Source organism: Microplitis mediator, chromosome 8 (genome assembly GCF_029852145.1).
Source record: "Microplitis mediator isolate UGA2020A chromosome 8, iyMicMedi2.1, whole genome shotgun sequence".
NCBI lineage: Eukaryota > Metazoa > Arthropoda > Insecta > Hymenoptera > Braconidae > Microplitis > Microplitis mediator.
Genome location: NC_079976.1, coordinates 5,175,482 through 5,463,839, shown reverse-complemented (window position 1 = coordinate 5,463,839; position 288,358 = coordinate 5,175,482). Strand labels below are relative to the sequence as shown.

At 28.7% G+C, this 288,358-nt stretch overlaps 23 protein-coding genes, 2 long non-coding RNA genes, 1 other non-coding gene and 1 pseudogene across 42 annotated transcripts in view; 15 read left to right on the top strand and 12 right to left on the bottom strand.

The window, feature by feature from the left end:
- The window catches only part of LOC130673385 (formylglycine-generating enzyme), a 2,370-nt gene extending 593 nt beyond the window's left edge, over positions 1 to 1,777 (bottom strand). Inside the window, exons 1-2 of the mRNA XM_057478375.1 lie at positions 979 to 1,777; positions 734 to 905 (exon numbers count right to left, since the gene is read on the bottom strand). Coding sequence (XP_057334358.1) covers positions 734 to 905; positions 979 to 1,549 — 743 coding nt within the window. The 5' untranslated portion in view covers positions 1,550 to 1,777. The remainder of the gene's footprint in view (positions 1 to 733; positions 906 to 978) is intronic.
- Positions 1,778 to 1,837: 60 nt separating this feature from the next.
- Positions 1,838 to 4,572, top strand: LOC130673384 (uncharacterized). 2 transcript variants are annotated; one of them, XM_057478373.1, is made up of 5 exons: positions 1,838 to 1,956; positions 2,067 to 2,232; positions 2,381 to 2,625; positions 3,072 to 3,708; positions 3,834 to 4,572. In XM_057478373.1, exons 2-5 carry the CDS (start codon positions 2,092 to 2,094, stop codon positions 4,467 to 4,469), a joined length of 1,659 nt encoding a protein of 552 aa, XP_057334356.1. In that variant the 5' UTR covers positions 1,838 to 1,956; positions 2,067 to 2,091; the 3' UTR covers positions 4,470 to 4,572. The 2 variants fall into 2 exon arrangements, with proteins under 2 accessions (XP_057334356.1, XP_057334357.1); XM_057478374.1 differs by having other exon boundaries at positions 1,844 to 2,232; positions 3,108 to 3,708; positions 3,834 to 4,570.
- A 7,793-nt stretch (positions 4,573 to 12,365) lies between these two features.
- Positions 12,366 to 30,412, top strand: LOC130672921 (uncharacterized). 6 transcript variants are annotated; one of them, XM_057477714.1, is made up of 8 exons: positions 12,367 to 12,537; positions 14,343 to 14,490; positions 14,637 to 14,746; positions 20,869 to 21,622; positions 22,523 to 24,231; positions 26,392 to 26,854; positions 28,584 to 28,685; positions 29,837 to 30,412. In XM_057477714.1, coding segments are annotated over exons 2-8 (3,480 nt in total). In that variant the 5' UTR covers positions 12,367 to 12,537; positions 14,343 to 14,488; the 3' UTR covers positions 30,177 to 30,412. The 6 variants fall into 6 exon arrangements, with proteins under 6 accessions (XP_057333698.1, XP_057333697.1, XP_057333699.1 ...); XM_057477711.1 differs by lacking the exon at positions 12,367 to 12,537 and adding an exon at positions 12,704 to 13,683; XM_057477717.1 differs by lacking the exon at positions 12,367 to 12,537 and adding an exon at positions 12,705 to 13,683 and having other exon boundaries at positions 26,404 to 26,854.
- A 5,294-nt stretch (positions 30,413 to 35,706) lies between these two features.
- On the top strand, positions 35,707 to 37,992 carry LOC130672823 (dysbindin protein homolog). The gene is made up of 5 exons (XM_057477576.1): positions 35,707 to 36,008; positions 36,080 to 36,369; positions 37,225 to 37,380; positions 37,471 to 37,611; positions 37,686 to 37,992. The coding sequence occupies exons 1-5, from the start codon at positions 35,953 to 35,955 to the stop codon at positions 37,772 to 37,774; spliced, it is 732 nt and encodes a 243-aa protein (XP_057333559.1). The 5' UTR covers positions 35,707 to 35,952; the 3' UTR covers positions 37,775 to 37,992.
- Positions 37,993 to 38,769: 777 nt separating this feature from the next.
- LOC130673743 (structural maintenance of chromosomes protein 3-like) lies at positions 38,770 to 43,972 on the bottom strand. Its single transcript, XM_057478912.1, has 4 exons — positions 43,787 to 43,972; positions 43,542 to 43,617; positions 39,133 to 42,526; positions 38,770 to 39,068 (listed from the first exon to the last, which is right to left on the bottom strand). The coding sequence occupies exons 1-4, from the start codon at positions 43,799 to 43,801 to the stop codon at positions 38,942 to 38,944; spliced, it is 3,612 nt and encodes a 1,203-aa protein (XP_057334895.1). The 5' UTR covers positions 43,802 to 43,972; the 3' UTR covers positions 38,770 to 38,941.
- A 1,650-nt stretch (positions 43,973 to 45,622) lies between these two features.
- On the top strand, positions 45,623 to 49,126 carry LOC130673748 (cystinosin homolog). Its single transcript, XM_057478923.1, has 7 exons — positions 45,623 to 45,874; positions 45,936 to 46,026; positions 46,095 to 46,277; positions 47,165 to 47,525; positions 47,604 to 47,892; positions 48,622 to 48,724; positions 48,893 to 49,126. Exons 1-7 carry the CDS (start codon positions 45,826 to 45,828, stop codon positions 48,942 to 48,944), a joined length of 1,128 nt encoding a protein of 375 aa, XP_057334906.1. The 5' UTR covers positions 45,623 to 45,825; the 3' UTR covers positions 48,945 to 49,126.
- A 518-nt stretch (positions 49,127 to 49,644) lies between these two features.
- On the top strand, positions 49,645 to 53,782 carry LOC130673750 (cystinosin homolog; annotated as a pseudogene).
- Positions 53,783 to 54,381: 599 nt separating this feature from the next.
- Positions 54,382 to 57,741, top strand: LOC130673749 (cystinosin homolog). 2 transcript variants are annotated; one of them, XM_057478925.1, is made up of 9 exons: positions 54,382 to 54,560; positions 54,628 to 54,739; positions 54,801 to 54,891; positions 54,960 to 55,142; positions 56,067 to 56,307; positions 56,367 to 56,486; positions 56,584 to 56,872; positions 57,230 to 57,332; positions 57,500 to 57,741. In XM_057478925.1, the coding sequence occupies exons 2-9, from the start codon at positions 54,706 to 54,708 to the stop codon at positions 57,549 to 57,551; spliced, it is 1,113 nt and encodes a 370-aa protein (XP_057334908.1). In that variant the 5' UTR covers positions 54,382 to 54,560; positions 54,628 to 54,705; the 3' UTR covers positions 57,552 to 57,741. The 2 variants fall into 2 exon arrangements, with proteins under 2 accessions (XP_057334908.1, XP_057334907.1); XM_057478924.1 differs by having other exon boundaries at positions 54,383 to 54,739.
- A 5,756-nt stretch (positions 57,742 to 63,497) lies between these two features.
- LOC130673307 (gustatory and pheromone receptor 32a-like) lies at positions 63,498 to 65,441 on the bottom strand. Its single transcript, XM_057478281.1, has 4 exons — positions 64,947 to 65,441; positions 64,812 to 64,883; positions 63,679 to 63,768; positions 63,498 to 63,586 (listed from the first exon to the last, which is right to left on the bottom strand). The coding sequence occupies exons 1-4, from the start codon at positions 65,439 to 65,441 to the stop codon at positions 63,530 to 63,532; spliced, it is 714 nt and encodes a 237-aa protein (XP_057334264.1). The 3' UTR covers positions 63,498 to 63,529.
- Positions 65,442 to 66,759: 1,318 nt separating this feature from the next.
- LOC130673304 (uncharacterized) lies at positions 66,760 to 67,425 on the bottom strand. Its single transcript, XM_057478279.1, has 3 exons — positions 67,090 to 67,425; positions 66,955 to 67,026; positions 66,760 to 66,879 (listed from the first exon to the last, which is right to left on the bottom strand). The coding sequence occupies exons 1-3, from the start codon at positions 67,423 to 67,425 to the stop codon at positions 66,760 to 66,762; spliced, it is 528 nt and encodes a 175-aa protein (XP_057334262.1).
- An 18,600-nt stretch (positions 67,426 to 86,025) lies between these two features.
- On the bottom strand, positions 86,026 to 97,748 carry LOC130673747 (gustatory and pheromone receptor 32a-like). 3 transcript variants are annotated; one of them, XM_057478921.1, is made up of 15 exons: positions 97,464 to 97,748; positions 97,324 to 97,395; positions 96,974 to 97,063; positions 95,306 to 96,859; positions 94,633 to 95,014; positions 93,433 to 94,288; positions 93,293 to 93,364; positions 92,943 to 93,032; positions 91,275 to 92,828; positions 89,952 to 90,023; positions 89,783 to 89,872; positions 87,572 to 89,679; positions 86,611 to 86,682; positions 86,444 to 86,533; positions 86,026 to 86,344 (listed from the first exon to the last, which is right to left on the bottom strand). In XM_057478921.1, exons 12-15 carry the CDS (start codon positions 88,577 to 88,579, stop codon positions 86,285 to 86,287), a joined length of 1,230 nt encoding a protein of 409 aa, XP_057334904.1. In that variant the 5' UTR covers positions 88,580 to 89,679; positions 89,783 to 89,872; positions 89,952 to 90,023; positions 91,275 to 92,828; positions 92,943 to 93,032; positions 93,293 to 93,364; positions 93,433 to 94,288; positions 94,633 to 95,014; positions 95,306 to 96,859; positions 96,974 to 97,063; positions 97,324 to 97,395; positions 97,464 to 97,748; the 3' UTR covers positions 86,026 to 86,284. The 3 variants fall into 2 exon arrangements, with proteins under 3 accessions (XP_057334903.1, XP_057334904.1, XP_057334905.1); XM_057478920.1 differs by having other exon boundaries at positions 93,433 to 94,516.
- A 13,176-nt stretch (positions 97,749 to 110,924) lies between these two features.
- LOC130673751 (putative gustatory receptor 28a) lies at positions 110,925 to 112,443 on the bottom strand. Its single transcript, XM_057478927.1, has 4 exons — positions 111,845 to 112,443; positions 111,706 to 111,777; positions 111,528 to 111,617; positions 110,925 to 111,019 (listed from the first exon to the last, which is right to left on the bottom strand). Exons 1-4 carry the CDS (start codon positions 112,382 to 112,384, stop codon positions 110,963 to 110,965), a joined length of 759 nt encoding a protein of 252 aa, XP_057334910.1. The 5' UTR covers positions 112,385 to 112,443; the 3' UTR covers positions 110,925 to 110,962.
- Positions 112,444 to 116,054: 3,611 nt separating this feature from the next.
- LOC130673745 (WD repeat-containing protein 47) lies at positions 116,055 to 174,762 on the top strand. 5 transcript variants are annotated; one of them, XM_057478916.1, is made up of 11 exons: positions 116,055 to 116,187; positions 132,260 to 132,956; positions 133,029 to 133,635; positions 133,721 to 134,069; positions 141,616 to 141,726; positions 141,815 to 141,890; positions 166,360 to 166,556; positions 169,503 to 169,672; positions 170,732 to 171,039; positions 171,320 to 171,560; positions 173,227 to 174,762. In XM_057478916.1, the coding sequence occupies exons 2-11, from the start codon at positions 132,279 to 132,281 to the stop codon at positions 173,370 to 173,372; spliced, it is 2,883 nt and encodes a 960-aa protein (XP_057334899.1). In that variant the 5' UTR covers positions 116,055 to 116,187; positions 132,260 to 132,278; the 3' UTR covers positions 173,373 to 174,762. The 5 variants fall into 5 exon arrangements, with proteins under 5 accessions (XP_057334899.1, XP_057334901.1, XP_057334896.1 ...); XM_057478918.1 differs by lacking the exon at positions 116,055 to 116,187 and adding an exon at positions 117,467 to 117,593; XM_057478913.1 differs by lacking the exon at positions 116,055 to 116,187 and adding an exon at positions 120,435 to 120,790.
- LOC130673746 (type-2 histone deacetylase 1-like) lies at positions 127,768 to 130,418 on the bottom strand. Its single transcript, XM_057478919.1, has 5 exons — positions 130,265 to 130,418; positions 129,350 to 130,162; positions 129,101 to 129,248; positions 128,723 to 129,018; positions 127,768 to 128,335 (listed from the first exon to the last, which is right to left on the bottom strand). Exons 1-5 carry the CDS (start codon positions 130,286 to 130,288, stop codon positions 127,916 to 127,918), a joined length of 1,701 nt encoding a protein of 566 aa, XP_057334902.1. The 5' UTR covers positions 130,289 to 130,418; the 3' UTR covers positions 127,768 to 127,915.
- A 1,468-nt stretch (positions 174,763 to 176,230) lies between the features above and the next one.
- On the top strand, positions 176,231 to 179,548 carry LOC130672785 (tigger transposable element-derived protein 2-like). The gene is made up of 2 exons (XM_057477514.1): positions 176,231 to 177,572; positions 177,642 to 179,548. The coding sequence occupies exons 1-2, from the start codon at positions 176,319 to 176,321 to the stop codon at positions 178,107 to 178,109; spliced, it is 1,722 nt and encodes a 573-aa protein (XP_057333497.1). The 5' UTR covers positions 176,231 to 176,318; the 3' UTR covers positions 178,110 to 179,548.
- A 10,309-nt stretch (positions 179,549 to 189,857) lies between these two features.
- Positions 189,858 to 193,265, bottom strand: LOC130673970 (uncharacterized). Its single transcript, XM_057479201.1, has 7 exons — positions 192,777 to 193,265; positions 192,358 to 192,486; positions 191,653 to 191,767; positions 191,402 to 191,564; positions 190,519 to 190,723; positions 190,301 to 190,438; positions 189,858 to 190,176 (listed from the first exon to the last, which is right to left on the bottom strand). The coding sequence occupies exons 1-7, from the start codon at positions 193,156 to 193,158 to the stop codon at positions 189,983 to 189,985; spliced, it is 1,326 nt and encodes a 441-aa protein (XP_057335184.1). The 5' UTR covers positions 193,159 to 193,265; the 3' UTR covers positions 189,858 to 189,982.
- A 4,632-nt stretch (positions 193,266 to 197,897) lies between these two features.
- Positions 197,898 to 202,353, top strand: LOC130673969 (aminopeptidase N-like). Its single transcript, XM_057479200.1, has 9 exons — positions 197,898 to 198,338; positions 198,408 to 198,585; positions 199,439 to 199,559; positions 199,655 to 199,736; positions 199,963 to 200,300; positions 200,387 to 200,670; positions 201,028 to 201,218; positions 201,296 to 201,592; positions 201,672 to 202,353. Exons 1-9 carry the CDS (start codon positions 198,091 to 198,093, stop codon positions 201,787 to 201,789), a joined length of 1,857 nt encoding a protein of 618 aa, XP_057335183.1. The 5' UTR covers positions 197,898 to 198,090; the 3' UTR covers positions 201,790 to 202,353.
- A 2,507-nt stretch (positions 202,354 to 204,860) lies between these two features.
- Positions 204,861 to 208,152, top strand: LOC130673301 (prion-like-(Q/N-rich) domain-bearing protein 25). Its single transcript, XM_057478274.1, has 8 exons — positions 204,861 to 204,876; positions 204,960 to 205,208; positions 205,284 to 205,532; positions 206,860 to 207,108; positions 207,318 to 207,566; positions 207,645 to 207,893; positions 207,964 to 208,043; positions 208,117 to 208,152. The coding sequence occupies exons 1-8, from the start codon at positions 204,861 to 204,863 to the stop codon at positions 208,150 to 208,152; spliced, it is 1,377 nt and encodes a 458-aa protein (XP_057334257.1).
- On the top strand, positions 207,999 to 209,884 carry LOC130673976 (sortilin-related receptor-like). The gene is made up of 4 exons (XM_057479210.1): positions 207,999 to 208,212; positions 208,986 to 209,237; positions 209,345 to 209,593; positions 209,701 to 209,884. Exons 1-4 carry the CDS (start codon positions 208,185 to 208,187, stop codon positions 209,703 to 209,705), a joined length of 534 nt encoding a protein of 177 aa, XP_057335193.1. The 5' UTR covers positions 207,999 to 208,184; the 3' UTR covers positions 209,706 to 209,884.
- A 9,055-nt stretch (positions 209,885 to 218,939) lies between these two features.
- On the top strand, positions 218,940 to 220,007 carry LOC130673972 (uncharacterized). Its single transcript, XM_057479207.1, has one exon. The coding sequence runs from the start codon at positions 219,004 to 219,006 to the stop codon at positions 219,793 to 219,795; it is 792 nt and encodes a 263-aa protein (XP_057335190.1). The 5' UTR covers positions 218,940 to 219,003; the 3' UTR covers positions 219,796 to 220,007.
- Positions 220,008 to 221,855: 1,848 nt separating this feature from the next.
- LOC130673300 (prion-like-(Q/N-rich) domain-bearing protein 25) lies at positions 221,856 to 223,748 on the top strand. Its single transcript, XM_057478273.1, has 4 exons — positions 221,856 to 222,039; positions 222,186 to 222,431; positions 222,497 to 222,745; positions 223,495 to 223,748. Exons 1-4 carry the CDS (start codon positions 221,856 to 221,858, stop codon positions 223,746 to 223,748), a joined length of 933 nt encoding a protein of 310 aa, XP_057334256.1.
- Positions 223,749 to 228,339: 4,591 nt separating this feature from the next.
- Positions 228,340 to 229,344, bottom strand: LOC130673974 (uncharacterized). Its single transcript, XM_057479208.1, has one exon. The coding sequence runs from the start codon at positions 229,303 to 229,305 to the stop codon at positions 228,523 to 228,525; it is 783 nt and encodes a 260-aa protein (XP_057335191.1). The 5' UTR covers positions 229,306 to 229,344; the 3' UTR covers positions 228,340 to 228,522.
- Positions 229,345 to 232,757: 3,413 nt separating this feature from the next.
- LOC130674085 (U5 spliceosomal RNA) lies at positions 232,758 to 232,875 on the bottom strand. The gene has a single exon (XR_008990980.1). It is a non-coding gene; the product is annotated as a U5 spliceosomal RNA (small nuclear RNA).
- A 13,692-nt stretch (positions 232,876 to 246,567) lies between these two features.
- Positions 246,568 to 269,123, bottom strand: LOC130673977 (uncharacterized). The gene is made up of 5 exons (XR_008990950.1): positions 268,792 to 269,123; positions 263,789 to 263,915; positions 247,856 to 247,976; positions 246,889 to 247,725; positions 246,568 to 246,814 (listed from the first exon to the last, which is right to left on the bottom strand). It is a non-coding gene; the product is annotated as an uncharacterized LOC130673977 (long non-coding RNA).
- A 4,947-nt stretch (positions 269,124 to 274,070) lies between these two features.
- On the bottom strand, positions 274,071 to 274,774 carry LOC130673978 (uncharacterized). Its single transcript, XR_008990951.1, has 2 exons — positions 274,645 to 274,774; positions 274,071 to 274,547 (listed from the first exon to the last, which is right to left on the bottom strand). It is a non-coding gene; the product is annotated as an uncharacterized LOC130673978 (long non-coding RNA).
- Positions 274,775 to 282,855: 8,081 nt separating this feature from the next.
- Positions 282,856 to 284,206, top strand: LOC130673975 (eukaryotic translation initiation factor 3 subunit A-like). Its single transcript, XM_057479209.1, has 2 exons — positions 282,856 to 283,360; positions 283,541 to 284,206. Exons 1-2 carry the CDS (start codon positions 283,220 to 283,222, stop codon positions 284,063 to 284,065), a joined length of 666 nt encoding a protein of 221 aa, XP_057335192.1. The 5' UTR covers positions 282,856 to 283,219; the 3' UTR covers positions 284,066 to 284,206.
- A 463-nt stretch (positions 284,207 to 284,669) lies between these two features.
- LOC130673971 (slit homolog 2 protein-like) lies at positions 284,670 to 287,529 on the top strand. 4 transcript variants are annotated; one of them, XM_057479202.1, is made up of 2 exons: positions 284,670 to 284,824; positions 285,914 to 287,528. In XM_057479202.1, exon 2 carries the CDS (start codon positions 285,921 to 285,923, stop codon positions 286,812 to 286,814), a length of 894 nt encoding a protein of 297 aa, XP_057335185.1. In that variant the 5' UTR covers positions 284,670 to 284,824; positions 285,914 to 285,920; the 3' UTR covers positions 286,815 to 287,528. The 4 variants fall into 4 exon arrangements, with proteins under 4 accessions (XP_057335185.1, XP_057335186.1, XP_057335187.1 ...); XM_057479203.1 differs by lacking the exon at positions 284,670 to 284,824 and adding an exon at positions 284,928 to 285,184 and having other exon boundaries at positions 285,914 to 287,529; XM_057479204.1 differs by lacking the exon at positions 284,670 to 284,824 and adding an exon at positions 285,472 to 285,691 and having other exon boundaries at positions 285,914 to 287,529.
- Positions 287,530 to 288,358: the final 829 nt, after the last annotated feature.

Here is a 288,358-nt window from a genome sequence, read left to right as displayed (position 1 = left end):
GCCGAAATTTAAAGCCAAAATTGAGCCTCCTAAGGCGGTTCTTATTTCGGACTTTGGGGATTAAAGTAGATTCTATTCTCATGTTAAATCCCTGCTTAAAAAAATCCGTAGATTCTTATAGCTGTATGTATAAGACACTATACTTAACTATAGCACTTCTCATAGAACTCATTCATTCTTATAAAATCTCTATGGGAATTTGTAAGAATCTATTGGATTCTATGAGATTTTCTAAACAGGGATTAGGTCTGACTTTGGACCCCAAAGTGGTACAAATTTCCATTTTTACCTCTTTAGTGTCCAAAGTCGGGCCTAAATTAGGGTCGACTTCGGACCCCTACAACCTATTCAATAACATTGAATTGTTTCTAGTCGTTTTAAATCGTTTCTTTTAATCAGGGAACTCATTAAAATATTTCGAGTACTCTTTGGTGAAAAATCCTGCTTAGAAAATCTTATACACTGAGCAAAATAAAACTTTTTTCCAGTATATAAATGCTTGTACAGTACCGAGTAAATATTTGTTTAATCTTAGTAATAATTTACTCCAAATGTATTTTCTTAAAATAAGTATAGAAATTCTTAAGTCAAGAAAATATTAATCGAAAGTATATATTTACTATGATCAAGAATATTATTTTGTATAGTACCGAGTAAATATTTTTTTAAATGAAGTATTCATCGGGAAAAGTTTTTTTTTTTAGTGCGAGCGTAAAAAATAAATAAAAATTACCTATGCTTATTATTTGGAGTTAATTTATTACCCCAAGGATATAATCTGTCATCAAGACCACCTTTGCATGTTACCTCCCATTCTGCTTCAGTGGGTAATCTTTTTCCCAACCAATTGCAGTATGCAACAGCATCATTCCATGATACATGTATCACTGGATGATCCATTCTGTCTAAAAAAAAATAAATACAATAAGTATCAATAAAATAAATGAACAATTATAAATCGAAGCGAATTAAAATCACATGTTATATTAGAATCAGGTCCTTCAGGAGTTCTCCATGTTGCCTTATTAACAGGAAGCCACCAAGGTGCTTGAGCAACAGCCTGGTTTATTTTCGACTTGGTTTCCTCACTTATCAATCCATCAAAGACAAACGAGTTACCAAATTTTTCAGCTTCTGTTTTGTAGCCAGTGGCGTTGACGAAAATTTCAAAATTTTTATTACTTACCTCATATTTATCAATATAAAAACTGTTTAAATCAACCGGCCTTTTAGGACCTTCGCCGTCTTTAACAAACACCGGCTTATCGGTACCGATTAAATAAATTCCACTTTTTATTTTCACCATTTCATTTGGCACAAATTTTTGCGCCATTGATAAATAATTATCTTTATCATCATCATCATAATTATCGACCTCTAAATTATTTAATTTACTAGAACAATACTCATTATCATTACTATCACAATTAGCCGGGCGATTTAAATTTTTTCCACAAGGACACTCGTGATTGTTTAGATTTTCATCAGCACAAGTTAATTTAAGTATTAAAATTAATTTAAATATTGTATTTAAAATTGAAATATTCATTTTATTGTAAAAATGTCAATGATAAAAAAAAAAATTATGATCACATAAAACTTTTTAAATTTTGAATACAAGTTAATTTTACTGCGAAATAAAAATTTGTTGATAAGCTTTTATTTTACATTAGATAAAAAATTATGTGTAAAATAAAATAAAAAATTTAATTTGCCTATAAAATATTCTTTTGTCTTTATTTTAAATTTCAAAATGACATATTATTTTATTGCATTTCATCACGTTTGTGGATTAAAAAAAAAAGAGAAAAAAGTTAACGTCAATTGTAAGCAAAAAATTATCAATAATTTAATAAAAATTGTTCTGTAAAAAATAGTAGCCGGCTCTTTGTCGTGCGATGAAATACCGCCAATATTTACGCGGTAAAATTTAAAATTGAATTTATATATATGAAGGTATTAATTTAGTAGATTCATATGTTTTTTATTTGAATAATTTTTAAAAAAAGTCAATTTCATACTATTGAAAAAATTTTTTTTTATTATAAAATATCGATTTTTAATAGTATATATGTGCATGATGATTGGATAATGGTATCATCGATTACATCAATATATGACGTTGACTTTTTCAACAATTTATACGATAATATTTGTTTAATAGCTGATAAAACTTGGGCATTTAATAAAGAAGACAATTATCGTAAATTAAATCAACGCTTGTGGGTTCAGGTGAGATTATTTATTAAAATATCAAACGCTACATAAATTTTTATTATTTTTCACAGCAAATACACGGAATTAATGATAAAAATAAATAATGGATGTTATTTTTAAATAAGTAAATATATGTTATATATATTTTTGTGATAATTTTTAGAATTTTAAGTGGATCGAAAAGTATCACGATAAAAATTTACAACGTCGTGTACGTGACGTTATTCCTGATTCTTTGCTCGCACAGTATGGTAACTATGAGTATAATGAGGCTCGAGAGAATTTATATAAATCAAGCCAGGAAACATCTACATTTCATTGTGAAAATTTACATTCGACGAGTGAACCAACTGAACCATGGATGCTTGATGATGTCGAAAAATTTTTCACCCATTTTACGTCAAAAGAGTGGGTATAATTATGACTATTATGCAAAAGTATCATCTTATTCATTTTTTGATATCAAAAATACAAATATGAATTTTTTTGAAAAGATTTTACTTTATAGCGGATTTCTGCGTTAAAAAAAACGATCAAGTCTCATATGTATAAGACACAAAATACTTCTCGTAGAGCTTGTAAAATTTATGTAAAAATGTATGAGAATCTTTCAGATTTTATGAGATTTTTGAAAAAAATTTATCAAAAATAAATATGTTTATTTGTTTATAAATTAATTTTTCATGAAATTTTTCAAATATTTATTACTAATGACCGCATTATTTATTTTTATTCAAAATAACCGCGAAAAACAGTTTGAAAAATATTTTTTCAAAAATGAATAAAATTTTACTTTTGCATTCCGACCATAATTGCAATTTCGAAAAAAAATATTTTTTTTCTTACATAAAAAGTTTATCATATGAGTTAAAGGGTATAAATTTTAACAGTGAAAATAATATAAAATTCTCAAAAAATAATAATGACGATTACTATTATGATAAATGCTGTCCATTACTTTATACTATTGAAAATGCTGCCGAGTTAGAGTTACAAATGCGTATTGCGAATGACAATGTTAAAAGTCTGTGGAAGCCAACAAAGACAATAGTGCAAATAGCGTCTAATCATGAACAAGTAACACAAGGAAACGATTGTTCACGTGCTAATCAGCATCAGCAGCTGCATGATAATGATCATAAACGGTTGCCAAGTGAACGTTGTGTAAACGATGACGAATCGTGTAGTAACTTTTTACAGTATCCTTCAACTTGTTCATTATCTTCTGAAATAATATCGAAAAATCGATATGCAGAAAAAGATTATAAAGTATTTCAGAAATCATCATTGCCTTTACTGAGCCCAGAAGTACCGGAATTTTTTCCTAAAGAAATGGTCGTAGGGCCAACACGATTAGATATACGCTATGAGTCATCAGTTCCGATCCATTATATTCCATTGTCATCATCGTCCGCTGAGAGAAATTATTATCATGATAAATTATTTCCCGTTAGCAGACCGCAGCTGTCAAACTTCAACGCAATATTTCAAGTAATTATAGTATATTATCATACGCAATATTATTAAGTTATTTATATTCGCGGTTTAGTGAAGCCAATAAAGCTAATAATAAAATATATATAAATCTAAATCAAAACCGACCATTTCAATTATAGAATCCGGGTATTCAACTAGTAACGCCGCCTATTATGACCCCGCTGATCAGGTCACCTCACCAATGGATTCCACGAATAGCTCCTCCCTTACAAATTCAAATTCCTGTTTGTTGTTCAATAGTACCGCATCAAAGTATTACGTCACTACAATCAATCTGTCCAATTAACCACCACCGACCAATTCAATTCAATGAAAAAATAGTACCGGTATCATCATCAAACCAATTTAGTGGCCCATCCGCAATTCCGGTTTATCAACAGCCACCAGAACTGTATCATCATGATTACAAACGTAAATCGCAGGGTGTTGATTTTAATAACTTGATATTGCTTACTAAAAGCGCGATGAAAGTAAGAAGAAATCAGTCGAAAAATCCACAACAGAGTTCTAGTTTTATATTAGAATCGCGTCAACCGAATTTGAAATCTGAAGATGATGTTCTGCAATGGCTGAATAAGGGCTACCCGAAAAGAGCCAAAGAATTTGTAAATATAAATTCGCTTGTTACTGATATACAAGAATTTATCATTAAATCGGATGGTGATGATATTAATGATAATGATACTAATTTGTCGGAACATGATGAAAACGATGAATCAGCAGCACGGAACAAAACTGAGGATACTGAATTATGAAAATTATATTTATGTTAATTATTGTTAAGGTTTGTTATAATGAGAAATGAAGTTAATTTGTTGTTACTATTTTATTACTAAAAACACTTATTTTTTTTAAGAACTTATGTTTATTTTATTTTACCCTTAATTGCGAATTCTAACTGTTTTGATAATTACGCAAATTTCTATCTAGCAACACTGTAAATCGAAGTTCACACTGAGAAAACAATTTATTTGAGCCAAATAAGATTTGTTTCAGGCGAATAAATCCCATTTTTGAATGGACCCAATTAGTGTTTATTTGAGACAAGGGTATGGCTCATTTGAATGAAAAAATGATTTGTTTATAGTTTGGCCATCTATATTTTTCTCAATTTATCTATAAATTGTCTTATTGAGAAGGTTTGCATGTTTAGGTTCCACTATATAAAATTAATGTATTACCGTACGATGGACGGTGTGGCTCAATAAGTTATAGATCAAATTGAACGGAATATAGTATAGTGCCGGATAGCTTAACTGGTAGAGCACTCGGCGTGATACCGACATGTTCTGGGTTCGATTCCCGGTTCAGGCTATCTATGTTTTTCTCAATTTATCTATAAATTGATTTATTGCGAAGGTTTGCATATTTAGGTTCCACTATAAAAAAACGAACAAAATATCAACTAAGATTTTTTAACTATAAACAAATATATATTTGAATGAAATAATCAAATCTATTTATTTGGCTCAAATAAATTGTTCTCTTAGTGTGTTTTAATTTTAAACACCTGAGTATTTAATTGCCATTTAAATACATTGTAGTCACTTTCTAAACGTTTGCAAGTGTGTAGAAAGTGACTACAATGTATTTAAATGGCAACAAAACACTTAGGTGTTTAAAATTTAAACACTTCGATTTACAGTGAATTTATTAAAATAAATAGAAATCCATTAATGAAAAACTATTGATTGAAGTATTTAAAAAAATTTTAATCAAGTTTTTCAACTAATGTAACGTGTTATTATTTATAAATTCTAGTTTATTATTTATTTTTGCACGCACCTTCTACGAACGTCATTATTTTCTGAGGGCGCGATGTAAACTTTACTTCACCCTAGCGTGTATATATCATTAATTTGAGTAGCTATTGAAAATTAGTACTTCAGAGAATATTTTCCAACTACGAAATTAAGTTTAGAAGTCATCTAAATTACGCGTATTATAAAAATATCAACTGAAAAAAAAATCATTTTTCAAAATATTTTATTTCTTATAAGATATTATGCCATTAGAAATTTTCAATTTAATAGATTTTTAGTGCGAAAATTTGACGATTTTATTCAAAATCCTTTTCTTGATCGAAGAAATTTGAGTTCAGCTCAAGTAAATTTTGACTTTCTTCTATCAAGAAAAATATTATTCAACTTAGATATGAAATTGATATTGTAATTTTCATTATTTTACTACTCAAGAAAATATTGTTCTTACAAAAGTTATTTTTTCGTTCAGTTTACACTTGAAATTAAAAAATTTCAAAGTTATATTTTCAATAATCATTAATTTGGTAAAGTTCGTATATCGATTCTAGAACTTAATTATCTCTAAAAGGTATGGAAGCGTTAATGACCAAAATATACAACCCTCGAGCTGTTGAACCAGAAAGTTTTCACAGTCTACGAGTTCTTGAAGCTTAAAAATGTTCGAAAATTGTTTCAGGACTTTGCAAACACATATATTTTTTTTTTTTTAAACAATAGAATTGGAAAAAGCTTGTTTGGAAACAAATGTTGAACAAAGTTACCAAATTATTGGTTATTGTTGCACTAAATAGGTTTATCAAGATTAGAACTTAATTAGTTTTTGCGATCGATCAATATGTGATAGTTTTCGAGTAATCTGAAAAAATTTCATAAGTTTCTAGTAAACTAGTTTTTTATTAATCTAAAAAATTAATGAGATTTCAGTCTCAGCTTAATATATTTTCAATTATCGTGATGAGTATTTGAATCATTGATTTGTTCAGATAAAATCGGGTAATTTTCTGTCGTACATTTTCTAAACGAATCAACCAATTTTAATGAGTTTCGCGGTAATCATCAGAGTTAATCAAGACTGAGGATTAATTAACCTCTGAAATCGATCAGACCACACTGAGAAAAAAAAATTACAGTGCAAATAAAAATGTTATTATTCTAGTTATATATAGTGGCGATAAAATACTTTATTGAATCAAATAAATAATTTGAGATTTACTCAAATTACTTAGATATATATTTAATGTACATTTAATTCAAGGGAATGTTAATCAAGTAAATGCGTTTCCTTGAATTCGCAAGCTATTTTTCTCAGCGCATCAGTTTATGAGTTGATAATTTGATTAAAAAGCGAATAGATATTTGTTAAATTATTTTCAAATAATTGGAAAATAACCACCGATTTATAGAAAATATATCGTGTAAAAAATTATATTTGCACACAGACATTCTTTGGAACGAAACCAACAATGTCTCGTTTCGCTGAAAATTTTTAATTTTCACAGCAGGAAATTTGAAATTTTCACAGTAGGAAATTATAAATTTATTTAAATCTTTTGTTCACAGAAATTGTAGAGCTGAAAACATTTTCATACAGAGCTGTGCATACTTAGATATATAAATTTTATCTTAGTATATACATGCACATATTTACATATATACATACTGATATACATACATATTAATGTGCATGCCTATAAATAGATAAAAAAAAATTCCATTCCATATTATTTTTTAAAATTGAAAGTATAAAATTTTCCATTATTGTAATTTCACATAACCCTCGTCTATCCCATAAAACCTCATCAGCTGTTTCTATTTTAACTCATGAACCCCATCGAGTTCGAAAATGAGAGTTGAAAAATGCTCGTAACGTGACGAGTCAGAATATACACAAACTTTTATTATTTTCTTTAATAATATATTACATATTATTTAGAAAAAGTAAAAAAACATTATACAGAGTACAAAATTTTTTTGTATTTGTATAAAGAAAAAAGTCTGTGTTAAGTATTTAACATTTTTGTGTGTTAATTTAACAAACTGATTTTGTTGTTTGATCAGTTCATTTTTAACACAAAAAATGTTAATTGAAACAGAAGTAACATTTACTCAGTTACTATCCAAACAGATGTTAACACTTTTGAAATGTAACTTTAACACAGAGCGCGTGTTAATTCATTAACAGGGGTTCGCACTTATCTCTCTGTTACACTCAAGTCCACGAACGGTACTATCTTTGTTGCACTTGTGCAGTAAATGGAAACTTTGGCCAAGTTTTTCTCTTCATAAACAAACGATCATTATCAAATAATTGAATCGCACTTCGCTTGATTAGACAGTAGTGTATCGATGTACAGTCTGTATTTTGTATTTAGAGATTTTGTTTGTGAAAAAAACTCAGCCAAAAATATTTGATAACCCCAGTTAACTTAAACAAAAAGAATGTGTTAAATTTACCGTATTCACTTGTTCAGCTTATAAATACATAAATTTTAAAAATAACACAAATAAAAATGTTAAATCAACACTTTACGTGATACAGATAACATTTGAATGTATAAAATTTTATCGTGTGCATGTAAAACAAACGTTTTACATTTATTTATGTTATTTTAACATGTTGTGAGTATTAAAAACAGTTACATACGCATATGTTAAAAGTAAAAATTTTCCAAGAATTCTTTTGTGATGGTCGACATTATTTTTAACATATTTTGTGTGTTGATTTAACAGTAACATATAAAATGTGTTACTTTCGAATAAAATAATATTTTTTACGTTGAAAAAACAATCGATTGCGACAGTTCAAACAAGATAAATACTGTGCGTTAAATTGACACACAAAAGTGTTAAAAATTTAACATACAGAATTTAAACATAGGCTGATTTTACACTTAGACGATTCGTTTTTTACTGTGTAACAGAGAATGTTAGAATTTTTTAGTATTAATCTTTTTACACAAATGAATAATATGTTAAAACATCACAAAATTTGTGTAAAATGTTGTTCTGACACAGTTCTGTGTTAATTTTTACAAAATTTTTTTTAGTGTGCACTTAGTGCCCATCTGTCAAAAATAATTTTTGAGCCGCTCAATATTTTCTAATACAAAATAATACTCATACACAGAAAAAAAAATTATTTCTTGACATAAGAAATTTTCTTCTCGCCTCAAGAAAATTTTTTTTATCAATTTATAATGCAGAAAATTTCTTGGGGTAAGTAAAAATTTTTTGCGCCAAGAAATTCTTTTTTTTCCGTGTAAAAGCTCTTGAATTTCTATATATATTGAAGTCAATAAAAATCTCGACAATAAAATTGAAGCTAATCGATGAATTTCATCGTAAATAAATTAAAAAGAGTAAAGAAGAGAAACAAGGTCAATATTCAAGATAGGGTTAATGGCTAAGTTAATAATATTATTATTTTAAAATACATATTCATAACTTTTTTTATTTTTTTTTATTTGTTATCATTATCTTTATCGCTGTTCGTTATATTAAAATTACCCTGAGTGTAATCAGAAACTTTATGAAGACTTTTAAGGCTCAGTAAAAGTATATAATGAGGGACTTGAACCAGCAGAAAATATTGTTAGGTTGCTTCACGACCGTAAAAAAAAACTACTTCAAAAAAAAAACCATTAATATAACTTAGGGTGGACAGCTGCACGAACTACACCCAAGGACTTTAATAGTAGTAATCCCAGCAACAGACCATTATCTTCGAAAATTTTTACAGAGGTCTGAGGCATTATGGGTAAGATTTTTTTTACGATAAAAATGTTTCGTTCCCCTCCAGCAGACATTTATTATTTAGACCTTATTTTTTCTTTTTGCTAAAAAAACTTTCTAACTACAGAAACTTATTCGAAAAAAAAACTTATTTTTCGTAATCTAATCTTTTATTGACATTGATAACATCCGAACTACGTGCGATTTAAAACTAAATGTCAATATTAGGAAATCATTCTGAAAATTTTTTAAAACTTTAAGTATTAAAAAAAAAGTTGGATTGAGGACAATTATAAGTTATTACTGTGTTCGATAATTGTATGTTCAGAAATTTTCCATACAGCATAATTTAACAGACGTCATAAGCAGTTACAATAATCGAGTTTTTAAAATAATTACAAAATGTATCGATACTTAATATTTTAAATTACTTGATACCACTACTGTGTCGATAATTTAAAAAAAAATGTACGCAAAGTTATCGTTTATTGTAAAGCTTATCTTTTTAATAGTTCCGATAACGCGTTATCAAATATTGTACCAGTTTATTTATTTTTAATTGCCTGTAGCTGATTAAAAAAGAAAAACGCTGGAACATTCAGTAATATATTTATACAGCAGCTACAATTATGATTCATCAAGCGCAGCAAACAAAAAGACCTTGAGCTGCTGATTTTGTTCAAGCTACGTAGCATGATTACACTGGCAACGTCGCATCTGATCGAGTTCAGTCAGCACGACCCGTTGCCTAGCAACAACCCGAGTCTGGTAAGGTCAGCATAACTCGAGCCAGGTTACTTTATAACTACGTATAGTATAACATATAACTTATAACTATACTTTAGCACAGACGATAATATAAAGACCCAGAAGTTGAAGTCAATTCAATTTATGATCCATATAAATAAATATTTATAGCTTTGTTTGTTATTAATTTTTTATCTAGAGTATATTGACTTTTTTAAATCTTATCTGCTGAAACAATATCAGTACATACACAGAAAAAATTGATTTTTTGACAGTTAAAAATTTTTACTTGTCCCTAGAAATTTTTTTCATTATTAATTGAAAACAAAAAATTTCTTGAGTCAAGAAGTTTTTTCTTACCCCGAGAAAATTTTTGTTTCCTTGAGCCAAGAAATTTTTTCTAATCCTAAACGAAAAAAATAATTTTTTAGCACAGAAAATTTTTACTTGACCCAAGAAAATTTTTTACTTGTCCCAAGAATTTTTTTTCACTATGAAATAGAAACAGAAATTTTCTTGGGGCAAGCAAAAGTTTCTTAAGTCAAGAAATTTTTTCTAGTCCTACACAGAAAAAGAGTATTTCTGGTCTCAAAAAATTTTTACTTATCTCAAGAAAATTTCTGTCTTCAATTCGTAATGAAAAATATTTCTTGCGCCAAGAAATTCTTTATTTCTGTATAATTAATCTAAGGTAATAATTACAAGTAAGAATAAAATTAATACTGCACAGAAAAAAGTTATCTTGACTCAAGAAAATATTTTGGAAGACAAATGTTTTCGGTAACCAAGTCAAGATTTTCTTGAGCCAAGAAATTTTGTCTTGGTTACAGAAAATTCGTGTAGGTCAGAGGAAATTTCTACTTCATCCAAGCAAATTAAGGTTTTCAAAAAAAATTTCTTGAATCAAGAATCTTTACTTTCACTCAAGAATTTTATTTCTATCCGTATTTTATTTTTACTATGAACGATGTAATAGAAATTAACAATGCCTTTTATTATTAAATTTTCCACACTAATTAATACATGAGAATTCAAGTATCCAAGAATTTTCCTAAGCGATTAAGGGCCGACAGCATTAATTTTCGGATTTTAGATTTCTAATTACGTTTCAAATATTTATGGGACAAATAATGAAAACCTTCTGAAAGTTTATGCATTTTTCCATAAGTTAAGAAAATCTCTCCAATAATCAATTAACAAATTAATGTAAATCTAAAATTCAAAAATTCATTCACGGCCCAGCCTAACAGTTGCAATAAAAAAAGTATATCTTTAGCATGAATAAATTATCATTTAATGCGATGCAATAGTAACGGCAGTCAGGAGACAGAAGACAGTTATGTCTGTCAATATGTGTAGTGTGTAGCGTGTAGTCAAAGTCAAAAAGCAGCAGGGCAGGGCTCAGCTGCAGCTAATTCCTGCACTGTTGCCAGATCCTCTCAGATAATCTGCCCCGTGACGTTCAACTAAAATCGTTACGTAACTTGGGAGAAATAGGAGCCAGCAATAGTCATTAAATTTAAATTACGAGCGTCTATAAATTCGTGTCAGTATTAAAAGCAGTAGAAAATTAATGACAAGGTCCGTTCTATTTGAGGATAAGCATTTTAATACCTTAGATTTCACTACACAATTTTCCGTGCGTTTATTGCATTTTTTATGGCTTCTAATAAATCTTACATTATCGTAAATAAAAAAAAGTATCTAGTGGAAAAAAAAAATTATAAATCGATATTACGTCAATGTAAAAAATGATGATAAAATAATGACAGGGAAATAATTATGTTTTATCAGCAAAGATAACACTATAATGGCCACAATTGCCTTTATCTCTACATGCCAATAGATATTAGTTTTGAGTACTGCTTCTTAAATAATAAGTAATAGAATACAGTGACTCGAACAAAAGTTTTCAGGAATAAGTTGTATTTGTATTGAGTGACGTGCGCTCGGTAGCTAAACTATTGAAAATAAAAAAAGGGGAGGGGGTGGAATAAACCAGCAGCAAACGACAGACCGACAGACATTGTACATTCGTTTCACTTCCCGTGCTGAATTATCCCACTGCATAGTAATTCCTGAAACTTTCGTCAGTTAGTGGTTCCACTAAATCCCCACTTCTGACAGCTGCGTTTACGACAGCAGTATAATCAAGACCTACTGATAGTGGGGGTAAAATCAATACGTGGAAGTACCAAGTCTGGCTCAAAGCTATTAAGCTCTTGCTGAACATATATATTTTCATAGTGTATAGTATACACCCACTCATATATATATACATATATATACGTAGATATAATACAAATGGAAATATACAACTATAATTCCATTGGTAGGGCGGATATAGTTCCCCCGTTATTTTTCAGAAGTAATATAACATATAGACAATGCAGCTCAGCATATGGACAGTAAAAATTACTATTTAAATATTTGAGTCTCATACAATCAATATACAAGTTTAGAATCCGTTGGATTCGAGAGGTTCTGCCGTAAAGTTTAACTACTATACCACATCCGTTGAGTTAACTACTACGTCATCGGTGTATCCGCCATCATGGAAACCATTAAAGTTCACATCGATGTAATATTGAATACAAGTATCTACTCTAATCGCATTTAATGTTAACACAGCTTAATTGTAAAATAACACAAACGAAAATATAACAGCAACGCAAAACTAACCATTAACTATTACTCAAGCTATAATTGTGGTAATTAAAAAAGGCGGGGTCGAGTTATGAAATCTTTCATCAAATCTTTTTTAAAATCATATAGAATTAAATTAACTATTTGATGCTGATAAATTGTAGTTGTGTCTGTATTTTCCGCAAGTGTATTTTTTGTGAAAACTCATCAGTTTTGAGGAAGAGGGGGTAGAAAAAAAAAAAGTATAAAATCTTTAGATTCTAAATACGCATGCACACAATCTACTTTCTCGCCATTGGTCCCCTACTATTTTACCTCGACGAGTCAGGTTTGCTAAAATGAAATTCGCTTCAGCTTTACCCCCATTTCGAGCCATAGATTTTTAGTTCCATCTGTTAGGAAGCTGATGAAAATTAAAACCTAAATCCTAAAGAACTTATACATCCAAAGGTTTGGTTGTGTGTATAAGCCGCTGGCATGCGCATGCTGAGAACATTTGTCATGTGTCAGATGGTCAGATGTAACTGTAATTCGTATCCTACTCCTACAGGAACCCATATCAAGTCTCATACTCTTACCCATACCATTCCATACCATACCATACCATAGTCTGTCAAGTCTTACTAATACTATTCCAATACCGTAACAACATTTGTGTACAGTGCAGTTTGCTAATACAATGAAAGACATTTAAACCAGCAGCTACGACAGGGACAGGGACAGGGACAGGGGGAAGTGAAACAGGCAGGCAACCAGGCAGGCACCAGCACCAGCAGCATAAGCAGCAGCAACAGACATAGAAAATTAAAGACACGAATAGAAGTGGGGACGAAGTAAAGCTCTTTCTCCGGCACGCTCGCGATGTTTCATCACGCTTCGCGCATGTCGCTGGCCGCGTTCTCTGAGAATACAACACAATACTGAGACAACATACCAACGCTGAACAGATTTCTGAAACTCTGACCGCGGTCATATCATATCACGTTTGTTTCATCTGTCCATTCCTGTGAATTTCATTATCACGCCGCCATATTACCTGACAAGTACCGGGCAAAGACAAACGTAACTGAAGGACGATTGGGTACGATATTATTATTCTATACTTTTATAGTATAGTATACTTATATAAAGATACGTAAATGTATGTGTATATAGAAATATAAATGTGTATATTGTATATATATATTTAATAGCTATAAATGTAAATATGTTATGTATACAAAAGTGATATTTAATCCCGCTAATATTTTGTAGCTTCGAATGTGGCGCGTGTATTTTTCATATATGAATAGTGCTAGTGATTTTCACGTCAGCCATGTTTTTCAATCAACTATTAACTACTATGTGTCATGATTTACTACATTGTATTGCTACTTTACTCAAACGATAATAAGCAATTATTGTTATTGTTTTTGACGTTATAAAAATTTTTTCGCTGATGATTTGTTTTGATAATTAAGTGAATTAATTAAATTAATAAATAGATAAAATCTGATTGAATTAACACTTTTGCCGCTACAAAATACCGTTATTTATTTATCAATTGATAATAAAGTGTCATGTGAAAAAAAACTTGTTGCTTTCTAATCCACTGGCTTATTAATTTTTGGCAGTATTTTAGTTTTTTTAAATTAATATTTTAATTAATTAGTTTATTTTAAACTATAGTTTTAAATTAGTTTGTTAGATGTAAGTAAATTATTAACAACTATTAATTTAATGCTCATATATGAATTGCAGCAAACTAAAATGGCTTGATATACATATATATTAAGAATATAATAAATAAATAAGAATATATATCTATATATGCAACACTAACTAAAGAACGATTACGTATACGATAATAAATTGTTTATGATTGTCATCATTACTGTTGACAATGAATGTAAGTAATATTTGGTAATAAATTTTATGTGTTTTATTATATTTTTATAAATTATTATTTATTATTTATTTTATTATTATTAATAACAAATCATTGTTATTTTTATTTTTTTGTATGTATTTATGTTTTTTTTTCATTTTTTTAAGGGTGGAAATGAACAGTCCATTGGAACCAGATTTTGATGGATTTGATTTCCCGGAAAAAAATAATAGAATTGATACTAGTGAAGAAAACGAAACAGGATTACCAATATTAGGTATGTTAATTATTTATAACATTTGTAAATAAATTTTACAAATTTAATTACTTAGTTTTGGTGGAAAATTTTAACAATTATTAAGTTTAGTAATTCACGTTTTCATCCCCCGACAAAATATCTTTCGATATAATTTTCACAATTTTCCTGAAAAACAAGCACCCACATTAGTTGTGGATAGTACAAATAAAACATTTAAATAAAAAAGATAAATGTTGCTGCTAGGATATTTTGTCGGGGGATGAAAACGCGCGGAATCATTGTGTTTATCAACAGACACCCCGGAATTTTTTTATTTTTAAAAAATAAATTCATTATTAACAGAAAAATAAATGAGTGTGAATGGAACAGACAGACAAATTTAAAATTATAAATAAGTAGAGTAGTTAATTTGAAAAATAATATTTTTAAAAAATGCACTGATTAATTTTGAAATTTTTCAAATGCGCATTTTTTAAAAATTTTATTTTATTAATTATTTACTCCATTTATTTATAATTTCAAATTTGTCTGATGTTTGCTTCATTCACACTCGAAAAAATGAATGGAAAATTTTTAAAATTTAGTCAGCGGACAGTCAATAATAAACTAATTAAAACTTATAATATACATTAAGCAAATAAGCAAATTAAAATTATAATCATACTTAAGTATAAAAAAAATTGTTGAAAAAAAGTTAAAAAAGTGTTGACTATTCTAAACATCAAAACGTGACACAACGACGAACTTTTTTTAAACGATTTTTAAACTTCTGAAAATACACAGAAAAAAGCAATTGACAATACTTCAAGTTAACATTTTTCAGTGCAAAATATGTTCAGAAAAGACTAATTTTGAAGTATTTCTAAACGGTATTAGCATATCTTAATAATACAAGGATACTTATTGATTTTTCCCTTGAATTTTCAAAAGTTTAAAAAACGTTCAGACAAAGTTCGTCGTTGTGTCACGTTTTGAAGTTTAGAATAGTCAACACTTTTTTTTAACAATTTTTTTTTTACACAGGTTCTTTTTTTTCTCCATTTATAAAAATGAATAATAATTGTCTGGTTATTGGCATTGTAACCCCACAGAAAAAAGAAACTAAAAATTAGCGTTTGAAATTATAACCCGGAAGTTGATGTATCAGAAAATCGGAACGTTTTTCGTGGAACGAAAGTGAAAAGTAAAAAATCTATTGGATCTAGATTTCTGAAATGTTTTGCACAGACGTTAGTCTGTCAGCTGAAAATTGCAGCCACCCCCAATTACTCCTTAAGCTGTTAAATTACATAAATTTTTTCATTTTCGTTCTGCGAAAAATGCTCCAATCTTCAGGAACATAAAACCTGGATGTGAGTATAGAAAATTCTAACATTTCAAACAATAAATTTTATAATACGTGCCGTAAATTTTTTATGTTTAAGTTACGATTTTTAAAGCTCGAATGTTATCTTTTATGATAGTGGTTAGCCGATGTCTAATAGTTTATGGAATTTTTTAAAAACGATAAATTATAAAAAAAAATGCACTTATGGTTTCTTTAATTTTCTACACGTGCATATTTTTAGTTTTTCAGTTTTTGTAATTGATTTGGTAAAAAAAAATCCGAGAACTGTTAATTGTCTGTTAACTTCAGGATTATTAATTTTTCCTGCATACACAAGAAATTTTAATATTTATCCGATAATTACTTGCATTTTAATTATAAATAAAAGAATAACTATTTACAATTATAGTATTTACTGATCACTTTATCATTATTTTACTTATCGTTTCTCAACTTACATATTTCATTTTTTTTTCCGTGTACTAGACTTTGAAGAATATTTAAATGCAAATTTTCAAATAATTTTTTTATCAACATGTCATTTGTTTATGAAAACTAAAAAATACTTGAATGTCTGTTAATTCAAGTATCATAAATTAAATTTTAATCAAAAAATAATTTTTTAAAATATATCATTTTTTTATGATACTGAAATTAGCAGACTTCTAATAATTTTTAGATATTTTTTAAAACGATAAATTATTTTAAAAAATTGCATTTATAGTTTTTTTAATTTTCTACATGTGCATATTTATTTTATATTTTTTTTTAAATTAAGGGCCAGTTTTTCGAACCGAGTTTATTCTTATCCGGGTTTTAATTAATATTGCTAGTATATCTACATATCAATAATATATAGATATACCAGCAATGGTAATTAAACTAGGATTAAAAATGAACCTGGTTTGAAAAACTGGCTCTAAGTTGTTGAAAAAAAAAATCAAAAATTTTTAATTGTCTGCTAACTTCGAGATCATCTTTTTTTTATGAGTGTGAATGTATAGCAGACAGACAAATTCAAAATTATAAATAAATAGAGTAAATAATTAATAAAATACAATTTAAAAAAAATACGCATCTAAAAAATTTAAAAATTAACAAGTGCATTTTTTTTAAATATTTTTTTTTTAATTATTTACTCTATTTATTTATAATTTTAAATTTGTCTAATGTCTTCTGCATTCACACGTAATTTATGATCCTGAAGTTAGCAGACAATTTAAATTTTTTGGATTTTCGTATTTCAATAAATCAATTGTAAAAAAATAAAATAAAAATATGCACATGTAGAAAATTTTAAAAACTACAGGTGCAATTTTTTCAAATATTTTTTTTTTATCTTCTATCGTCTAAAAAAAAATCCAAAAATTATTAGACGTCTGCTAACTTCAGTATCATACGTAATTTTTTTAACTCATTTTAAAAAATAAAAAATTGCTGAACGCTTGATATTTTAAATATCATAATTACTGCTGAGTAAAAAAATATTCCATAGTTATTTTATTTGCTACTAAATAATTTATGAAAGATAAAAATATTAATACTTTTTTTTATGACGTTTTTAAAGATCCCAAGTGGCACAAAAAAAATTATTGACTTTTTGTTAAATTTAAGGTGACAATATTTTATAATTTAACTCATTGTTAACTTAAATTTAAAAATTTTTTTTGTGCCGCTTGGGATATAACCTCAAGACAGATTTATTCATAAATTGAAAATATCTTTTGTCATTAAATTCATTGACAAATAATAAAAAATAAAGTAAAAATAAAAGAAATATTTATAATTATCAGTAAATAAATAAAACATAATTACCAATTATTTTTTTTATTATTAATATCTAATCAAAAGTCTTTTTACTGTCCTACTTATTATTTTATAGCGGGAAATTTAAAATACTTGAATATTTTTTTTAACATTTGACGTTTAAAAATTTACTATTTAATGTCAAACATTATCTATATTATTTAATATTAGTAACTATTGATAATCAATTATTGTAATTAGGCATTTAAATAATTAAAATAATTAACTTCATGTTTTTTAACAAAGAACTGCCGCGCCTCTGGTGGTTAAATTTTTCATAGAAAAAAAAAAAAAAAACAAAAGAAAAAAAACGATATCGCAGCGGCGTCAGTTGATCGCATGAAAAAGTGTAACAAACATTAACAATTAAATAATTAGATCTGATAAATAAAAGATAATAGTTTTTAAAAAGTATGGAAATAGTTAAAGCTTTGCTTGAATTGCAGAAACTAGTGGTTTTATGGAACAATTTGATTTCATTTGATTATAGATGTACGATTGCATGTACATTTTAATACAACAGTGGGTTAATTGCTGTTTACATTACAAGTTCATGTACATGTGCATTGTTTTTATATATATATATTTATATATTTAAACGAACTAGATTTAATTTTACTTATACATATTAGTAAATTTGTTTAAATAATTATTTTGAAACTAGTTGACATCTAATAACTTTTGGATTTTTTTAGAAATGATAAATTATAAAAAAAAAATATTTAAAAAAATCACACCTATAGTTTTTTTAATTCTCTACGTGTGTATATTTTTTTTATGAGTGTGAATGTAGCAGATATGAAACAGTTTATAAATTAAAAATAAATAAATAAATAATGAAATTTAAAAAAAAGCGCGTACTGATTTTTAAATAAAAAAAATTTTTTAATTTTTATTCTTTCATTTTATTTATTTATTCAAAAATTTGAAAAACTGCCAGTCGTCAGCCACATTTACACTCGAATATTTTTATTTTGTAATTTATTTGTTTAAAAAAATTCAAAAAATTGCTTATTGTCTTCTTACTTAAAGATCATAAATGATTTAATTAAACTAATTATTATTAATGATCTCAAAGTTAGCAGACAGTTAACAATTTTCGTTTTTCTTTTCGCAAAATTAATTGCAAATAAAAGAAACTAAAAATATGCACATGTAGAAAATTAACAAAGATACAGGTGCAATTTTTCAAATATTTATTTTTTTTACTATCTGTCATTTTAAAAAAAATTCAAAAATTACTAGACGTCGGCTAGTATCATTTACTATTTATTACTATGATACTTAAGTTAGCTGACGTCTAATAAGTTTTTGAATTTATTTAAAACCATAAATTGTAAAAAAAAAATATTTAAAAAAATTGCACTTATAGTTTTTTTAATTTTTTACACGTGCATATTTTTCGATATTTTTTTTCTGCAATTGATTTATTTAGAAATATATGCAAAAACTATTAATTGTCTGGTAACTTCAGAATCATATTATTATTTATTATATGAATAAAAAAAAAATGATCAAGTATTTTAATTAAAACGAAATTGATTTTAATTAAAGTTTAATTGTCAAGAAAGGGAACTAATTTATTACAATGAATTAGATAATTAGATTTTTTAGATAAATTATTTCCAATTAACGAGCAATTGTCATAAATCATTTGAATTTCCGGATCCAAATTAATTGATGCCCAGATTTTTCGCTAAAATTAGTGTATTTTATTTGACACCAATTAATTAGTGTTTGGTAAAATTTACTTGTCGAATTCTTTTTCTGTTAGATTGATCGCATGTGAAGTTATTGATTAAAATTTAATTGGATGTTTAATTTATATTGAATGTATTCGTACAATTGGACTTGATTGATAACTGTTATAATAATTGATATTTATTTATCTTTATTTAAGATGTTTTTGGACTAACGGACAACAATTAAATTAGTATTGATCTGAAACTTCTTCTCTTATTTATTAAGACTTTATCGAGCAATTGACAGTATAATTAAAAATTTCTTATTGATAATTAAATATTTTGTAAATTTAAATGATATATTTTAAATAATCCAATAAATCTTTGATTTTGTGAAAAAATTATTGGAATAATGAATTATAAATTCAGTTATTTCTGTACCTGATTAAAAATTCCCATTGTATCTGATTGGAAAATTCTAATCAGGTTTAATCAGAAATCGAAAAGTTAATTGGAAGAGAAATGATTATTTTTTGATTGAATCTGATTCAAAAAATATTTTCGTTTAAAGAAATTAATTAATTAAAGTTTTTTATAGAATTTTATAATTTTTTTACAAAATATTTATTGTTGTGGCAAGTAGACTATTTTTGGAAAAATAATCACTACCAAAAAAATAGTAAAGTATTAAATGAAAAATTAACTTTACTGAAAAATTTAAATAAATAAATTTCTTAGACCAAGAATTACATTTTTTTTCTGTGTCGTGTAACCCGCGATATATGTCTGTAAAATTGGCTGACCCAACTCAATAAAATTGAATTTCAATTATGTAAAAATTAGGGGCTATTTAGGTGCGCAAATAGCAAATTAGCTGCAGAAACTATTTTCGCACAATTAAAAAAAAACGGAAGGGCTGTCAAAATTTTAAATTCTGGCAAACAGCGATATTGAATTAGATATTTAACTACATGACAAAAAGAGCCGTGGAATAATTACAGTTCTTAGTACAAAAACAGTGCCCTCGTATAAAAAAATTACAGTTTCAAATATCAGCAAATTCCATGTACCTGAAGATCGGGAGGTTTTTCGCGTAACAAAAATAAAAAACCAAAAACGAAAAGTAAAAAATCTACTGGATCTAGATTTCGGAAATGTTTCGCACATCAGCCGAAAATTACAGGCCACCCCAACTTACCACTTAACCTTCCGATCTTCAGGTACATGAACTTTGCTGATATTTGAAACTAGTTTTTCCACTATTATTTTTTCCTTTTAGCTGGAAATGAACAATATGTTTAATAAATATATTTTTTTTGTTTTAGAGGAGCAATTGAATATTGTAAAATCTCTAGAGTGTGTTTCGGAAGAATTGCCACAGTGTGAAGTTTGTTCACAACAATTTTTAACTAAAAAAGAATTACGCTCTCACATAACTCTACACCTTGGACAACCTAGAATAGTTTTAAAAAGGTGCAGCAATTTGCATTTAGTTAAAAAAAAAGAAAAAGACAAATATTGTCTATCTCAAGAGAAAAAGGGATCACTTAAATTAACCCTGAAGAAACAAAATCACCGCGATTTTGCAGTAATAAGTCGGGATTTGGATTTCGATAGCGATAATTCACACTCTGAAGAGGTGGCAGGTGAAGAACAAAAACCCCATCGGCACGAGGAGGAGCAGGAGGAGCATGAAGATACACTGGATGATGATAATGAAGAGCAAACCGATCAAGTACCACATGAATTTGAAAATGTGATTGTTAATGAAGACGATAATTATCAGGATGATAATTATGATAATAATGAAGAGGATAATTTTCTTGAAGATAATGAAGAAAGACCATCTGTGGAGACAAATGAAGGTGATTCTGGGGTAGGAAGTGATATGGCAAATACTTGTGAAAAAGATGACCAAAATGTTGATAATGATGATTTGCATAACGTTGATAATTATCACCATGAAGATGATGACAGAAATAATGTAGAAGAAAGTGAAGATACTGAAGAACCAGATCCTATTGACGCAACTTACAGAGAAACTATTGAAAATTTAAAAAAAATTGGTGAACAGACTAGGTAGGTCATTATTCATTATTATTATTATTATTATTATTATTACTGAGGTGATCACTACGGTTCCATGACAACTGATCCCTGACAAGTGATCCCACAGACTAGATTCAACTGACAACTGATCTTCTAATTCATCAGTTTCATTAAGATTTTCATATCTTTCGTTATCATCATCTTCAAAACCTCCATCTTCATTATTTTAAATCGAATGTCGATGGGATCAGATGTCAGTGGGATCAATTTGTATGGATTACTTGTCATGTACCTGAATATCAGAACGTTCTTCGCGCAACAAAAAAAAAATTGAAAGTAAAAAATCTACTGGACTAGATTTCTGAAATGTTTCGTATAGATGCTGGTATGTCAGCCGAAAATCTTAGGCCACCCCAACCTCCGGAACTACCCCTCAAGCTGTCAAATTACATAAATTTTTTTCATTTTCTCGCGAAAAATGTCCTGATCTTCAGGTACATCACTTATGGTATAAAATTGTTGAGATCAGTTTACAACACATCGATCACTACATGAATGAAAATTGACTATTATTATTTTTTAAAAGAATTTATCAGTCGGTGTATTCATTTTCGCTTAAAACGGCCATCAATTGACCATGAGAGTTAATTTCTATATTCATTAGCTTTAAAATATGTTATTTTAATTGGGGTACTATCATTATCTACACTCACTTTTAATCACTAGCGTGTAAGTGATAAGAGTTCATTTTAAATTGCATTGTTAGTTATCCAAAGGTTCAAAGTAAGCGTAATTTTTTTTTTTTTTTCATTCATAATTAAAAAAAAAACAATGAACATTAAAATAGTTTGAGTTTCAGTGATTATATAAATATTAATTAAACTATTGGTTATTTTAAGTATTGAACATTAATAAATTTATTTATTTCAGTACAATAAGAGAAGATATGTCACCGAGAGACGAAGATGACAGTCCCGATGAATCATCATCAGACGTCATCAGTTCCCGTATCAATGATAATGATGCCTTAAAACTATTGTCAAATAATTCAGCAATAGAACTTTACCCAGCGAAAAAAAGCTCCGAAAAATCGAGTAAGAATAATAATAACGACGGATCACGATTGAATTCGAGTATCAATTGGAGTCAAATTGAAAATTTAAATTCTTCTAAAGATGACGATAATACTGACGATAATGTAAATAAAGACAATGATCAAACGGGCAAAGATAATACGGATAACAGCACAGAAGCTGGTCTGCTGTTGCAAAATTTACTGACAGAACATAATCACAGAAAAAATAGTGAAGAAAGATCTTCGCATACGTCGTCTTCTCACAATTCATCTGTTGATACAGAGTATGTGTCGCTTGAAAGATTGGCTGAGACAGTCAGTAAATGTCGTGTGTGCGGGGAAAAGTTTAGTGACATAACAATGTTGGATGATCATAGATTGAAAGCTGGTCATTATCAATGCAATGTGCCAGGCTGTTCATCACTAGTATTTTCAACGTCTGTTGAATTGTCGTTGCACAAATCACAGTCACATGAAGTACATAATAATCCTTTATCACCAAATATAAGTATTATTCCGTCACAAGTTAGCCAATTGTCACCGAGAATAACTGATGGTGCACCTAATTTGGGACATAATTCACCAAATTTAATAAATCATCGCTCCCCGCACAATATTTCCCCTCACACAAACTCACCTCATAATTTGTCCCCACATCCTATGAGTTTAGATCCATTGAATCCTCTTCAAATAAATCGTACGTCGCCTTTGACTTCTTCCCATCAAACTCATTCGCCCTCATATTCCTCTCAGCAACACCATCACCATCATCAGCAGCAAGATCATCATCATCACCAGCAACAGCAGCAGCAGCAGCTTCAACATCAGCAGCAACAAATAATACCGCCAATAAATTTTGATCAATTACCGCCACCAGTACAACAATTAGCCCAACAAGTTCAGCGAATGGCGTTACCTCAGCCCCAAATGCCGCCATCATTACCACCGGGTGCCAATACAATGATACCTGGACCAAATTATTTTGTACAACCGGCGGGGAGACCACCGATGTATCATCGCATGCCTAGTAGTCATCAGCCCGGACCACCGATGCATCAGTACCCTCCTCAACTGGCCCATTTGTATGGTTCACAATATGGTCCGGCTTATTCACAGTATCCAGGACCCTCGCAAATGCACCCACAGTTGCAGCAACAGCTGCAACAACAAATGCCGAGGGGGCGATATCCTCCTACGATGATGCCGAATCCTCGAGGTCCGAGACCGCCTCCAGTGCAGACTCAGGTTCCCCGGCAGAGACTTAAAAGGCCGCTTCCTCCTCAAGGTCCACCGCAACAGGTACAGCAGCAGCAACAGCAGCAACAACAGCAGCAGCAGCAACGGGCTTCAGAAGCCAGTAGTAGCAAGCAAAGAAGAATGGATTTATTGATACCCGATAGGAATGAAGATGCTGACTGTCATGTCATTGCGCAGCAAAAGAGAAATGATGGAGTACCTATTATACAAAATGTCCAAGGAGCCACTCAATCAGGTCAATCGGGTGGTAGAAATGACTCTACTATTCATTTAACTGACTCCATTACTCTCAGTGTTCGTCAACCTGGTGAGTCTTTTTTATTTATTGTTCATTTTTGTTGTTGGGTTTTATTTTTTATTTTATTTTCAAAAAGTTTCGTTAAAGATCTACCGTAAAATGAGGTGATTTAAAGTTGTTCCTTCAATTTTATTATTTTGAATGAATCTTTTCATGACACCAGCATCTAAACTTCAAGTTTCAGTGTCTCTACAGCCAGTCGAAACAAATTAATTTCAGTCCAATGCCGCGAATGAATATTAGCAAATGCGCGGAAACAAATTTGCTTCGTCTTTTGGGAAGAAACAAATTATATTCCTGCCCGCTGACTGAAAGCTTTCGCAATTTAAACTCTGAAACATGTAATTTTGTTTAATAGAAATTTTAGAGCATTAATTTTAGTTACGTTAATAACAGTTCTGACTTTTTTGATTAAGTTTTGTAAAAATTAGTGTCAATAATAAATAGTATTTGTAGTTTCTCTTGATAGCGAGACTCTGGTCAGAAAGTTGGGTTAATTAGTTGCGACCAAGTTGACTACAACTTTCAGCTTTTGTAACTTGACTACAAGTTGTTACCAACTTTCCCAGAAAGTTGTCGCCAATCTACTGCCGCAACCTGTCGCTAACTTTCTGAGAAAATTTAAGGCAACTTTCCGTCAATTAATGGAACGCCAACTTTCCCAGAAAGTTCGCGACCAGTTGCCGTCAACTGATGGAAATTAAAATTTTTGTTGGCTTCCTGCCAGCTTGAATATCGGGGTCTGCTTAATTATAAATTGCAAATGACAATTCACACTTACGCCAATAGTTGATCGTACCATTGGTCTTAAATTAATATGTACCTGAAAATCGTAACGTTTTTCCCGGTACGAAAATAAAAAAACGAAATGAAAAGTAAAAAATCTACTGGATCTAGATTTCTGAAATGTTTCGCCCAGACGTTAGTCTGTCAGTTGAAAATTGCAGCCCCCCTTAATTACCCCTTAGGCAGCCAAATTACATAAATTTTGTTCATATTTGTTGCGCAAAAACGTTCCGATCTTTGGGTACATAAATTAACTTGTTTCTGACTGGCTGCTGACAATTAAATTTTAAGTTCCACTGCAGGTAATCATGACAAATTGCAGTGTAACCTGGGGTGAAATACAATTTCAGACTGCGGTGATCAAAGAATGATTTAAATTTATTGCGCTTGTAAGAGATTATAAAAATTGAAAAAAAAAATTTTTCTTCTTAAAGTTGAAAATAATTTTTTAACGTCTGTTTTTTTTGCCTCGTAAAATAAAAAAAATTGAAGTTTTTAATTACAAACGATAATATATAAGTAGTATAATTAATTGAAGGGAAAGTCGAATAAAAATTCTAAATTTACTAAAAAAAGAATTTATAATTTAAGGTAAAAGCCCCTATACCCGCTCAGTACCATTAGTCGCTCACTTTAACTGTTTAATGCGTTTTTTATAATTTTTATAAAGACAAATGTCAACTAAAAAAATTATTATCGATAAATAATTATTTGTGAATCTAAATGTATTAAAATAATGTAACAAATTATTTTATAATAGATTATAAATTTAAATTAAATGGCTGTTTTCAAAATCGCGCTCAGCCGGGCATTTTTTACTTTGACGTTCATTCGTTAGATTACTTTAGGGACGTCAAATTTTTTAAGAATTGTGATAATTATATCTTATTAAATATATTTTTAAAATTCATGAAATTTTTTATTATAAAATAATAAAGTAATATAATTTATAGATTATTTTCCAAATCAATAAACTTACCATAGTTTAATTGATATTGTCTTTGAGCGACTATGGGTACACTCAAGGACCTTATTTAACAAATTAATAATAATTAATTATCAACATTATTCTTTAAACTTGAACTTTATTCTAATACTTAAAACTACAAAAAATAACTAAAAAAAAAAAAAAATATGGTTTTTCATTTTATTTAATCATTTATATTGAGTAATTAAATCTCACTCCAATGAAAAGTGAGCAGGTATAGGGGCTTTTATCTTACTATATATAAAATAGTGTAAAAATTTTTAATAAATATTCAAAAAAATGCACGTTATTTTACGGTAATTAAGTAGATTGAATTATTATTTGTTGTAAAAACTTTTTCTTTACATCTGAAAAAGGAAAAAGCCAACGGAAAATATGTGTTTGCTAATCTGAAGGTTCCACTCCAGCTCAAGTGCAGAGTCCAGGGACAGCACCACCGAAAAAACCTGATGCTAAGGCAGTAGCCAATGTCTTAGCAGCGCGAGGGATTACGGTAACACCAACGGCTAATAAAAACAAATCTGGAGAGCAGCAGAAACAACAGCCACCGGCACAACAACAACAACAACAACAACAACAACAGCCGCCCCAACAACGTGCCGCAGCGCCAACTTCCCCTTCGGTTACTGCTTTAAATTTAAATTCTGCTATTTCTATTATTCCTACGAGTTCTCAGAGGAAACAGCAGCAGCAGCAACAGCAGCAACAACAACAGGACCAACAATTCGCTGTGCCGCAAAATAAACAAAGTAAACAAACGACGCAGGATATTGAGAGACCACCTAGACCACCTACGATTGATCTTACCCAGGAATCAAGTTCATTATTGCCGCCTGCACGAAGAGGAAGACCGACTAGGTAATTTTTTTTTTATTTTTATTTTTAAGTAAAGTAAGAGACCTAGTACCCGATCAAGGAACTAGTGCCCGATCACTCATGTATTTGTATATTTAGGTTCCACCATGATATCTCCCCGACAAAATCTCTCCAGGACAAAATCTGTTGAACACGATCTCTATAAACGAGATCTTATAATAATCTATGTAATTATAATGATTTCTACACTTACGACTGGAATCGTATTCAGGTTTTTTTTTCACATTTTATGTGTATATCATAAATGATGACCAGTCAGAATATCCATCATAAAAATATCCATGAAAAATATCCAATGCAATAATATCCATTGAAAAAATTGTCCATTGATGCAGAAAATTAATGACTTATGGATATTTTCGCACTGGATCTTTTTACATTGGATATTCTGGCCTAGAACCATCATAAATAAATAGAATGTGTTACACATACATGTATGAAATCATGAGAAATCCCCAGCCCAAATTTGACATCATCGTCAATTGCAAAAACTTGACGTAAACTTACTGAGAAGTTAATCAATATCACTGAACGTGAAATTTTTGAAGCGATGGCCATCAGGGATTGGACTAATAAAAATAATTTTAGAAATTTTATCCTGGAGAGATTTTGTCATAGGAAGATTTTGTTGGGGATATTTTGTCCAAAGAGATAAAGTCGTGTTACCGTATATTTATATATACTAAATTTTACTTAACATATCTATACAAATACATGGAGTGATCGGGTACTAAATCTCTTACCTTAAATTAATAAATAAATATTTGTCAAAAAAAAAAACTATTGGCCATCTAGAATAAAAAATTTTAAGAAAAAAAATGATCACTTAAAAATATTTAGACTTAAATATTCCAGTGATGAATTATTTATGTGGGGAAAAAAATATTGAGCATAAAAAGTTGGAAAGTAAAATTAAAAAAGTTAAAGTCGGATAAAAGTTAAAATGAATACGAGTTCCGACATTTTTAATCAACGGTCCAACAAAATTTTGTTGAAGTTTTTATGAGTTTTAAAGCTCAAAGTTTGAAATAATATATCGATTTTTGTTTTTACTTTATTGTTTTAAAAATTTGCAGCAAATTTTTTCTATCAGCTTATAAAAGTTTGAAATATTAATTAGTGATTGTTCAGCTTAATCACGTCTAGAATATGTAAATATCTAAACTTACCATGAGTATTATGGAAAATTAATTGATTAATTAATCAACCAATTGTCCATAATATCCGTGATAAATTTAGATATTAATTAAAAATAATAATTCATGTAGATTTTTATGAATTCTCAGTTCTTTTCATAACCACCCGCAACCCCGCCGTTTTTCACTCGCGATTTCAGCGATAACTTTTCGTCTCATTGATTTTGAAAGGATTTAGTATGCGAGGGTGGCGATAATGTGTAACGCTATGGAATTTTCACTAAAAATGTTGTAGTTTTATTCTGAAAACTTTCGGAATTTATTAAAAATTCCACAGTATTCTAGGGTGCTACACATTCCGTATCCTCACACATTCTCACTCCCCCCTCTCACCCGTTTTTAATCAAAGATATTACGGCTGCCAAATTTCAAAACCCAGTAACTGATAAAATTTTTTTGTAATCTTTATTTTTGTCAGTTACGAGATTTCGAAATTCCGCAGCCGAATATGTCACTGGAAATTACAGCTGGTGATATTTAAATAAAAGTAATTAATAAAATATGTTTTCCTACAGAGCTGCGTTGACCTGCCAAATATGCGATAAAAGTTTTCAAAGTCAAGAAGTTTTAATTCAACATATGGCATCTCATCGCACGACAAATAAATTAGATTATAAGTAAGTAATAAATTCAAATGTAAAACGAGTTCGAGTTTTAAATCGAGACATTTTTAAAAAGTCGGAAATTGAGTTGATCATAAATTTTTTAGATATGAGTACGATCATATCCGAAGGATTTAGTGCAAAATGCTACTGAATTATTAGAACTCAATTTTAAATCCGTGGTTATTGCAAAACGTCACTAATCCAACGAGTAAAGCATTGGGTTTTAAATATTTTTGTTCGGTTTTCAAACTAAACCCCAAGTAACACGCAATCATTAAATTAATAATTTAGTAGTTTCAATTTAAAAAGAGAAATTTCCACCATAAAAAAAAATCTTTGCAATTAAAAAAAATTCGTTATCAAAAGATCTACATCAGTAAACTTCCAAATTTGAAAAAATTCTTAACTTTGAGTAGATAATTTTTAGAATTTCACTTGAAAAAAATTTTCAAGCTCCAGATCTCGTTCTTGAAAAATTCTGATATGAGTAAAAAAAATTTAGTACTTTTTTTTTAAATTTTGGTTTAAAAAATTTCGAAAAAAGTGCTCACTTGAAAATTTATTTTAGTCTAGAATTTTTCTAAACCTTCAAAAATAGTCAACTCAAAATGATAATCATCCGAAAGTTGTCAACGTTTTCGATAAATTTTTTTGCACGAAAAAACCAAAAAAATATAATCCATCTCAGACACTTAATATATTACTTGCAACTCTATTTATGATACTGAAGTTAGCCGACGTCCAATAATTTTTGGATTTTTTTTAAACAAAAAAAAAAAATATTTGAAAAAATTGCACCGACACAGAAAAAACAATATAGTAGTAGCTACTCTCTGGGATAGTATTGAGTACTTTCTGTAAAAAAAAAATTTCAGACAGTACTGTATACTATCTAGACTGTATCCACTTCTATCTAAACTGTATCCATTACTGTCCGGGATAGTACTCAGAGAGTTGCCACTACTATATGGTTTTTTCCGTGTATAGTTTTTGAAATTTTCTACATGTGCATATTTTTAGTTTTTATTTTTTTGCAATTGACTTTTGATTTGTCGAAAAAAAAAATCCGAAAAATGTTAATTGTTAATTTTAAGATCATCTCTATCTACCGAAGTAATTAAATGGTAATTATTAATACTAAATTTTATTTTTTTTTTCCTCAGGTGTAATCTCTGCTCAGCAGCGTACCCGACCTCGCAAGGTTTAGTTTTACATAAACAGAGTTATCATAAGGAATTGGATAGTGCTTTACCAAATGGTGGTACAGAATTGGCTATTCCAGTGGTCGATTTGAAATCACCACAAACTCTATCACGATTGAGTAGTTTAGGCATACAAAGTTATATACCACTATCACAATTAAGTGCACAAACTGGTGGTTATTTTGCATTACCAATTGTTACTATCGACAGTCCACGTAATCCAAATTCATGTAATTTAGGTGCACTTGGTGCTACATCGATACTAAGCTTAGGGCCTTTAAAACACCTGTCTAACAGGTAACTATAATCATTTTAAATAGACAAAAAATATATTTATATATTTATCATAATTTTAAGTGACACATTTATTGTTGACTAATTTTTTTTTTCTCATTTGAAAAAAACCCATGACATTCTCTTTGATTTTTATTAGTCTACAAGTTGGAATATGATAAAAAAAATGATAATGATAACAATAAAAAATTAATAGATATTGATAACTGATGAATAAATTATTTGAGGCTTAATTATTTGTCTTAAGAAGATTTAGTTAAGTTATGAAAGTTTTATATTTAAATAAATATCAATTTTTTAATTTATTTTTATGTTATAAATATTTTTTTTGCTACTTTAAAACTTGTGAGTAAGAATAAAAAAATAAATTTTATTTACTTATAATTAGTAAATTAAAAGATTTAAAATTTATAATTTAAAAGTTATTAAATATTTAAGGTTTATAATTACATATTTTAAATAGGAGTAAAATGATTTTTGTTAAATTATTGCAATACAAAAAAATAATAAAATCTTCTTAAAAAATAATGATAATAATCCTCAGAAAATAAATAATCAAATATTTTGTAACTGAAAGTATCAAAAAATGTTAAATATAAATTAAAGTTGACGAAAACTTTGTATATAAAAAAGAAAAGGTAAAAATTAATATTGTTTTGTCATTAAATTTAATGTTAAGTATTTATTTAAAAAAAAATAAAAATTAAACTAGAGCTCAAAGATTTATTTCTTACTGAAATTTAATGCATTAATTACTTATATTTTTTTTTTTTTTACGTACTTTAGAAATTTAAATAGAGCAGAATTTTTTAGTCGGTTGATGGGAAATTAAAAAAAACTGCAATAAAAATATAAGTAAAGATAATTACACGCATTAATTTGAAATGATTTTATAAAAATTTATCGACTATTGATATGTTACTTAAATTTTTAATTTCATATTCAAAAGGCCTAAGATATTTTTTTTTACTATTCCCGTGTCAAAAAAAAGTTAAAAATTTGTTGGTTTAGTATTTTTCGTAAACTTTTTCAAGCCAAATGTCTACTAAGTTGTCCACAAATAAAAATTTTAATTGTTTTTTTATCAAATAAAATTTCTTTGTGCTCACAAATAAAAGTTTTTTTGTAAATAATTTTTTTGAATGCAACGAATTGTGTTTTCATAACGTAGACAAAATTTCCTTTCAAACGAATACCAACAACCATATATTTATATACAGTCATTTATTGGTGGACAACCCGCGAATTAACCGCGAGTTCGTCGTTCACAATCACTTGATTCAAATATATTGTTGTGGGTACTCAAATGAGAGGAAATTTTGTCACAAAGTCAACTGTACTACTCTTTTTTTTTTTTTTTTACTTGTATTCGAAAAACAAAAAACTGGTAATTTTTGAATAATGGAAATAAAAAATTATCTAGTGTATCAATTTTTAAACTGCAAAGTAAAAATCGTGGAGATAGTTTGAAAAAAAATTATTGAAGGTCAAAAAAGGCTTACAGAATTTACTAAACTGACTTTAGTTTCAGCTTTTGAATTTTCAAAAATTCAAAATTATCTTACACTTTTAATTTTCTCATACGATAAATTTTCTTAACTTTTTTTGACGCGGGTTAAAACGCATTTATTATAATGCATAATAATTAATAAAGATTAAAATATCGAACAATAAAATACAATACGAGTATAAAAAAAAGTTCCGATATTAAAGTGATAAAATAAAAATTTATTAATTCTATGTGATGTAAACGTTTTTTTTTTTTTTTAATTTTATTTATATCTTAAGCTTGTTCAAAAGAGATTTGTCTCATTTATTGATAATAAATAATAATAGACTCTGTAAAGAGTGATTATAGCTTGATTATATTAATTATTCAAATATATAAAATATAAATTATTTATTGTCATTAATATTAATATATAAGCAAGTTATTTGTAAAAGTTTAAAGGGGAATTATTTCATAAGATTGAATTTTTTTTACAAAATAATAAAAATAAAAAAAAAGTAACAAATGGGAAAATAGAACTTGTGTAGGCCAGAACTGATTTATAATTATACTATTACTGTATATATTTTATAATGTACATAAGTATTTTCAAGAGTAAAAAAAATTATCCATTATAGCCGTAACGAGTTTAAAAAATAAATAATATAATAATAAATAAAGAATAAATATATTGTTAATTTATCGTGACTAAAATTTTCTCAATAAAATTGTTCATTATTATTTATATAGTCATATAATACGTTTGGTTTATATTTATATATATAAAAATATATAAATATCATTTGCAATAATTAAATATAATAATATTTTAAATAATAATTTACCATTTAATTTTTGTATACGATTATTATTATAATTATCATTACTATTATTATAAAGTTCCAGTATTTTTAAAAAATACTTGAAGTATGTTAAAAAAAATAACGTGCTAAAATATATAAAATTTAATTTCATAAATAATTTTATATGTCTATTGCATACTCCCACAAAAAGAAAGAAAAATAATTATACGGAAAAAAAATAAAATTTTTATGCAAGTATATTTTAGTATGAGTGTGAGTGTAGCAGACATCAGACAAATTTAAAATTATAAATAAGTAGAGTAAATAATTAAAAATATAATATTCATAAAAAATGCACTTATTAATTTTTAAATTTTTTAAATGCGCATTCTTTTAAAATTTTATTTTATCAATTATTTACTTTATTTGTTAATAATTTTATATTTTTCTGATGTCTGCTACATTCACACTCATTGTTTTAGTTATCCTCAATTTGATTTTAGAATTTATTTAACATAATTATCGTAATCAATAAAATAAAAAAGTTAATTAATGGTAATCAGCAGATGATACTGAATTTGGCCGACGTTTAATAATTTTTGGATTTTTTAAAGAATTATACACAATAGAAAAAAAAATATTTTAAATAATTGCATTTATAGATTTTTTAATTTTCTACATGCGCATTTTTGTATTTTTTTTTTTTTTTGTAATAAAATAGTAGAAAAAAAAATTCAGAAATTATTAATTGTCTGCCAACTTTAGGATCATAATCATGATCCTGAAGTTAGCAGAAAATTAAAAATTTTTTGATTTTTTTTTTTTTTCAACAAATCAATCAGAAAAACAAATAAATAAATAGTTGCCGAAGTAAGGCGGAAAAAATTTTTCGATCGTAAAGCACTCTCTGATGCTTCGCATCATGAGTCGTGCAAAAATATGCACATATACAGAATTTAAAAAACTACAGGTGCAATTTTTTCAAATTTTTTTTTTTCTTATAATTTACTCTCTAAAATAAAATCCAAAAATTATTAGACGTCTGCTAACTTCAGTATCATTCATAATCAGCAAAGAAATTATGATACTGAAGTCAGCAGACGTCTAATAATTTTTGGATTTTTTTTTAGACGATAAACCATAAAAAAAAAATTATTTGAAAAAATTGCACCTGTAGTTTTTAAAATTTTCTGCATGTGCACGTTTTTATCTTATTTTTTTGCAATTGATTTGTTGAAAAACAAAAATTCAAAAATTGTTAAATGTCTCCTATCTTCAGGATCATAAGAAATTAATAAAATAGTCGACTTCGATTGTTTTTTTTTTTAATTGATGTTAAAATCCATATTTTCATACATAATCACCCGCGATATTTAAAATATCAAAAACTGAACCACTAGTCTAACACCGAAAACTACTTTGAGTGCATTCGGAAAAGTTCCAGCTCTAGCTCTAGCGAAGTGTTGCCATACAGCGATAGCTAGATCTAGAGAATTTCCGAATTTACCCAAAGTAATTAATTAATTAATTATTATTATAACTTGCGCGGTAAATTTAAATATTTGAAAAGTAAATTATCAAAAATTGGAGACTAATTAAAATTCGGACGTCTTAATAAAATGGCGGCAGAATATGATAGAAAAATATTTAAAAAATAACACTTGAGTGTTTGAACAAACCTTGGCGGGGAAATAATATACAGAAGGGTGTCCTAATACACTTGGAAATTTGATTTAAATTGCTCCAAGTGTATTGCAGCTAAAAAAATGTCACTTAACTGCTATTTCCCACCAGACGATGCCAGATGAGTTTGTTCAGGAACTTGGAAGTTATCAGCATCAGCAATTTGCAACACTTTACACTAGCATTAAATACTCAACACTTCACTACACCATAGATACTTTGCACAATTTAAATTAATAAAAGATAAATTTTACATTCACTGCACAATTTTACACGACGCCACTGCAATACTGTGCTTCAATTCAAACGTAAAGAACAAAGAAGGATCTAGACTACTACTGCCATTGTCGATGATACTGACTGACGCTATTGGACCGCCAGTTGATACAACGCAATCGGATTTGCGATTCACTCCCCCCCCTCCATTTTAGCAAAAATTTGAACGTTGAAAACAGCAACGCGCAGTAGCGCCACCTTGGCGCGAAATTTAAAAATTGGAATTTATTAATTTCACTCAAGTTTATATGTATCAATAATTATATTAATTAGACTACAAAATATAGTTGAAAATTTTAATTTTTCATTAATAATTTGTTAATTGTTATAATTACTCGAGTGGTAAATTTAAATTCGAAAAATAAATTATTAGAAATTGGAGAATATTAAAAAATCGTACGTCAAAATAAAATGATGGCAGAATATGTTAGAAAAAAATTTTAAATATTAAAAAAAAACACGCAAGTGTTTGTACAAACCTTGGCGGGGAAATAATATGCAGAAGGGTGTCCTAATACACTTGGAGATTTGAATTAAATTGCTCCAAGTGTATTGCAGCTAAAAAAACGTCACTTAACTGCTATTTCCCACCAGACGATGCCAGATGAGTTTGTTCAGGAACTTGGAAGTTATCATCATCAGCAATTCGCAACACTTTACACTAGCACTAAACACTTGACATTTTTAACTAGCACGAAACACTTTACACTTTTCACTAGCACTGAACACTCAACACTTAACTACACCACAGATACTTTACATAATTGATATTAATAAAAGATAAATTTTACAATCACTGCACAATTTTACACGACGCCACTATTTAAACGTAAAGAACAAAGAAGGATCTGGACTACTCCTGCCATTGTCATTGTCGATGATACTGACTGACGCTATTGGACCGCCAGTTGATACAAAGCAATCGATTTTGCGATTATCTCGCCCCCCACTTTAGCAAAAATGAACGTTGAGTACAGCGAGGCGCAGTAGCGCCAACTTGGCGCGAAATTTAAAAATTGAAATTTAATAATTTTATTAAAATTTGTTTTTGGGTGCATTCGGAAATACTCTAGCTCTAGTTCTAGTCAAGCGCTGCCATATAGCGGTAGCTAGAGCTAGAGCATTTCCGAATGCACCCTTTTTTAAACTTTTCAAGCGACATGAAAGAATCCACTAAAATTAGCGGGAAATTCAAAATGTAAAAAAATGAAAAACGGCCGAATACTTCGGCGCTAGTGTACTATAAGTATAATTATTATTATTTTATTTTTTACTTGGATTATTGTTTATTTACAATTACGATAAAAAATAAATAACTAATTACTTTGATAATTAATAAATTGCAAAACTTATTTGTCATTAATTAAAATGGATTAATATTTTATTATAATCATTTATCAAAACAAATAATTTTATATAAATAAACTACACACTTAACCTTATGCATATGTTATTACATATATATTATATACATTTATCAAATTAAATTAATAAATAAATGTAAATTTGATAATAATAATTACATTGCAACAATGTTTGGTTCTTTAAAAAGTAAATTTCAAACAGTCCAAGATGGCATATCTGCAAGGTAAAATATATATTTATATTGATTATTACAATAACAATAATAATTGCAGCGTAAAATATTTTTATAATTAGTTTTAAAGGTTTGACACTTGGTGAGAGTCCTAAGCCAAAAAAACCGATTGCAATTGACAGAGTTAATTACAATGCGGGCGCAGATGTTCTGCATCATTACCAGTTACAGTGGAATGAATTACACGAACTTGCTGAAGAAAATTCAATGAAAGCACAAGAAGTTGATATTCTTGTTGGTACAATATACGAAAAACTTAATAGAGAATGGAATAATATGACGATATTAAATTGTACTTTAGCATCAATACCCAAAATAAATCATGATATTCAAAACTTAATGGATCAAATAGGTAATTAGTAACTAAACATTAACTACTACATTTAAATGCCTGATTCATAAAAAAGACAGCAAATAGTCTTATAACGAGGTCCTACTGCATTTAAAAAAAATATTTTTAACTGATAATTTAATTGTTATTTTTATAAATTTACTTTTATGTATGTAAATATATCGCGTCACTAATTCCAAAAAGACATATTTTTATACGCCCATTTGGCTTTAGCTTGAAGCCTATAATTTTTTTTTATTACCAATATTTTTGGTGACTTATTTCGAAGCTAAAAATTAAAAAAAAAATTGGATTTAGTCATTAAGTCTAAAATTAAAAGGGCGTAGAATTGTTTTTATTGCTACTCATATTGTAGACTTATTCTGAAGCTAAAAATTTATGTTTTCAATTTTTAGTTGTAAAATAAGTCTACACTACGATTGGCAGTGAAGAAAAATTTTACGCCCTTTTGGTTTTAGACTTAATGACCAAAGCCAAAAGATCGTAGAAAAAGATAAGTCCTCTTTGAATTTTTTTTATCTGTTTTATTTAACAGGATACAAAAATATATACATACATACGTACATAAAAATTATAAGATCTAAGATCTAGTACCCGATCACTTCATGTATTTGTATATCTATATTTAGTAAAAGTTAGTAATTATAAATATACAAATACATGAAGTGATCGGGTACTGGGTGTCTTACCTGATACGCATGTACCTATAGAGATGAAAAAATTATGAACATAGGCCGGGTGAAAAAAAATTTGTTGCATAAAAATATTTTGTCTGGTCATCCACCAAAAATTAGTAACCGATATTTCATATTTTTAATTAGACTTGATAATAAGTAAATATTATTTTTATAAAAGGAACACTGGAAGAAGCATTTGAAGAAGTTGAAGCAGCGTTATTTAAACTAGAAGATTTAAATGAAACCCTCGAGCTACAAAGTAAGCAATTGGATCATAGATTTCAATTGGCTTTGTACAAAGAAAAAAAATTATCTGAATTAGATAATTACAGAGGTATCATTTAATCATAATTATTATTTTCTTAATAATTAATTTTTTAAAATAAAATTTAACTAAGTAATTTTTTAATTTTTTGTACTAAAGTTGCGTTAGCTAGTGAGCATTCTGAGCGGGTGCTTCAAAAAGAATTAAAGCAACAAAAAATGTTGAAAGAAAGACAAGACACATTTGATGAAGTTTTTAGAGGCGAAATTGAAAATTACAAAGCAACGGGTGTTGTCCCTCGTACGTATATTATTTTTAATTACTTTTATTCTCTTTTTTTACTTTCAACAATCATCAGATTGGTTTACTTCCAGGTGGAGCGATCTCGCAAAAAGGACCCGCACTTGAAGAAATCGTTTTAGAAAACGACTCGACGGATTTTGATGAATTTTTACAGAGCTAAATACCATTGCGTTAATATTTATTTTTATAATTATATATATTACATATTTTTTTTTTAATTTTAAATCCTTTGTGGTAATGAGTTTATTATTTATTGTTCATGTTAACATTATTAATATTTATCATATTTATGTTACACCACAAAATATATATTTAATATATATCACATTAAATGTAGAAAGTAATTCGTAAATACATATATATATGTTTCATTATTAATATATATTTTAATCATGATAAATATTTATTTTTTAATAAAAATATACTTATATATATATATATTAGATTAAAGCAGCCAGTCACCGATTTCTTATCAGTTTCTATTTAAATATTTATTTTATTTATATTTTTAGACGTTAATTTTTTTTTTGATAACGTATTTTATTTTTTACAATAATTTATTTTATTTCAAAAATAAATCTATCAATTTTATTAAATATCAAAATTTATATTAGAATCTGTAGGAAAATTTTCGATAAATTTTGTTGTGAAAATATAAGAATTGTGAAGGTTGCAGTCGGTAATTTTTTGTGACTTTGATGTTTTTAAATACATACCTGAGCTTGTAAACTTATCGACTGGATAACGAGAGTTGCATACAATTTTTAATAATTAATTCGACATTAAATATTAAATTGTCAGTCATAAAATATTTAAAAGAGTTTGAATAATTTATAATTACGAATACTTTTAAGTTTTTAAATTATTTATATTGTCAGTAAATTAAAAAAAAGTTTTTTAATAATTTATCACACATACGTTAAAAATTTAGTATTCGAAATCAGAATACTTATGAATAATTTAAAAACTTATGATTAATTTGAATTTTTTTAAATTTAAATTTCAAATGACTCTTCGATCCGATTTTATTTGAACTCCTAAATAATTCAATTATAATAAAAAATTTAAGATTCAAAATTTTTATTCAAAAATACAAAATATAAATAATTGATACAAAAAACTGAACATTTTTTAAAAATATAAAAAAAAACCTCAATAATTATTTTGATATAAAAATATTAACGTACATCAAAAATATAAAAGTAAAAAGTTCAAAAATATAAGACAAATAATTCATACAAAAACCGAACATATTTTAAAAAATATAAAAAAAATTCAATAAATATTTAAATATAAATTAAAATATAAGAATAAAAATGATGTTATGTTAATTTTCACTGGGATCATTTTCTATAAAATCAGCAGCATCTTCTTGAGAAATAGGCTGCAAATATGATATTTTATTGTGTAACTTTACACCATAACATTTATCCGCATACCGGACCTGCTCTGGTCTAAAAACATAAAAAATCAAAAATTAATAGATTATTAAAAAAAATAAATTTATAAAAAATTTACCTAAAAGTTGTCGTGATAAATTGTGATTCAGAGCTCAATTCCCGAATGAGCTTGGCGACATTTTCTCTGTGCGTCGGGTCAAGCGCATGATCAATTTCATCAAGAATATAAAGTGAAGTCGGGTTGCATTTCTGTGCGGCAAATATGAACGCCAATGCAACAAGTGATTTTTGTCCACCAGAAAGTCGGTTCATCATCTGAATGTCATCAATTTCTCCACTAAACGAAACTCTGATACCAATTCCAGTAAATTTCTCATAATCAAATTCCCGCCGTGAAATATTTTCAATATTTTTAGTTTTATCTCTTATTTTAACAACCAACTGCGCGCTACCAGTTGGTACCAATTTTTTAAAAGTTTCTTTTAAACATTTATTCATTTTTCTAAAACTATACTGAATTCCATCAGATTTCCATTCATCCATAACAGAAAAAAGTTCCCGCTCATCTTCATAACTACGTTCTAAATCTGTTTTAGATTCAACTAATTCATCCCTACGTTCGCTGAATAACACAAAGTGATCCAACGCATTTATATTTATGTGACTAAATTTCTTGAGTTTATTACTAGTCTTCTGTAATTTATCATTCAATTGTTTATTTGAAAAATCTTTGAATTCTTTGTAAACATCGCGCCGAGGCAACGGACCCATTTTATTTAATTTTTCCTTGCACTCAAGTATTTTTTCTCCATATCTATTTATTTTGATCCTCAAATGATTCAACTCCTTCAATATCTTCTGTAACTTTTTAGTAGCATCAATTTCTTTCCTTTTCCACTTCTTAATTTCATCAACTATTTGAGTTTTAATCTCCATCGCGCTAATAATTTCCTCATTTTTATTAATATCATCACTGATTGCTTCCAACTCCTCTGTAATTTTACCAACTTGTTTTTCTGAAGAATTCAATTCACACAAATTATCTTCAATTGTTGCCGCCAACTTTTTAATGTCAACTTCCAATTTTTCTTTACATTGAAAACTTTTCTCCAGTAAAATGTCAATCTGATTTTTTTCATGACTCAGACTCGCCAGTTTGTCAACTAATTCTTTTTTCTCTTCAACCAAAGTCTTAATTTCATCATTCACTTGGTCAAGTTGTTCCTGATCCTCTTCAGAAAGTTGGCTCAGTAAATTTTCATTCAATTCACTCTCTAATTTTTCTCTACTAGCGCGTCTGAGTTCCAACCCAGTGAGACATTCATTCAAAATTTTCTCCTTGGCTCCACATTTATTTTCAATCTCCTTAAATTTACCCCTCAGTTCCTCAATCTCAGCATTTAATTTTTCAAGCAAATTTTCAGCCTTCTCTAATTTTATTTTGTCTTTACAAATTTCATTTAAATTCTTATTAATATCATTGTCTGCATTCAAAATATTTTCTCTAACATGCATCAATTTGTCGTCTATTTCATCGATTTGCTCCAGAATTTTATCGCGTATTTTTCTGACTTCAAGATGCGACTTGCGGTTTTTTCTAGAGCCGCAAGCGAGATCTCCCTTCCAGGAGACTTGTTCTGCGTCGATGGTAATGCAGTTAAATTTGTGCTTGTGTGCGATATCGATGGCATCTTTTAGAGATCTACATAAAAGTGTTTTACCAAATATATGATAGAAAGCTTTTTCAACCTCGCTATCATAGTGCAAATGACGCATCATAGGCACTGACTCATTTCCCCCCGGATATTCAAGCCGTTTAGCAGTAGGCAGACGATTCAAAGGTAAAAATGTTACGCTGCCAGGTAACTGGAGTCTGTTCATCTGGTCAAGAATTTCCATGCCGAACTCATCAGTCGCAACGATATGATTAAACAATCGATTACCGGCAATAGCTTCTACGGCGTTATAAATATCATTGTCGCAAACAAAGTTATCAATTACCATATTGAAATAACTGCTGTCAACTTCCTGTTGTCTGCCAGGCTGTTGCCGCAAAATATCAAGGACTTTGGTCAAACTATCCCGTCCATCGGCAATATCGTTACTTATCATAGAGCTCTGATCTATTTTTGTCAATTTCTCGCGTAATGTCAGTAATTCATTTTCGTAATTTTCTTTATCGCGATAAAATTCTCTACGCGAGTCTTGATACTGGTCTTTTAATTTTTCCAGCTCATATATTTTATGTTTATAATCACATATTAATTTAAGTTGCTTCTCAATATTTTCATCGTGATTTTTAATTTCACTCTCCAAATTACGTCTATTTATTTTTTCTTCTTCAAGTTCTTTTTCGAATTTAACTCTCAGCTCGTCTCTTTCTTGGATGTCTTTGTCCAGTAATTCTAACTGACGTTTAATCCATTCGTCGCGTTCACTTTTGTCTGCAAATTCACGCTTGCGTTGTTTTTTAACGCACAATTCTTTGCGATATTGTTCTTTGATTATTAAATCATGTGTTACTTTTTCTTCGCGACGTTTCACTGATTCGTACTCGGCTTTTATTGGCGATAATTTTTTCATGTATTTAGTAATTGAATTTTCTAATTCCCTCAATTTTATTTTGTTATTTTCTTGAGTTTTCTGGTCGTTCTCAATTGTTGTTTTTAAATAATTTATTGTTCTAGTTATATTTGTTTTTATTTCCAGAAGCTTTTGCTGCTGGATCACGAAGATATTTACTCCTTCCCTGGCATTGGCAACATTTTGCGTGGCTTTGTCTAGACGTTTGTTGGATTCAAAAATCATTTGCTGCGCATGTTTCAATTCCTTGTCAATTTTTAATTGTTCGGTGTCTTGTTCAATGTACAAATCTTGAGCTTTTCTTAACAAACCTTCAGTTGCTTTTAATTCTTTTTCGTTGATGACGTACTCCAGTATACGTCTCTCCTTGTCCCACCTGAGATATTCTTTGGCTTCTTTGCTCTCCAGTCTTTTGAGATCGAGTTTTTTCGAAAAATCATCATTCAATTTATTTGAATTAGCTAAAGCACGCTCAATAAGTTCAAATTCTTTTACTGATTCTTCGCGAAGAGCTTCGAAAACTTTAATACCAGCAATTTCCTTAAGTTGTTTCAATCTTATAGCATCAGAGGACAATACCAGTTTATTTATTGTACGTTGCTGGACAATATAATAAGGATTAAAGTTAGATAATCCGACTGATGCGAGTAAATTTTTAACATCATTTTTAGAAATTAGTTTTTTGTTTACAGAATAATTGTCGTATTTTTGGCCGATGCTGCGGCGAAGGTGAACTGTGTCTTTACTAATCGGTAATCTTCTGTCTGTGTTATTAAAAACTATTTCAACGAATGCTGATGGATAACGTGATGACACGCCTTTGTGGAATAAATCTTGATACTGTTTGCTGCTTAAATGGTAAAATTCGTCGCACAGAACGAATTGGATGGCTTTCAAAAAATTACTTTTTCCAGAACCATTTTTACCAACTGTAATATTTAATAAATAAATTATTACCAATTAATTCATTTCTTATTTTAATTACTGTTTTAACTTAATTTTCTAGTAATTTAAAGTGATCCGATTTTAAATTTTTGTAGTTTTGAAATTAAAATTTGTTGCAAATAATTAAATTAACAATACGATGATATAAAATTACTTGTAAATAATTATTTTAATTACTAGGAATTGATTAATTTTTTATTTTGATTAGTATAAATTAAAATTAATGACCTAGTAATTTACTGTGACTCGGTTTTTGAATTTTTAAATAAATTTTTGTGGTTTTTAAAATTAAAATTTATGCAAATAATTAAATTAACATTACGATAATTTGAAATTAGTTGGAAAAAATTGTAAAATTTATAGTTTTTATTTTCTTTTAAATTTTTAATATTGGAAATTAATGAAATTTTTGATTGGAATCGTGATTGAATAAATAAAATTTAATTTTAACATAAAAATCTAGGGATAAATAATCAGTACCATAATTGACGGATGTCACTGTAAGTGACTTTCAAATTTAAATTGTTGAAAATTATTATTTATTAATTTCCTGATAATTATTAATCTTTACTTACAAGTTTTAAAATATCAGAGTTAATTTTTAGGAAACAATAAATTGATAATTTTTGAAAAATTACGATTTCTGTCCTTACAATATTCGTAATAAAACTTGTCGAAGAAAAAATGAAATTTTATTAAAAATAACAAACTATTTTGCGTTTAACTTTATTCGACAGTTTTAAAGTTGTTATTTTGGATTCAAAACTACAATTGCGACTTAATTTTAAAATTAATATCTGAATCTTTGCAAGAATTGCAGCATTGATTTTTTCAGATCATAAATTATTTATTATAAATAAATTAAAAATTTTAAATTGTAACAAAACTGAAAAATAATTGATCGAAAAATACTAGACTACATAAAAATTTTTATTTTCATTTTATAATTAAAAATTTTGACTTTAAAGTCGAAAACTGGTTAATTTATTTGATACGTACCAACTACGTTGTAATTAGGATGAAAAGGCTCAAAAGCAGTCGGTCCTTGGTAGGATTTGAAACCTTCAATAATTATCTGCAAAAATATGATAATAAAAATTGATTATTTATAAAAGTATTAAAATGTAGAAGAAAAAAATTATTAACAATTTAATGAGTAGCGAAAGTTTTCAATAATTGTGCGGATGAAAAATTTATTAACCATCAAAGTAAAAGAATTTAATAAATGTAAAAAAAATTATTACTTGATGAATATACATGCTGAATGACAGCAAATAATTAAATATAGAAAGTTTATTAGTATTTTAAATTAAGTATTTAAGAAAAATATTTATAATTGTTAATCCAACTCGGAAGAAAAGAAGAAGGAGGAAAAGAGACGCCGAGTGCTTAATTATTGGCAGACATTTTGTGGATTAATGACGCTGGGAAGTTTTTTTGGCGGTAATATTTTGCATATGGCGAATTAGTACTTGAAGTTATCACAATATTCGCGATTGACTTATTCTTATTTATTGGGATGAAGTGCGCGAAAATTTGAATTATTTGATGAGTGTGAATGTAGCAGAAATAAGACAACTTATAAATTGTAATTAATTAAGATATTGAAATTTAAAAAAAATGCGCGTACTAATTTTTCAATTATCTAAATACGCATTTTTAAATTTATACTCTACTTATATTTTATATATTTATTCCGAAATTTCAAAAATTTCCAATTGACGGCTATAGATACATTAATATTAAATGAGTGTGAATGTAGCAGACATCAGACAAATTTAAAATTATTAATAAATAGAGTAAATAATTAATACGATAAAATTTTTAAAAAATGCGCATTTAAAAAATTTAAAAATTATTAAGTGCATTTTTTCGAAATATTATTTTTTAAATTATTTACTCTATTTATTTATAGTTTTAAATTTTTTTGATGTCTGCTACATTCACATTCATTAATATTAAATGAAAGTGTGAATGTAGCAGACATCAAAAAAATTTTTAAAAATGCGCATTTAAAAAATTTAAACATTAATAAGTGCATTTTTTATAAATATTATTTTTTAAATTATTTACTCTATTTATTTATAATTTTAAATTTGTCTTATGTCTGCTACATTCACACTCGTGTTAAATGATCCTGAAATTAGCAGAGAATTAATAATTTTTGAATTTTTTTTTCTACTAATTAATTACAAAGAAAAAAAAATCCTAAAATATGCACATGTAGGAAATTAAAATATCTAAGTGCAATTTTTCAAAATATTTTTTTTTTTTATAATGTACTGTTTTTAGAAAAATCCAAAACTTATTAGACGTCGGCTAACTTTAGTATCATATTAAATTATACGACAATGAAAGCAGTAGACTTAAAAAATTTTTACTTTCGAATAAATGACACAAATAATAATGATAAAAATTAAAAAAATAAAAATTAATGACTTTTCAAAGTTTTCATTCAAGTTTTTAATTATTTTTTCAAATAATACGTGATTAATATATATGTGAGGGGTCAAATCAGATTTTTAATCTGAAATTAAATGGTCATTTTTTTTTCTGAAGAAACATTTAACATTTCACAGCATGGCAATATAATTATAAGTCAGTAATTAATGACTTCAGTATGCCAATAAAGTAATTACGAGTATGAGAGTTATTATTAATTTCTTTTATTAATGACAAATAATATTTTAAATGTTTTCATGAAATATACAAGTATGTCATTAATACACTACTTACCTGGGAGATTTTCGTGTGGCTCAAATCTCAGAAATTAGGAGTATTGATAAGCGTTATAATAATATTAATCATATTATCATGTTCATCATGTTTATTGCCGCTATTATCTCTTATCACTATTGCCTCTATCAATTTAATATCATGTAGTTCATTATGCTATCGCGTGAGATTTTTTTCTGGCGATGATTATGATATTTGACATCACAATTAAGCTACGGGTAATTTTAATTTACTTTAATTATTGGTGGGTTTGTATCACCAGTAGACTTTGTTCGTAGATTAAATGAGTTTGGATAATGTTAATGTAGTAATTGAATAAAATACTGCGTATAAAAAATCTGGATAACTTTGAACATGCCAGTGTAAGGTCTAATAAATGTAATAAAATAAAAATATGAGTTGCTCAAATAACGAGGGGCACATGCGCAAAAAATTTTATTATTGCTTGGGATTATAAATTTATTTTATTTTTCGTAATTTTTAGAAGATAATTTTGTTTTTTATTTTTTATAAAATACTGCATTAAAATTGAGAATAGTCCTAGTCAATGACTATTGGAACCATGAAGATTTTTTCATGGATATTATTTATTCAAGGTATCATAAATAATAAATTAATTAATAAAGTACCGTTATTATTTAGCATTTAATTTTTCAGTTTTAGAATTTGCAAACGGTAGTTTTAAAGTTGACACACAAGATTTGAGAATTCTTGTTGGTGAAAATAAATCATTTGAATTATATTTGACGTGAGTGTTTTTATTTGAATTGAGTAAAAGGTTCAGCGAGATAGTAATACATTTTGGTTTTTATGCAGACACAAACTACCAGCTCAAGTAAAGGTAACTTTGGATGTTCAACATTCATATTTACTTGAGATAGAACCTACAGCATTTAATGTCACGACGAATGAAGAAAATTTGCATTGGAATATCAGTGTATCAGGATTTTCACCCGGTGCTTCTGTGATCAGTACTAACATCACTCCCAATATTACAGAGTGCGTAATTTTTATTTGTCAAAAGTGTATTTGATAGTTATTTTAAGTTATTGACAAATTATCGTCGGTGTACACTCTAAAACTAAGTGTGTTACAAGTGTATTATTTTAGCACATATTGAATGTGTTTTATGTTTAAGACCATAAGCGAAACTATAGTTTTTTGTAGTCATTTAGAACACGTTTCACGGTGTATTAAATATCTATAGATTGTTTATGGCGTTTCGATGTTATTTGGGAAGTGTGTTAATTTTGACTACACACTTGGTTTTAGAGTGTAAAAAAGTAAAAAATATAAACGAATAACGTACTTTCTTACAATAAATCAGTAAAAGAGATAATGACACTGCTAATAGTATTTTCTTTAGACACTTTTGAAATTTTATAAAATTTCGATTCAAAATAATCGTGATGGGATTAATGAATAAAAAAATATATTAATTACTTAGTACCAGAAATAATCAACTTAAAATTTTATTAGTCCGACTATTCTATGGATAATGTCGATAATCAAATGGTTTATAACTATCACTAAGTAACAGGGGTAGATAAAAAAATATCTATGATATAATATAATATTTATTTAGTTCATCCAAAACTATACCTTTGTTTCCCTTTATACAGTGCGTTGATGTGAATTTGACTGATATGACCGACAAAGTGGTGCGATTTGCTCACGTATTGGTGAACGTTTCAAAAATATTTTCATTTTTTTTCGTTTTGGATATGAAGTAATGGGGACAACTCACCCCTGAAACTTTTAGCCCGGTCTCCTCTACGACATTTAATATGAACTTAATTTTTCATGAATTGCCTATGTGAAAAAAAATTATTATGATCAGTTGCTAATAATAAATCATAATTAACTACATGAACTTAATGTTCCAGTTTTTCTACAGCTTTTGTGAGAGTAACCATAGAGAGATCAAGAGCTTTGTATTACTTGAGTAAGGTTGTCGGATGGATTTATTTTGTAGCATGGAGCTTTTGTTTTTATCCTCAACTTTACGATAATTACAAAAAGAAAAGTGTAGTAGGTTTGAGTGTTGATTTGTTTGCACTCAATATTGTGGGATATCTCACGTATTCTCTATTTAACTGTGGTCTTTATTGGATACCAGAAGTTGAAGCGGAATATTATCGCCGGTATCCGAGAGGGTTGAATCCAGTACAAAGTAACGATATATTCTTTGCAGTTCACGGTTTGTTGGCATCAGCCGTCACTCTTGTGCAGTGTAGAATTTATGAAGTAATTAACATTAAATAGAAATTTTGAAGTTAACCGAAAAATAACAATAATGAGAATAATGATATAGAAATTTTTCAGGCTGGCGCGCAAAAAGTATCGATGACCGCCGGAATACTTATTGGGTTATTTACGATATCTACTGTAATTTCAATTATTTTAGGGATTTTTAAAATAATTGTATGGCTAGATTTCTTTTATTTCTGCAGCTACATTAAGTTATTTGTTACATTAATAAAATATATGCCACAAGCATATACTAATTATAAAATAAAATCTACTGTTGGCTACAGCATTGGTACTGTGATCTCGGATATTACTGGTGCAATACTTTCAATGCTCCAAATGATCTTAGATTCTTATAATTATGGTAAGGGCATTCGACATTGAAAATTTATTCGTAGTTTTCTATTTATTATTTATATTGAGTGGGTCAATTTTACTTATTTCCGTATATATACATTGGTATCTTCGACATAAACAACACAAAAATGTACACTGTAAAAAATCACCGGGGTAAGTCCAAGCGGTGTAGGTGTTAAAATTATCGGTGTTAAATTTACCCCCGAAAGCGGTGTGAAAATAACGCCGCCACCGGTGTAAATATTCTAAACCGGTGTTAAACTAACGCCGCCGCCGGTGTAGATATTCTTTACCGGTGTTAAAATATTTTATTTTGTAAATATTTTTACTTACTCGATCACTATACTTGTTAATAAATGATATTTTTTATTAATTTTCATAAAGAACTGACATTTTTTGTGTTTTATAATCTTTAAAGTTAATACTCCAAGCGGACGCAATTTACCCCGCTTTTACTCCGCTTTTACACCGGTGTATTACTCCTCTTACACCGGTGTAATTTCATTTTTACACCGGGCGGAGTTAAAACAAGTCCATTTTTAACACCGCTCTTTTTTACAGTGTATGTATCTGAGAACCGAAAAAAACATATACACTTTTATAAGCACAAAAAAAATATGTGTCACTTATATGTTGCATAAATTATTCGCATGTAAGAATTATAATCCCATGCAGACATTATTATCAACTACTTTTACTTTTAACTTTATAACTAAAGACCATGATAATTTTTTAGATGACTGGGAAAGTCTTTTTGGTGATTTCACGAAATTCGGGCTTGGAATTTTTTCAATTGCATTTGATGTACTTTTTATGTTACAACATTATGTATTCTACAGGTTCGTACAATTTTTCGATGTATTTATACCCATGTTTGCTTTATAGAGATAGATATTAGCAATGTCGTTACAGTTTCGCTTGATACTATTTTTTTTTGGAGGCTACTTTTGAATAATTCGCTATTAATAATTTCAAATTAATTATAATTCGCGAATTTATAATTACAGAAACGAACCTGACTTGTCGAAATCAAATTCATTTATAAATGTCTTGACATAAAGATTTTTTATGGATACCGTTGAATTATTAAAGAAGAGACAGAGACAGAGAGAGAGAAGCAGTGCTAATACTCATCCACGAAAACATAGTTTAAGCCTTTGTGATCTTTTTTGTTCCTGATATTAAAAATTTAATTAAATTTATTATTATAAATATTGAAACGATCTAAAGTGGTGTCATCTTTTTTTAAAAAATCGCTTTTTTAAATGTGTCTATTTATTATTACTTTAGTGTAGTAAAATATACTAAGGCGTCTTCTGAAATGTTTGATGTCAAATCTCAAGAAAAGAATGGAAGCCAATTACTCTCTAAACATGAATTAGTGAAAATAAGTGAATATCCACTAATTTAAAGTGCAAATCGAACCACTAGTTCCAAAAAGTGGTTCGATTGGCACTCTGAATTAGTGAATATTCACTTATTTTACTTATTCATGTTTAGAGAGTATATGTTACTTCATTAATTTCTGATAAAAAAAACTGTAATGATATATTTGTAGATTATCAATAAGTAGATAATGACAATTAATTAAGCTGGGAGATTTTCGCGCGTCTCAAATCTCAAATATTGAGCATTGATAAGCGTAATAATATTGATTGTATTATTATCATCATGGTCATCTTTATTGCAATAATCATCTTTGTTATCACCATTGTCGCAATCAATTTGATGTTATGTATTACATTATGTTATCGCGTGAAATTTCGTTTTGCCAATAATTGAGATATGTGACATCGCAAGCTTCGGGTAATTTTAAGTTACTTTAAATATCAATGGAGTTGTATCATCAGTAGACTTTGTTCGTAGATTAAATGAGTTTGAATATTGTTAATGTAGTAATTGAATAAAATACTGAGTATAAAAAATCTGGACAACTTTGAACATGCCAGTGGAAGTTTGAGTTAATGAAATAAAATGAAAATGTGAACTGGTCGAATAACGTGGGGTACATGCGCACAAAATGTTATTATTGCTTGGGATTATAAATTTATTAAATTTTTCGTAATTTTTATAAGATAATTTTATTTTTTATTATTTGTAAAATACTGCATTAAAATAGAGAATAGTCCTAGTCATTGACTATTGGAACCATGAAGATTTTTTCATGGATATTGTGTATTCAAGGTATCATAAATAATAAATAAATTAATAAAGTACCGTTATTATTTAGCATTTAATTTTTCAGTTTTAGAATTTGCAAACGGTAGTTTTAAAGTTGACACACAAGATTTGAGAATTCTTGTTGGTGAAAATAAATCATTTGAATTATATTTGACGTGAGTGTTTTTATTTGAATTGAGTAAAAGGTTCAGCGAGATAGTAATGCATTTTTGTTTTTATGCAGACACAAACTACCAGCTCAAGTAAAGGTAACTTTGAATGTTCAACATTCATATTTACTTGAGATAGAACCTGCAGCATTTAATGTCACGGCGAATGAAGAAAATTTGCATTGGAATATCAGTGTATCAGGATTTTCACCCGGTGCTTCTGTGATCAGTACTAACATCACTCCCAATATTACAGAGTGCGTAATTTTTATTTGTCAAAAGTGTATTTGATAGTTATTTTAAGTTATTGGCAAATTATCGTCGGTGTAAAAAAGTAAAAAAAATAAACGATTAACGTACTTTCTTACAATAAATCAGCAAAAGAGACAATGACACTGCTAATAGTATTTTTTTTAGACACTTTTGAAATTTTATAAAATTAAGATTTAAAATAATCGAAACGCGATTATTGAATAAAAAAATATATTAATCACTTAGAACTAGAGATGATCAACTTAAAATTTTGCAATTCCGCCTATTCTATGGATAATGTCGATAATTAAATAGTATATAACTATCACTTAAAGTAACAGGCATAGATAAAAAAATATCGATGATATAATATTTATTTAGTTCATCCAAAACTATACCTTTGTTTACCTTTACATAGTGCGATGACGTGAACTTGACTGATATGACCGACAAAGTGGCGCGATTTGCTCATGTATTAATAGACGTTTCAAAAATATTTTCATCTTTTTCGTTTTGGATATGAATTAACGGAGACAACTCACCCCTGGAACTTTTAGCCTCGGTCTCATATACGTCATTTAATATGAACTTAATTTTTCATGAAAGTCTTATGTGAAAAAAAATTATTATGATCAGTGGCTAATAATCAATAATAATTAACTACATGAACTTAATGTTCCAGTTTTTCTACAGCTTTTGTCAGAGTAACCATAGAGAGATCAAGAGCTTTGTATTACTTGAGTAAGGTTGTCGGATGGATTTATTTTGTAGCATGGAGCTTTTGTTTTTATCCTCAACTTTACGATAATTACAAAAAGAAAAGTGTAGTAGGTTTGAGTGTTGATTTGTTTGCACTCAATATTGTGGGATATCTCACGTATTCGCTATTCAACTGTGGTCTTTATTGGATACCAGAAGTTGAAGTACGTAAATTTATTTTAAAAAATAAAGAGGAAGAATATAAGTTAATTTTGATTTTCAGGCGGAATATTATCGCCGGTATCCGAGAGGGTTGAATCCAGTACAAAGTAACGATATATTCTTTGCAGTTCACGGTTTGTTGGCATCAGCCGTCACTCTTGTGCAGTGTAGAATTTATGAAGTAATTAACATTAAATCGAAATTTTGAAGTTAACCGAAAAATAACAATAATGAGAATAATGATATAGAAATTTTTCAGGCTGGCGCGCAAAGAGTATCGATGACCGCCGGAATACTTATTGGGTTACTTACGATATCTACTGTAATTTCAATTGTTTTAGGGATTTTTAAAATAATTGTATGGCTAGATTTCTTTTATTTCTGCAGCTACATTAAGTTATTTGTTACATTAATAAAATATATGCCACAAGCATATACTAATTATAAAATAAAATCCACTGTTGGCTACAGCATTGGTACTGTGATCTTGGATCTTACTGGTGCAATACTTTCAATGCTCCAAATGATCTAGATTCTTATAATTATGGTAAGGGCATTCGACATTGAAAATTTATTCGTAGTTATCTATTTATTATTTATATTGAGTCGGTCAATTTTACTTATTTCCGTATATATACATTAGTATCTTCGACATAAACAGCACAAAAATGTACACTGTAAAAAATCACCGGGGTAAATCCAAGCGGTGTAGGTGTTAAAATTATCGGTGTTAAATTTACGCCCGAAAGCGGTGTGAAAATTCTAGACCGGTGTTAAACTAACGCCGCCGCCGGTGTAGACATTCTTTACCGGGGTTAAAATATTTTATTTTGTAAATATTTTTACTTACTCGATCACTATACTTGTTAATAAATGATATTTTTTATTAATTTTCATAAAGAACTTACATTTTTTGTGTTTTATAATCTTTAAAGTTAATATTCCAAGCGGACGCAATTTACCCCGCTTTTACACCGACATTAGGGGAGACCGGGGCAAGACGGCCCACCTGGGGCAAGAAGGCCCACCTCAAAAATTAACCAAAAAATTTTCTTTCTTGTTTTTTTTTTACTATCATAAATTTAGATTATTTACTCATTTTTAGCCCGATACGTGAAACTTGGGGCAAAATGAACCACTCAAAAATTCTAAAAGGAAATGTATTTTATAGTATTATAACCTAGTCATGATTAATTTAATAGAAATATCATTTTTTGGTTAATTATATGGATTTGAATTAAAATAGAGCATTTGAAAAAGTTGAAAAAACCAATAATCAATTTTCTACAGAAGTGAAAAAATGACTCGTATTATATCAAAAAAGGTTATTTCGAGTAATATTAAAGTAAATACAGTTGTTAAAGAGAAAAATATAAACATTTGTTACGCGGGAAATTTTTTTACAATTAAAAAAAAAAAATTTTTCTTTTTCATTTTTTTTCGGAGGGGGCCGTCTTGCCCCAAAAAAAAAAATTTTTTTTTCAGGAGCTTCACCAAAATTTTGGTGAATTGAGTTCAAGTTGGACAAGAGTAAATTGACTTGATGGTTAAAAGCCACAAATAATAATAACCAGCTTAGGTGGGCCGTCTTGCCCCGGCCTCCCCTACTCCACTTTTACACTTGTTACCCCGCTTTTACACCGGTGTATTACTCCTCCTACACCGGTCTAATTTCATTTTTACACCGGGCGGAGTTAAAACGAGTCCATTTTTAACACCGCTCTTTTTACAGTGTATGTATCTGAGAACCGAAAAAAACATATACACTTTTATAAGCACAAAAAATATGTGTCACTTATATGTTGCATAAATTATTCGCATATAAGTATTATAATCCCATGCAGACATTATTGTCAACTTCTTTATACTTTTAATTTTATACCTAAAGACCATAATAATTTTTTAGATCACTGGGAAAGTCTTTTTGGTGATTTCACGAAATTCGGGCTTGGAATTTTTTCAATTGCATTTGATGTACTTTTTATGTTACAACATTATGTATTCTACAGGTTCGTACAATTTTTCGATGTATTTCCACCCATGTTTGCTTTACAGAGATAAATATTTGCAATGTCGTTACAGTTTCGCTTGATACCTTTTTTTTTTGGAGGCTACTTTTGAATAATTCGCTATTAATAATTTCAAATTAATTATATCTCGCGAATTTATAATTACAGATACGAACCCGATTTGTCGAAATCAAATTCATTTATAAATGTCTTGACATAAAGATTTTTTATGGATACCGTTGAATTATTAAAGAAGAAACAGAAGGAGAGAGAGGGAAGAAGTGCTAATACTCATTCACGAAAACATAGTTTAAGCCTTTATGATCTTATTTGTTCCTGATATTAACAATTTAATTAAATTTATTATAATAAATATTGAAACGATTTAAAATGGTGTCTTCTTTTTTGAAAAAATTGCTTTTTTAAATGTGTCTGTCTATTATTACTGTAGTGTAGTAAAATATACTAAAGCGTCTTCTGAAATGTTTGATGTCAAATCTCAAGAAAAGAATGGAAGCGAATTACTCTCTAAACATGAATTAGTAAAAATAAGTGAATATTCACTAATTCAAAGTGCAAATCAAACCACTAATTCCAAAAAGTGGTTCGATTGGCAATCTGAATTAGTGAATATTCACTCATTTTACTTATTCATGTTTAGAGAGTATATGTTACTTCATTAATTTGTGATAAAAAAACTGTAATGATATATTTGTAGATTATCAATAAGTAGATAACGACAATTAATTAAGCTGGGAGATTTTCGCGCGTCTCAAATCTCAAATATTGAGCATTGATAAGCGTAATAATATTGATTGTATTATTATCATCATCGTCATCTTTATTGCAATTATCATCTTTGTTATCACCATTGTCGCAATCAATTCGATGTTATGTATCACATTATGTTATCGCGTAAAATTTTGTTTTGGCAATAATTGAGATATGTGACATCACAAACTTCGGGTAATTTTAAGTTACTCTAAATATCAATGGATTTGTATCATCAGTAGACTTTGTTCGTGGATCGGATCAGTTTGAATAATGTTATTGTAGTAATTGAATGAATACTGAGTATAAAAATTTGAATAACTTTGAGTATGCCAGTGTAAGGTTTAATAAATGTAATAAAATAAAAATATGAGCTGCTCAAATAACGTGGGGTACATGCGCACAAAATTTTATTATTCCTTGGGATTATAAATTTATTTAATTTTTCGTAATTTTTAGAAGATAATTTTATTTTTTATTTTTTATAAAATACTGCATTAAAATTGAGAACAGTCTCAGTGATTGACTATTGGAACCATGAAGATTTTTTCATGGATATTATTTATTCAAGGTATCATAAATAATTAATAAATTAATAAAGTACCGTTATTATTTAGCATTTAATTTTTCAGTTTTAGAATTTGCAAACGGTAGTTTTAAAGTTGACACACAAGATTTGAGAATTCTTGTTGGTGATAATAAATCATTTGAATTATATTTGACGTGAGTGTTTTTATTTGAATTGAGTAAAAGGTTCAGCGAGATAGTAATGCATTTTTGTTTTTATGCAGACACAAACTACCCGCTCAAGTAAAGGTAACTTTGAATGTTCAACATTCATATTTACTTGAGATAGAACCTGTAGCATTTAATGTCACGGCGAATGAAGAAAATTTGCATTGGAATATCAGTGTATCAGGATTTTCACCCGGTGCTTCTGTGATCAGTACTAACGTTGCTCCCAATATTACAGAGTGCGTAATTTTTGTTTGTCAAAAGTGTATTTCACGGAAAAAAAGAGTTTCGTTCTCATAACAAAAGATGGGATAACGAAAAATTTTGTTATACTGACAAACATGATTAGCTTGCGGTAACAAATCAATTTGTTATAATAACAAATGAATTTGTGTCGTCATTAAGAAGCCTATTTGTTATGAGTACAAATGATATCGATATCATCGTATTTCAAATCAAGCATTTGTTACTCTAAGTAATCTTAGCTTGTGGGGACAAAAATTTTGTCAGTTTTTTACTGCAACACAACAGTTTTGCTGCAGTTACAAACCATTGCTAGGCGCCACAAACGATTTGCTAGCGTTACAAAAACATTGTAGTCATAACGAATGCTTCGTTATCCGTATATTAAGGCAGAAATTTGTTACTGTAAGTTATCTTATCTTGCAGTTACAAAAAATTTTTTTCCGTGTTGATAGTTATTTTAAGTTATTGACAAATTATCGTCGGTGTAAAAAAATAAAAAAAATAAATGATTAACGTACTCTCTTGAAATAAATCAGTTAAAGAGATAATGACACTGCTCATAGTATTTTTTTTAGACACTTTTGAAATTTTATAAAATTAAGATTCAAAATAATCGTAACGAAGTCATTGAATAAAAAAATATATTGATTACTGAGTACCAGAGATAATCACTTTAAAATTTTGTAATTCCGCCTATATTCTATGGATGGTGTCCGAATGTGTGTGTGCTTCAGTGTAAATTTATAGTTACGAATTTTTTGGCATCGGTTATTTTTTTATCTAATTATTACAGTCTAAACTACTAGTAACGGTACCGAAATTTATATGAACTTAATTTTTCAGGAATTACCTATCCTGAAGAAACCATTTTTCTGATCAGTTAATAATAATAAAAAAATTTGATCTTAATGTTCCAGTTCTTCTACAGCATTTGTAAGAGTGACAATAGAAAGATCAAGAGTATTGAATTATTTGAGTAAGGCTGTAGGTTGGGTTTATTTTTTAGCATGGAGCTTTAGTTTTTATCCACAAATTTATGATAATTACAAACGGAAAAGTGTAGTAGGTTTGAGTGTTGATTTGTTTGCACTCAATATTGTGGGATATCTCACGTATTCTCTATTCAACTGTGGTCTTTATTGGATACCAGAAGTTGATGTACGTAAATTGATTTAAAAAAATAAATAGAAAAAATATAAGTTAATTTTGATTTTCAGGCAGAATATTATCGCCGGTATCCGAGAGGGTTGAATCCAGTACAAAGTAACGATATATTCTTTGCAGTTCACGGTTTGTTGGCATCAGCCGTCACTCTCGTGCAGTGTAGAATTTATGAAGTAATTAACATTAAATAGAAATTCTGAAGTTAACCGAAAAATAACAATATATATATTTTATTTTATAAATGAGAATAACGATATAGAAATTTTTCAGGCTGGCGCGCAAAGAGTATCGATGACCGCCGGAATACTTATTGGGTTATTTACGATATCTACTGTAATCTCAATTGTTTTAGGGATTTTTAAAATAATTGTATGGCTAGATTTCTTTTATTTCTGCAGCTACATTAAGTTATTTGTTACATTAATGAAATATATACCACAAGCATATTCTAATTATAAAAGAAAATCTACTGTTGGCTGGAGTATTGGTACTGTGATCTCTGATTTTACTGGTGGAATACTTTCAATGCTCCAAATGATCTTAGATTCTTATAATTATGGTAAGGGCATTCGACATTGAAAATTTCTTAGTAATTATCTACTTATTATTTGTATTGAGTGGGTCAGCTTTACTTATAAATTAGTATCTTCGACATAAACAGCACAGAAATGTATGTATCTGAGAACCGGAAGAAACATATACACTTTTATGAGCATAGAGTATGCGCGTCACTTATATCTTCTCAATAAATCTCAGAAAATTGTATAAATTCGTCAAATTGATGAGACATATATACGCATACATGTGCGCGAGAAATAAATATATGTTGCTTAAACTTATTATAATTCTATGTAGACATTAATGTTGATAACTTTTACTCTGAATTTTATAACTAAAGACTATAATAATTTTTTAGATGATTGGGGAAGTATTTTTGGTGATTTCACGAAATTCGGACTTGGTGTTTCTTCAGTTGCATTTGATATACTTTTTTTTTTACAACATTATGCATTCTACAGGTTCGTACAATTTTTCGATGTATTTATATCCATGCTTATTTCATAGAGTTAAATATTTGCAATGTCGTTACAGTTTCGCTTAATACGATTTTTTTTGGAGGCTACTTTTAATTAATGCGCTATTAATAATTCCAAATTAATTATAACTCGAAAATTAATAATTACAGATATGAGCCCGATTTGCTAAAATCAAATTCATTTATAAATATCTTGGCATAAAGATTTTTCATGGAAACCTTTAAACTAATGATGGAAGGACATCTTCTGGAACCTTTGATGTCAGTTCTCAGGATAGGAGTACCAATGATGCTTCAAATTATAAATTTGTGATTCAAAAACTGTTTTTATACATACAATTTAATTATATTAATTCCAAAATCAATTTTAATAAAATGAAAAAAACGATTATTAAAATTATATTCATTACTTAGTTATAGTAAATCTATCGTTAAAAACAGCTGTATTTTAAATTATGCGTCTTTCCACTGATTATCGAGGACGAAACTGTATGAGAATAATTAGATATGTTGTAATAGATCCACAAATCTACAAAAAACAACAAACAATTATTTTCGGCAGTAAATTATTTGTTGACTCTGCAAATACAGCAATCACGGAAAACAAATTTTGGTTCTTCCAACTACAAGATTTGGTTAAGATTATCGGATAATGCGTACTACAGAAAATAGTACCCGTTTCCATAATATATATTGAGCTTTAGTTACTGTAGGTGGGGCTACTGCAAGTAGCCATTGGCATTTCTTTACTCCATCTTGTGGTAATAGCCTCCATTCCAGGTGTTATTGTAACAACCACAATTTTTTACCGTGTAAATGAACACTTACCGTGTGTAATAAAGAACTATCCAGTGTAATTATTCCGTGAGTAGTAAAATTAATATTTCTATGCAAAAGATCACTTGAAAATGTTACTAGCTGCAACATTATTTTTTATTGTAATGTATTGCTTATAATTACTTAGAGTTATTTGGGCAAGTGTGCGTAAACCTATTTATTTCGGACTGAAATGCATGGGTTCACGCACACTTGCCCTACATACCCCATAAGTTATAGGATATTTATGAGAATTAAATGTAAAATACATTACTAATTTTTTAAGTTCTGAGTTCATTGTGCATCGATCCAAAAGTAAATGAATGTAAGAAGCTGTTTTGTTGAACTGAAAATAAAATATACAATGAAACACATTATTTTTTTTTTAAATATGTAAATCTGTAATACTTCTCGTGTAATTCTGGTGACATTTGTAGTCAAAGCAATGAAATTGAAAAAAGTCAATAAAGTTGACAAGCCACAGTCGATGGAAAATAATGAAGACAGTTCTCGATGATTGGTTGAAAGAAACGATACAACAAAAAAATACAGATTAAATATAGCTTCTGTCATAAAATACAATATAGCTATTAATGTCGGAATCGCATAAAATTCGGCAACTTTGATACAAATTTTATATAACTTAATATTGGCATAGTGAATATTTGTAATATCAACGATAACTGACTTGTGAATTTTAGTTTTCGTGACGAATAATATTGCGCGTTCTATCTCTGTATCCATATTTCCAAGTTGTAGAATTGCTTTATTCATACTTCGAAATCTTTGAAATATTATGTCTAATACTAACGTATATTGTGTCAGAACCCAACTACTTATTGCGCATGGTACCATCCATGATGGAATTGCAATAAATGGATAAATCATTGACGCAATTAAAAATATACTGACATTGATAATTAAATTTCCAAAGAAGATACAGTTAATATAGAAATTTTTTTCCAATGAATAATACTTGCATCTTTTCAAATTATTTTCCAAGGTATTAAACTCGCTTACAATGCCAACAACTGATTTTTCACGGACAATATAAACATACCATATGACAACAGTACCAATAATTCCAAAAACTGTTATACTTCTGTCAGCTAATCGAATTGCAAGTGAATCATTATAGTCATCAAACCATATTCCAAGTATAAAAATAAATACAGTGTAGACACACAAAACGACAATTAAAAAAAAGTTGTAAAAAAGCCCACACTTGGATATTTTATATGGATATATATGATCATTGTTATCACTTTCAAAAATTCTAAAAATTTCCACTCTGAATGGTGCTAAGCCTAGTAATTTAAAAACAATTACATGATAGTAATGTACGATATATTTACGTAATGAATATGAATTAGATTGTTTTTCAAAATTATTAGGATTGTAAAAAATTTTTTTATCCATAACTTTTTTATCATCCCGTGTTCTCAAATGTTTATTATGTTGTGACTGTATTAAGTCTGTTACAAGCTAATCGATAAATGTATTAAATTTTTTACATGTTCTCTAATTTATTTTTAATGCATTAAATCCAACTGTCATGTAAGTAAATGAATTTTAAATGACATAATTTATTGCTTTATTAGTTTTTATAGAAGTAAATAATTAATTGAAGTTAAAATTGATTTTTTTTTTTTAACTAAATATAAATTGCTGATGGAAAGTTTGCCGACAGGGTGAAAAATCGTTAAAAATATTCTTCAAAGCCTATTTATTTTATTTATTTATTTGTACTTAATTACAAAAATTGGTACAAATAATAATGACTCCAGGATTAATCCCGTCAGAGCCCGTTTAAATAAAAGAAAGATACACCAGCAGTTCATGCAATATATAATCAATAAGATTAACAATTATAGACATAATTACATATGTAAATTCAATTATTATTTATCCTTTTTTCTAGTTGCATTAAATATTTATAGCATAGATTCTTAAAAATACTCAGACTTTTTTTAGCTGATGTTATTTTTATCGGTAGGGAATTCCAGAAGTTAATACCTGTTACTAGAAACGAATTTTGGTAATGATTATTGTGACAAAACGGTACCCATAATGAATTTGTTTTTTGAGGATATTGTCGTAATACATACATATAATTTTTTAACACAAGACTATTTCCTATGAACCCAGATTGTCCTAAATATAAAGCCTTATAAAATAATGTACTAATTAGGTATAGTCTTCTATTTTCTATAGATAACCAGCCGTTTATTAGTTTTTAATTCTACAATACTTCTTTTTCTGTTGATGTCATAGTGGAGATAATTTTTTTTTTGAAACGATGAAGTATTTGAGGCATATTTTTAAGTAATTAGACATAACTTAAATTATTTAGGAAGAAATTGTATAAGAATGATGAGATAAGTTGTTATAGTACCGCACATCTGAAAATAGTTAACTTAATAGTATATTGTGTGACAAGGGATGAAAAAAGACGATTTCAGACTAGGGTGAGGTTGGCTGCTCGAGCCGCAGGCGAGGGCTGACATCACCTGCAGTCTGAAATAGTGTTTTATCCTGAGTCACACACTATCGGAACTTGAAGATTCAGTGTCAGCAGCCAGTAAGAAACAAGTTAATTTCAAGCTGATGATGCGGAGAACTGTTAGAGAATGAGAAATCTGAAATTCACAGTCACTTATTAAATAATAAATAATACAAAAATATTATTTTCACTCATTTTTTAGTAATTTTATTTGGTTAATTAAAACTGTCACTTAAAAAATGAAATGAGTAAACTGAAGTGACAAGTAAACAAATGAGAGTAATAAGGCTGCAAATGAACATTTATCGCCTCCGGGCGGAAAGCGTCAACTTTCGTCCCGCTGTGCAGAACGAAGTTGCCGCTTTCCACTTCCGTCGAGGAGAAAAATATTATACACTCCTTGGGCAGTAAATAAGAAAGCCTCAGATCACATGTTTGTCCCTCGAGCTACGCTGAACTGTGATTTGGCTTGAATAATCAGAGTATGTCTTAGCTCGGGAAAGTAGAAAATCTATCAGGGGATGAGCAAGCGGATATAATGGCTTGTTGAGAACCCGAAAGAAACTAGTGGAGGAAGCCCTTTACATAGGGTATGGGAAGAAGTTGCAACCCACCACTGATCCTACGCAACCATGTTGACCAGAGTTGGGAGTCTGGTACCACGGGGGGCCTTTCCAAGCCCACTGTGACCAGAGTCTCTTTATTTCCTGAGATGGGAGCAGTGTTTGGCCCGAGAGAGGTAGGGCTCGTGGTGGCTGTGGTTAGATACCACGCGCAATAAGGATTTTTGATTATACCTCCGGTTAATGTCCTCATTTGACCTTAGTCGTCACTTGATTATATTTTTCGACTAAGAGTGTCGTCTGGGTGGAAGATGGGGATGTTCGCAGCACATGTATGCCCAAAAAGGTGAGGAAACGGCTTCCGGTCGGTGGAGGTGGACTTAGGTCTCGTTACATTAATTAATTATCACATGTTTACATGTGATCTGAGACATTTCTTACTTTACTGCCCTAGGTGTGTAATATACTATTAAATATAACTGACATCAGGCAGAAATAATTGTGTTTCTTCCTTTGGAAAGAAGATATTTTTGAATTATGAATTCGCTAGCAGGTGTTTGCAGCATCGGCTTGAAATTAGCTGGTTTTGACAGGCTGTAGAGACACTGAAACTTCAAGTTTCGATGCTGGTATCATGAAAATTATAAAAACATCCTCCATAATTATTTTTTAATTCAAGTAGTACTTAATGGGTAAAAAATTATTCTTATAATTACCGATTGTAAAAAAAAATCATCTAGTACAATTATCCCATAGACGTTCAATTCAACATTTCTATGTAAGAGATCTCGTGAAAATTCAAGTAACTAAAGAAAAATTACTTTTATTAATTGCTTGCAATATTCATTTTGAGGTGAGATAGTAGTAATTGTAATTAATTACCCATTTCTTAACTTTCAAATTTGTTGCACAGCGATCCAAAAGTAAATGAATGTAAGGAGCTGTTTTTTTTACCTGAAAATAAAAGTGATTTTTAAAAAGTCATTATTGTTTACTCATTATCTCAGTATTACTTCTCTTGTAATTCTGATGGCGTTCGAAATTAACGCAACGATATCAAAGAATGCCATTATTATTGATGAACTACAGCTAATGTGAAGGATATATGAAAACTCTCCATAATTATTTGTGAAAAATGACACAAATAAATAGTAAAAACTAAATATAGCTGTTGCCATACAATAAATAATTGCTATCAATAGCGGAAGTGCATAAAAATCCGATACTTTATTACAAATTTCATGTAACTTCCTATTGGCATAATTGATGTTTACAATCTCAGTAACAGCTGATTCATGAATTTTTATTTTTGAAACGAATATTGTATCAAATTCAGTATCTAGATTTATTTTACCGAGTTTAAGAATCGTTTTATTCAAACTTCTAAATCGTTGGATCATAAAATTCAAAATTAGTGCATATTGTGTTAAAATCCAACTGCTAATTAGATTTGGTACTGCCCACAGTAATGACGTGGCAGAAAAATATGTAAGCAACTGAAGTAAAGATACACTGGTACACATGATAAAATTTCCGCCAAATATGAAGTAAATACAAAAATCTTTCTCTAATGAATACCATTTACATCTTTTCAAATAATTATCCAATATGTACAACTCATTGAAAATTTCTACAATCACTTTTTGATAATAAATATAAATAAACCATATAGTAATGACACCAACCAATCCAAATATTAATATAATTTTTCCGGCTACTTGGGTTATAAATGAATCAAAATGTTCCACACCCGAACAATCATATATTTGAAGTATTATTATATATAAACATAATGTAACAATTAGAGAAATATTGTAGATAGCTCCGGTTACTGAAGTTTCATATGGATAACCAGGATTATTTCTAGAAAGACCATTTTCAAAAATTATTGACACGTTAATTTTCGACGGTGCCAATCCCAGAATTTTGAAAATATATAAATTACAGAAAAATATTATACGTTGGCATAATAAATGTAGATTATATTTTTGAGAATTAGTACGTTTGTAAAAGAGCTTTTGATCCATTTTATTTATTTTACATTGCCCTGTGCATTAACAATCGTTGAAAACAGTGTAACTGGATTATAATTTTATGAAGAGTAGTAGATCAATAAATATCTATACCTATTCACATACTTAATGTAATTAATTTTTATTTAATTGATTTAAATGTCATTCAAATAAAGTATTCTGCCGTGACATTATTAAATTGATAAGCTAACATTGAATATGTGGTATTATAACTTATTGTTACACAACTCGATGAAAAACCACTAATTGGTTATAGTCGGTAAATTTATCGCACGCGAAATTGTGTAAGAATAATAAGGTATGTTACTGTTGTACCAAAAATCTAAAAATTTAAAGTCATTGAATTGAATCATTCAAGTTTTTAAGCTTGAGATAAAATTATAAAAAAAATTTTTAAACTGATAGATTACTTACTGAGTGCAGAAGAGAACCGTCTAGTACAATGATTCCATAAGTACTGAATTCAACATTTCTGTGTAAGAGATCACGAGAAAATTCAATCAGCTATAAAAAAAACCTCATTATAAATATGTAATCAATAAAACTGCATAAATATAATATGCACCCGGAAAAAAAGTTTAGATATACGTGAATACAATTTTTCAATTTATTGATTCAAATACTTATATTTTCATATATGTTGATTTAAAAACCATCCCAGATAGCAATCAAGTCGGAATGACTGCTTTGCGATGTCTTTTTGAAGGCGTCCTCAAGAAGTCTTATAATGATTTTTTAAAGGTGTCATTTTTAAGAACTCTTAATTAAGAGTTCTTGAAGATTCCATAAATAGACGTCAGTTTTGTGACGTCTAAATCTATTCTTTGTTTAACTTCTTAATGAAGTCAAAATTAGGAGCTCCTTAAGACGTCATGGTAAATTCATACTGAAGTCTTATTTGCGAAGTTCGCTAGGTGGCTCATTCGACATCTTGAGAACTTCTTTAAGATTTTGATAAGATGTCCAAATCATAAATAGGAAATCATTCAGAACTCATCAAGACGTCATTTGCTATCTGGAATGATATATTCGACATGTAAAACTTCTTAATTTGAGATAGATTAGCACTTCAAGTTGATCTTTTTTCCAACTTTTGTGATTTCAATAGTAAAAAATATGGTTTATTTAGATATTTACGTAGACGAATATTGAGTCACATGAGAATGGTTTTGAAACATAATTTTTACTACGTTTTTACTGAGTTCAAAAAAAGTTAAGAAATCTCTAATTCAAAATCTCTAGATTAGAAGGAAAAACATAGTCAGTATAAGTTTTCAGAATTATGGTTTAGAACGTTCTCATTTGACTCAAAATTCACTCACATAAAGCTTTGAGTCGTCTGAATTTTTTCTTATTAGAATCCCAAAAATTGTGAAGTTCTAATTTGTCTAAAATTTAGAAGTTCTACATGTTGAATTTTTTTGGTATCTTTTTGGAATGGATTTTTCTTAACACGGGTTTAATAATGACCATACAGAGATCTACGTTGATCTCTAAAATGAAAAATTGATCCACGTAAATCTATGTCGATGAATAAAAAAAATTACTGCTTGTTCAGTTTTTGAATCTGTCGTGCATCGATCCAACAGCAAATGAACGTAAAGTGGTGTTTTTTTAAACTAAAAAAAAAAAAAGAAGCCATGAAAAATACATTTTCCCACTACAAATAAATAAATCATTACTTCTTTTGTCGTTTTCGTTACATTGGCAGTCAAAAATACTAAATTTAGTAGTGCTATCAGAGACCACGAGCCACTGTCTGCATATATTAATGTTGGAGGAAATCCATAACTAGTTGTCGTTAATGATATAATCATAAAACGTAGTTGGAAAATAGTTGTTGCAGTTAAATAAATAATACCCAATAAAACAGGAAACGCATAAAAATTTTCAATATCTTGAGATATGTCACATAGTTTTTTATGAACATAGTTCATATTTATTATATCTTCGATGATCGGTTCACCAAGCGGAGTTTTAGTGTCAAAAACAGTTTTACTATTGACGTCTGTGTCAATATTTCCTAGCTTAAGAATTGCATCATTTACCCATTCAACATGTTTGTTAATAATAGTCAGTACTACTGCATATTGAATCAACATCCAACTATTAATAATACATGGTACACTCCAACAAGGCATTGATATTAAAGGAACAGTCCACCCTCCAACAACCATTACTACACAACATAATATCAAATTAATGAAGAATAGAGTACACAGACTGTATATATTTTCAAATTTATGTTCCCTGCGTTTTAAAATATGATGGACACTGTACAGTTCATTCAAACTTTTGATAATCATATTTTGACGTAAAATGAAAAAGAACCATCTGATAATAATAACTAAGTTACTAAATATCACTATGCTTTTTCCGATTACGCGCATAAAAGATGTATGCACGTACATTCGTGACCATAATAATCTATATAGTGATATGATGTATGTTGACATGGTTATTAATAAAAATGCACTGTATAAAAATCCGTAATTTGAAATTTCGAATGGATAAATCTGTTCATTATTTATGTGATCATCACTATCAAAAATTAATGAAACATCCACTTTCCAAGGTGCAAGCCCTGTTATTTTGAAAATAATTAAATAACAGTAGAATAAAATATATTTAACAAAAAAATGAATTTTATGCTGTTGCGAATAATCTTGTATTTCAAAAAATGTTAGCGCCATAATTATAATTAAAGTTAATCCGATGTGTATGAGAAACGCATGGTTCAATTTTATTATAGTCTATAACTGAATTATGTTTATGACCAGACAATTAGTGAAGTCGATTAAATTCTATGTATGCTGACTTTATTGCATTATTTTAATAGCACATTTAATATTGTTACCACTTAAGTAAATTAGTGCATTATAATATAGACATCAGGACAATGTCATCATAATTTTCGATCGATGTATAAATAGTACTGTTCATAAATATGTACTTTGAATTTATGAAGTTTATGTCCACAAGAACTAAATTTTGAAATAATTATGAATACTATTATTTAATTTGGACGAAATTGAATCAAGATAATGAGGTTGGTGACAATAGGACCAAAAATCTGAAAATAATATATTTAAATTATGAAAACAATTTGAGATTTATTAAAATTGTAGCATTATGTACACGGAAAAAAATTTTAGTTGCTACCACAGCACCTGTAGTTGAAGTTATTACAAGTTGGAGTAAAGAAATGCCAACTCCGTCTTGGAATAACCTCAATTACACGTGTAATAACGTTAACTACAGTCATCAATGTTTACTACAATATTAAGTTGTCAGTACTATTTACCTAGCAGCATTTCCCTGGTGGAAATTTTTCGGAATTTTCTCTGAAAAACTGAGTTCTAAAGTTCTAAAGACTTTTTCAGAGTTTCTCAGAGAAAAGTCGGAAAAATTTCCACCAGGGTTACTACATATTGGAGTTCCCACTATACTACGACAATGTTTTACTACAATATTGTGATTAGGAAAACTAGAATTTTATTCCGTGTAATCAACATGTGAATTTACCGATTGTAGTAGAGAACCATCCAATTCAATTACTTTGTACGTACTGAATCTAACATTCCGATGTAAAAGATCCCATGAAAATCCAGTTAACTGCAAAAATTTATATTTTGTATTTTTCATTTCTCATACTGCTATAAAATTACTACCATAGTTGTAATTAATTACCACTCGTTTCACTTCTAAATCAAATACACATCGATCCATAAGTAAATGAACGTATGTAGCGGTATTTTCAAACTGAAAATTGAAAGTAACTTAAAATATAAGTAATATTCAGTTGTCAAAACATCAAAATATTACTTCTCGTTTAATTCTGATGACGTTTGTATTTAATGCCACGAAATTATTGAACGTCATTAAAAATGTTGCAGTACTTTCAATGGCGTCCAAAACGGTATACTCTTCAAAATTGTTTGTAACGATTGCCATGAATAAATAATATAAGTTGAACATCGCTATTGCCATAAAGTAAATTATGGCCATCAACGTCGGAAGTGAATAGAAATCAGACGTTTCACTACAAATATTACATAATTTCATGTCGGTATAATTGATGATTTCAATGTCGGTAACAATCGATTCACCAACAGTGATTTTTTTACTAAATACTGTGTCAAGTTCATTCTCTGTATCCATTTTTCCAATTTTAAGAATTGTTTTGTTTATACTTTTGAACCGTTGAGTTATAAAATTTAAAACCATAGCATACTGTGTCAATACCCAACTACTTATTGTGCATGGTAACATCCACAGTGGCATTTTAAGAGCAAAATACAAAGTAATATTAAGTAAAAGTACCCCACCATAAATGAAAATATTTCCAATAAATATATAGTAGGTGTGATAATCTTTTTCTAATGAATAATATTTACAAATTTTTAAGTAATTATCTACGTCGTAAAGCTCATTAGCAATATTGACAATAGTTTTTTGATGATAAATATAAACGCACCATGTAACAATGACACCAATAATTCCAAACAATCTTACACTCGTCAAAACTATTTTTATTAAATTTGAATTCGAAGCCGGAACTAATACATTAAAAATATATGTCGTTATTATATAAGCACAGAGTAGAAAAATTAAAAAAATATTATATCGAAATCCATATTTCGAAAATTTATATGGATAGGCTTGATTATTTTTATGATTATCATTTCTTAAGATTTTTGAAACACTTATTCCGAATGGCGCCAATCCGAGAATTTTGAAAATAAATAAATTACAGAAAAATATTAAACGTTTCCATAGTAAATTGAAATTATAATTTTTAGAATTACTACGTTTGTGATAAGGATTTCGATCCATAACACTTTTGAATATTGTACTACGTTTCGAATTGTTAAAACAATGGACAATAATTTTATTCAAAAATTGTCGGTAAAATGTAAGTTCATGCGCTTAAATGCTGATACTTATTTAGTTTTGATGCATTAAATATAATTGTTATTTGAATAAGTTATAATAAAATGACGTTAAATGATCAATCATATTTATAATTTATTGATACACTAATTTATAAAATGTAATATTATAAATTACTTTTGAACAGTACGGAAAAGTAAAGAGAAAGAGAATGCAAACACTAGATAACAGATCGGCAATTAATTTCCGATTATTCAAATAAAACATAAGTTATTTTTGAAGAATTTGATGAAAAGAATCTAATTGGCCATAATTGACAAAATTATCGCACACGAAATTGCGTAAGAATAATCAGGTATGTTACGATTGTACCGAAAACCTAAAAGTAAATGATACCATTAAATTAAATAAGTGAATTATCATGATTGGAATTTTAAAAAAATCTTACTGAGTGTAAAAGAGAACCATCTAGTACAATGATTCCATAGGCACTAAATTCAACATTTCTGTGTAAGAGATCGCGCGAAAATTCTATTAGCTGTAACAAATAATATTTTTTTAGTAAAAATACATGAAATTACATACAAGTAATGAATTAAATACTGTTTGTTCTGTTGTTAAATTTGTTGTACACCGATCCAAAAGTAAATGAACATAATGCGCTGTCTTCTTAAACTGAAAAATACAAAAATCATAAAATAGTACATTACACACCTCGGGAGAAAAGTAGGACATTCCAACCCACGTGCGTAATCGCTTACTTGAGTCGTTAGCAAGGAAATTAACCACGTGGATTGAAACGTTCTCCTTTGCTACGGGAAGTTCAAATTTCGATTATATATAATTTTGTTTTTCACAAGAGAAAAATTCAACTTCTTGGCTATGATCTTTTAAGTTTGAAGAGATTTAAACGGGGTTAATTTATACGCCCACGCATGCGCGAATAGCAGTTTCTATCTCGCTTCATTGGGGATATGCACATGAGAAAGCGAGATACTGCTGTTTGCGCATGCGTGAGTGGATCAATTAACCTCATTTAGATCTCTTCGAACTTAAAAGAACATAGCTTTACTCGGTAAACAGTACAAAAATTTGAACTTTCCGCGCAAATATTGTATGAAACTTATTTCTGTTTAGTTAAACAATTAATAGATAATAACTTCTCTTGTAGTTCTGGTGACGCTGGTAGTCAATGCAACTAAATCAAACAATACTATCATAATCCACGAGATACTGTCAGTATACATCAAAACAGGAGGTATCGTCCCATAATTTTTGGTGGTCAGTGACAAAATCAAGTAGCGTAGTTCGTAAATAGTTGTTGTTGCAAAATAAATAATAGCTGATATAATAGGAAGTGCATAGAAATTAGCGACATCATCAGAAATTTTACATAATTTCTTATTAACATAATTAATATTTATTATATCCATAATAATTTCTTCACGAAGTCGAGTTTTTGTGACGAATAATTTTTCAAATTTAATATCGGTATCTATATTTCCCAGTTTAAGAATCATGTCATTCAGACATGCTATGTATTGATGAATAATTGCTAATATTAGTGTATACTGTATCAAAACCCAGCTGATTAAAATACACGGTATACTCCAAAATGTTATTGAAACAAACACATGGGTAACTATTCCTATCAGCAAAATCAAACAACACTGAATAAAGTTTCCAATAAATATAAAGTATATAAAGTAACTGTTCTTCAGCTCGTAATATTTACACCCTTTCAAATAATTATTTATTCTGTAGAGCTCATTAATGATATTAATAATAAGATTTTGACGTAAAATATAAACAAACCACACAATTATACTAACAAGCGCACCCAATATTATCAGAGCTTTTCCAATTATACCCATTGTAGATGCATGGATGTAAATCAGTTCCCAAACAGAAGATGTGTATAGTATTATTAAGTAAGCTGACATAGATATTATTAATAGTACGTTGTATAAAAATTCATAATTTGATACTTGACATAGATAAATTTGTTTGTTATTTTGATCATTATAACTGTCAAAAACACGTGAAACATTTACTCTCCATGGCGCCAATCCTGTTATTTTGAAAATAATCAAATAACAACAAAACAAAATTTTTTTACATAATAGCTGAAAATTATTCGATTTGCTAAATAATTTTTGTCGCATTATTATTGTGAGATAAAGTGAAATAAACAAATAAGTTGAATGTGTTTCGATTGATGGAAAATTTGTGACTGAGTAATATATCTATGAACAATCAATACATTTGTATTTACCTGATTATGCCTCATCTACTACATCATTTTAATAGCCCATTTAATTTTATTGTCACTCAAGCAAATTGGTTCATTTTATTGTTTTTTTAACTCGGAGAAAAAGAATTTAGATCTAGTGAGTCAACGTAGGTTGAACTTTTTTCAAATTTGAGATCTAAATTGATCTCAATAGATATACTTAGATTTATGTAATCATTTTAGTTTTAAAAAAAGTTTTTTTTATAATTATAAGAATATTACTTCTGACGTGTTCTAATCTACATAACATATAGTATGATAGGAACAAAGGTAACGACTAAAAACCTGCAAAGGTATACTGTGTGATCCCAATTTATTTTTTATTATTTTATCACAGGAATATTATATGATATTTAAAATAAAAATTCAATTTTTAGTGATTAGCATATGACTAATGTTGTTACTTATTCACTGTTATTAGTAACAATGTAGAAAACTAGTTTATTTAAATTGAATGAGAATAATCAGATACGTCACTATTGTGCCAAAAACCTGAAAAATTATAATCAATAAATAAATAACTTTTAATATACATAAATTTGTAAAGTTGATTGGTTTGATAGTCATTACATTTTGCAAAAAAGAACCATCAAGATTAATTATTCCATATGTAGTAAATTCCAGATTTCTGCTCATTAGATCACGTAAAAATTCATCTAGCTACAAAAAATTTTTTAAATTTATTTTAAATAATAGTTTTGTATGCAAGTATGTGTATGATATATAAACAATAACTACTGCTTTTTTAGAATTAATATCTTTCTTGCATTGATTTGACAGTAAGCAAACGTACTGTGAAGTTTCTTTGAACTGAAAATTGCGAAATATATTACTTTTGAAATACTTATAAGTATGATGCATATGAGTAATTCAAAATAGTTGAAAAAATTGGGAATATTAGCCTAGTGATTTCTCACTGTTTGAAGAAGTTTTATTTTTCCGTATGAAAATTGATGAGGATATCCCTGGTGGAAATTTTTCGGAATTTTCTCTGAAAAACTCAGTTCTAAAGTTCTAAAGATTTTTTCAGAGTTATTCAGAGAAAAGTCCGAAAAATTTCCATCAGGGATGGTAACTCTATCCGAAAGTTTCAATACAATCTATTCAAATGGTCAAAAACCGCTTCGAAATTAATCGACTTGTATTGGTTGCTATGCGGTTTTTGGATCCTTAGAGTGGAAGCTATGGGTTTATGGATAGGAAAGAACCCAAAAATTTCAAATTAAAATGCTTAAAAATTTCCATTCGAATTTTTTGAGCAGTAATAAAAAAATATATTACTTCTCGTGTAAGCCTGGTTACGTTTGTAGTTAGAGCCACAAAACCAAAGAATACGGCAAAAGACCATAAAATACAGTCTGTGAAAGCAATGATCAAATAATTTGGATCGTTCGAAATCGATTCATTAATCATAAAATAGAAACTGGATGTTGTTAACATAATGAAATAAACAGTGATCAATAAAGTTGGAATCGCATAAAAGTCGGATATGTGGTTACAAATTTTATATAATTGCATATTGGCATTGCTAATGTTAGTAATATCCTTGATGATAGATTCTTGGCATGGAGCTATAGTGACAAATGATATTTCAAATTCATTTTCCCTCTTTATGTTGCCAAGTTTGAGAATTGTTTTATTCATACTCTTTAATAATTGAATGACAATATTCAATATAAGTGTATATTGTGTTAAGATCCAGCTGCTTGTGATAAATTGTGTGTTCCATAACATTGATATGTATGTTGGACTGACAAATATCTCAAGCACAAAAGCAGCAAAACACATTATTAAATTTCCAATGCATATAATATATAAATAAAAGTCATCTTCGAATTTATATTTTTTACAATCTTTCAAATTATTATTAACTCTGTATAAACCATTTACGATGTTAACAATTTTTCGTTGATGTAAAATGTAAATTAACCACATAATAATAAGAGCAAGAGTTCCATATGATAGAATACATCTGTTCATTTTGTATTCCAGAAATGAATCTTTGTGATATTGCTTCCATAAGTTAAATGCAAATGTAATTATACTGTATGAAGAGAAGACAATTATGAGAAAAATATTGTATAAATATCCATACTTTGTAACTTCAACTAGATGCACTTGATTACTATGAAGACTTTTGCTTTCAAAAAAATCGTGGATATTCACTTTCCATGGTGATAATCCAAGTATTTTGAAAACAATTATGTTGCAGTAAAGTAAAATACGCTTGCATGATAAATAAAAATTATTTTTTTCACAAGTGCGACGTTTGTAAAAAAGTTTTTGTTCCATTTATAATGTTGTATTCGTTGACTCATACATACGTTAGGGAAAGAGCTCTGACTCACTGATATTCCCTATGTCCACACATTTGAAGATAATCGTTGATCATAATATTTATGCAACTACTTATCATAATTAAATTTCAGGTTTAAAAAAAACTAATTTAGAAATTACTTTAGTAAATTACATCGTAATACTGTTGATTTATTATTATTAATTATATTACTGCCAGGATAATTGATTAAGGAACAATTGAATTTATTAAATAAATTCCATAATTAAGTATATGTACACATTTAAAATTTTTCTTTTAAACAACAAATTAATAGTCCGCTAATTTATCAAATTTCAAATTAAATTTCCGTATATAAAATTTTTATATATTTTATTTCGATAAATAGTATTGTATGTGATCGATATATATAAATATAAAGCTAATTGACTATTTTTATTGATGTCTACAAACACAACATTTAATCCTTATCATAATAACTATATTTCTATGATGTGATATTGTTAACGAGTTTTTATTAATAGAACGAGATATGTTATGATAGTTCCAAGGATCTAAAAATAAAACACCCAAAAAGTAACATAAATTAATCAATATTTGATTTAACGAAGTAAAGATAAATGAATCATATGAACCCTAATAGCAGTTTTAATCATGTTCTTGAAAAATAGTATATTACACACCTAGGGCAGTAAAGTAAAGGGCCGAGACGAAGCCGGGGTCAACAAACATGTGATCTGAGGCTTTTTTATTTACTTCCCAAGGTGTGTAATATAGTATTTTAATTTTTTCTAGAAAGCAAAGAAGTAGAGGAAAAATGGGACAAAGTAAAGGAGTACGAAAAGTGATTATGACTATAAATTAATTACCAATTGCAAAAGAGAACCATCAATTGAAACAATTCCATAAGTACTGAATTCTAAATCGATATGCAAAAGGTCACGTGAAAATTCTATAAGCTACAACAAATAAAATTTAACATATAATGAATAAAATATACATAATTCACGGAAAGAAAATTATGGCAGCGGTTCCCATAATTTTGTGAAATTTTTTCCTATACCATCATAGGAATTATGACCATAAATTATGGGAGCGGTTCCTATTATTATAGGAATGTTTCCTATAATTATAGGAGTAGTTCCTATAATTATGGGAATGATACCCATAACACTATAGGAATGGTTCCTATAATTATAGGAATGGTTCCTACACGGAGAAAAAAATATCGCCAGAATGACTATCCAATGTATCCTCAAATGACGTATCGTCAGAATAACGATTCGTATACCTAATTTAGGAATACTCTCATATTAATTTAATAATCTATAGTATCGTTAAAGTAAAGATACGTTTTTGGGTTAGGTTAAGTATTCGTTTATTTAATTTAACAATACGACGAATAGCCTTTGTAACGATATGTAGTTTCGTTGATATAAGTATCTGTATAGCCAGCGTGAGGATCCGTATAGCTAAATTGGCTATACGTATCGTTGTTCTCGGTTGCCGGATGCCTAAATACAGAGTTTGCGCAATAGTCATGTCAGCGATTCATAAAATGCCTAAAATAAGGATACGGATCGTCATTTTGACGATCCACTGTGAGGATACTCTGTATAGCTGAATTGGCTATACGGCGTATCGTTAAGTAAGATGACTATACAGCGTATAGCCAGAATAGCGATACGTATACTTAATCTGGCGATATTTTTCTCTCCGTGTATAATTTATAGGAATACTTTCTATAATTTATAGGAATACTTTCTATAATATTATGGGAATGGTTCCTATAATAGTATGGGAACTATTCCCATAATATTATGGGAATGATTCCCATAATGCAATTGGAATGGTTCATATACCATTATGGGAATCATTCCCATAATATTAGGGGAATAGTTCCCATACTATTATAGGAACCATTCCTATAATATTATGGGAATGCTTCCCATATTATCATGAAAAAATTAATTTAAAGAAGTGTAGTAATCACTTCTACAATACACAGAAATATTATTAAACATAAAAACAAAAATTCAAACATTGAAAAAAAAAATCGTATTTGGCAAAAAAACATTAAAATTTTTAACAAGAATTTTTTGTCAGCACAAAACATTCAAGAAAATTTAAATTTTGGGAAATTTCTACACTATTGTGCAAAAAAAAAATTTTATGATATTATAGGGATGGTTCCCATAACATTATGGGAATAGTTCCCATTATATTATAGGAATAGTTCCTATACCAATATGGGAATGTTTCCCATAATGATATGGGAACCATTCCCATAATGGTATGGGAACTATTCTCATACTATTATGGGGATGGTTCTCATAATATATGGGAACCATCCCTATAGTAGTATAGGTACTATTCCCATACCATTATGGGAACCATTCCCATAATGCATAGCAAAACTTCCCATAATTTTCTTTCCGTGTTTCATTTTTTAAAAATTACCGTTTCTTCAGTTTTTTGACCAACTGCATTCTGGTCTAGTAGTAAATGAACATAATATGCCATTTTCTTGAGCTAAACAAACAAAAATAGTGAAAAAATATAAACTTTTATTCAACGCATTTTAAAAAACTATTTACTTCTCTTTTAATTTTCGCAGTGTAAGTTATTAAGACAAGGAAATTGGTAATTATCTTGGCAATTGCTAGCCCAAAAAGTATATGAACCAAAACACATGGAAACTTTTGGACGTCAATAGTAAATGACATGTACACAGAATACAAATATAATGTGCATGATGCAATAAAATAAATAATGGCTAATAATGTTGGGATTGCATAAAAATCGGAAAGTTTGCCACAAATGTCACATAATTTCATATTAACATGATTAATGTTAACAATATCTGCAGTAATTGAATCACTAAGTCGACTTTTCATCACAAATAACGTTTTCAATTCAATTTCGGTGTTTATATTGCCAAGCCTAATAATCATCACATTGATATTTTTGAATCGTTGATAGATGGTGTTTAATAATAACGCGTACTGTGTCAAAACCCAGCTGCATATAGAACTCGAAGAAATCCAAATTGGAGATGTAATAGATAAATTAACAAATAATGAAAGACAGACAGATAAAGTCGAAATAAAAAAATTCACTAAAAACATAGCGTTCATACAATAATTATTTTCAAAATTATAATGCTTACATATTTTCAAAATATTATCTATTATCTTTATTTCATTTATGATTTTGGCAATTAGTTTTTCCCGTAAAATATTTATTGACCAAACCGTAATGACGTTTACACATCCAAGTATTATTAGACTTATTTCTACGATTTTTGAAAATTTTAATTCTATATCTAGAGTCCATAACTTCATTTTTAGTATAACTGTTATATACAATAACACAAGAAAAATATATAATATATTAATAAGATATCCGTAATTAGAAGTAATATTTGCGATTACTGATATATTTTTATAATCGTCTTGTTCAAAAATTTTGGCAATGTTCACTTTCCATGGCGCCAACCCCATTATTTTGAAAATAACTAAATGACAGTTAAATAAAATACGTCTCCACATAATTGATGTAATTAGTATTTTTGATTTTGATTACGTTTGTGAATAATTTTTTTAAATTACGCAAATATTTTTATAATAAATTTGCAAACTATATAGGCGACATTTCAGTCTATATTTCGACGGAAAAAAAGTTTCTTACTGAATTAAACTTTTATGATGTGCACCGATCAATATTATTAATGATTGTTATTTTTCATGCTTATATATTCCATGACGGCAGAAAAACATCTGATATAGTGCTACTTTTTAAAATTAATTTTCAGTGATTACAATGATGGTCGTTTAGTTTAATGATGATAATTTCTTTAGAGTTTGATAAAATCTTAATCAATTGTTATTTCGTTCATTTGCTGAGTAGAAATTATAGTCAACTGTTGTGTATAAAAAGGCCGTTCATGACTTTGTTTGCTGACATTGAAAAAAAAAACAATTATAATAAAAATTACTGATATTAAAATATTATCAAAGTGGTACAATTTTTGTATCAGTTTTCACGCATGCTCAAACCAACCGTTAAATGTAAACAGTGATGGCTAAGTTAAATTAGATTTTTTATTTTCAGATTGATCACTTTCATTTTTAGTTTTATTTATTTTGAAATAAATATATAACAAATTAGAATTGTTTTTACTTGATATACAATAAAATTAAGGGCGTTTCAGTTTTTGATGTAAGGTAACAACAAAATCAAACAAATTTCTAGATTATAACTGTATTAATTTGGATATTTTATTAACGTGTTCTAATCTACATAACATATAGTATGATAGGAATAAAGGTACACGGAGAAAAATGCAAATCAAAATTAAATAATCATTACAATCACAATGAAAAATTTGCGATCTCAAATAAAAAATTACAACCCATAAAAAAAGTACGATGATTTGTAGAAAATTAGTTTTTTATTTCAATTATTACTATCTAGATTGTAATTTTCACTTATCATATTAATTACAATACAGCTTCGTTAAGTTTTCGCATGGAAAAAATAAGATATTTACTTATTCATATGAAAATAGTTCAATGTTACAAAAAGTAGAAATTGTTTTCAGAATTATTAAAAGTTAGTACATTAGTCACAATTTTTGTTTCGTAGTTGATGAATATTACATCTCCAATGTAATTCTACGGAGGTTACTATACATTTTAGAATGTCGGTAAGACAAATTGCTACTCCAGGAAGTAAAATTATTATTTGAGATTGTAAAAATTACTATCCGGAATACATCTTTCACAAAGCGCGTTAACTAGTATTTACTAAGTACAATAGTACAAATTATGGGTACATTATAATTTTTATTTATCGCTAGTAAATTGTATTTTGAATGTAGTTATTTTGATAATGAATAGAAATTATTATTCTAAATAATATGTTGTAATTTTCACTTTGAGTTTTGTAGAAGTTTTGATTTTGTTTTTAACGTTTCAAGATTACTTCTCGGATTGTAATTTTGTTTTCAAATTTAGTAAAAATTACTTAATTTTTTTTTTCCGTGTAAGAACTAAGAACCTGCGTAGGTGCACTGTGTGATCCCAATTTATTTCTTATTATTTTATCACAGGAATATTATAGGATATTTAAAATAAAAATTAAATTTTTAGTGATGAGCATATGACTAATTTTGTTGCTTATTCACTGTTATTAGTAACAATGTAGAAAGCTAGCTTATTTAAGTTGAATGAGAATAATCAGATACGTCACTATTGTGCCAAAAACCTGAAAAATTATAATCAATAAATAAATGACTTTTAATATACATAAATTTGTAAAGTTGATTGGTTTGATAGTCATTACATTTTGCAGAAAAGAACCATCGAGATTAATTATTCCATACGTGGTAAATTCAAGATTTCTGCTCATTAGATTACGTAAAAATTCATCTAGCTACAAAAAATTTTTTTAATTTATTTTAAACAATAGTTTTGTAAACAAGTATGTATATAATATATAAATAATAACTACTGCTTTTTTTGTATTAATATCAATCTTGCATTGATTTGACAGTAAGCAAATGTACTGTGAAGTTTCTTTGAACTGAAAATTGCGAAACATATTACTTTTAAAATACTTATAAGTATGATGCATATGGTAATTCAAAATAAGTGTAGAAAATTGTGAATTTTTATAGCTAAATACGGTGATCTGTTTGAAAAAATAAACAGAAATAAATTTCACATTATCTAAATACATTAGTTAAAAACATTAACAATCAGTTAACGTTCACTGACTTAATCAATCGCATATTTGGGACTATTTGTCTAGTGACATTTTGCCCCGCACGAAAAAATATATATCCCGGCAAAATACATAAAATATATCCATCTTATATCTTTAGTATTGTCGTATGTATGCTATTTTGCCGGCATATATTCCCGGATATATCTTTTTTTGTGTGGGACTGCTTGAAGTAGTTTTTCAGATTAAATTGAGAGTATTTTAATATAAGATATAATCCCACATGGAAAAAAATTGTAGTTCTCCCCACCACAGTATGGTAATAAAACATTGTTTTATGTTTTTTATTATTCCCTCTGACCCATGAGTCCCCCACAGGGGGGCACATTAAAAGGGAAAACAAACCCGAATCAGTGGTAAGAAATAAATATATTTTACCTTTTAAATAAATATATTACCTCTCGTGTAAGCCTGGTGACGTTTGTAGTTAGAGCCACAAAACCAAAGAATACGGCAAAAAAATATAAAATACAGTCTATGCAAGAAACGATTAAAAAATTTGGATCATTCGAACTCCATTCATTAATCATAAAATAGAAATTAGTTGTTGTTATCACAATGAAATAAACAGTGATCAATAAAGTTGGGATCGCATAAAAATCAGATATGTGGTTACAAATTTTATATAATTGCATATTGGCATCGCTGATATTAGTAATATCCTTCATGATAGATTTTTCGTATGGAGGTAAAGTGACAAATGATATTTCGAATTCATTTTCCGGCTTTATATTGCCAAGTTTGAGAATTGCTTTATTCATACTCTTTAATAATTGAAAGACAATATTCAGTATCAGTGAGTATTGAGTTAAGATCCAGCTGCTTGTGATAAATTGTGTGTTCCATAATACTGATGTGTATATTGGACTGACAAATATCTCAAGCATTAAAATACCAAAACACATTATTAAATTTCCAGTCGGTATAATATATAAACAAAAGTCATCTTCAAATTTGTATTTTTTACAACTTTTCATATTATTGTTAATTCTGTGTAAACCGTTTACGATGTTGACAATTTTTTGTTGTTGTAAAATATAAATTAACCACATAATACTAAGAGCAAGAGTTCCATATAATAGAAGACATGTGTTCATTTTGCATTCCACAATTGAATCTTTGTGATGTAGCTCCCATAAGTTCAATGCAAATGTAATTATACTGTATGAAGATAAGACAAATATGAGAAAAATATTGTATAAATATCCGTACTTTGTAACTTCAACTAGATGCACTTGATTACTATGAAGATTGTTGCTTTCAAAAAAATTGTGGATATTCACTTTCCATGGTGATAATCCAAATATTTTGAAAACAATTAAATTGTAGTAAAGTATAATACGCTTGCATAATAAATAAAAATTAATTTTTTCACAAGAGCGACGTTTATAAAAAAATTTTTGCTCCATTTGTAATATTGTATTCGTTAACTCATACACACGTTAGGAAAAGAGCTCTGACTCACTGATATTCCCTATGTCCACACATTTGAAAGTAATCGTTGATCATGATATTTATGCAACTACTTATCATAATTAGATTTCAGGTTGAAAAAAAACTAATTTAGAAATTACTTTAATAAATAACATCGTTATGTTGTTGATTTTTCATTGATGATAATACTATCAGGATAATTAATTGAGGAACAACTGAATTATATTATATAAATTTCATTATTGAGTATATTTACATATTTTAAATTTTTCTTTCAAACAAATAATTAACAATGTGTCAATAGATCAAATTTTCAATGGAATTTTTACAGATACACTGAGAAGAAAAAACGCTTTTATCAAGAACATTTACTTGATACGAGAACATATATTCTTGATAATTTATAGGGACATATAATTTTGTCTCAAGAGTTTATGGAATTGAGAGAAAAAATTTTACTTCTCTAGGAGTGTAATATACTATTATTTAATTCAAGTAAAGCTATTCTTTTGTTTACTCATAATATAATATCAAATTCATATAATAACAAAATTAAATTTTTATTTTCAGTTTGATCACTTTCATTTTTAGTTTTATTTATTTTAAAATAAATATATAACAAATTAGAATTGTTTTTACTTGATAAACAATAAAATTAAGGGCGTTTCAAATTTTGATGTAAGGTAACAACAAAATCAAACAAATTTCTAGATTATAACTGTATTAATTTGGATATTTTATTAACGTGTTCTAATCTACATAACATATAGTATGATAGGAATAAAGGTACACGGAGAAAAATGCAAGTCAAAATTAAATAATAATTACAATCACAACGAAAAATTTGCTATCTCAAATAAAAAATTACAGTCCATAAAAAAAAATTACGATGATGTGTAGAAAATTAGTTTTTTATTTCAATTATTACTATCTACATTGTAATTTTCACTTATCATGTTAATTACAATACAGCTTCGTTAAGTTTTCGCTTGAAAAAAATAAGATATTTAATTGTTCATATGAAAATAGTTCAATATTACAAAAAGTAGAAATTGTTTTCAGAATTATTAAAAGTTAGTATATTAGTCGCAATTTTTGTTTCGTAGTTGATGAATATTACATCTCCCATGTAATTCTACGTAGGTTACTGTACATTTTAGAATGTCGGTAAGACAAATTGCTACTCCGGGAGATAAAATTACTATTTGAGATTGTAAAAATTACTATCTGGAATACATCTTTCACAAAGCGCGTTAACTAATATTTACTCAGTACAATAGTACAAATTATTGGTACATTATAATTTTTATTTGTCGCTAGTAAATTTTATTTTGAATATAGTAATTTTTATAATCAATAGAAATTATTATTTTAAATAATATGTTGTAATTTTCACTTTGAGTTTTGTAGAAATTTTGATTTTGTTTTTAAAATTTCAAGATTACTTCTCGGATTGTAATTTTTTCCTCGAATTCAGTAAAAATTACTTAATTTTTTTCTCCGTGTCAGAATTAAAAACTTGCATAGGTGCACTGTGTGATCCCAATTTATTTTTTATTATTTTATCACAGGAATATTATATGATATTTAAAATAAAAATTAAATTTTTAGTGATGAGCATATGACTAATTTTGTTGCTCATTCCCTGTTATTAGTAACAATGTAGAAAGCTAGTTTAATCAAGTTGAATGAGAATAATCAGATACGTCACTATTGTGCCAAAAACCTGAAAAATTATAATCAATATATAAATAACTTTTAATATAAATAAATTTTTAAAGTTGATTGGTTTGATAGTCATTACATTTTGCAGAAAAGAACCATCGAGATTGATTATTCCATATGTGGTAAATTCCAGATTTCTGCTCGATAGATTACGTAAAAATTCATCTAGCTACAAAAAATTTTTTAAATTTATTTTAAACAATAGTTTTGTATACAAGTATGTATATAATGTATAAATAATAACTACTGTTTTTGTAGTATTAATATCAATCTTGCATTGATCTAAGAGTAAGCAAACGTACTGTGAAGTTTCTTTGAACTGAAAATTGCGAAATATATTACTTTTAAGATACTTATAAGTATGATGCATATGAATAATTCAAAATAGTTGGAAAAATTGGGAATGTTACACGGAGAGAAATTAATTATTGTATCTACTATACAAAAATTGTAATTTTAACTATCTAAAATGGTAATAACATTTTTCAGTGGTTATAATGATCAGTATTGCAATTGAAAATGATAACAGTTACAATTGATGATGGTAACGGTTACTATCGGAGATGCTAATTGTAATTATTAAAAATTATAATTGTTACAATAAAAGATGGTAACTGTTACCATTCAAAGTTGTGAAAATTCTTAACTAAGAATGTGTGTGTGCTCGCGTGAGTGTGTACATGAGTGCGCTCGAGCGTGTGTGTGCATGTGTACGTGCGAGGGTATATGTGTGCACGTGTGTGTACATGTGGTCGCGCGGGTGTGTGCGCACCCGTGTGCATGTGTGTGTGTGCATTTGTACGTGCGTGTGTGCATGTGTGCGGGTAAGTGTGCGCATGTGTGCAGGTGTGCGGGTGGGCGTGTGCAGGTGTGCGGGTGAGTGTGTGACCCCGTATTTATGTGCATGTGTGCGTGCATGTGCACGTGCGTAAATATATGTATGCATTTGTGTGTGTGTGTGAAATTAATCACTTCCCCAGTTGTTCAAATTACACATAGACAAGCGTCTGACTGTAACGTTTATATTTTAATTTTTTATTAGCTTAGATGGTCATCATTATTTTGGCTGATAGTAACCATTACCATCAGGTTATTAAGAATTACGATTTTTTATAATAGTAGTAATTATTTAAGATAATAACAGTTATAATTTCTGGTTATCATAAATAATTGTAAACTTTACCATACAGATGGTAGACACTACCATTCAGATTGTTTATTTAATAATTTAAATGATATTATCAATTATATAATTCAGTTTAAAAATTGTACTATAACTTGATGGTAACTTTTACCATAAAATTTTCTCCCCGTAGTCTAGTGATTTTTCACTGTTTGAAGAAGTTTCCTTTTTCCGTATGAACGGAAATACAATATAGTACGACTACTACATAAATAGTACTGACAACTAAACATTGTACACTGAGAAAAAAAAATACTATTTTCCAAATAAGAATTTCTTGGTTCAAGAAATCCGTTTAAAATATTTATTTTGTTATTATTAATTATCAATTTCTTGAGAAAAGAGGATCAAATTTATTCTTGTCATTATATGAATTTGATATTATATTATGAGTAAACAAAAGAATAGCTTTACTCCCTAGCAGATCCGAATTACGGTAAATTACAGCAATTTACCGTAAATTACCGCAACTTACCGTAATTTCGCCGAAAATCTACGGTAATTTACCGTATATTACCGTGATTTACCGCAATTTACCATGAATTGTGGCAAATTACCTACGTTACGGTAATTTACGGTAAATTACCGTAGATTATCGGCGAAATTACGGTAAGTTGCGGTAATTTACGGTAAATTGCTGTAATTTACCGTAATTCGGATCAGCTAGGGTAACATCTAACACCGCAAAATAAGATCATACTACGGGAAAAATAGCGTAAATATACTGGAATAAAAATAGGGCATTCTATATTGATGAATGTAGATCGAATTATTAATTTTTTACATTTATTAGAAAAAATCAAAGTAGATCGAAAAATTAAAAAATTATTAAATTGTATAGATTCTAATCTATACCTTCAATGTAAGAAAATCTAAGTTATCTGAATACTTGTAATGATATCAATGTAGATCTACAATTTGAAAGTTCGGTCAACACTGATGAGAACAGATTTCTTTACGATTTGAATAATATCCAGCACTACACAATACCATATCTTAAAGACACGGTACCGAAATGTCAAGTAAAGACAGTTGTTTACAGTCAAATATCCGATTATCAACAGACATTCCAGTGAAAAGCTTCACATTACAGTAAAATACAGCAAATTTACCGCAATTATATGGTGAAATACCGCAATTTAACAAAACTTCTACGGTAAAGTACTGCACTGTTACCACAACTTTACGGCGAAAATGCGGCATTTTTACCGTAAACTACCGTACTTTCACCGCAACATTGCCGCCAATTTACCGCAGCTTCACCGCAAATTTGCGGCATTTCGCCGTAAATTACGGCAATTTACCGTAATTTGTCGTAGATTACCGTAATTTACGGTAATTCTGCTAGACGCCGTAAATTACGGCAAATTACGGTAAATCACTGTGTTTACCGTAATTCGGATCCGCTAGGGCTTGAATTAAAGAAAAATTATTTCTTTCAATTCTACGAATTCTTGAGACAAAATTATATATTCTTGAAAATTATCAAGAATATATGTTCTTGTATCAAGAAAATGTTCTTAATGAAAGTATTTTTTTTTCTCAGTGTATTCATTCCCTAGTACAATGTAGTCAAATACTTAAACATTTCCATTTGAATTTTTTGAGTAGTGATAAAAAATATATTACCTCTCGTGTAAGCCTGGTGACGTTTGTAGTTAGAGCCACAAAACCAAAGAATACGGCAAAAAAATTTAAAATAGTGTCTATGCCAGAAACGTTTAAAAAATTTGGATCATTCAAACTCCATTCATTAATCATAAAATGAAAATTAGTTGTTGTTAACACAATGAAATAAACAGTGATCAACAAAGTTGGGATCGCATAAAAATCAGATATGTGGTTACAAATTTTATATAATTGCATATTGGCATCGCTGATATTAGTAATATCCTTGATGATAGATTCTTGGCATGGAGGTAAAGTGACAAATGATATTTCGAATTCATTTTCCGGCTTTATATTGCCAAGTTTGAGAATTTCTTTATTCATACTCTTTAATAATTGAAAGACAATATTCAATATAAGTGTATATTGAATTAAGATCCAGCTGCTTGTGATAAATTGTGTGATCCATAATACTGATGTGTATATTGGACTGACAAATATCTTAAGCATTAAAATACCAAAACACATTATTAAATTTCCAGTCGGTATAATATATAAATAAAAATCATCTTCAAATTTATATTTTTTACAATCGTTCAAATTATTATTAACTCTGTATAAACCGTTTACGATGTTGACAATTTTTTGTTGTTGTAAAATATAAATTAACCACATAATACTAAGAGCAAAAGTTCCATATAATAGAAGACATGTGTTAATTTTGCTTTCCACAATTAAACCTTGGTAATGTAACCCCCATAAGTTCAATGTAAATGTAATTATACTGTATGAAGATAAGACAATTATGAGAAAAATATTGTATAAATATCCGTACTTTGTAACTTCAACTAGATGCACTTGATTACTATGAAGGTTTTTGCTTTCAAAAAAATTGTGGATATTCACTTTCCATGGTGATAATCCAAATATTTTGAAAACAATTAAATTGTAGTAAAGTATAATACGCTTGCATAATAAATAAAAATTAATTTTTTCACAAGAGCGACGTTTATAAAAAAGTTTTTGCTCCATTTATAATATTGTATTCGTCGACTCATACACACGTTAGGAAAAGAGCTCTGACTGACTGATATTCTCTATGTCCACACATTTGAAAGTAATCATTGATCACGATATTTATGCAACTACTTATCATAATTAGATTTCCAGTTGAAAAAAAATTATTTCAATAAATAAAATCGTAATATTGTTTATTCATTATTAATCATATTACTACCAGGACAATTAAATACGTTAGGAAAAGAGCTCTGACTGATATTCCCGATGTCCACACATTTGAAGATAATCGTTGATCATAATACTCATGCAACTACTTATTATAATTAAATTTCAGGTTGAAAAAAAACTAATTCAAAAATTACTTTAGTAAATTACATCGTAATATTGTTAATTATATTACTGCCAGTATAATTGAGTAAGAATCAATTGAATTTATTAAATAAATTCCATAATTAAGAATATTTACATACTTAAAATTTTTATTTCAAACAACAAATTAATAATGTGTCAATAGATCAAATTTTCATAGATCATTTCAGGTGTCCAAAACTGCCCCAAAGTGGCGAAAAGCGGTACCCCAATCTACATAATATATAGTAATATGTTTAAAGTCATTTACGGTACATTAAATACAGACTTTGTATCAGTTGGCATAATTCTAGTATCACTTTTTTCCGTATAATATTGTTTAAATTCGATAAATATTATTGACGGATTAAAGGATATCGATAGTTTGTGAATAATTAAAGTCTTTCTCCCCGAATATATTAACTCTTGTAAGTTACTCTCGTGGACGAAATTGTATGAGAATAATAAGATAAGTCACTATTGTACCTAAAATCTGAATATAATAATTTATTGAAATGAAATGATATCTATTATTTGACAATATCATCATTACATTATTTATGATTAATTGATTAAAGTAAATAATTATTACATTTTGTAGAAGAGAACCGTCAAGATTAATCACTCCGTGAGTTGTAAATTCCAGATTCTGGTGCAATAAACTATTTAAAAATTCAGTGAGCTACAATAGAACGAAAAGAAATTTATTAATATACCAAAATAGTTTTACATTAATTAAATATGACATATACATATTACCGCACTTCTGGTATTTAGATCCAATGTGCATTCCTTAGAAAGTAGAAAGATACAGTGCGAAGTTTTAACAAACTGAAAAGAAATAGTTGATTACTTAAATCTCTCATTGAAAAATCTCATACAATCCGATAGATTCTCATAGAAATATTATACACGAAGAAAAGTGCAAGTCAAAATTAAATAATAATTACAATCACAATGAAAAATTTGCTATCTCGAATAAAAAATTACAACCCGTAAAAAAAATTACGATGATTTATAGAAAATTAGTTTTTTATTTCAATTATTACTATCTAAATTGTAATTTTCACTTATCATATTAATCACAATACAGCTTCGTTAAGTTTTCGCTTGGAAAAAATCAATATTTACTTATTCATATGAAAATAGTTCAATGTTACAAAAAGTAGAAATTGTTTTCAGAATTATTAAAAGTTAGTATATTAGTCGCAATTTTTGTTTCGTAGTTGATGAATATTACATCTCAATAATGTAATTCTACGTAGGTTACTGTACATTTTAGAATGTCGGTAAGACAAATTGCTACTCCGGGAGATAAAATTACTATTTGAGATTGTAAAAATTATTATCTGGAATACATCTTTCACAAAGCGCGTTAACTAATATTTACTAAGTACAATAGTACAAATTATTGGTACATTATAATTTTTATTTGTCGCTAGTAAATTTCATTTTGAATGTAGTAATTTTTATAATCAATAGAAATTATTATTCTAAATAATATGTTGTAATTTTTACTTTGAGTTTTGTAGAAGTTTCGATTTTGTTTTTAAAATGTCAAGATTTCTTCTCGAATTGTAATTTTTTTTTCAAATTTAGTAAAAATTACTTAATTTTTTTTTTCCGTGTAAGAATAAACGGTTGCGATAAGAAGTGTTATGCGCCTCGAAAATTTAGCTATGAAAATCTATCGTTTTCTTTTTTCGACCGAATATATTACTTCACGAGTGATTCTGGTAACACTTGTAGTTAGAACAGCAAAGTCGATCATTATAGCTAAGAACCATACGCTACAGAGCAAATAAACTGCCAACAAGAATTCTTCACTGCTCGTAATTAATGACATTATTAGAAAATGTAAATTATATGTCGATGACGTAATGAAGTAAATTGCAATCAGTAATGTTGGTAAAGCATAAAAATCTGAAATTTCGCTGCATAATTCGCATAATTTCAAGTTATAATAATTAATTATATCAATATCATTGATAATCGATTCTTCAAGTAAAACTTTTCTAAAAAAAACTGTTTTGATTTTATTCCCTGTATTTATATTGCCAAGTTTTAGAATTGTTGCATTAATACTTTTGAAAATTTGAATAATAATATTTATTAATAATGCGTATTGTACTAGAACAGAACTTGCAACAATGAACGGTGCAGCCCATAATAAAAATGTCAGTACTGAATCTATTAAATACTCAAGTAATAATATACTAAAGCACATAATGATGTTACCAAAACTTATGATATATATACAATAATTATTTTGAAATTTGTATTTTTTGCAACTCTTCAAACTATTATTTATCTGATACAATTTATTAAGGATATCTACAATTTTTTTTTGTTGTAAAATATAAATTAACCATACGATAAGCATCAAAATCGTCCCGTATAACTTAAGAGTTTTGTCAATCGTCTTCACTATAATTGAGTCTATATAATCTTGGTCCAATTGTCCTAATATTACTCCAATTGACATATATGTAAACATAATAATTATCAAAACAACATTGTATATAGCTCCGAATTTCGAAACTTCAAACGGATATATGTGATAATTATGAATTTTGTTATTAAAAATTTTATGAACATCTGTTTTCCACGGCACCAATCCAACAACTTTGAAAAACACTAAATTAACGTAAAATATAATATTTTTTAGCGATCGATATAAGTCGTATTTTTGCACATTTTTACGTTCAAAAAATAGCTTTTGCTGCATGATGATATTACATATACAGAAACCGGAACGGACATTACACTACGTGTTTACAAACGAAAAACTATTTCTGACTGGCCTGCATGTCTAGAGATCTAATCAGATTACATGCATGTCATTGCTAATATTGATTATTTAATTATTATAATTGTTCACGATATTGGTTGCATTTTTAATTTTATTAATTTCTCTACAACAATATTTCTGTGATTGATAATTTATTATGGTATTATTGAAATAAAATTCATTATTACTCTCTAATTATAGAAAACTTTATAAAAAAAATTTTCAATTTTCGTAACGGGAAGTTAAAAAACAAAAGTAACCATCAAGTCGTGTCTTCAAAAAACTTCAGGCTCCTTTATTTGTCAGTTTCTGAATAAACAGAAGTAATCGCTTTCCAGAACTGACAGAGTTCAAGAAACTTCAAATTTAACGTTTCTTTTTTCATCATATAATTAATTTTTTGCGACAGACGCTTGAAATCTACGACATTTAGCGCTCATAGCCGGCAGCTAAAAATATTAGATAAGATACAGCTGGTAAAAAAGATACCTAATCGTTCTAATAGTGACGTCATCATCGGATCAAAAAATATTTTTTGGTTACATGTGCGATAGCAAACGATCAAAAAATGTCGAAGTAACTTAACGAGCCATCTTGTGACAAAATTAATCATCATTTTAATTCGTCCACTTACCGACTTCTCTCTAATTTCCAACAAATACTCAAAACAATCTTACCAAATAAATAAACGCGGATTTATAACCTGTCATTTATAGGCACTAAATGTAGTAAATTTCTAATATCTGTAACATAAACTAATGTATTTATCTAGTACAATCGAGTCCAAGACGCGAGTGTGAAGACACGAGCGTCTTCAAACACGATCGCACTCGATAGATAAACTACTATTCAGATAGTGGATTATTTTAAAATATATATGTACGAAAATATAGCGGAATGGTTTCCCAAAATTTTCTATTGATACACCACGTGACCGTTAAAGATGTGCGCTTTTGAATTTTCCAAACTTTTGTAATTTGCAATTACGAACGAAATTGGCTGAGGATAATGAGATAAGTTACTATTGTGCCAATAATCTGAAAAAAGAAAAAAGAACAGTAATTCGTCAAAATGAAACTTAAAAAAATTATTTTATTCTATTTTCATTGCACAATTTATGATTAATTTAAAAATTATTACAGTTTGTAACAGGAAACCGTTGAGGTCGATCACTCCATAAGTAGTAAATTCCAGATTAAGGTGCGATAGGCTGTTTAAAAATTCATCGAGCTACGAGAGAACAATATTATTAAGATTTAAATCTACGAAAATAGTTTTATATTAGTTAAATATGACATGTATATACTACCGCATTTTTAGTAATTGACTCCATCTTGCATTGATTAGAAAATAGAATAATGCAATAAGAAGTTTTATTAAACTGAAATTAAATATATAAATATATTTAATTAAAATAATTTTTTCAATACACATTTACTCGAAATGTACGCCACTAAGCGCCTATAGTTGGCAACAAAAAATATTATACACACCACAGCGAATACTAAACATACCTAATTATTCAAATTGTGACGTTAAGGGGATACGGTACCGGACCTCTTTCTCACACTCAGAAAAATAAACGAGACTATCTTTGTTGCACTCGTTGAGTAAATAAGAATTTTAAAACAATTTTTCTCGGAGACGAATTAGAATTTTTGAAAATACAAAATTTCTAGCCCTCTGTTAAGGTTTGAAAAAACGCTAAAGACTCTCTATTTTAGGTTTCTAGTGTTCGTCCGTAAATTAAATTGAATTGAAAATCGGTTACCGTTACCCCTTAATCGTGCAAAAAATATTATTTTTTAGTTGCATGCATTACAACTAGCGTGCAAAAAATATCGAAGTAACTCATCGAGCCATCTTGTGACAAAATTTTTCATCATATTTCAAGCATCCTTCTTTACCTGCTGACTATAGGCACTCATTGGCGTACTTTTCGAGTATTTCTTATAAAAACTGATATAGGGGAGCCTGGGGCACGAAGGCCCCCTTAAGCCGGTTTTTGCTTTTTGTGGTTTTTAACCATCAAATTCGTTAATTTTCCGTCTATTTTGGAAGAATCTGTCGAAATTTTGCAAAAAATCGAAAAAAAAAATTTTTTTTCTGGGGCACGAAGGACCCCTCCCCAAAAAATTATAAAAATTTTTTTTTTTTTATTTCCTGTCAAGTTATGACCTCTACAATGTTTGTATCATATTTTAGGCCAATATGTGATGGTTGGGGTAAAATGGACCACTCAACGAGAAATTTGTAACGAAAAAATTAACTTAACGCAAAATAAAAAAAAAAATAATTTTTTCGTTCAATTTTTTCTTTTCGAGTGGTCCATTTTACCTCACACATCACATATTGGGCTAAAATATGATAAAAATATTATAGAGGTCATTACTTGACGGAAAATAAAAAAAATTTTTTTTACCTAATTTTTGAGGGGGGCCTTCGTACCCCTGGGGGGCCTTCGTGCCCCAGGCTCCCCTATGTATCTAGTACAATTCCATATAAGACGCTCGTTGTGTTGATAACTTCACTTCCGGTTCAGTAGTTAATCGTCACAACGTGCGTCTTACACACAAGCGCACTTGATATATAATCAACTATTTATGAAAAAACAAATGACCAAATATATTACTTCACGTGTGATTCTGGTTACACTTGTAGTCAAAACTGCAAAGTCGATAAATACTGCTAAAAACCATACGCTACAGACTGAATAAAGCGCCAACAGAGCTTGATCACTATTTGTAATTAATGATTCTATCATAAAATGTAAATTATAGGTTGCCGTTGTAATGAAATAAATTATACTCAATAATGTTGGAAATGCATAAAAATCTGAAATTTCACTGCAAATTTCACTTAATTTTATGTGTGAATAATGAAGGACATTAATATCTTTGATAATATATTCTCCAATTAAAACCTTTGTGAAAAATAATGTTCTTATTTCATTCTCTGTTCTCATATTACCAAGTTTGAGAATTGTTTTGTTGATACTTTTGAAAATTTGAATAACAATGTTTATTAATAATGTGTATTGTATTAGAACAGAACTTCCCACAATGAACGGTGTAGCCCATAACAAAAATGTGACTATTGAATCGATTAAAAACTCAAGTAAAAATACACTGAAGCACATAATGATGTTACCAAAACTTATAATATATATATAATAATTAGTATCAAACTTGTATTTTTTGCAACTCTTCAAACTATTATTTATCTGATACAATTTATTAAGGATATTCACGATTTTTTTTTGTTGTAAAATAAAAACTAACCATACGATCAGGATCAAAACGACCCCACATAACTTAAGAATTTTGTCAATCGTCTTCACTATAATTGAGTCTATAAAATGTTGCTCCCATAGTTCTAATATTAATCCAACTGCCATGTACGTTAACATAGTAATCATTAATAAAACATTGTACATAGTTCCGCATTTTGAAACTTCAAATGGATAAAGTAGATAATTATGAATTTTGTTATTAAAAATTTGATAAATATCCGTATTCCAAGGCACTAATCCAATAACTTTGAAAAAAACTAAATTGAAGTAAAATAACATATTTTTCGATGTTAAATATAAATTGTATTTTTGAAATTTTTTACGTTCATAAAAAAGCTCTTGTTGCATGATGCCATACAATTACCAGAACACAATTTACAGTTCGTGTTTACTAGAGACATGTGAATTCTGACTGACATTGTTCAAATGATACAATCAACATATGCATGATGTTATAAATGTTGGCTTTTCAATTATTGTAATTATTCACGACTTACTTATTTAATTTTTAATTTCATACATTTATTTATATCGCGATTGCCCTGATTGATAGTTTTCTCATGTTGTTTAACGATATTGTAAAATCGAACTAAAATACTTGTTAACTTCCCGCGGAAATAATTTAAAATTTAGAAAAAAATAGGAGTCATTGATCAATTAAAAGTTTGGAATTGTCTTTCTAGAAAACATTTCGAAACTTTTTCAAAAATAATTGATCGATTGCTGATAAACCGGTAACAATCTATGACAGACTCATACATCTTACCATATTGCAGAACCAATTTGTCACATCCAAATGCCGACAAACTTTAAAGATAATGATCCTCCCATAATTTAATGCAAAGGACGAAATTGTATGAAAATAATGAGATAAGTTACTACTGTCCCAAAAATCTGAAAGTAATAATTTATCAAAATGAAAATATTAAGAATTATTTAACAATATCTTAATTACGTCATTTATGAATTATAAATTATGATTTATTGATTAAACTAAATAATTATTACATTTTGTAACAGGAAACCGTTGAGGTCGATCACTCCATAAGTAGTAAATTCCAGATGATGGTGCAATAAGCTGTTTAAAAATTCAGCTAGCTATGAGAGAACGAAAATACAAAGTTATTTATGTACAACATAGCTCTATATTAGGTAAATACAACATGGACACTGTAAAAAATGTGCGGAGTGAATGCGAAGAGAATTGATTTTCATTCATTTAATCCCCTCGAAGTGAAATTCACTTTGGAGGGAAATTAATTTTAACATGAAAACTCCGGATCGTATCGAATTCGGATTTAAATAAAATCCATATTTACTCCAAATTCACTTTCAATTTTTTACAGTGTATATATTACCGCATTTTTGGTGTTTGAATCCATTTTGCATTGATTAAAAAGTAGAAGAATGCAGTGCGAAGTATCATTAAACTAAAAAAACAAACATATATTTAATAAAAACAATAAATTTATTGAGAATCGAATGACTAAGAAATTACTTCACGTGTGATTCTGGTGATACTTGTAGTCAGAACTGCAAAGTCTGTAAGTACTGCCAAACACCATGTGCCACAGTTTATACAAAGCATTAACAAAAATTGATTACTGTCCGTAATTAATGATATTATTATGTAGTATAGATCATATGTTGTCATTGTAACGAAATAAATGATCGTCAATAATGTTGGAAATGCATAAAAATTTGAAATTTTGCTGCAAATTTCACTTAATTTCAAGTGTGAATAATTGAGGATATTAATATCTTCGATAATCGATTCTTCAATTAAAACTTTCGTGAAAAATAATGTTTCACTTTTATCTTCTGTATCTATACTTCCAAGTTTGAAAATTGTTTTATTGATACTCTTTAAAATTTGAATAATAAAATTCAATAATATTGCGTATTGCATTAAAACAGAGCTTCCCATAATAAACGGAGCAGCCCATAATATTGTTGTATAGTTCATCGTCGTAAATGTCTCAAGTATCAATACAGTAAAGCACATCACAACGTTAACAAAAGTTATAATGTACAACGAAAAATCGATTTCTAATTTATATCTTCTACATTTCTTCAAACGTTTATGTGTAGTGTACAAATTATTGAGTATATTTACGATTTTGCTTTGTTGTAAAATATATATTAACCACATGATAAGAAGAGCTACGAGTCCAGTCGACATGAGAATTGTATCAATCATCATCACTATAACTGAGTTTGCATAATCTAGATCCCATAGACCTAATGCAATTCCAAATGCTATGTATGCAATCATAGTAATTATCAAAAAAACATTGTACATAATCCCAAACTTTGAAACTCCATGTGGATTTATTTGACTATAATTATAAGTTCTAGGATAAAAAATTTCATTAGTATCCACTTTCCATGGCGCTAATCCAATAATTTTGAAAAAATAAAAATGAAACTTAAATAAAACACTTTTCGAGGATGAATATGAGTTGAGTTTTTGTAAATTTTTACGCTTATAGAATATTTTTTGCTGCATATTAATATTATGAAATATGCAGAACTCAGATCAAACTTCGTGCTTATTACGCAAAAACTAGAATTCAACTGACCTACATTGTTGCAAAGATATAATCAATTTATGCATATTGTCATTAATATTATTTATGCCATTAGTATAATTAGTCATAACGATGTATTTAATTTTTAATTTTATAAATTTACTTACAAAGTAGTTTCCATGAATGGTATTTTTATCATGTTGTTTAACCATCTAATAGACTGTCAGTTGAGTACTGATTTATTTTATTAAACTATTAAAGATTTTATTAACGATTGTTTCGAAACTTGTGAAATTATATGTTATCAAATTTCTGTATTAAAAAATTTTATTTTCTGAACTTGGTTCATGAAGCTTTGACTCAAATTTTTTTCATCATAGATATAAAAATTTTTTAGATATTGAGTACCAATAAACTTCTACAAACTTCTAAAAAAAAAAAGTTTTTTCTCTTGTCATCTCAAAAACTTCTTCTAGATTGCCTCCATTAGATTGACTCCATTTTGCATTGATTAGAAAATAGAATAATGCAATAAGAAGTTTTATTAAACTGAAATTAAATATATAAATATATTTAATTAAAATAATTTTTTCAATACACATTTACTCGAAATGTACGCCATTAACCGCCTATAGGCACTCATCGGCGTACTTTTCGAGTATTTCTTATAAAAACTGATGTATATATCTAGTACAATTCCATATAAGACGCTCGTTGTGTTGACAACTTTACTTTCGGTTCAGTAGTTAATCATCGTCACTACGCGCGTGCGTCTTATACACAAGCGCACTTTATAAATAATCAATTATTTATGAAAAAACGAATGACCAAATATATTACTTCACGTGTGATTCTGGTTACACTTGTAGTCAAAACTGCAAAGTCGACAAATGCTGCCAAAAACCATACGATCCAGACTGAATAAAGTGCCAACAAAGCTTGATCACTGTTTGTAATTAATGATTCTATCATGAAATGTAAATTATAGGTTGCCGTTGTAATGAAATAAATTATACTCAATAATGTTGGAAATGCATAAAAATCTGAAATTTCACTGCAAATTTCACTTAATTTTATGTGTGAATAATGAAGGACATTAATATCTTTGATAATATATTCTCCAATTAAAACCTTTGTGAAAAATAATGTTCTTATTTCATTCTCTGTTCTCAGATTACCAAGTTTGAGAATTGTTTTGTTGATACTTTTGAAAATTTGAATAACGATGTTTATTAATAACGTGTATTGTATTAGAACAGAACTTCCCACAATAAACGGTGTAGCCCATAACAAAAATGTGACTATTGAATCGATTAAAAACTCAAGTAAAAATACACTGAAGCACATAATGATGTTACCAAAACTTATAATATATATATAATAATTAGTATCAAACTTGTATTTTTTGCAACTCTTCAAACTATTATTTATCTGATACAATTTATTAAGGATATTCACGATTTTTTTCTGTTGTAAAATAAAAACTAACCATACGATCAGGATCAAAACGACCCCACATAACTTAAGAATTTTGTCAATCGTCTTTACTATAATTGAGTCTATAAAATGTTGCTCCCATAGTTCTAATATTAATCCAACTGCCATGTACGTAAACATAGTAATCATTAATAAAACATTGTACATAGTTCCGTATTTTGAAACTTCAAATGGATAAAGTAGATAATTATGAATTTTGTTATTAAAAATTTGATAAATATCCGTATTCCAAGGCACTAATCCAATAACTTTGAAAAAAACTAAATTGAAGTAAAATAACATATTTTTCGATGTTAAATATAAATTGTATTTTTGAAATTTTTTACGTTCATAAAAAAGCTCTTGTTGCATGATGCCATACAATTACCAGAACACAATTTACAGTTCGTGTTTACTAGAGACATGTGAATTCTGACTGACATTGTTCAAATGATACAATCAACATATGCATGATGTTATAAATGTTGGCTTTTCAATTATTGTAATTATTCACGACTTACTTATTTAATTTTTAATTTCATACATTTATTTATATCGCGATTGCCCTGATTGATATTTTTCTCATGTTGTTTAACGATATTGTAAAATCGAACTAAAATACTTGTTAACTTCCCGCGGAAATAATTTGAAATTTAGAAAAAAAATAGAAGTCATTGATCAATCAAAAGTTTGGAATTGTCTTTCTAGAAAATATTTCGAAAACTTTTGAAAATAATTGATGGATTGCTGATAAACCAATAACAATCTGTGACATACTCATACATCTTAACGTATTGCAGAACCAATTTGTCACATCCAAAAGTCGACAAACTTTAAAGATAATGATCCTCCCATAATTTAATGCAAAGGACGAAATTGTATAAAAATAATGAGATAAGTTACTACTGTCCCAAAAATCTGAAAGTAATAATTTATCAAAATGAAAATATTAAGAATTATTTAACAATATCTTAATTACGTCATTTATGAATCATAAATTATGATTTATTGATTAAACTAAATAATTATTACATTTTGTAACAGGAAACCGTTGAGGTCGATCACTCCATAAGTAGTAAATTCCAGATGATGGTGCAATAAGCTGTTTAAAAATTCAGCTAGCTATGAGAGAACGAAAATACAAAGTTATTTATGTACAACATAGCTCTATATTAGTTAAATACAACATGGACACTGTAAAAAATGTGCGGAGTGAATGCGAAGAGAATTGATTTTCATTTATTTAATCCCCTCGAAGTGAAATTCACTTTGGAGGGAAATTAATTTTAACATGAAAACTCCGGATCGGATCGAATTCGGATTTAAGTAAAATCCATATTCACTCCAAATTCACTTCCAATTTTTTACAGTGTATGTATTACCGCATTTTTTGTGTTTGAATCCATTTTGCATTGATTAAAAAGTAAAAAAATGCAGTGCGAAGTATCATTAAACTAAAAAAACAAACATATATTTAATAAAAACATTAATTTTATTAAGACACAAATGACTAAGAAATTACTTCATGTATGATTCTGGTGATACTTGTAGTCAGAACTGCAAAGTCTGTAAGTACTGCCAAACACCATGTGCCACAGTTTATACAAAGCATTAACAAAAATTGCTCACTGTTCGTAATTAATGATATTATTATGTAGTATAGATCATATGTTGTCATTGTAACGAAATAAATGATCGTCAATACACGGAAAGAAAATTATGGGAAGTTTTCCTATGCATTATGGGAATGGTTCCCATAATGGTATGGGAATAGTACCTATACTACTATAGGGATGGTTCCCATATATTATGGGACCAATCCCCATAATAGTATGAGAATAGTTCCCATACCATTATGGGAATGGTTCCCATAATGATATGGGAATGGTTCCTATACCATTATGGGAACCATTCCCATAATATTATGGGAATCATTCCCATATCATTATGGGAACCATTCCCATAATGGTATGGGAATCATTCCCATACTATTATGGGAATGGTTCCCATATTGGTATAGGAACTATTCCTATAATATTATGGGAACTATTCCCATAATGTTATGGGAACCATCCCTATAATATCATTAAATTTTTTTTTTTGCACAATAGTGTAGAAATTTCCCAAAATTTGAATTTTCTTGAATGTTTTGTGCTGACAAAAAATTCTTGTTAAAAATTTTAATGTTTTTTTGCCAAATACGATTTTTTTTTTCAATGTTTGAATTTTTGTTTTTATGGTTAATAATATTTCTGTGTATTGTAGAAGTGATTACCGCACTTCTTTAAATTAATTTTTTCATGATAATATGGGAACCATTCCCATAATATTATGGGAATGGTTCCTATAATAGTATGGGAACTATTCCCATAATATTATGGGAATGATTCCCATAATGGTATAGGAACCATTCCAATTGCATTATGGGAATCATTCCCATAATATTATGGGAATAGTTCCCATACTATTATAGGAACCATTCCCATAATATTATGGGAATGGTTCCTATAAATTATAGGAACCATTCCTATAAATTATAGGAATGATTCCCATAATATTATAGAAAGTATTCCTATAAATTATAGGAACCATTCCTATAATTATAGGAACCATTCCTATAGTGTTATGGGTATCATTCCCATAATTATTGGAACTATTCCTATAATTATGGGAAACATTCCTATAATTATAGGAACCGCTCCCATAATTTATGGTCGTAATTCCTATTATGGTATAGGAAAAAATTTCACAAAATTATGGGAACCGCTGCCATAATTTTCTTTCCGTGTAATGTTGAAAATGCATAAAAATTTGAAATTTTGCTGCAAATTTCACTTATTTTCAAGTGTGAATAATTGAGGATATTAATATCTTCGATAATCGGTTCTTCAATTAAAACTTTCGTGAAAAATAATGTTTCACTTTTATCTTCTGTATCTATATTTCCAAGTTTGAAAATTGTTTTATTGATACTCTTTAAAATTTGAATAATAAAATTCAATAATAGTGCGTATTGCATTAAAACAGAGCTTCCCATGATAAACGGAGCAGCCCATAATATTGTTGTATAGTTCGTCGTCGTAAATGTCTCAAGTATCAATACAGTAAAGCACATCACAACGTTAACAAAAGTTATAATGTACAACGAAAAATCGATTTCTAATTTATATCTTGTACATTTCTTCAAACGATTATGTGTAGTGTACAAATTATTGAGTATATTTACGATTTTGCTTTGTTGTAAAATATATATTAACCACATGATAAGAAGAGCTACGAGTCCAGTCGACATGAGAATTGTATCAATCATCATCACTATAACTGAGTCTGCATAATCTTGATCCCATAGACCTAATGCAATTCCAAATGCTATGTATGCAATCATAGTAATTATCAAAAAAAGATTGTACATAATCCCAAACTTTGAAACTCCATGTGGATTTATTTGACTATAATTATAAGTTCTAGGATAAAAAATTTCATTAATATCCATTTTCCATGGCGCTAATCCAATAATTTTGAAAAAATAAAAATGAAACTTAAATAAAAGACTTGTCGAGGATGAATATGAGTTGAGTTTTTGTACATTTTTACGCTTAGAGAATATACTTTGCTGCATCTTAATTTTATGAAATATCCAGACCACAGATCGAACTGCGTGTTTATTCGCAAACACTAGAATTTAACTGACCTACATTGTTAAAAAGATATAATCAATGTATACATATTGTCATTAATATTAATTATGCCATTAGTATAATTATTCATAGCGATATATTTAATTTTTAATTTTATAAATTTATTTACAAAGTAGTTTCCATGAATTGTATTTTTATCACGTTGTTTAACGATCTAATAGAATGTCAGTTGAGTACTTATTTATTTTATTAAATTATTAAAGATTTTATTAACGATTGTTTCGAAACTTGTGAAATTATATGTTATCATATTTCTGTATGAAAAAATTTTATTTTCTGAACTTGATTCATGAAGCTTTGACTCAAATTTTTAACTTCCCGCTAAGAAAATTGTAAATTTTCAAAAATTCGGGAAGTTATTGGTTTCGGTCCGATTTACGAAAATCGAATTTCCATCAGATGTCGACGTTTTGAGGTCCTAGGAGGCTATTCTGACTAATTTCACAATGATGTCTGAGTGTATGTATGTATGTATGTATGTACGTATGTAAATACCTGTGTCTTTTGAACGGATGAACCGATTTTGAACTTTAAGGTGTCATTCGACGCGGCTTGTCAATGTCTTGAAGCTGAAAGAAAATTGAGCTTGATCGGTAGGGCTCGTTCAGAGATATTCCAAAAATAAAATTTTTTCAAAAATGTTTTTTTTGGATAACTTTTAATGTGCTCGATGAATTAATTCCAAAATGGACTGGGCTCTAGAACCTTATAAGCCGCGTCGAATGCCACCTCAACGATCAAAATCGGTTTATTCGTTCAAGAGAAACCGTTGTCGAAAGAATTAAAAAAAAAAAATGTTTTATTTTTTCTGAAATATCTCAAAAACGACTCGATTGATCGAATTCAAAATTTGATCAGCTTTAGAACTTGATGAAACGCGTCGATTGCCACCTCAACCGTCTCAATCGGTTTATTCGTTTGAGAGATATCGTTGGAAAATAAATGGTGAAAAACTTTTTTTTTTCGAAAACAACAGCATGCAAACGTATTTTCGAGCTCGAAAATGTATTCACAATAATTTTTTCGAGGTTCTTGAGCTCGAAAACAGCGGGAAGTTTTGGGGCTGGCCCGCAGGGTCAACTGACAGACCGATTTTTTTTATCATAGATATAAAAATTTTTTAGATATTGAATACCAATAAACTTCTACAAACTTCTAAAAAAAAAAAGTTTTTTTTCTTGTCATCTCAAAAGCTTCTTCTAGATATAAATAAAAAAAATCACCTAAAAGCGCAGTTCGATATCTCAAGTCTACGAGAAGCTCTCCGATTTTCTGTTTTCCCATATAAATAACACATGAATAAAAATTAACCATACGATTAGGATCAAAACGCGATTTTCTCGAGCGATAGTTTCCTCATGTTGTTTAATGACATTGTAAAATTGAAATAAAATACTTGTTAACTTCCCGCGAAAATAATTTAGAAAAAAATAGGAGTCATTGATCAATCAATAGTCTGGAATTGTCTTTCTAGAAAACATTTCGAAAACTTTTAAAAAATAATTGATGGATTGCTGATAAAACGGTAACACTCTGTGACAGACTCATACATCTTAACGTATTGCAGAACCAAATATGTAACATCCAAATGCCGACAAACTTTAAATATAATCATCCTCTCATAATTTAATTGTAAGGACGAAATTGTATCAAAATAATGAGATAAGTTACTACTGTCCCAAAAATCTGAAAGTAATAATTTATCAAAATGAAAATATTAAGAATTATTTAACAATATCTTCATTACGTCATTTATGAATGATAAATTATGATTAATTGATTATACTAAATAATTATTACATTTTGTAACAGGAAACCGTTGAGGTCGATCACTCCATAAGTAGTAAATTCCAGATGATGGTGCAATAAGCTGTTTAAAAATTCAGCTAGCTATGAGAGAACGAAAATACAAAGTTATTTATGTACGAACTTAGTTTTATATTAGCTAAATATGACATCGACACTGTAAAAAATTTGCGGAGTGAATAAGAAGTTAATGGTTTTTCATTATTTTAATCCCCTCGGAGTGAAATTTACTCTGGAGGGGAATTAATTTTAACATGAAAACTCTGAATTGGAGTGGATGTGGACTGAAATAAAATTCACGTCCCGCCGAAATAACTCTGCTGAAATAAAGTCCTTTGTATTTACTCAATATACGGAGTAATTTTTTAAAAAATTTCGGAACTCCGAGTGATGGAGTGCATTCGGATTAAAATAAAATCCATATTCACTTCGAATTTACTTCCGATTTTGTACAGTGTATACATTACCGCATTTTTGGTTTTTGAATCCATTATGCATTGATTAAGAAGTAGAAAAATGCAGTGCGAAGTTTCATGAAACTAAAAGAGCGAACATATATTTAATAAAAACAATAATTTTATTAAGAATCGAATGACTAAGAAATTACTTCACGTGTGATTCTGGTGATACTTGTAGTCAGAACTGCAAAGTCGGTAAGTACTGCCAAACACCATAGGCCACAGTTTATACAATGTATCAATAAAAATTGATCACTGTTTGTAATTAATGGTAGCATCATGTAGTAGAAATTATATGTTGTTGTTGTAACAAAATAAATTAAAGTTAATAATGTTGGAAATGCATAAAAATTTGAAATTTCGCTGCAAATTTCACTCAATTTCATGTGTAAATAATTCAGGACATTAATATCTGCGATAATCGATTCTTCAATTGAAACCTTCGTAAATAATAATGTTTTACTTTTATCTTCTGTATCTATATTTCCAAGTTTTAAAATTGTTTTATTGATACTCTTCAAAATTTGAATAATAACATTTAATAATAGTGCATATTGCATTAAAACAGAGCTTCCCATAATAAACGGAGCAGACCATAATATTGTTGTATAATCTAAATTGATAAGTATCTCAGAGAATACTACACCCAAGCATAACATAATGTTGCCAAAAGTTATAATATATAACGATAAATCGATTTCTAATTCATATCTTGAACAATTATTTAAACGATTATGTATATTGTACACATTATTGAGTATATTTACGATTTTGCTTTGTTGTAAAATATATATTAACCACACGATAAAAAGAGTTGTAATTCCAAATAATACGAGACTTATATCAATTATCATCACCATAACTGAGTTTGTATAATCTTGATCCAATAGACCTAATGCAATTACAATTGCTATGTATGCAATTATAGTAATTATCAAAAAAACATTATATATAATCCCAAACTTTGAAACTTGATGTGGATTTATTTGACTATAATTATAAGTTTTAGGATAAAAAATTTCATTAATATCCACTTTCCATGGCGCTAATCCAATAATTTTGAAAAAATAAAAATAAAACTTAAATAAAACACTTTTCGAGGATGAATATGAGTTGAGTTTTTGTAAATTTTTACGCTTATAGAATATTTTTTGCTGCATATTAATGTTATGAAAAATCCAGAACTCAGATCAAACTTCGTGTTTATACGCAAAAACTAGAATTTAACTGACCTACATTGTTAAAAAGATGTAATCAATGTATGCATGTTGTCGTTATATTATTTATGCCATTAGTATAATTATTCATAAGGATGTATTTAATTTTTAACTTTATAAATTTATCGACAAAGTAGTTTCCATGAATTGTATTTTTATCATGTTGTTTAACGATCTAATAGAATGTCAGTTGAGTACTGATTTATTTTATTAAACTATTGAAGATTTTATTAACGATTGTTTCGAAACTTGTGAAATTATATGTTATCAAATTTCTGTATGAAAAAATTTTATTTTCTGAGCTTGGTTCATGAAGCTTTGACTCAAATTTTTTTATCATAGATATAAAAATTTTTTAGATATTGAGTACCAATAAACTTCTACAAACTTCTAAAAAAAAAAAGTTTTTTTTCTTGTCATCTCAAAAGCTTCGTCTAGATATAAAAAAAAATCACCTAAATGCGCAGTTTGATATCTCGAGTCTACGAGAAGCTCTCCAATTTTCTGTTTTCCCATATAAATAACACATGAATAAAAATTAACCATACGATCAGGATCAATACGCGATTTTCTCGAGTGATAGTTTCCTCATGTTGTTTAATGATATTGTAGAATTGAAATAAAATACTCGTTAACTTCCCGCGAAAATAATTTTAAATTTAGAAAAAATAGAAGTCATTGATCAATCAAAAGTCTGGAATTGTCTTTCTAGAAACCATTTCGAAAACTTTCAAAAAATAATTGATGGATTGCTGATAAAACGGTAACACTCTGTGACAGACTAATTAAGTGTAATACATCTTAAAATATTACAGAACCAATATATAAAATCCAAATGACGGCAAACTTTAAATATAATAATCCTTTTATAATTTAATAGTAAGGACGAAGCTGTACCAAAATAATGAGATAAGTTACTACTGTCCCAAAAATCTGAAAGTAATAATTTATCAAAATGAAAATGATAATAATTTCTTAACAATGTGTTCATTATGTTATTAATAATTAATTAAACTAAATAATTAATTGAGCTAAATAATTATTACATTTTGTAATAGAAAACCGTCTAGATTAATCACTCCGTAAGTAGTAAATTCCAGATGATGGTGTAAAAGACTGTTTAAAAATTCAGCTAGCTATGAAAGAACGAGAATACAAAGTTATTAATGTACGAACATAGCTCTATATTAGTTAAATATGACGTGGACACTATAAAAAATTTTCTGAGTGAATACGAAGCGAATGGTTTTTCATTTATTTAATCTCCTCGGAGTGAAATTTACTCCCGATCAGAGTGAATTCGGATTTAAATAAAATCCATATTCACTCCAAATTCACTTCCGATTTTTTACAGTGTATATATTACCGCATTTTTGGTATTTGAATCCATTTTGCATTGATTAAAAAGTAGAAAAATGCAGTGCGAAGTATCATTAAACTAAAAAAACAAACATATATTTAATGAAAACAATAATTTTATCAAGAATCGAATGACTAAGAAATTACTTCACGTGTGATTCTGGTGATACTTGTAGTCAGAACTATAAAGTCGGTAAGTACTGCCAAACACCATGTGCTGATGTTGATACAAAATATTACCAAAAATTGACCACTGTTTGTAATTAATGCTAGTATCATGTAGTATAGATTATAGGTTGCCGTTGTAACAAAATAAATTATGATCAATAATGTTGGAAATGCATAAAAATTTGAAATTTTGCTGCAAATTCCACTTAATTTCATGTGTGAATAATTGAGGATATTAATATCTTCGATAATCGATTCTTCAATTAAAACTTTCGTGAAAAATAATGTTTCACTTTTATCTTCTGTATCTATATTTCCAAGTTTTAAAATTGTTTTATTGATACTCTTTAAAATTTGAATAACAACATTTAATAATAGTGCGTATTGCATTAAAACAGAGCTTCCCATGATAAACGGAGCAGCCCATAATATTGTTGTATAGTTCATCGTCGTAAATGTCTCAAGTATCAATACAGTAAAGCATATCACAACGTTAACAAAAGTTATAATGTACAACGAAAAATCGATTTCTAATTTATATCTTCTACATTTCTTCAAACAATTATGTGTACTGTACAAATTATTGAGTATATTTACAATTTTGCTTTGTTGTAAAATATATATTAACCACATGATAAGAAGAGCTACGAGTCCAGTTGATATGAGAATTGCATCAATCATCATCTCAATAACTGAGTTCACAGAATCTTGATGGAATAGATCTAATGAAATTCCAAATGCTATGTATGCAATCATAGTAATTATCAAAAAAACATTATATATAATCCCAAACTTTGAAACTTGATGTGGATTTATTTGACTATAATTATAAGTTCTAGGATAAAAAATTTCATTAATATCCACTTTCCATGGCGCTAATCCAATAATTTTGAAAAAATAAAAATGAAACTTAAATAAAACACTTTTCGAGGATGAATATGAGTTGAGTTTTTGTACATCTTTACGCTTATAGAATATTTTTTGCTGCATATTAATATTATGAAATATCCAGAACTCAGATCAAACCTCGTGTTTATATTACGCAAAAACTAGAATTTAACTGACCTACATTGTTAAAAAGATATAATCAATTTATGCATATTGTCATTAATATTAATTATGCCATTAGTATAATTATTCGTAACGATGTATTTAATTTTTAATTTTATAAATTTATTTACAAAGTAGTTTCCATGAATTGTATTTTTATCACGTTGTTTAACGATCTAATAGAATGTCAGTTGAGTACTTATTTATTTTATTAAATTATTAAAGATTTTATTAATTAAAGATAGTTATTAACGATTGTTTAAAAAACTTTTGAAATATAGGGGAGGGAGGGGCAAAAGGGGGTACTTAAGGAAATACCAAGTTTTCGAGGGCTCAAATACGTTAAATCTTTTTTGTTTTAGTGATATTCAAAGTAAATAGAAGAAATTTTCAGTTACCGTTGAAAAAAAAAATTTTTCATTTCCGCGGGCAAAGTGGGGTACCCCCTAAAAAAGGTAAAAAAAAATTTCTGGATTTTAAACGAATTTGATTAAGTTGAATTTTTTTGTAAGTAATTTACATGAAGAAAAATTATATTTTACATGTTTATTGGATACAAAAGAGGAAAGAAAATTTTTAATAGTTTTTATCATAAAACAAACGTCATTAATATTTTTCAACTGACAATTGATTATTAAAAAAGTTTACCGAAAAAAATTCAAAGTAATACTTAATTATATTTACAGAAGTGATTTTGGAATGTTTAAAAACCATTTAAAATATAAAATTTTTTTTTATTAAATTTTGGGGGTACCCCGTTTTGCTTACCCTACCCCCTTTTGCCCCCCTTCCCCTATGTTATCAAATTCATGTATGAAAAAATTTTATTTTCTGAACTTACTTGATGAAACTTTAAATAAATTTTTTTTTCATCATAGATATAAAAAATTTATAGATATTAAGAGGATTTGCCATCGATTCTCTTTCTCACCCACATGTGAACAAACGAAACGGTCCCAGATAGTAAAATGACGTCTTGATGAGTTCTGAATGAATTCCTATTTATGATTTAGACGTCTCATCAACATCTTAAAGAAGTCTTTAAGAAGTCTTCAAGATGTCGAATGAGCCACCTAGCGAACTCACTAAGACGTCTTTAAAAAGAGTTTTTTTTTTCTGACTTCGCAAATAAGACTTCAGTATGAATTTACCATGACGTCTATAAGAAGCTCCTAATTTTGACTTCATAAAGAAGTTTAAAAAAGAATACATTTAGTCGTCACAAAACTGACGTCTTATTTATGGAGTCTTCAAGTACTCTCAATTAAGAGTTCTTAAAAATGGCACCTTTAAGAAGTCATTATAAGACTTTTTGAGGACGCCTTCAAAAAGATGTCGTAAAGCAGTCATTCTGATTTGAATGCTGTCTGGGGTCCTTGTTGAACTTACATTAGCAAATGGAAATTTCAAATGAACCGTTCTCAGATATAAACTAAAATTTCTAAACGAGAAGCATTTCATTCGGTAAATATATTTACTATATAGTAACTTTACGCATCGAGTGAAATATTTTGTTTAATGATTTAGGTCCTTATCTATGAAAACGGTTCATTTGAAAATCACCTATTTCACTTTTTTAAGTGCAAATAACTTCTAGAAACTTCTAATAAAAATAATTTTTTCTCTTATCAGCTCAAAAGCTTGTTCTATCTAAAAGCGCAGATCGATATCTCAAGTCTACGAGATAGTCAACGATTTTCCGTTTTCTTATATAAATAACACATGAATAAAAAATTTTATTATTGCATTTATTAATCATCAAATTGATGGTGTGTTTTTGTGGAATGCTGTGCTAAGTTTAGCAATTCACCACTTAGTTAGAGCGAAGTTGTATGAGAATAATAAGATAAGTGACCATTGAGCCCAAAACCTGAAAATAATAATGTATTAAGATGTAATTATAAATATTAATTTACATTATATCCATAGTACTACTTCTGATTAATTAATTAAAATAAATAATTATTACATTTTGTAAAAGAGAACCATCAAGTTTTATCACTCCGTAAGTAGTAAATTCCGGATGTAGGTATTTTAAACTATGAGAAAATTCAGTAAGCTGTAATAGATGAAAAATTTCAATTTTTAATTGAACAAATATGTTTTGCATATATACACGGAGAGAAAAAATAGTAAATTTTTCTATGCCAGTAGAAATACTCTCTATGCTGATTGAGGAGTTTTTAAAATGATCGCTATCTGACGTAGGAAATATGTTTCTACACCACATGAAAAATTTATAATAATAGTATTTAATTAGGAAATAACTATATGATATCTGGAAAATTCCTACATCGACACAGAGAATATTTATATAGGAATCCGGGAGCAAATATTTCGTTACGGTTTGTAGAAAAGAATAGAGCAAGTTGACCAGTCTAGACAGTGTGGCCAATTTATGTCCCTGAAGATCAGAACGTTTTCGCGCAACGAAAGTCAAAAAATTTACGAAATTCTACTGCGTGAGGATGACTTGAAGGGTAATTGGGGGTGGCTGCAATTTTCGGCTAATATACTAGCGCCTATGCGAAAAATTTCGTAAATCTATATCCAGTAGATTTTTACTTTTCATTCTGTTTTTTTATTTTCGTTCTGTAACAAACGTTCCGATCTTCAGGTACATGCCAATTTACTTTTCTTTTTTCAAGTGTTCGTTATCTAAACTATTTCACTGAAAACTGGAAAAAACTAAATTTGAGGTAAAATGAGTCGGAATTAAAAACAAAAACAGTTTTCTCGAATTTTTTAACTTGATCCATGACAACTAAAGCTCATTTCGATAATTCAATTACGCAATAAATCAACACAGCTTCAATAATGGTCCAACTGACCAGTGTGGTCTCATTTTGATGCGGTTCCCTTACCAACATGGAAACTATAAACTAAATTTTTCCTCTGTGTAAAATACAATATGCAAGTATATATTACAATTTCTTTAGTATTTGGATCTAATTCACATCGAGTAGAAAATAAATCAATGTAGTGCATAGTATTTTTAAACTGAAATAAAAAAATTATAAATTAAAACACACATACTTTTACGGTATAAATATTTAGATATCTTACTTCGCGTGTAATTCTGGTTACATTAGTCGTCAAAGCCACTAAATTTAAAACTGTGAACAAAAACCATAAGCCACCGTCCAAAACAATTACAAAAGAATAATTTTCATCTTTCATAATTATATATATGATTGTAAAGTATAAATTATAAGTAGTTGATGTAACATAGTAAATGATAATACATAATGTAGGAATTGCATAAAAATCGACAATTTTACTACAAATCTCACATAATTTTATATTAGCACAGCTAATAGTTATACTATCACTGATAACCGATTCTTGAAGTAAAACTTTCGAAATAACCGATGTCTTGATTGTATCCTCTATATTTATTTTACCAAGTGCGAGAATCGTTTTATTAGCACTTTTGAGTAATTGGATAATGATATTTAATAATAATGTGTAGTGTGTCAAAACGCAACTGCTTATAGAAAATGGTACAAACCACAATGGAATTGCATATTTTCGAATTACAAACCACTCAATGATAAATACAACAAAGCACATGGTAAAATTCCCAACACATATAATATAGAACCAAAAATCTGTTTCTAACTGATACACTTTACAACTTTGTAAGCTCTTATTTATATTATATAACCCATTAAAAACATCCACGGTCGTCTTTTGTCGTAAAAAGTAACTTGTCCATACAATGATAAGAACAATTATTCCAAAAGTTATAAGACAATCGTCTATAATATTCGTCATAACTGAATCAAAGTAGTTTTGATTCCATTGCTGTAATATAAATGTAACTGACCAGTATATTAATGTAATAATTATTAATATAACACCGTATACAATTCCATACTTTGAGACTTCAAATGGATATACTTCATCATTATTGTTATCATTAGTTTCAAAAATTAATAAGCTATTTACTTTCCATGGCGCTAGTCCGAATGTTTTGAAAATAATTAAGTTTAATGTAAATAAGCAACGTTTTAACAGTAAATTTACATTATGTTCTTTCTCATATGTACGTTTGCAAAAAAGCTCAGACTTCATGATGCGATTTATTGACCAGAACCCTTCGTAAAGTGTTTACGTATATTGTGACTAGCGAGGAAATAATTTTTATATTCATGAAAGATGCTATCAATATGAATGCGAGATAGTACTTGTATTAATTACGATATATTTTTATACAGGATATTTTTTTTTCGATGAATTATTGAGCAAGGACACTTGAGTTATAATCTTGCATGAATTAAATACAAATCCGTATCATAATTAGTCGAGTAAAATTGACAGTGATTTGACATTAAAACTCCCTGAAATTTGCTGACAATTTGACAGCAAAAATTGTAAAGAAAAATTTACGGTTAATTTTTTCTCAATTTAGAGGTAACTTTTTATTAGAAAAAAAAAGTCGGTAATATTCATTATTACCATTTCAGTAAGTAAGCAAATTTATACATAAAAATGGCTACAATTTGATGGTAAAAAAATACTTAACAATTTTTCAAGTCAAATTACCAATAAATTGATGTAAAAATTTGCCTGAAAATTGATGACAAATTTTTTTTAGTCAACTATTGAAGTGAATTTGCATTCTTATTCGGGTAGTAAATTTACGTCGAATTGTATAGCAAGTTGTCTATAAATTTTCGTCAAAAACGGAAAAATCCGAAGTTGACGGACATTTGACAAAAAATTCAAGGAAACTTTTGTAAAGTAGACTTTTGTTAAAGCAAACTGTGCTATCAGACCAAATGTATCTAATGTATTGTAAAAGACGTGTAACATACTATATATTATATAATTTAATATACGTAAATAAAATATATATATTCCCTGGTAGATTTGAATTACGGTTATTCACTGAAAATTACGGTATCCCATCGTAAATTACGGAATTTTACCACGAATTACCCGATTTTATTGTAAAATGCGACATTTTTACGGTTAATTACTGTAATATATGGAGGGTAGTGTAAACTGCCGTATTTTGGATCAGACTTAATAGAGCTGTATATAACCTATGAATTTTAGTTTGATTTTATTGTTATATAATATAAAGACATTAAAACGCCATTATTTTTGTTGTTTATTAAATTTATCTTTACACAACATATGAATGTATTTTTAGAACGTATTCATAATAAAACTTCTATTATAAAAAAATTTTGGTGATGATACTCACCTTTGTCATTTGAAAAATTCGAATATATCGGAGGAATATTTTGATTTTCATTATTGGGGGTGAGTTTGTATTAAAATAACAAGATAAGTGATAATAGTCCCTAGGATCTGAAATAAATACTTATTTATAATTATTGCAACTATTTGTAGAGGAAAACGAGGCGCAGCAGAATAGCCAAGAGAATAATCGATTCTTGTTGCTTTTGGACAGCGAATATATCGAGTTTTCATGTTTTTTGACCAAATATGTTATCAGTTTACAATAATTTTCATAGAAAATTTTTTTCTGGGACACAACGCAATGTAAAAAAAAAAAAAGTAGAAATAAACATTTTATTAGCTTTCTGTAATTTTTTAATGCCTCATTTTACTCTAAGTATTTCGTATCACTTAAGAATTAATTGTAAACATGATAGCAAAATAATTTTTACTATACTATTTTGATGTCCCGTTGTGTCCCAGATAAATCATATCACTCTAAAATTTGAAGTGAATATAAAATGATTTTTTACCAAATTTTTAGGAGTATTCTGTCATGCCCCGCTTTCCCTTATGCATTTAGTTATCGTGTTTAATTTAACTAATTATGGAAAATAAATAATTCCAAATTAAATACCACTTGTAAAAGAGATCCGTCCAATGAAATCATTCCATAAATGCTAAATTCAATTTTTCTATGCAAAAGGTCACGTGAAAGTTCAATCAGCTAAAATAAACGGGTATAGAAAATTTCAAAACTATGTAATGAATTCAAATTAAAAAGTAAATAATTGAGAATCATAAACAAAACTAACCGCTGCTTCAGTTTTTAAGTCTACTTCTTTTTGATCTAGAAGTAAATGAATGTTGAACCCCAGTTTTTTGAACTAAATATATAAAAATTACTACAAATCAAATTAAATTAAATTAAATAGTTAAAGCCACATCACTTACTTCTCTTGTAGTTTTAACAGTATTACTAACGAGAGTAACAAAATTTATAATGACCATTGAAAACCATGAGCTACAGGATATTTGAATCAAAATAGCACACAGGTCGATATGACTTGTATTTATCAATGGAATCTCCAAGTACAGACTTAGTATAGTTGAAAAAATGAAATAAATACTAGTTAATAAAGTTGGAATTGCATAAAAATTTTCAACATCTTCACATACTTGACATAGCTTCATTGAGACATAATTAATGTTTATAATATCTCTAGTAATTGGTTTACCAAGTGGAGTTTTTGATTTAAATACTGTTTTTAGTTCGAATTCTGTACTTAAATTACCAAGTTTTATAATCATTGCATTAATACTTCTGAACCGAAGATAAATATTATTTAGTAATAATGCGTACTGTGTCAAAACCCAACTGCTTATAATACTTGGAATCACCCACAATGGAGTCGCTATTGATATATTAATAAACATTCCAAATAACCAAAAAAGAGCACAAAAAAAAAAATTTAATAAAAACGGAATGCTCATACAATAATTATTTTCAAATTTATAACAGTCACAATTTTTCAATATGTTATCAATCTTCTTTAAAGTGTTGACAATATTGACAATAATTTTTTCGTATAAAATATAAATTACCCATACAATAATAACTGTTATAACTCCCAGGAACTGATAACTGAATTCGAATATTCTTACAATTTTTGAATTTGCTGCCGAAAATAATCCCAATATAAATAGAACTGTGAAATATGTAAACAATGACACGATTAATAAGATATTTATTAAATACCCGTAATTTGAATTTGTTTCTACGGGCACTGAATTATTATTTATATCATTTTCACATTCAAAAATTTTAATTATATTCACTTTCCATGAAGCTAATCCTAGTAATTTAAAAATAATTATATGACAGCACAACAATTTACGTTTAATCAATAATGATAATTCGTATTTTTGTGAATTGTTATTTATGTGAAAAACTTTTTGCTGCATAACTTTTGAAATTTATGGACTATATTTTAAATGAATACTTATTAGAGTTAAGTGTACGTGTTCCGATGACGAAAAGAACTCTAATCGTACTGTATCAACGTTGAAAACAGCAACTAATGTTATTGATGAATGTTATTTTTCATGTCTGTGTATTCTGCAATGTTGACTGCTGATTGTAATAACAACTTTTTATACAGAGACATGATAATTTATTTAAATGGCGACAACCAATTTACTAAATGAACATTTTTCTTATGATAAGATCAAACTGAATTTTTTTTTGTTTAATACAAGTTTATTCCTCGAATAAATCGGTATTGAAAACCGGGTAAATAAATGAAAGACATTTTTAGGGGTGTCGAGAGTTTTCTCGACCATCCTGAAGGTCCATTGTTAGAATGAGACAGCTGCTTGTCTTATCATTTGACTATTTGACATCTAATTTTTAAATGCGTGAAATAAATTTTTTCTAGACTAATTGAACACGTAGGAAAGATAATTAATGATCGAGATATTTTTTTGTTGTTGATTTACGATCCTGCAGTTAAAAATTTTCGAATTTTTTCTCTAGAAATCAATTACAATAAAAAAAAATCTGTCTATCGGCTGAACGTGTGGGCCAGCCCCAAAACTTCCCGCTGTTTACGAGCTCAAGGAGCTTGAAACCATCACTGTGAATATATTTTCGAGCTCTTCGAGATGAAAACTCGATTTTCGAAAATCGGGGTGAAAACAATAACTTCCCGAAATTTTCGAAAATCATCGATTTTCTTAGCGGGAAGTTAAAAAAAAATGTGCATGTGTAGAAATTTTTTTTATAATGTCTTTTTAAAAAAAATTCAAAAATTATTAGACTTTAGCTAATTTTAGTGTCATGTAGAATTGTATTCAATCAACCGGAAAATTCATGAGTATGAATGTAGCAGACATCAGACAAATTTAAAATTATAAATAAATAGAGCAAATAATTAATGAAATAAAATTTTTAAAAAATGTGCATTTAAATTATATTGAAATTAATAAGTGCATTTTTTATAAATATTATTTTTTTAATTATTTACTCTATTTATTTATAATTTTAAATTTGTTTGATGTCTGCTACATTTACACTCGTGAAAATTCATAGATTTCAAATTTTTTGTTCAAGTTTGAGACTTCAAAAAATCAATAATTGTAAATAATCAGGGAGATACAATTCAAACAGTAAATAATAGTTCCAGTATCAGAAATAAATAAATAATTGTTTTAATAAAAAAATAAAAACTTACATTTTGCGGCTTCCGGATGAATTCGTTGGAGCTCGATCAGGAATCGGAATTGAAATACTTATAATTATTCACAATAAAGTACACTGATTAAAATAATTAATACAAACTTAACACTGAAATAAAATATCCAACACTACACTCATGGAACACAACTAAAAAAAAAAAACTGTTTCTATACTAATCTCTTCACAAAAAAAAATTATTCAATTGTACACTAACGATCACTTATAAATTTTGAACACTAGTTTATAAATGATGATTAAAAAAACTTAATTTCACATATTTTAAATTAATTAAACAAACGACAACGAACGCCGGTGGCTTGACCACGTAGATAATGATACGGTTCAGTTAAATGTTCATTTTTTCTGTTCATATTTCAAATACCGATTAAATTATTATCACAAATTATTTATTGGGTAGCGAAAAATATTTAGAGACAAGAGTTCGAATTTAATTAAATGAAAAAACACTGAATTTATTAATTCAATCACGGGCTAAATCAGGACCGAGTTACTGCGATGGCGACAATGTGAAGTTGGACACAAAACACTTGCGCCATTGTAGTAGACAGCGCGATGGTTTAAATGGAAATGCTCTGCGCAGTAGAGAGGGAATTGAGATGCGCGTGCGCCAGAAGCTTCTCGAAATATTTAGAGTCGGGCTCCCGCGTAATCGAGGCTCTAGTTCTCGTTGTCATCTGAACCCGTTTACTTAAAATATAATTTATTTAATTACCGTGTCGCTTGATTATAAGTGTGTTGTTACTTTTAAATCGTTTCACGTTGAATGAGTAACATTTTGAGATATTAAATTATATGTGATAGTGAGTGTAAGTTTTGATATAAATTAAATTCAGTGCCGGCTTAGCTCTCGTACTATATGATGCCATGTTAGTTATCGGAATTTTAATACACAAATAACAGTAATTAAATAACATAAATTTATTGAAAATAATATTCTCAAGTAATTATTTTAGTTCGGTAATTAATAATTTGTGTCAGTGTATTTTTTTTAACGATTATTTATGTGTTCAATTTATTAATTTGTGAGTTGATGTCCAGGCATTCGCAGCAGAAAACAAACGCGCGAAGAGTGAATTAATTTGAACAAAATTGGTAAGTTGAAATTTTTTTTCTTTTTGACTAACATAAATAAAAGTTATTCAATAATTGATTTTTTTATGAGTGTGAGTGTAGCAGTCATCAGACAAATTTAAAATTATAAATAAACAGAGTAAATAATTGAAAAAATAATATTGATAAAAAATGCACTAATAAATTTCAAAATTTTTTAAAAGCACATTTTTTATTAATTTAATTTTTAATAATTATTTACTCTATTTATTCATAATTTTAAATTTGTCTGATGTTTGCTACATTCACACACAATGATCCTGAAGTTAACCGACAATTAAATATTTTCGTATTTTTTTTTCAATTATTCAATTTGAATAAAAACAAAACTAAAAATATACACAGGTAGAAAATCTAAAAAACTGTAAGTGCAATTTTTTATGATTTATTGTTTTGAAAAAATTCAAAAATTGTTAAACGTCAGCTAACTTCATTATCATTCACGCTCAAGATTTTTTTATAATAATTTTATTACTTTATTTGATACTTAAACATTTATTTTATTTATTGGAAAAATCGAATTTTGAATTCTCCCGCGTATTTTAAGAAGAGGCGCTTTATTCAAAATGGCGTAACTGTAAACATTCGAATTGTTTATTTAATTTTTTTTCTTTACTAATTAATTTGCTCATAAATATGAATAAATTACAGTATATGAATAATAATAAATATAATTCAAAGTAACTGAATCGCATGAACTTTTGACATGGCGATAATAGAGCCCAACTTTTTTACTTCGCGTTCATCAACTTATACAATTTACAAATTCAAAAATCCGCGCCTTTTTTCCTACAGTTTGGTGTCTCTTGAATCGCGTGCGGATAGTGTCGCTTAGCGGCAATAAATCGAACCAACAGATTCTTCAGTGAAATATAACGTGTGTAGGTGTGTGTATTTAGCTCCTGACGTTTTTACACTTAATCCAGCGGTAAGTAGCTTTTATTTACATGTTCTAAAACAAATATTACATAATTATCGTATTATCAATACACTCGACATACCCGCTACATATTTTATCATTCAAATTCTCACAGTTAACTTAAACCCAACCTCTTTTAAATAAATATCATATGATCATCGATTAGACCTCTATAAAAGCACCGTACATCAACCCTACTGTCATCTGTTTATTTTTTGCTAATTAACTATTTAGTGCCAATTATACAATTAGTCATTTCAATTATTTTATCACCAATTAATTCGAATACTCCAGTTTTTTTATGATTTTTAAAAATTTTAAAATGACTTTTTTTGACATTTCCATAACTATTTTTTGTTTATAAATATTCCCTTAATTACATTCATTCTTATTTGATCTTAATGAAGCAATTAAACTTTTTTCTTCCATTAAAAATTATCTAACTGGCCACTAATTTTTCTCTTATCGAAATTTTAATTCATTGTCATTAATGAGTTTGGAAAAATCTTTCAACAGATAATGATACAGTTGACTTAATTTTAAATTTTAAATTATAAAATATAAATCTGTAACGCATGAGAAGAATTTCATACCGTTATTTAATTAATTATTTAATGTAAGATCAAGTTTTATTTAGTTATATTAATAATTCAATATATATATACATATATATAAATATATATACATTTATATATAAAACATATATGATCTGTAGGTTTTGCGAGACATAATACCGGTTAAATGACTAATATTTGTATATATATATATATATATATATATATATATATATATATATATATATATATATATATATATATATATATACAAAATATATATATATAAATTTATCGTTTCCAAGTTTACCTTATCCGTGGTCCTAATGTGAGCAGTTATTTTTTTTTATTAAAGCACGTGTAGAACACGCGATATTTATCAATGAGAAAATAAATTTAATTGGACTTTAATGTAAACGAAAAAAAAAAAAAATTATTGATAAATCTGTAGGGACAAAACGCAGCATTTATTGAGTTGCATAAATCCTGGACGTCTTTATTTCATTTGACCTGCTATTCTGTCAGTAAATATAGAGCAGAAATGTATATGAATGTATGTATATATATATAGGGATGTGGATGGGTTATATGTGAGGCGCCAGACTGGTTGGACAGATGGAGCCGGGTGTTGCACATTGGGCACTTGATCTTGAGAATTATTTTCGAACTATAATCCGGTAGGCAGAAACCAGTTTTTGTTGTGTTTTGACTCGTTAACTTGATAGAGAAATGTGATTGTGGACCGTTATGTCACGCTTGATGTACCGACTCACTCTCAATTGTTGTTTCATGAAGATAGATCGAGGATACTTATTGTTGCTTCGATCTATTTTATGGTCCGAGGATAGTTGAGTTATAAAGGTATGAATTAACCATCAGGTTATTTTAATATCCATATTTTTATCTGATGATTAATTTAATTCCGTCTTTTGATTTATTATTTTTCAATTTTTTTACCAGATCGAAAATACAGTTTTTTTACTGTTATTTCAATAAATTATTGATTCATTTAAATGAAATATTAATTTGCTAAAGATTTATTTATTTCATTTAATTAAAAATTAGTCTGAGAACTTTTCGTACACGATTATTATAATTTTTATAAATTTTTTTGAATTTAATTATTTTACAGAATTTATCTGTCACTTTTTTTAATTTTAATTTTTTTAATTATATACTTCGGTAATTACAGAGGTAATTAATCTAAAAAATTACAGTTTAAGTAGAAATATTTTTTCAAAACCGAATGTGTCAAAGTTGTAGTCTACTTTTTTTGCTGATTAATTTTAATAGAATATAGGGTAGAAGTACCGTTTTTGGCCACTTTAAAAATTTAAATAAAATAATTTGTAAAAGACGCAGTGACATAATTAATTTTTAAAATATGTGCAGACACTCATCACACTATTGCAATGGAAATTTTATTTTACACTTCTTCATTAATTCAAATAAAGTATTAAGTGTCCGAAAATGGAGCAGTGGCCACAAATGGTACTTATACCCTACTGTAATTATTAAAATGTATGTCCTAATAATTACAATATAATTCGAAACAATGAATTTTACAGTTAAAAAAATTAATTTACGTTTTATCGACCAGAAAATTATCATTTGAAATTTAAAAACCGCGAAAATATTGTAAAATTTTTTTAGTTTTACGCTTGAAGTAATTTTTTGATGCGCAGAACCGTAATTTTTTTTTTCCGTAACAAAATGAATATTTAAAAATTTTTATCTTTCGTGACGTCCTTACACTATAAAACTTTTTAATAAAATAAACAGAGCTAAAGAATAAAAATCAATTCTTCTCATTTAAATTGAAATAATTCTTAAATGGACATATTAATATAGAATAACTATATATAATATCAGTCAACAAGCTCAATTAAAATTCTTTAAAAGCACTCGACTATTTATTCTCGCGTTACATTTACTCTCATATAAGAGTCACAATTGGTCTCACATCGCTGGCATGTAGCACATGAGTAAATTTTTATGTATTTAAAAAGTCGTCTTATATTAACTAACTGCTAAATTGGACAATCTTCATACATGCATTGTAATTACCACCAGTTAAAAAATTTTTTTACTCTTTATGGTACCGCGGTTATTTATTTACCACCTTCAGTACAGTGCGTCAATTTAAATTTAAAAAAAATAAATAAAATACGAAATCCAATTATCAAATTTTTTAATTGACAAGACTCTTAATTGGATTAAATAATTGAAAAAATAATAATGCTCAGGAAGTAAACATTAATAAGATTGTGTAAATAAATATGATAAAATATATAGATATATAAAGATGATGGCATCATAGATTTAAATACACACGAGTATTACATCGCATTTAGACTGTGACTTTTACAGCGCGAATTATATTATGAAAAGCTTGCCGAAGTGTTTGAAGATATAATATATATACATTTATCTTTATACATAAAAAAAAATATATATATATATATTTTTATATGTAAGATGGAATGAAGAGTGTGAGTTGCGTATAGTCCACGCGGGCATGCATTATCCGTGAAAGAGATTAACGACCTTTTAATTGCCAGTGCTCAGAGGCTCGACCGGAACACCGACCCTCAGATTCTATTTTTTTTTTTTTTTTTGCAAAATAAAAAAAAAATTGTGATCCTCAAGAAAATAACAAAACAATTTTTTGTCATGACTCGCAGATCGTTAACTTTTTTTTACTCTGAGATGACACTAATTGAGAAATTGAGTTATCAAATATTTTTATTTCATTTTTAAAAAATAATTAATAATTTTTTTAAAATTATAGTAGTCAGTGGCCATTTTTAATTTTTTAAATACACTAATAGCTATAGAATAAATTTTCAGTCTTAATCTCAATAATAAAAATTTGAAAATTGAATTTAATGACAGTATTTTGCATTAAATTTTTTTTTTGTTCTATTGAAAACTTGAGATCATAAATTTAAAGAGAAATCAGTGGATAAAATTATATTCTAATTTGATATGTTATTTATCTATTAATTTCTTTATTGAACTAGATTTTTTGCTGTAAATGAAATCTAGTAAATAAATTTTTGCATCGCGATATTTAAAACTAAATTATTTATTTTATTCATTCAAATTAAAATTTAATAAAAATATTGATTACTTCATACGTTGTATATTCAAATTATGAAATATCGATCAATTTTATTAGATTGCACTTTAATCAAACCATCTATCCTTTCTCCGGAAATAATACTTCCGTACATTCGTTTATTTAAAATGCTGTACTCTCGCCTGATAAAAGCTTGTGAATGATAATTGAGATGAAGACATTTAGGGCACTTTGAAACACAATAATGGTTACAATAATTACCCCGCGATAGAGTTATTTCAAACATAAAACACAAGTCGTAAAAAGGATTTTTAAAAAAATTTTAAGTATAATCGTAAACAAGCATCGGAATGAGTTGATGTAATTTATTATTTATATTGAGCTTTATTTTATTTTAACTGCAATAGCAACGTCGTCGTCAGGCACGTCATGAATTTCGCGTCGTGAAAATAAGAGACAGGAAGAAGAAGAGTCTATACAAGAAGGAAGCTTAACTCTCCTCTCTACCACTTCACCGCACTTTAGTTTTGCAAGGTGAACGCGCCGTGTATGTGTACATACGTTCAATCCTCAGTTTCATTCGTATCTTCTCGTACTGCAGATCACAAGTGCAATTATTTTTTTATTATTAATTTCACGTGTTAAAAAATAATTAAATAAACAAAATAATTGCAAAGAAAAAATAATCAGCAAAATTTATATAGAAAATTTTTTATTTTCTTCACTTATTTTTTTGCTGATTATATGAATATTTAAAAGTTAGTAGTGTTAGGGGTGAATAAAGTTGTTGAAGGGGTCGTAAAATTTTCACGCGTCGCATTTTATAGTTAAAAATATTTTTAATTTAAAAAAAAAAAAAAATTATTTAATCATAAAGGAAAGTTACGATATGGGATTTAATTTACGTCATAATGGTCGTGGCAACGTCATCGGCAATACCTGCTATTGAGGATTTTTCAAAGGATACATTAGGGAGGTATGGGAATTTTAAATTAAATTACTACCGAGGATTCAAGATAAATTCATACTCTATCATTGCTTTCAATAAAATTCGTATTAGCATTCGACGGTTTTTTCATTATTTTTTAAACATCAAATTATTGGTTGCATCTGAATAATTTTCTGTTACTGTAGAATTTGTAGAAAGCTTGGAAATGATAAAAAGAAGTTTTATATTAAATGAAAATTTATTTTATAACAGGACCAGAACGATCTGTCAAATGAATTTTCAGGTCAGAGAAATTTTTCTTAAATGTCTTGCACATGCTTTGGTAACGAGAATCATCGATATATACGCGATCGAAAGTCGGACCTACTTGCGTTTATTTATAATTATCGTAATTTATTATTAAAAGCACGCGCTGCAATAATTTATATCTAAACGAGTATTTATTTATTTCTTTGTTTTAAAAAAAAATTATCGATTTAAATTGAGCCAACAATTTATTTATAAATTTAATATACATAATCATAAATATTGCAGAAATTACATATGGCCAATTACTAAAGTTCTTCGGGCCGGAACGAACGTTGCACTGAGATCTAAAACATCTCAGCGTATCCATTTTTTTTTTAAATATAAAAACTATGGCCTGAATTTTTGAGTTTAGAAAAGTTATCGATATATTTGATTATAATTATGAATTTATTTTTATTAAATAATAAGTATAAATTATTGTTGTTGCTGCTAGTGATTTATGGTAATTTTGCATTATACGGAAGTGAGGAGAAGAAGTTATAATATATGTAATGTAATAGTAAAGATAAGATGAACAAGTTCATGGACAGGTCGTCGCTTTCCTGGACCGGTCTTTACTTACACTCTTACACTCTTTGCTTATTTTCTTCTTCATCCTCCCACAATAATCCACTGCATAATTTTATTACAATAAGTTTGTTTTAAAACTTTTATTTCGCTCAAAGTTTATAAACATTTTTTTTTCTTTACATACTTTTACACTGAATATTTAAATTATAAATAAATAAATTGCCGATGATTTCATTGATTCTAAAAATTTGAATTAATTTAAATAAACCGGGAAATTCAAACAGTGAAGTACAGCTTTGAAATTTTAACTTTGTTACAATAAAAGTTTATATTAAAACGTAAGTTCATCTCATTGGTTATGAATTGTAATTTGAAAGTGACCACAATTGGGATTGTAGTTTGTATTTATGGTATAATTCATGGTATTATTATTATTAACATTGTTTTTCATAGTTAATGCAGTAATTTATGTGGAATTACTTGTAATAATCAACAATTCATGGTATTTTTCAAAAATACAATTCATGATAATTTATAAAACATTTAATTTTGCTAAATATCATGTGTTACTGATTAGTATAAACAGTAATTGTTTTTTGGTTATGACAGTTTTGATTAATGCATTATTAAGTACGGCTTTGTATCACAAAAGTGATTTTACAGTTAAATTTTTGAATGATTTATTTCGAAATTTTATTAGTTCTGTGTAAAAAAAAAAACGGCGCAAGTCCACGTGTTCGATGTCAAATTTAACTCCGAGTGCGGTGTTAAAATAACACCAATGATAATGTTACTATTTTTTCTGGTTAGTCTGTGTTTAAAATAAATTTAATAGACTAGAATATTTGAATTTGCAGAAAAACGTTAATTTGTAAACTCAGTAATACTCCGATTAATTAAAAATGATAATTTACTAATTATAGTACTCTCTTAAAATGAATCAGTAAAAAATTCTGCAAATCAGTGAATATTCACTGCGAATCAGTTCCAAGTATATCACTGATTGAATTAGTGATATACTTGGGACTATTCGTGCAGTGAATATTTACTGATTGGACTACTTTTCACTGATTCATTTTAAGAGAGTATGGCTACACGGAAAAATTATTCTCGTTTGAAATGCTATGGTGTCATTTTTTTTTTACAAGTATATACTTATATTATTAGGCCTCGGGCAATCCCATATCCGGCCAACTTATTCAAATTCAATTTTAACACCAAATCAAATTCATTTTTAAACCGATTAAATTCAAATGTCGGCATCGGGACGAATTTCAGGTCCGAAAGACCTCACACTTTATGCATGAAAAAATTATCTCGGCTTCCACTGGGATTCGAACCCACACCTGGTCACTGGCCACTATGGTGTCACAGTGAAGCCAGACCATATTGGCCACCTGACGGAAATTTAAATAAACACATGGAAAAATTACTATGACCGTAGTAAAATTTACAATGGTTACTTTGTGATATAATCGCTGTTACTTTTACTACGACCGTAGTAATTTTTCCATGTGTTTATTTGAGTCTTCGCCAGGTGGCCAACATGGTCCGGCTTTACAGACACGATTGCATTTCACATAAGAATAATTTCCATGTACACCACGAAATAACACAGAATCCCAGTGTAGGTTAATTTAAATTTCTTATCGTTGTAAGGGAGGTTTTGTAGCAATTTTTATTCAAGATTTTCTCTCAAACAAAACCTTTAATCATAAAACTGAGAACAAGACTCGACGCATTACTTTATAATCTAGCAGTCTACGTTTTTATTTTTCAAAAATTTTCATTTGTTTAAGAGAAAAACGTGAACAAAGTTTCCATTTACTGCGCAAGTGCAACAAGGATAGTACCTTTCATGGACTTGAGTGTGATAGAGAAAAAAACTTAGAACCCTCTTAAAATGAACTAAATTTGACAGTTTATTGAACCAATCTATAAATTGATCTACAAATTTTTTTTTGGAAAATCAAATTAATTATCCTTATTATTATTGTTATGAAGTTGCAAAAAAAATGTTATACCAGTTTGTAAATTGAATAACATTCATAAACGTAATTTAATTGATGTGAAAGCGAAATTTCACTGAATTTTACTGAAAGTCGATAAATAATTCTTCTTTAATAAATAAAATTGGGTCACTATTAATTGCCCGTCAGTTAAAAAACTTTAAATGAAGTTGTAATTTTTTTTTATCTTCTATTGTCGACTAAACGAAAAATTTAAAATATTTAATTGTTTATCTTTAAGATAACTTAGATATTTAACTATAATATAATAGAATTGTCTGAGAAAAATTTACAGTCATCTGAGAATTTCACGTGACTGTAACAAGAATCCGTTATTATTGCATCGTGTGTACAAGGCCTTGCATTGGCGAATGCTTGATTATGATTGTGAGTCTTTGTCACTGTCATCAAGACATAAAATACTGACCTACTAAGCACTTTAATTTTTTACTAAACATCAACAACTTGATTTATCATATTTTTTTTTTTTAAATAAAAAAGATTTTCAGTTAAAAAAATTTTGTAGACAATGGAACGAAAGTTAGACTAGTAATATATTTATTTAACAAGTCGATGACATTCCGTTGAATTTAAATAGACTAAAAAAGAAATAGTGAAAGAGTTATTTAAAATAGTAGAGTAAAGAGTAGAGGGAGAGATCGATCTTGCTCGTAGATTTTGGAGTAGTTGCGTTGCGCAAAATTTTCTCAACCTCGAATCCATGATAGTTATAGATAAATCTCGAGCAACCACGAACCCGACGCCCACTCAGCGTCGCGACGTCATTCGCGGAAGACGACAAATGTTATGAGAAATAAAAGTACGGTCAGTGTGCCGCGTGACTTAAGTCTGAGCACGTGTTTCCGGTCTACCGGTATTATATCGCATTTATTATATCATATTAATTTTTTTTTATTTTTATTACAACTCATATATTTATTATATTAGTTATCTTTGTATGTGAATGTGTCATCTATAAATATAACACACACTATAACCAATCAAATAAATTGCTTACTGGCAATTTTTCGCTACAGATGAGTCAGTGGTTTTTTTAAAATTAGTACGTGTATAGAATTGTGAATGTTGGACGTTCGTAAACCTAACAAGATAGGTAGAAAAAAGTAAGCCTTTAATTTTATAACAGACATAATTTTATTGCTTGTTATTGTTGATTTTATTTTATAGTTACGGTTTATTAAATTTGATATTTATTTTTGAGTATTTAGATTTTATAAATAAATACAATTGTTAATTAAATCTTTAAGATTTGGTTCAATGTTTTTTTTTTTTTTTGTATACACAAATATATTTACGGAAGTCCTATGGCAGAATGCATAATGAGTAATAGGTGCGTGCTCTTTTAATTAAGAATTTTGATGCCGTGACGATGTCGTCAAGCACGAGTAGAAAAACTTAACCGTTACATTTTACTTTATAAGAAGCAAAAAAAAAAATGTATTAATATTTTTAAAAGTATCTTTCAATTAATACTGAAAAAAAAGTTTTTGAAATTTTTTTATTTCAATTCTACAAAAAATAAAAAGATAATTTCCATGATACCGAAGGTAGCGAACGTCTAATAATTTTTAAATTTTTTTTTAAATAATAAATTATAAAAAAAAAAATATTTGAAAAAATTGCACCTATAGTTTTTTAAATTTTCTACATGTGCATATTTTTATTTTTTAGTTTTTTGTAATTGATTTGTTACAAAAATAAATTCGAAAATTAATAATTGTCTGCTAACTTCAGAATCATAGTTAACCGACGTCTAATAATTTTTGGATTTTTTTTAATCAATAAATTATAAAAAGAAAATATTTGAAAGAATTGCACCTATAGTTTTTTTAATTTTCTACATATGCATATTTTTATTTTTTAGTTTTTTGTAATTGATTTGTTACAAAAAAAAATCCGAAAATTAGTGATTGTATGTTAACTTCAGGATCATTGATTTTGAACTTTTAAATCAGACGTTTTTTCATCCGCGGAATTTTTTAAATAATTGAAATAAGATTTAACGGGCTACAATAAATGAATTATTTATTCGTGATATTATACTCGAGTTTAATAAAAATCAGCAGCAATTATCAATCAATAATATTAATTAAAAAATTATTGGAAAGGTAAAAATAGACAAGCAAACGGTCTGAGCAAAAAATATCAATTTAACGAAAGAAAAAGTATGAGGGAAAAATTTGAGGATAATCATTGAAGCGAAACTAGGAAAAATTCCAGCGTGTTTAATCTCTCTTTAATCCACCCTTCACTTGAATCCACGTCTGTCTGGGCTGCTCGAACATAAAAAAAATCGACGTATACTCCGGTTGAATAATAAAGACTCCCACTAACACCCAGTTTGCTATCCGACAAATTAAAGTGTCCGCAACAAAAAATATATATGAACAGTATACTGTCGACAATCGTGAATCATTTTCCCCTTGTAATAAATATAAATAAAGATCTTGCTTTTCCGTATTGTGTTCTTGAGCCTTTTCGTAACAAAAAAAATAAAATAACAATAAAAAATGAGCAAGCGAAGTTATCTAGTTTCGTTGTTAAACTTTTCTTTATACTTAATACTAAACTGTTGATAAAAAAAAATCCGTATTAATAAATCACAACTACTTTATTAAAATGAAAAGAAATATTTGCAGTGGTTTTTTTTGAAAGATAAAAAAATATTTTAGCTGCGTACATATGTGTGGTGAACCGTGAAAAGTGTTAAGGAATGTATGTCACAAGATAAAAGACCGCGGATAAAAAGAAGATGAATGTATAAATTAGAAAAAAAAAAAGAATTTTTTTAAAAACTAAAATAGAGAAAATGTTGCCAACAGTTTCCCATTTACTTGAGCAAACTGGTTGTCCAATAGCGTATGTGTTTTCCGTGTCTTCAGTCTTTCCTCAAGTAAAGGGTCAAAGGTGCAACGCCTCAATGGGACCATTAGAACTCTGTAATGGATCCCTTTCGTAAATCTAATGCGTTGTAGAAAAAAGTTATACGATCGTGATAACAAAAAAAAAAGAAGAAAAATTAAAAAAAAAAAAAAAAAAAAAACAGTATCTCAGACCAAAGACTTTTCTTTACTTGAAAAACTTTTTTCTTTTCTATTGAAATGAAAATAAATCTGCCTCAAATGAGTATGAAATTCAGCAAAAAAATAACTGGAGAATAAAAAAATGTAATTTATACGGTTGAAAAAATACATAAAAGTACCGCGGGCTAGATTATTACTCATTTTAAAATTATATGAAATTGAAAATTCCGATTTAATTTAACTTATACTTAAACATATCACAGATTGCAGCCTCTGGGATTTTGAGATAAATTAAACTTTCTTGATCGATATTGAATCTTACTTGTTATATTTTCTGACATCTCTCCCTTTAACTCGGTAACTACATCACTGTACTACACTACTTTACTATCCTGATCCTTCGATCCTTCATGTCAACCCACGGGTGTCTAACGCAATTAATTTCAACAGATAAATTAGACAATTACATTAACCTCCAGACACAATTTAGCTCTTTGTAAAAACTTTTTTATTTGTAAAAAAAAATTGATCCATTTCTTTAATTAAATTTCGCTAAATAAATTTTATAATTGCCAATTAAAATTTAGTTTTTATTTTTAACACTAAAATTACATAATTTATTAATTAGTTATAATTAAACTCTATTAATAATAAATTTATATTGGACGGAGTTCGATAAGGTTCACAATGATAGATCATTCATTAAAATATACATAAAAAACGTCAATTAAAATTATAAAGCTACTTCATTTTATCAAAACAATAAATACAAACAATAAACCGATAAAATAATTAATTAATTAAAGTCAACAAGTAACAAAAAACTAGAGTAATACGTAGGGACAAGATTTTTACCTGATTTTTTAAATGAATAGTTCAAATTTTTGATATTATGGCGAAAATATTGGTCTTATTAAAAAAGTTTTCGGACAAAAGTTGTTGGAAATTTAATTTTCTAAAAAAAATGTCTCTTATGATTTTTTTATACGATCAATATTTTCACCGTAATTCAAAAATTAAGATTCATAATGAATGATTCAAAATTTTGTTAATTATGAAAATCTTATTTTTGAAATTACGGCTTTCTTATTAGTACTAAGAAAAAATTATAAGAGAAATTTTTTTTAGAAAATTAAATTTCCTACAACTTTTGTTCGAAAAATTTTTTAATAAGACCAATATTTTCCCCGTAATATAAAAAAATTCACACCTCTAATTAATAATTATTTTTAAATTAACGCAAAAATCCTGGCCCTAGTAATTAGTAAAAAAATTAATAATTATTGATAATTATAATAATAAGATGATGCATATGGTAATTTTTTTTGAAAATTATTCATAGGGTTGATTAAATTCCGCGGCATAGAGTTCATTAAATTTGCTTGATAATTATTATTATACGTTGCATACCTCGGCCAAACATTTGATAATGGATAAAGTGCTCGCCCAGCAGAATTAACAGGAGTATAGGAGTTGTATGGATTGTAATTGTAAATGTTTGAAGTTGATACCGGTACAGCCATGGTTTTGGTAGACGACGATAATATTAATGGATTGTGAGGGTTTCCATTGAACGCAGCCCTGTAAAATACTTGTGCTGGTGCCTTTGTTGGAGATAATTCTGTTTTATTTTTGGGTAGTTCTTCCATTAATCCAATGTAATCGTCACCAAATCTTTTTTTTAACCCATCGGTTCCGTTCTGAAACAATTTGATTTTTTAAAGAAATTTTCTATTAAGTCAGAAATCGTATTGATTTCGTGGCGCATTGAAGCTTAGAATTTAAATATTTGGAGCCAATTTAAACGAGACCAATAGCGCATGTGTAAATTAAACTGTCATGTTAATTAATTAGAGTGACATATGAGTGTTCCGATCAGGCTTACAATAAACAAATGCAGTCCTGACGGATTGATTTTAAGTCAGACACTAAGTTAGCAGGCAGAAACTAGACGTTCTCTGCCCCAGGGAAGAAACCGATCATTTTCATCCCACAAATTGCATTGCTCTGAAATTGACTTGTTTCGATTGGCTAAACAGACATTAAAATTAGTAGTTTCAATGTGGGAGATATAAAAATTTTATTACTTTGAGTAATTTATCGTTTGGAAGCTGTGGTTGCCCAGATTTTGTCGAATTACTCGTTTCTGTGAAATTATTACGAGTGAGAGAATTTGAAGGATTTTTGTTTGAATTTGATGCTGAATTTTTTAGCTCAGAGTCTTTTAATTCCTGTTCCTTGGAACTGTTTGAATTGAATGTATTCATGTGATCTGTTTTTCCTACTGGATGATGCTGCTCAATATTTTGTTGATGTTTGTGAATTTGCAGAGGAGATCCGACGATGTAATCGTCTTCTGAACTTGCTGCACGTAGATCAGTTTCTTTATTTTTTGAAACAAAATAATTGTTTTTGAAATATTTGGAACTCAGCAGATTTGAGTAATTATTTATTAGTTTACTTACTGTGTTCTTTGTCATTTGAATTATTTTTTGACGCATCTAAGGTCGAGTTCTTGGCCAACGAGCTGCTCCTTTGCTTATCAGATGTTTGTTCGTTGTGCCCAATATTGGGTCCGGAAAAAGCGAACCCTGGTTTCGGGAGTTGATTGAACTGCAAAATAAAAACTATTAAAATTTTTTTAATTCATGTAAAATAATTATACTTGAATATTATTCAATTTTTTCTTGTAATGTGAATAATGAGAAACTTACATTTTGATAATCTCGTAGCTTTACAATTTGATAACCTTGCGATTGAAGCGTTTGAATTTCAGCAGGTGAAGATCGGTGGAGTCTGATATTAGACAATTGTTGATTGTTTTGCTGAAATGGTATCCAAGGAGGATTAATTGGGTTGGGTTGTAATGGAGGCTGAGGCAGAGAAGGTAAAGGAATATTCGGAGGAACATTTGGAAAATGTAACGGTAAAAGTAGTTGAGAAATTTGTGGCTGTACTGGTCCTGAATACTGTGAAAAATTTGGTGGTACTCGAATCGTTTTGTTTTGAATCATTTCTATAACTTTTTTTTCTAATTCTTTATTTAGATTTTGGTAACGTTCAAATTCTGAATGTACAGAATTTATGTATGCATTATTTGATGATACAGATGATTCAAATTGCCCAGGCATTCCGGATTGTCCAATGTGGTTAAATGACCCAGATATTCCAGGTTGTTCCATTTGGCTAAGTGGTCCAGGCATTATAACTTGTCCAAATTGATTATTATATCCAGGTTGTACAGGTAGAGCAGCTTGTCCTGATTGTCCAAATTGATTACTATATCCAGGTTGTACAGGTAAACCAAATTGTCCAGCTTGTTGTCCAAACTGTTCAGGCTGCTGTCCAAATTGTCCAGGCTGTTGTCCAAATTGATTATTATATCCAGGCTGTACAGGTAGCCCGGATTGTCCTAATCCTATATTTCCAAATTGTCCATTTTGACCATAATTACCCGGTTGCCCAGAATTAGGTTTAAAGAGAATATCCCCATATCCAAATGTCACACATGATATTAGCACGACAATCTGATAAAAGAAAGGAAATAATAAACAATGTTAAAGAAAATGAATAATGATTTTTGAAATTAGCACGTAAACTGTGGATAAATAGCAAAAACTATCTCTTACCACTGAATGTAATACGATATTCATAATGTTCTGTTATCTTTACGAAGTTGTATGTAAGACTGGCACTGTGCAACTGCCACTCGTCAGTCCGATAAATTCAAGTTTCAATTTGCTGACTAAAAAGTCTCAAGTTTCATCACCACCTCTATCACTTGTTCCTCGAATTTACAGTATTTCCTAATCAAATATTTAAGCGTAAGCTTTTAATTACAATTAAACGGTGTGTTCATTGTAAAAATAAGTAAAAAAATATTTTTCACTATTTTGAGTAAATTAAAAAAGATTTAAACGTTATTTGAAGTGATATTAAAGTGTGATTTAAAAAGATCTATCGCAGTCTTTCGGTAGCGGTTTATTTTTCAAAGGCCAGACGTCTTCCAGACCGTAAATCCCTCTTGAATAAAAAGCTATGTTAACATATTCATTCAAATAACTTTTACATCTATGTGCTTTCATTTAGTATTTTTATTTTTCTGTAGTTTCACTCTTTATTTTATATTTTTTTTGTCATCCATCTTTTCTGATTAGCTAAATATCACAGACCTCTTTTTTATGCATTCATACACTTTGCAATAAGTCAGCATAATAAAGTGCATCAGCATTAAAATAAATAAGTTTTTTTTTAATTTGCCAAGTAGTCGGTTTTGTAACTTTATTTTTTTGTAACCATTTATTTGGAGTCATCAATTAATTTAAAGAAAAAAAATTTACTCTACGTCATTAAAATTTAAAAATACATTATTTAAATTAAACCCATACATTTTTGAATATATGTCAAATAAAACATTACTATAAATTATTTAACTTTGATTTAAAAAAAAAATCATTTTACATTTCGATTCATTAAAGATTCAAATTTTCTGTCCCAAATCATTATTTTCCTTTAATTTCTTTCAAATTATTAAACCTATAGTTAGTAATTAAATATTTAAATATTTAAAAGATTCATGATATTGAAGTTAGCCGACGTCCAATAATTTTTGAATCTTTTTTTAAACAATAAATTATTGAAAAAATTGCACCTATAGTTTATTAAATTTTTTATATATGAATATTTTTAGTTTTTTTGTTTAAATTTAATTGTTGAAAAAAAAAATCCGAAAATTGTCAACTGTCCACTAACTTCAGGATCATAAAAATTAAGGGTTTACTATTAAATCGGAATAAAAGAAGTGGTTCTGAAATTTTTTCAAGACTTATTTTAAAAATATACCGTAAATACTTGAAACTGTTGAAGTTGTAAGCTTTTAAAATAAGCGAATCACGAAGAAAAACATGCAAAAAATAACTTTTACTTAAAAGTACATAGTTTCAAAACTTGATCTGAAATTCTGAACAAACTAAGCGATGGACCGATTATATCTTTGGCCCAGTTAAAGTCAAAATTTATAACTGGCTACAATTTAGTTCGGTATTATTTTTTTTCCATACAATATCATTTGTCATAAAAAAAAAGCTCATTTTTAAAATTTTTAAAAACACATCAATTTTTTTTTTACACAAATATTTGAATTAATAAAATTTAATTTCTAAAATTCCAACATTTTCGAGTAGAATGTCCAGGCATCACAGATAGAACCATCAAGCTACCAACAGAAATAACAGAATGTTTAAATGACAAAAACAATTTAATTACAGTTCTAAACCCGCTAAGAAACTTAAAATTGCTCAATAAGATCTAATTCTCATACTATGTAAACTGTACCATATGTATATTACTGAAGTCGCTCATGACTATTGCCGTCTATGCGACTTTGAAATAAATAAAAAAAAAATTAATTAATTTTTTAAATAATTGACAACAGTAATTTTAAATTTACAAAAATTTATAAATTCCTAATTGATAATAAATTCCACTTTTTACTACTTTACATTTTTTTGTACAATGAGATGTCTAATTATTGCACCTCAATAACTTCGTATCCGTCAACGGCTAAATGAATTTAAAAAATAGACTATTTGTATATATATTAAAATGACTAATTATGATTTCAGGTTGCGGATTCGGTACGTGATGCCGGCGGCGCATCTGACGCTGCGAGAAGAGGACGTGGTGCGACTGACCCTCGAGTTCCTTCACGGCCGTGACCTTCACATCACTCAGCTCTCACTTGAACGAGAGACCGGTGTGATAAATGGTCAGTACAGTGATGACGTTCTCTTCCTACGTCAGCTGATTCTAGATGGACAATGGGACGACGTGCTGGAATTCATTCAGCCGCTAGAGGCATTACCTGATTTTGATATGAAAAAATTCACCTACTCAATTTTACGTCACAAATACGTCGAGCTACTTTGCATCAAATCAGAGGCAAATATTATCATTGCCGGTACCAACGGCAGTGTTGATAATGCTGTCGAGGAGGTTGTAAAAGTCTTGAGTGATCTTGAAAAAGTAGCACCTTCCAAAGAAGAATACAGTAGCCTTTGTTTGCTACTGACATTACCACGACTAACTGATCATCTGCAGTACAAAGATTGGAATCCAAGTAACGCCCGAGTCCAATGTTTCAGGGAAGTCCACTCCCTCGTTGAAAAATTTTTACCTGGTGACCGTAAGACTGATCCAAGTCATCCCATTGCCTCGGCTAAAAATGACCGACTTATTCAATTAATTATCAAGGGGATTTTGTATGAGTCATGTGTTAATTATTGTCAAGCTAAAGCCACTGGCTCTAAGGAGAGCGAACAGGTTTGTTAATCACTTAACTCAATTAAGATCGCAAGTATTTAAGCTGACAATTTATTAAATATTTTTTTCTAGGTTGAAATGAGCTTCTCTAGACTGCTAGACGGATCAGTTGGGTTCAGTGACTCAGACTTAAGTTTACTGTCTTGGTTGCAAAGTATACCGCCAGAGACATTTGCGGTGCCGTTCGCCCAGAGGACATTGAACGTAGACGTTGAAAGACTTGAGAGACCATCCTTGGAGACGTCATGGACTGAACATATGCTGATAACTCCAATAAAACCAAAGACCTTCCCACACAGTGCAATGCCATTTACCAGGCCACGTTCTGCTGCTGATATGATGTCAAGAAGTCTTGTACCAGCACTGGAAGCCGGTTTGGGTCCACGTAGTCCTGGGCCTAGAAATACAACACTACCGTCAGCCGCACTAATGGCGCTTTCAACTGGTGATATTAATCCTATGTCACGATCATCATTTGCCAGTTTTCATTTGACTGGATTTAAAAATAACAAAATAATGAATACAAGTGTCGACAGATTATTTGAAAATGAAGGCGACGTATTTCTTAGCTCAAGTTATGCTGAGTTTCAACAACAGTTACCGTCAATACAAGAGACTATTGCTAATGCCCAGGCTAAAACAGCAGTTAGACCACGCGGACAATCACAAAGTCCTGAAGGTTAAATATTTTTATTATATTTTGCAATTATCAGCAGAGTATAATTTTTTTTATTTATGATTGTATTTAATTTTTATTGTTTTAGGACATAAAACAAATCCATCGTCAGCATCAACACCAGAAAGACGTTTGCCAGGTCGTGAATCACCAGCTCTGTCAACTGCAAGAAGTTCAAGACGTGATTCTTTAGCTGAAAAACCAACTGGTGTTGCTGCTAAAATACCAGAACCCACAGTGATACCAGCACGTGGTGTTGTAGCTGGTGATAATCTTGATCAGAGTTACAATGGTGATTTATTTAAAGAGTACCAGAAACAAAAACAAAAATTACAAGAAACAATCCAACAAAAGGAACGAGAACGTGATGAACTTGTAAGACAACTGTCTGCCCCTATTTCAGCGCAATTAGTTGACAATAGACTGCAAAATGAAACGTGAGTACTCAGCCAATATTTTAATCTTTAAAAAGAATTATTGTTCGCAATAAATTTTTGGCAATTATGCGGTAGTGCGGCGTCCGTCTATTCTTAACTTGCAATCATCCAATTTTATTCGTATCGCTTTTGGATAAATTCCATCAGCAAGAACGTAACGACGGGTTTAATATAAAAGTTGAATTTTGTAGATAAAAATATTTTTAAAGCATAAATTAATCCGTAGTTTTCATATTCGTATTCAAATTTTATTTAATATTCATTCAATCTCAAAATTTTTGTTTGTCAATACGCGGGATCTGACATAGACCATTAATTCAGAGTGAATTAATTTGTAAGCCGATCATTAAAATAAACAAAATTGTTTTAAGTGAAAAAAATAACGTAAAATCGATAGTTTCGTCCCGAGTACGCCAACGGGCTCATCAGTAGACGGATGTTGACGTACTCTGCCTTAGACGATGTCTCTATTAGTTCGAGCAAAACCAAAACACTGCAGTGAACTCCACTGTATTAACCCGGTAACAACCGGAGGCGGATAGTAGCGAATCCCTGGGCATCTATATAGAGTTGTAGTGATCAAAGTAACAAAAGTATGTCAATTCAAATTTATTCAAAGCTTACAATTTATATTGTAACTTGAGATAAATATTTTCCACCCTCCGTCGCCCATCTTACGGCAATAAATAAATTATATTATTATTTAAAATTATTTATTTAGTGAATTTTACCAAAACGACAATTAATTTATCCTGTTTTTATTTATTTATTTATTAATATCATTCGCCAATCGGAAAACTCTGATTTGAAGGGAGAAACAAATTCAATTATAATTCAACTTTGACTTTTTGACTGAGGAAAGAAAAAAACTTGATTAATTATTCAGAAGATTTTTAATATTTGAGTGAAAAACTGATACACTGTAAAAAATTCGCAAATTGAAAGCTGATTAAATCCAGAGTGAATGCGGAGTGAATCAATTTTTAATTATTCCCCCCCCCCCCTGGAGTGAAATTCACTCCGGAGAGAAGTTTTGTAAATATTATTAATAAAAAATAACTCCATTAAATAAAATTGAAGTAAAAACTCGCGTATTTCATTACTGATCAGCTGATACGCACACACATATTCGAACACACACGCACACGCACACACACACTGTTTAACAGTTTAATATAAACTCATTTAAATGTTAAAACTCCGGACCGGAGTGAATTGGGAGTGAAATAAAATCCGGATTCACTCCCGATTTTTTACAGTGTAGAGATCCACCAAAAAAATCGATGTCTGAATTGAACTCGTTGACTTGGTTAGCTATTCTATTGTACGGTCCTTAATTACGTAGTTTTTGTTAGATCTTGGCGTGTTAATTATTCGATTGCTCCTGAGACTATACCAAAGCCTCCTAGTATATCAGGCGTTTTTCCAACTTATAAGGATACATAGTTTAGCCATTAATTGTAATTTTTACACAATCAACTTGATTTTCATCAATCCGCTGTCAAATTCAACAGATTGAGTGAATTTATTTTATTTATGAATATTATGGTCAATAAAATTTTGAAAATAGTGGAGCCGTACAACAGCATAATTAAAAAAAATTTTTTAGTATCAATTATATATGAAATTGTTTGAATAAATATATTTTGCGAAGGGAAATCAATTAGCATTAAGGATAAATTTATGACTCAAAGCGGGATTTACTTAAATTAGAATATAAACGGGTATGGTATTATGAGCTTTGCGCTTATTCACTTGAAGGGTTGTTATGGTTTTATATTCCCCTTGAAATACCAGAATAGAACATACGTTGAGTCTAGACACAAGCGTGGCGCCGATTGGGAATTCAAAAAAAATAATAAGTAAAATAATAAAAGGAAAATTATTTTTGTAACCGGATGCTGTCAAAGACACTATAACTTCACAGAAATTTTCTGTCTATTATATGTCAGTCATAACTTTTTAAGTTAAGTACTTGCATTAATATATTTAAATAAAACTATTGAGTTAAACTGGTCGCCGATTTTACCGAGTGTCCGATAGAATAAAAATAAAAGATGTAAAAAAGTTTAAGTACTTGTTACAGTCGTGTAACGCGAGTTAAAATTACCTTGGCATGAAATGTCAAGTGCAATGTCTATCTTCGTAAGGTAAAAAATATATTTTAAGTAACCGCGTTAGTTAAAGTATCAGGTAGTAAAAAATTTACTTCTTATTTATCGTCTGTGTTTTATGCGAACGCTAGTTTTCGTCTTCATTATCTAAATTTTCTTTATTTTCTTTAAACTTTTACTTCTTCTTCTTCTTCCTCTTCTTCTTCTTGCTTTCATTCAAAGCTATTTCTTCCCACTACTTTAATTTAAGTGGTGTAGTAGCGTTGAACGATAACGTCTCGAGGACGGGTACCATTAATATTCAAGACGTCATAAGTTCTTGAATGACTTGCGGCCAATGACATCAGATTGAATAAGATTTTTATTTTAATTTAATATTTTTCTCATGAATTTTCTTAGATATCTAAAAGTTTTTATTGCAAAACAAAACAAAAAAAAATGGTAACAAAATTTTTTTAAAAAGCAATCGGGTTATTTAAAAAAAATTTACATATTGAGTAGCCTTTAGAATGCAGACTGTATGTAATATTTAATTAATTACTAAATCGATAATTAATTATGTAGATAAAGTTTCTCAACAAAATTTTTATTGCATAAATTTTAAATATTTAAAATTCTAGTTTGCAAAACTCGAACCGATTCTAAAGTTTTATTTATTATTATTTAATCTAATTTTTAAAAAAGGGAGTTGAAATTATTACAATGGAATATGTAGTGACCACACAAGCTAGTAAGATATATATGTATATGTATAATAATAGTACCGGTTAATATTTAATGCTGGTATACTAACTGTAATAATGTTTATCACAAGTCATTAAATTATTCATTATGAAGTAACGGCGAACAATTTTTGATTTAATTTAATTTACTGAGAAAAATTTGAAACCTTAAAAGAAAAAATTTTATGCTCTGGGAGAAAAAATAATTTTTATAAACAAAAATGAATTTTTTATCTACGAAATAAATTTCGGGAGGAAAGAGTCGTTTATCTTGAGGATCTTAGGAAAAAACAATGACTCGATGATTTTGACTTTCAATGATATGAAAATACATAAAATATCATACGACAATTTTGAAGATCAAAACGTTTTTCGCGCTTATTCGACTGCTTGAAGGATAGTTCCCTAAGTCGGAGGTGTCCTACGCTTTTCCGCTGACAAACCAGCATCTATAAGCGAAACATTTCAGAAATCTCGTCATCCAGTACACTCAGAAAATTAAGTAATTGTGTTTATTATGGTTTATTTTTAATTCCAATCATCTAGAATGATTGGAACGTTTTTCAATGCAAAAATAGTTAGTGTTATAATTTTTTTTAATAGAATTAATAATTATTGGATGATAACTTCTGCAAGAAATTTCATAACAGTTACTATCAGGATGGTAAAATTTACTATCAAGAATGGTAATTAATATTATTGGATGCTACACGGAAAGATTGGAACCCGACTGGTTACTGTTCTGCACTCAACTCAGTACGGTTCTGGAAAAAAATGCTCGATTGTGGTGCAGCACCACACTGATTACTGTGCGGAACCTGACTGAGTCGTGTGCGCATATCACTCAGTCAGATTCCGCACAGTAATCAGTGTGGTGCTGCACCACAATCGAGCATTTTTTTCCAGAACCGTACTGAGTTGAGTGCAGAACAGTAACCAGTCGAGTTCCAATCTTTCCGTGTATGAAAAAATGTTTAAATTCTTATTATCTTAGATGGTAACTATTATAATTTCTAATGGTACCTGTTACCATCTGGATTATAAATATAACTATTTAGAATAATAATAATAATTAACTCTAGTTAACATACAGGATTGTATCAATTATTATAAATATGGTGAATATTACAATCTAGATGATTTATACAATCATCTAGATAATATTCACTACAATCGGATTGATGCTAGAAATTTTACCATAACTAGATAGTAGTTTCTATTATTTAATTTTCTGAGTGTAGACTTTTTACTTCCCAATTTTTTTTGGTGGGTGAAAAACCTTCCGATCTTCAGGAACAAAATTATTATTCGAATTCGAGTTACAAAGAAGCTAAATATGGACGAGAAAAACAAACTTTAATGTTAAATTTTCAGTAAAAAGTAGTTTTTCAGAAAACGTGTTTGAAGTTCAAAGTACGACGCATATGTTTGACTTGCAGTTTGTTATAAATCTTTACAAGCTCTCGAGTTTCTAAGATTTAAAAAAAAAAGTTAAATATTTATTTAAAAAATCCAATGTAAATAAATAATTTTTTTATCCGTTCGTCTGAAATCTTTAAACAAATTCGGTGCCGATAATAATTATTACAATAAATAAAATGTTATTTTCTGTTTGATTGATTTAATTGAAATAATTTAGCTTACATAAATAAAAGTTAGTGTAATTATTAATGTATTGTCAATAATTTAGTGGCCGGAAAAAGGAAACACGGGTGAAATCGCATGACAGCCGTCAGTAATAGTCCATACAATCACGTCATCATGCGCGATTTACAGATTTATTGTTCTATTGTCCTTTGAGAAAAAAAAAATAGTTATGTCTGTCCTCGAAATCCCAAAAGCTCAAACGCAATTATAATAAATAATAAAATCACAATTATTGTCATAATTTCCATCAACATCATCGATAAATTTAATTTAAATTTATCTCATTCCTAGATGACACTGATGATATTCTTTTATAAATTCCTCCTACATTGTTTTACAAATCACGACAACTGCAACGCGGCATTTGTCATAGAAAAATAATTTATTTTAAATGCGCGCATAAAAAAAATTATTTTTATTCAGATGACATATTTAAGTTTATTTCTTTAATAAATATTATCACAATTGTTTTACATCTGAATAAATAATTTAATAATTATCAATTATTCCCAATCGTTCGAAAGTAAAAATATAAACAACTGATTAAAATGAAGTATACTTTGATACGATAAATTCAAAAAAACACTTATTTAGTTGTCCTCATTCAGTTTTAATTTAATATAAATCTCCAATATCACGTACAATTCATATAAATACAATATTCGTGATTTAAGTAATGCAGTATCTCAGTATCGCTTAACAAAAAACGCAGATCCGTTACTTTTCTTACAACTAAAACGACAGCTGTTAGATGTTTTTTTCCCCGTAACATCTTAAGATATTAACTCCGACTATTATCCTCTCTCTCATATTTTTTAAAAAATAATTATCTTGCCTACATAATCCATGGCATTGATAAATTTACTCACATACTATGCTCTTAAAATTTTTAATTGTTTATCTCTTGTATTTTACTTCTATCTATTTATATACTTCTATTGTTTGGTTTATTTGCTCTTAATATATTGACAATATTAATTTATTAATTTACCGCAATTTTTATAAGTGCAATTTAAGTTAAATAAAATAAAACACAACTATTGAGATGTTCAAGTGTACAGTTTTGTCAGAATATATAATTACGTTACATGAGGGAGGGAATTATATGAGTTAACTCTAGTGTTATAAGTCCAGAGGTCTAGAGTGTAGTGAGTTGTTGATTTTACTGACTATTACTTGCTACTGACTGAATTGAAGCTGACTTGGTACATTCTGCGTTGAGCTTCCCCAGAGGTGGTAACTCTCCGTACACTAATAAGTTTTATGTGTCTAGTTTTATTTTGTATTCACTACAATTTTGAATATTCGCTATCACTATAGTTGTCCTACGTCCCTGTAATCCATATTTATTTATTGGTATTTGTGTATAGGCCACGTGGAATTGACATGTGATTAAACTGTGAAAGTGTTTTGATAACATAAGTACTTATTTTTTTTTAAGCCATTAAATCAATCGGATTTAAATAAAATGATGTACCACAAACCTACGGTACCGCGGTTTCGTATCGCGGAGAGAATAAGTACGAATCGCCCGGTGTCGAGGAATATTAGCTATGAACATGAGAGTAATTGCAGCTTTATTATTTCTGCAAGCAATACGAGCATTAATCGGTAGGATTTTTTTTTTCTTAAGGGAATAAAATAAATGTATGAATTGAATTGAATTTATATTTTATTGTAAAGTGTAATGATTATTTATTGTTTGAGTTGGGTTAAATATGTAGGTTGCTCTTGAATGGAAAATCCAGGCATTGATTGCATAGTTGATATGGATCGCAAAACAAGTCGAACAGTTGTTCTGTTTATTGTTTTTGGTTTTTTTTTTTTAATTATGTATAATTTATACTACGGTTCAATCGTTTTGATTGGTATAATTTATTGGTTTTGTGATGTATTTTAATTATAGTAAAAGAAAAGTTGAAAAAGTTTATAATGCAATTTTTTGTGTCAAAGTTTTCGCTGAAAGAGTGGAAGTATAATTAAAAAATGTTTTGTTTTTAATTCAATTTGATAAGTTTTTGATAAAAAATATTGCGGAATATTTTTGTTGAAAAATTTAGTGAATTTGAGATAAAAAATTGTTACGATTATGAAGTGTTTGTTTATACTGTATTTTTAATTAAGTAATAATATTTTTGTTGAAAAAAAAATATCGATTTAGTAACGAGACACGACGGAGACTTTGCAAAATATTTTATGACGTCAATTGTTATTATTTTATTTTTTTATTTTCAAAGGGTAGACATACGATATTTGAATTGCGACGGTTATCGACTGAAAAGTTTTAAAAATAATTATGAACAATATATTTGTTGAAAAAAAAGTATTTGTTTTTGATTTCAGGGGAAATGAAAAGAAAAAAAATTGTGATTTGATAAGAAAAATTAAGAAAATTTTATTGAAGTTTGAAGTGTAGATTTTTACACAAAGAAATTTAATAATTTTAAATTAAACATTAACGTGATATCTAAACAGGAAACTAAAATTTTCTATAAATTTTGAACTGATGTAAATTTTTTGAAAATTTTATTACAATAAATTCATACATTAAAATTTAAAATAAAAATATTTTTAATTTCTTTTAAATTTTCAGTGAAATGCTTTTTATATCAAAATTTTATAATTATTGCATTTAAATTCCTTAAATAATCTACATTTTAATTGCACTTGTAACTGTAGTAAAGTTCGAACATTTTTCTTTAAATTTCAAAAAAAATTTTGACTGCATTCATATAAAAAATTCTCAAAACTTTTAAAATTTTTTAAATTTATGATAAAATTTTATAGTCATAAGGAAAGTGACCCAGTACCCGATAACTTATATATTTGTATGTCTATATTTACTGAATTTTACTAAATATATCTATACAAATACATGAAGTAATCGGGTACTAGTTCCCTGATCGAGTACTAGGTCTTTGACCTTACTAATAAATAAATAAATAAAATCTACAAAATTCCTTCATTTTTTATTTGCAAATTTCCCTTTTATTGAAAGAAAAGTTTATTTATCACAAATTAAATAATAAATACTAAAACAAAAATTACAATAATTTATTACAGTGGAAAAACACATGTAGCAAGTAAAGGACATTCACCAGTCCCTTCAGGTACACCAAATAGATCAGGAATTCAGTCACCAAAACCCATGTTGAATGGATCAAATTTAATTTCGTAAGTACAGAAAATAAAAAATAATTAAATTTTACATTTATCTCCTAAATAAATAATCAAAAATCACAAATTATTATCCATTTCACAGACACAATTCATCAGCAACCAGCGTGTACGAGTCGAGAATCCAAGAAAGCCACTACGACACCGTTAAGCCGCTTAAGGTAAGAAATTAAAGTATATATCAACTCTTATTTTGGACTAATGCTAACAATTAGCTCTTGTTCTCGTGTTAATAAACATTTGCCATTACACTAGTAAAGTTTCTCATAACTAGTTTGAGTCTCAAGGACACTTATATACTAACGTCCAATACTAATACCGTACCAACCAATACATTTTATATTACTACCGTAAAACGTTTAATTTTCAATGATAAAAAAAAAACGAGAACAAGACCAAACAACTTAATGTCTTACGTCACAGTCATATGTGAATTTTAAGATGCATAAGAATGATATAAAAGATTCAATCATTAAATTTTAATTATTATAATTACACATCAAGGACAATTATTAGTTTCATATAATGTCGATATATACAAATATATTATTAATTATTTACATTTATATCTAATTATAAACAATTGAATCTATTAAATAATCAGTCATAAATAGGATTAAAATTAAAATCCTACACTTAGTTGACCGATTAAAATTAATCATCGATTTGTTCTGGTAATTAAGTAAAAAATTATTACAATTAATTGATGAAAATTGATAATTAAACTTGATCGGTTCTGATAGTATTTATTACGGTTAATTAGTAAAAGGAGAGTCTAAAGTACTTGTGATTATTATATTTTAAAATATTTACACTAAAAAATTTATATAATTATGAGGAATATATGAAATTTTAAATTAACATTTAAATGGGGTCTTTTGAAATTTAATTGACAAAAAAAAATGAGCGCATGAATGAGGCAGCAAACAAAGTTCCCTATACATTAGTTTTCTCAACTTTAAATAGTACAAATATATAATTCTTGGAATATACTCCATACAAGTTTTTATGAATCACAACACGACGATATGATCCCACTGTTGTAAAAAAAATAACAATTTATATTTTGTTAAAAAATCTTTTAAATAACTATTTTTAGCTGATTACAATTAACGATGCTGCAATAGGCCTTATTTTGTTAATTTACTGACTCAACGTGTCAAGGTTTTGTTTTTTAACCAAAAATGTATTAAGTTCTATTTCATTGACAGCCGCTTGGTAAAAATAACTTTTTATGAGTAATAAAGTCAATGAAATGAGGGTTACATTTTTTTTAATTATATATCATTTGGTGGTCATATTTTATTGGGTATATAATTTCGTAGTATTTTGCATAATAAAAATATTTTCAATATCAAGTTTATTGTACATACTTACATACATATAAATATTTATTTAAATCTCAGAAGTATCGTTCGTAATACGAGTACTTGATGTTTATAAAAAAAATAATTATATGCCATCAGATATGTATATATATATATATATCTAACTATATATCATCGCTTTGCTTGAGATATATATTTATGTATAAAATGCAAACAAAGTATTCAATACAAATTGAAAAAAAAACGGCCCATTTTGCTCTCTCTTTTTTTTATAAAAATATATGTGCATATAATTATCTAAAATTGTTTTACATACAGATAATATGTAAAACAATTTTATGAAAGGCCTCCAAAAAATTTGAGACACTTGAATTCTTTATGAAAATTCAAAAGATTTTTTTAAAAAGACAAAAATATTTATAGAAGAACAAACAGCTCACACCCAGTGCTATTATTTTTATGAAGTAATTTTTTACATGACAAATACATATGTATATAAACATGTTGATTCTTCATCTTCATTAGTTTCTCGTGTTCAACACAATTAGTATAAATGACGCAATCATAATCCAATCAAATTATACAAATCATTACGCGGCTTAATTTGTTATTTTCCATCCTGCCAAACCGATAGATGCATAATTTACGCGAGACTTAACATCGAAACCCCGGTATTGACTGTTGCGTAGGTTGATCTAGAGTCTATTCAACACAATAAATATACTTCCTCATTCATCTGGCATATTTGTTTATCATTTATCTTTAAATAATACCATAATCCACATTTAATCATATGACGGTAAATAGAAAAAAATTTATTACCTTTAGTCATAATTTTTATCATTTATTTATTTATGATTAATAAAATATCATTTTATTGATAGTGAAAAATTAAAAAAAAAAATATATATATATATATACATATATATATATATATATATATATATATATATATATATATATATATATATATAGTAGACCGATTCAAAAACATCGATTATTTTTTTTTCGAGGACACTCAAAAGATTCAGTAAAGTTTTGATTGATTTCAAGAGCTAGGCATTGAAACGAAAATAACTAGAAAGTTATGCAGAATTTTTTAAAATTTTATCAAAGATAATTTGTAGAGAGTAAAATTGTCTACAAAAAAGATTCTATGACATTTTTAGATAAGTCTGATAGTTTCGTTAGAAAAGTAAAAAGATCTTGAAATTTACTATAAATTTGACTTTAACAGGGGTTCGCACTTTTCTCTCTATTACACTCAAGTCTACGAACAGTACTATCTTTGTTGCACTTGTACAGTAAATGGAAACTTTAGCCGAGTTTTTCTCTTAAACATACGAATATTATAAATCAATTAAAGCGCACTTCGCTAGATTAGACAGTAATGCATCAAAGTGCGGTCTGTGTTTTGTATTGAGAAATTTTGTTTCTGAAAAAACCCCAGCCGAAAATATCTGATAACCCCTGTTAAGCTCAAATAACTTTTGAACAAAAGTTAAATTCCCTACAAAAATATGTCCTGGGCTTATTTGTACGATACGTCATTACTGAGGTATAAGATTCCAAATTTGGAATTTTTTTCCCATGTTATTTATGGGAGATAGAAAATCGCAATCAGGGACTTAATATTAATATTAAGGGTTCGAATTTTAACAGGCGTCTTCTTTTATCCACTGAAACTTTCGAGTGTCTTTGAAAAAAAGAAATAGTCGATTTTTTTGAATCGGTCTAATATATACATATTTATAGTATACTTTTATTAATGGATAACGTGTAATTTAATTCTCATGTTTATTATGGTAATTTTAATGAAATAGATATCTCGTTTTCTTTAGACTGTATAATTGACAAGTACCTACAGTACATCAAGGTAAACAGCAATCCGCTTGTCTATCACGTAGGTGTCACATAAAATTTTTTTCAAACTTATACTCAGTGTAATCAAATAATATTCAGTTATATACTGCTTTGTCCACACAGTTTGCGTGACAATTAGCCATGACCTTGCTCTCAAACAATTTTTCCTCTCACGTTTTAATCAGTCATCTTTTTAATTATTTTTTTACGTTAGCTTTTCATTATTTTGTTGTTATTATTATTCATTATAAAATTAAATTGTGATATAATTATTAATTAATGCTCCCGTAATTATCCTAAGCAGTCATGCTCTACATAATATTTTTTCAAACATACGATTTACTAAATATTTATTTACACACCTCAAACGCCGAGTTATGGTGTGCTCTGTATTTAAAAACTTATAACCTATAAAGTATTCATTAATTTGCTCTGCTAATTATTGTAACGAAAAAGAAATTCATTGAATCAATTTATATACATACTCTGTCATGTTTATATTTTATACCAAGTGTAATAAAATATGAGGAGTATTCATATATAAAAAAAATTTTGTTTCGGATTTCAATGTATTTCCGGATGTTTGTGTGCGCATGTACATAGACACGATAAAATCTTAAATATTCAATGAATCGACTTGATTTCTCTTGCAATAGTTTTTAAATAAAACTTTAATCAAAATCATTATTTACTCCCTTGTTTTTTATTAATTGTGAATAAAATTTTTCAAATTAAAGTTGGGCTTCGCGCTTGAAGTGTGCAATTAATAAGAACTTTGGAAATTTCTTTTGTTGTTTTATTTTTAAAATTTAACACTGAATATTCGTTTAGAAAACTTTCATTATAAAGAATTCAAAAACGCGACGGTGATAAATTTTTTTGAATTCGTTTTGAAAAAATTACTTTTGTTCACAAAAATGCCCGAAAAAGTTTGTGAAAAATTTTAGAGTATATTGTGTTTCAAAAATCAGATAAGTGAACTTTTTTTGAGTCTTTTTTGAACAAATTTTTTTTCACACGAGTAAAAATTAGTCTATTTTTTAAAAATCATGTTTAATAAGGCCGCTAATAAACCAAAAATTTTTGAGTTATTAATCAAAAAAATAATGACGTGTCTATTTTACGTTATTTTGAACTGTTTTCACTAAATTTTAAACTTAAAAAAATGATCTTGAGAAGCATTCCAATGAATGCATAATATAAAAAAATTTATCCGTGAGACAGTTTTAAAAATTAACAAGCAAAAATTATAGTTTTCATGGTTAACTGTAAACCGAAAAAGAAAGATCTAAGTACAATAATTTACAAAATAGCAAACTATGTATTGAAAATAATAATTCAAGTACACCACGGAACCATGATAAACAGAGTGAATGTTCTGTTTGAATTGGCTTGAGGGCCTCACACGATTATCACGAGCAGCATTCCATTCCAACAACAGTCTCTCTGATATTCTTTTCTCTCTGCATAACACTGTACCATACCATGCTTTTCTGCTTTGACTCACAAACTAAGTGAGTAACATATAATACCAGTAACCAGTGTTCCATCATACACGGAGTAATACCCATATACATATATGCACCACTCAATACAGAATTTAAATGCACTACTCAACATGTTATTCTGTGATGCCTCACATCACATGTTATCCATCTACATTTCTCTCTTTTATTTCATTTCCACCGTATGACCCGTTACTACTATATATATGTACAAATATATGTACTATACGTAATGCAACAACTATAAGTAAAGACTAAAGCATGTCTGGCAAAAGTCGGTCAGTCAGCCTCACAACAGGCTCCATTTTTTTTTTTGCTACAATGAAAATGACCTGGAATTTTTATTCCCCTTTATTATCATCATCATCATTAATAGATTTTTTGTCATCAAACAAACAAATCTCTACATAAACTTTTGAATTCATTGACAAAAAAAAACGACAACAATGTTGTTAATTTGTTTTTTTTTTATCAACGTGGGACTAAATATCACTTGCTATCTAAACAATGTGACATCTACTAAAATAACTTGACAATGAAATGGATCCAACAATAAAAAAAATTGAATAATAATAATAATACCCAAGGATAACCGAAAAGGAAAAGTTTACTCATCGCATAAATTTTCTTTAGTACATTTTTATCGTATAAAAACCCATAAGTTTGACCTAATATGGATAAGAGAAGCCTTTACAGCAAAACAACGTGTGATCTGGTGGGGATCACCCAACAAACCCAACTCTTTTACTTAACTTCACAACTCTCCCTTCCTTTTTCATATTATTCCTCTCTCTATGCTACTCAGTTAGTATCCATTCAGTCGCGTTAAGCAGCATACGCTCTTTAAATATACCATTAGATTTACGCGAACCGCAAGTAATTATTTCAACGCATCGTAATTCGCTCCATTTAATAAGAGAACAAAACAAAAAAAAATCGCAGCTTCGGTAGCTGATATCAGTTCTAATAAATCGAGTGTCTAAAAAATATAAATAGTGACTGTAAAAATAAATATATAAAAATGTCATCGATGCATCAGCAAGCGGCGATACGTCGGTTAGAAGCCTTATTCAGAGATGTGAAACTAGAACAAGATTTAACTAAAAACCCAAGTATGAAATTGGAGCGTAAAATCGATAGATGCTGTGACATTCATGGTAAACATGCCAAGGAAAATTGTACAAACCGTCGAGGTTCATTAAATGGATTGTATCCACTTCGTAATAATAATAATTTAAATGGCAGTACCATGGGACGTCGTAGTTCACTGGGTATATCATCATCTTCTTCATTACTATCAACATCATCAACGTCTAATTTATCAAAAAAAGAAATTCATCCGTCGTCATTTCCAAGTACACTACGTAGAGATCCTCTGGCAGCATCAACAGGTGCTATTAATCATCATTTCAAAAGGGACACTTATTCATCATCAATAGGTGCCGGTGGATCCTTCCCGAGACATGATTCTATTGGCACGTCTTCGTTCCTCAGTAGTGGATACAACCATAAAAAGGATAACATCACGACAACGAGTTACAATCCTACACTAAGACGTGATTATGTAGCTAAGTCAATGACAAGTCTCCAGAGACCCGCGATCAGACGTGACTCGTTGGAAAGTGCTAAAGACAGCTTTAATAATAATAATAATAATTTGTCGAGTATCTTTGGTACGTCTGTTGATGTCGTCGATTCTCCGAGATCAGATAGTATTGATTATCACATGAGTGGTAGAAGTATTTCGAACGGAAATCTTAAAAGTTGTTTAGCTGGTTCTAATGGTAATTTACGTAGTAATTTAAGTGTTACACTTAAAAGTGATCCACTGCATGGCTCAAATGGTAATTTGAGAAAAGACAAGTTGGGATTGTCGGTGGGTAATTTTTATACGCCGAGAAGAAGTTCAATTGATCGGACAAAGAGATTTTCTACTGACTCACTTGATAATTTTAAAAGAAATTCGTGGGATCCTGGACGAAGAAGTTCTTCCGGTTCCTCGGGTGGTTGGGATGATGCCATTTGGGAGGAAGATGTTGGAAAGGTAAATTTGTGTTGTTATTGAATATAACAAATAAATCAACGGTGCAATAAAAAAAGTTCTTATAAGATTTTGTTTTGATAAATAATTTAATTGAAAAATTATTGAGATTAATTCAAAAAAAATATTTGTTTGATTTGTCGATTAAAATTTGCCTTGAAATTTGACATTGATTTTTTAGTTTTAATGAGAACACGGTTATTAATATTTCTGAAGATTCTTGGTCCTGATGACGTCAATTGCGTCATAAGTTGTGCCATGCATGGTAATAGTCGCGCGCTTGTTCGCTTAGTCATACACTAAACACAAGCAAAGACGATTGCAAAAATAATTATATTTTTATTGACAGTCAAATGACAATTGATGCATTTTTTAAATTTATTGGTTTATAGACGTCTGGAAATTTTTTATTAATTTTATTATTCAAATTAAATCCACCTACACCCATAAATCTGCGTACAACAACAGCTCTTCCGCATTGTCATATTTAAACATTTGTTTTTATGTTTTGACTTCTGAATTTTATTTAAATATCAATTTAGTCATAGATCGGAATTGTAAACAGAACTACATTAAATATTAATTAATTTAATAAACCGCCCACTTTTGTTGCCAATATGGTATCGACGGGTTTGTAAAATGGATTTTTTAATCTGTTATTTTATTAATTTTTGCGTCATTTGTAATTTTATATCTAAATAGAAAAAAAAAATATTTATTTAATTTTTTTTCCTTTCATTTAAACAAATTTATTTGACTAAAATAATATGCTAAATATATCAAAGCTTGATATTTATTTAAATAAATTAAAAATATTCTTTTGAATAAAGAATGTTACACTTTTTTTTTACAATCAGTGAATTAATTCTGATATATTCTTTCTCAATGATTTATCGAATTAATAATAATTAATATGAAATTTAAAAAATGAAAATCACGTAAACTTATACTAGAACGTGATTTTTTTTATTTTTGTCAGAAGGGAAAAATATTGAAAAAGAATTATAAATTATAGCCAAAACATCAGATTTAAAAATTGAGTAAAAAAAATTTTCGCGCCAAAAATTTTTTAGTTTGAATTTCATTAAAAGTAAATTATACAGAAAGTCTCTAGTATTTCTAAATGCTACACATTTTTTTTATAATTTTGAATGTCAGTTAGAAAAACGCGATTCAATCTGCGCGCCAACAAAATTGATTTTTTTACATCCGGTGCAATTTACATTATTATAAATTTTATGTCGGTGATCAGTAAAGTTACAAAATTAAAGTTCAATTATAAAATATAAATTTTTTAATTCTCATAATTAAAAACACTTGACATCACAATTTCCCATACTAACAAAAATTATCCCTGATTTAAGATCAATTACAATTTACTTCTTTTACTTTGATACCTAAACCTGCAATTATTAATTATTGAAGCTCATTAATGTCAACTTCAAATTAATCATTAAATTTAAATTTCACTTCTTATGAAGAATATTAATTACTTGTCTAATTAAAAATTATTTATCATTTAAACAAAAAAATATTTTTATTATTTAATCACCATAATTGTTTATCGAATATAGTAATAATATATAAAACATATCCATTACATAAATTACTTTCATAGTAATCTACATGTAATTTATGCAACGATAACATCAATATAAAAATATAAAGACGCACTTAAATCATCATTAATTTATAATTTACAATGAAACTATTCTGACTCAGCTTTTTTACGTAATTCATATAATTTAAACTATATATAAACCATTAATATAAAATTAATCGACTAAATCCTTATTAATTGCAAATAAATTAGTATGTAAAACTGTAAAATTTTATTGCATAGCTTGAAAAAAACTCAGAACCAGTTTAAATTTAACAAACTATAAATTTCAATTTAAAAATTTTGCGCTAAATTATTCATGACACCAAAAACGATTCGTTTTTTTTTCTTTTGCTCTCTAGTTCTCTCTTTCTTGCACATACGTTATGGGGACCGGTGGACTTGCGCCCGTAAATTTGACGAGTTTTTAAGATTTTTTTTTTTTTTTATGAAAATAATGAACAATAGAATTTAAACTTTGTAGATATATTATATTACTCGTGTAAAAAAAATTGTTGAAAAAAGTTTAAAAAAGTGTTGACTATTCTAATCTTCAAAACTTGACACAATGACGAACTTTTTTTAAACGATTTCAAACTTCTAAAAATGCACAGAAAAAACAATTGACTTCATACTACAAATTAACTTTTTTCGGTGCAAAATACGTCCGGAAAAAAACAGATTTCGAACTATTTCTGAAGATTTTTCGTTTTATCATATCTTAATCATATTAGGACATTTATTTTTTTTTACCCTTTAATTTTTGAAAGTTTAAAAAACGTTTAAAAAAAAGTTCGTCGTTGTGTCACGTTTTGAAGTTTAGAATAGTCAACAGTTTTTCAACCCTTTTTTAAAAATTTTTTTTACACGGGTACTTCAAAAGTATACAAAGATGTTATTCTTTAAAAATGAAAATTTTAATTAGTTTAAAAATGGCGCAGGTTGCCCTCCTCAAAAAATGGACCTGGATGGTGGTCAAGTTTTAGCTTTTTCACTTCTCTGGAAACAAAAAACGAAAGAAATTTTTTATCAGTATGAGTGCAATCGCAGGAACTAGAATAAAAAAATTGACAAAATGGCGCGTTGTCGAAATTTACATTCCAAAAACCGACTATTTTTTCATTATTTTTCGTATGTAAAAACTAAGAAGTATTCAACGTCAAAATTATTTTGATAAAACTGACCAAAATTTATTAACGTCAATTTCTTTAAGAAAAAAAATGGCAGTCATTACGCATTACTGTCTTATTCATGCTCTGATCTATATTCAACACTCAGAACTTTTATAAAGAAGAAATGCCTGATAAATCATCTTAAGTAAAAAAAAAACTAGTTCATTTACCGTCTATTAAACAATAAACTTTCATTTCTCCTAAAAAAGAAGTTGTTCGCATCGCGAATCGCTAGGATTGTCTAGGATTTTTTAAAAAAACGCGTGGGATTTCGGGGCTAAAATATATGACACTTGAATCCCCGTATATATTTACTCAGCTCTTGACGTTAAAAAACAAAATTATATTTTACTAAAAATTCAATGACATTTAATGGTTCCATGTCACCCCGCAAAATCACTTTTCATATGCAAATGTTACTCTCAAATAATATATCCAATAATACTATCACTCAAGTGACATGAATTCAAATCATTTCATACCTTTCCTTATATTTATTCGTTGATAACACGAGTACAGTACACTATGCATAATATCCAAGCATTTGTTTCGGTACACGTGCGTGAATGATTAGTTACGCCATAAAAAGGTTAACCGTTAACTTAAATTGAAGCTTATTGACACATAAACATAAGCTCAACTCACCGTCTCCATTATGCAGACGCAAATAAAATAACTCTAACCAATTTAAAGTTTAGTCTTGCCTTTCGTTACTTGTATTTTAGCTTCAGTCATAATTTCGATCTTGAATCAGTAAGACTTGTACACATTAAACTCTTGTTTTTTACTTTTTACAAACAAATACAAGATTTCTATTCCAATCTATGGCTATTACGCCTCGTTGCTCGACTTTGTGGTTCTCATTTCCTTCGGATCTACCGGAAGGCATTAAATTTTGTCAAAAGGTAAAAATAAAAAAAATCTACAAGTACACAGAGAAATTATTCTTGTTTAAAATGCTAAGGTGTCATGGTAAAGCCGGACAATGTTGGCCACCTTCAGAAATTGAAATTAACAAATGGCAAAAATTACTATGATCATAGTAAAATTTTCAATGTTTGAAGTCATGTGAGACAAGTGTGCGCAAATCCATTAATTTCGGACTACAATGCATGGGTTTGTGTACTCTTACCCACTGCACACACTTGTCCCACAGGACTCTACAGTAATTTGCGGCATAATCGTGGTCAAATTTATTATGGCCATAGTAATTTTTGCAATATGTTCATTTCAATTTTTGAAGATGGCCAACATGGTCCGGCTTTATTATGACACCATAGCATTTCAATCGAGAATTATTTCTTCGTGTATGTGTGCGTGTATAAATATATATTAGGGTGCTTCATTTGAAACGAACATTTTTTTAACTTCCCGCTAAGAAAATTGAAAATTTTTAAAAGTTCGGGAAGTTATTTTTTTAGCAGACACAAGAAGATTTTGTTGTTTATGTTGAGAGAAGAATTCCCTGAAAATTTGTGCTCTTAATTTTAATTTCAAGTACTTCCTCTCGAGCATCAAAGTTTTCCCATTTAAAAAGCATGTGAATCGAATAACTTTTCTTTTAAATTACTATAACTTAGCCCGATTTTAAACTATCGTTTTGAAACCAGTTTTTATTTGTAGAGTAATTGTTGCTTTTTAAAAGTGTATAAAACGGATTTGGTCTAACTCGATCCACGTCGATTGTATCAGCTCCGAAAGTCAATTTTTAACTTTTTTCATTTATTTTTGTTAATAGTGAAGAAACGGCTCATATTACGGAAAATATGCAAGGGATCAATCTTTTAGAGAATTTTGTCCTCTACAAAATTGCTCATGACACTTATATTGCTAAAGTGCACTGTTCATGAGATACATGCATTTTTAAATTTTATAGTAAAAAAGATTAGTACTATAGGAAGCTTACAATTTTTTAAATATATATACAATATCTATATTTGCTAACCGTCTGAAGACAATTTCGTATAAATTTAATGGTCACTTAACTACTAAAATTATTCAAAACAATTTAAGACAGTAATTTATTATTTTTTGTCTCTATTAACAAAAAAAAAAGTATTTTTCTGGGTAAACATACTTTATGACTGTGAAATTTCATGTTCTGGTCTTTGAGCGTAAGTTCGCAATTGTATAAACAACCGGAAATGAATCAGGACTTGAATTTATCTCTGTTTTCAACAACGATAACAATTTTTAACTATTTACTCTTTATAGTATTATATGTACGTGTGATTTTAATACGAATTTCCGGGTCACGACATTGTTACCGTATTCCTTTCTCTACGTAATTTTATTCCCAGGAATTCTAAATTTAATTCATACACATACATATGAATAATACAAGTATCATCTTTATTATAACAAAGTATAAGTTTACTTTTTTTAAACATTTTTATATTTAATTATTTATTTAAAATTATTCATCCGGGAAATTACGTTAACATTTCCTACTTTCACTGTCACTATTATTATTTTCCTTTGATTCTATTGTATAAAAATTCAATTAATTTATTTATTTATTAAATTAACGACTGAAAAATTTATTTTCCAGCAGAAATTTTAATTAATTTATTCAGTTAATCATTTGATTGATCTTTGAGTGATAACTCGCCGGCTTATAATTTAATTTAATTGTAAGAAGAAAAATAAAAATAAGTAGTGGAAGTTAAAGAGGAAGAAAAGAGCAAAAGGCACGACCACGAGACTTAACTCTTTAACTCGCGTGTTCGTAATAGAAATGGAAAGTTGTCTTCTGGTCTAGGAAACATACCGCTACAGTTGTTTATTTCAGTTGTGAATAGGAGGTGTTGTAAAAGGCATCGAACTAACTGTCACGGGCATGTTCAGTTCTAGTTAAACATTATAAAGTTTTATACATTTCATATATATATATATATATATATATATATATATATATATATATATATACATGTAACATTTTAGGCTTTGTCTCCTCAGGATAACGTCTAAATTGTACAGTTGAAATGTGTGGGCGTGTGTTAAAGTGATTGACGTTATTGACAAGTTGCATTGTAATTGAAATCTTTCGGACGTTTTACGATTCATTTATTTTTTAAATTTAAAGTGATCAAAGTTTATTGAGATCGACAATGAGATCTTTAGATTTTGATAAGGTATTACCGTATATGCTTTGGAAAAGTCAAGGTGGACGTGAAAATTACAGTGACGAAAATATCGATTCACTTGAATTCGAGGTATTTTATTATTTTAATAATCATTTTTTGTCGTTATTTTTATTTTGTCATACAGTGTCGAATACAAATTGAAGTGAAAGTAACAGATTTTTTAATTAATCTCGCAATAGGTTTTTTTTATGGCAATAAAATTGTGAAATCTAGTTTTTTTAGCAAAGGAGATACTAATAATATTTTTTCTATGTATTTTATATTATTTCTATGTAAACAAAAAAGTATTTGTTTGTTAATCAGCAGACGGAAACCTCAACAATTTAACTTTTTTTCCGTGATAGTGCTCATTTAATGTAAGCCTTTATGTTAAATTAAATTTTGTTTACTTTAGTAATTTGTGTTCTTTCGAAATTACGATGCCGTTCCATGAAATAATATTTTTGTGATAAATTTTCATTGAAAAGTTTACTAGCTTATTGGGAAACTTATCAAAACAAATCGATCGTTATTGCTTTGGAGTTGATTGAATTCTGTAATTGGCATGAAACTTACAATGATCTCTGATGTAGCAATGATTGGCATATTATATAACTAATTATGAAATTCGCGGTTTGTTTACCGGTTTTACAGAACGAAATTCTTAAATGTTGAGAGAAGTTAAGGTTCCACAGACAATCGTTTGCAATTTAATTAAATTTACTGATATGATAGGTTTAAAAAATTCAATATAATTTTTTTATATTTTTTTGAAGTGACACTTCTTTAGGCGCGGTAGGAAAAATTTGACTTAAATTTACGAGTAAATAGATAAGTCAAAAAAAACGCGCAAGCCAAATTTTTCCTACCGCGTCTAAAGAAGTGATTTAACACCGGGCAATCATTAAACGATAAAATTTTTTAAAAAGGATTTCAAAATCTAATCAAAGCAAGTTTAAAAAAAAACCAATTCTATAAGATTAATATCTGGCAAAATTAGATCTACTGAAATGAATAGGTATAAAATTTTTCTGATCGTAATTAATTAATTGTACTATATTGTATTATATTGTACCTTTCTAAAAAAGTTGACATGAACTCAACGAAACTGCAAAATTCAAAAATTTAATTTCTTATAGTTTTCTGATCCAAGTATCCAATATCTTAACATTTTTATAACTCCTTAAGTGACACACTAGGTGAAGAAACTTAGATCTCTTTCTTAAATTCACGCTATTTTTGAATGCATGTTCTTGAGAAAATTTTCTATCCATTGAAAAACGCAGTAATTGGATTCGATTTGATCAATTCGATCACAAGATATAATCTTTGAAAGTATCACCAAGTATAAATTACCCATATGTGAATCTTACATTTTGAAAAAATTTGATCTGTATCGATCTATATAAATTTTTCTATACCTCAATTATTCAAACGTGAAGTGTTTACTGATTGACAGAAAAAATGATTAAATTTGGTATCAAAATTTTTTCAAATGAGTAATTTTTTAAAAAGACCAAAAAAAGCTCATCATAATTTCATCTAAACAATGTTCGTATTAAACTATTGCAGTTTCCTGGCATCGATAATGTAGACATCATTAGTATTCGTTTATGATAAGCATAAAAAATTGCCGGTAAAAAGTCATAGTCCACTTTTTCCTTACCGACAACATAAATTACAGTGGTCTGTCTTATCGCAACAACATTACTCACGATGGCGCGATATATAAAACAAACCACACTAATGATGTTGCTTTCTCATGCGTCAAAGAAACTGATGTTCAACAGTTAAGCTCCGGTGGTCATGGAAACTGCCACTAAAGTTACTCAGCATGTACAAATAGCCCAGAGCACCTCATTTCTCCTTCTTTTGATGTCAATGACAATCCTTAACAACAAAACTATCCTTAGAAAAAAAATAAAAATAAACAACAATAGTCGTTAGAAAATAGCAATCCATAGACAGTAAAATATTTAAATTCTTTTTTTTTCTAAAAAATTAAAAAAAAAAAATCTTCAACGACCCATACGAAAAAACATATATCCAGGAATATATGCCGGCAAAATAGCATACATACGGCAATACTAAAGATATAAGCCGGATATATACTATTTTGCCGGGATATATATTTTTTCGTGCGGGGACATCGAGACCTAAATTACAATCAAGTGAACTGAAATGTATTAAATTTAATTAAAATATAAATTTATCATTTTTTTGCGGTCACTAGTTAAAAATGAAGATATATATTCTCAATAACGTTTACTTAAAAAAATACCGGTCGGATTCTGGTCATGGTAGTTTTTTTTATTAAAGAAAGTCGGTTAACAGGACCAGTTTGCCATCAACTTCGACCCTCATTTCGACCTTTACTAGCTCGTAATTCAATTAATCTTTTTCATGATCACTATTTTTAAATTTATTTTATAAATCTATATTTTTAAATTTACTCCAATTCAATAAAACTGAATTTCTTCTCAAAGAAATAAAAAATTTTGAGAAAAACATAAAATTTATCATAACTATAATAAAGTTATTAAATTTCCTTTTATCAACGGAAGAAAATAAACTTTCTTGTGTCAACTTAAATCTCATTGATCCGGCCGGATTTAAACAATTTTCATCTTCCTCATGACACCGCAACTTTCTCTATGGGGTGTACAACATACACTCGACAGGATATAATATCAATTCATGTGATATATAATTTTGTTGTATAGTGTAATGTATAATGTATACAAATACCAAATACATGTCACAAGTAATATTATATTCATTAAAATCCAATCGACCTATATATTTTACTGACTATTTTTATTTATGCTCCAATGATTCTATCATCGAAAATTATAACTTACATTGATGAAAAATAATTTGTGTGCATCACGGATAACGATAGAGAAAGCTCTGCTAAATTTTTTTTATTTAGACAAAAATTTTTCAATGGCTAGACATAAATTTTTTTTATTAATTAACTCACTCTTAATTTATATACATAAATATATATGATTTTTTTCTGTTACCGCAAATTGTGTAAATTTTTATTAAAAAAATTCATATATTTATAAATATATAGTTTTCATATTTTTTTCCATTTAATAGTTCACGTAAAAGCGATAAGTCAAAATAAATTATATAAAAACTATGAACTTTGAAAACTGATCATAAGAAAATTTCCATTTGTCATATTTTTTATATATAGATATATTATAAAAAAAATTAATATTTTAAACAAATGAAATCAATATTTACTGTTGCTAAGAATGCTATGATGGTAGACAATATGATCATAGAAAATCATATCGACGTTCTAATTAACAAATCGTCTAATTCCATTTCAGAAAATTCTCCATTTATGCGAAAAAAAAGTAATTTAAAAATTTTTTTTTCATCTAAAAATCAATTTCATATCTAGTATATGGATAATATTTGTGTCTAGGTTACTCAAATAATATTTTTTCTGACTATTAGTATTTGAAAATCGCACAGAATCACCTACCAAAACTATTAAGTTAGACAATTCGCTAATTAGAACGTCGATATCCATTTCCATGATTATTTTCCGATATCGAAATTTTGGAAACCGCCAATAGCAAATAGCAAGTAGCAAATATCAAATTCAACTCCACCGATCCTTATAGATATATTATACATTTTTTTCACTAAAATTGATCAGCAGTAAAGGCAATAAATTTAAACTGGTCGTTTTGATCTGGACTTAATTTTTTATTGGTGAGATTACATATATAATTAATTTTTTCGATAATTTCTCTTATTGGTTTTCAATTTCTGAATTTCGAAAGGTTCGGAAATAATTCAGATACGCAGTTGAAAATTTTGTGTTCTTGTGTATAAAAATTAAATGGTTAATTATTTAGTGTCAATTATTTGACACTATCAAGTGTAAATTTAACTGAAGTTTAATGTGTTATCTGATCTCAACAAGTTTTAAACCTATATTATTGTTTGACACAAGTATAATGTGTTAAACTAACACAAAAAATTGAGTGGACCTTGACATGTGATTTGTGTTAAATTTAACACTAATTTTTCAACTGTGTAGAAGTTTAAAATTTTCTGAAATTGCGAAGTTCATTACAGCGAATGCTTTGTAATTTTTGTACGAAAAAATTTCTTATATGATGTTTAGTTTTTTTTTACGATGAAATATCAAAGTATTGATAATTAACTGCTACAAATTCTTAATCACTAACATTTAAAAATTTTTTTCTAATTATTGGCTTGTTTAATATCTAAATAATTATATAAAGCATTGAATTTATTAGTTTTTTTTTAGAAAATCTAAAATATCTAATTCCATAAACTAAATTAAGGTTTTAGTAATTGAGATACAAGTTGTATTAAAGACATTCACTTTTGGTTACATCCATAAATAAATTAATTCACAATTTACTTTATTTTCTACTAATGATTTTAACTTTTTCTTAATTACAAGTAATTACAGTATAACTTTTTTTTTTTTTTATTTAACTAGAATTATTTATACAAAATATTACGAAACTTTTTACGTAGAAAAGTAAAATTCATTATCTGCTTACCCGATAAATATGAAATTTGAATTTTTATAAAAAATATATGAAATTTAAATAATCAAATTCATTTCTACACGGGGAGAATTATCTAATAATTTTTGCTCGTTAATTGTCAGTAAAACTGGGCCTGGATGGATAATTACTCTTCCGTTTCAAGATAGTGTTCAATTATGGGGTAAAAAAACCCAATTTCGAGTCATTTTTAGGTAAAAAAGAAAACAAAAGGCATCAGTTTTCATTTATTCCATATTTATTTTGTTTTTGGCCCAGGGTTACTCTAAATTGTAGGGTAAATTTTATCAAAAAATTATCTCCGTGTATAAATGAAAAAAAATTGATACTGACAATCTCAAATTTATGAATTAAAATTCTAAAATTACTTAACAATAATTAAAAATAATTTGATTGGTTCCTATCCCCGAAGTAAAAATTCAAACACCAGAAATTTCTAGAAAATGTATTTAAAAAATATTTTTACGACTTAACTATCAATTACGCGACTGATAATTAATAATAATTGATATTCATAATTATATGTACAGTATTTATAAATATATAACAACTTTTCCGGAAATATGTTGCGAGTCATTTAATATGGTGTCTAATTCAGGACGTTGTTCATCATCTTTAAATCTAGTGAAAGCAATATATATTTCCCGGAAACCTAGTAAACTTTATCCATTCATATATATTGACATGCATATATATATATTAAATACGTAACTCTTGAATAATAAAATAAATTAATCATCAAAATTTTTATGTCACTCAAATTGGCACATAAAAATTATTATTGTTAAAAATAATTTCGAAATAATTAATGGTATGGTCTCTGTTCCGCAAAATTATGATGATTATTTTCCGCAGGCAATTGCGGTAATGACAGGGACGAATTTTATTGATTTAAATGGTTGCAAAAATGGATAAATAAGAGGGTGCTTTCTTATATAAATTATTTACTAGTCCAGTGCATAGTAGAATAGTATATAGTTAATATATAATAACAAGTAAAAAGTGTTTTGAGGAAAAGTACGGAGAGGGAGATTGTAAAAGAAGTGGGTCGGCTTATTACTTGGTACGTTTGTATACTAAGTCAGTCTTCGAGAACGTTGCATTCGTTCATGATACTCTGCAAAGAGAAGGTTCTTTTATTTATATTTTTTAACCGAAAATAAAAATTCACAAATTTATATAATTACTGAAACAAAAAAATTACATATGTATATTTATATATATGCATTGATATATAAAAATAGATTTTTTTTTCCAAAACATCTTGAAAAATAATTGATTTTAAAAATGTGTGAATTTTGTGCAGTGAAATCGTGAGAGAAATTGCAAGTGAGAATTGTTTTATTCACTGAACAGTTTCAGTACTGAAAAAATATACTTATATATATATAGAGATAGAGTTAAATATACGTGACTTATTTATCATTTTAAAAAATAATTTTAACGGATGACTAAATCAATCGAAAAAAGAGAGATCGGTTTAAATAATCGAGGTATTGTTGGAAAGTAGTGAAAATTATAATTGAAAATTTTTGGTACGTGCAGCAGATCTTAACGCGCGATCGATTATTATAAATCTTCAACAAACTTGTCATCGGGATCAGGATTTCTTAAATTTTCACTTTTATCCATAAATTTAAAAAAATAAAAAAACAAAATTGAGTTATTTTGTGAAATCAACTCTCACTTAATCTTCCCATCCCAAAATAGTGACTATTAAATTAGCATAGTAAAAGTGTTTGCCATAAATATTAATGGGAGATATTAGAATCCTCGATCCTCGTATGGATCCACGTTTCGGTGGTGATATGAAGCATCGGCCATGGCCGGCAATGTATCGTAATTATCCAGCACGTGGTCCGTCATTTTGTTACCGTCCAGTGCCGATTGAAACTTTGACGCAATGGATAACACCCCATCTGACACCTCACGATTACAATTACGTACCATCGGGAATGAGACCGAAAAAAGGACGTGATTATTATTATTTAGCTCCAATGTATCAAAATGCACTGCCACCACCCCCACCACCGCCAGCTGGGGGTATGCAAATGTCACAAATGGCATTGGCACCACCGCGAATGATGTTGATGGAAAAATCATCTCGTAATGGTACCAAAACATCTTCATCAAATGGCGCTGGACGAAGTAGTGTTGCGCCTTGTACTTGTTCTGTTGGTAGAACAAGATCACTTGAAGATGTTAGAAGTGAAGTTGTAGAGTGGGAAGAATATAATGACGAAAATGGTAACCGTGTTAAAGCCAATAGTAAAAATATTAAACACACGAGAAGATCAATGGAAAATTTATTAGATGTTGATAATTCATGTAGTACTACGTTTAATAGAATGGATAAATCACCATGTAGTGGGGGTAAATTTAAACAGGAAGGAAAAGAGTGCAGGCGAAGAGGAAGTTACATGGTTCGTTGATAGTTTAATATATTAATATATATATTTTTTTAAATAGTTTAAAGTTAATTTCCCATAAATGAATATCCCAGAGAGGAAAGTACCACGGGCCCAAGCTTGGCCCAGACTTGGCCCAACTTTGTAGAACCTTGGGCCAGGCTTGTAAGCCAGTCTTGGCCCAGCTTTGGTAGAAGCCTGGAATGATAATCTCGGGCCAAGCCTGGTTGCCAGACCTGGCCCATGCTTGGTTACCAGACCTGGCCCATGCTTGGTTGCCAGACCTGGCCCAGGCTTCCAGGAAACGAATAAATTTAATTAAAAAAAATTTATTATTATTAACCTTGTAGAATTCATGATCATTAACGTTTTAATTATTTAAGGGAGGTAAATGATGTGAAAAAAACTCGGTGGAAATTCTGCTGGACTCTGGGCGCGAACTGCCGTCCTTCTGATTACTGGGTCCGAACGGTTGCTACTGGACGAACCTACTAACGTTGAACTGGTACATTTATACGATCTACTTGTATAAACCATGGGTATATCCAAACTTGGGTAATCCTACCTTGGCCCAAGCCCGGGTAATCATTGTAACGGCCAAGGCTAGGTTACCCAGTCCTGGCCCAAGCCTGGCTTGCCATTGGATGGCCAAGGCTAGGTTACCTAGTCTTGGCCTAAGTCTGGGTTGCCATTGGACGGCCAAGGCTAGGTTACCCAGTCTTGGCCCAAGCCCGGGTAATCATTGTAACGGCCAAGGCTAGGTTACCCAGTCTTGGCCCAAGCCTGGGCCAATATAGGTGTGCCAAAGCTAGGTTCCCCAGTGCTGGGCCAAGTAGGGGCCCGTTGTTTAACTCTGGCAGCTCCTGTATGGGATGAGAGGGAAATTATTTGCTCATATGTTTTTTTTCATTAATTAATTTATTCATTTATCAGGATATTTATACTTTTATTTTTGTTTTATCAGTCTGCTGATAATTATCTAAAGTGCATATTCGCATTTCCACGCACAAGTGTCACGCAATGTTGCAACCTTATTTACTTTCGATTAATATATCGATGGAATGAGTTTTGGTTATAAAGAGTGTGAAAAAACGTAAATGTCAATTGAATAACAGGATATAGTGCAGTTACACCTAATCTTGAGTTATTGAAATATGTTTTATGTATTAATGGCAATTGATCAGTATTCGATATACTTGAGTAGTATTTGTATTCATTTTATTTAACGAGTTTATGGGGGTAATACTTTTTTATCTCAATCTTAAATTTTATTGGCTTTTATTTAATCCATTTTAGGAACAAAATCTTAGTGTTGATGTGCGATACTAACTTCGTATTTTTTTTGAATAGATTTTAAATCGTATTTTCATATCACAGTTTACAGTACGAAAATTTAAAAATTCAAATTAAATTGAATTATCAAATTTTTTTGTATAGATAAAAATTACTTTTGATTTTATTTTGTAGAACTAAATTCAAATAATGAGTTATTTTTATCATGTGGAATATTTTACGCTTCTAGAAGTAAATGTGGAGTCAAAAAAAAATTTTTAAATCATGAACAAAATTTTGCGTCACATGTTTCCTTCAGAATTGAGAACTGAAAACTTGGGAGATTTTTTTTTTCCGTATTTTGAAGTGATCGTAAAAAATTAAAAAAAACACCCTTTTAAAAACGACTCTAATGTCAACATATAGATAAAATGTATATAAACATGTTCGCGTAAGAAAAAAAATATGTCACAAATTTTTTCGCATATATTTATTCCTATGCGATGTATATCTTATCATTAATTCGGTAAAATTTGAGTCCAATATTTCGTACGGTAAAAATTGACAAAATATTTTCCTGATACTGACCATTATCCCGTAAAACAAAAAATTTTTTTTTTTAAATCTATAACAGTGAGCTTCAAAATTTGAGACAATAAAATCCCCGGCAAAATATCCCCAGGACAATACATCCCGCAACAAAATATCCATTGATAAAATATTTCCGACAAAATATCTTTCGATGGAATTTTCACAATTTTTCTGAAAAACAAGCACCTAAATTAGTTGTGAATAGTGCAAATAAAATATTTAAATAAAATAAAAAAATTTTGCTGATAGGATATTTTGTCGGGGAATATTTTGTCCGGAGATCTTTTATCAGGGGATATTTTGTCCGTAAAATATTTTTTCGGGAATATTTTGTCGCGGGATAAAAACACGTGGAATCCAAGTAGACTCAATTTTATTTTAACTGATAAATTAAAAATACAATCATAAAAAAGTGTCATTTTAATTCTGATAATTTGTTTTTAATTTATAAACTAATTAATGATTTGAGAGTTTTACGTGGTAGCTGATGTTTGTCCTACTTTTTGTCAGACGTAAACACTACCACGTGTTAGTCAGCATAATTATGTTTTTTTTTTATGAATCACTTGACAGCCGATGAAATATAAATTTATAATAATTAAATCTTTTTACACTAATTTCGATTCATTAACATTAATCACCACACTGCAAACTCATGTGTTATGATCTCTGTTTATGAGCATGGCAATTACTTTTTACACACTTTAAGGTGTGTTAATTTTATATACTCGGAGAAATTAACACGCCTTTAAATATGAAAAAAGTGGCTACAAGCTTGGGAGGAAGTAAAGACACTAGTCTAAACTGGTGATGATAAAAAAAAAATTTTGCAAAAATAAATACAAAATTTACTATCAAATATCTAAACATAATTAAACTTAAATCTCATTGTATATTAAAATATTAAAATGAGTTAAACAAACGTCGCATAATGACGGTCATTTAATTTCGTAACTTTCTATTTTTTTAGCACGACGTAACTATGTCCTTTGAACCCTTGAGAAGTAACTGATTACCGTATTACCCAACGTAAACAATGTCTTCAACAGAAATAAAAAAATAAATTACTTTCTATTTTTAACAATGACACTAAAAAAAAAGTAATGCCTTGAATTTGAAAGAAAATGAATTCATTTTTGACATAAAAAAGTTTAAAATTTCTCTGTACTTAAAATGTTATTTTTTTTCTTAACATAATTTCTAATAATTTTATTATTCCTCAATTTCGATTGGAAAGTTTCCTATCGATTCGTCTTCATTTTATTTTAATTTTAAATGGAGTAAATAAAAAATATAATAATCTGTGAAAGAGGTAATTTCTCAAGTGTTTAATGTCACATTATATGAAAAGTTAAGTGCAAACTAAAGTAATAGTTAATAAATAACTTTATATTTTATTTTATTGTTATGAATTATTACTTATAAAGTTATAAACTATCGAAGAAAGGACTTATGTTTAAAATATTTCCAGTCCGTTAATTTACAATGGAAAGCTTTCAATTGCTTAATACGATGATATATTTAACCTAGTTCTATTATTTATCATTTTAATAAAAAAAAAAGTTCTTAATAAAATAAATTACTAAATAAACAAACGTTAAAAGTAATAATATTAATTATGATAAAATAATTATTTAGTTAAACAAATTATATGTTTTATTTTATTAAGAAATTAACAACAAAAAGATTGAGAAATGTAAATAAACATCTTGTGTAAGGTGTAGTATAGATAATAAAATACAATCTAGGATCTTTAGCAATAGTCGTTGTCGCAAAATCTTACTGAACAATCCGGCTATTGAGCATCAATGCGTGAACATCAATAATTTCTCAATAACAGAGAAAATACTTCCGTTTTTAAATCTGGGACAGGTTGCAGCTGTTTAAATTGAAGATAAATACAATAAATATATTAATATAAATAAAAGATTACAAGTCATTCGTTTTATTAAAACAAATGTTTTAGGAATTGTTACTTTATTTACTGTTTTTATTCGAATTTCTATGCTTTATTATAAATACTTTCTCGTGCACTTTCGAAAAATTCCAGTTAGATACAGATCTAGTGTCTCTGCTCATCTTGAAATTATATATATTGTGTTTTTCATTGAATAAATATCAGTTTTGGTGTTTAAGTTAAATAATATGAGGAGAGGGAATTAAAAGGGCTGATAGAATTTTTTTGAATTACTTATAAGCGACGTAGGAATATCATGGGGTAGTTTGGGTCATCCAAAATTACTAAAAAAAATTTTACAAATTTAAAATTAGTCCTTAAATTTTTCATTTAAATAATTTAATTAGAATTTTAATGATTTATGGTTAAAAATAAATTTCCCATGGATGAGATTGAGCTAAATAATAAATTTGGGGCGAACTTTTTTTAATTACGTCATTCAATACAAAATTCTATGAGGATTATTTTTATAATGGGAAAAAAAAATAAATTTAAACACAAATTCAAAAAAATTAATTGTTCAAATAAATTAAAATTTCATTTAAAAAATTAGAATTTTTAGAGGGTCCATCCTGCCCCATATTAAAATTTTTTTTTACGACTGGGTCATATTAATACCGAGTACTTATATGGGGACTAAAAGTAAATTAAATCGAACGAAAAAAATTCACTATCGACTTTTTTTTTGAGGACCCGTATTATCCCGCCTTCTTCCCCCGCTTACTTTAATTTAGTTTTTTTTTTAAATAGAATGAAAATTAAACAGTTGATAAAAAAATGAACAAAACATAAAAGTTATGAATTGAATTTGTTTGTAAAAAAAATTTCTTTCAATAGAATAATTATAAAATATTGAAATGAATAATTATTAAAATGAATCGTAAATCTATTCGGTCACTCAACTTTCTACGTGTAACAGCATGTTAAATCATTAGATACTGTTGAGAAAAATAAAATTATTACTTTATACTTACAGTTATGCAGACGTTAATAAGGCAATACTTTGGTGGGTGTCCACCGAACCGTATAGTTTCCATCGTACATTTATTATGATTGAAGCATTAAACATTGCCGTTTAATAAAAAATTTTGCAACTTTAAATTGCTGATACACGTATCAGATTAATTGACCAATGATTAACGATAGTGACCAGTTGCTCAATTTATTAATTTCATTTTTCCATTCATTTTAATGTTACAGCCGGAACCGCGATCGGAACTTGATTCAACAAATGGAAGTAGTCATAATGGAAGACCGAGATTTGTTCCTGTCACAGCACTCGAAGATGTACAGGCTGTCAGATGCGCAGAATTTCATCCTCATGGTAAACTGTATGCAGTTGGATCCAATTCAAAGACTCTTAGAATATGTGCTTATCCAAAACTTCATGATGTTCGGTAAATATATATATATTTTTTATATTATTATTGATTACCGACAATTAGTAGTCAATGCGTAATTTGCCTATTCAATTTTTTAAATCACTAAACAATTAACTCATTAATAATTTTCAAAAAAATTATTAATTACACGACCAGAATTAATAAATAATTTTTTATTTTAAAACTTTTTCATATTTTTATCAAGATATTTCTTATTTATTTGAGTCTATTTTAAATTAACAATGGAATTATTAATTTAAAAAAAACCGCTTAAATTTTTAAAACTTCATTAATTTTAAAAATAAAAAATTTTTAATTTTATTAATTTCAAAATATGACAAAGATTAGAACATAATCATTTACTGTATTGTCTGGGTGCAATTCCTTCTTTCATAAAAAAATTTTTAAAAAATTAACCGCGAAATTCAAATTAATTTATCATGAAACTAGAGTTAATTTAATTTTGAATAAAATCAATCATCACAAATTAACTAAAATTTTAATAATTTAGTTAAATTTATCACAAAGATGACCACAAATTTCTCTTTCTCTTAAAATAAATACAAACACGTCTTAATTATTTATATTAATTAAAGTCAATTACTTTCGAATATGTAAATAAAAAAGTTAACAATAATAAATAATAAATAAAATTAAAATCGTACTATATATATACATATATATATTGCAAAAAATAACAAGGACCTTCATAATAACCGGAGCATAAAATTCTAGGTTTAAATATAAAATCAAACAACAATCATAAATAAATACAATATTTATAACTTTTTTATTATTCTATGAAATTTTATTTTCATAAATCATTCGTTCAAAAATTTATAGTAATAATTTATCATATATTTAGTTTGGAAATTTATTTTTTTTTATTTAAAATTTTCTTATCAATTTAACAACAAAGTTTTCTATTTTTTTAAATTCTAAAGTATACACATTTAAATAAAATAATTATGCCAGTTCGATTTGTAGAAATGAGAAAGTGTTTAGAACACAAATGTCATATTAATTGATATCTATAAAATTTAATCATATTTATTGGTAATTATAGAAACTGAAATTAAAAATAATTTAAATAATTGAGCTGTTATTTATCGGCCGTAATAAAAAAGTAAATATTTAAGTGAAATTATTTTCCGTAAGTTTAAAAAAAGTAAGTGAGAAAATATAAACTAGCTAATTAAAAAATCGACGTGGATCGTTGTAGTAAAAGAGATTGAGAAAGTAGACTTGATACTCTTTCATTGCTTCTTTCTGTATGGTAACGGAGTTCTGATTTAATTATGTCTCGCGTTCCGTCAGGGAGGTGGGAGAAAAATCTTGGGAACCAGGTGATGAAGGAAAGTGACATTAAAGTCACTCAACAATAGTCTGCTCTTATTATACGAGTTTCAATTTTTATTAAATTTCCCTCAATAAATAATTATCTGTCCATTATTTAGTTTTTTTATATAATAATTACTTTCAATTATAAAAATAACTATTAATTATGACAATAAAGTTTAAGTACTTTTTTTTAGATTAATTTTATGATAAGTTGGTTGTTTAAAATAATTGCCAGTAATTTTTAAAAAACAAGTTTATTTTTCATTATCTTCTGTTAAGTAATTTTACATTATAATTACGCGTACACGAAAGAAAATAAAATTTTTAATTATAAGACTGCATGTGTTCCGCAAATTTCTATTTTTTTTTTTAAAGTTGCCGCTTTTTTAAAAAATTTAAAATTTTATGAAAACAAAAACTTGATTTCAGTCCGAAAATCGGAAGTTGGTCAGAAAATTTTGTTCAAATTTGGGAATAATTTATAACCTAACAGTAAGAGATCTAAAAATGAATTCAATTTTTGATTTTCAGAATTTTTTTTCAATTCTGTCTGAGAAAAAAAAAAAAATTAGTCTATTTGTTAGTCATATTTAATGATATTAAGATTAGCGGTCATGGGAAAGTAGACAAAAGTTAGTCAGCACTAAATATAATTATTTGAGCAAAATTTCGTCTGTAGTTAAATCTTTTTATTCTATAATATTGCTGTCAATTACTAATATTTACTAGTGTTAGCAGTCGGAAAATTTTAATGAAAAAATTTCAGATAATCGTCACACTAAATAAATAAATGAGTAATCAATAAAATTTATTTTGGACGAAAATTTAATTTAGTTGTAATTAAAAATATGTAAAATAATATTCGAAATATCGCTCATTAATATGTGATCTTGATTGACTTAATTTTGTCCACTTTCCCATGACCTTTAATTTTAATTAACGATATTTTTAAAAATTACTTGGCTATTTTCATAAAAATTATTTGATACTCTTTGAAAACAAGACAAAATTGTATTTGATAAAAAATTTATTTAGAATCGCGAGAAAAATTAAAACCAAAAATCCCATTTTTAAAATGTAAGCCCATAATTTATAAAGGAATACTTTTATTTTTGCATAAATCTGAATTATTTTATAGATATCTATACTTTCAGATATAATTTGTCTCCGGATTATAATTTACGCTGTCAAAATTTAAATAATTAACATTTCGAAAATTTATTTTTACGTATATGAAAGTGTAATTTATCTTTATAAATTCAAAAATATTTATAAGTACACGATAATTCAAAATTTTGCTTACTGACTTGTTCACTCTCTCTTTTCTCTCTTTATTTTTTAACAAAATATTTTATTTGCCTTTCAATTTTTTCAAAAATTTACAATGTATTTAACACAAAATTGTTATTATTCTTTTTTCTACTCAGTAGTTTGAAAAGTATATTATCTGTTAGAGAAAAAGTAATCATTGTTATTAATAACCTATGATTAATGACTATAAATAAAACAGATCATTCTCACTAATAATTATAAAAAATTGATTAACTTTAATTATATATATTTTAAAGATTTTTATCGAATAGAAAAAGAGTGTAACTTAAGTGTTTTGTAAAATTACAGTGAAGATCATCAAACCTATCAACCAACAGTACTTTTTAAGAGAACAAAGCACCATAAAGGCTCAATATACTGTCTCGCATGGACACCTGATGGTCAATTAATGGCTACTGGTAGTAACGATAAGACCGTTAAATTAATGCGATTCAATGCAGACACTTCGAATCTCGAAGGTTATTATTTTAAAACTATTATTAATATATCCCGTAAAAAAAGCAAATCGATTTGTCGAGATACAGAAAAATCTGATCAGATATTGAAGTAAGACATGATCAGATCTGGAAATATTTCGTTAGATTTAATTATATCTGTTAAATTTTGTTCTTGATATATGATCAGATCTTATCACATAAATTCAAATTTAAATAGATATAGTCGTGAAAAATGAATCATATATGGCCATATTTAAAAATTGGCCATATATGCTACATATATGGTTCATATATGCTCATAAATACAATATATATGGTCTATATATTAAGCATATTTACCAATTTTCACATATGATCCTTATTTGGATCATATATGTTTTATATGTGAAACATATATGGCTAATTTTCATATATGATCCATTTATGCCTACAAATAGAGCATGTATGAGGTATATGTGATATATATGTTTTATATATCACATATAATTCGCATATGTTTCATAATCGGATCATATATGAATCATGAAATATATGTCCTATGTGTGAAACATATATGGCTAATTTTCATATATGATCCATATATGCCTACAAATAGAGCATGTACGAAGTATATATGATATGTTTTTTTCATATATCACATATCCTTCATATATGTTCCATATTCGGATCATATATGAATCATGAAATATATGTTCTATATGTGAATCATATATAGCCAATTTTCTTGTATGGTCAATATACGGAACATATTTGAATCATATATAAAACATATGTTCCATATATGCTTCACATATGCCCAATTTGCATATATACTTTATATAAGGGCATATATGATTCATTTTTCACGGGTAGCCATACAAAACCAAATCTGAACATATATGAAGAAATCTGAACAAAGATCATGAAAAAAATTCAGTAGATATAATAAGATCTGACAAGATACGATCAGATATGCCCATGTCCAAATTTATTATTTGATCAGATATAATTTTATCTGATCAGATCTGACCACATCTCGTCAAATAAAATTTTTATTTCCTGGAATTAGCAATAGAAATTAAAAATAAAAATATTCAACAGGTCAAGAAGTCGAACTAACGATGCACGATGGAACAGTACGTGATTTATGTTTCCTCGAGGACACATCAAACAAATCTAGCCTCTTGATAAGCGGTGGTGCTGGTGATTGTAAGATTTACGTAACCGATTGTGCTACAGGAACACCCTTCCAAGCACTCAGTGGTCACAGCGGCCACGTGCTCACCCTTTACAACTGGGGAGGCGCCATGTTCGTCAGCGGATCGCAAGATAAGACTGTAAGATTTTGGGACTTACGTACAAGAGGGTGTGTTAATATGGTGACACCTGCAACAGTACCAGGCAGCAGGGTAATTTTCTTATCATTTAGTAATCTCTCTTACAATTAATCATTACGTAACATAACAACTTTGTCAATAACTAACGATAAAAATTTCTTTTATTTTATTTACCACTTGCTAGATAAAATTTTGATCACCACTTTCTATATAAATATTGATATACATTATAATTGATAAATAATTGTAGTAATAATAATAATTAGTTTGAAGTTTATGAATCAATAAATCGAATTTTTATCTAGCAATTTAAATTAATTAAGATAAGAAAGAAAACTACGTGTCTGAGTAGGATTGGATTTATTTACAGGTGGGCAGTCCAGTGGCAGCAGTTTGTGTTGATCCATCGGGTAGATTACTTGTTTCTGGTCACGAAGATAGTAGTTGTGTATTATTTGATATTAGAGGAGGTAGAACTGTTCAATGTTTCAAACCCCATGCCGCAGATATCAGAAGCATTCGCTTTTCACCGTCAGCTTATTATTTATTAACTGGCGGTTATGATAATAAACTCGTTCTTACGGATCTTCAACGTGAGTTTTATTTTTATTCTTTTTTTATTTCTTTTATTAATTATTATTATAAATGTGCAAATAATTCGAAAAATCTAAATTATGGTAATAAATTTTTTATAATTTATCTCAAGTCAAATAAAAATTTTGTTTCAAGTTCGAATCGAATAATCCGAATTTATTTAATAATTTTAATATTTCAATTACACTCAATTTAAATATTATTCGCACATCCTTAGTTATTACATAAATATATTAATAAAAATTTACTCTCCTATGAATTTTTGGGCACCATGCAATTTTTTTTATTTTAATTACTTTTACTTACACTGGCGATAATTACGGTTCTACAAATCACATACTTTTAAAAATTTTTTAATTTTAAGTATATGTATAAAGTCAATGACCTAGTTAATTGACCTAGGCCCGATTACTGACCTTTTCAACAATTTTAAAATTTAAAAAATGTCAATTTTTATTCAAATAACTGAAACTCTAAACTCCCATATTTCAAACTTTAAATTAAAATTTAAATAAATTAAAATATTTATATACTCCCTAAATATATCATCTAATAATAATAATAAGTTTTATTTGCACGACTTTTAGGTCTCATACAAAGTTTTATACATATTTCCTTTAAATATATTTTTAGTATATTTATTGCACTCTTTTAATTTTATTCCTTTCTTAATTCTTCGTCATCTTGATTGCCCTCTTGCCCCAAGTTGTCTGACACTGCATTGCGCAGTTTGTGTATTGTCATTTTAACGTTAAGTTCTTAAAATCGGTTAGAAGACTATTATTTTTATGAGCTTGGCATTAAAATGAAAATAACTAGAAAACAATGCGGAATTTGAATAATCTTTATGACAATAACTTGTAGGGAATAAAATTGTCTACAAAAAAGGTCCTACGACATTTTTTGGTAAGTCTGATAGTTTTGCTGGAAAAGTAAAAAGATCTCGAAATTTTCTATAGATTTGACTTCCAGCTCCAATAACATTCGAACAGATGGATTTATCAAAAAATGATAAGAGACCTTTTTTGTAGATCGTTCAATTCTCTACAAAAATATTTAATGGACTTTACAATGTAATTTACGGTTCATTAGTTTCAAAAATCAGAAGAAAAAAAAATTTTTTTCCTGTGTTATTCTTATGAGAAATCGAAAAGTGCGATGCGGACAACCTTAATATTAATATTAAGGGCTCATATTTTCAGGGGCCTATTTTGGCATCTAAACGAAACTTTTGAGCCTGGTTCCGAGGAAAAAAAATTCTTGTTTTTTTTTTAAACGTCCTACTAAATATTCTTTGTCTTCTTCATCCACCTTCTTGGCTATCTCTTTGCATCTCAGTAAGTGCACTAGCGTTTCCTTTTCCTCACCACAGGTCCTGCATGTCCAGCACACAAATCCTTTCTTTCCCGCTCTTTCTATATTGCCGCATCTTGCCCTCGCCCATCTAAATATATCAACTAATAAAAGAGTAAAAACATTACCAATTTATTTTAGTATAATTACCTCAAACAATAGACACAAATATTCCCAAAATATCAAAATCTTGGCACTAGACTAGAGCTAATAAAAGACATTTAATTTAATTACTGATAAAATTAGTATTTAAAAAAACTTTAACTGTAATTAAAAGCAATATTTATTAATAAATAATTATTTATTGTTTAGGTGATCTGACATTGCCATTACCAAGTGTCGTAGTTGCTCAACATCAAGACAAAGTTATTTCCGGACGTTGGCACCCATCAGAATTCTCGTTCCTCAGTACATCTGCCGACAAAACAGCAACACTTTGGGCTCTTCCACCCGTCTAAAAAAAAAATACTCATTTATATGTTTATTAATTTATAAATTTTATTTCCTACCACTTTACAATAATTAATTATTATTTATATTATATTTAAAATAATTTGCAACAATCACGCAATTAAATTCGCACAACTGTCCATGACCAATGATAATTAATTAAAATTTTTGTTCTTTAAAAAAAACTAAATAAATAAAAGCGCGTACTACTTTTCATATAATTACGATATTTATTATTATTAATATTATTAATTATTAATTACTGATCTATACTTCGTAATCCGGACGTTAAAATAATAAACAAAGACTGGATCGTGATACGCTACAGTTTAAAATAAAAAATAAACAAACAATTAAACAAGTTTGAGATTACGGGTCATTTTTTTTCTTCATTAATAAACTTAAAAATAATGTAAATAAATCTGTGAGCTTGGAAATGTTTTTTTTTTCAGTAGTCACTTTATGTACAGTAATTATTAACTCATTAATTGATTAATTAATTAATTGGATAATTAACTTTAAGAATAACTCTTCATACTCTTGTATTTTTTTTATACATATATATATTTATATTTAATGATTTGTTGAACAAAGAAATAATTTAAATTCTAAATTTGTTATGAGTAAAGTTTGTTTTTTAAAAGTAGTTTTATGTGTAAATCATAATAATAATTATTATTTAATTAAAGTATTACTAAAATATATTTAAAAATAAAACCTGTTTTTTTTATTACTAATTAGAGAAAAATATTTGGGTAATTATTTAAAATTATCGTTTAATTACATGGAATTAAATTATTAATTAAAAAAAAGTACGTAACTAAATATCATGAATTAGAAAAAAAATGAATTGTAAGCTTGAGTTTTAAAAGCGAGGAAATATAAACAGTGGAAATATATAAATTATAAAAAGAAAAAAAGTAATCAGTATAAAAAGTATAATAATCTAAAGTCATTAATGTATTTAAAATATAAAATAAACAATAAAAAAAATTGTATTAAGCAGACATAAAATTATAAGCAATCATTAAAATTATTAAATTATTTTTTTAAATATCTGCGCTAAAATACCATATTGGAAAATGTAACGATAAAAAAATTTATCGCCTTCAAATTATCAAAATGTTAAATGATAACAAAAATGCTGACAGTTCACTGTGCCTTGAGTCATGGCTACTTTTTGTTATTTTTGAAACAAAAATATATTATTTGTTTATTTTATATCATACTCTACTTTTGTACATTGCAATATAATTTTTTCCGCTATGTTTAATATATATATATATTTAATATATTTAATTAAAGGGATTACTATCGTATAATAACTTATAACTTTGTACTTTTTCTGTAGATACATGACATAACGTAAATTAATAAATAAAATATTACATTATTGTGTGTATTGTTTCATGTCCCCCTTATTTATTTCATTTATCCATAACCGTATGTTTGGTAATTTTGTTTCAGAACTGATTTTTTTATTGGAAAGACGTCATTATAGTTTTTTTTTTTTTATTTATGGCAGAGGTACCGTTTGGGGCCAATTTTGGACACTTGGAAAATTTAAATAAATAAATTTGTAAAAGACACAATGACGAAATTAATTTTTACAAAAATACTTTTATCACAATTGCAATGGAAATTTTATTTTATACTTTTTCATTAATTAAAATAAAGTGGGCCTCTCAAAATTTTCTATACGCCAATAAATTCGGACGGATAATAAGCTTATCGAAATTTCTTATATAATGAGGGCTAAAATAGACCACTAAAACTGTCCATTAAATATAATTTATTAAAAAAGTTAACGATAATAAAATTACATTTTAAAGTTATATCGCAGCAGACTAATGAAATGATTTTTTATATTGTTAAAATACAATTGTTTTATAGTTATTTGCAAATATCACACGTGTAAAGAATAAAAAATTGAAAATCCAATATTTTTTGGAGGGCCCACTTTGCCCCTAATTTTCGATTTTTTAATTTGAATGGACGCAGCATAATGAAGTAAAAGTAAGTATCAAGGATCTAAAAAGAAGTAAACGCGTAAAAAAAATTAATGATATAATTATTTTCCTTAAGGGGCCCACTCTGCCCCCCCCCTCTTCCCTATAAATACTTTAATCTCAAATTATCTATTAAGGTAAGAAATCCAGTACCCGATCAGAGAACTAGTACCCGATCACTCATAGATTTATATATCTATATTTACTAGATTTTACTAAATACATACACAAATATATGGAATAATCGGGTACTGTGCCTTTTACCTTATATTTCAAATTTTTTTTAGACATTTTTCTTAAATATAAATTTATAAAAATAATTTTTTAAAAGGAGCTGGGGATCGGGTTTTATTTATTTATTTATTTATTTTTTTTTGAATATCATGATTTTTTATAAATATTTGCATACAAAAAAAAAAATAATTTTTTGCCGCAGAAAATTTTTACTCGACCCAAGAAATTTTTTTTATCATAAATTGAAAACAAAAATTTTCTTAAGCCAAAAAATCCTATTTTTTCAGTATACAGTCGCGAAAACTTTCATAACAAAATGAGACCGTACTTATATATAAAAAAAACAAATGATTAAAAATACATCCAAAAAACTTTCAGTAATTTTTGGTACATACTATTATTTTAAAAAATTCTAATCACAAATGACTTGTTAATGACTACATTAAAGTTGTCCGACATTTACTACTTTGAATGGCATCAAAGTATATCAATATATGAAAAATTGCTATCAATATTTTCCTCGTTATAATTTTTCTCACTAATTCAATATTGGCGGGAAGATTCTACTATACATTCCACATACATAAATAATATACAAACCATCTAACATATATTTCCTCATACATTTCAACATATATATTGTAGTACCGTGTTTGTAAACAACCAGCAAAGTCTTTGATACATAAAAAAATGTAAAAAACGTGATTAAAAATGTCAAAAAGCAGTACCACTGTCACTGATAACGAAAAAAAAAAACGCCAGGTCAAATCAGTGGCATTGAACATAAAACTCCGCGCGTTAAAAGAAATAAAATGTGGAAGGCCTATAAGTATAATAGCCAAGAATTTAAACGTAACAAACAAGACTGTCAAAAATTGGTTAAAAAATTCCGATAAATTACTAAAGTGGGAAGATGAACACTGCGGTAATTTACTAGAGCAACAAAAGCGCATGAGAAAAGCCGATAACGATCTTGTTGATAAAGCCACGTGGATTTGGTACAAACAAAAACGTCTTCATTCACCGGGGATTAATATTCCAGGGACTCTAGTTCAAACCCAAGCAAAACATTTCAATGACTTGATAAACAAATCAAAAAATGAGGACAAAGTATTCGAGGCAAGTAAAGGCTGGCACGACAAGTGGCGTAAACGTAACAACATCAGTTATTTCAACGGTAAAAAATTATCTTGTGATTCAGAATTTTCAAAATTGTACAAACAAGAATTTAGTAATTACTTACAAGCTCAACACTTGACACTAGATCAAATATTTTACTGCGATAAGACAATTATTAATTACAAAGTTATGCCAAAAAAAATTACCGATAGTGATAACAAAGAACCTGATAGTAATAATAGTAATAATAAAAATAATAATAATAATAATAATAATGATAATTTGAAAAGAGAGCGCGTAACAATACTGACATGTTGTAATGCCACTGGTACATTTAAATTACCATTACTTGTAATCGGTAAATATCCGAAACCACGTGCTATTAAAAATTTATCATCGCTGCCAGTCAATTACACGAGCGATCCATCGACGAATTTAACTTATGACATATTCAAAGAATGGTTCGAAGCAGATTTCATACCGAGGGTTTCAAATTTTTTGACAGAAGGAAATCATTCAAATAAAAGAGCTACACTTTTTATGGACAACTGCTTGATAAATCAGCCGCTTGTTGTTCATAGTGATGACAATTATTTTGATAGTATAAATATAAAACATTTTCCTACGAACTTTACGTTATTTAGCTCGAATGATGACAATTATTTGTTCGATATGAAGAAAACTTATAGACTGAGTTTTATGAGTCATTTTATTGAAAGGGCTGATAAGTATACGGAGAATTTGAACCAGATTTTGAAAGATATTTCATTGAGAGACGTCATCAAGTGGACTGATGAGGCCTGGAATAAAATAAGCGAGGTCACTATTAGGAAATCGTGGGACTCTGTAAGTTTGGGCTGAAAATAAAGTTTGGATTTGAATTTGAATTTGAATATTTTTTATTACTTTTTTCAGTTGGCGCCAGTAAATAACGCGGGTGATAAAAATATTAATGATGGATTTGAATTTATTGGAATTCCGTCACAAATTAAAGAAGAGACTGAAGACGGATTGGTGGCAAGTAAATTACGTGAATTTTACGAAGCGATTCACAAAGCGGATGTGTGGAATGACGTTGAACAGAGTGATGTAAATACGTGGTTTTATAGCAACGTTTTATCCGAAGACTGTCTGAGTGATAAGGAGATAATTAATTTAGTGATGGACGGAAAACACGGGGGTGAGAAAAAAATCTGTAGTAATACGGCTCCTGTAACGCAGGAAGTTTCTATTTTGGCGGCAAAAAAAGCGATCAATACTTTGATTAAATATTGCGAACAAAATGATGATTGTAAAGAGGCTCTTTCTAATTTTTATAAATTTAAAGACAACTTGAAAACTGGTGAAGAAGAGCAAAGCGCAGGGGAAGTTGCGACTCAATAAATTACAAATTACATTTTTTTTTTTTAGTTTTCTATCAGATTTGAATTCAAATTTTGATTGAAAAATTGTACGATCAGTTTATATTTGAACTTTCGTTAATCATGTATTTATTTTTCTGATATTATTTGGAAAATTAATTATCATATTTAATGATCGTAGAAAAAAAGTATAATTTAAAGTTTCACAAAAAAAAAATGCATGTTTCTAAAAGTATTAATTATTATTATTAATTGCTCATCAAAAATTGAAGAATTTTTTTTTTTGTTACAAATAAATAAAATTAATAAGAATGAAATATTAATTTTATGAGAGAAATAATTGTAAGCTACAACCCTATCAAAAATTCCCATAGAATCCACTCAAATGCGACAAAAACCGCATAGAAACCAATACATTCTATAGAATTCCATGCGGTTTTTGTCGCATTTGAGTGGATTCTATGGGAATTTTCGGATAGGGAACGTACGCAGTTCTAATGTGAATAGATAATAATTTTTTTATAAGAGTATAATTATTTTGGTGAGATTTATGTAAAAATTACAATAAATGAAACCAAAATAGCTGTCAAAACTTTGAGATTCTAGAAAATATATCTTTCGAACGGTCGAATTTTTTAATTGTTAAATTAAATAGAAGAAAATTTATATCTAAGTATCTTACAAATAATAATATTTTTCAAATAAACATTTTTTTCGCTAAACTAGAGAGCGCTCCACTTGCCTAAGAATATTTTAAAATAGAGCACCTATGCTAGGGTTAACGAGGGTTGAAAAATTTATAATGTCTGCGCATATGGCAACAGTATTAGAATGAAAGGAATCAAGTGAACATATGAATAAAAATTTCATGACTCTAAACGAGAGTCGTTTTAGAATTCAAAAGTAATTGCCACAGTCCGACGTTATTTCTTTTGTTCAGTAAAACTTTCCTCCAGTCTGCCGTCAAGTTCACATCAATTTTAGGCTGACATACTTTTGAATACAAAATGACGTCAATTTCAACTGCAGGTCAGTGTAAATCCACTGCCGCAATCTGAAGACAAGTCGACACAGAAAATTGCCATCAAATTGTTTGCAAAACAATTAAGTAGCAGGTGACTTTCAAATTGACCGCAAGTTGGTGTCATTTAATTTGCACGTCAAATTTTAGCAGTCATGTTGCGGCAGTAGATTGACGTCAATTTACAGTCTATGTGACTATCAATTGAAAGTAAAAAAAATTAACTAAACAGCGATCTTCATATCAACAGAGTCATAAATCATCCGAAATATTTCTACTGTACGTTATGTCGATATTCTGTAAAAAAAAATATGCAGTGAATAGTACTGAGATCCTTCATAGATGTCTCGCTCAGTACTATTTTTTACTTTGAATATAAATTTAAAATTACAAAAAAAAATCAAAATAATTAAATTCAACCATAAATAAAAAATTAATAATCAAAATTAATTGAATGAATTAATAATTTCTAATGACCCCTTGTATCATTAATCACTTAAATAATTTTTTCCAATTTCTCAATGAAGTTATTTTACCATTTTTTTTTTTTTTCTTATAATTATCGAACAAAATTCCATTTCTTGTACTCAGTAATTCATCATCCCTGAGTTTCACAGAAACAAAAATAAGACGAAAAAGGCCATCGGCCTAATCTAAGTCACGTATAAAAATAAAAAAAAACAATCGTATCCTTTTTTAATCAAAGTAGTCTCCAGAGACAAGAGCCCGAGGACATTTTTCAAGTGCCAAAGAACCCACCCACGAAATTCCAGGTCTCAAAACAATTCGACGAATTTAAAGTTACAATACGTGAGTATTTTTATAATTATTATTATTTTATTTTTATTTTTAATTCCACGTTAGAGGACCTACCGTCGCCATCATCAGTCCTGCAGTATTTGACGCTGGAATCAGTTCTTCTAATTACAATGATCGAAGGCATTCTACGAAGGCATACGAGGAACCAAAGTGGCAATCATCCCCTGATGGCTATGCCAGTTCCATACCTGTGTTATCATCAGTCCTCGTTCCAAATAACCCACAGTACCTTTCAGTACCAAAACCAAAAGAGTTTTCGAAGATAAAAAGCCCCTAGGACTATTCTCCTCTCAGATTATTTTAGACATGATCCACCCACGAAAGAGAGCTCTCTCTGACATTCCAGTTCACTTAAAATCTGTCTGTCGTTCCATTCCACCGGAGACTTTAGGAATGTTTTTGATTCTTCTCCGCGATGACCATTTCAACGTCCCTTGAGGTGATGGCGATGCTAAAGCGCACATAATTTTTTTAAAATAACAGGGTCGATAGCTTCTGCTAAAATTAGCCCAAGGCTTGTTAAACTTTTGTCATTTTTTAAAAAAATATTTTGTCCTTTCCCTTTAATTTTTTCAGCACAACAATTAATTTTTAAAATAACTATAATTTAAGTACGAGCTCTTTTAAAATTTAAATAACATTCAAATTTTTATATTTTTTTTTCAAAATTTAAATATTACCGAAAGTAAAGATCCAGTTAGTTACAGAATTACTGGCATTACAAATCGCATTCAAATGAGAACGATGTAGTGTGAGTGTGTGTGTGTGTGTTGTGGCTCTGCATAAACGTTCTTGGAAAGGTATTCTCAAAATTTAAGATCATAATAATCATTTGAATCGGGTCCACTTAGCGTGCGTGTAATTTGTCCAGGATGTTTTGTGTTTTGACTCGTTTTTGCTTTCTCCCACTTTATTATTTTATACTACACTGTTGATCCTCGTAACAAAATAGACTAAATAAAAGTATAAATGTTAATTTTTATTTTTACGATACGCTAAAATACATAATCGTTATAATGACCGTGATGATAGAGAAGTTGAATTGTTTAAAAAAACGCGGGTAATTTAAATTAACGCGGTGATTTATTATATTAGTTTATTTTGCTATCAATATAATTATATTTTACGTTTGTTGTATATTTACATAAATATGTAATGAATAAAACAAAGAAAAATGTAGAGGGCGGGTAAAATGGGACAGCTAAGGGAATAATGGATTTTTGTACATTTGAACTCAGCGAATTTTTTTTTGACTTCCATTTCAAGTAATTAAACCAAATTTCTAGTTGCCATAGAAAAAAATTTTTCCCTGAGTGGACAAAATGGATCATCCCCAAAAAATAGTAAAAATTTTTTTTTTTTTATTTAAAAAAAATAACTAAAGTAGAAGCCCAGTTGAGCTCAACCAACAGTCAAATTAAAGCAGAAATTTCACGTATGCGTGAGATCAAAAATTGACTTCGATGAGAACTCTCTAGATGATCAACATTTAAACTCAAAAATTGATATGAAAAATTTGACTCCTCGATGACCTCTAGTACACATAAAAAATGTCATTTAAAATTTTTTGCTTTCTCCCACACGTAAAATTACACATAAACTTTATGTAAAATCGCAGCTTTAATTTTACGTCAAATTTATGTTATTTTACGTACAAGAGAGCTAAAAAGTTTAACTGAAATTTTTTATTTATACGTCATCGAGATGTCAGAAGTTTTATTTAAATTTTGAGCTGAAACTCTGGTTTCCTGGGAATACATTTTCACTTGAAATTTTAAAGAGATCAATTTTTTACCAAATTTTTGGGATAGTCCATTTTGCCCACGCGGTCTCGTTTTGCCCGCCCATGCCTTATATATAAATTTTGTCACTTATAATTATATTTACCAGGTGTATCTAGATTTGTATATCTACAGAAAAAAGAGTTTACACTTAAAAAAAAAAAAAAAAAAAAAAATTACTATAGACTTTCGTGATACAAACAAACCTTCGTGACAACACTAGGTTAATTTTAAAATAAAATTATGTATTGAGAATAACTTTCTCAAGTATATTATAGTTATTTTGTTTAAATATTTAACGTGATTATTATGATCACACGTAAATTTAATTAGTTGTATTATTATTATATATGTTTAGATATAAATTTCCATGAAACGGGAAATTTTTCACAAGAATTCACTAGTAATAAATAATAATTTTAAGAGTTTATGACATGTTATTATTTAAGATTTAAACAAAAAAATTTATAATGAGTTTAAGAGTTTAGTTGTAACAGCGTAAAAAGCAACAAAATGTAAGTTCGGTAACAACTTTGTAATTAAAACTTAAAATTAACTCTCTGACTTCAAAATAAACTTCAAGGTACACACAAGACTTAATTCGTAACCGGAAGTAAATTAGCTTATCTTGGGTAGATACGATAAGATAATTTGCGTATTTGAAAAGGCTTTATACTTTAGAGAGTCTTCAGGCTATTTTTGTTTTTATTTTTAAAGAATTTCTAACAGAAAGCAAAATATCTTTACTATGGGCGATATTTGCATGTTTTTGGTCATGATTAAAAAAGTTGTAAGAGCTTTTACAAGCAAGTTAAAGTATTTAGTTTGTTTAATAAAACGTAGAATTTTGAACTACAAAATATTTGTTATCTGAATTTAAATCAATTTTTTTGTTGATAAAATTATGAAATCGAATTTTGCAAGGAAACTAGGCATCACTGCAATTAAATTTGTCCATTAGAGGTTTTGGACTCGAAGATTTTCAGAATATTTTTTTTTTCTGTTGTTAAAATTTTCGGTCCTTTTCTTTAAAGTTAATTTTCATAAAAAGTAACAAAAATAAAAATAAAAAAAAAGAAATTCGGATTGTTTCTGAATGTTTTTTTTTAATATAAATTTTATAGAGACTTAAAAAATTAAATATTTTTAACTTTTCATACGTAGACCAAAGTCTAAAAGGGCATGTCATTACCCTGGTGGAAATTTTTCGAAATTTTGTCTGAAAAACTCAGTTCTAAAGTTCTAAAGACTTTTTCAGAGTTATTAAAAAAAAAGTCCGAAAAATTTCCATCAGGGTAACCTCAAAATTAAAAATTATGACTTCAAATTTTAATGCAACTTTCTATCTGAATAATTAGAGATATTATTATATTTATTGCATGTTAGAATCTATTATTATTTTCAATAATAGATTATTATTCTGCAATTAGTTGTCATTTTTAGAATAACTTTCTTCTCTGCCTACATATTTTCAAAAAGTATATACACTTATTGTCTATTTTTTCCCTAAATTAGCTATTTTTAGATTTTAGACAAACTTCTGATTACGTGTGACGCAAATATAATTTAAGCACTATTTCAACTTTATTTTTAGGGTGGACAATGTCACCCTAGGTCAAAGATATCCAAATTTACTTTACATTAATGAAAAAAAAAATTAAACTGTGTTCAATAATAACTAATGATTAGATTTAACTCTATTTCAATATTTTTTAACTCCCAAAGGTTGACGATAAATTAAAACAGTAAATTATCTTTTCTCTTTTACATTATATTTAAAAATTTAGTAGTTTATTTTTATTTTTACTGGTTTAGTATCTAGTTTTAATTAGCCAGCGAAACATGAATATTTTTATAGATAAAAAAGCCCTTTTGAAATCAATCATTAACCATTTTAAGTTTTTTTTAAATAGAATATAATTTTATTTGTGTTTTACAAAACTGTTTCCTTACACATATACATAACAACATTTTATTAATAATATATACTTATATTTATTATTTAATTTCTTTCTTATTTTGCGTTGATTCCACTTCCTGGTACTACCCCTTGTTTCTGTTGCATTCTCCTATTTTACTTCTATTCTACTCTATCTCACTCGTTACAACTTTTAAAACAAATATAATTTTTATACAAACAAATCTACTTGGTTTGAAATTCTGCACAACTCTTCTTCGTAGCTCTGTCTTTTGCAAGTTTTTTTTATATCAAATTTTTTATTTTAATCGATGAAAAAAATAGAATTTTTACTATATAACAATTTTTTTTTTTTTACCTAATAAAGAATTTGAAAAATAAAAAATTATTTTTTTATAAATAAAAAAACCTGCAAATTATTGTCATTAATCAAAATTTAACTTCATGTCTTTGGTAATAATTTTTTCTGCTTTTAATAAAATCACTTCAAATAATTTCATAATTATTTTCGTTAATAAATATATATTGTAAATATAAAATTAAAATTATTACTTGAATAAAAAATAATTAATGAAAATAATAAATCAGTATAATTTAAAAGAAAATTGATCGTGGAATAAATATAATGTTGATTAATTAATCTAATAAAAAAAAAAATCCTAGAATTAGAAAATTTTCTCGAATGCGTATCTAGCAAAAAAAAACTATCAATTCTCCGTGGTATATTACAGCAAATGAAAATACTGTATACAGTACCACAGAACAGATGGATCTTATGTTGTTGGTGTGAGTATCGGACGAGCGGCTGATGCCGTCCATCATTACGACGCCTAATTCGAAAACCGAAACGATAGCGGGTTTCGCGGTATAATTCATAACGCGCGATCACAGTCATTGTGGAATTATTATATATGAAAGTATAGAGAGAAAGATATATAAAGAAGAATATATGATAAATAAAGTGAGACAGCGATGTAGAAGAGTGGAGACTTGCTCATAATTCTTTGTAATAGCTAATATCTCACAACAGTCGTATAAATGTGAATCGGTTACTAGTTACCGCTTATACATGTTACAATGATTTATCGTCATGGGTGTACCGTTGAGACACAGAAGATGAGAGAGTAGAGAAACGCAGATCCAATACGAGATGCTGCCAGAAAAATTTTATATTGAAAAAAAAAATTATTTTTATTTTTAAGCATAAGGTCATTTGATATCTAACTATAAAAATCCTTATATTTTTATATTATTCAATTTTTTCGATCGATAAAAAATCGATTTAGTAAAAAAAAATTTTTTTAATTACCGAAAAAAATTAGAGCCATTGAAATCTAATTTTAATTGCCTGCAATCAATTGATGCAGGGGAGCATGGGGCAAAATGAGACATCATTTTTGAGAAAAAAACATTTCTTCCATCGTGGCTCATTTTACATCAGTCACACACTTGAAAAAAAATTTTTACCAAAAAATAGTGTCTCATTTTGCCTCGGATTCCTGTATATTTATTGATGTCTTTGAAATCTAAATAAATAGTTGTTGGGATGTTTAAAAAATTTAAGTACAATCATAAATATTTTGAAAATGATAAATTATTATTATTTAGCAAAAAAAATGTTGGAGTTAAAAAAGTGACAGGTACTTGGGTGAGGATTGAGAGCAGAGAGGGCGTGACAAGAGACTTGAAGATGTTACTGGGTCCTGGGTCCTAATAACCACCCTCACATTGCCTAAGGAACCACTGGGTGAGCAGCAATAATCTTGGCATAGACAACTCTCGCATTCAAGCGACTCGATCATTATCGCGGTCAATAATCACTGGGATGTATTTTGCTAAGTGCTCCCTGTGGAACGGTAAAGTAAGATAAAAAAAGGTACTATATCTATATAAGAGATACCAGAACGATATAACAGAGCGAGAGAGTGAAAGAATAAAGCCTTTTTTTTTTATTTTTAAATTTTATTTTTCGTACTCTCTGATTTTCTTTCTCCTTGTCTGTCTACTCGAGTGTAGAGAGATAATCAAAGAGTTGCTCGAGTTCATGCGGTCCAAACTGACAGCAACTCTAATTTCGAACAATTACTCACCAACGATTAAAAGAGATTTAATTGTCATGCGGAGTTTCGGATGGGCCCAGAGGCTATTAGAATAAAAAAATCAAATTCATATGTATGTATATATATGTATATATTTATAAAAGATTTAAACTACAATATATATCATCCCATTCAGAATTGAGCGATAGTTTTTTAAAAAAAATTATTATAATTTAAATAAAAAATATTTATTTTATACTTCAGACTAATTTTTTTCAAAACTGACTTTTCTTAAATTAAAAATTTATATTTAATTGGAAATATGAATAATTTGAACGCCACTGCTGGGCATGTGAAGTTTTCAAAAGTTATGGAAATGTATCGGGGCTCGATGTAATAAATGAATAATAAAAAATTTTGAAAGAAGGCAGAAAAAAATGAGAAAATTGTGATTTTAATAAAAAGCAAAATTTGATATTTATTAAAACTTTTTTTATAAGATCACCTAATTATGGGTTTATTATATTTACTGTTAAAAATTTTCCTTGGAATTGAAAGCAGATTACTTGTAATTATTAACGATTTCAATTCAGTCTGAAATATAGAATATGGATATCATAAATTAACTTATTTATGTACTTTATTTTTACATAACATTAAATTTCCAAGTCATAAAAATTAAAATCACGTATTTTATTTCAATAATTGTTTTTTTTTTTATTGTCCGTGAGTCAATTAATTTTAAAGCTGATAATTATTTGAACAATTTGAATTTTTATGCACCTGAAAATTGGAACATTTTTCGTGGAACCAAAATAAAAAAACAAAATGAAAAATAAAAAATCTACTAGATCTAGATTTCGGAAATCTTTCGCATAAGTGCTAATATGTCAGCCGAAAATTGCAGCCAACCCCAATTACCCCTTAAGTCATCTTTAAGCAGTCAAATTTAAAAAATCTCTTTATTTTCGTTGCGCAAAACGTTCGGATCTTCAGGTACATGAATTTTTACTAAAATTTTTCTTTTCAAGTATAATTACTTTTTACATACGTGAAATTTCATAGCAAGACTTTAATAAACTCACAATTATCGAAAACTAATTAAGGTTTTTTAAAAAAAAGTAGTACTGCATTTCAAAAATTTTTCGTATTAAAATCGAACTGAATACTTGATTAATTACATAGAACATATATTTTTAAATAGTCGCGTTGTATTTTCACTAAAGATTCTGCTTTAATTTTTTTCATCACGTCAACAAATCGACATTTATAAATTTTTAAAAATTAACATGACAACGATCCTTGAAAATCTAAGAAAATTTTCAACAGAATACTTAATGGACAGCAAAAAAGTAAATAATTACCCACCGATCCACATAAAACGTGAATATAAAAATAGTAAAAAATAAAGGAAATAAAAAACTCGGTGATATGATGAGTAAATCCATAGAAGGAGCGATACTCCATTAATGGCACTTTGATGTTAAATTAAATCCTCCCTCTTGCAATGTAATGCAGCTTCTTGAAATAACATAAATGCGTATAAAAAAGATGAGATGATCAGAAATAAACAAAAATACATATATATAGATACATATAAAACTAAAGAAGCGGGTTATAATGGCACGTGAAACGACATAGTCGTTGGTTATATACACGTTGCTCGTTGAAATACTATATCTCAACATATATACGACCGGTTTTTATGTTACTCGTTCACCATCAGCAGATTCTTAACGATCGAGTTTACCGATCAACACTGGACTTTTATCGATTATTCTCGAGCCTCGACTTAAACCTGGACATTTACGTAACGACTATCACTACCAGATCATACCTATGTGCCTTAATACCTAAGTATGATCTAAAGGATATCCAGTAGCTAATTTACCCTCGTCCACCCGTACCGACGTTCAATATTTTAATTACGTAATTTTTAACATAAAAACATTAATAATGACAGGATTACACATTATATTATTGGTGGATTACAGTAGCAATTGACTGGATGCATCAACCGGTCATTGAGTATCCCAGCACCCGTTTCATTTACTTGCAATATCGCGGTCGTGTAATTGTATCTACTTGTATCGCGGAGAAGGTGGAAGATGCGGGAGAACATCAACAACCGGAATAGATATATACGTATATATATTTCAATAGGAAATGACGACAAGTGAAGAAGAAAAGTTGAGAGCAAGAGGAATGAAGAGTAAAGAAATAGAAGGACGTTCAGCGTTTCTTTATTCAACTTTCCCGCCAATTTAGTAGCGATCAATTATTGGATAGAAAAATATATAATGCTTAGATAGATAAATATATATATTTATATATAGGGGAAGGGTGGGCAAATCGAGGCTGCTAAGGAATTAATCGATTTTTATGTATTTGAATACCATTCATTTTTTTTTTTAAATTTCATTTGAAGTAATAAGACCGAATTTCGAGTTTTCGTAAAAAAAATTTTTCCTCGAGTGGGAAAAATGGACGACTCAAAAACAAAAGTAAACAATTTTTTTTTATTTAAAAAAATGACTATAATACAATTGTTTATATTGTGGCTACACGGACAGAAATGTTAAGTAAATATTCCTATGCAGCAAAATCTCTTAAAACAAATCAGTGAATATTTACTGCATAAATAGTCTTAAGTACATGTTTCGCTCAATAAGTTATAAATCAAATTGAACGGAATATAGTATAGTGCCGGATAGCTCAACTGGTAGAGCACTCGGCGCGATACCGAATTGGTCTGGGTTCGATTCCCAGTTCGGGCTATCTATATTTTTCTCAATTTATCTATAAATTGTCTTATTGAGAAGGTTTACATGTTTAGGTTTCCACTATATTTAAAAATGGGTTAGATTGAATTAGTGATATACTTGGGACTGATTTGCAGTGAATATTCACTGAATTGTGGTATTTTTCACTGATTCATTTTAAGAGAGTAGTAATGGTTACATTGCTCTATAGTTTGTGTCATGCCGCTCTCATGTGACTGCTTATACAAACTATAGAGTAATGAAACCATTACTATGCTGCATACACGCTGAAAAAAAATCCTAACTATCACCATCTTGTAACAGGGAATGATTACCACCTGTATGTGATAATAATTATCATGCTCTTATGTCAACTATTCGTTTCTCGGACAGTAATAGTTACTATTGCTAACACTAATAGTTACCATCTAAGTAATATTTCTAATATCTGAAAAATTTTTTAAATTTTGCCTTCTGACATAGTAATGATTTCCATCTCGGATAAGAATGCGTACAATCTCCGATAGGAAAAGTTAACATAAAAAAATGAGAATCATTAAAATGTAAAGATGGGAATAGTTTCTTCGTTAATATGCCAAATATTACCACTTTTTTTCAGCGGGTAGGAATATTTACTGGACATTTTTCTCCGTGTAACAATATATTGAGCCCACTGGAAAATTTCTGAAAAAAAATGTTTACCAAACTTTTAGGGTGGTTCGTTTTGCCCACCCTTTTCATACACATCAATTATTAAAAAAGTACATGATATTTACAACTATTTTTTGTGCCTTTAGTTTAGTGCCGTAATTTTTTTTTCTCGACTCCGGGCAGAAAGCGTCAACTTTTGTCCCGCTGTGCAAAACCAAGTTGCCGCAAAAATTACATGTGATCTGAGACATTTCTTACTTTACTGCCCTAGGTGTGTAATATACTATTTGTTTAACTTTTGTAGTCTAAGTAAAATGATGACGATCAGTATGCATGCGACATATTTATAAATAATAAGATTTTTAAAATTATCAGTAGTATAGAGACGAGCATAGTAAATATTTTAGATGACGACATGCCAGAATATAGCTGCTGGAATATGTATATATATTATAAGACGTAGAATTATCGTTTTCATGCATCAACGTCGTGTTTGTTTGACCTATTATGTGTGTTTGGTCAATAAGATACAGGTGCTATTGCTTTGGCAAATGAGCTTTGATTGTATTGCGTATTCTCTCAGTGTGTGTATATTATGCTTATAGCGGGTGATTTATTACACGAGAGTCATGTCGATCATGGGATTATTTATTCTGAAATGGCTAAATCATTTAATAAATATGATGAAGAGGTTCATATAATAAAGACTATGAAGAATTTATGTAATTCATCTTATGTTGAATAATAAAAACAAATTAGTCAAAAAAAATTGAATAATTATATCTTGAGGATTTTGTGTTGTAACTTTTTTATTTACATTTTTTTTTTATGGAGAATTAATAATTAATAAATTTTGAAAAATTGTTTGTTAATTAATTTTATGCGGAAATAAATCAAATTAATTTTATATATTAATAATATTAACAGAATATAGTTTTGATTCAGTCGATGCTATAATATAAGGGACTTTTTTTATTTCAGTTAAATTCAATGCGATGATAGGAAAAATATCTAGTTCTATAGTTCTTAAATTTTTAAAAATTAAATTATTATCCAATAAATCTGCAATATTTCCAACAGCATACACGTTTATATTTCCTGTTAATAAAATATGATTTTTAATTCATTTTTTAATTATTTAGTTCTGCGCAGACTTAAACAGACCATAGGATTTAGGCCTGCGTAGACATTAATTATTATTTATTAGCCATTATTACTATACCTGTACTCAGGCCAATGAATAAAAGATTTGCAAACATGACTGTAGATGTAACGGTTACATTTTCGGCCAATGGTATTTTATGTGTTTTCCAAATAGAAGGTACATTTGAATTTTCTACTCTAACAGATAGAAATCCAGCTGAATATGAAAAAAGTGTGTGAAAAATAATTAATAAATTGAATGATAATTGACATAAGAAACAGGATACAGAGTATTACCATGAGCTATGATGGTGACGGTCATATTTGATATGTGAAATGTACAATCAAAATCAAAGTCAAATACATCATCAGGTCCGAGTCGAACTGGACGTCCTCTTAATGGATAAAAGTCGTCAGCAATTACAGGAAACACTGGATCATGTTGTGAAATTTTATAAAACAGAATTATTACTGCTGAGCTGTATTCTATTAGCACTTGCAACTAAAAAAAAATTAAATTTTAGATGAAATATTCAAGCGAGAGTAAGGGTATCATGGCACTTAAAGATTTTACTAATTAATAATTTAACCAATCGATATATTTTATCACGATCGATCTAAAAACATTATTTGTAATATTATTTTTTATCACTCATGCAATATAAGTGTTATCTTAGTGCACGCTCTTTTGTTCGCCAAATAGCTGTTTGCCCATTCAACTGTTTCCACGACATTTGTGTGCGTTAAACGATTATCTGCGTGCGACAAGTAAATTTGAGTGCGACAAGTAAACTTGTCGCACTCAAATTTACTTCTTGTCGCATGCAGATTATCGTTTAACCCACAAAAATGTCGCGGCAACAGTTGAATCAGCAAAAAGCTACTTGGAGAATAAAAAAGCGAGCACTAAGATAGAACTTATACTACATTAATGATAAAAAAAACTGTGTTCAATTCGTGCGGTGTTGTCGATTACCCACTCGAGCGAATGAGCGCACTCACTTCGTTCGTGCGCTCAACTTCGCTCTCGTGGGCAATCGACAACTTACCGCACTAGTTGTACAATATACTATTGACTGTCAGTTGATTGATTTTTTTACGGCAAATTATCATTTAAATATAAATTATCAATAAATATTAAGTACGACTATTCAATTTAATTTATTTAATATTAAATTACTTTATCTTTTTCACTATACATAGAAAGAAACTCAAATTCAGGATCATTTTGATCGATTTCATAGACTTCAAATGCAGCTTTCGGTGTAATTTGGATTGAATCCGAGGAATACTCCTTGATAGTAAACGAATTTTCGACAAATAGTCGGCGGTTTAATCCCACACTATAAATTAATAATTATTCATAAGTGTGATATATTTTTACTAAATTTAATACTCATATTTTGATTGAAAACAATAAGAATTTATAACCATATATTTTTTCCGTAATACTGTTGAGAAGTTAAAATTTCATTTTTTGCATGGATATTCCAAAATTTGAGTTTCCCATTAACAGACGTTGAAACGGCAATTAATTTCTTGAAACCTGTTGAATATATTCATTACTATAGTTTATTTTCTCAGTATCATGTTTTCTAAAGGAGCATTGTCTTTTCAAAAAGTGTTGTATGAAATTTTTGGAAAATTATAAAACGTTATACCGGCTTCCATTAAATATTTAAAATATAACATTTATTGAAATTGATCTATTGTATTTTGAAATATTGTAGAAGAAAATCGAATCCACAGAACAACAGCCCCCGAGTCAAAAAACAAATTCGGATTCAAGTCTCAAAGCTCTCAATGAGGTTTTTGAGGATAAATTTAGAATTTGAAGATTGACAACAGCCCCGAGTCAAAAAATAAATTCTAGTTTAGTCCTCAAAATGGTAAAATCGGTCGTAACTACTACTTTGAGGGTTAAACTAGGATAACTTTCTATACTGTTGTCAATCTTAAAATTCTAAATTGATTCTCAGAAACCTCATTGAGAACTTTGAGATTTAAATTCGAATTTGTTTTTTGACTCGGGCCGAGAAAAAAAACAATTGACTTTTTGGTGACCAGAAAGACAATATCTCCTTATGAAAAAAATGATTTGTTTTGAGGAGAATGTATTATATAAACTATAATTACCTAGGTACCATAATTTAATCTGAGTGACATGTTCTCGATGATTCGTTGCGTAGAAAGGCTCAGAACTAATTTCTTTGATATTGTAAAAATAAATTGATCCTGTGTTTGTTCCAATTGCCAGCACACTCACTAAAATATGACGAATAAAAAATGACATTATTTATTTTGTTTCAACATTATGATAAATATTATCTATTTGGTTGTTATTGAATATTGTGAAATATATAATAAATATACTGAACAAATGTTAGAGTGTCAAGATAGACATTTTTAAAAGCGATTAATTTATTATTAAATCTAATCTTTAGTTTCTAAATTCAAAAACATTTTACTCCTAATCCAATTTTTTGATAAATATTTCTACTAAATTTAATTTATCACAATTATTGTTATAATTAATATAGTAAAATTAACTTTACCCCAAACATCGAAACATGTTATTTTTTCATTTTTCATAAGTTGTTTACTAATATTACACGATTTTATAATTATTTCACGGTGACTATTTCCAAAAAATCGCCATTTTATGTAAGAAAATAACAATTGTTTCCAAATGCTTTGATACAATGATCGCCACTGTCTTTGTTTAACTGTCGGAAATCTTTTAGCTATAATTTGATTTATCCAAGGAATCGCGTTTACACGAAATAATTTTTCCCACAGTTTTTTTTTTATTATTATCCTTTCAATAATTTTGTTCAAATCATCACTAACATAACGTAATTTAAGAAGTTCTCTATTGTCTAATTTATTAATTATTATTTCCCAAATTTCAACTGGAAAAATTTCTAGTGCGTTCATTATTTTGTTTTATATATCAACTTCCGTTTATTAGAGTAATCAATATGAATATTTGATAAGTAACCGTTTAGATTTAGTGAACTACAGTGACTGCTTATAAGTAAATGAAACATGACATATCTTTTATAGAATAATTTTAGAATATTCTACCTGATTCAATGAATCATAGCTTATAAATATCATAGTAAACGAGACATTTTTATAATAATAATTTGATTTTTACTTATATCACTATTGTGTTTTACAAGACTCTACATTCAAATTCTCCCTCGTTACATCTTTTTCTCGCCTCTCTAATTGTTTTGCCTATTTTACATATACCTGAAGATCGGAACGTTTTTCACGCAACGAAAATCGAAATAATTCATGAAATTTGTGTCTAAAGTCGACTTAAGGGGTAGTTGGGGATGACCTGACATTTTCGGGTGACGTGCGAAACATTTCCGAAATTTAGATCCAGTAGATTTTTTACTTTTCATTTCTTTTTTCTTATTTTCGTTCCGCGAAAAACGTTCCGATCTTCAGGTACATTATTTTACAAACTTAGTCCCTTTCACTTTACTGATCATTCCTTACTTAAACTTTCAATTTTTCCGAAAGTAGGCGCGCAAACTTTCTTGCTGCTTTGACTACCATTTAATTTTTGCGGCTGTGGCCCGACTTGTGCTTATGACTGTACTGCATCATTACGATGATGTCCTACTACCTCCCTTGTGCAACGAAGGTGCAGTGGCGTAGGAAAACCACAGAGAAAACCATTGCCAGTACAGTTTCGGTTTGGGTGAAGCTCCAGTGATCGATATAAAATTCCCATTTTACCGATCACTGGATCTTCATCCCGCGCCTAACGGTCAGAGACCTTCGTTCGAACCCGACGCGTAGCTAAGTGGTCACCCAACCAAGTAGTAATCATGCTCGATGCTACTTAACTTTGGTGATCGCCATTTTCTTAAAAAAAAAAAAAAATGATCACTCATATAAGAAACAAATATTTATAATTTAACTTCAATAAATATACGCTAATTAAAAACCGGTGTTAAAATGGGTTTATGTTAACACGGTGTACATAAGAAGTAAACTGAAAAATTCTATAAGCTTTTGATCACTTACCAAACTAAATCTTTACGAACAATATGAAAATTATTTTTATTATAACTCTGTCATTTTTCATGAGGTAATGATTATTTTTAAGATGATAATTTAATTTTATTTGTCTTGCTGATTTAGTTTGCAAAGAGACTTAAATTTAAATCATAGAAATGTGTTTCCCATATATTCTATAGAATAACATTAACATGTTATTGAGGAAAAATATTATTTAGATTTCTCCATAAATTTGTAAATTTGTCGTATCGTAAATTTTTAAAACAATAAAATTTTTTTTTGTATTTTAAATACAATTCGACTTTCTAACACTTCAAAAATAAAAAAACTTTTTTTTCAACACCGCGTAACACCGGGAAAAATTTCAACATCGCTACAGGTGTTATTTGAATACCGTCTTCCGGGTTAAATTTAACACCACTACCAGTGTTATTATTCCAACAGCGTTTTTGGGGTTAAATTTAACACCGGAATAGCGCGGATACACCGTTTTTCTTTAGAGTGTAAATATTTAAAATAAAAATAAAAATAAAAGTTACGTTTTTCTATAAATATACTTTCAATTATATTAAAGCTAATGAGCTGGGTTAGTTATTACGTAATTATACGAATGTGGATTTATTAATGGGGCTTATAGATATATACGAATAAACAAAAATATTTGTAATTAAGAAAGGTCACACAAGTTAAATAGATAAAAATGAAAAGTACGTCATAATTTTATATTTAACAACATATTTATAGCATGACCCTTTTATATTGTAAGTATTTATCCAAAAATATAGATACACTCTACTACTTCATGTCAAAGATCAATATGTCATTAAAAAACATCTAAAAAAACGATAGGTCGAACGACAAACTCATATGTTTTTCTAGTATGTAATTATTGTTTTCAAGTTTGGATTTATCTGAAACTTTGTTCCCCTTCCTGTCAATCAATTCTAGAACGATTTTAGGCTTATAAAGAGAAAATTGTTCTGTAAAATTTAGTTGACGGTCTTCATAGAAGCCAACAAATTCATTATCTACAACTTCAGTAACTCTATTAACAACTAATCTAAAGACTTTGATCTATTGGTGAGACTTAATAACTGTTTTATAATTATTTTTGGATGTTTACTTTTTTTATCATCAAATATATTATCTTTATAAATACACTTTTTATTCCAAATCAAATCCACTTCATCACGTAGTGTTCCGGAAATTTTTTACAGTCTAACGACTTGTGGATATTTTTATTTGAATGGTTTCTTTTAAGTACTAGACTGTAAAAAAATTGTGGAGTAAACGCGGATTAATTCCGGAGTAGTTGATTTTTTATTTATTTAATCTTTTGGGAGTGAAATTCACTCCGGAAGAGTTTATTTACACATAAAAAAAATGCGGATTTAAATTAAATCCCGGTCACTTTAAAATCACTTCGTTAAGAAAAAAGTTCCTTTTTTACTTCATACGCGGAATGTTTTTTTAAACTTCGGAAGTCTAAGTGACGAAGTGAATTCGGACTGGAAAAAAATTCATATTTATCTCGATACCGATAAAATTTTTTTTTCATTCACTTATTTATTTTTTTTAAGTCATATATTTTATCTAAAAGTTTGTGTTAAAATTTGTTTATTTTCATTATTTAAACAATTTGTTATTTACTTTTAAAAACAATCCATACAAAGTTTATCAAAATTCGACAGTACAATCATTGTAGTATTTCATTCAAATAATTAAGTAATTTTATTAATGGTAAAAGATAATTCGGTAAATTATATTTAATTAAAAGTGAAAAATGTTAAACGGATGAAAAAAAAAACATTTATTATATTTTTTTACTATTTTCGTGGGATCTCGTATCATCGATGATGAAGCACCGACCAAGTTACCTAATGTCCGCACAATAGTGACAACAGCGTATTTCTCTCTACCTCTTTACCTGACTTCCCTGGACTTAACTTTCTCACCATTCATAAATCTCCGAACAAGGGTATATGCCGCGTTATCTCAACTCGTATCTCCAGAGCTCACTAGAGTTAAATATGTTATAAATCTTGAGATGAAATATTAGAGAATGTTTTGAATGCAACTAATGTCTCGGTTTGCCAGCAGTTATGTATCCACTTATATTTATATAAACATGCGTGCATACACGCACACGGATATTTACTCCCTCACTTCTATATACTGCTGGTATGCTTCTGATCGCGATAAAAAAATTTAAAGAAATTTTATACTCATTTTCTTAAAACTAAAATTTTACTTTTTTTAATTAAAGGTATAACTAATTGGGGGAGGGTGGGGCAGAGCGGTCCTCCTGAAATTTTGATCAAAAAAAAAATTTTTTTTTTTTCGACTAATTACTATAAATCCGATATGTTTGCGCATTTTTACCCCTACGCATGACATTTGGGGCAAAATGGACAAGCCCAAAATTTTGAAAAAGTAATTTTTTCATATTTTTATCGTCAAATTAAAAAAAAATTAGTATAATTCCACATTTCTAGCCTTACGCATAACACCTGGGGCAAAATGGACCAGCCGAAACTTCCGAAAAAATTATTTCTTCATATTTTTCGGCCGTTTCTCTATGTAAGAGGCAAATTTGGTCACTAAAAATTTATAAAAATAAAATGTTTTTTTTTAGTTGATAAATTTTTGAAATAAAGTAAAACTATAAAATTGATTTTTTTTTTTATTAAATAACAATTAGTAATTAAGGTAATCGAGAGTGAACGATTTATTACACTTTAAAAAATTTGTTTCGAGTAACATGAAACCAAAAATAGTTGTCAAGAGAAAGAAATACATTCTTAATGATGAAAACAATTTAAAAAAAAAAAAACGAAAAAAAATATTTTTTTATCACTTTTTGGAGGGGGGCCGCTCTGCCCCACAAAAAAAAAATTCTTTTTTTTCAGAATTTTGGCAAAATGTCCATAAATTTGTTCGAAATAGGACAAAAGTAAAGTGATCTTATGGTTGAAAGCCACAAAAAATAATAATTGGCTTAGGGGGGCCGCTCTGCCCCACCCTCCCCTATACTTGTATTTCAAATAATCTATTTTTTTTTACTATAGGTTGAAATGTGGAATTTTAATATAATATGGATGATATTTTACATTCAAATTCTTATCAATGGAAATTGGTTTTCATTATCAAAAGCTTCAGCGAATTCATTGCATTCAAATGATAATTTTTGTTCTGTTTACAATGATGTACCGATTTATCACAAAATTAGACTTAAACCTCAATTAGAAGACAACAAATTTATTCTAAACGGTCAAGTAAATATAGAGTTGAGAATCAAAGAAAATTGCAATTCAATACTTTTAAACTCTGATAATTATAATAAAATTGATAAAGTCGTCTTGAAGAATGAAAATAACACTTACTCTTGCCATTTAAATAGAATTGACCGTAGTTTGATACTTCGATTTTCTAAATCTGTGATCAAAGGAAACTATTCATTATACTTTGAATATCAAAATATAGATAATTATAATAATTTCAATAGCAGCTTCTATACAGATGTTTATGGACAAAAAAAGTTTGTAATATTAAAATTTTTTTTTTCTATGTTATTAAGAATTAATTGATTTGAAATAATTGAAACAAATGATTAATTTCAGACAAATAGTATGGACTTATTCTTTTAGACCAAGTGAATTTCAAATTTCACCGTGTTATGGTTGTTTGAACTATGAATCAACTTATTCATTCAATATTTCGATTGCGCAAACTCAAAATTATATTACATTATTAAATCATGAATTTCAAACAATATCTAGTGGAGAAAATAATTCCAGTGAAATAATAATAAATTTGAATCCGCATAGTATGGCCATGATTGCAGGAGACTTTGAATATTTGTCAGACGAAAAAGATGAAATTATACGAGTATGGACCACAAAAAATAACAAAGATCGTGCTAAATATATAGTAGATTTCGCAGTTAGGGCATTACGCGTTATAGAAAATCTAACAGACCTTACATATATAAGTGCTGGATGGCAAAAAATAAATTTCGTTGCAGTTCCTAATATCTCTCCCGTCGAATTGCGACCCGGAGGACTCGTTATTATTAAGTAAGATTGACTTTCTTGGTTAATTTTCTTATAATACTTATCACATATTAATTTTAATTTAATTTCTAGCCAAAATTATATTTATGCAAATAATATAACGATTGAAAATAAAGAAAAAATTTTCAATCACATAACACGGTTGTACATTGACCAATGGCTGATGAAATCAATGGATTATAATCATAACAAAGAAAATCTCTCAAAGTATGATTTTGAACAGTATTTGAAAGACTTCATGATTGATAAGGTAAGAAAGCTTTTCATGCAATAAGCATTAAAACTATGAAAGTTGATGCCTGTTCAAGGTGGGAACAAGCTAATTTTAAAATATTATGAATAAGTAAGTGGAAAATTGTTAATTTCATCCTTAGAAATAAAAGAAAGCCTTATTTCTGCCTATTGTATGAGTTTTTGACTTAATTTTACCTCCATTTCAATTACATTTGTTATGTCGTCGTTTTCAATAAAAAAACGGCCTAACTTCATTTTTGTAGATTATGCAGGAGAACTAAAGAACAGTAACAAAAGTAATTTCAACTTCAAAAAAAAAATGTGCATGGAAAAAATATTTCCTATCTTAATTTTTGCATGTATCGGTTTTCCCTAAAATTTGTTGTTGGAATTAGGCGGTTTTCGTTCACTTTTAATGACTTAAAAATTTGAAACAAAATGTAAACTAAACATCAAAAATGTGGATTACAACAATTGCCAACGGAAAATGCAAAAAAGTATTTCTCTAAAAATGTGGAGTTATGCGATTTTCTGCTGAAAACGACGTATGTAAACTTTATCAGGATAATCATGTGTCATTCTAACTATCCAAGCTTACTATTAAATTTACCTATGCTTTACTATTCTTAAATTGGCTCATTTCGACGGGTTCCAGCAAATTGAACTCGGACTTTAATGCAGTCGATATAAAAAATTTATCGTTTGGCAAAAGGAAAAAAAATCATTACGGTTTAGAATTTCGCGTATGTAATGCCAGCTCCGATCTGAAATCGTTTTGTTTCATGCTTTGCCACACAATATACTATACGGTTATGTCTAGTCTGCTTAAAATATTTCGCTTTTAAAATTTTTACATACATGTATTATAGGTTGAAAAATCATGGCGTATGATGGATATTATTTTCTTGAACGAGCACAGTCATCCGTTTGAATATGACAATTATTACAATATCTATGAAACAGAGACCTATGCAGTAAGTCATTATAAATGTAAGATTTTTTATATTTACTAATTAGCAATATTAAGTGGTCAGTTGGTTTTAAAATATCACGTAAAAAATTAAATCATCCTGTTTCGTTTATAGATGAATTTTTAATAAGGATGATTAGATATATTCTTGGAGAGCGAAAATATAAAAGTGCATTACAGAGTTATTTACAGAATGGGTATGTTGTAATCTTAAAGAATACGTTTTCTGTGATAATAAGAAAGAAAACGCTAAATAATGGCATGCGTTGATCCCAATATTAAAATTGTAATCACTCGCTAATGGTTTATGATAATGCGCACTTATTGTCAAAATCGCGTTCTAATTTAGTAGCATCATATATTAGTATTCATTTATAACAAACTTTGTTTAGTCTAATCTAATAGCAATTTTCTGTAATTTAGATCAGATCTTAGTGATGAGTTGATTAAAGCATACGGTGATGAAAATGGAAATTTTGAGAAAGCGTTAAAAGATTGGCTAAATAAAACAAATTATCCCATTCTTACAATTAGTAGAAATTATACAACTCAACAAGCTCTTTTTACTCAGATGACATTCTTAATAAATCGAACAGAAACTTCATCAGATAGATATTGGATTCCGATAAATTGTGCAACTGAAGATAATCCTGATTTTCTTGATACCAGAGTCACTTATTGGTTTGATCCGAGTTTGGCTTCTTTAGAAATCTTAGCGCCGCAGAATGATAAATGGCTTATATGCAATAAACAAAGATTTGGTATTGTAATTGTTTATTTGATTATAACGCTGTCGATATCGAGTATATCGAGTCAAATATTAGTTATTTTATACAAAATTTTGTAGGAATTTATCATGTAAACTATGATGAGAAAAATTGGAATTTAATAATTAATTACTTGAAATCTGAAAATTATAATAAAATTCATGTGCTCAATCGTGCTCAATTAATTGACGATGCTTTTACGTTGGCAGAATTTGGATATCTCAATTATAGTATACCACTGAAATTAATCGGATACATTAACCAAGAAATTGATTACATTCCTTGGATTGCTTTTTGGAGACAAATTTGTCGCTTGCATGAATTTTCTCGTTTAAAAAATTCGGAATATTATGACAATTTTAAGGTAATGAAACAAGTACACACTATGTCTAGAAATGAAAATATTTACCATCACTTTTTTTTTAAATTAATATACTATATCGCGTCGCTTATTCTAAAAGGACTTATATTTTGATTTTGGTGTCACGCTTAAATAACCGAGACAAAATAACCGAATGACAAAATAACCAACGACAAAACACACAAAAACCGTGATAAAAGGGCGGTTATTAAGTCGCAGTTATTTTGTCTTTGGTTAAACTGTTACGCAACCAGACTTATTTTGGAGTTGAAAATTTGAAAAATAAAATGTAAGAGCCAAAGGGCGTATAAAAATATGTCCTTTTAGAATTAGTAACGTGATATTTAAATTTATTTACAGAGATATGTTTTAAAGCAAACAGAGAATATAGAAAAAAGACTTATTTCAGATGAAACTCCCACTAATAATTTATCAAAAAAACTTGCTAGAAAACTATTAATGAAATGGACATGCAAATTTGGTTCAAATTTGTGTAAAAATTATACACTTGATAAATTACAAAAATGGCTTGAAGATTCAGAAGAAAATCCGTTAGTTTATATATTCAAAAATATGAAAATAACGAAATATTATTGTACTGTCTTATTTAATAGATAATTATTGTTAGGATCCCGGCGGAACTGAAGCAAGAAATTCTTTGTGGTGGAATTCGTCATGCAGATCAGGATATTTGGAATAAATTATTACAAAAATATTTGAGTAATGGAGATGCTGATATTGTGATAGCGCTATCATGCACGTCAAATGATGAAATACTAAAAAATTTTACAATGTCAAATATAAATGACACATGGGGACGATTAGAAAGTTCCAAGTCGAAATTTCAAATTATCTTCCGAAAAAATGACATAGGAGTTGATGTTCTTTTAGACCTGATTGACTCAAATAAATTAGCAAGTAGTCAGTGAGTTAAAACAATATTTTTTACATATGTCAAGTCCCTAAAATAAGAAAAGTTATTATTAATAAATAACTCTTTTTAGTTTTAAGAATTATCGATATGATGACAGAGAAGTTGCTATTAATCAAGCAAATCATATGAAAACAGAATATCAGTTTGATAAGGCAAGCAATGACTTAAAATGTATGAAGAAAAATTAATCTATTCCTTTTTTTTTTATTTAGTTGAAAAAAATTTTTGAAAACAGTCACAGTACTATTTCAAGCAAAAAAGTTGCTAAGTATTTGGTAACTACTCAAAATCAGGTCAAAGAAGTCAATGCACAGTTTCATCTCTTGGAAGAATTTTTGACGTCAAATAATTTCAACAATACGGTATAAATATTAATTTTAATGTGACAGAGTATTTTTTTTTAGTACGTTATTCTTAAAACTATAAAAGTCGCTCAGAAATTTGTAATTTAGTTTATCGTATATTTAAAAATAAATTTTAGCATAAGGCATTGGTGGTTCTGAAAACAAAATTGTGATAAGGATGTCCTAATTTCCTTCATAATCCAATCACTTATTACTAATTGTTTGAAAATATTTCATCTAAAAGAAAAAAAAAATGAATAAACAAGAAAACGGTTGACTTGGTGGAATAACCCGAAACATAGATGCATACTCTCTCAAACAATAGTGTTTTCGGGGTCGAATGAAATTTTAGTTCATAATACATACACGGTAAGAAATGCATGGCGTTCAATACCATGCTGGTATGGTTTCGAGACAGATACTAAAATAGTATGTGAAATATCCCAAAACAGTATTGTAACAAGTCCCAGAAGTATGGCGTTATTTACTATACTGTATAGTACTGGAGCTATTGTATTGCTCACACGTATGCATAGCAGGCACGGCAAAACAGCATGGCCCTGAGACCCATACTACAATGCCGAGGGCACATTGCTACTAATTTTTCCCGCCATAATTGCTGGCGTGTCAATCAATGTATACTAACGTATTACCACCAAAACTATATAGATGTCGTTAGACTAGGTTTATCGACCAGAAGCATTGTGGATACGGCAACGCAGTCTGGGCCTGACGGCCATACTGACATTGCGGCGTCCACGCCAACTATTGCCAATGTTACTATTCCCGCAATGGTTGAATCGTCTATGCATACAATTTTATAACCTATAAAAACCTTCGATACCATACAGTATGGCGTTCACGCCCATACTGGCATAGTGATATCCGCAAAATATTTCTTACTGTGTACTGTGTATGTGTGTCTATACATACATACATACATACATACATATATACATACATACATACATACATACATACATACATACATGCATTTTGATATCATGTTAAAAATTTTCAGTCACTTTCTGGGCCCTTGAAACGTCAACACTTGATAAAAATTCGATTTTTGAAAACCAGACTAAAAATAGTAACTCATATTTTTTGAAAATTTTCAATTTTTTTAACGGGAATAAAAAAAAATTCAAGTTTTTTCTGTATAAAAAATTGAAAAAGTAATCGAATAAACGAAGATTTGTTCTATTCTTTAATTTTTATATCAATTTAATATGATATATCTTTATATCCACTTTCCGGTAATATTAAAACATTATTTATAAATTTCTTATCTAAATAACGTTGTTTTCACGTCTTCTAAGTTTAAAAATTACTGGAAAAAATAGTCAGTTATTTTTATTTAATGGCTCTAATGAACTTATATATTCGTCGTGTATAAATAACATGATCATATTGATACGTTGTGGCATTGATTTAAAGTCGGTTAATAAAACAGTAAGAATTTAAAAAAGAGTACCAAGGTAAAACACTTAAGCTATATAATAATAAATCTTTTTTCTTAATAAATTTTTTTATAATTAATTATTCATTTAATTGGTTCTAATAAAGAATTTGAATACATGAGTGCTTTTAATAAAAAACATCTACTAACTGATGGTAATTTAAAATCGTTGACTTCTTTGGTAATGACGAATTAATTAATAATAATTTTATGTATAATTTGATCTAATTCAACTGTAAACAGTAAAACGTAAATATATACTAAAATAAAAAAACAATTATACATTTATGCAATTTTTTAAATTATACCGCCATTTTCCTATAATATTATCGGAAAATTTATTCACGGTCAATTTAAATCGGTCAACTCATTTAAAAGATATACAATAGTCAAACATGTTCATATGAATGTCGACAACGAAATTTAGTGATAACTTGATTGTCAACCGAATCCAATCTTCTCACTTTTTTTTTTTTAAATTTCAACAGCTAGAATTTGGAAATTGAAATTTCAAAAAAATGTCTAACGAAGTAAAATTTTTTATCATCAATGGTATATTATTTTCATTAACAGTTATTGTTAATACTTTTTCATTAAGCTTTGATGATTATGATCATGATTGTGCTTTTAGAAATTCTCTAGTAAGTATTCTGTACAATATGTAGATAATAGATACATAAAAATAATTAAGTAGAGATGAAATTAATCTGTTTTGACTCTCGCGAATAGTGTAATCACAATATAACCCGTTCATGCTGTGATCGAAAAGATGTTTGTAAACAAACTCAACCAGAAAATATATATCGATGCATTGAAAAGGAAGTTACAAGTAATTATTTATTGTCACATGTGTATTTTCAAATAACATTAAAAATTCTGATTATTGATACTGTTATAATTTAGTACGATTGGGAAATTTTTGTAATCGAGATGACGATTGTTTGGAAATACGTCATTCAAAATGCTCAAAAGAAAAAAAGTGTATTTGCAGGAAAGAAAATATTGCAGTAGACGAAACAACCTGTGCACCAATATTAGGTGGATTTTGTTGGAAAAATGAATGGTGCGTGACAAATAATGCTGTTTGCATTGACAGTGAATGTCAATGTGAGGAAAATTATCATTCTCGATCCAACGATCGATGTATATTTAGTGAGTGTCTTTGAATTTATAAATTCATGAGTTAAAAAAATTAAAATATCTAATTGATTACTTCATATTGTAAAAAATATAATCGAATCAAATTCAATACTTATTATATAGACTAATACGTTATATTAGCTAAGAGCTTACTTAATAATTCCAATTAATGGTTTGATTGTTAGCTACTAGACTATTCCTCCCGCCGGAAATATTTTTTAAATATTTGAATTTGTTCTTTCGCGGGTTCCAATTATTGTTACTGAAAATGATTATTTAGAAACATTGAAGATCAAACAACTGCATTTTGTATCTGATGAATTTATTAGCTCGTGTTACAGTTATTCAAAACAATAATCATAACCTTGCTGAGTTTATTTCTAAAAATGGCCTAATTTATTTTACTTTATCAAAGATACACTGGGCTCACACTGTGAAAAAGATGAAAATTGTAAACAAGTTAGGTTTGCGAGATGCTCAGAGGAAAAAGTCTGTAAATGTGCTTCAAATACTGCTGCTGTGAATTTGGCACATTGTTCACCTGTTATAGGCGGATTTTGCTGGACAACAGATGATTGTTTGACTCGTGATTCTATCTGTGTTCATAACAAATGTCAATGCAAGCAGTTATATATACGTGAATCTGATAATCAATGCATACCGGGTAAATATAATTTATTTCTGAATTATAATTCTAAGTAAATAATGATAAATGTAAATATTTCTCAAAAATTTTCAGCTCATTTGAACATATCTTGTACGGATGATATGCAATGTAGTAGTTTGTTCGCCAATTCGATATGTTCTGAAACTAAAGGCTGCATTTGTGACAAAAATTATTTTGAAAAAAGTGGTACAGAATGTGCATTGAGTACTAACAATTCGTGTTCGAGCGATGGCTCATGTGAATTGAATAACTCTGTTTGTATTAATAATATTTGCCAATGTAAGCCTTTGTTTGAGTTTAGATATCTTATCTGTGTTCCAAGTAAGTATATTTGTTACCAAAGCAAAATGCATTTACTAATAAAATAAATTTATTTTTTTCAAGTCCTTTTGATAATTAATAGATTTTTCTCCCACTTTATAAATCCATATCGTATAATTACACCGGCACACAAAAAAAAATAAGTTCTCTGTACTTTTGACGGGACCAGTTTATTCCCATGTATTTTGACCCGCTGAATCTGAATCCGAGGTCCGTTTAACCCGTACACCCTCAGATTTTTAGAAAACTTTGAAAAACCTCAAAAATACACAAAAATCGACCGTTTTTTTAATTTATAAATTTTTTTAACCCTAACTAAGCATGATTTTTATGTATTTCGGTCCTCCACATACTAACCTAAAGTTTATTTAAAACATTAGCCATTTAAAGTCTGAGTAAATTCCAAAAAACCCCAAAAAATTGCAAAAAAGCAAAAAAATTCTTAGTGTTGTGATGAAAAAAATTTTTTGAAGCATATTAAAATTGTTTTATGTTTTAGGCCAAAATATTTTATATATATATATATATCACAGATCGAACAATATGATTTCTTTTATTTATTTCGATTTAAAAAATGATTTTTGTTATACCAAATTTTATTTTTTTCGATTTTTTGGGAATTTTTGCCATTTATTTAAAATTTTAGAGATGTCTGAGCCATGGATGTTCGAGAATTATATGTGACAGATAAACATACATGAAAATAATTATTTATTTAGCCCTTTAAAATTTTTTTCATCACAATACTAAGAATTTTTTTGCTTTTTTGCAATTTTTTGGGGTTTTTTTGGAATTTACTCAGACTTTAAATGGCTAATGTTTTAAATAAACTTCAGGTTAGTATGTGGAGGACCGAAATACATAAAAATCATGCTTAGTTAGGGTTAAAAAAATTTATAAATTTAAAAAACGGTCGATTTTTGTGTATTTTTGAGGTTTTTTAAAGTTTTCTAAAAATCTGAGGGTGTACGGGTTAAACGGACCTCGGATTCGGATTCAGCGGGTCAAAATACATGGGAATAAATCGGCCCCGTCAAAAGTACAGAGAACTTATTTTTTTTGTGTGCCGGTGTTATTGTTTCCGATTAAATAATAAAATTTTTTCACAAGCAGTATAAAAATAATTCCAAGCTTTTGATATAAAGTAAAAGACCTCGTGCCCGATCACTCCATATTTTTGTATATCTATATTTAGTAAGATTTAGTAAATCTAGGCATCCAAATACATGATTGATCGGGTACTAGTCCCCTGATCGGGTACTAGTCCCCTGATCGGGTACTGGTTCTCTTACCTTATGTATATACGTTTTTTTTCAATTTATTATAGTTTATTTGAATAAACATTGCATTAATAATAGTGATTGCAATCATATACAACATGCAATATGCTCAGCTGATGAAAAATGTGTGTGTGATGAAAATTACATTGACATTAATGGAAAAACCTGCAGTCCAGTACTCGATGGATTCTGTTCTGAAGATACAGATTGTTTAGCTGTCAATTCGATTTGTATAAAAAATGAATGTCAGTGCAAACCAAATTTTTTGAGGCATTCTAATAAACTCTGCCAATTACGTAAGTAACGGAAAATCAATTCGAATAACCTACTATTTGAGTAAATTGATTTGCTCAGGAGTTTCCATTAACTAAAAACTATTCTACGATCATATTAATTAATTCTCGTTCAGAAAAAATTTCATTCGATTAGAAATTGTCGGCTTTCACATAAACAAAAAAAATTGAATAATCGTAACTAGTTTTTACGTCTTTTTATTATTTTACAGCACAACTAGGAATGTCGTGTAAATATGATAATGATTGTGAAAAAATATTGTATAGTAAATGCTCTGAAAACGAAAGATGTGAATGCATGTCAACTTATGTGGAATATAATACCACAGCATGTGCGCCATTACTAGGCAGATATTGTTCAGACGATGGACTATGTGCACCTCTTAATTCTATTTGTTCAGATAATATATGTATATGTGATGATGGTTATATAAGGAATTCCATTGATAAATGTATACCACGTAAGTTGAAGAAGTATATCGAATCGATTGATTAATAATTGATTAATACTAGTAACTATCGTATATTCGATAATTTAGATCATCTTTATATGTATTGTGAAAATAATGAAGATTGTAAAAAATTATCGAACACAAAATGCGTAAAATATAATTGTGTTTGCAAAGACAATCACGACGTACTGAATACAACGACTTGCGCACCACTATTAGGTGAATACTGTGAAAACAATCAACAGTGCGCACCCGACAATTCAATTTGTATCCATAATACGTGTCAATGCAGCGATGACTATAAAAAATATAATAATAGATGTATATCAAAGACAGGTAATGACCGTAGTATTGTGTAAGGATTCTTTTATTGTTTAATGATTAATAATATAACAATTGACTATAGGATATTTTGAAGTATCATGTGATAAAGATGATGATTGTAAAGACATTAAATTTGCAAAATGTTCTAGTGAACAAAAATGCGTTTGTAAATCAAATTATATTGCTCTCGGTGATGATCGATGTATAGCGCTTATAGATGAATATTGTGATTTAGATGAAGATTGTATTTCCTATAATACTGTTTGTGTAAATAATAAGTGCCGATGTCCAGAGAGATTTACTATGAGAACCAAATACCGATGTGATCGTGGTAAATAGAATTTTTTAAAATTAATTATAGTTTATGTAGTGAGAAAACAACATTTGAAATTCAAATCTTGACTTTATTCAAAGCTACTTGTATTGCACGTCTCAATGCGAAGCGTGAGTTGTGCTTTACTCTCACTCTCTTGAAGTCAAGCAATTATCTCGGCTTAAATTGCTTTTTACAACAACAACACTTTTTTATGACAGTAGATACTTTAAAAAACACTATTTTTGCTAGATAGTAAATAAAAAACCGTTTTGAAAAAATATTTCGGTGGACGTCGGGTTGTCTGTATGTGCGGATGATATATGTGGTCACGATAACGCCCAAAAAACTTCACTTTTTGAGTCAATTTTTTTTTCATTCGCTTTAGTATCATTCTGAGTAATAGCCTATTTTAAATTACCGTCTTATTCAATGTAATTTAATTGAAAAATGAATAAATTCATTAACAGTGAACAGTCTTTCTTGTATATCTATATCTATATATATATATATATATATATATATATATATATATATATATATATATATATATAAATTAAAAAATAGTTCAATCTTTGGCCACACATGGGCTTAAGTCGCGGAAATATAAATACTATTCGCGGAAAAATTTGAAACAAACTTTTTTTTTTATTTTATTTAATACTTTTACGGAGTATTTGCTTGAATATTGAGTAACTGATTAATGATTAATGATTATTTTTGTCATAAAATGAGCGTTGAGACGTGCACTTTTGGAGTCTCCAAACTTTTTTATTATATTTTTTAAATAGTTTCACTTGGTGACGTCTGTCAGAGGGATTATGATTGTGAGGTAGCAATAAAAAAATCCGTATGTTCAAAAGATAAAATATGCGTTTGTCGTCAAAATTTTCATGCATTGAACGAATTCGAATGTGTATCACCATTACATGATTATTGTTTGAACAATGATGAATGCCGGTTTAATTCTTCTAGCTGTGTTGAAAATAAATGCCAATGCAATAATAATTTTCGGTCTGTATCAAGCAGTCAGTGCGTATCATGTGAGTATACTTGAGTAGTTAATATTAAATTTTTAGAAATCTTAATAAAGATAGACGACGATTGTTTTTCTGCGTTTGTTGGATTCATAAAATGTTTACCATTTTAGTCGATTTCTTGTATAGTTGTAATGAACATTCAGATTGTGGGGATCCGTGGCACAATAAATGTTCTGCAGATAAAAAATGTGTTTGTAATTCCAATAATATTTCAATAAACAAATCAACATGTTTGCCGCTCTTGAACGGTTATTGTTGGATCAATCACCAATGTGTCGTTAAAAATTCATTCTGTGACGATTTCAAATGTAAATGCCAACGCGATTTCACACCTGTTTCTAATAATTTATGTATTTCAGGTAATCATAGCTCTATCAAAATTATATGTGAATGTTAATCTTTGTAATTTAAGTAAAACAAAATTTTTTGCTGAACATCTTTTATTAAACTTTTTTATTTTTTGCAGTTTGATGTGGTATTATTCATTTACGATTACTCATAGTCACTTAAATATTGACTTATCCCTATACTGCGAATTTTCAAATAATTATGAATCGCCACAATTACATTACCACATTCATATTATTATATTTTATGGACTCTTCAACTGCCGAAAACGTCATATTTAGAATGTTTGTTCTTAAAAAAAGTCGACAAAAAAAAAAATCTACAAAATATTTTGTATACAATATGTTGTTATTCTATGTATTTATTGTACATTAAAACTATTGGAATAAGTCTATCAATTTATTTGACAAAAGATAATTATATATTTAAATCTTAAATTATATCTTTAAAATTAAGTTAGAAGTTCCAAGGTTCGATCGGTACCATAAATAAGATCTTTAAAATATTTGAAGAAATAATTTTTTTTTTTCAAAGTTTTATTTTCTCGTTACAGCAAATCGTACTAACAAGGTCAAAATCTTCCGTGTATTCAAAATATGGACTTAGATTTTGAACTCAAGCTTAATAAGAATTTTTTGATTATTTTCATATTAACTTTTGGAAGAGTGAGAGCTGCACTGTAAAAAATCACCGGGGTAAGTCCAAGCGGTGCAGGTGTTAAAATCGGCGGTGTTAAATTTCAACATCGAATGCGGTGTAAAAATAACGCCGCCGCCGGTGTAAATATTCTGTACCGGTGTTAAAATATTTTACTTTGTGAATATTTTTACTTACTCGATCACTATAGTTGTTAATAAATGATATTTTTTATTAATTTTCATAAAAAACTGACATTTTTTGTGTCTTATAATCTTGAAAGTTATTACTCCAAGCGGACGCAGTTTACCCTGCTTTTACGCCGGTTACCTCGCTTTTACACCGATTTCACTCCGCTTTTACACCGGTATATTTGACACCGGTGAATTACTCCTCCTACACCGGTGTAATTTTCTTTTAACACCGGACGGAATTAAAATGAGTCCATTTTTAACACCGCTCTTTTTACAGTGTAGTAAAAAAAATTTTATTACTACTTTATTATTGTCCTGATAATTTTTATATAAATATAAATCTATTTGTATTATTGTGGGTTTTTTTATACTATCAATAACAAAGAAATTACTGCGAACCAGTAGAAAAAATAAAATATTTTATAAAATTTTAGTGAAAAATACTTTACACAATATTGAACATTTTGTAAACTGTGACTTCGTTGATGCAGAATTCTTTTTAAATACGTGTACGTAAGTATAGTCTGAGTTGTTGCCTAGAATAATATAATTTAGATTAAATAATTTGATAATTTTACGACGAAAATAAATTAAGCTTACAAAAAAATAATGTAAAAAGATGAAACAAATATTCGTTTAAATTTTTCCATCAACTTACCACGGATCGAATTCGTTGACCTGAACAACATTATTTTATTCTTTAAAAAGTATTGTATTAATAGACTTTTTTCTATCAAACGGTTCTAAAAGTTTTAATGTTGTTATAGTAATGATCGAAATCCTTTCAATTAAACTTTTGAGACGGTCGTCATAAAAACTATTGTTCGATACATATATTTAAAATAAAAAATCAGGTCCACTTGTACTGTCAACACTCATCTTGGGTTATGACACATTGTCAACAAGAACGAGTATCTACATTTTTCTCGCATGAGCAAAGCGAGCCGTTACAAGCATACAGCAAATTTCCAGTTTCGTCATATGTATCGAAAATAGTTAGTATGATTGAAAGGTCCTAAGAAAATATATCGATGATAGTTGAAAATCAATTATTGTATATTACAATAAAAATTTCAGAGTAATGACAGCCGCAAAATTATGGTTAATCTTAAGTGGAATATTGTCTTCGATTGTGGTAATTGTTGATCCTTTACTCATAAACACTGAAAATCTCTATGAACAGTGCGCATCTAGGAATACTTTAGTAAGTAATATAAACAATAATAAATGTAAAAATCAATTAAGTAGCAATTTTATTTATTGTCTTAAATAGTGTATTCCCGGTACTGCGCGTCCATGCTGTGATAAAAAAGACGGTTGCAATCAAACTGAACCAGACAATTTATATAGATGCATTCAAAGAAGTATCAATTAATGATTTATTATAAATAACATGCATTAAAATTATGTGATTAACACAGAAAATGTTAACCAATGATATTAATGTATTTTAGGCGGATTAGGAAAGTACTGTGCACGGGATGATGAATGTGATGAAATATGGCATTCAAAATGTTCAGAAGATAGAAAGTGTGTCTGCAGGACAAATAATATTGAATTTAATGAAACGACCTGCGCACCAGTTTTAGGTGGATTTTGTTGGAAAAATGAATTATGTGCGACCGACAACGCTATTTGTATTAATAATGAATGTCAATGTAATTTTAATTATCGAAGATTAAATGATCAATGCATATTTAGTAAGTGTCTTATAAATAATTTAAAGTAAAACTAATATAGTGGTCTTAATGAATTTATTATCAACCTTAACTGTTCACATTATCAAAGATCTTTTGGGTGCGCCTTGTGAAAGCGATGATAATTGTGAACAAGTTAGGTTTGCAAAATGTTCGGAGCATAAAGTTTGTAGCTGTTCATCAAATACTTCTGAAGTTGATTCAATGCATTGTGCATCACTTATAAACGGGTTTTGCTGGACAACCGATGATTGTCTACCTGAAAATTCTATTTGTGTTAATAACAGTTGCAAATGTCAAGATTATCACATTTCTCAATCTAGTAATCGGTGCATACCAGGTAAATGATTCAGATTGAAAAGGGAACAAATAGTTTCAAAGATCCCTGTTTTTGATGCATATCTGCTCTCTTAAATTTGAAATAGTGAAAATAGTGGCAATTCACTGTTTACTAGTAAATAGTATATCATTAATTTAAATAGTGGTATTCTTTTCACTGGCAATAAGTGACTATTCACTGCCAAATAGTGACTGCCGCGTGATTTTCACTAATTCGATTGTAGAGAGTGCAGTTATTCAATTTTTAAATTATTTTAAAGTAGATAAAAAGATTAAGTTTATTGCAATTCATCCATGAATATTTTTTAATTTTAGTTCACTTAAACATGCCTTGTTTAGTAGATCAACAATGTAGTCAGTGGATGCCACATTCAATATGCTCTCTGTATGAATGTACTTGTGATGAATACTCTTTTAAAAAACTTGGGACATGTATTCCGCTTATTAACATTTACTGTTCATCGAATGACTCATGTAAAGTGAATTATTCTCTGTGCATTGATAATATATGCCAATGTAAACCTCGGTATATGTACCGCTCTTCCCGATGTATTCCCCGTAAGTATCGTTATCAGTAATAAGAAATATTATTATTAACTACCATGTTTTTTGTATCTCATATGAAATGCATAGATCGAATAATATTTGTATCCAATTTATTTACTGTAATAGTTTATAATTATTAAGGTACCGGCGGGTAATAAGGGAGATTTTGAATAGAATCGAAAATATTGCATTTAATTGTCGAAATGTATTATTAATCTTTATTTCAATACATTAGCCATAAAATGTAATGAAGTACTGGCAATTTATACCACAAAAAAACAAAAAATTAAACTCTTACAAAAACCATACGAATAGGCCTTGTTTTACTAAGGTAGGGTAATAAGGCCGAAAGGTTAAACAAACTGGAATAGTTTAATTATACTTAATAAAATTGGTATTAATTAATTTAGCAACAATACTTTTTTAAATACCGAAGACTAGATCGTTTCTTATAATTTCTTCTGCGCTACGACATCATATGACGGATGATGAAATATAGAAGACAAGAAACGTGGTATCGGGACTCTATAAACTTGTCGTAACATCTCTATAAAAAACCCTTCTACTAGAGTAGCCTTTAGCGGAGGCGGTTATTTTAAATATCATTTCTGTCACTCAGGCCTTATTACCCGACAGGCCTTATTACCCGCGGGTACCTTATATCTGATAACAGTCAATAGAATTTTTTTTACAAGATCTAAAAAATTTAATCCCGGTCTTCTTTTATACGCATATATTTTTAATTTTGATGAATTATAGTTTATTTGAATGAACCTTGCGAAAATAATGCTGATTGCGATCAAATACAAAATGCAAGATGTTCGACTGATCATGTATGTATTTGTGATAAAAATTACACTAGATTCGACGGAAGAACCTGTACATCCCCGTTCGATGAATTTTGTTATAATGATAAAGATTGTATAGCTATTAATTCAACTTGTGTTATGAATAAATGTCAATGCAAGCCTCAGTTTTCGAAGCGATCGGTATATTTATGTGAACTCTGTAAGTTTAAACCTGAGTTTCGATAATATTAAGTACTTATGACTACTTCTTTTTAATGAATTTCTAGCTAAATTAGGCATAAACTGTGAAGATGATGATGATTGTTTGGGTATACTGTATAGTAATTGTTCTGTGAACAAAAAATGTGAATGTATATCAAACTATGTAGAATACAATAGCACAGTATGTGCGCCGCTACTAGGTCAATACTGTTCAAAAAATATAATATGTGCACCTCTTAATTCTATTTGTTCAGCGAATACTTGTATATGTAAGAATAATCATATAACACATTCTAATGATAAATGTATACCACGTAAGTTGATAAATTTACTAAAGTAGGCGGTGTAATTTTGTTTATTTTAAGTCCAAATTTTCAAGTAATGAACATTAATGATTATTCTATGCTTGATAATTAAGATCATCTTTTGATGCATTGTGGTACTGATGAAGATTGCAAAGAAATACTGGATTCTAAATGCGTGAAAAATCAATGTATTTGCAAAGACAATTATGATATACTAAATTCAACAGCTTGTGCACCACTATTAGGTGAATATTGTAAAAACAATCAACAATGCGCACCTCTTAATTCAATTTGCAATAACAATAAATGTCAATGTGACTCTGATTATTTACGACGGTTTAATAATAGATGTATATCAAAAACAGGTAATAGCCAGCGTATAGTTTTGAAAAACCCCCATTATTTGACAGTTAATAATATTATTATTTATTAGGACATTTTAAAATATCATGTGATAAAGATGATGATTGTGAAAGCATTAAATATGCAAAATGTTCTAGTGAACAAAAATGCGTTTGTAAATCAAATTATATTGCTCTCGGTGATGATCGATGTATAGCTCTTATAGATGAATATTGTGATTCAGATGAAGAATGTATTTCCTATAATACTGTTTGTGTAAATAATAAGTGCCGATGTCCAGAGGGATTTACTATGAGAACCAAATACCGATGTGACCGCGGTAAAAATAAATTTTTTGAATTAGTTGTAGCATATTCATAAAGAAATATATATTCAAAATTTGATTTTTTGCACTAGTTTTGATTGGTAGTAGATGTCACAAGGATCATGATTGCGATGTGTCAATAAAAAATTCCGTATGTTTAAATAATACTACCTGTGGTTGTTCGCAGAATTATTATGCATTTAATGAATTCGAATGTGCACCTCTTTTATATCAATATTGTTTGAACAATGAAGAATGCCGTTTCAACTCTTCTATCTGCATTGAAAATAAATGTCAATGCAAACATAATTTTTATTCTGTATCAGCTAGTCAGTGTAAACCATGTAAGCAATTGATTGACTAAAATTGTATTCTAATAACTAGAGAAAAAAATTATAAACGCGAAAACCATTTTACAAGTCCTAAGGAAACAATCAATGTTTTATGATCATTTCAGTTGACTATATGTATGTATGTAATGAAGATACAGATTGTGGTGATCCATGGCATAATAAATGTTCTGGAGATAAAAAATGTCGGTGCAATTCAAACAATATTTCAATTGATAGATCAACGTGTTCACCTCTTTTAAATGGTTATTGCTGGAAAGATAGCCAATGCTTCGTGCGCAACTCAGCTTGCATTGATTATCAATGTAAATGCAAACAAAATTTTATGCCTGCATCTGGTAATCTATGCATACCAGGTAATTAAAACTATCAAAGAAAAATGATATTCATAGATATTGATCTCATAAAGTTTGATTTGTTCTTTTTTTGTTTTTCACAGTTTGAAGTAGGACTATATGCATAGTTATTCCTGTTATTAGGATAGCTTTTTTCATGGACTGCGAATGGGCTGCTGATAAATAACCGTTTAATTAGCATTCAAATATTTTTATTTTTATTATTAAATAGTCACAAGAAAAAGAAATAATAAAAATTTGATCGTTTAGATTTTATCAATTAAGGGAAGGGTTCGAAAATTAGCTTGGATATTTTTTGAAACTAGAGAGTTAGCATTATCTATGTTCTTATAATTTGCGCAGTATTTATGTATAAATATATTTTATGAGAATTTCAGTATTTGTAAAAATATAAAATCAATTAAAAATTTTTTTACTGCTTTTCGATAGCACAAGCATTAAAAAAAGTTATTATTAAATGAATGACGTGACACTTGAAAATAACAAGTTATAGTCACTGACAAAAAAAAAAACAACTATATATAACTCATCAGTCACTGATTTCACCACTAAGTTAATTGAGCGTATTCATTTGTACTATTCAATTGAATTTTTCTTAGACCAATTAATCAATAATTGACTTTCATTCTTGAATATTCCGACGATTTATCTAATATAGTGAATTGCATTCCTATTTTTTAAAACCGTATTTGTCATCAATTGTAAAAATATGAAACTTAAATAAATTAGACAGATGAAAATTAATATCTATAGAAAATATCACTTAATTGAAATTTAAAAGAAAAACATCTTGTAGAATATCAGGTCAAATGGCATCATTAATCTTATATGTAACACTATCTTTGATTATGGTAGTTGGTAATTCATTTTCTATGGATAATGAGAATTTTCATGATCAATGCGCCTTGAGAAATACCGAAGTAAGTATTCTTAACAATATATGTGAAAAATAATAAAGTATAACTTTTGTTTATTGTCTTGAATAGTGTAATGTTAGGATTGCGCGTCCATGTTGTGATCCATATGACCATTGTCAAAATAACCAACCAGACAATTTGTTTAGATGTATTAGAAAAAGTAATCTAATTAATAATCTGATTAAATAATTTAATGTTTTAAATAATATAATTAATTCTACTCATACATATTGTTTTACTTAAGTGCAATTGGGGAAATTTTGCGAATTAGATGCAGATTGTGATGAAATACGGCATTCAAAATGTTCAAAAGAAAATACGTGTATTTGCAGGATGAATAATGTTGAATTGAATGAAACAATCTGCGCACCAGTTTTAGGTGGATTTTGTTGGAAAAATGAAATATGTGCGACCGATAACGCTGTTTGTATTAATAATGAATGTACATGTAAAGATAACTATTTCCCACGAGGCAACATCCAGTGTATATTTAGTAAGAATCTTCAAATTTATTTAAAATTAATCTAATTTAGTACACAGAAAAAAAAATTCTCGACTGAAAGTGAATAGTCTTGAATCAAGAAAATGTTTTTGAAAACCTTAATTTTCTCGGATAAAGTAGAAATTTCCTTTGCCCAAGAAGACTTGACTTGGTTCCCAAAAAGGTTTGTCTTTCAAAACATTTTCGTGACTCAAGATATTAAATGTAATTAGATGTATGTGTATCTGAACTTTTTTTCTATGTACTCTTTTCCTTACTAAGTTCATTATCAATCATAACTCATATCCTTTTATATTATCAAAGATACGTTAGGTGCGCCTTGCGAGAACGATGAAATTTGTGAGCAAGTTAGGTTTGGAAAGTGTTCGGAACAAAAGATTTGTAGCTGTTCATTTAATACTTTTAAAGTTAATTCAACACATTGTGCACCTACTGTAGGTGGATTTTGCTGGACAACAGATGATTGTCTACCCAGTTATTCTGTTTGTATTGCAAACAAATGTAAATGTAGAGAGTTTAATCCTTCTCAATACCGGCCGAAATGCATACCAGGTAAATATCATTGATATAAAAATTAGTCAGATCGTAAAGGCTTTTTTCATGTAAATTTTAAGTTTTTGTTATTAGATTTCTTCGTTATGCGCAATGTGATTGACGCATAACAATTTCCTTAGCTTTGCAATGTGCTGCTATTTTAACTAGCAGTGAGAAATAATTGAAAAGTTTTAAAATTACTTATATAGATTTACTTTTTCTTTCTATAGTTCATTTAGATGAATCTTGTCTAAGTAATGATGACTGTAGAATAAATCACGCAAAATGTTCTGCTGATCATAAATGTGTTTGTGGTCTAAATTACACTCAAGTAAATAAAATAACTTGTCGACCATCATTAGGTGGTAATTGTCGAAAAAATGAAGATTGCATGGCTAGAAATTCGATCTGCGTTGATTATATATGTCAATGTAAACCAAATTTTTTACGACTGTCTCAAAATGCATGTGTTTTGCGTAAGTATAAAAATTACGCTAAAAAAAAAATCTAACAAACGGTCAACCCCAAAACTACCCGTTTTTTTCGAGCTGCCTGAGCTCAAAAATATTATTATTTGTAAATTTTTGAGCTCTTCGAGCTTAGAAAACTGTTGGACCCTCAAAACATTCATTTCCCCGAAGGAAAATCATTTTTGTCCGACGGTATCTTTGAAACGAATCAACTAATTCAAAAGTTCTTAAAGACAATCGGAGAAGCTCACCAAAACTTAGAACTGATGACATTTTGAGGCGAATCGGGCAAGTGGTTTATGAGTTATACGAAAAACCTAGAGAAAAATTTGTTTTTAACCTTTCGATTTCAACCAAGAACTCTAGAATCGGTTGCTTCATTCCAAAGATGTCGTTGGTCAAAAAAAGTGTACATCTATACACACGGACGTCCATCTGAAAATGGTCAGATAGAACCTCAAAACATCAAGATTGATACCTCTGAGGCCTCTAAACAGCCAACGAGCGCTTCAATTTTAGTCAGGATCTTCGCCTAAGAAATTCTATAGAAAATCTAGACTCAAGCCTCGGTATTGAGTAAAAAAAAATCGCGCCTTGTCATCTTCGTCACTAACGTCGGTTTAATATTGAGATAGATTCAATTTTACAATAATAATTTATTATTTTCTGAAAATTATAAAAAATATATTGCAGCTGCTTAAGTATGACATTAAATATCAATTGCGAAACACTAATTATTGCATTCAATTGCAATTATAATAAATAAATAACTCATTGAATAATAATAATTTATTAATGTAAGCTCATCTATTCCTATAGACAAAGAGGAATTAATTTAAAAAATAAATCTTCAATCACAGAATAAAATTAGATCATTGATTTTCAACAAAATTAAGATATGTCTGACAACAGTGTTATAAGTTTTGCATTGATTTTTATTTTAATCGTGAGCAATATCGTATGCTATTTGTATTATAATAATAACTTTGCAAGCTATGATGAGCGAGTGATAAATTTGATTAAAAAAGTAATAATAAGTAATTATCGTTACATTACATCCGACGAAAAAAGGATTTTTGAAGAATTAAGGGTTAATGTTGAAACAGGACTGAATAAAAATTATGCGGGGTGGTATACGACTGACTATACAAAATATATTGAATTATGCGAATTCAGCATTAAATTATTACAATATTATGCAATACACAATGATCAGAAATATCTAGATATAGTCAATAAATTGATTACGTGGTTCGAAACTCACGCATTTCCAGAAATACATTCAAAAATAAAGAGCTCAATTTTGGGTGAATATGAGTTAAGTAACTATATGATTCGATTTCTTGTAATATATGAAGTAATTGTTGTCGATAGAAGGGATAATAATGAAATAAAGACAATATGCCATAATTTTATAATTAAATATATTCCAAAATTATATAATTTAGAAACTGTGCCATCGAGAGATCGTTTTAGTCTTTTCCAAATTTATGGTAGTATAGCTAGATTATTATCAAATTATTTGAATAATTCTGGAATTTACAATAACGATATAAAGAATACAGATATGGAAGGTTTTAAAAATATGCTAAAATCATATATTCCGGCAACGACTGATCCCACTTTACTAACAGATTATAATTTTTACTATGGTGTTTGTTACGCATTCAATTTTTGGAAGGAACATTAATTCAAATACAATTTTATAACAGTATGTATTAATTAAGCCAACGGTAAATAAAAATGAAGTAAAAAATAAAAAATTTAAAAAACGGTTGACCCTGCAAGACAACCCCAAAACTATCCGCTGTTTTCGAGTTCAGGGAGCTCACCAAGGCTTAGAACTGATTACATTTTTAAACGAATCGGGCAAGTGGTTTATCAGTTATACAAAAAAAACCTAGAGAAAATTTTTTTTTTCTTTTTTCATTTTTCGTGTAACTCGAGAACTAGTCGCCTGATGATCGACTTAAAAATCTGATCAATTCTAAGTCTTGGTGAGTTCTTTCGATTTCAACCAAGAACTCTAGAATCCGTTCTTCATTCCAAAGATGTCGTTGGTCAAAAAAAGTGTACATATATACACACGGACGTCCATCTGAAAATGGTCAGATAGAACCTCAAAACATCAAGATTAATACCTCCGAGGCTTCTAAACAGCCAACAAACGCCTCAATTTTAATCAGGATCGTCGTCTAAGAAATTTTATAGAAAATCTAGACTCAAGCCTCGGTATTGAGTAAAAAAACTCGCACCTTGTCATCTTCGTCACTGACGTCGGTTTAATCTTGAGATAGATACAATTTTATAATAACAATTTATTATTTTTGATAATTATTAAAAATATATTGCAGCTGCTTGAGTATGACATTGAATATCAATTGTGAAACACTAATTATTGCATTCAATTGCAATTATAATAAACAACTAACTCATTGAATAATAATAATTTATTGATGTAAGCTCATCTATTCCTATAGACAAAGAGGAATTAATTCAAAAAATAAATCTTCAATCACAGAATAAAATTAGATCATTGATTTTCAACAAAATCAAGATATGTCTGACGACAGTGTTATAAGTTTTGCATTGATTTTTATTTTAATCGTGAGCAATATAGTATGCTATTTGTATTATAATAATTACTTTGCAAGCTATGATGAGCGAGTGATAAATTTGATTAAAAAAGTAATAATAAGTAATTATCGTTACTTTACATCCGACGAAAAAAGGATTTTTGAAGAATTAAGGGTTAATGTTGAAACAGGACTGAATAAAAATTTTGAGGGGTGGTATGAGCCTGACTATAGAAAATATCGTAAATTATGTGGATTCAGCATTAAATTATTACAATATTATGCAATACACAATGATCAGAAATATCTAGATATCGTCAATAAATTGATTCTGTGGTTCGAAACTCACGCATTTCCAGAAATACATTCAAAAGTAAAGAGCGCAGCCTGGTCTGTATATGAGTTAATTAACTATTTGATTCGATTTCTTGTAATATATGAAGTACTTGTTGTTGATAGAAGAGATAACAATAAAATAAAGACAATATGCCATAATTTTATAATTAAATATATTCCAAAATTAAATCAGATAGCAACTGGGCAATCGGGCGATGGTTTTCGTCTTTTCCAAATTTATGGTAGTATCGCTAGATTATTATCAAATTATTTGAATAATTCTGGAATTTACAATAACGATATCAATAGTACAGACATGGGAGATTTTAAAAGTATGCTAAAATCATACATTCCGGCATCGACTGGTTCCAAAAGAATAACAGATTACAATTTTTACTATGGTGTTTGTTACGCATTCAATTTTTGGAAGGAACATTAATTCAAATACAATTTTATAACAGTATGTATTAATTAAGCCAACGATTTTTTTCAATTTTCATTTTTCGTGTAACTCGTAAACTAGTCAACCGATCGACTTCAAAATCTGATCAATTCTAAGTCTTGGTGAGCTGTTTCGATTACCACCAAAAACTCTAGAATCGGTTGCTTCGTTCCAAAGATATCGTCGGACAACAAAAGTGTGCATGCACACACACGAGCGCGCGCACACATACACACGTACGTCCATCTAAAAATTGTCGGAATAGATTTTTATTCATTGAATCCAATAACTTCTCTTTTTTTTTCAATTTTCATAGCGAGAAGTTCAAAAACACTTACAAGATGAAATGGCTAAGATAAATTTTTCTTATATTAACTTACAGCTCAATTAGGGGTGATGTGTAAAGATGATAATGACTGTAATTCAATACTGAACGGAGAATGTTCTGAAGACAAAAAATGTAGATGCAAACGTGATTATGCTGAATATAATAACACATCGTGTGCACCACTTCTTGGTGCATATTGCTCTGTAGATAAACTATGTGCACTCCACAACTCTATTTGTATAAATAATATATGTATGTGCGATAAGGGTTTTTTCCGGAAGTCGTCTCGTTCATGTTTGCCATGTAAGTTAATGTCATTATTATGAAAGATAATATTAATTCGCTATTACAGAGTTTTAAAAAGTATTTAATTTAATTCTGAGCTGTTTATGATTAAGATCACTTGGGAATGAGCTGTCAAACAGATGAAACATGTGAAATACTCTTGTATTCACATTGTTCGAATGGAACATGTGTTTGTAGAGGAGGTTATGCTATGGTAAATGAAACGAGTTGTGCGCCGGTACTAGGCGAATATTGTAGGAGAAATCAACAATGCGCACCTTTGAATTCTCAGTGCGTTGACAATATATGCCTGTGTAAAAATGATTATGTACTGCAATCTGATAACAAATGCGTAGCAAGTACGTGTAACTACAACAATAGTGTATTTTATTTTGATAGCTAATAATATATCGATTGATTACAGAGTATTTAGAACTATCATGCAAAGAAGATGATGATTGTAATCAAGTCAAATTTTCAATCTGTTCTTACGATAAAAAATGTCGGTGTAACACGAATTATGTTGCTCTTGGTATCACAAAATGTATTGGGTTCATAGGTGAATATTGCGACAAAAATGAGGAATGTATTTCATACAATACTATTTGTATAAATAATAAATGTCAATGCCCACCTGGATATGCTGCCAAGTCTAAACAAGAATGTGATCTCGGTATATCTAATTTTTTTGTTTTGTTTAATCTTGCGAGTTATTCGGAGAATAAATGTTTATAACTGTTTTATTTTTTTAAAAAAAGTTTCAATAGGTGTAACATGTCAGACAGACCATGATTGTAAGACCTGGATGAAAAATTCTGTGTGTTCAACCGATGCAGTATGTGTTTGTCGACATAATTTTTACGTATTAAATAAATCAGAATGTGTGCCTTCGTTATCTGAATATTGTTTGAATAACGACGAATGTCGTATGAATTTTTCTATCTGTATTGACCATAAATGTCAATGCAAAGAAAATTTCAGATCTATTTCAATAAATCAGTGTGTTGCACGTAAGTGTACACGGAAAGAAATTTTCTTTAAAAATTACTGTGATATTCACTGTAATCGTGGGACAGAATGCGGCGTTTTTATTTATTACCATTTTTGAAGTAAAAATTACGAAAAAATTTATTTATTTTGTGGTAGACTTCATAAAATTTACCGAAAACCGAATAAAATTTACAGTAGACTACGGTAAAATTTGTTGAAAAAAAGTTAAAAATTATCTCACTTACCGACAAATGATTAGGTCGTGTCATTGGTCCCACGATTACTGTGAATATAACGGTATTTTTTAAAGAAAATTTCTTTTTGAGTGTAATTAAATAATCAATGATATTCAGTTTTGAATATTTTAATGTCAATAAACGAAGAGTACTTAATTGCGTTCATTGAATTAATAAATTTTTCGTATTTTTTCAGTTACTTCTGTATATCGTTGTAATGATAATTCGGATTGTGGTGATCCATGGCACAATAAGTGTTCAGCAGAAAAAATATGTGTTTGTAATTCAAACAATATATCAATAAACAAATCAACATGCTCGCCTCTTCTGAATGGTTATTGTTGGACCGATCGTCAATGTGCCGTTGCAAATTCATTTTGTTTTGATTACCGATGCAAATGCAATCATACATTCGTGCCTGTATCAAAAAATCTGTGCTTGCCACTCTGAAAAACTTCCTATTTACACTTTTTTTGAATTCGTTAAATATAATCAATTTAAATAATTTCCACTTAATGAACTTAATCAGTTAATCATATAGTCATTTACAGTATAAAGTATGAATATATATTTTGCCCAATATTCTGCAATGAATACTATTTCTGTATCTATCGACTTAAAATTACTGGCTAATAAATATATAATTCATTTTTATCAATAGACCCGAGACATATTTTATTATAAATGTTAACCATATTATGATTCTTTAATAAATAAATATAATATTAATCATTAAAAGTTGATTGTATCTCATAAATTGAATCACTCGGGACATATTTGATTTTCCTTGCGTCATGATTAGACATTATTCCGCTACCCGCGTTACTCAGAAGCCCGAAGGGCTAGTCTGCACGTACGTCCCTCTCAAGAGAAATACGCTATGCAATTATACACGGACGATTGCACCGTCATAAATATTCATATGGCTTGACTTCTCTCATAACACATATACATATATATTTCCATATGTATGAGTATAAATTCAGTAGCTTCTTATTTTGCTAAACTATATCTATTATAGATATTTACACCTCAGAATGTAAAAAAAAAACTGAGATTATTTATTACATAAAATTAACACTTTAATGTAGGGCAGGGCGGGGCTAGTTGATCATAGGGGCAAGTTGTGCAATTGAAATATCTCGAAAACTAAACTACTTACAACAAAAGTTTAAATGGTGAAAAGAAAGGGTTACGGGAGAAGAACACATTGCATGATTATTAATTGTCATCCAGTGCTCAGACTAATTAACAGAAAACTTTGTTTTTTTTTGGGTCAAAAAAAAAAAAAAACAGGTCTTCAGAATTTTTCTCCTATACTCGTATAAAAATACTTTTTCGTGATCACGTAAGTATTCAAAGATAATTTAATTATTGCTATTTCGACTATATATGGTTATTTATTTTTAACTCTTATCATTTTTTTATAATTGAACTTTTACTTTGTTGCCTCATTTGAGGCTAGTTGAGCATAGCGCGCTCAATGCATTAAATGCGTGCCGAGCGTCGATCTAACCTATATGTTTGTATACATGCAATTGTGATAGTGACAAAAATGATTTAATGATTTTGGGATTATTAATCATCTAGCAATATTTTTGGTCTCATAATTAGTCACTACTTTAATTTGATATTTATTTACTTGATAATTATTGTTAAATAAATAATTTTAAATACAAAAAGTGTATTAATAATCCAAAAATTGGGAACTTTTAATTTTGGTTGATTTTATTTTAAATATCAAAGTTATAATAATAATATAAGTATGCAACAGTCATAATAAATAAATATTTTCTTGTTAATTACAATATTATGTTGTATTCATACGATTTTATACAGTCATTCCGTTTATTTTAGCCATTGCACAACTAGCCCCGTACTATGCTCAACTAGCCTCACTAGGGGGCACGTTGAGCAATTTGGAGCGCTCGCTTATTTCTTGGAATAACTTGTAAATTTACACTCGGATCGTTTTTGTGTCGCTAGACCATTTGAAGAAGACTAAATTACGAAGCTAACAGCACATGAATTGATTAAATCCAATGCATCGTCTTAAAGTTATGGAAGATCAAACCAAAAAGTGATCAACTAACACTTACATACAAAAAGTATCTCACGACCTCCGAAGGCGGCTTAACGATTCAATTTGTTATAATTATAATGCAACAACCATTGCCCTATAGGTTAAATGTTTTTTCTTTAATTGTTATCATTATTTTAGTATTTTATTTTTAAAAAATATTCTATATATAAATATATCTCACTGTCCTTGCGTGCTCTGTCATTGGTACCACTTAAGTAACCACAAGACTCGACATACATGCGTGGGTGTTCCATTCCTCATGGATTCTTTTGCTTATTATGAGAGATAATAAATGAAAGTATACTGTCGGTGTCAATCTTCACGAGAATTTATTTAATATTATTTTTTATTTTAACATATGTGTATACATGTATATATGACGATTAGATGTGGATTGTCAAAGAAAGAAAAGTTGAGTAGCCGGTTGTGTTTTATTGCAGCAGGTGGTCTTTTATGAAAAGTTAAGTATTAAAAATAACTTTTTTATTTTATTTTAGATAAATAAATGTAAAGCATTTAATTATAAGATTTTATACGATTAATCGCTAATCAGATTTTGATTTGATACGGTTACTATAGTTCACGGTAAACAATTTATTTTGAAAAAACGGATAAAATATTTGTGAATTTATTGGTTAAATAAAAGTAATGGTATAATATGACTTTTAAAATCAACAACTTAAAATAGCTTTTGAAAGAATGTTGCGAGATAAAAGTGTATGGAAATATGTTAATAATGCAAAGTATCATGTAATATAATACTCATATGTTTTTAGTGTTTATATGAATGTAATAACAATGAAAATAAATAATAAGAGAGAGAGAGAGAGAGATGAATGAGGAATGATGAAAATCTTTGATAGGCATATAGAGTGAATTTACTCGTGTAGCTTCACGTTCCTTTATACAGATATATCAAGTGGGGTCAATTGGATACCAAGACATGGCTCCCACACTTCGCCGAATTTATCTGACGTTAAGATCGATGCCGAGTATTGTCATTTATTGTTTTTAATTGTTATTGTACTAGACGTATTTTGTAGATTTCTTTTTTTTTGCTTACTGTTCGGCATTTTTTGAATTACCGGAGGCAAAGTGGTCATAGCAAAATTTTAAGTGAAACAAAATTCAGGAGATTTTGAAAACTTCCAAAAGTTACAGAAACATCAAAAAAATTGTTATGAAAGTAATTTTTTATTACAATTTTCATTTTAGGGGAACCTAGGACATGAGCCATCATTTCATGAGGAAAAAAAATTTTTTTTTCTGCCCTCCGGCCGGAAAGTGGCAACTTTCGGGCCGCTGCCCTAAACGAAGTTGCAACTTTCCGGCTTCGTCGAGCAGAAAAATAGTATACGCACCTTGGCCAGTAAAAAAGAAAGCCTCAGACCACATGTTTGTCAGCCTCGGCTTCGCCTCGGCCAACAATTACATGTGCTCTGAGACTTTTCTTATTTTACTGGCCTAGGTATGTAATATACTATTTATTCAAAAAATCTTAGATATGGACGATTCAAAACGTCCGGTATACATGAAGGTCAATTAATAATTTTTTACTTCATTTTATTTACCGCTGACTTAATTACCACCTATTGTTATATAATTGTATTCGAATAAATATTACTTCCAGAAATTGAATGCATAACAAACGCCATAGTAGAAATTAGAATTCTTTACTATATCGAGATCAGCCGTTTTCTGCATAAATGATTTTAAACCATTTTTTTTAAACTTTTCCATCTCCGGACTGTTTATATCATTATTGTAAATTGTAGAATTATTCAAATAATTTGATAATAATCTAGGTACATTACTGTACATTAAGTTGGAAATATCTGAAACAATCGCCCATGTGTTTACATGATTCAATTTTGGAATAAATTCAATTATAAAATTGTGACATACTGCCTTTGTTTCATTGCTAGCATTGCTTTTATCAGCAATTACTTCATATATTACAAGAAATCTGATGAAATTTTGATGCAAGTTATGGGTTTCAGGAAAATTTGGATCATCAAAATGTACTTGTGGTATTACGTCCTTTTTAATTAACGCGATAATTTTAGTGACGATATCAAGATAATTTTTATCAGCGTGTATTGCATAATATTGTAATAATTGAATGCTGAATTCACACAAACTATCGAATTTCTTAATGTCAATCTTACGCCAGCCCTCAAAATTTTTATTCAGTCCTGTTTCAACATTAACCCTTAATTCTTCAATAATCTTTCTTTCGTTGGATGTAAAGTAACGATGATTACTTATTATTACTTTTTTAATCAAATTTATCACTCGCTCATCATATCTTGCAAAGTAATTATTATAATACAATAAGCATACGATATTGCTCACGATTAAAATAAAAATTAATGCAAAACTTATAACACTATACTCAGACATATCTTAATTTGTTTGAAAATCAATGATCTAATTTTATTCTGTGATTGGAGATTTATTTTTTAAATTAATCCCTCTTTGTCTATAGAAATAGATGAGCTTACATTAATAAATTATTATTATTCAATGAGTTAGTTGTTTATTATAATTGCAATTGAATGCAATAATTAGTGTTTCACAATTGATATTTAATGTCATACTCAAGCAGCTGCAATATATCTTTAATAATCATCAGAAAATAACAAATTGTTATTAAAAAATTTTTATTCGACGGAGTCGACAAGGCGCAAGTTTGTTACTCCGTAGACTAGGGTTCGAAACCTGGCCTAGGCGCTTAATATTAAAGACCCAGTAGTGAGTGCTAAATCACAAGTAGAGGATTCAACTGTACCGGCCGAATTTTTTTGAGAGAAAAGTTTGAGCTACACTGCGATTTCATTATTACTTGCTGACAATATGATTATGAAGAAAAAAAATTGTTTTTGTACGGGAATATTTTACTTGACGTAAAACAAGAATTTAGTATCCAAGAAAAAAAAAATAGTTGATTCATGAATTTTTTTTTTTCTGTGAACTTGTCGATTGGTTCTAGACTATTGACTATAAACCTCGCAAACATTTGCATTTTATTTTTATTTATACCAAAATATGCTGAGATAATTTTTAAAAATTTAATTTGCCTTAAAAGGGCATTTAATATCATCATTATTATTAATTAATCATAAATTATAATTGCTCAAATTATTTTTTTTTATTCCAGAATTCAAAAGCTGAACATAGATAGTAATAAAAATCGTAATTATCAATTTTATCAATGGTATTGTTGGACGTAATAATTTTATTCAAAATCTGTTTAAACGTATCCATTTGATTATTACTGATATCAGCATTATATTGTATCTTATTGTTTATGTAATTTGTCAATAAACGTGGTATATTACCATAAACTTTCAAAGTGTTTTTTGTGGGATCTTTATCTTTTATTTTATTTAATTCAGGTATCAGTTTATTTATAAAGTCATAACATATTGCGTTAGTACTGACATTGTTACTGTGATCTGCAATATATTGATACATCACAAGAAATGGCGCTAAATCCTTCGTTAAGATACCATCATTGTATTCTGGATCAGTTTCTGAAAACTTTGTATTCACTGTAACTTTTTTATTTATTATTTCAATTATTTTGACAACAATATTCAAGTACTTTTTTTCAGAGTAAACTCCATAATGCTTTAGTACTCTAGTCCCAAAGGAACATAATGTCTTCAAATTTCCTTCATTGGTATTAATCGATGGAAATTTATTATTTATTTTAGTCTCTGAATCATTGGAAAAATCGTCAATTTCCTTATGTTCACTTGCTGTAAGATACTCGTAATTACTTATCATTATTCTTCTAATAAGCTCTACTACTGGGTCTTCTACTGGTTCTTCTGGTTTCTTGGTGTTGTAAAAGTATATACAATACACATTTGCTACGATTAATAAAATGATAATTAAAACCAGAACTGTACTAGCCATTTTTAAACCAAAATTATTTTCTTTTTTTTTGTAATATTGTCGTTGTATTCTAAATAGATAATCTAATTCATTTCAATGCGTGCCATTACTTCAATACAATTTGTCTTTTCTGAAATTGTTATATATGTGCGTATGACTCTATGCGACACATAGAGATAAACGTAGTGTTAGTAACAGTTCATTGATATCTCACTCATTGTGATACAATTGTGTGATAATTACAATTGCGCGCCTCAAATACGAAGCGGTAAAGTAGGGCTCTACTTTTATTTTTATTATTCAGAATGTGTTGTAGCATACTGCAAATATTAGTAAACTATTTTATAATAACCTCTACAAAAATTACTTATACTGGTATATGTTCCGGATGATGTTTCGGCCCTACACGGAAAAAAAATATCGTGACCATAGTTTAGCTATTTGATAATTAGTGTGAGTAGTCATACTTATAGTGCTGATAGCAATTCGGATCGTGAATGAGACTAGAATGGATCGCGATAGTAGCTTTAAAGATTGCTCCCTTCACGCTATGCGCATCAGGATCTATTAGATCGTTCCAATCACGATATTTATTTTTCCGTGTAACATAAATGTAGATGTATTTGCAGCACATATAGTCGAAGGCGGGCAAAATGGGACCGCTAAGCAAATAATGGATTTTTGTGCATTTCAATACAGTGAATCTTCTTTTTTTCACTTACATTTGAAGTAATTAAACCAAATTTCCAGCTGCCATAGAAAAAAAAATTTTTTTCCCGCGCGGGCTTTTATTTAAAAAACATGACACAGCAAAGAAGACACTGTATGTATTTTTTTGTGGCTGACAAGATTTTTATCAAATTTTTGGAGGTGGTCCGGTTTATCCCCCCGGTCTTTTTAAAAAAAAAAATTTTCACTCTCAGTCAGAGTATGGTAAAAAAAATATTTAACATGTTTAAGATAAAAAATTATTCAAATCAGATGCTTTAAAATTTTGATGATGAAATTAATCTCCGACTGGATAAAAATTTTTAATGTTTGAGATTTAAATTTTAAATATGAAAAATGTAAATAAATATTTTCTCTGTTTTAAATAAATTTATAATCTTACTATATACCAAAATTAATATACAAACAGTTATAATGACCAAAAAAAACATTAAAGACATAATAGTTACTTTGAAACAAAATTCTTAAAGTGAGCTATACCGCAACTTGAACGCTTTGTTTTACCACCAGACCATGGAATTCTCTTTTAAACGTCAGTTGAAACAAAACTGGCTGGTATAATGTGTTTGAAGTGCACGCACGTGGGTGATGTACACCACCCACGCTACCTATTCTTGGAGACTCTTAATGTTCCTTATTCCGAGTGAATGCAAAGTATGTCTTTGTAGAATTAGTGTTTAACTGTTTTAATCCGACTGACAACATATTCTCAGACATTTAATAATCTTACAATAAATTACACGCTTGATTGAGTTGCTCTCTAAACCTCTTATAATTTTTACATATAGTCAATATTCAATAATAAAATAATAAATTAAATATAAGCATATACATTGATTGTAAACTTGTACACTACAAAGAAATACACTGTAGCGGTCATCTCATCGGTGGTCTTTTAATAATAAACCAACTGACAGAGTGCAAGTAAATTAAAAAAATCGTTAACAAGTTGACGTTATAAATTATTAATGCTTATCCAAATTATAAGCACAACATTTTTATCCTCCACTCAACGGGAGAGCAACATTGTATCTCTCAACGCATTTAAACATTTAATTAATGTTTTTTTTACTGCATTTAATTCAGACATTTTTTTTTAATTCAGTCTCACTGAAATTTGAGATTTTTTTGGAAGACAGTTCTCTTAATTTTTTTTTTAATTCTTGTCATTAATAATCGTGTAATTACTTGATAATTTCTGTAATCAAATTACTAGAAGTTTGGATTTAACGTGATGTTTATAGTGTGGATATTTAATGTCTTCTTACATTTAAAATATAAATTAAGTTGCGAAAAAAAATAAAAAGTAGAAAAAAAAAAAATATTAGAGGATTAATTTATTTAATAAATATGAAATATAATTATTGATTATTATGAAAATATAACAGTGTCAAGTAGTTTTTAAGGATTTTTAAGATGTTTAAATTAAATTATATGTTCATGAATGAGATAAAGCGTCGTAAGTGAAGGATGAAGTAATGGATTAATCTTTTAGTATCGCGTACCTGACTCGTAGACGTCGGTGTTTTTCTGCTGTAAAACATTTTATGTTATCTTTGCAAGACGTAAAATCACATCTCTACACAAATACAACTGTCACGTTTCTTTGATAAACAAATATATCTATATTTAAAAAATAAATTATGAAATAGCAGTTAATTGAACCATCATCAAACAATATCAGTAAATTTTCATTTTTTTTTTTATTTGTTAATTATGGTTATGTCGGTTATTTTATATTGCAGAAAAGCATCGGCTTTTGAATATTTAGATTTTATTCGTAGGTTGACTGATTGTGTCATGAGTGCGATGAGGATAACACATTTTTACTATCTTCCATTATTCCTTACAGGCCCGAGTCGAAATATTAGACGTAAGTTGAACGTTCTTAACGATTTGAACGTAATTTGAACGTTCTTAACGTTTTAAACGTAAATTGAATGTTTTGAAAGTAATTTAAACAATTTTTTTGTATTTTGGTTTATAAAAAAATTGGTAATTTCATGAGTTATGATTTTAGTTTAATGATAACATCAATTAATTTATTTCAATATTTGTAATCACAATTTTCGTCACCTTGATATCATAATATATGAATAGATATACATATATAGTGTTAAAGATAGAAGTATGAAACTGAAAACAATTTTTTTTCAAAATACGAATTCTTTATTTAAGAGCCAGAAAAGCGGACGGCAAAATTTTAGGGAATTGACGTGATTATAATCCAGGAGTACAAAATCGATGAAAAAAATTTTTTGGTATATGCTTATGTTTTCTTATTGGAAGTATAAATGAGTTTTAGTTTTATAATAAATATTTTTTCAATTTATGATTCTCCAATCTACGTTCAAAACGTTAAAATCGTTCAATTTACGTCTGATATTTCGACTCAGGCAGTGCTAAAGAGTTGTTACAAATTACTTACTGAAAATTTAATTACGCAAGAAAAAAAAAGGCCAATTAAAAAAAAAATTATGGTCGTTCAAATAATTACCTAGTATAAAATTAATTATACTACTAAAGTTTTCTAATGCCAACTACGACAAGCATATTATTGAAGAATTAAATAAAATTATCCGAGTATTTTATTCGTAATCGAACAATTTTGAATTTTCATGTAATTAAAGTACCGGACATTAATTGCCCGCTCAAATGTAGTTGACATCAGATAATTAAATATTAAATACATACAATCTATTGTATTTCTATCATTGATAAGAATTTTATTTTCCGTAATTAATGACCCAGCTTTCACTGGGTTCTCCAAAAATATCTGATACTCATTTGAGTAATTCCCCTCCACGGTAATCTTTAGTAAAAGGCGAAAGATTAATACGTGTCGAAGGGAAACCAGAGTAATTCATAATTATTTCGGAAGCGAACTTATTACTTCTGAAATAATGATTTGCTTGGAGTAAAAAATCGTCGATTTGGCCACCTAGCGGCACACATACTCACTAAAACACCTATTATGCGTAAATTTTAACGAGCAAATGAAAAAAATCTCAAGGATTTAGTCCATAAATAAAATTTTTTAAAATTATAAAAAAAATTATTTAAAACTTTCCCTTTTTTTATATAAATTGCAAGTAGGAAATTTTTGTTATTGCTGTCAATTTTTATTTGGTAATCAGTAGTATATTTTTTTTTCGAGATATAAATAAATGCGGTGATCCGAATGATCTTGGTAATATTCCACGCGAATAATAAAGATAATTAAGTTTTTAATCAATAAATAATTTAAAAAAATGAATGATATTATTGATGATTATGAAAATGATTGAAACTATTATGTAATACAACCGCAGTAACCTTGAAATAATAATTGTGTTACTTAGAGCATTTCCGAGATGATGTTATTATCAATCAGTACGGTTCAATTACTGTGAAAAACTAGTTCAGCAAATTGATAGTAATGAACGGATATAAATATATCCAAGTGTGTAATTTATAATCATCTCAGTTGCTATCGATTGTTTGTTCTAGCAAGTAAATAATTAAAATTATTGAAATGAAATTATTGATATTCGTTTCTTGTCTGCTGGTTGCAATTCAATTAACAACGCAAAAGGCTATGATTGGTTAGTAAACTTTTCATTTACTGTTATCATAAAATGTTGCTATTCGATTCTGAAAAAGTAATAGATGAGTATTCTAATTAAATAAACCATAACTTTGTTAATTTATATTATTTTACTCTTAGAACCAGGATGTACTGAAGCTATGTTAGTAAATGTGAAGCAATATATTGATAAATGTCATCTTATTGAATGCTCTACTGGAGTAGGAAGAATTATCGCGTAAGTTTTACTGAATAGGATTTTTTTTTTTTTTTTTTTTCATAATAAATAAATAAATAAATTTTTGGGTTCCGTATCAACTGATCCCCGACCAGTGATCCCACGAATTTCGTTTATCAGTACGATATATATATATGTATAAATTATAAGATCAGTTATCGGTTGCCGGTGAGATCAATCGTCGCGTGATCACTTGTTATGGGATAAAATTGCTCTGATCAGTTAACGGTACACGAAATTTTGGTAATAATGTACAAAAAGTTGTCATTTTCAAAAGTCGGCCAATATAAATATATACTTATATGTATATTAGACTGGGCCAAAAAAATCGACTATTGTTTTTTTTTCGATACTGTGAAAATATTATTCCTAATGATCAAAAAAAATTATTGTGCAAGTTTATTATGCAAATATTGATATTAAGGGGTGTATCGTTACGACTATTAGTTTTTTGACAGAAATTCCATTTTGTACCCAAAACTCGTAAATTATCAATCTGAAAAATTTGAGCAATGTATAGTCTCAAAGGAAATTGTATTCCCTACAAAAAATATCTCTTAGTAAATTGACGTAAAACGAGCCGTTTCCTTGTAACCGTGCATTAAACATTGATTTGTTTTTTAAATTCTTTGTTTCTATTTTGGATTTTTGTAATTACTAGAAATATTAAAATTTTTTCTAGTCAAAATGCATATTCTCGAAGGAAATTTAATGCTCTACAAAAAAGTTCTCTTAACATTTTTTGCTAAATTCACTCCTTTGAAAGTTATTCAGGTTATTAAAGTCGTTTTGACTCAACTTCAACCTTGATTATATGATTATATATATATAATTATTGTTGAATTTTATGTGAACGCTCAGGAAAAATTCTTAACATTAATAATATTTGAAAACGTAAATAATTTAAATTAAAATCAAAGTATATTCGAAGTAAAATAAATTAATTTAAAAAATTGCAGCTGCATGAATGATATTTGTCCACCCGGTCAAATGATTGTTGGACGTGAGCCTGATGATAACACCAAAACATACCCCGGATGCTGTGGACAGTTAATTTGTGCCAATATTACAATGACATAACTTATCTTATTAATGTATCAACTAAAAATAAATTGATTCAAGCAAAATAAACTTTTAAATATTTTCATAAACATCAAACCTTTACTGATAATATAATTTTGAGTAATTTGAGTTTTATAACAAAACTCTAAAAAATGAAATTCATCGATAATCTCTAATTATCTAATTACTCAATTATAAGTTATCCGTAAAAATAAAAATTAGTATCTTACCGTTAAATCACAATAGATCAAATTGCATCGATACGAAAAACCCGAAGGTAAAAAAAAAACTAAATTGGAAAATTATCAATAATCTATCACTTTAAAAATTAATTAAAATATATCTAAAGATCTTAATTTTTATTTTTACCAAATAAAATATTATTGTAGTCTCAATAATTTCCAGCCATTGCGTAAGAAGATTTAACATTAAAAAATTATTATGAAGAATTTGATTGATAATTTAATAAATAAATAAATAAATAATGAAATAATATGGTTGTGGTTTCATATTGAATATATTTAAAATAAGTATTGAGAATATGTAATAGAAAAAATGAGTCGAAAGAAGTATAAAGAGAAAGGAGAGATGTTGATCGTCAGGTGAGCTGAGGCGCCCGGAGCGCCGCTGATCACTTTGACCTGCGACCCCATCAATCATCGCCAAATCATACACCGCTTACCTCCTTCAGCATCAAGTACACGCAACCGGCGCGCGTTTCACGTAATACACCGATAGGTGCAGCTCCACCTTCTCCATCTTTCCTTTATACTCTTCAATCTTTCTTCATGTTAAACTTTTATTTATTTATTTATTTTTTTCAAAAATCCCCCTTCCTAATTTTACTTTTTTAATTTATATTTCATCCACTCCCTCGCATCATGCTTACGGAAGGGATCATAGGTAATTGCTAAGGAGCAAAAATACACGCCCCCACACTCGACTCTTTGCCTTTACTTCGACTTATTCGACTCTGAGAAATCTTGAATGAACTTACGGAGGTCTCGAGGTGAATAGCTATTCATTCCTTTTCTTTTCATTCATTTATTCTTTTATCTTTCTTCATAAAATAATTATACATCTTTTTTTTTTGTGTAGATGACAACTTACGTAACTTCATAAGACAACGGTATTTTTAATGTAGAATTGAGCAATGAAAATTTTAGACGATGAGAGACGGATGTTAAAGGTCGATGGATTTTTTGTCTTTTTAATTAAACGACTTTTGTCATTAAACATTTTAATGATTAATCGTTTATTAATTTTATTGTAAACAAAAAATTTATGTTATTGTGTTGTATAATAAAAGTTAAAATAAAATTAAACAAAGTTTCGTTACATGTAACTATTAAAAAAAACTATTATATTAACAATAATAATAATAATCACATTAATGATATCATTAATTTATCAGCCATTATATATTTAAAAATAAAAACATAGATTAAGAAAATAAATACAAATGTCTTTTTTCGCACGTAATTTAAATGTAATTTGAATGATACAGATAAATTTATTTATCTCGATACTTGGCAATAGAAAAGAGTTAAAAACATGATAAGGCACGAATACGTCAAGACCTTTCTAACGATACCTAACTTAATAACATTAACTTATTCTATACCATATAGATAGATACAGTGTGTAACTAAAGATCGGAACGTTTTTCACGCAACGAAAATGAAAATAATTAATGTCTAGAAATTTGTCTAGAGCGAAATTAGGGGTAGTTTAGGGTGGCCTGTCATTTTCGAATGACGTGCGAAACATTTTCGAAATCTAGATCCAGTAGATTTTTTTACTTTTCATTTCTGTTTTCTTATTTTTGTTCCGCGAAAAACGATTCGATCTTCAGGTACATGATACAGTTAATGTCTAAAAATGAAGTAGTGACCACAAATAGTACTTCTACCCCGTACGTTCAGTTCTATTCCCTTCAATTAAATTATTGTGAATGTTAAATTAATTATAAAAAAATTTTATTACAGTTCTTCATAATACAGTTAATTTTATTGTTCAGTTTAAATTATCAATAATTTTAATTGTAATAACTTACTTTTTTTAAATTTTATTCCAATTAATTTTTATGATCTGTATTTTTTAATACATTCAAATCATACAATAAATATTAATTATTATTAATTGCACTATCTATAATAAAATAAGTAATTAGATTTATATTAATATCTCATTTAATAATAGTATATTTATTCTGTATTATTAAATATTATTTTGTATATAAAGTTAGAGACCTAGTACCTGATCACTCATGTATTCGTCTATCTATATTTACTGGATTTTACTAAATATAGATATACAAATACATGAAGTGATCGGGTACTAGTTCCCTGAATGAGTACTAGGTCTTTTACCTTATATTAGTATATAAATTTATGAATAATTTTAATTACTAGCAGAGACATATTAATAGTTTTATTTTTCATAAAAACCATTTTAGTTTTTACTGAGCACTCAATTAAATTTAAATATTTATCTTATTTACTTAACATTTGAATAAAAAATAAAAACATAGTTATGATTTATCTCTTGATCAACTTGATACTCAATCTTTAATTCAAATACTATAAATTATTTGAACTTGTTCACTTGAATGCATTCTAATCAATTTGTTATTCTACTTGCGGTCTTATATATATTTACCTTTTAACCCTGTCTGACTTTATTTGATTTCATTATTATTATTTTGCATGTCAATTATTTAATCTTCTGACCACACCGTGCTGTGCAATCAACTGCATATAGATTTGCTGGTTGGTTAAACTTGTTGTAGGATGACTGGGAAAAATAGATTTATTTAAAAGTAAAAAGATGATTGAACTGGTGGAACGTAACTAAGATTATCTTTTGTCATTCCGATGTCAAAAACTTGCTGCTGTGAAAAGTTGTTAGAGAGCTTTAACTTTTTTCTTTAATTAAATTTTAAAAATTATTTTGATGACTTATTTTTTTATTAAATCAAATTGTTGTACAAATATATATGTATGTAATCAATAAGTGTTGAATCACATAAATTTTGTCTTAAAAAAAATTAGGGAAGAGAAAAAGGTTTCATCGCACGTCATTGAAGCACTTGAAAATGTCAGGCTTCAAACGCGTCAGGTATTCAACAAGTGAAGGAGCAGAAGAAGGAGGAAGACATTGGGTAAGATGAAGAAAACGAAGAAGATGATGACGAGCGAGTGAATCGAGTGAAGGGGGTGGAGGATAAGTGGCCAAGACACGCCGTTATCCTGGTACCATTTCGGCTTCGTGGTTATGGGGGCCAGGTGAAATTTCCGCATTGCGTTCCCATGATATTCGTTGTCCCCACAACTGATGCATTACACTAGACATATGTCGATACTTTCAATTTTTATTTTATTTCAATCACGAAAAACAAATTTATTTTCGAAAGATAACTTTACAGTAATTTTTTAGACATTATAATTTTATTATTCAATTTCTCAGTAAATGTGCACGGAAAAAAATGAACTATATAAATTGAGAATGACAAGTAATATAATGATAAAGTGATCAGTAAATACCATCATTCTAAATAGTAATTTTGTCATTTATGATTAAAACGTGAATAATTACAGGATAAGTATGAAAATTTATTGTCTCTGTAAGAAAAATTACTATTTGAACTTTAAAAATCGTAACAGATACTTAGAAAATAGACGACACGTATTATATAATTTACTATTTGAATGTTAAAATTCCCTATATTGACAACCGGGTTCCGGGTTATAATTTCAAACAGTAATTTTTAAAGTTTTTTTTTCCGTGTGCGAACTATTCCCGTGTAAAAAAAAATTTCGTTCATAACAAATTTAGATGTGAATTTAATCATGAAACTCAAATCGTGACACAAATATGACTTTCGTCATGAATTTACTCCAACTTTTCGTCTAGTAAATCAGTATCAAATATAAAATTAATTTAATATGTCTTTAAATTGGACTTGGAATGACTTCAATAGAAACTTACCAGAGTTTTTACTGAATTAATCCTTCTATCAAATTTATCAATTCGGAAATTACCAATAAACTTTTTCTATCAAGTACTTGATTTACGTAAATCAGTTCCGGTTGTAAAATTAATTTAGTGAATGACTTTCGGATCACTTGGATTAAAATTTGACTGAGTCAAAATCTTGTTGTGATTAAAGTTGTTGAAACAAATTCATAATGAAAGTCATATTTGTGTCACGACCTGAGTTTTGAGATGAAATTTAGATCTAAATTCATTATGAATAAAAATTTTTTTACACGGGTTAGTACGTGGCAATGAATATGCCGGAGAAAATTTATTATTTATGAGAGAAAGATCTTCTCGGAGTAAAAAATAGTTGACTTGGCCATCTAACGACTAAAATCGGTAACTTGACTTTGTGTTCTGTGAATATTTACATACTTATATGTACGTAAATTTCAGCACAAGTAGAAAGTTGCGAAGTGATAGAGAAAGTTTTGAAGAATTAGCAATCAAATTTAACTCTGGACTTGACAGTTTATTTAAATTTTGAAAAATCGAAGAAAAATGAAAATTCATTTTCATTGTAGATAACCAGTATCTTGTTGCATTAAATCACTATAGTGTTTTTTTTTTTACGTGATAATGAAAAAATAATTTATTAAATAAAATCCCGTAATTAAAAATTGTTAAATCCCAAGTAACCTTTTTTTGGTATTCATTTAAAATAATCTATCAATTCTATTGATAATTAGATCATAATTTTTCCGACAAATTTTCATACTCTGCTTTAGGTTTTCCAACGAAATAGAGCATCAATCAGTTAATTATTAAACATATTTATAATTGACCATAAAATCAATTAAATTGATTGTATTCAAATTTATATATTTATATGCAAAAAATAGTATTTTCTGTTAAATTAAAAAAGTTAAATATTAAAATTCTCCCGTATATTTTTATATTTTATTCTGAAAGCAGCAGGTGTTCCAATGGGTTAAAAACGCACAAGTTGAAGTCTCAAAGTGGGTTCTGAATCTTGATCTTGCGCGACTGAGAGTTGGTATGTTACCTTCTAGGGCCGTTAAAGATCGTTTGGATGTCCCAGGAAAGATCTACAATTCTACATTCCACGAGTTAGAAACTTGATAGAAGCCGACAAAGAATTTTCCTTTTATTTTTATACAAGAAATCAATCCGTACAAATTTTACTTATAAATTTTCTTAATTGTTCACAATTACTCACAATCAAATTAACTAACATTTTAAATTTTTAAAGATTACTCAGCTGAACAAACAACAATTAAATCATCATTAATTTTCACTCTATATAAACAAATCATCTTCTGTTTTGTAAACACTTGCCCATAACAGTTTAGCTTATTAATTATTTTTTTCACCTCTAAGAGTATCGTTCGTCTTTACGAGAACCGGATGGTAGCATAAATAAATGGCCTTCCGTTTTAATATCGGTATCCATCATGTTTTAGTCTTTAAGTAAAATCATATAGAGAAGGCGGATGGTGATGGGTAACGATTGATCTTCTCCAAAGTAACGAGAGTCATTCGTCAACCATCACCTGTAGAAAAAAAAACAATACTTAGCTTTATATTTATCATTATTTATTTAACTCACTACTGAGCTGAAATGTTTTTTTTTAATTTTTATTTTATTGGCATCTCTCTACTTATTATTATTTTCACCTCAATAATAACGATTTATTATATAATAATTTCTCTTTAGCTATTTTTCAGCCATCGCTTATACACCGAATTAATTTTTTATAATACGGACATTTCACGTTCACGAATCGATTTTTTTAGTCATAAAATTTGCATAAGAGTAAGTGAATAAATTTATTTACTTTAATAATAAACAATATTTTATTACATACTTTTTTTGTGAAGTGAAATTAAAATTAAAATTTAAAAATTTTTTTAATTATGGAAAAAAAGTTGTAAACAATTTTTATAGTGATTTAATTAACGGACTGAATAAATTTAAATAAAGAAAAAAAGTTTACAGTTGGATTTAAAATTAATTCTACTTTATTTTGAAATTCGCGGGATTTTTTTTTCGAATTTATTAAATAAAAATTATCGTCTAACAAATAAATTTTGTCTGCAGGCTATTCTATACAAAATTGTAACTGAGAAAAATTTTAAATAACCATTATTTTGAATTATTAATTAATTGTAAGCTGAGTACTGATTAACTGATACCCCGAAATATTCATGGAGATAAAAAAAAGGATTAATTTTTTGGCTCATACTCAATGGACCAGTCGTTAACTTCTTCTCATACTCTTAACTTTGTCTACGCGACTATTATATTGGCAAAGTTTCAAAATAGTTCGAACGAAAGTCGTGAACGAGCGATTTATAAGTTAACTTCTCACAGTAACGCTAAGTAGATACTACTCCTTTTATTTTTTTTTATCCACACACTCATGCCCTCACATTTAAATTTCTTACACAACAATATAAAGTATCAGCTTAAAGAACTTATAGTGTAACAAAGCAACATAGCTCGGTTCAATTAACTATACATAATCAACTTCACGGAAACATTGGACGATTGATCTTCTTGACTGCTGACACAGTCTTACAATTCTCAGGAATGCCTATTATATCACATACACAATTACTTGTACACATACAAATATAAGATTTCTTATCCTTCTTGTCTTTAAGACACCTATTATAGCGTTAAACCCCTCTAACATACTCTCTGGTCTCTTATCGATCGAGATTCTCACTACCAGTAGGAAAGACTGTGATTAAGATCGATGAGGATTTAGGTATTTTGGTAGTTTGTTTCTACATAACTTACATAACATTGTCTTTTGTATAAAATTTCAAAACAAATATAAATTATTCTTTACCCGGGTCAAAAAATAACTTGATATTGACGTAATTTTAAAAAATGAAAATGAAACGAAGTCTGGCAAAACAAAGGCAAGTAAAGTTTAAGTTATTTTTTTAATAAATCATGAAAAACATCTCGCATGAAAATATCATATATGGTAAACATATATTAAAAAATATATGTTACAGATATATATAAATATATATGACAATACATGAAATCTTATAGAGAACTATATATAGATTTTGGCCGATTTTATTTTATGTTTATATATGTTTCCTCTCATATGATTTCATATATTTCCGTATAACTTCAATATATTAGTTATATATGGAAAAAAATAAGAATACATTTATAATTCATCATTATATAGCACGATATATGTACCATGTATTTAACTTTATAAATTTTTGTATATTTTTAAATATATATAATACATGTATTAACTTATAAACTTACGTATATAATTAATTATATTAAAACACTATATTATATATAAGAAAATATATATCGTTTTTGGCCACTTATATGGTCCCATATTGATTATATATTTTTCCATATATATTTATCATATATAGTATTTTCATGCGGGATATTTTTAAAAATATGAAAATACATTTGGTTTTGACTTGCTTTTGACTAAGTTGTCACTTAGTACAGATTTACGCTAACTAAGTCAATTAAAAGTCACGTTATCTTGGATTTGAATTATTAGTTAATTTAAGTCTATTAAGTAAAATCCAAGTCAATGTGACTTTAATTTGACTGAAATTTCTGAGTCAAATGACCTCAGACTTGGTTTGAATTTGACTTAAATTTTAAAATTTTTAAATCCAGTTAATTAACTTAAGTCAAAATCAAGTCAAAAAGTCAAAATCAAGTTATTTTTTGACCCGCGTAATTTAAAAAATAAATATATGTATTTTTGATTATGTGAATAAATTTAAAAGGCATCGACCTCGTGAACAAAACAAAAGTAATTGACAAAAAAAAATGTGTGTGTGTGTGTGCGTATGACTACATTATAGAACACGAAGAAGGTCCAAGGGAGAATTATAGCGGGCGAGGCGTAAGAAAGAGGATAAATTCATCGGGACACGAAACGGCTCATGGCGTAGCCGATTGTCCATGCCAATTAGGTTAGATTTGAATAGCGTAACGATGTTGGCTCTGCGCCTAATAATCGCGTTATTAACGAGCTTGCACCAAAGCACTTTCAATTTTAAACCGTGTAAGTTAAACGCCCGCATTTCAATGTTTCCGGTTAATAGTAAATTAGTTAATGATATTAACTTTTAGTTTTAACTTTAATTTTAATTTATTTACTCTGTATATTTATATATTTACCTATATAGATATGTAAATATGTTGTTACTGTAATTTTGTGGTTATTAAAGAGAAAATATTACTGCGTTATGTAATATTTAGATAATTACTTTAATGAAATTACTTATGATTAATGACTCGGGTGATAATTATATCAAGGTGTTGGACGAAAATATTGTACGGTTGTATTGCGCAGGTTTTAAATTACGTGAGAAAGTTCAAAAGTCATTTCGATATTAAAATTTATTGGTTTATGATAATTAATAACACCTACATTTGATTTATTTTATTTCAATATACATTTTCGTATATATATATTTTATTGATTATTAACGAAACGACTGTAAAAAATCGAGAGTGAATCACGGATTTTATTTAAATCTGAATTCACTCTGTCACTTGGAGTTCCGGAGTTTGACAAAAAATCACTCCCTATACAGAGTAAATTGGGAGTTTATTTTTTCAGCAGAGTGATTTTGAAGTGAACTGGATTTTATTTGAGCCCGTATTCACTTCAATTCAGAGTTTTCATATTAAAATAAATTTTTTTTAGGAGTGAATTCCGCATTTACTCTGCGTTCACTCCGTTAATTTTTTACAGTGAACTCACTCCTGGCAGGAAGGCCCTTGCTATCGTCACAAATTTTAAAGGGGGCCCGTCCTGCCCCGGTCTCCCCTATACAGATGTAACTAGTTTATCTAGTCCAGTATAGAATAGATCGATTTCGATCTCTTCATATTCCGGTAGGTCTTTAGATCTAAAAAATTTCATTATTAGGTCGGAAAATTTATTTTTCAGTAAATAAAAAATTTAATATAAATAAAGTTAAAATTCAAAATTTATCACTTTATTTAGCGGATTAAAAAATGATAAAAGTAAATATATAAAAAAAATAAGTTTGGGTGAGCTTTACTTTTGAATTGGAAAGAGAACCCGACGAGTACATACAAGTGTGTATAAGTGTGGTGCAGTGTCCACAAGGCACTGAATCTGACGTTGCCGAGGCATGATACTAATTAGCTACGACAGATCAAAGGCCCTCGAGCCCGAGAAAGATTTCGCCCTGAGATTAAGGAGACCCTTTTGGCCAATGAAAAAATTCAAATAAATAAAATAAAAACAAGTGTAACTTGAGGTAGTTTAAAAGTAAATATAAAAAGTCTGTATTTGTGTGCACAATTTTTTTAAAATTAATACTTGTGAGGGTGTTGTACGGAGATTTTGGTTTCGCGGTTCGTGTCGTGTGTCGTGAAGTCTCTTGAGTCATTAGATACGCTTCGGGGATTCGATTTCGTATAACTTGATGGACTTGAGATAACCAGCCAATCGTATGATTGTTCAATTTCCATTTTGGAAATTCCATTGTTATATTTTTTTGAAACCAATTGATAAACACGTAGACGGAAGTATTATCTGACATTAAAAGTATCATTAATTTTTAATTGGATCTTAAAAATATACGCGCAGAATGCCTTGGGCTATTAAATACTTTTTTTTTATATAACAAAGTCAGATAAAGTTTTGATAACAAAATAAAATCTATTTTCGTAATTATTCTTTCAAAAATAAGTTTATTTTCAAATAAAAACATGAAGAAATCTTACAATTTTGAAACTTCATTTATACAGAAAAAACAGATATCTTGAGTCAAGAAAATATTTTTTAAGACAAACGTTTTCGGGAACCAAGTCAAGATTTTCTTGAGCCAAGAGAATTCGTCTTGGTTGGAGAAGATTTCTACTTTATCTCAGAAAATTTAGATCTCCAAAAAAATTTTCTTGAATCAAGAATATTTGCCTTCAGTCGAGAATTTTTTTTTTTGTGTGTAACTATTATGTAAATTTAAACCTTACACTCAATCAAAACATATTATTCTTAAAATTTATAAGTATTTGCTCATGAATCATTTCGAAATCAGTAAAGTAATCAAAAAACTAAAAAGAAGTGTAGTAATAATAAAACGTTTTATGATAAGGAATATAGACAACAAAAATTTCAGTACTCTCTAAACATGAATAAGTGCATGGAAAAAAAATATTAGTAAATATTACTGAGATTCTCGTCAACAGCGCGCCTAGACCGAATCGCAGCAAATATTATGGAGTAGAACGTAAGAAATTAATAACAGATGCATTTTTTTGACAAGTGTCTTGTAGTTTTTTAAGATTTAAGTAGTAGTTTTAAATAGTCAAGCAGTATATTTCAACGATTCATTATTAATTAGAGCAGTTTAAACATTAAAATCATAATTTTATTGATTGAAACGACATTAATTATTGAACATAACATAAATAATTACAAGTTGAACTACAATTATTGTCAATTATTTGTTTCCGTGTGAAATAAGTGAATACTCACTAATTCTGAGTGCCGACCAAACCACTTTTTTAAATTAGTTGTTCGGTTTGCACTTGGAATTAGTGAATATTCACTTATTTTCACTAATTCATGTTTAGACAGTAGATTTTAAAGTAAAAAGCATTTGTCAAGTGCGTAATAACGATTAACAAAGCGAAGAATGAGAAAACCTTGTTATATCCGGCTTGCCGTATATTTAAAGGGGCCTCTTTGCCGCGCTCGCTGCAAAGTGCAGCGTTAACAATTTTAGGGATAGCAACTTCGGCCAACACCTCGTTGCACGTCGTCAACGATTCCTCCAATCAGGGAATTACACTTGACTGTATTCTAAATTCATTCAATTATATATTCTTAATTATTCCCTCCAGAACCGCGAACCGAGGTGATAAATTTTCGATTTCTTTTAAACCGATTAGTTCATATTCGTTAAATAAATCTAAACAGTCAAGTTACTACAAAATCCCACGGGAAGATCGTCTCGATATTGCACTCGAGGAGGCGTGGCAAGTTGCTTGTTACCGTAAAATTTCAATTCAAAATTGTCTTTTCACTTGAGGCCCACGCGACCATTTCCAATAATTAATTATTATTAATTAATTAAATCCGGACATAACAACCTTTAGACATTTCACGTATATTTTGAATAAAATACAATATTATAAATATTTTTCCAAAGCAATTAATCTGATATAAAATTATTTAAGTGACTTTATATAAAATTAAAAAATATAACCGACATTATACTCTGGGCTATAAATATTTATATTTAACCTAAAAGAAGTAATGATTATTAAATACGTGAAATATCATAACAAATTAAGTAACTTAAACAATATCACTAATTTATTTTTATCATGGAAATTCCTACAATTTTAATTTAATTATTGAACATTAATTTTCAAATTAATATATTTTTAATCATGAAAATAACTTTGACACTAATTCTGATCACTTCTCAACGCACTATTCAAAACTGAATCTCACTTATTTCGATTATTAAAAACTTTTTTTAAGGTATCACGTAACTACAATCATCGTGTAATAGCTTGGAAATATTCACTTAATTCCCGTCGTATAATTTTTCAAATTTCTATAAATAGGATTCTGTATGAATTTTTGAAATGGAAAAATAAAATAATTCAATCAATTAAATGAAGCAATTCTTTTATTGACAAAATATATTTTTATCGATATACATTTTATGGATTAAGATGATCTAATGTCATCAACGGTTTGATGACGATCGATATATTATTCATCTTTTATGGTGTAGCTATAATAATCATCTGACATTCGTTGACAAATTTTCTTTTCAGGATATCGTAAGTCGTAAGATCTGCATCGAATTATTGGAATTTTGTGTAATTCATGTTCTTCTCCACAACATGGCGTTCTATAGTAGCCACACTAAATTCAAAATAAATTACATGAATAAGAAAAATTCATAAAGTTGTAACAAAGAAAAAGCAATTTGAACTTACAGGTTTTCCTAATTCTGTACACCTGTACTCCCATTGAAAAACAGGCCCCTCATCATCAGCATTTGTCATCTGCATAATGACAATTAGCAACGTAAAGGATAAAAAAACTCCAACTTTAGACATTTCGCGTATGATTTTAAATAAAATATACGATTATTTTTTTTTTAAGCGATTAGTCGATGTGTTAAGATGCGCAACTTTTGTCGTTCTAATAGAAAATAATGTTATCGTGACTTTGCTTAGTGTGTAGAACTGTTTATAACGACATGCACCAGGTTATAAATTTTAATATTCATCATTAAATAACAATACTGCCATTAACCATTTGAAGGTCTCAGATAATATCACAATAAACTCAAATAGATAAACGTTATTTTTTAAATCGTGGGAAATTCTACTGCGATTTATTTATTTAATATTTATTATTCTGTAAATATTTTTTCGTCTTATGAAAACGATTTGGAAACAAAAATTTTTCCTTAAAAATTATTAGCTTATCAGTTGCAGACGTTAGTCTTTAATAGAAGATAAGAACAATAGAATTTTTATTAATTACTAAAATTGATATGATACAAAAAGAAAAAAATAATAAGTATAAAAAAAAAATAAAATGTGAATCAGAATGTCATTGGATCAATTTCAAAGTGTCTGGTGGTCCAGCGTGGTCTGTGGGATCGAGATATCAAACATGTAAAGTAATAAAGGGGGAATCGATAGTGGGTGCATCGAGGTTGTATAGTGGTCATCATCTTTATTCGTTGCCGTCTCTCTACTCTACTGTAGCTTACATGCTCTGCACTCAAGAGAGTAATAAAAGAATCGAAGAGAGAGATAGAGCTGCGAAGAAGAAGGAAATGATAAATAAAAATAAATAAATATAAAAATAAAATGAGGAGGAAGCAAGATTAAGACGTTCTGCATGTATGTTACCACCTGCATTAAAAAAATAAACAATAAAAGTACAAACCGCAAAAAAGTTTCAAGTCATCGTGATCAAGTATAATCAGGTCTTGGGACTTGAATTTTAGTATCAGGCCCACAGAGTAAATTAAGATACCATTGGTAGACCCCATTAAATTTTTTTCACTCTTCATTTGATTAAAAAAAAAAATTAGATTAAAAAATTATGGTTTTATTACGTTCATCCTTTTTTTTATCTAATAATTTAATTTGCATTGAAATTAAATAGAATGTAGTTATGTGTAAAAAATATATATACATATGATATATCAATAGTAATTGTAGTCATAATAATAATAATAATAATAATAATAATAACAAAATTATTGATTGCACTTTCCTGTGGTTGATTTATTTGAGATAATTTGCAAATACTGCAAAAGTATTTTTCAAACAATATTTGAAATTCATTTCACCTATATTATTTATATATTTATATATAACCCACACGAAAATATATATATGTGACATATATGCGTCAATGTATCGGCTATATGGGAAATATATGTTATTTATATATTTTTTTGTGCGGGAAAACATATATATATATATATATATATATATATATATATATATATATATATATGTACCTAAAGATCGGAACGTTTTTCGCGCAACGAAAATTAAAAAAATTTATGTAATTTGACAGCTTAAGCGGATGGCACGACCGTTAATCCGAAGACAATTGATCCGCGACAATTGATCCGTGGACACTTGATCCTAGCGACAATTCAACCGTAGACAATTGATCCTAGCGACAATTTTATATTTATTATATATATATGATCCTAGCGACAATATATTCATTAAATATGTCGCGGATCACACTGAGAGAAAATAGTATATTACATACCTAGGCCAGTAAAATAAGAAAAGTCTCAGAGCATATGTAATTGTTGGCCGAGGCGAAGCCGAGGCTGACAAACATGTGGTCTGAGGCTTTCTTTTTTACTGGCCAAGGTGTGTATACTATTTTTCTGCTCGACGAAGCCGGAAAGTTGCAACTTCGTTTAGGGCAGCGGCCCGAAAGTTGCTACTTTCCGGCCGGAGGGCAGAAAAAAAATTTAATTCAAGTAAACATGTTTACTTGACTCATAATACTAAAAACAAGAAAAAATTTACTATATCGAAGTATAATATTTCTTATCTTTATAATAATTGTTTTAATCTACTCATAAATTTCTATAATAGACAATGCGTTTTTACTAAAATTAAGAAAATATTTTCTTGACACTATTTAAGTAAACTAATACTTAAATTAAGAAATTTTACTTGGAAATATACACTTTTTTCTCTCAGGGCAATTTTCGCGGATAAATTGACAGGTAATCGCTTAAGGGTGACTTAAGGAGTAGTTCCAGAAGTTGGAGGTGGCCTGCAACTTTCGGCTGACATACTAGCGCCTGAGCGAAAAGTTTCAGAAAATTAAATCCAGTAGATTTTTAGTTTCCATTTGTGTTTTTTTTTTTCCCTCCCGCGAAAGATGTTCTGATCTTCAGATACACATCGATATAGAAAATGGTGTAAGTTTGGACAGGGCCACCCCATAGAGCTTGTAATGCCCACTAAAACATGTGTTCACCATCACTTTATTGTTACGTCACATCAGACACCAACATCAAATATATGCAAATGGTTTTTTCATTTTGATTTTTATACTATTCATCTATTTTTATCCCCGTTTATAAATTCAATTTTAATTATTTATCACAGAGTAAAGATTTTTTCGTACTTAAATCGTTTGAAAAAATAAAAAAATGTAAAGTTATAATTTATGATAATGTAAAAATAAAAATATTTACATCAAATAATATGATTAACCTTGAAGCACTAACTACTCATCTTACAGGAGAAATAATTTAAATGAAAAAATAATTTTTAGTAAGCATGTATTATGAAAAAAGTCTAAAATTATCCTGATAAATATTCATGAACAATTGAAGCACATAAGAGATAAGTACTCTCACCGTCGTGCACGTATCAGTGATTACCTCGGTTCTTAATTTCGCTTACACAGTAGTCGTGAGTAAGATGGTTTAAAGAAGAGAAAGCCATGATGATGATGATGATGACGACGACGACGATGATGATGATGATGATGATGATGATGATGAAGAAGAACTCGGAGAAGAGGAAGATTATATGTAGAATAGGGTGGGTGAAAAAATGAAATAAACGAATAGAAGGAATAAGGAATGAAGTAGACGAGGAGGAAGATAACAAGAATAAAAGTTTTTAAAAGAGTAAGAGGAGGTTTGGTATCGCGTGAGACGGGTAATCATTGGGTATACACGAGGTGGATACCGAGTACTGAGCGATATAACCCACGCGGTAGATGCTACGGTTTGGACGTGTATTGAAGAGAACATGCTACATCCAAGATATTGCAAGTAAGTTTGAGAGACTTTGAGGGCGGTATATAACTTATAAGACAGAAAGAGAGAGAGAGATAGGAGATTTCTGATTATATACGATACACCAGTACATCGGTACGGTGGCTCCTTACATTCGCAAAAGTCCAGAGTAAAGGTACACAGTAATATATGTATATATATAATATATGATGTAGTGAGTTAAGAAGAACGGGCCTAATGTCAGGGCGATTTTGAAGAACGTGACGCGCGTGTCTGAACGGAAGGCGCGTGGTGTGCATCCGGTAATGATGTACTTCTCATTCCACGCTCAACTCTTTCCTTTTATTTACTTTACCTCACTATTATCTTACATGTATGTACGTAGATTATGTACGTGTGTATATGTATACATATATGACAGAGATATATCTTTAATTAAATCACTACTTTACATCCAAGATAATTATTATAGATTGATTGTTATTTATTTGAGGTAAATTTTAATTTTAATGTTTCATTTAAAATTTATTTATTTAATTGTAAGCAATACCACTAATTGGTTTAGAGAAAAAGCTCTCATGATATAAAAAACTGTGTCTATTTTGGGTTGAAATTTGTGAAAATTTAGTAATAGTTGGCAGCAAAGTAAAATCCGAAAATTTTTAATATTCATAAAAATATATAATTTAATTAAATTTTGACTTTCATCGATGATGAGTATGTTTTTATGTGTAAGCACGATTTCTATGCACTTGAAGATTGGAACGTTTTTTACGCAACGAAAATGAAAATAATTTATGTAATTTGAATCTAAAGGTGACATAAGAGGTAGTTGGGGGTGGCCTGCAATTATCGGCTGACGTGCGAAACATTTCAGAAATCTAGATCTCGTAGATTTTCACTTTTCATTCCGTTTTTTTATTTTCGTTCCACGAAAAACATTCTGATTTTCAATTACATCGATTTTTTTTGAAGAACACAAAAAATTGATCTAATTTTTTTTTTTATTGATATGAAATTCTTATAGAACAGAACCCTATTCATTATCATCACTGTAATTTTTCTCGTTTGAGTGTAACAAATAAATTAATGAAGATTAACAGCCAAAAACTAAGTGAGTTGTTAATTTCTACCGTCGTATTGTCAAGAACCAGCAACGCCACATATAGTTGTTATAGAGAAATAAACTTTTTGTCTCCAAGTCGGTAAAGTAGATTTTTTTTATTAATCAATCGTAATTAAAATATAGATTTTAATTATTGCTCATGGGAAGCAATCCCTTGTAATTTTTAGTCCGGAACTTTATGCATGTAGAAAATTATTATTGGAATTTTTTTATGGTGGACCAAAATGGAAATTAATAATTTGTTGACTGAAAAATTTTCTACCATTGAATTCAATTAAAAAAAAAAATAAAATAAATTCTTATTAAACTGCTAAAATTTTAATTGATTTATTACAACAATAGAAGCGCGTATTCCAAATGATTAAAAGCTGCAGATTTTCTTTTAGTTGAAAATTCATTTCAACACGTAAACCTAAACCGCGTAATTAAATTTTTTTAATTATATAATTGGTACGTTATTTTTCTAATCCAATAATAATTCTAAGACTCTTGTCAGAGCATGTATTTTCTCCATCAATTAATTATAAAGTTTTCCAACCACTAATAAGCAATAAAATTAAAATTATCTCAATTTATCTGCAGAATAATTTAAATCTGGCACAGAAGTAATGAAAGAATGTTACCGAGAGTAAATAAGTGATGGGCCGGGGCGTGGAGAAATTACCCCGAAAGAAATTACTAGTCGGGCTCTCTTCTCCGAGGGCTCGAGGGCTGGTTAAAAAATAAAAAACCCAAAATGAAATAAATAAAATAATAAAAATAAAGAAAGTGAGATAGGTATAAAGCTTACGCCGATAAACACGTGTAGCTTTTAGCGAGGCATCCCGAAGATCTTATCTTTAAAGTAAAATATGCCTGCGGGGGACAATATTAACTGCTTCTTTGCGCTACTCCTGCACACTCACAGACTTATTTCAGTTCCTCCCACCCTCAACACGGTTTACAACTACACTTCACCCTAATGAACCCCCAGGACATTTCAAGTTTTTTTTTATCATTTAATATTTATCTCATATACCTCCAGCGAGTAATTAACAGTCATCATATCATTTATTAACGTCTTTCTTTAAATTGTTATTATTTATCATTATTTTTATCTCTTCATATATACATATATACTTACAAAAGTACAATAACATCTTATATTTTAAAATAAAAATAAACAAATGTCGCTATTTATTGCTTGATATATTTTTATTAACTAAAACATTCTTCAGATCGTAAACCTGCGGGAATGCCGAATACCAACAAAACGTATTTTTATAAAAATATATATGTATATATGAGACCTAACCGTTTGTCGCAAGAAATGGTTTCAGTATCCGCGGAAACACTTGTCTTGGATTTTATACAGTGATACCAAAAGAAGATGGAGCCATCGACAAGCCGACAGAGGCAAAGAATCGAGAATAATCGTTATCGTACGTCCAAGATGGCGAGTAAGAGAACAGAAGATTGCTGAATCGGCAGCAAATCGGCAATATATATAAACAAGAAATATAATATTCCTATATATATAGATATAAAGAGTGCGAAGAAGAAAGAAAGGATGAAATAAAGGTACGAACGAACGCACAAATGCACAAATGCATGAAGGTTGAGATGGAGAGGAATAATATCAACGTTGAATCTTGGGAATGTCAGGTGCGTTCTCAATGACGTACGGACCCGTCCCTCTTTACTGATGTCATTGCAAGCCGGCGCCATAAGTATCCCTTCTTTATCCTTTCTTTTTCATTTTTAAAATTATTATTTTTATTTATTTAAACTTATTCGCGGTTATACCTCGTCCGAGAATGCCACTCGATTATCGAGATTCGGGAGAATAACCTTCTGTGGATATACACACGCACGATTATCGCTTTGAGAGGAAAGAGTTGAGTATAATAAAAAATAAGAACAATAATAAAAAAAAATTTAACTTTAATGTCTTATATATTTTTAGCAAAAACAAGTTTTCTGCTAAAATACTCAACTGGTAATTTTTAGTACAAATTATATTCATTGCTCTACAAGCAGTGACACTAATTTTAACGGGGTTTAATTTACTGAAAATCACACCTGATTTTTTTCTCAAACGTCTCCGACAACAAAGATTTAAATCTTTATTTTTATTTCGTTTTATCGCTGAAAAAATCAACTTTTTTTTTAATACATACTTTTAATAGATCACAATCTAAATGATTTAATGTCCGAGATATTTTCCCTCTATGTATTTATAATTATTTATTTTGAAAAAAAATTTCGTATTAATTAATGAATAAACTTGTATCAGAATATATCTTGATACTATCGTAATACTTGATCCTGTTATCAAGCTCATCCATTAAATTCACAAACTCATTTGAATAAAAAAAATCTCTGATATAGCGAACAAGAAATAAACAAATTTATGTGTATATATTTATACTAGACTGTTATACTTTACAGAAATTTTTCTTTAGAAATTTTTTCTGTAGATTGAAAAAAAATTGCCGTAGATTTTCCCTTTAATTTGAATTTTCACCCTAAAAATATTCAATTAATTTATTGACTATTGAGAGGGGGATGAAAAAGATTCGAGTTTTATTTCGATTACGATAAATCGTTTATTTTTCTTGTCATTAGAGAAAATAAGACGAATCATTAATTATCATAAATTTTTGAGTAAAATGGGAAAGTTTTAAAAGACAGACAAAAATTCTACTTTTACAAACAATTTTCAATAGTAAGCGAACTGTCAAATTGCACATCCTAATATTTGAAATATTGATTTATTCAAAAAGAAAATTCTTCAATAAATAAAACAAAAATGGCGGCAATAGTTTAAAGGTGGCAGTTAAATATTTTCACGTTTGATCGTTAAAAGGCAACATTGACGACTAATAGCAGCAGGTGGAGGCGTGGGTACTTTTTTTTATAAATATATATGTATATGCATGTAAATAATATATGTATATATATTATTGCCATCTGTATATGATGTGTACGGGTATGAAAAAGGAGAAACCCGCAGTGATTGTAGATGTAGCATAAGACGAGAGCGATGATGATGACCGAGGATGCTCGGCATGAGTCTGCTTCTTTTACGCCTTCATAATTGAGATAATCTTTATAAACCAAGTACTTGCGGTATCTAACAGAGAATAAACTAATAAGAAGCAAACGGAAATATCTATACGTACATATATATTTTTTAGTCTTCAGTTTCCTCTCATTATTTAATAATAAACCAAAGAAAGTTAAATATTTGAATATAAATTTATTTTATTTAAATTTAAAAGACTTTCAATCTATATATATATTGTTGAAGGTGTTTGTGTATTCACCTCAACTCGCCAATAGTCCCATTACGATCCGTCTTCCATCGGGTGTCCAGTGAAAAAAATAAAAACGATTCCAAGAGTGTGTCTTATCTAGATCGCATTGTCCAACTGTCTGGATCTATCACCCTCATACCACAATAGGGATCGCACGTCACACACTTTTAAAGAGTTAAGTATACAATATACTGTATAGAATGTACAGTAAAGTATCGAGAGTACAGTAGTATGTAGTTTAGTTGAATATAAAGAGTTGAGGGCGGCTGGGAATTTGAGCGTAATCGTCTACTTGCTATCACAATTCTTCGGGTAAAGTTTACCGACAAAGAGCTTTATATAAACTTGTGGTAGCTCTGTTACACCTTTGCTTCTACCATCACTTAACTTATACTGCCTCTTCATCCATTCTATTATACACCTTTCACACATTGTGTGAAAAATAAAATAAATATACACACATATATGAGACAAACGAAGGCATTGCCACTTATTTATTAAAATTCTCAGTGGACTGTTACTTTATTTTTGAATTTAAACAGTGGATTATTTTTATTGTAATTGGAAATCAGGTCTTAATAAAGGTCGTGATGGAAAAAGGTCATGGGAATGAATTTAAATCAATGGGACTTTTGTTCTACATGTAGTTTTTTATAATGAGATGTGGACCGATTGAGAAGACAAGAGGAAGCCCTTGCGCAAAGCGTAAGAGCAAAATATAATAGCTTGTGGAGTAGAGGTGCAACTGTGCATCAGAAGCTCTCAATATCAATCTTTATCTGATGAGTACTTAATTGCTTTGGAAAGAAGATTTATAACTCATTTAAAGTCAATTTTAAAAAAACTCATTGGAAATTTTAAATGGTTAAAAATTTATATTCTCAAAATATTGCGAACCTGAGGGTTCTTTATGAACGTTTTTTTTTATTCGACTATTTTACTCTCACAAAATTATTTCTATACTATTCTTATTACACCAAGATAGGTAAAATTGTATACTAGCATGTAGAGAATTTATTAAGGAACAATTTGAACCCAAAATTAACTCGATTCATTATTTTATTCGTTTAAAATAAATTATTTTAACTCAAGAAACCAGTGCTGTCAATTGTTACGTATGAAACTTCGTAAACACGATAACTCTCGATAGACACCATTAATCGGCCTAACTTTTCTTTTACTGTCTTTGTATTTTTTATCACAAGAACCCTGATGAAAATTACTATCTGAATCCTTTTAGTTTAATTGTAATTAATTAACGACGTAAAACTGATTATTCGTGAAAAATTTAGCTGCTATTTTTACTGTTGTTATTATTTTTTTCATTGTTTCTCTCTATCAACTACTGGTGGCAGCACTAGCGTATCAATATGTTTGAAAAAAAGCGACATCTAAGACAAAAGGCGGGATATTTAAAAAAAAATGTTAATTAAAAGATATTAAACTGAAAATAAGAAATAAAAAAATCAAATTGATAATTTGTAAGTTGAATAAAAGTTGATAATAAAAAAAATACATTAATATTATATAATAAAAGTAATGATTAAAAATAAAATGAGCGATTGAGGTGTGCACTTTTGGATTTTCCAACATTTTCATTTTCATTTTAAATCAATTAAATTATTTTATTTTGGAATGACCGTTTTGCCCCACGTCCTCGACTATTGTTGTTATTATACGCAATTACATAAATTAAAAATTACATTTGAAAACTATTTATAGACTTAATAATCTGGTACATAAAATACAGTACAGAGTACAACAGAACTATAATTTACAAAGTATCAATCTCTGGGTCGAGCAAAAACGACAAGCAAAAAGTAAAATTTTTCATTGGAATAATAACTCGTAAAACAAGATGAAATAAACAAACTATCAAAGTTTAAAACAAAACGTATTTTTTGCATGTTACCCAGCCGATAATTGTCTTGAGGTTATTTTAGTGCCTGAAAACGAGCGTTTACGACAGAACTCAGGAGTCAGGAGGACAAAACATTGAGCGTATAACCCACAATGATTGGAGCCAATTACAGGTGGCGAGGGCGACGATCGTCGGACGCGCGGTTCTTGTGTCTCTTTAGCTGCTGGAGCTATTGCATTAATCCTCAACCGCGCCCGTAGTTTCTCTTTACTTATACATAAAATACTTTTATTTACTTTATTTTTATTTTACACTTATACAATCTTACTCTCCTTTAAAACTTATAATCCCGTAGTGTCTTGCTCTTATACAGAAGCTTCGCGTGTTTCTGGCAGGTGTATACACGCATCGGTTAAGCCCTCTCTTGTCCACTTAAACTTTAACCGCGTCCTCTACCACTTTCGTCCACCTTTATACCTCCTCCTTCTTTTCCTCCTCCTTCTTCTTTTTTTATTTTCTGCCACCACCTTCTTACAACTCCTCCAGCCGCCCGCACCGAGAAAATTAAACCCCACTTAACTCGCTGATTATCGGTGTCACGTAAGAGACCAGCCAGCATTCTCCTTGGGTTCTCCGCTCACCTCTTCACCGCGACATCGACTTCCTGTCCTCCCGAGAAGGCGTACATTGAACAAGGTAACTCTGGTTACACCACTAGCGTAGTAAGCGACTAACCAGCCAAGACGATAACACCAGTACATTAAAATAATCCAAGGAAGGAGTCATGGGCGTGGAGTATCACCACTGTCGTTGGAGGTGGAGGCGTTATTTATGACAGTCTGCTGCAAGTTTTATTATAAGATAGCTTAGCCTTATTCTTTGTTACGTTTAAAACGACTGGTGTCTGCTGGTGTCTACTGATGTCTGCTGTACTGCCACGAAATATGCCATGTCCTTAAGTGTAATGAGTAGGTTGCCGATTATAAACTTTCGGAGTTTCGTATCAAGGACCTCGTGATCTCTCCAAAAGCTACTTTGCTTGAAACAACTGGTAGTCAAGTAGCCAAAACTCTTTGTGTAAATAAAAAGGGTTCAGTTTGGTCAGCAGTTTAATGTCTACGGTTTTTGGTTATGCCTTTTCTTCAGTCTTTAACTCTAATACGTCTTTGGTTTATTTTATTCTTACTATCCTTTGCTCCATGTGCTGAACGTGTACGCTATCATTAGGAAGTTAAAATCAAGTAGGAGGATTAATGGATGGATGGATCGGTAGCTTGAGTTTTTAATGCCTTTGGCATTTAAAGTCTACATAAAGAGTAATACTCACTCGTGTAAAAAAAATTGTTCATAATAAATTGAGATCTGAATTTAATCATGAAACTCAGATCGTGACACAAATATGACTTTCATGACTTTGCTCCGACAGTTTTTCGTCTAGTAAATCCGTATCAATTTTAAAATTAATTTATTACGTCTTTGAATTGGGCTTGAGATGACTTCGATATAAACATGACTGAATTTTTACTACTAAACATTTTATCAAATTTATCGATTCAGAAGTTATCAATAAATTTCTGCTATCAAGTACTTGAGTTACGTAAATCAGTTTCGATTGTAAAATTAATTAAGTGAATGAACCAGCGTTGCCAACTCGAAATTCGTCAAGGTGGGAGATAGGGTTCTACAAGTTGGTAGTTTCCAACAAACCCTACTATGAAAAGTTGGTAGATCTACCAGCCATAGTTTTCAAGTCTTTTAGAGACCCTCCAATAAGAATTTGGCACCCTGAACTTATTTTTGGATTGGATAAGACATATTTGAACTATTTTTATTAGAAATTCAATGATAAAACAGAATTACAGGCCGCCAATATTCAAAATATCAATAGAAAATAGTCATAATTGAAAAACAAATAATTATGAGTCTACACTGAAAAAAATAATCGCTAGCGGCTAGCGATTTTTTTCTTTAGCAGCTAGCGATTAAAAATCGCTTGCTGGAAGCGATTTATTCGCTAGCAGGTAGCGATTTTTTCTTTAGCAGGTAGCGATTAAAAATCGCTTGCTGGAAGCGATTTTTTCGCTAGCAGGTAGCGATTTTTTCGCTAGCAGGTAGCGATTAAAAATCGCTTGGTGGAAGCGATTTTTTCTTTGGCAGGGAGCGATTAAAAATACTATTTTTATTATTGAAATGTATATTTATACATATATGTAAATATATATTTATACATTCATATATATATATATATATACATATATATATATATATATATATATATATATATATATATATATATATATATATATATATATATATAAGTATATATATAGATATATATATGTGTATATATATATGAATATATAAATATATATGAATATGTATATTTATAAATTTATTTCAATGATAAAAACAGTATTTTTAATCGCTCCCTGCCAAAGAAAAAATCGCTTCCAGCAAGCGATTTTTAATCGCTGCCTGCTAGCGAAAAAATCGCTACCTGCTAGCGAATAAATCGCTTCCAGCAAGCGATTTTTAATCGCTACCTGCTAAAGAAAAAATCGCTAGCAGCTAGCGAAATAATCGCTTGCAGCAAGCGATTTTTAATCGCTAGCTGCTAAAGAAAAAATCGCTAGCAGCTAGCGAAATAATCGCTTGCAGCTAACGATTAAAAATCGCTAGCTGCTAAAGAAAAAATCGCTAGCCGCTAGCGAAATAATCGCTTGCAGCTAACGATTAAAAATCGCTAGCTGCTAAAGAAAAAAATCGCTAGCAGCTAGCGATTATTTTTTTCAGTGTACCCTAATGCAGAAATCTAATTTGGAATAATTCAATCCATGCTAAAGTGTATATCTATATATAGTCAATTTTGCCAACTTTGAATTGTTTCGGATCGTGTTTGAATTATTTCAAATTAGATTTCTGAATCAAGGTATGACTTCAACCAAAGCATAGTTTATACGTCACTTACAGATAGTAGAATAATATTGATGTTGTAAAGCTAGGTTTAATTAATTCATTCAATGAACATCGGATCACTTGGATAAAAATTTGACTAAGTCATAATTTTGTCGCGATTAAAATTGTTGATACAAATTCATAATGAAAACCATATTTGTGTCAAAATCTGAGTTTCATGATGAAATTTAGATCAAAATTCATTATGAATAAAAATTTTTACACATAAGTATCTCTTAAATGGATTTAAACTTTTGAATTTTTTGGAATCCTTGGAAAAATGATTAATTCAATGACAGTTTTTTATCCAAATGAATTATTTTATATTAATGACTAAAAAATTTATAAATTCTGGTTTAAAAGTTAACAATTAGATGATGATGATGATAAAAATAATGAAAAAAAAAGAATGAAAATAAGGATAAGTCGGAGTTGAGTAAAAATTAGTTAATAATTCATGAAACAATTCTCTTGACTCTACACAACGACGCGATACTTGAAGAAACCGTAGATGGGTAAGAAAAGAAAAGGGTTCTTGAGATTTTATTCTTTTTCTTTGCAAGAACAAGAACAAGAACAAGAAGGAAATGATGATGAAGAAGAAGAAGAACAAGAACAAGACGAAGAAGTTGAGGAGCCTCAGGGCTCTTTGCTCGGAATTTTTTTGCCTTACAGAAAACGAACATCAAAGACTACCAGCTGTATATATAAGGGGAGGGAGTTGACGGAGGAGAAAGACAAGGATGAGCTCTAGTGCATTACGAAGAATGAATTTCCAAAAACCGATGCACGAAAGTATCAGCTCCAGGCAACAAACCAAAAAATATACCGTTTTAAAATACTTTGCATATAGCTGACGGGGGTTGTTTTCGTGGATATTAATAAAAAAATGTAAATAATTTTTCGATCGATCAGTTAAACTCTGCGATGTATAACGCAGTTGGTACTGGAGTTAATTTTTTTTAGGATAACACAATAATAATATAAATTCCTTAAGGCGATGACTCGACGTTCATTCAAGTTGTTAAAGTACTTTCATTCATAAAGTACCATTGAATTGAGTTAATACTTGAATGTTTGGACGGTTGTTAGTTGCTCGGTATATACGCTATTATATAAATGAATATGTACATACATATATTTATATGTACATATATATTCATGATGATGTGTGATGCTTTATGTCTTAATGCATAAATACATTTTGAGCAGAGATTACTGTTGAAGATGTTTTGATGTTAGCTTGAGGGTGTTGATGTGATTTATATCTAGACAATTGTACGTGTAGATGTGTGCGTATGTACGTATGTATTTGTATAAATTTATTAATAGTCATATTTGTTTTGTTATAATAGTCATATGATTATTATTTTATGGAGACATGATAGACGATGTTATGGCAGCTAGAAATAAGGCTATGATTTGAATGAAGAATTAGTTAGGAATAGTGGTGGAGTAGTTCGTAGTCGCCAAGATAGTACATCATCCTCTGGTCTAGAGACACTTATATTTACCCGCATGAAGAATTTATGGAATATATAATAAATAATATTTAAGATGAGGACGAAGATGTGGATGTGGATGTTATATTAGAGGAAAAGTCTTGAATTAGTCTCAGACTGTAGGTAGGGTTTGCAGACAATATGAGAAAGTGTAAGAGAGTTAGATGTGTTCAGTTTTATGTGAGAATAAAGAATTGAAGATATATATTGTCTGGATAAGTATGAGCACGTCGTCAAGCACTAGGACAACGGTAATTAAGAATAATGGCTGCGCTAATGCTTTTAACGATGCGAACAATGAGCAGGTGGCAAAAGAACACGCAAATATGTCGGAAACGACACTTTGTGTTCACCTCTCATCATTCTTAGTCGCAGCGTCAACCTTCCATCATGGATTTTTATTTTCTTTTTGTTGTCCCAGACACTAACAAATTCCTCGAGTTATAGAGACATTTATTTTTATATTTATAAGTAAATTATTAAGGCTTAATTATATACAAGTCATTGATTTTTGCTTCGATAAGAAACCAGAGACAAGTTCCTAGACTGTGGCACAAAAATATCACCGAGAAGAAAAATAAGTTTTTTTTGTTCCGCGAAATGGGATCCTTCGTGTTAATGATAATTAAAATATGATTAAATATCACTACTTCTTTTCTAACTGACATACGAAATTTCGATGTCTATAGAACCCGTAGAAATTCAATTAGTCGAATAATCAAAGATTTTTAAATCAATTTTTTTTAATCAAGTGATACCTCTATCCTTCTTTCAATAATTCATTTATATAAATTGAAATATCACAGACTAAATTATAGACCGTTAATAATATTAATGTAAAGAATGATTGATTCATAGTAACATGGGCGTGGTTGGGTACGTAAGCTATCCGAGTCTCATATATATTATAGTAGAGCATTGAAATCATTGAAACTTTGAATATGAACCATTAGATTGCTATACTCACTATTTTTAATATCTTTCTTACAGGATATATCATTCCTTATTTTTTTTTTTTATCAACTTGTGCTCGTATATGTGAATATATAAGACAACTTGACTACCTACTGTTAGTATACACTTGCCGCCCACTGAAAACCCGTCCAAGTTGCAGATCCACTTGTTGAATGTTCGCGGAATGTTCGTTTCTACTGGATATAATATTATATGTCTATATATATATATACATATGTATATATATAGAGGTATATTAACATCTATGTGTGATTAATTTTTATCTTTTATTATATATATATATATATATATGTATATTTTTTAAATTTTATTAAACGATAAGTTGATTGGTGAGCTGGCATCAAAGATACCGACGCGATAAAAACTAGGAGTAATACCGCTAATAATTAAGAGATTATTAAAAGAAATAAGGATAATCGAATTTAAAATCTCGCGAAGTTATATGACCTGAGAAAAGGTCATGTCAAACAATAAATATATATAACACATTTATCTTAATGCAATCAAACAAAATTATTAATAGATTTTATTTAATATCTATTTTATGTCTATGCATATACGTTCATATTATTTATTTATCATTTTATTGCTCGTATTTATTATAATCATTATTTTTAAATTTTATTTATTTAGAGATCCGCAATAAAATTAATTATTGCAGAGTAGACGCTAAGTGTTATAAGTTGTATGCCTGCTTGGAATTTTATATCTTTACTTTAATAGATAGTGTAAGTATTAAATTATTTATATTTTTTATTAAGTAATTGGAAGTGATTCGTCTGTGGTTTTATGACGTTACAAAATATAAATTTACTTATGATTTTGTAAATAAATTTTTTTATGAAATTTATGAAACCCAGCAGTGGTACAAAATTTTTTTTCTGAATTTAAAATTTTAAAAAAGTCTAAAGAGACCCCCCCCTCTTTTACGGATAATTACCCGTGTGAAAAAAAATTCGTTCCAAAAAGATTACAAAAAAGTTCCATATGTGGAACTTCTAAACATGAGACAGATTAGAACTTCGAATGAAACTTTTTTGAAACGTTAGTAATTTTGATGGTAAAAAAAAGTGTTTATGAACAAATTTAAAGTCAAAAAAGGACGTTCTTGGAACTTTTTTGGAAGTTGTTAAAGACGTGTTTTTTTGTTCTATAAAACATTCAAAATTAGTGATTTTTGAACTATTTTGGTATGTTTCTAGAACGTCTTTATTGTACAAAAGATGCAAAAGAAGTGATTTTGGAATGTTCTAGAATGCCTAGAATGTCCATAAAAAAGTCAAAAGTGGTAATTCTGGAACTTTTTTGAAAAGTCTATATAAAATTCCAAAAACGTCCTTTTTTTTCTCTAAATTTGCTCATAAAAACTGTTTTTTTACCATCGAAATCACTAACGTTCCAAAAAGGCTCCATTCGAAGTTCTAATCTGTCTCATGTTTAGAAGTTCCACATGCAGAACTTTTTTGGAATCTTTTTGGAACGAATTTTTTTTACACGGGTATTTTCAAACGATAAATTTTTCTTTTTTTTGTAAACTAAAATTATCGCAATTGAATCAGAGCAAAAAAGACAAAAAAATTTTCTACACTATTTCATACTGTGTGAGTAATGATTGACTAATAAAATATGTAAAAAAAATTACCTATATATTAAATATAATTTAATAACCGATAAAAAATTTAATCGCAATAAAAAATCATCAATAATTTCCGTAATTATTTTACTACATTTTATTTAATGTCTATTAAGTAGATTAAAATTTCGTAATATAAAATTTTCAATTACATTACAAGTATATCCACACATTTAGATCAGTAATAAACATTAAAAAAAATTAAATCATTAATAAAAATAATTTATTCACTCACCGAAAATAACCTGGGAAATTAACTCTTGTGCAACAGTCCAATTATATTGAGAAATGTACTTTTGGATAATCGATCCATTATAAAAACGTTCTTCCAATTTATTCATCTATGCGGTTTGTCATCTGATCTAAGAAATTACCAGAACACAAATTATAAATAAAACATTCAAACAAAATAATTAGAGAATTTAATAAATGGTAAATGTAATCAACACAAACAATTTATAGTAACGATCTTGATGTTTAATTATTATTTATAATATGATCAATTAAATGGCTGCGACAATCCGGCCTCGATAGTTATTAACTACGCACTGAATATATAGGTGATAATTTTGCAATCGCGATAGCTGTCACTGGTCGCAGCTAACGAAGGAAAGGGAAAGGGTGAAAAAAATTGATGGTAATTAATATTTAAATTAGCATATATTATATATCGATACATATATTTTTCTATATCCTGAACTTGGAACTCTCAATATATAGTATAATAAATATTAAGTTTAATTAATCTTAGGATATTTATTGAGCTGTTGAAAAGTGGGGGTAGAGGTGTAATAGAAGGAGGAGATTGACTATTTAATAACCAATGAAATTATAAATATTGTTGTTGGTGTATTAACTTGAGATCGATTGGATCTACAAAGTTGCAATTGATCGACCATATCTTTTACTCTATAAATAAATAAATATATATATATATATATATATATATACGTGTATGTATGTATGTGTGTAACGTAATCAGTCGATAGATAGGTAATTTTAAAGCTAAATGATAGATCGATAGATCGATCGATCGGTATATCGAGCTGCGGGTAAAACTCGTTCAAAGTCTTGCCTTGATATACTTTTATTATTATTATATATTTTTAAATTTCATTTATTACTTCTTCTCATCACCGTCATCTTGTTAATACTCTTTCACTTTTCATTTTATCTACCCACGTGTTTCCGTGTTCTTCCATCGAGGACTAATCAACACTCTGAGATTACAAGACTTGATAATAAGCTATTAAAATATTTTAAATATATTGCCGATGATGTTTAAAAATAAATAAGATGTTTAATAGCTTTTTTTTTCTTTAATCCTTTTTATTATGGAGATTTTGTTATTATGTGTACAAAACTTATTTTATTTAAAAGTCGTTATGAATTATGTTTAAGTACTTTATGAACAAGTGCCCAATGATAAATAGTTGATATAATGATAGTGATAGTGATCCTGATTATTATTTTGATTTTTATTTTTTAATCACTCTCTTATTCAGCTGCGTTTTTATTATTTGTAAGGCCATTTAACGCGGATGTTAATTCAATAATTTTATTCCTTTTACAAACAATTACACTGCAGCTTGATAGTAAAATTTAATTAACTGTTCAAGTGCATCGCTAAAAATATGCAATTTCTTCCATCGACTTTTTATTTTCATTTTTACTGAATTTGTTTTTATTAGATCTAGTAAAATAAAAATTTCAAAGATCATATTAACAGATCTATTAAGATCTAGAATCCATGCAGATCTCATTGGATCTAAAATTTATTCGAATTTTTTTTTAAGGCCCCGAGATCTCCATAGATCTGATTTAAGAAAAAATTATGTCTACATATTTTTTTAAAACTCTTTTTTTTTATTGGGACGCAGTTTTTTTCTTTTACCGTCACGTCAATAATGTTTCTAGCACTTGGTAAAAAATCTAAACATTAAAAAAAATATATATGTCGACTCAGATTATAATAAATCGTAATTTCCGGACTTGGTATACTTATTTTAATTAAATGGAAAGGATTAAACAGGCGACCGCGTGCATCATACGAGCAGACTAACCGACGTGATTGAAAATAAAATAGTTCATTACAGTTTTTATTATAAATATCCTATTTAAATGACTTTAAAGAGGGTTAGACTTGTTCATTATCATGCCTTCTTTATAAAAGTACTTATTATACTACATTAGAGCGATACACACAAATTTTTGACGAGATTTAATGTCTGTAAATCAGTAAAAAAAACCTAAGTGACAGTAAGTTGAGACAATATTTAACGCTTCGCGTTTGAGGTGTGCAGGAGCAATTTAATTTGAAAATATTATTGAGTCGATACACTGTAAAAAATTTGCGGAGTGAACGCGAATTGAATCCGGAGTGAATGCAGAACGGATTCTGCTCTGTTATGACAAAACGACGTATCTCGAGATACGCTGTTTTGTCGTTACAAAGCTAAAAAGGTTTATTTAGTGTCACTTAATAATAGAGTATCATCAAAATTTTACTAATTTGATCAATTATGCCAATGATATTGATCAAATGTGCGTATAAAAGAAATGAAAAAAAACGTATATTTTTTGCATTAGAAATTACAGCGTTTTGTCACAAAAATTTCATCTATTTATCAAAATAAGCATTAGTTTGTTACGATACAAAAAACGTATCTCGAGTTACAACGTTTTGTCATAACAGAAATTAATTTTTCTGTTGAATTGTACTCAAATTCTGTTAAAACTTTAAACGCTATTTTCTCGAAACTATAATTTTTGAGATACGTCGTTTTGTCATGACAGGCAGCGGATGACTGTGTATTTATTTAATCTCCTTGGAATAAAATTCACTCCTGAAAAGAGGTATTTTTTACACTCCTCTGAAAAAAAACTCCTTATTCAGTCCCGATTTTTTACAGTGTACACATTTCATGAGTAATTAATTATAAATAATAAAAATAAAAATTTTTTAATAAAATATATAAATAAAATAAAAACTTCGAATCAGCGACTATTTATTAGTCGTCTTGAAAAATATTTTTTACAGAGGTGTAGGCGTTTAAGTGGTGATATATTTGAGTTAAACTGTTTTAGCTTAACGCCCGCACCAGTTTGTCTTCTGTCTAATAATAACATTCGCTTTGATGTTTGAGCCATCCTTCAACGTTCGACGAATTCACGGGACAACGAGTCTATCTCGCAAATTCTCTCCCTCTTTCTCTATCTCTCTTTATTTTCTTTCTAGATTTTCATCTACTCAACTTTCAAAAGAGATTTCCACCACTTACTATACTACACTACTTGAAAATTACGTACTTTGTTTTACGAAACAAACAATTTCAACTCTTTAAGCTGAACATTCTCAATAAAAAGTAAACTTTACTGTCTCTAAATAATTTAAAATTCAAATGCAACAAGTAGTTGAAATGCAACAAGTCAATGTTCATAAAATATCATATTCTTTGTAACCAACTTAACGATTGTTAAAACAAATTAAATTAACTTCTATTTTAAACATTTACAAAAGCTTTTGAAAGCATTAATAATAATAATAACAATTAATAAATGTAATTAACCAGACAAATGTAATATTTAATTTATGACAACAATCATGTAGACACAAAGTACGACAGCGTCGTCGCGACGACGGTTTTAAAATTTTCATATCTCTCCCTCACAAAAGAGAATAATCATGGACGCGGCTCATTGTCCGTCCGTAAGTCAAGAGATTCAACTCTGTAATTTATTATGTGCGCGACTTCACGCTTTTTGCCCGCTGACAAGACGTCGTGTTCCTGACGACGACGCCGACGTCATATATATTTATACATATATGTATATAAATATGTCTGCATGTATAGGATAGTAATATAATAAAGTATAGTAGTATAATTCTCGGTTATACTACAAAAAAAAAAAATAAATAAATACAGGGTAGAATAAGTCGAGAGATTGTGAGTCGGTGCACTACAATGTCGGAGGCAAAGAAGAATTGAAAATAGAATTAGATATGTAACGAGAATGGCAACAGTCAGAAGCGCATAAATGTAATTAATAATCGGGACTCCGACGTTGAAGCAAAGAGGAAAAGTAACGTCGTGTCTGACCTTGTGTCAAGTCTACGATAGAAAGACAAGAGATCTCTGTTGCTGACTGCTACTGATGCTCTAGGCATATGAGTTACCAGTATATTGTCTAATTTACATTGTTATAATTTATGATCTCCAAGATGCAATGCTTGTCACAAACAAACGTTCATCTCTTGTATAACATTGTTAATTTCGCGTTGGTGGCTTCAAGCATTCGTCAACGAGGGGGAGGATAAACATCTTGTAATTTTATCTTTCATACTTTGTACGCTCATTATTGCGTTAATAAGCTTAATTTATTGTTTGTCATGTTTAGAAAGTTACATTTGTTTGTTTGTTTGTTTTTTTTTTTTTTTGCTCTAGTAAATTATAATTTTCTTGGTCCCATTCCTAATATTATTTTCATATTAATAATTTATATGGCAATTATATCATGGCAAATTTAACTTCCATCAGTATAAATTGTGTATGAAATAAATTTTAGAAAATTTAACTTTTGTGACATGATAAATTTTCAAATGTAAGTCTCATTATTGTTATATGAAATATTGTTTCGTAAATAATTTAAATGTACACGCTGGGACCGCTGCAATTTTTTAGTAATTAAAATTACAAGGGGCCAAGTGGGCCGGATGGATGTTAATGACATTTTTTCCTCAGAGGGGCCATTTTGCCCTTCTCTATTTATTTCTATTGCAAGAAAAAAAAATTAATTGACTTCTTAATTACCGAAGTTAAAGAAAAAATTATGTAGAGAGCCACTGGTCAACTGTATGACCTTATTAATAATCGCGGAATGTCGCGGTAGTCTGGACAGTGATTTCTTATATATATATATATATATATATATATATATATATATATATATATATATATATATATATATATATATATCTTCACGGTGGCATTATTACAAGTAGAGCAAGTAAAGTGAGAAGAGATGAGGGGGCGTGAACTGTCCGTCTGGTTGTCAAGTCCGGTTTCTGTCGGGGGTGGTCTGAGGGTGTAATAATAGCCAAGAGATGGATAGTACCACTCGCGTATAAATTTATTTTATTTTTTTCCTTTTCTTTAATATATTTTTTATTTTATATTTATTTGTTTATTTTTTTCTCTACCCTGACTATATATTAGCCATAGTGTGTTACACACATACCTTGAGCTGATTTATCCAGCGACGTCAAGGAATCTCTAATCTATTTGGTCGTCCCGGTAAGACATTCGTAACGCGCCACCGGTTATTACAGTGAATTTATTCCGCGCGCCTCACTAAATAATTATATCCCTCACGCCTGCCGAGGTATACTACCGAGGTATATACCAACGTCGATCAATCGGTCTTTGCTTGATCTACACGAGTAAAATTGCCATATCAATCACTTCTTAATCAGTATTTTTTTGCCGATAGCTTCCAAAAACTTGTAAATAAAAAATAAATTAATTTATTTATTGAATTTCTTATGAATAATTTTAATCAAAATTTATCTAGAGATTTTTTACTTTAACACGAAAAAAGAAAATTTTGAAAGCTAATCAATAGTCGATATATTTTAGTATAAAATACTAATGCCAATCAACAGATGTATTAATTATACTGTTCATTAATAAATATATAGTAAAAAATTCAATTTGGATAAATCTAACAAAATCTGATTAGATTAAAATTTTTTCTGGGTATTTAAATTAAAAATTTTTTTTTTTTGTAAAAAAATTAAACAGCAAACTCATAATCATTTACTCGAGTTATAGAGTATGTAAATACTTTATCAATGCGTTTTCCAATGTAATCTTTCCGATAATTTTAATGACGGAAAAATTTTGAAAATTATTTGAATATCAAGATTTTATTTTATTTTTTTATTATTTGTTTGTCTTCGTGTTTTACGATCATAATTCATTTTCCGTGCAATGCAGTTAAAAAATTACTCATATTTCACTATTATGCTATGTTTTAATGACTTCAATAATGCTCGATGAGTCACAAATATTTAAAAATTTTTATTACTTTGCAGAAATTTTTTTTTTTCAAAGTTATCAATTCTGATAAAAATTTTCTAAACGTAGTATTCTTTTATCAAAATATTTATAATTTCAGAAATTTATAAAATAAAAAAGTAACTAAATATAAAAAAGAATTTTAACGTCCGCATTAGTAGACTTCAGGAGGTCGACAATTCTTTACACATATGTTTAATTTTTTTCTTAACTGTCTACGCTTTCAAATATAAAAAAAAATTTTTTTACTTATTCTCTGCTCGCCAAATTTATTGCACTCTTGTCATCAAGATCCGTTAACACTAAAACTCGGACGTGAAGTAGCGCGAAATAAGAGACATAAATTTTTATTTTCAAACTGTCTTAAAATCGACAACCAATTAAAACTCATTTATCAATTATCAATTCAATTATAATTACACAAAATTGTCTAAGGTACCATAGGTTCAAATTTCGACTGATAATTCGAAGTCAGTCTGCTTACATTTTAAATAGACTTTTTAAAAACCAGCCCTATATATGTAAATATATAAATATTAGAGCAATTATATGAAATTAAAAAATTAATCAGAAAATTTGTTGACGGTAAAATCAGAGCAGACCAAAGAGCCGAGCAGAGAAAAGAGACTGCGTCGTCCAGGAATGCGTCTGCCTGTTTCTCATGTTATTATTACGCCCACGACCTTGCTGTCTACTTGCTGTTATGGGAAAAGTCTACACTACCATAATATAATTTAAATCATATAAAATCATTTGATAATTAATTTTTATTATAATAATTAATGTAATTTTTTATTAAAATAAATAATAGAATCTGCTGTTACTGTTTTAATTTTTACAAAATTACACGGATAGAAAAAAGTTTTATTGCTTAGAGTAGATTCTTTGACTTTATTTTTTTTAAAAACTAGGGTAAATGACCCGGTAATTAAGCGCGGCCTGATTTCAGATCGTTTCACTATTTTTTTAATTTAAAAAATGGAAATTTTATGTAAATAACTGAATTGACGTTACTATGGTTTATAACGACAACTTTACTTTAATGTAAAAAATAAAAAAGTTGATAACTTTTTATTTGAATCATAAGTAATTATTTAAAAACGGTGTATCTGTTTACTTAGACTTTTTTTATCAGAGTAGTAATGATGTTAGATTAAGTGCGCGAGTATTGAGTTATTTCAATTTATATCATGGAAGTATGTAATTAAAATGAAATATATGAGTATATATATATTGAAAATAGATTAAATTTATGTTTGAAGTCGTGATTAAATGAATGGGAATTAATTTCATCATTAAAACGTGGGGGTCAATAATTGGTACTGTAATCAGCGAAAATATCGCTGTAAGTGATCTTTGAATTAGAAGCTTACAAAGTTATAGTTTATACATATATAAGAAAATGATATTTAAATCATGATCTTATGACCATTAATAATATGACTTATAATTATCTTTTTTTATATGAAACATTATTATCATATCAGTTATCATAAGAGAGAGTGTGGTAAAGAGGGAAAACTTTTTTTTTTGTAGATATATTTATCTGCATTCTCTAAAAAAAAATACGAAGTAAATTGATCATCCCAAATAGTAAGACTTTACTAGTACACTATTTTGAATTTTAGTAAACACGAAAAAATTTTTTTTCTCCGCAATTCTAAAACGGCTGCACTACTCGGGGTGGCCAATTAACTTCATACTTTATCTAGAGACTATATGTAAATATTTACAAAAAACAAAATTTTTTTTTGTTAAAAAATGGTGTCTTACTTCCCCCTCTCCCATTAATAGCAATAAATTTATTTAATCATTTTTGGTGGTAATAACTTTCGTTATATAAACTACCGAAGTGGCCTAAATATGGTTCCATTTTCGGGTAAATGACTAGGTTATTTAGAGAATCGAAACCTGCAATATTGATTATTTCGAGTCCGTCAATTCTTTTTTATAAATAAATTATAATTATTTATGTATTTTTGAAAACTTTATCTCGTTAGAAATCGATGGTAAAATACTAGGCTAATGATAAAACATTTTGTTTTTATTTTCCAATAGATATCTTCATAAAGCATTATCAGCAATCTATGAAATGTCAGAATCTGATTCACTTACTTTATATAATTTGTATAAAATAAATTTCTTAATAAAAGAAAATGAATATTTATATTCCTGATTTGAGATAGGTGTCGATGAATTCTTGAGACAAGAGTATATATATTATTGATAATTATCAAGAAATCACTTGGTCAATCAAGAAATATTTATCAGTAAAAGTATTATTTTCTCTCAGTGTTAATAATTTACGATAAAAACATGTTAATGATAGTGGTGGGTAAACTTATAATTAGTTTTGTTTTACATATAGTATATTTACTCAATGTTATATATGTTGGATCTATAATTACGTTAAGTACCTACTTAAGAAGCTGATAATAATATCAGAATATGTTTATGTATATATTATTTTAAAAATGTATCAAGTGTTGCTTTTAATATTTATTTTTAATATAACGGTACTGATGATTAAAATACATTTTTTTAAATCCATAACTATATTTTATAGATAATTAATGAGGAAGTATTCAATTCTGGACGGCGTATTTAGTTAAGAATTTCATTTATAAGATTTATTCAAAAAATTACATAAATACAGAGAAGGGCCAAAGGAGATGATAAAAAAATAATGGACCTCAGTAAATTCAAATATTCTGAGCCTTCTTCAGTTTACTTCTATTAAATGTTGGTCACTAAACTGGAAAAAATTAGCGGAGTGAACGCTGAGTAAATCCGGAGTGAATACGAAACGGATGACTGTTTAATTACTCTAAAGAGGAGATTATTTAAATATTAAAACTCCGAATCGAAGTGAATGCAGACTGAAATAAAATCCAGATCACTCCGAAATCACTCTTCTGAAAAAATAAACTCCCGATTTACTCAACTCTGGAGCTGCAAGTGACGAAGTAAATTCGGATTTAAATAAAATCCGTAATCTCTCTGAGTTTATTCCCAATTTTTTACAGTATACACGGTAAGAAATGTATATCGTTCAACACTATGCTGGTATGGTCTCAAGACAGACACTAAAATAGATAGATAGAAATTTTGTTTATTTGGCCATGGAGTCTAAGCTCATTGCGGCCATCCTTTATACATTTAATTACAATTTTTGTATAGTATAACAATCGAGTTTCATACATCATTGTGATTATTAAGTAATTTACATTTATAAATAATTAATTTGAATCTCAATTTAGAACAATTTTAATATAACTGTTATTAATTATTATTATTATTATTAAAATAGTATGTGAAATATTCCAAGACAGTATTGTAACGAGTCCCAGAAGTATGGCGTTATTTACTATACTGTATAGTACTGGAGCTATTGTATTGCTCACACGTATGCATAGCAGGCACGGCGAAACAGCATGGTCCTGAGACCCATACTACAATGCCGAGGGTACATTGCTACTAGTTTTTCCCGCCATAATTTCTGGCGTATCAATCAATGTATACTATCGTATTACCACCAAAACTATATAGATGTCGTTAGACTAGGTTCATCGACCAAAAGCAATGTGGATACGGCAACGCAGTATGGGCCTGACGGCCATACTGACATTGCGGCGTCCACGACAACTATTGCCAATGTTACTATTCCCGCTATGGTTGAATCGTCTATGCATACAATTTTATAACCTATAAAATCTTCGATACCATACAGTATGGCGTTCACGCCCATACTGGCACAGTAATATCTTCGTAATATTTCTTACCGTGTACGCAAAACTGTCAAACTTATTATTAATTCATTGAAATAATAAGATTCTATTTACGGATAATTGAAAATAGTCAACAAAAAAAAAATTAGGTTGATTTATTGCATCTTTATAATTTGATTAGGAAGAGACTAACCAACGGGACTGGGATTTATAAAATAAAATTTGACTCGCGATATTAATGTTAAAATAAATCAATCTGAAACAGCGTTAATCTTAATGATCGAAATATATCTTCTTCATCCTGATCATGGGATTTTTATATCAATTTATCATACGCGAAGAAAAAATTATGTAATGTCAATCATAGACTGGATGGCTAGTCGCTTTGCTAATCAAGAGAAGAGAGCATTTATTTTATACGTATTCTAATATTTTTAAATTAAAATTTACTTTTGATACACGAACTTGTGGACGTCGTAGAAAAATAATTAGGTCTTGTTGTGTTTAAATTTTTATCTTGAATTAAAATTTTTTTTCGGAATCATCATATTTTTAGTTCAAATAAAAAAAAGTACTTGTATTAAAATGAATTAATTTATTTATTCATAAAATTATTATTAATTTTAATTTTTGAATGATAAATTTCATGTATAAAATTGAAAAAAAAAAATTTTTGTTGCACAGATAATTTAAATTTTTATTTCAGAATAAAATTACAAAATAAAATAATCACGGGCATTAAAAAAATATCACGAAAATGATAATAATAATAGAGTTAAAAGAATATAAGAAAGGAAAGATAGTTAGTATAATAATGCAAAAATATATAAATAAGTACACGGTACAAAATTATGCAAATACAATAATTTAAAGTTATGATTATGCGAATGAATGAGTAAAAAAAAATGTGACAAATGATCTGAACCGACAGTTGCCAAGCTCAGTCTTATATATCTAAGTACTGGGCATTTAAAAGGACATTTGGGTAGAGCTAGAAATTACACTTTGGATAATTATAATTACGGAATTATATGCCCATGAGCTCTACTACTCAACTCTACCCTACACTACCTGACGAACAGTAGAGGCAAATCGAGTTTTGAGCAGAATTATTTTGGATAACAAATTGCTGTTAAATGACTGGACGTTAAAGTCACATTTAATCCAGTGTTTTCGATTAAATTTAGAGCTAAAACACAGTAATAAACTTTATAGTATACTTATATCTACAATTCTACACTCAGTTCAAGATATTTAATATCGTTATAAAGCTCTTTAAATGATACCTATAAACTCCATTTGTATTTGATTTAATACATGAGCCAAATTGTAACTATTTTACTCTTTAATATCGTATTAACACCTCGTTTTGTAAGTAAATGAGAATAAGAGCACTTACTAAACATCACTCAGCGCACACTCACACTCACACTTACACTCATGCTCACCCACTTTTTGCTTGTACATATGAAAATAAAAGTTACAAGTGTAAGTGATAACAAACGAGCCTTTACGTCAACGAGATTTCCAACCGTTTGAAACAACTCAGACCTCAGACGTCGGTACATTTATGAATGGACTAATTTTCTCAAGCATGTTGACAGACAATTACTACAATACATTTATTATACTCATCTCTCATCGCAGTGTCTCGTCGTTTAAGATAAAGATAAATTTTTTAAAAATTAAATTAAACTAAACGAATGAAATAAAATGATAAAAATTACCAGTGGATTTTAAAAAAAATGATATATATTTATTTTTACAAAAGTTATGAGATTGCTAATGGGTTGGAATGGCATTCTCAGCAGTTTTATCGATGTAAACAACCGCTAAACTTTAGATCGCGCGGTGTCTCGTGCCAAAGTGCCGCGTTTAATAAATTATTTTTAGAAACGCACTCAGCGTGAACGGTGTCTCATATACGTCAGTACCGCCGCCCCCTCGTCCGATTATATCGTCTGAGATTTTGATATGGATATAGTTCCTGTCTTATTTATTTGTGTATACATACAAATAATTTTAAACAGCACTTGAGCTTTCAGAATAAATTTATTGGTCTCAATAAAATTAATCAAAACATTTATAACAAAAAAAGTACATAAATAATAAAATGAATTTTATGAAAAATAATAAGCAATAAAAAAATGTAAACTATGAATTCCCTTGTACCTGTAAACTGGCAGCAACTTCGTCCTCTTGAAATTACATACCCCAGTTTATCTGCACATAATGAAAGAGATAAATAGCCGAGTATTATTATCATCACCCGTGCGTCATTCTTCTCGCCATTACCCTCGTTATTACTATCTTCTTCTGTCTGAAGCACTTGCGTTGGTGCTCTTATGAAGGAAAAGACAGCTACTTCATAAGTACCAGTACCAACACCAGTAGCAATAGCATCAGCGGCAATGGCACCAGTGTCTCTTACATTAGTTTTAACTCCGTTCAAGTCACAACTAATTCAACTTACATTCATAATATATAATAGTAAGCTTACTTTCATCAGCAACGATTCTTAACGCTCTGCTGGTCTATTCCGTTGACCAACGTGTAATATCATGGACGATTCATACTTGTTGAGCCCGACTCCATTAATGAGCCAACTGTCCTAAGACATCGGTGAGCAGCCTACTCTGTTATTATAGCTGTTCATATAATGGTACCAAGTGCCTTGGCAACTGATATGCTGTCTTCAAACTTATGCTAACTAAAACTACAACTACAAATTCTCCTCAACTAGGCTTTCACTATAATTTATAAACTACATAATATACTCTCTTTCTTCTACTTGGTATTGAGTTCACTGGAACTTTCCGTAGTTTCTACATTTAAATTTTTTTGTTTCGTTTATTAATACTAATGTGTTTATTTATACGCGAAAAAAAAAATTTATGGAACAATCATGTGATGTTTTACTTCGGACAGGGAGTAGAAATAACATCCGAAGAAAAAAATGTCAATGTGATTTTTTTCACTAGAACTTTTTTTTTGGCGCCAAATAGTCGGTATCAAAATGACCCGGTCTTTAAAAAAATAAAAAATCTGGGGCAAAACGAGCCCTTCTGGAGAAAGTATTTGTTTTTGTTTACTTTTACTTGATAACTGAAAATTTCAAAATTATTTTCGAGAATTTTTTAGCCTCAATTGTCCCATAATGTTCGAGTTGCCGGTTTTAGCTCCTCCCTTACCCCTATATTTTTTATGGTAACATTTTAAAAAGTGTAACACTAATAAGAGTAATCAGATAAAAATGATAATGTACCTGAAGATCGAAACGTTCTTTTCTCAACGAAAATAAAAAATTGGAAAGTAAAAAATCGGCTGGATGACTAGATTTTTGAAATGTTTCGCATTTGAATGCTAGTATGTCAGTCAAAAATCTTAGGCCACCTTCAATCTCCGGAACTACTCCTTAAGCAGTCAAATTACATAACTTTTTTTCATTTTCTCTGCGCGAAAAACGTTCCGATCTTCAGTTACATAAATTATCAATAAATTTTTTTTAAATTTTGAACAGAAAATATTTAAAATAATTCAAAATTTTGATAAACAAATTTGCCGTACCCCGAATTGTTAACAATAAAATATTTATATTATAAAAAATTAAAAATTTCCATTATGCCATGACATATTTATATTATATATTTTGCATTATTTAACATCTTTTGTGAAATAAAATCTACATTAGACAAATTAAATTACACTAGAGCCGATTTGTAAAACTACCATTATTAACTCAACACTATTCGCAATGTAAAAATAACCCAGAGCTCAACGTAAATTTTACATAAGTATATCTATAAATTATAAACAAAAATTAATTTATTTTGACAAGTGTTTTTTTCTGCATACATAAGAATGTATTAATTAAATAAACTGAGGGTCAATTAAATGTATCGAATAATTTGGCAAAATATCATGGGGTCGTTGGCTTCTCTCGTTTCGTCTCATCTATAACACGATACACTAAGCCAAAAGTTAACACGGCTCGTTATTCACACGTGTTACATAGTACACAATTTAGTTGTGTATTTAAATACAATGGCATTAGTCTTGAATAGACAATATAATTTAGTTTTTAGTAAGTTAATCAAACTTAAAGATTGACTTGTTGGCGCTTAATAAAATTAAATAGTTATGTATGAAAATATATACATATATATCTACATATTTAGGTTGATGATATGCAATAAAATTTAAAAGACAGTTTAAATTATCGTGTTAAATATAAGTAGATTAATATAGGCAAATAGTTTAAGTTTTAATTTGAAAGAGAGAAAGAAGCAGATGAAAGTAAACGAAATTTAACTGCTGGATGTCTTTCTCCCTGTAGATATGTTGATTATAGATGGCTACATTTGTTAAAGCTAATGGAATCTAAATAACAATGACCACCGAAATAATAGAACGGGATCTTCAAACGTAACAGCCAATTGCCTGCAGGTATCACTATGCATTCTACACTCGTTCTCTTTACTCTTTGCTTGAAATAAGAGTATATAGATGAGAGAATGAGAATAAATGTTTAAGTAACAAGTGAGACAAGACATAACTCGTTGTCTTATTCTTATTCTTTAAGCTCCATTTTTTCATTTTTTAACTTTTATTTTATTATTCTTATTCTTATTCTTGTTCTTATTCATCTTGTTATTAGTAAGCGCCTTGCGTCCAGACGTTACGGCTACCTTACCCCAGGCATTTCGTTGCACGCTATTTCTTACACGCGTTTCCGGGTCCACATTTACAGCTTTAAAAATTTTTTTTATACTCTTTTCTTCACTGCCGCAGACAAATTATTATAATTTTATAAAATTTATTCAATTAATGCAAAGCATACGATAATTACTTTGTTTACTCGATTGTAAATATTTATTATGAGTGAGCAAAATTTGAAAAACATGTTTATGCCACAGTAATATTTACATTTACACGAAATTAGTTTGCCTGATTTTATAAATTAATCGTAATTTTGTTTCTTTAGCTTTAGATCATTTTTTTTAGCCGAGTCTGTCTAAATAGTCAGCGTACACGATTTCATTATCACAACAATCACGTATAGAGACCCTACAATACATTTCTGATCCTTTAATTACGCATTGACTCGTTTTATCAACACAGTAGAAGGCGCGCGATATTCAAAGAAAGAGAACAAGAATTGAATACCGAAACTTTACAGAAATGTGCCTTTTTAATTATTTTTAAGCAGCTTGATTAATGTGTGATGCAAACCCGCCACCCAAAATATATGACCATCAGCGGACATACATGTGAATAAATAAAATTGCGAAATCCGGTCTTTTAATAAAAATGAACGGTAAGAATTTGTTAGAAAACACAAAATTTATCGAATGAAATGACAATTGAAGAATATAAAAATCAAAGTTTTACACTGTAAAAAATTTTCAGTGATCGCGGATTAAATCCGGAGTAAATGCAGACTGAAATAAAATCCAGTTCACTCCGGAACCACTCCGTTGAAAATACAAACTCCCTATTAACTCATTATGCGGAGTGATTTTTTTGAACTCCAAAACTCCGAGTGTCGGAGTGAATTCGGATTTAAATAAAATTCCCAATCACTCCGAATTCACTCCCGATTTTTTACAGTGGACTTAATCCAAATATAACTTAAAATAAAGAATAAATAAAAAAGGTGATAAGTAAAAGGATAGAGGATCTTAAGAAACGTGTGGAATGGTGAATACATTTCTTTGGCGGCACTAAATCACGGGATCACACAGGTCCCAACCAACAGTTTATAAATGTATCTCCCACGCCCTCCTCTGTCTGCTAACAGTCGTCCTCGCTCTCCTTTAGTATTTTTTATATTATTTATTATTTATTTATTTATTTATATTTTTTTCGGCCACCAACTTTTCAACTCAGCTTTTTTCTTTCCTTCTTTCTTTATTTCTTTCTCTCCTACATAAATGTAGTGTGTATAAATGTATAATGCAGAGGAATATATAAGTGAATTCGGAGCTAAGGATTTAAAATACTTTTTTGGTGTGACTGCTGTTGAACATATATATTTTTTAGTTTTCGCGTCTGAATAAGAAGAGAAAAGACAAGAGTAGGCTCGGAGATACGTGTCGACGTTACGATGAGTCTCGTTGTACAGCTGTGCTGTGTTGTTATATATATATGTGGTGGTGCAACAGAGTTTGGTGCAAATGTATGGAATGGAATATCGTGTGAAATGAAAAATAATAAAAGTATAAGTTTACGCGAAGATTCTTGTTAATGATCGACTATTTTCGTCCGTCTGGAACAAACATATTCTACTTGTTTAGCTTAATGCTGTTTTTTTTTCTCCTTTTTAATTTTATTTTTTTTTTCAAACATGTATAATGCTTAAGGGTTATAACTAAAACGGTGAGATATATAATAAATAAATTTATGTTGAGAATTTCTCGAGACGTTTGGTAGTGATTCTTGGTGACGGCGGTACACCGTGAGGCCATTAGCTGACTCGTTGTCTGGTCAAATCGCAGTGAACTGTAGTCAGAAGAATAAGAAAGATAGAGTGAGAGAGTAAGAGCTTGGGAGAGGAAGAAAGAATGAAAGATGATAGAGAAAATAAAACAGAGGGTAAATTACTTGGGTCTTGAACGAGTAGGCTGTTAATTATTGGAATGGGGAAAACGTTGACGCCCAGCACTTATGATACAAGGACAGCTTCTGTGCTTACCAAAAAACGATAATATTGTTCATTATTTTTTTATTTTTACTGATTTTTATTTTATGTCAGGTTATTAATAGCTATCAATATTATTTATCTGTCTATTTGAAACGGTTGAGACAAAAAAAAACCCGGCACCGAGATTGCGTTTTTTCTTTTGGTAAAATTTGTATTTTGACCAAAGCGATTAGTAAAAATTTTAAAAATACTTATTGAACTATATACATCAATAAGTGTAAGCAGTAGAGTTTGCTCTATGGCTCAAATTTTTTAAATTGGAATAAAAAATATGAAAATATGGGTTAAGGGTAGAAGTACCGTTTTTGACCACTTTAGGGCCAGTTTTGGCCACTTTAGGGCCAGTTTTGGCCACTTAGAAATTTTGAATAAAATAATTTGTGAAATACGCAACAACATAATTCATTTTTTTAAATGTGTTTGAAGATATTTTTATCACACTATTGCAATGAAATTTTTTTTCAACACGTTTTCATTATTTAAAATAAAGTATTAAACGTCCAAAAATGGAGCAGTGGCCACAAATGGTACTTCTACCCTATATTTTTTTTAAATAATAATATTTTAAATAATAATAATATTTTTTTTAAATAAAAATTTTTTTAAAATAAAAATTAAAAATTTGAAAGTAAATTTTGGAGCAGCAGAAGAATTAGACAAAGATAACACATCGTACGAAGGTAGAATGTAAAGTAATGCAGTAGATATAAATATATGATGATAAAAAAAAAGAAATTTAGATGAAAATAAATAAATCTGTATACTTCGGGATGAACCATTAGATTTAACGAGCAATTCGTCTAGTTATGACTTAATGATTGGACTATTAAGCTCTAAGTCAAACTAAAAAGTAAATAAACTTACAAAGATTTTAATGAAAAAATTAATTGTAAATATTTACAGTAGCAATGACTACTGTAAGTATTTACAATTAAAATTCTATTATAACCAAATAATTTAGTGGGCCGGCGTAAACTTAAAAATACCCGGAAGAAAAAGTAATTTTATTTATAATGAATATGTAAAATTAATATAATTTGTACGTAATAAATTGAAATAATAAATAATTTACTGTCTGTTGTTATTATAAATTATAATATAATTTTGGATTGGAGATTGCGGAGTATTTAGAAGTGTAAATAAAATATGAGTAGTGAGTTAAAATAGTAAAGCATGAATAATGAATAAATATGATTGTCTGAGGGTCAGGAATATATTTATTTGATTTTAGAGTTGCACCTGATCCTCGGTCTGGCAGAGAGAGTAAGTGAATGCGCGGACGCGGAACGCAGAAATAGCTGCCACTCATTCTCATTCGTATATACTGAAATGTGAGGGAGAAGAATTTGTGTCCAATGCAACAAGCTTCTTGTCGTTTCACTGTAGACACTCTACTCCACTCGACTCTCATCTCTTTCTTTCTCTCTCGTTGCTCACTCAGTCAGTCTATTCGTCGTGGACGAGGTCCGCCATCCGCGTAATTTGAAGTATGAATTATGACGCGGACTGATTAATTCTATACACTCTATGCTTGCGAATGCGAGTGTAGTGTTAGCCCACACAAAATATTCTAAATATTCTCCGCACGAGACTAATGTACGAAAGTTCAACATTTCTATACTCGACTAGACAAACTAATATGCCAACGAATAAATTTTTAAAATTACATTATATTCTATTTATGAAACTTAATATTTATTTGTAGCAACTTGGTTATGTCTTCATACGTATATATAACACACGCCCGCATAAATTTATATTCAGGGTCTACGTCTAGACGACAGTTAATCAAAATTCTATTATGTCTGACTTGCATCTTCTCTTTTCACTTGATTCTTTCTGACAATTAAAATATCTAGTCCATTGAACTAGTGGCCTACAAAAAAGTTATTTTCTACTCCCCTTTAATAAAAAAAAATTTTTTTTTTTATAAATTAATATTTAATATTTACTATTCTGTAACTCAAAATTTTAATGTTTAAGTAACGTAAATTTGAAAAAAAAAATTATGTCTGTCTGACTAAGACTCAAAATTTCTACTTGAATTTTAAACTTTATAATGAAATATTTTTTAATTAAAAAAAATTAATTTCTGCAATTATTTAAAAAATTAAAAATTCAGTATTGCATTTTAAAAAACTAAAAATAATTTTTTTTACTTCTTAACAAAAAAAATTCCCTACAGAAAAATCAATAATAATTAATTTAATTAATTGATGAAAATGTCAAGTGAATAAATTATTTTTTTTTAAATAATTAAAAAAAAAAAAAAACGTCATCTAATTAAGTGCAAAAAGATCTAAAAGTAACGAACGCATAAAGAGCTACAATAGAGTGTCATTAACGTCTCGAGTTAAATTCCGTTCCGCGTTCATCGTCTAGCGGGTTACTATGTGCGGGAGTTCGTAAATCTTTCGTGTGGTTACAGCCTCCAAGTTGCGAGAACAGCATTACGTTGATACACTATTTATAAACATGTGACACCGGTCGAGTGTCTGGTGCGGGTGGCCATGCGTACTCTTACTCATTTCTCCTCTCATCCTTATCTCATATTCCTCTTCATTTATTTCTTATTTCTCAACTCACTTTTTTGCTATACGAGACTACATAACAGACATACACGGAGTCCACCTGCTCAGCCTACTCGTTTTTTGCTCTCGTCAGTTTCATATCACACACACGCATACACAAAAAAAAAATAAATGAAAAATAAAAAAAAAAAAGTTAAAACAAATGCACCCTTGAGTCCTTCTTTTTTTAATCTAGTTATCTTTGTCACTCTGCATGGCAACCAAATGACGAACGATGCTGATGTTTAGTTGTCAAATAAACAAAGTCGTTGGCCGTCTCATCATAACGATCACGCGATCTCTTGATCATTCATTATTTTATTCAAAATCATAAGTTATCCGTTATTAAATCGAGGATTTATTATTTAAATTAATAATATATAATGAAACTAATTAAATGATATAATAATTATTATAAATTGTGCGGAAATATATTTAAAAAATTAAATTCAAGTGACCGGAATTAAATTTATAACGTTCATCAACTGCCACAACGGATGCCGCTTAATATAACGAAGAAAATCTAGTCCTCAGTTTTTTAGTTTTTTTTTTTTTCTATTTTTTTAATTTTTATTTTAACACGTCAAGATGGTCAAGCAACCTCCGAAGATGACGAAGCTCGTCGTCTCGGCCATCAAGAACCTACGCGATGTCCAGGGGTCCACGACCAAGGACATTCTCAATTACGTCATGAGGGAATTTAATTCCGAACCTTCGCTTGAACGTCGAGTAAGTTTTTTTATTTTATTTAAAAAAAAAAAAAAATTTTTTTTGTGAATTCACATAATGGCAGAAAAATGTAAAAAAAAAATTTTTAATTTAAAAAAAAGTTTTTATCTAAAAAAATTAATAATTTAAAAAAAAGTTTTTATCTAAAAAAATTAATAATTTTTTTTGTTTTAATTACAGTTACGAACAGCATTAAAAAGAGGGATCGACTATGGAATATTAATAAAAAAAGGCCCACACTATTTATTAAACACCGATCCGGAAATGACAACAGCGGATCCAGGACCAATGGAGAGAGGGGGCCGAAGACGGAAGCGAGGCGGAAAGAAAGGAAAACGTGGCGGAAAGAAAGGAAGACGTGGTCGTGGACGTAGACGTCGCGGAGGCAAACGTAAAGGCCGTGGAAAATCACGTGGACGCAGGCGACGTAGGAGCCGCAGGAGGCGCGGAGGACGTGGAAAAAAAATGAGGAAACGCGGTGGCGTTGATGACATGGACATGCTCGCCAAAGAGGCTTTCGAGGCAGCAGGACCCACAGCCAACAGAGCCGACCCCGACGCCGCTGTTGGAGCCACGACATACGAGCGGCCTCGCAGTCGCAGCAGATCGCGACAGAGCCGCAGCAGGAGTCGCACTCCCAGCCACAGCAGATCTTCCGGCAGCAGCGATCGTGAAGGCGCCGATGGACGACGACAAGCCGACTGATTATTTTTTTAACTATTTACTTTTTTTATAACCTGTACATCCATTTTTTATCCACCCACGTCTTTTGACACCTTTTTTACATCCTCGATAACGGAACCCTTTTTTATCACAACAAATAAAAAAATTTTCTGTCCCACTTAATTTTTATCTTTTTATTTTTAATTTTACTTTTTAAATTTCTTTTTTTTTTCTGACGTTTTGATAGTGAGGTTAGATCTTAAAAAAAAAAAAAAACAGCAGCCGAAGGTCTCGAAGGTGATCGAGAAGAATGAAGAAGAAGATAAAAGGCAAGTAGCCCGAATAAACCAACGGCAATAACTCTTGGCTAGGTCAAGCCAGGTTACCAACCATCGAGAAGTGATTAGTGGTATTTACAATCCTTTCCTTCGGATATTTTTTACATCCGCTATCAGCTAGTAAAATTTCTATTATTCAATTTTAAAAATTTAAAACATCTTAAACCCTAGAAAAATAATTAATCTCCCTCTCTACAAATAATTATATATTATATATATATAATAAAATAAAATTCTAGTAAGTATCCATAATTTATATTTAGTGTTGAGTAATGATATGAATAAATATCAGAGGTTAGTATTTATTATTTTTTACTGACACCGGCAGTAAGAGTAGATAAGATACCATTGGTTGAGTCTTTATTATTTATCTGTAATGAGAAGCTTTTTTTTTTATTAACATTATTCTTAAAGTTTGATAGTCGCAGTAGCGAGGCGATAAGAAGCCTGCATACAAATTGAGGTAAGAGTTTTGTTAAATATTTTTTTTTTAAGTGTTAAAAAAAAAATATATATATATATATATATATATATAATAAGAGGATGGGATATGTTTAAGACTGACAAATTTACGAGAGTACGAGAACGATTGCTCTTTGGTTGTTATCAGTTGTTGCCAGTAACGGATGTCCAAGTAATGTTGAGTGGATAGCTTCTTTATATACTTCTCAAGATATATTTTATTTATTTACTTATTTTTCTGCACTTGCCTCGAGGGCGTACAGTATCAAGGACCAAGGATTCGTGTTTCTTTACATATAATTTATCCGAACAACAAATTCCCGGTTGCCAGTTACCATTAAGTTGTATAAGAATTTTAACGGTAGTATATATAATAATAAAGTAATAATGTTTTTAAATATATACATATATATGTATTTGAATAAATAAAGTGGTGTATGTTGTCGCGACGGGAGGATAAAAGTCGAAAGTGGATACGATCTTGTGATTATTTGCTAAGGGACTAACTTTTTACTCAGGTTTTATTTAAAGTTGAGAGTTGGGTGGGAGGGGGGAAGTGGGGGAGGGAAAAGGTGTCTCGGTGGCGTGTTCTCACGTGTGTTGAATGAGATAGCGTCATACATGTTATGTTGTGTACAGAGATATCGTTACTGTAGATTTACGTGGTCAAGTTTCCGTGATGTCAAGTGTACTGAGGTTACAGTTGGGTGCAGGTCATGCTAGATTATCATAATGTACATTTGTTTATGAATCTACTTTGTTTTGAAAGATTAGATTGTGTCTTATGTATAATTCTTAATGATGAGATGAGTTTAAATTATGACAGATTTTTTTTTAAGAGAATTAGTTCGTTTAATTAAAAGTTACGGTAATTGTTGAGTTAATTATTCAATGTCTTAATTAAATAATTGGTTTACATTTTAATGATGAATTAGATTTTGTAAAATTAAACTTTGTTTTCACTTAACGTTGAACAATTTTAATTAATGACATTAATTAAAATTGTGAGTAATTTAAATGGGGAAAAATTTCGCCTTCTAATTTAAAGAAACTAAAAGTTTTAAATTTAAAAAGTATAATTATGTTTTAGAGTAACCATGAGACTGTTGTCAACAATGCTGTACCTCAATTTCGTGCTCAGATTGAGCAATGGCCAAGAACCCTGGACCTGTGAACCCCCATGCAAATGCGAATGGGCGTCGGGCAAAAAATCTGCAGACTGTACAATACAGAATTACACCCACGTACCAAACTACTTGTCACCGGAGATACAAAACCTCGACCTCAGTTTCAACTCAATAAACCATTTGAAAAAAAACGCATTTAGTAACGTAGGCCTTGTCAATCTCTATAAACTAGTGATGCGTAATTGCGGAATACAAACAATAAACACTGGCGCCTTCCACGGGCTACAAATAATGATCGAGCTCGACCTAACAGGCAATAATATTACGAACTTAATGCCCGGTACATTCTTGGACACCCAGAACCTACGAGCGATTTTCCTAAACCACAACTTCTTGCAATCTCTCGACAACGGTCTGTTCCATGATCTCAAGCATCTCCAGCGAGTTGAAATATCTCACAACCGCCTCGAACGTATCTCAGACCGGGCATTTAAGAGTCTACCGGAACTAAATACTCTCACATTAAACGACAATAATTTAACAAGTGCTCAGCACGTGAGCTTTGAAAATTTACCCAGATTGTACAGCCTTGAATTGCGTAACAATCAGTGGAACTGCGATTGCCACTTGATAAAATTTCGCAACTGGGCAATAGAACATCAATTGTACACAAAGAACACAACTTGTTTTCAACCAGACTCACTGGCAGGTAAAATGTGGGATGAAGTTGATTCCAAAGAATTTGTCTGCCATCCCGGTGGAAGTTTAATTAATCAACCATTGGGGTGGGCACTCGGTGGAATAGAAATATTCACGGGTTTAGTCAATCAGAGTATGGGTATGATCTCAAGGCGAAACGATTAAAGTTTAGTGACTGATTTCGTGCCATATTATTTCAAAATATCTTAATTCGTATACTCTCTTAAAATGATCAGTAGAAAGTAATTTAATCAGTGAATATTTACTGATCAAAGTATTTTTTACTGATTCATTTTAAGAGAATAAATATTAATTTATTTCATTCCGTAAGATGGACAGCAGTGTTCAAAGTTGATTGAGTGCCCACTCTCTTAAAATGAATCAGTGAAAAGACCTGGAAATCAGTGAATATTCACTGCGAATCAGTCCCAAGTATGTCACTGATTCAATTAATGATATACTTGGGACTATTTGTGCAGTGAATAATCACTGATTGGAGTACTTTTCACTGATTCATTTTAAGAAAGCAATGACCGGGTCTGGTTGAGTTCTTGAAGATACGCCTGATATTTTTATTTTCTATTTAAATTGAATTAAATATTAACTGATACTAAATTATGATCAAATCCCATAATAATGAGTTAATTTACTGTCTTAACCCGAGTCGAAAAGTTTCAGCATTATTTCAAACTGAATAAACTGCTAGCCAACAGTTTAAAAAAATAAGAAGTGGCTGTTTAATACTGCCAGAAAATTTTTATTTTATGTAAGCGAAAATTAGTTATTAAATTATTTGAATATGTTTAAAAAAAAATTGTTCATTATAAACAATTAAAACTTATTACATTTACAAAATATTACGTACATTTTTTTTATTAATTACCAATAAAATTCAAATAATTATAAACTGAAATAAATATAATTTATAATTAATTATATATAGATGTTAAAAAATGATTATATCATCTAGAACATTATTATTATCGGTATCGGATGATAAAATCAGTGTAGTGCCACCTGCAAAGGTCACGAGATCATCCAAAACTTGTTGAACAATTCTCTGGGTTATCTTCGAGAGCATCAGGATTAAAAGTATATAAAATACCTTTGTTTCTTCGTTTTAGTTTTTTTAACGCTTGTTCAATGCAAATAACGTAGTCGCGCACTCTGGTAGACCTTTTTTATTTCTATGCATTTCTCCCCCAAAATTATCTCTTTAGTTTTTATTTTAATGACAGGAAAGAAACAACAAAGCAGGCGAGACCGCCTACACTTGCCCTGCAAAAAACGACACTCGTATATATAAATTCACGTCTTCAGCACACGTCCATGCAGGTGCTACTCGCTAACTATACCCCGACTCTCCACCCTCTTTCACAGTGCAATTATATCAAGAATACCAAGTTAATTAACTTTGATAAATAATTATCGATAGCCTACAGCTGTATGCCATCAGCTAAAAAAACTTTATTTTTTTTTTAATCCATAAAAATTTTTTTTTGTCTTTATATAGATATTTATTTTTATTTAAAGTTAGAAAAGAGGGCAAAGTAAATTCCGTAAAAAAAAATTTGAGCCGACTTTGGATTTGAAAATTTTTCATAAAAATTTGGGCTGGCCCGTTTTGTCTCCCCTAATTTTTCTACAGAAAAATTTTATATACAAACCGCTCATTATTAATTTATTTAAATTACCAATTAAGTAAGTCA

Excerpts from the sequence above, each read along its gene's own strand:
- LOC130673745 (XM_057478913.1), top strand. The coding sequence starts at position 120,726 with ATGGTCGTGGCAACGTCATCGGCAATACCTGCTATTGAGGATTTTTCA. Across the intron at positions 120,791-132,259 it reads TCAAAGGATACATTAGGGAG|GTTGCGGATTCGGTACGTGA; the intron begins GTATGGGAATTT and ends TTATGATTTCAG. Across the intron at positions 132,957-133,028 it reads GCTCTAAGGAGAGCGAACAG|GTTGAAATGAGCTTCTCTAG; the intron begins GTTTGTTAATCA and ends ATTTTTTTCTAG.
- LOC130673976 (XM_057479210.1), top strand. The coding sequence starts at position 208,185 with ATGAGAACCAAATACCGATGTGATCGTG. Across the intron at positions 208,213-208,985 it reads CAAATACCGATGTGATCGTG|TTTCACTTGGTGACGTCTGT; the intron begins GTAAATAGAATT and ends TTTTTTAAATAG. Across the intron at positions 209,238-209,344 it reads AAGCAGTCAGTGCGTATCAT|TCGATTTCTTGTATAGTTGT; the intron begins GTGAGTATACTT and ends TTACCATTTTAG.
- LOC130673743 (XM_057478912.1), bottom strand. Across the intron at positions 42,527-43,541 it reads TCCTAATTACAACGTAGTTG|TTGGTAAAAATGGTTCTGGA; the intron begins GTACGTATCAAA and ends TAAATATTACAG. Across the intron at positions 39,069-39,132 it reads TTTATCACGACAACTTTTAG|ACCAGAGCAGGTCCGGTATG; the intron begins GTAAATTTTTTA and ends TTATGTTTTTAG.
- LOC130673974 (XM_057479208.1), bottom strand. The coding sequence starts at position 229,305 with ATGGCTAGTACAGTTCTGGTTTTAATTATCATTTTATTAATCGTAGCA.
- LOC130673971 (XM_057479203.1), top strand. The coding sequence starts at position 285,921 with ATGAGACTGTTGTCAACAATGCTGTACCTCAATTTCGTGCTCAGATTG.
- LOC130673384 (XM_057478373.1), top strand. The coding sequence starts at position 2,092 with ATGGTATCATCGATTACATCAATATATGACGTTGACTTTTTCAACAAT. Across the intron at positions 2,626-3,071 it reads ACCCATTTTACGTCAAAAGA|TTTATCATATGAGTTAAAGG; the intron begins GTGGGTATAATT and ends TTACATAAAAAG. Across the intron at positions 3,709-3,833 it reads ACTTCAACGCAATATTTCAA|AATCCGGGTATTCAACTAGT; the intron begins GTAATTATAGTA and ends TTTCAATTATAG.
- LOC130673972 (XM_057479207.1), top strand. The coding sequence starts at position 219,004 with ATGTCTGACAACAGTGTTATAAGTTTTGCATTGATTTTTATTTTAATC.
- LOC130673747 (XM_057478920.1), bottom strand. The coding sequence starts at position 94,443 with ATGCAGCAAAAAATATTCTATAAGCGTAAAAATTTACAAAAACTCAAC. Across the intron at positions 93,365-93,432 it reads TCACCAGAATCACACGTGAA|TTTAATGATACTTCGCACTG; the intron begins GTAATTTCTTAG and ends TTGTTTTTTTAG. Across the intron at positions 92,829-92,942 it reads ACGGTTTCCTGTTACAAAAT|ATTTTTGGGACAGTAGTAAC; the intron begins GTAATAATTATT and ends TATTACTTTCAG.
- LOC130673749 (XM_057478925.1), top strand. The coding sequence starts at position 54,706 with ATGAAGATTTTTTCATGGATATTATTTATTCAAG. Across the intron at positions 55,143-56,066 it reads GTTGCTCCCAATATTACAGA|TTCTTCTACAGCATTTGTAA; the intron begins GTGCGTAATTTT and ends TTAATGTTCCAG. Across the intron at positions 57,333-57,499 it reads CAACATTATGCATTCTACAG|ATATGAGCCCGATTTGCTAA; the intron begins GTTCGTACAATT and ends TAATAATTACAG.
- LOC130673304 (XM_057478279.1), bottom strand. The coding sequence starts at position 67,425 with ATGGATACAGAGAATGAACTTGACACAGTATTTAGTAAAAAAATCACT. Across the intron at positions 67,027-67,089 it reads TCATCAGAATTAAACGAGAA|TTTGAAAATACCGCTACATA; the intron begins GTAATATTTTGA and ends TTCAATTTTCAG. Across the intron at positions 66,880-66,954 it reads ATTTAGAAGTGAAACGAGTG|TTAACTGGATTTTCATGGGA; the intron begins GTAATTAATTAC and ends AAATTTTTGCAG.
- LOC130673970 (XM_057479201.1), bottom strand. The coding sequence starts at position 193,158 with ATGAACGCACTAGAAATTTTTCCAGTTGAAATTTGGGAAATAATAATT. Across the intron at positions 191,565-191,652 it reads TATTACGGAAAAAATATATG|TGTGGGATTAAACCGCCGAC; the intron begins GTTATAAATTCT and ends ATTAATTTATAG. Across the intron at positions 190,724-191,401 it reads TGTATAGTGAAAAAGATAAA|TTGCAAGTGCTAATAGAATA; the intron begins GTAATTTAATAT and ends ATTTTTTTTTAG.
- LOC130673751 (XM_057478927.1), bottom strand. The coding sequence starts at position 112,384 with ATGAGCATTCCGTTTTTATTAAATTTTTTTTTTTGTGCTCTTTTTTGG. Across the intron at positions 111,778-111,844 it reads CTGTTAAAACTACAAGAGAA|TTCAAAAAACTGGGGTTCAA; the intron begins GTAAGTGATGTG and ends TTATATATTTAG. Across the intron at positions 111,020-111,527 it reads ACGGATCTCTTTTACAAGTG|ATCCTAGGGACTATTATCAC; the intron begins GTATTTAATTTG and ends TATTTATTTCAG.
- LOC130673975 (XM_057479209.1), top strand. The coding sequence starts at position 283,220 with ATGGTCAAGCAACCTCCGAAGATGACGAAGCTCGTCGTCTCGGCCATC. Across the intron at positions 283,361-283,540 it reads AACCTTCGCTTGAACGTCGA|TTACGAACAGCATTAAAAAG; the intron begins GTAAGTTTTTTT and ends TTTTAATTACAG.
- LOC130673746 (XM_057478919.1), bottom strand. The coding sequence starts at position 130,288 with ATGAATATCGTATTACATTCAGTG. Across the intron at positions 129,019-129,100 it reads TTCAAATGACAAAGAACACA|AAACTGATCTACGTGCAGCA; the intron begins GTAAGTAAACTA and ends CAAAAAATAAAG. Across the intron at positions 128,336-128,722 it reads CAAACGATAAATTACTCAAA|AACGGAACCGATGGGTTAAA; the intron begins GTAATAAAATTT and ends AAATTGTTTCAG.
- LOC130673969 (XM_057479200.1), top strand. The coding sequence starts at position 198,091 with ATGGCCATGATTGCAGGAGACTTTGAATATTTGTCAGACGAAAAAGAT. Across the intron at positions 198,586-199,438 it reads AAGACTTCATGATTGATAAG|GTTGAAAAATCATGGCGTAT; the intron begins GTAAGAAAGCTT and ends CATGTATTATAG. Across the intron at positions 200,301-200,386 it reads ATGCAATAAACAAAGATTTG|GAATTTATCATGTAAACTAT; the intron begins GTATTGTAATTG and ends AAAATTTTGTAG.
- LOC130673301 (XM_057478274.1), top strand. Across the intron at positions 207,109-207,317 it reads TAATAAACTCTGCCAATTAC|CACAACTAGGAATGTCGTGT; the intron begins GTAAGTAACGGA and ends ATTATTTTACAG. Across the intron at positions 208,044-208,116 it reads GTTCTAGTGAACAAAAATGC|ATGAAGATTGTATTTCCTAT; the intron begins GTTTGTAAATCA and ends ATTGTGATTTAG.
- LOC130672921 (XM_057477715.1), top strand. Across the intron at positions 21,623-22,522 it reads AAAATTGGTGAACAGACTAG|TACAATAAGAGAAGATATGT; the intron begins GTAGGTCATTAT and ends TATTTATTTCAG. Across the intron at positions 28,686-29,836 it reads ACAAATAAATTAGATTATAA|GTGTAATCTCTGCTCAGCAG; the intron begins GTAAGTAATAAA and ends TTTTTTCCTCAG.
- LOC130673748 (XM_057478923.1), top strand. The coding sequence starts at position 45,826 with ATGACTATTGGAACCATGAAGATTTTTTCATGGATATTATTTATTCAA. Across the intron at positions 45,875-45,935 it reads ATGGATATTATTTATTCAAG|TTTTAGAATTTGCAAACGGT; the intron begins GTATCATAAATA and ends TTAATTTTTCAG. Across the intron at positions 46,278-47,164 it reads ATCACTCCCAATATTACAGA|TTTTTCTACAGCTTTTGTGA; the intron begins GTGCGTAATTTT and ends TTAATGTTCCAG.
- LOC130672823 (XM_057477576.1), top strand. The coding sequence starts at position 35,953 with ATGTTTGGTTCTTTAAAAAGTAAATTTCAAACAGTCCAAGATGGCATA. Across the intron at positions 36,370-37,224 it reads AAACTTAATGGATCAAATAG|GAACACTGGAAGAAGCATTT; the intron begins GTAATTAGTAAC and ends TTTTTATAAAAG. Across the intron at positions 37,381-37,470 it reads TGAATTAGATAATTACAGAG|TTGCGTTAGCTAGTGAGCAT; the intron begins GTATCATTTAAT and ends TTTGTACTAAAG.
- LOC130673300 (XM_057478273.1), top strand. The coding sequence starts at position 221,856 with ATGTGTAAAGATGATAATGACTGTAATTCAATACTGAACGGAGAATGT. Across the intron at positions 222,432-222,496 it reads TGATAACAAATGCGTAGCAA|AGTATTTAGAACTATCATGC; the intron begins GTACGTGTAACT and ends GATTGATTACAG. Across the intron at positions 222,746-223,494 it reads TAAACAAGAATGTGATCTCG|TTACTTCTGTATATCGTTGT; the intron begins GTATATCTAATT and ends GTATTTTTTCAG.
- LOC130672785 (XM_057477514.1), top strand. The coding sequence starts at position 176,319 with ATGTCAAAAAGCAGTACCACTGTCACTGATAACGAAAAAAAAAAACGC. Across the intron at positions 177,573-177,641 it reads TTAGGAAATCGTGGGACTCT|TTGGCGCCAGTAAATAACGC; the intron begins GTAAGTTTGGGC and ends TACTTTTTTCAG.
- LOC130673307 (XM_057478281.1), bottom strand. The coding sequence starts at position 65,441 with ATGGTTGTTGGAGGGTGGACTGTTCCTTTAATATCAATGCCTTGTTGG. Across the intron at positions 64,884-64,946 it reads TAACGAAAACGACAAAAGAA|TTTAAAAAAACACCACTTTA; the intron begins GTAATGATTTAT and ends TTTTTTTTTTAG. Across the intron at positions 63,769-64,811 it reads ATTCAAAAACTGAACAAGCA|CTGATTGAATTTTCTCGTGA; the intron begins GTAATTTTTTTT and ends TTTTTTTTATAG.